Source organism: Oenanthe melanoleuca, chromosome 7 (genome assembly GCF_029582105.1).
Source record: "Oenanthe melanoleuca isolate GR-GAL-2019-014 chromosome 7, OMel1.0, whole genome shotgun sequence".
Lineage (NCBI taxonomy): Eukaryota > Metazoa > Chordata > Aves > Passeriformes > Muscicapidae > Oenanthe > Oenanthe melanoleuca.
The window spans coordinates 2,857,665-3,092,877 of record NC_079341.1 but is presented as its reverse complement, the minus strand read 5'-3'; the positions used below and the strand labels follow the sequence as shown (position 1 = coordinate 3,092,877).

Genomic DNA, 235,213 nt, shown 5'->3' with positions numbered 1-235,213 from the left:
GATTCTAAACACTGTCAGATTTAATGCAATCCTTATCCTCCCCTATCTTTTCTTTCTCTTGATTTTTGAAAGAGATCAAAGGAGTGATTTATTCCTAGTCTTTGTAAGTGAGTGCTAGCAGTTGTGTTCAATGTGCTAATAATGTGCATCAGCAAAGCAGAAATGGAACTATGTGCAAATATTTCCTTTTTCCCCCCCCCCGCATTCTGATTACTCTCTGTGGACATAGCATCCCACTAAATATGTGAAGTTTACATGCAGAGCAACAGGCAGAACAAGTTTCAACAAGAATTCCTTTCTTTCTGGCTGAAGTGTACAAACCCAGCAACTGTGCTCCCGACACAAGCTGCAGTTTACGTGCCTCCTGTGCATGTGTTTGTGTATATGTGGGGCTTTTCAAAACAAACTGGGCTGAATCACTTTGGAAGAGCTTCACAGGCTGTGTCTGTGCCAAGCCTGGAACAGCAGGCTCACACCAAAACCCCTTGCCTGCAGGCAGGTAGGGAGAGCAACTGTTTTCTCACTTGCATGAATCAGAAGGGGGTTTTCCCTTCCCTTTATAGTCCCAGAGGGTGATGCTTCTCCTGCTGGGCATCTTCTCATGCAGCCAGACTGCCTCTAGGGCTGAATCCTCCATCCTCTGACCCACCCAGCCACCTTCCACCAGGAGATCTGCTCACTCCTGCTCCCTTCTCTGCAGCACACTCATCCTGCCCATCACACCATCACATCATTTTGTATCCTGGCTTTTAATCATGGTAGATGGGCCAGGTTTTCTGCAGACCTCTGAGAGACAGAAAAAGTGTGTCTCACTCCTAGAGTCAGCTGAAGGATTTGTGAAAGCTTAAGATGACTGGCAGCATTTTGAGCTGCACTGAGGTGTTGGTGGAGGGATTACAGCATGTAAAACGATGCACAATTCAACACCCAGGGAACTTATTGGATCTAAGCTCATAGAAGATGATTGTCCTCTTCATTTTTGAGGGTTATTTTGACTAAACCATTATGTACTGGCCTAAACCCAATCTCTGGAGGAAAAGATTAGCAGGACTATTATGCCATCTTGCCTAATACCTCTCAAGATTTATTCTCATTGGAAGCCATAAAAAAAAATATTTTGTAATCTCCTCCAGGTTACAGACACATTGGCAGACACACCTCCCTCATATCAGGATCACCATTTCCTTCAGGGCTGATGGATGATACTATAGGAGCAGAGATAAACTTGGCCCTTGGTATATCATGAGTCTGATTTCAAAAGCAGTGGATTTTTGCATCAAGATTAAATGCCTAAGCTTGCAATTTTAGGAGACATTTATTTAGGGAATCCCTGCTCTGGCTGTCCTGAGCACATGAAACCCTCAGGAGAGGCTCCACAGCCAGACTGCTGCTGCCCTGATTAATTCTCTTGTGCATTGGCATTTGCAAGCAATAATTTGACTCTCTCTGTTATATTAAAACACATATTGTAAAGTGCTCAGCTAAGGAGGAAATTAAAATTTCCTTTCACACCCAAGACTTTCCTGGTAATGCAAATACCTTGATGTTACAGCAGCCAGAGTGTTGTGTAGACAAAGCAGGGCAAACCAGTCAGAGGCAGAATCTATGGAGAGAATGACCAAGGGTGTTTGTGGAGGCATGAGCTCCTCCTCTGCTGCAGAGCTGGGGAAAGAGGCAGGAATGAGAATGACCTGGCCACATCTTCAGCTGGAGCAGTTGGGAGTCATTTAATTGATTCCAGAGGAGCCACTCTCCCTGAAACAGAGTGGGTGGAAATCCTCAGAAAGTCTTGCCCCAAAGACCTCACTGTTCATAAGATATCTCTTACAGAGCTTTGTTCTTATGGGCAACTCTGAAAGAGGCTTGAAATGAAGTGGTCAGCAGAGAGGCCAAGGGTGCAGCTATTCCAGCTGTTCCAAACTCAGGATGGGAGAAGTGCTCCACAGCTCCTCCCTGTAAGGTCCTGAAGTGCTGTTATTTATTCATGAGGATGATTATTCACTAGAATAATCACTCTATTCAAGGAAACACTTATTCAAGGGAAATAATCACTCAGGAGAAAGTAGGATCAGGAGGAATGAAGCAGCATATCCATGCAGAGCAGCATTTACAGGAACAAGAGGGGAACAGCAACTTTTTCTGGTTGAAACCACAAGTGAAATTATAAGCAGGCAAAATCCCATTTGAAACCAAGCCAGGGCTGTGGGCTTTCACTCCTACACTTGTGGGAGATGGGATGGGGTTTTTAATGATGAGATAGAGTGATGTAGAGTGATGCCTCCTGGGAGAAGCAAAAAAATCCCCTTAAACTGATTTTTTTCTACTTCCCTAGTGCATTTTATCCCATGCCCTTGTCATTAGGTGACATCAAAAGTGCTGGGAAATGCCCTGTGTGTCTCTTAGGAATCTGTATTATTTCTTTTTTCTTAACTTAATAGCTATTACTTCTAATTCTTTCATGACCCAAGATGTTGAGTGCACTCCTGGATGAGAATCTGTGAGACTCAAATGCCATTATGAAATATTTTGCTGTTGGAAAGTACTATATCCTCAAAGTCAGAACTTTGGAAATGTAAGCAAAATGTCCACAAAGTTTCCAGACAATCAGATCTAGCATTTTGATAGTATCAAATACCCCTAAAAAGGCAGAAAATTTATGCTAATTTAAAAATTTAAAAGAAAATTTTCTTTTAAAACCTAGTATGAAAGTCAGATTGCTTCTGTTTTGATCAGAATCTTGAAAAGAAATATTCCTATTTGCTTTGGAATGAAAATAAGTCCTGAAAATGCAGGGCTTTTGAAATGCCTTGGGTGTGAGTCTGCTCTGATTGGAAAGTCAGATTGCTGGTTTATTACCTCAAACACAGGTCTGTACTGAGCCTCAGTGACAAATAAGAAATTCCAATGAGTTAAGGCTAACTTTCTGCACAGGTATGACCCTGAATCTGTTAAATGCTGCTTCTGTATTACAGTCTCAGGAAGGTCATAAAAAAAAAAAAGCAACTTTCTCTATTTTTTTCAGGATCTTTTCAATGATGGAAATGTGAGATCTCTGGCATTTTTTTGCCCTGCTCTATTAAATAGGATTGTAACATGTAAGGGCCTGCTTCCCTTGAAATCTCATATCTGCATGGGTTTGATCAGCTCCTGATGGATTTCCTGCATGGTTTGACTCCTGTTGGACTTCTTCTGTTGGACTTCTGTCCCACTCATTTGCCACAACCTGTATTCCCTGCTTAGGGAAGCAGCTGGCAGTTCAGCAGTGGGCTGATTTGAAAAATAAGGATGGAATGTGCTCTGAGCTGCGGTGCTGGGAATGGTGGTTTGGATGGAAGGAAAAGCAGCTTTACCTTCTTAATCATCCTATGTTTGCTTAATTATCCCCAAGTATGTTTTCCATTCCCCTGCTCCCTCTGAGGATGTGAGGCAGGCTTGTTGGGAGCATTAGGAAATATGAAAGGTGAATTTCCCCATAATTTCAGCGATTTCCCAGTCGCTCACACTCCCTTCAGAGCACAGCTGCTTTCACTGCTGCTTTTTGTTTGCTTTTCTTTCAGCAGCCTTGCCTTTCTTTGGCCTGTTTTTCCATCTTCTCCTCCTCCTCTTCTGAGTCATATGTTGACACAACTCAGTGTTGGTCCCAGTTGTTAGAGCAGGGCATTGTTGCTGCATATATAGGTACAAAGAGGGGTTATTTTCATGCTTGCCATGTGGATACCAAAATTCCCTTCACTTCTGTCTCTTCAAAGTCATCCATTCAGTGCCAAGGTTCAGCTGGTGCCAGTTCACTTTCAGCTCTGTCCTGGTGGGCACCAGTTGGAATTGATGAAGACCAGAAGGGTTTTTTTCCAAAATGTCCTCTCTCTCTTGTTGCTGCAGGAATGCCAAGTGTTTCCAGGATCATGCTGGTGTGGAATACTCTGTTCTGATGGCTGTTTGTAAATGGTGATGAAAGACAGCTGAGAAGTGTGACTGTGCTGTGGCATGACCAAGGTCATGTCACCGTGACACTGATTCCCATCTCAGGATAGCCCAGCTGGCAATCCAGTCTGTGGACCTACTGGTTTTGGAAAACCCATCTTTCTTGGGCCACTCCTGTGTCCTGGGATAGCCTCTGGTCCATTCCTTCCTGCTGCCTTTCTTATTTTCCTTATTGACACCAAAAGAGACTGGCCTGATGGGTTTACAAAACAGCACTCCAGGCTTTGGATAAAAATAGTTTTAAATTAAAAACACTTCTTAAGTGGCAAAGATCTATTCTTCCTGAAGGAAAATAACAGACTAGGGAGTTGCACTGAACATTTAACTGCTGTCAGGGGAATAAGTGTGCTGTTCCCACTCCCTCTCCTACAACTCTTCAGGGCCTGGATTTTCTTTGCCTCTGCCTCTTGCCTTCTATGCTGAAGCACTAAATACTTCAAGGCAAAGATTGTCTTGCAGTTTGTTTTACAAAACATCACACTTTAGGGTTCTTGATCATCATTTTAGGCCTTGTGGTGCTAGCATAAAATATAAAAAAACATTGCTGTCTCAGATATTATGTTTAATGGAGCTTTTGTCTCCTTTAATGATGTGCTTTGTTTTTAGAAGGATTTCTGGCCTTTCTACTCTACTATTATTCTTTCCTCTGTGCTCTTCCTTCTCTGGGTGATGCCTTATTACTCTTCATTCTGCTCAGAAGTCATTGTAAAACGAGCATGGGTTGTGCTCACCGAAATAAAGATACTTCAATGTGTATTTATTTTTTAAGAGAAACTGGGAGCCATATCTTCAGCTCTGAACAGGCTGATTTTGCTTTAATTGGTTTTGGGACCCCTTTTCTTTGCTTTCTCCAAACATCTGTCCAACCACTTTTATTTACACCAGTTATAAAAACTGGAAAAGAGCATGTCTGAGAAATGGAAAGGAAAAAGCGTGACACCCTCTGAAAGCATTTGCTCAGCTGTTTTGGAAGTTCTTTGTGGGTGTTGGAGTGTTTTAATCATTCAGTAAAAACAATGCCATGTAATTTAGCAGTTCAGAGGCCATTTACACAGCCTACTCAGTATTCTGGGGCTGGAATACATTCAGATGATTTTGACCACCAAAGGTCCACTTAATGCCTCCTGGAGTTTATGAAGCTGGGTGGTTCCATTAACATGATTTTTAAGTGGAGTCCTTGTTGACAAGCAACTTGCCCTCAGAAATAATCATACAACAGTTTTCCCCCTGTGGGTCTTTCTAAGAGCATGTTGTAAAATGCTTTACCTTCAGTTATTACATAGCCTGATTTGAAAAAAAGAATTTGTTTAGAGGAAGTGATTCAGCAACAGGAGGAAGAATCCTGAAGAGATGGACCCACACAAATGAAATAACAGTCCTCCACTGGGGTGAATTAGGCAGAGCAGAATTCCAAGTGAAAGCAATACAGTGCAATATCTGGTGGACCAAGATAACACAAGATCAGAGAGGTAGGATGAGGTGAGTACACTGGAGATCTGAAAACTCCAGGGAGTGACTCTTAATTGGATTAAATTCTGGGTGAATTAATAGAAATATAAAACCAGTCAATATGTGTGAAAACGGGAGAGATTTACCCCATTTCCTGCAGTAAAACTTTGTTCTGTTCGTGGCTTTGGGAACCTTAGAAATTTCTGAGAACAAGGATTTGGGAATTTGCCTTTTAAATGGCAAAAATAATTGCAAAAGGCAGGGTCAAGGTAGGACAAAAACTAAACACTTTCCACAGTGGAAAGGAAAAAACCCAGGCAAAGACATTTTGCTTTCCAACCATAGGACATTAAGCAGAGTGCTTAATTAGGCAGCTAGTGATTAATAGCAGTAGGTGTGTATTAGAAAAAGAGTGAAGCAATCATAGTGAAGACAGGGTTTCTCATTCTTTGTAGAGAAACACCACTCAGACACTCAGGGCAGAATTGGTAGCAAAGAGAAAAAAAAACCAAGAAAGATTTGTAGGAAATTTTGTTCAGACCAATGGGTGGTGAGTCCAACACTGAAGAAAGTCTTGTTCCGTAAGTGACACAGCAGCTAGAATTAGATAGCTGCTTGTGAAACACTGCTTCCTTGGAAACCTCATCACAAATGTCTCTTGAGCAACAGGAAACCAGGATATAAATCTTTGCAATATTTATTTTTTAATTCAATCATACATGGGGTGATCTGCCTTTATAGCATGCCTGTATTTAATATATTAAAGAAGTGATCATGCTCTCAGCAGATGTTTCCCATGCCTCCCACTTCCTAAGATAAAACATTATATTATCTGTCTATGCATCCATACAGTAATGCTAAAACATAACACATTTCCCATTTCAGCCTCCTTGTAATAAATTCTGCTCTCAGCCTCAGCCTTGCTTTGAGTCTTGCTACTTGCAAGCAGTCATTTAGAGAGGGAGTCACATCCCTAGAAAAGATGAGGTTGGTTTACAGACCATGAAACACTTTCTTTCCTTAGGTGATCATCCTCCTCTCCTCTCAACTTCTGAACCCTCTGACTAAAGCCAATTGCACCAGAAGGTCAGAAATGTCAAGGATAATTTTGTCACTGTAAGGGTCAGCAAAAAATTGTTGAGTAGGAGAGAGAGAGAGAGAGATCTTGTGACTGAAAGGAAAGATTGAAGCATGAGCTCAGGTGTGAGTAAGTCTGAATGTGCCCAAGAGAGATGTTATGAAAGCTCCACTAATGGGGAAATGATTGAGAATCCCCATATCCAACGTGGCTCAGTAGCAAACCAGCTTTCACTGCCTGTTGAACCAATAAAATTAATTGGGGGTGCTTTTGACTTGTGGCCTTGGAATCTGTAAGGTTCTCTGTTCTGCTTCCCTTTACAATCTAGCAGGGGTTTTTCACCATGAAAGTCGACATTGTTCCAGTGCTCTGTGTCTTTAGAAACTGAGCTGTTAAGAAAAATGCCAAAAAAATTGAGATTAATGGTAAAATTAAAGGTGTTGACGGCACAGAAGAGGTCTTTGGAGAATCTTGGATTGTAACAGTATGGAGATCCTGAGGTGAGGTGCCACAGGAGCTCCATGAATCCATGAACTCTCAGAAAACAATTTCATGGCCGTTATTCTGAATAGGACTGATAGAAAAAATAATGTTTTTTAGATATGATTCCATCCATTTTCCTGTACCTTCCCATCAACGGACTTACTCTCCTGCCTCCCTGGATTTACTCTGAGGTGTCTCTGTGCTTCCTGCAATAGCTGAAGTGCCTTTAGAGGTGTTAAACCCTGCCTAGAAAAGAACCTGAGCAAAGCTGCTCCCCCTCAGAAGAGGAGGCAGGTTGCACCAGATGACTTCCAGAAATCCCCTCCCAGCCATATCAGCCTGAGCCTGATGCTCCTCTGAGCCTGATGCTCCTACTCTTGGGACATTGCTGGCTCAGAAAATCCTGCTCTTCCTCCCTACTGGGTGTTGTCTTCAAAGATGTTAGATTAGATCCCAGCTTTATTATGTATCTTCAAAAAAGAAACAGGAATTTCCCAGTCTTTTACCATGCTCTGCAGAAGTTGGGGTGTTTAGGAAAATAACCAGATGTTGAAAGAACCAATAAATGGTAACATTTATTGATAGCATTACTGGCAAGGACTGTCTGTGAGAAATGTGACAAATTTGGTTCCAGAGTGTCTCTTTGTCTGATGCAGAGCCTTTGATGTTTTGATTCTAACTGAGAGTAAATGCATATTTCCAAGATAATTTTCAACTCTCCTCCATGGGGTGGTGGGGAGTGTTACTAAAATAATAAACCCACCAACCAATCTGAGGGGGACACACAAGTTCTTGGAGAGGGTGAGGAAAAATGCTATCTGAGAAAACTTGTCTGTGCAACTTCATTAGATACAGAGCATCTGCTTCTGCAAATCAGCAAAATTTCACTGATGCCAAGGGGTGCTGGGTTAGTGGCTGCATCTTCAAGGTCTTTTCCAACATAAATGGTTTATGACTGTGAGGCAGTAATTTTGCCTTGCACCAGATGAGTCAGTGGCCTCAGTCCTCCCTCTGGTGAGGATTTCCTACGTTCTTCTGGAAGCAATCATTCCTGCAGCTCTGCGGATACTCCTCTCAAAGCCCTTTTGTCTGTGCAGCCATGGGTTGGGCCCCTTGTGCAGTTTTCCTTTGGCCCTTCCTACAGCACTTTTTGGTAGAGTGTTGGCACATTAATCAGAAAAATCCTTCTCTACATCTTCCACGATCTGTTGATCCTAGAAAATTTACAGCTATTTATGCTCTACCTGTAAAAATTTCATGATGGAGCTGCTGATGGAGGTGAGGGCTGCCCTTGGAATTCCCAGACTCAGAGGTCTGTCCTGCCTGGGAGCTGCCATCCTCTAAAATGTGCCTGCCACCCCCACATCTGGACACATCTGTGCAGCAGATGATGTGGGATGCTCCTGGACCAGTAACCTGGAAATGTCACTGTGTTCCCTTCCTTAGTGCCACTGAAACAGGGGGAGTTTTGCTGTTCATCCCTCTGAGAGCTGGATATGCTGCTTAAAGGGTGATAGCAGTGTCCAGAAGAACTAATAAACCTCTTTGTTATACATTTTCCTTGCTGGATTTCTCTTTCCCAGCTTTTCTTAGTGGGGGGATGGTGAAAAATCTGGCTGTACAGCTGTTTTCTTTTGAAAATGAGAGTTGTCAGCTCACAAATTGCAATTTAATTTGGCCACGCCCTTTCTGTAAATGAGCGATAATTAAAACCAAAGGGGTTGTAATGTTAATAAGAGGAACACTGATGGTTCTAAAGGGTGTGATTAGAAATAAATGGGTAAATAGGATGGAAAACAAATGGGGAGGAGTGTGATTTGATGGTGTCACTTTTCCCTGCTTTTGTATTGCTGGATCTGACCCCCATGAAGCTTCCTCCAGGCTCAAAAGTGTAAAAACTTCTTATAGTGAGCTTTTTCTTTTTTCTGAAGAGCAACTTGTGTTGCAGAATCTGCTGTGTCTGTGTGTGACAGGGGGTTTTTAGATGCTGACTGCTTTGCTTCGTTCTAATTATGCACTACTCTCCTTAAAAACTCAAAAGTATTGCAGGGAGCTGGGCTGACTTTTTAAATCTCCTTCATGCCCAGGAGGATGTTTTAAACAGGGAATATTCAGTCTCTGGCAGCTTTTAGTGCTGCTTCTGCTGGTGCTAACCAGGGGTGACTGGAATAAACCCTTGGACTCCTTTTTCCCTGCTTGCTTTGAGTAGCTCTGAAGTGTGAGACTGGCTAAAAACCCCTGTGAAGACCAATTATGAAAGTGATTTAAAGGTGATTTTTTGTGTGCTCTCTTTCTGTGCATAAACTTCTATTTGATATCAGCAAGTGCTTGGCTACAGCTCTGACTGAGCAAAGAGAGCAGCCTCCAAATTTTTGGCAGGTACTGCCTTTCATCAAGTTTTGGGTAGTCTTTATGGGATTTTTTTTCAGTGTAGTTCCATGAGTTCTACAGTTAAGATGACTGTTCTTGGTCCTGATGTGCAAAAAAAAGTTGTACAAATGCAGGTTTTCAGAAGCAGCTCTCATCTTTTCATGTGGAGAAGCTGAGACCATTCATGGTACAGAAGCCTGAAGTCCTTGTGTGGGGGAAATGAGCAAGTGAATGGGCAATGATTGACCATGAAGATACTAATTCACCAGAAATATTGCCCATGATGCTCTTGAGAAAGAGCTTTACAAATATTGGGGTTTTTTTTCTTGCTTTTTCCCTAGCCGAGGTAATGGGGTTGTTTCCTCTGCACGTTTCATGCAGTGCTTGAAACCTTCCTATTACTAAACAGAAGAAAAATGAAGTTTATTTCTTTGTCAGTTTGTGGCCTTTACGACAATGAAAGAAGTTTCTTTGAAAAGCAAATGTGGAGTATAAATAGGAGTTTACAATATTTTGTCAATTATCCCAAGTCCAGTGGTTTTTAAAAGAAGTTTAAGCTCACTCCTTTGTTCTTTGTAGGCAAATGGTGAAAGTCTTGTTTTCTTATATGGAGAAGTGTTAATATTGCCACAGAAACCACTGAAAGTGCTTTTGTAAGAAGGTCTAGACTGAGTGATACTTCCCTTTTTGAGGAAAGCACAGAAGTCCAGGCTGAGACAAAGACTGGCTTGTTTATGGAGGGTGGCACAGAGAGCAGCTGGAGCAGTTAAGGGTTAGAGGAATCTTTCTTTTTTTTTTTTTTTTGTCTTCCACTGCCAGACCCACCTATCTTGTATGCTCTTGGTCCCTGGGGAACAGGCAGAGTGGAGTCCCAATGTAAACCACAATTCCTTCTCATTCCTGCTGTTCACTGCCTGTTTGGGGAGCTATATATGGTAAAATTAAATAGATGATGGGCAGTATTTGTAAATAATCCCTTAAAGATGAGCTGGGTAATTCCCATCTGGATTATCTGTGAACAAGGAGCTGTGCTGCAAAGTCTTGCCCAAGTTTCTGACTGTTTGCTGGTGCTGTATTTGCCTGTGGTTGTACAAGCTGGTGGGAAATTTATCCCAGAACTGATAGAATTTGGGCAAGAAATAAACTAAATCACCAATTGTAATACCTCCTGTGTATTGTGAAGTTCTAGGATCCCTCCTGAAGATTTATGGCCTCACCCTGCCTTGCTCCTGGCTTCTGCAGCTCTGGCAAGGCTGGATGTTAAAGGCTCAACAAGAAGTGAAGTGTAAACCATTGCCATGATGAGTTTCACCCATTTAAGCTGAAATGCAACACTGGTACTTTTATTCCAGCCCAGGCAATTCCAAATTCTTGTGCTGCACTCAGCTGCAGCTGCAGTTTCTTTGGGCTTCACCCTGCAGCTCTCCCCTTTGGTGACATGAATCCTCTGACCTGCTGCCAGATGGTGGGAAGGGTTATCAGCTTCCAGCTTTTGAAAGCAGTGCTCAATTCACAGCTGGGGGAGATTACAAGCTTGCTAGAATTAAGTATTATTCCTTTTTTTAACTAGCTGAGAGCCCAGTCTGTTGAGAGTTTGGAGTATTGTGAGTGCAGGCAGTAACTGGCTGGAACACCAGAATTGGAGCTTGTGCTGTTTCTGCAGTGATGGCAAACTAAAATCTCCCTGTCAGGAGATAATTGGGAGATTGGGCCATGGTCATCCACACGTTATCCCTGCTCCCTACAGCTGCCTCAGGCTTTACAGCCAGGCAGAAGATCTCTCATTTTGCAAACTGTGGTTGAAATGCATTGTCCTTCCACCACACCCACAGCAGAGGCAGAAAGGCTGCACTCTGTGGCCCAATATTCCTCATTTTCCTTCCACTATTTGAATCAACCCAATCTTAATACCACTGCTCCTAAAACTGTTTATTTCTTCTTTCTTGGCCATCCCTTTAGTTTTTTACTTTGACTTTTTTTTTCCTGGCTTATTTGCTGGTTCTGCAACTGGAATATCAAACACAAATTCCACTCATTGAAAAGTTATCAGTGCAATTAATTCCTTTGCATATGTCTGAGATCTATCTCATTTAAGCATTTAATGATAAATACAAGAGTAGAAGAGCAGTATCTGCATTCTGTCCCTGCTTTGAACATAAGTATTTTAAGGTTCTAGTCCTAAGTTACAAAAAGGCAACCACTTATTGTTATGTATCCCTCTCAAAAGCCTGGATAGAAATATGATTTATGGATTCATAGATCATTCTCTTTACCTGACTGAAACCTGCAAGGCAGCAAATTGGTGTCTTCAATGGAGATGTTTCCTGGATAATTACCACCCTGAGGCATGGCTAGGAGAAACTGAGATGAGAAGCTTTATAAATTATGTATTTACAGCTTTGAGTTATTTTCTTCTTCTTGGTTTATTGATCAAAAATCACTGAGGTGAGGAAGCCGTGCAAAAAATGGAGCTGAAGTGATAAGAGGGAAGCTGGGGTCAGTGTCAGGAATACAAAGCTTGTGCTGCTGGACAGTTATTGGCACACAAGGGATGGTCTCTCAGCAATGGGGAGGTGCTGATCTCTGGGAGTCCTGGCTCCTCTTCCCAGAGCCCACTGCCCCACAGAGCCTCGTGCTGACAGCTCTGGAGAGCACGTGTGGTAGGAAGCCTTCTGCCAGAAAGCTTCCACACAAAGCACATTGATTTTAGCAAATCCAAAACTTTGATGGTAAAATGCTGGCATCGGTGTAGCTCTGTCATGTAAGCAAACAAAGATGAAGGATTTCTTTTCGCAATAATGCTTTCACTGGGAATATGTTGAGTTACAGTATTATCAAGCTTCAAAACACCATTGTTTGAACAAACCTTCTCAATTTTATTGAAATAGAATGTTTTTTGTTTTTTTACTCCAGCAGACATTCTTCTGAGATGGTAATTTAATTGTTGACACAGAAAACTTCTCTAATTTGGGATGAAAACTAACTTGGTAAAATTGAAATCTCCAGTTGGAAGTTTTGACCCTGCTCAAGATACAGAAGGAAACTTTGAATGGCAGGGTGGGGGAAATGCCAAACCCTGCTTTAAACATCTGCTTCCAAGAATGTGACTTCCAGGAATTAATTCCTGTGACTGATGACTGTGTGCCAATTCCAAGTGTCAGTGCTATGGTCAGGAATCAGCCTTGCAGCTGGGGGTGTGTTTAAGTGCTGGGTGAAGAAAACATCTATAGAAGGAATTAATTGAAGTTGCTGCTCCAATGGGTGGAAGGAGGTCCCAGGGAGGTTTTTTAGCCAAGTCTGCCTGTGTGGGAGCTGTGAGGGAAGCCACAAAGGTGAGCAGGAAGGGAAGGCACTTGGAGAGGAACCTCCAGGCTGAAGAGCTGCTGCTGTCCCTGACTGCTGGGCTCCCTCTCCCCATGTGCCATTTGTGTCCCAGGAGCTGTGCTCCCAAACCTGAGATCTAGCATGAGCTGGCTGTTGCCTCATCCCAGAGCAGCTGACTGTGACTCTGCTCCAGAGCACCGTGAGTGGGGACAGCAAAGAAGAAACATTTCAGCTGTGTTGACTGAAAATCAGCCTGCTGACTCATCAGCAGAGCATGGCAGGAGAGGTGGGAGCCTGGCCTTGCAAACCAGCCTCCTGCTGCCCTTGAAATACTGCAGTCAGCACTGAGGAGAGTTAATGCCTTTACTTAAAATATTCTGTAGTGCATGGCTGTCTCCTTAGCCAGCTGTCTGCTCTGGTCTCTGCTTCTCTTCACTGAATGGCTTCTTCCTCTTTGGACAAGTTGATGTGAGAGCTCTGTGATGCTCAGGGAATGGCACATGCTGAGAGGAGTGGAGTTTATCACTGAAAGCAGAAGATGAGCGTTGCTTTCTTGACAGTGTTGGGCTTTGCAGATATGATGGGGGAGAAATACTGATGCATCTTGCTGATGTTAGTCACAACATGGGAGGAATCCTGTACCTCTGGGTCATATGAGTAAACCATGAGCTGTACCCTTCCTTCCCTGTCCTTGGCTTCTCCAAAGGAGCTTGAAATAGATAAGAAGTCTTCTGAGGCAGAAGGAGCAAAGATCATTTGTCCTAGATCACAAAATAAGTGATGGAGCAGGATCAGACTTGAGAAATCTTGCTTTACAAGCCAGTGGCCATCCAGTCAGCCATAAAACGTTGGGTTTGGGCTGAGAAAATAAGACCTGGGTGCATTCCTAGTGATACTTGCCTAGAAACAGCATTCTCTGCCTCATTTTGCCCTGGCTCTGGGTGCTGTGAGGAGGGTAGAGTAGGTGCTGATGCCAGTCCTGCAATAAAATGTTTCCCCACATCCAGACTAATGGCACTTGGCTGCCTCTGGGTTTTTAGGTTACTCTTGCAAGATTAGAGGTAAATGTCTGAGTGTACTGAATGTCAGTAAATGACAAAGTTTGGTAGTGTTTGGATCAGGCCATAAATGGTCACATCAGTCACAATCCCCTCCATGCCAGGATCTTAAAAAACATGTGAAATCCTTGTCTGCCAGCTCCTGATAAAAGAGCAAAACTGTCCTGCAAATTGCCTGCAAATAAAACTGTGTTTAAGCACTTCCACCCTATAATTTGGTGCCTTTTTTTAAACTGCTCAAAGTTGATGACTTTGTAACAGACAAGTTCAGTAGACAAATATTATTTTTAAGTGGTGTAATGGTGGTTTGTTATGGTAATGTTCAGACAGCTCATACTGGCCCACTGGCTAAACCAGTGGAAAGTCACTTCCTAATTTTTCAGCCTTGGAAGCCTCCAGGGTTGTACTTTCAAGCATGTGTACTGAGAGCATACAATACCTGAAAAACAACTGAACAAACAACAATTGCACTAATTATTGAGGCTGGACCTTCCCAAAAAACTTGGAGTTTGATCTTGCTTTTACCAGAACTAATGCTCATCCAGTTTTTCACAGCCTCTACCAACAATTGCTGTAATGTTCTGGAAGCAAATATTTCATGTGTGAAGGTGCTTTTTGCTCCTATTCTCTCTTGGAAAAGTTTTGAATAGGAACTTTCTCACACTCTGCAAGCCAAAATTAATCTTGCCTATTCCAAATGCACAAATGGAGAAAACATTCCAATCCTGCACTCTTTTGATGTCCAAATGTTTTGGTTCATGTTCTGCTCTGGACATGGCTAATATCTGAGGTGAGGAAGTTATCTGAGAGCTGTTATGGGAGTGTGGCTCCGTGTCCCTGCAGTAATTGTATTGAAGTGTCTTCTCCATATTTTAGGGGAAAAAAAATATCTCTGGCTATTGTATGAGTGGATCCTCCTCTCTCACTTTATAGTTAAGTCTGGGTTTGGATATGCAATGAGCCACAAGACCTGGTGTAAGCCTGGCAGTGGAATTAAGTGGTAGGAACAATCCTAGGCAGAAATGTGCAGGAGGGCTTAAACAGCACTAAGAAATGCTCAGTGGTGTGAAGGCAAAAAGCTTCACTGCCATTCCAGCAGGATCTCAGGGAACAAAAATATGGCACACCATGCATAATTTTTTTTTTATACAAAATAAAGATTAATCCAAAGGGCTAGATGATTCAGTTGCTCTAAAACTGATATATTTTGCACCAGAGTTTAGAAGCAGCTGATCATGTATGGTGTTGGTGAGTTTGTTGTGAGTTTATCACAAACACCCAGAATTAAAATCAGTGGAAGTCTGATGCTGACTTTTAAAGCTTTGTTTTCAGTTTGGAGTTTTTAATGGCTTTTAAGTTGTTGCTTGTAACTAGCTTGAGTCTGAATTTTCCTGTGTACCTTACAGCAAGACATGTCACTCAGGAAATCCAATATAAAGCCAGAGTACTGAATTTATTTTTGTTGTGACGACACTGCTTGGAAAAAGGTTCCTCACTGCATGGTACTGGGGATTTGTTCCAATAGCCATTAGAATGGAACTTCTGAGCTTGGATCTGAAATTCAGGCTTGAAAACACACAGAAATGTCTGATCAGAAGGGGGGGAGAGACTTCCTATTAGGGTGGAGTGTTTACTTTGCTCTGTGATGTGTTTTTACAGTGTTCTTTGTTTCTTCAAAGCTCTCTGTGCAATCATTTAAGAAACTAAAAGTTGTCAGCCTTGTTAAAGGCAAGTCCTGGAAGTGTTTTTTAAACCACCTCTGATTCATCCTGCCAGTTCTCTCTCCAATATCTGCTATACATGTCCACAGTTGATTTTCTGAGTTCCATGTTTCATGCTAAAAACCTGCTCCTGCACGTACTTGGAGCTTATGTAATGAAAAGGTTAATCAGCAGCAGTAGGGCTATATTGGTGCTCTGTCTGTCTGTCCAAACAAAATACTTCCTGCTCAGGACTTTTTTCTTTAACTGCTTTTGACTTTGCTATGTGAGAACCTCAGAGTATAGCTAATTTAAGGATGGATTTAGTTATATTCCCATTGGAAGAGTGGCTGTACAGTCCTGCTGCAGCCAAAGCTTTGAATGATGGAAACCCCAGCACTCATGAAGCAGCTTTGAATCATTTTCCATGGCATCAAGTGATGATGCCTTCGTAGCATCCAGGATTTACACCCCATTCCTTCTATTCTCTAGGTCACAAATTAACCCCAAAGAGATTGTGGCTGAAGCCTACAGACCCTGTCCTCATGCTGTGACCTTTTTTGCCTCTCTTTCTTGAATTCTTCCTTGATGGGGTTGTTTCCAGAATGCATTAGAGGCAATGAGGTAAATGTGGTTTCCAAAAGGACTAAAACCAGCTGCTCTGTGTGTGTACCACAGGCAGCAGGACATCAGCAGGGATCAGGTTGTTGTTTTTATCTAGCCAGCTTGCTGAGCAAAAACCCTCCAGGAAATGTAAACTCAGGCATTCAGGATCAGCTGATCCTGTCTGCTGATGTCCCCTTCATCTTCACAGGTAGCACTGATTGTTTTGGGCTTGCCCAAACACAGTGTGAGGTTCTCTGGGGCTGGTGAGACTGGGATCCAAGGTCCCCTGGATGTGGCAGGATGCAGTGAGCATGGTTGTTTCCCAAACTTGGAGCCACACCAGTCATTCAGAGCCTGCCACTTCCAATAAGCACATACAGCTCAAAGTTTAAATGTAGGCTGGAGACAAACTGAAAATCCAGAATGAAAGCAGCTATTTCCACTCTGAAATTGGATAAGAGACACTGAGTTTGCTAAAAGGAAACACATTTCTAGTGTAATGTATCTCCTCCAAGATTGATGTGTAGCTCAGTGTGCAGAACTGCCTAGACAAAGCTGCCATAGGCTTTGGGAAAGGCATAGGTGGGAGGAAGTTATTGTTCCACAAATCCTACAAAAAAGGTGTTTTGTTGCTGAGATGCTACCCAGGATCAAGGACAGTCCAGGTGCACCTGCAGGTCTCTTCTGGCTGTACAAACAGCTCCTGCAGGTTTGTCCTAAATGCTGAATGTACACAACTTGCTGGCAGCCTTAAGTGTTGCTCAGCCAAGGTTTTTAAGAGTAGCCAAAGTCCTGGGGATGCTGCAAGGTTTCCAGAACTTGATGAAGTTCATACAGCAAAAAGGGATGGACAATCTCATCCCTGCTGTCAGCTAAATCATGACTGGTCCTGCTAAAGCCATACTGACCCTTCCAGCCACTGCAGCAAATCCCACCTGCTTTCCCCATCTTGCTTCAAGATCACAACCTTCTTTGCTTTTTTTGTGCTCCTAACTGCAGAGGGGCTTGGCTCTTACCTGTAGGCAATGTTCAGGCTGAGATTAGCATGGTGATGGAGGAAAGAAAACCTGGGAGAGGCTTAAGCTGTGCCCAGCTCTTTTTCTGGCCCTTGATTTCCCCCACCTGATAAGAGCTTCCTCAGAAAGCTCACAAACAGCAGCTGGTTATACAGTAATGGAGATTAAGAAAAAGGAATTTGCTGGAGATCTCCATGCTCTGGAAAGTCTAGTGTTAAAAGCCTGTTTTGCACTTTGCTATCATGGTTTACTTGAGTTATTCCAGCCCCAAGGAAGGAGAAGGTGTGCTGCCAACTCAGGGGTCATTCATTTCCAAACCATGCTGGAAGGTGCAAAGGTGTGCATGTTTTCCTTGGTGGTTCACTGACAATAAACATTTGTTTGGAATATGTTTGTGAAAAGCAGAGCCCAGAGCTGGCTTGGAGCTTCTCACACCAGTGTGTGGTGAGGTGTTAGGGAGACTTCAAGGCTGTGTGAGACCTGCCTAACAGGCATGGCAGTCATTCCCAGACTGAGATTTACAAGATAACAGCTTCAGAGGGTTATTTTTTTCTGTCAGCTGCATGCTAATACTTTAGTAAAACTTACCTCTTCTAGTCACTCAGAAATTCTGCAGCCTTTGGGCTGGGAAATGTTTGAGCATGTTCCCCTCCAAGCTTGGCTGTGCAATATCTCATCCCTTGCAGGTGATGCTAATAGCACTCAAATCAGTGGCACTCTCCTCTGGGGTTTGCTAAATTAAGATAAACCACCTCTGAGATGTAGAGGCAAAGTTTTGACTTGTGAACATATTGCTGAGTAGATTGTGTTGTGGTTTTTGCCTGGGGAAATGACGTGAAGTTTAGTGTTGGAGAAGTTTTAACTTAGGCTGTTTTATTCTGCCTTCCTTGAACCTGATGGCTTTATTTCTTCTGTGGTATAGAGTTGGTGAAGAACTTTCTCTTGCTGCAGAGATGACTGCATTTCAGTGGGATATAAGAAATCTTTCATGCACACTCACTTCTGCAAATACATAAACTGGTGACTAATTTTAAATAAATGAATAATCTCACTGAGTTGGAAATAGTCTGAATAAAAGTCCTCAGGGTTTTCCTCAGGATTTGAATGGGTTCCACATGTAAAGCTTTTAGGGAAGAATGTCTTTGTGTAAAATAAAATTCTAAATGTTTGTTTGTAGCTACACAAATCTGTGTTCCTTCAAAGTTAGAGGAATATCTTCAATTTGTAGCCTAAACACTGTAAGTGATTTGCTGTAGGTAGTTTCAGATATCCTATTTTCAATGTCAGTTATTATGCTCTTACAGTTACAGCTTCTTATGGTTAAAAGGCTGTTTTCCCTCTTGTTGCTAAGAGAAAAACACACAAACAGAAAAGCAAACTAAATACAATCAGTGTAACTATTCATGAGCAAGCCTTTTATTTGGGCTTGCATTTAATGTCTCTTTCTCTTAATTTTTCCATTTGCAATACACATTTCACAAAGCACTAATAAGATTTTTTCAACAGGAGCATAATTAAGAGCATGCACTCTAAGACAATGACAAATTGGGTTTGTAGAATTTAATGTGTGGCTGTGGAGTTGTGCAGCTTTAAATCAACTCTCTGTGGTTCAAAACCATATCCCAGGTTTTATTATTTGATCTTAGATGCTATTTTACCTATGACAGTGTGGAATTTATACATATCCCCAGTGCTGGTCTGATCAATGTCAGTGAAAATAAACATAAGTAAAAGGGGGTTTTTAATTGTGCATTTTAGACCTAAAATAAGACTTAAAATAAGTCACCCACCCCACTGGCTTTAGTTACTCTGCAAGCTGTGGTTTTTCAGCTAGACAGTGGTAAAGGCTTGGAGGGAGTGCTGTGGTATCCATAGTTTTATCAGGATATTGTGTGATTCAGTGTTAGATCTTGGCAGTCAACAGTGAGGGAAATACCAGCTGCTCTGAAATTCCTATACTTTTAAAAAACAGAAGCCTTGAAAACATGAAACACTGAAAACTTGGTCTGAGAGGACATCTTCAAGAAAATGCTGTAAAATCATTGTAAAAATAGTAAATTTTTCCCCCAAATATGCTGTGATGGACACTATGGATTTATGACAATATGCATTCCAAATCAGGAATTTGGATTCACCTGGATTTTGTTCAGATCAGGTAGGATGAAGTTTTGTAACTAAAATGCAGCATTTGAAGAACTTTTTTTCAGCTTTCCACTTCTGAAAATCATTGATTTCTTGCCAAAAAAGAACAATTTGTAAAAGTAGAAATCAAAACAACTGTCCTGACTTGCTGCACTTTGGCACAGCAACCATAACCATGCAGGTCTCAGCCATTCTTTTCACTTCTGTGTGTGTCAAATATCCTTATTTTTCTACTTTTAACCAATGATTTAAGTAGAAAAAGGGATATCTATTTGTATGATCTAGAAGATAATCTGATTTCTTGGATGAGATGGTTTTGCACAGAATTATTTTCTAGCTCCTGGGTGGTCATCAATGTGGAGACTCTTTTTCTTTTCTGAGGGATAAACTGTATTTTTGGAGCAAAGCCTCCTCAACACAAGACTTCACCACAAACATACATATTTTGATGAGAAGCTTATCCCAATCTGCCTCAGTTAAGGATCTGCTTTAGAAGTTTTTAACAAAATCTGTATCAGAATTGACAATCCTGCAGATGAGCCCAGTGTGTTGGGCACAGCAGAGTAAAGCAGGGATCTGAATAAAGATTTCAAATATCCCTGAATGCCTTATCCACTGAACTAAAGCAAACAAAAATGCTTATTATTGTCTTTTTGGTAAAACATTCCTTCAGTCCTGGCTGCTGCTCTCTGCCAAAACTTCTCATCCGGGTTTAGTCATCACTTATGACTGTAAAACTAACAAACATTTATCTAAACACTTATGTAAAGCCTTGTACTATTGCTTTGGCATGAAGGAAAGTACAGAAATTCTGATTGTCTTTGTTAGAAAAGAGCTAGAGACATTTGAAGTGAAATTTTGGGGTTTTTTCCTATTTTCCTGTGCAGCTGTGAGAAAGTTGCTGATGGAAGGCAAACCCCACCCCACCTGCAGCCTCTCCTAGACCTGCCTCTTCAAAAACAGCTCCTGCCAGCCTGCTGCTTCCAGGGCTGCACCCTGACCTGGGCATCTCTCCTGAGATCTTTCCTTTCAAGCCTTTGAGTGACCTTGTGCTGTTTCTCATCTCTATTTCATAGATCAGGCTGTTCCTTCCATAGCTTCTCATTAAATGTGATTCCAGCTGCTACAGGCTTTTCTCCAGCTCCAAACACTTGCAGGATACTCTGTGTATTCCATAAGAAGTCCAAAGACACAGTGGGTCCTGTCTTCCTACTCTTGTTATGTAAGGAGCAAAATAGAAAAATATCAAGAATGATGATGTCTTGCTTTTTAGACCATGTTCCTGAGGGTTTTGATTTCTATCCAGCTATGGTCAAATAATCCCTTGTTCTTGCAGATGAGCAGTGAATTTCCAGCAGGGATGATCTTAGGAGACTGGTAAATCCACACGTAGTTTCATCTGTTCCACACATTTCTCCTTGCTTTCTGCCAGCCAGTGTTTCTCTTCAGCACTTGGATTTTCTGTAGAAAGCCATCCTTGTCCCATTCCCAACCTTCTTTTTTTCTTCCCCAATCTCCAAATGTTTCTCTTTAGATATTATACACTGTGTCTTTTATCAGGTGCTTAAATCATAAAAGAAAGCTCTGTTCTAAAATTCTTACCAATAATCAAATAGCTGATATCTGATTGCTTTTTAAATGTGAGTTTTGAATATTACTCAACATATGTGGAGCAACTTAGCTGTAAACTGTAACCTCTTGCTCAGAGGATACTTGGGAGTTCCCCTCTAGGGAGAGCTTTTTGTAAATGGTCCAAGCTGAGGAAAAGCTGAAGATCAGATTTATACATTTCCAGGCTAATCAGGCAGGAAGATGCTTCTGTGCACACCTGGGGACAGCTGAAATGTTTCATGCTGGGTGCCCATCTGCCTTTATTATCCTTTGAATGCTCTTAAAAACACTTGGCTTCTCTTAAATATGAAGTTCCATCCTGTGGTCACTGGTATGGGTATGTCCAAAGTAGCATCCACCTAGCTAATAGCTAAATAATCAGACTTCAAGAGGGATGGTTTATGGCTCTACACCCCTGGGGCACCTACTAGGTTATTTCCCTGTGCTCCTGCACTCTCAGCTGAGCTGGCTCTGAGTCTTCTTCTGCATACACTTCTTGTATTAATATTTGTGGTGTTCATATATATTTAACCAGTATATTACAGGCAAGACTCCCTTTTCTGTAGCACTCATGGCAGACAAATTATGCCATATTTGGAGCCTGTAGTCTGTATTTACAGCACTTCTGTACCAATAAATCCCCGTGTGATGCTTAACTCTGAATTAAGGAGGAAATTAGCATTCCTTTCCAGTAGCTGCTGTCAGAGTGGCTGCTGAGCTGCACTTCATGCAGAGCAAGCTGTGGCAGTGGCTGGGTGGGCTGAACAGCTCTGTTCTGCTCTGCTGCCTGGGGCATGGAAAAGGAGCAGTGCTGGCTCCTACCCCTCCCATCCAGCCTGGCACAGGCAGCTTGGAGTTTGACAGCAAATTGAACCAAGTGTTGATAAAACAGGCTGAGGGTGGCAGAGACTTTGCACCAGTCTGGCAGCTCTGCCTTGGGCATCTCTAAATGCATGATTTTCTTTCTTTGGGTTAAGCTGTTCCTGTTGGGTTTGCAGGGATACCATCCAGCTGTTGCCTACCCCCTTGTCTTGCAGAGCAGCATGTCTCTCCTCACAATGTCCTTTTTCAACAGGATATCAACAGGCTGAGTGCAAGAGAAGAGATGTTCCAGATTCCCCCATTTCTGAGAACTGTTGTGATACACACTTGCATAACGTGGGTACATTCAAAGTCTATAGGGTATAGTCTGAATCTGGGAGGGTGAGAGATCACAGGACATAGGATGAGCTCATCTGGCTGTCAGGAACATATTTCTTTCTACCCATCTGCTTGCAAAGCCCTTGGGTTAAGAATTATCAAATAAAAAACAAACCAAAAAGCCCAACTGCAGAGTGCCCAAGAAGTGAACAAGCTTCATATGTGACAAACAAAGCAGTCAACAGGAGAAAATAAATAAAATACTTTAAAGACACAACTAGAGTCTCTGAAACCACATCATTTTTGGGGGAAGAAGTTTCCAGACTGGCATCAGCTCTCAATGCTTCTGATTTCAGATGTGGCTGAGAGGTTGGAGTTCAGCTTGACTGTTCTTAGTAATGTCAAATGTCACAGACTGCAGCACCAGCCTAAAGATGAACTTGGGATTTTAGCTCTCCTTATTTTTCAGTTTTTGAGCTGAATTCCACTTTTTCAGAAAAAGCAGACAAGCAGCTAAAACCTCCAGACTTTGATTCCTAGGGAAGATGGATTTGGAATAAAACTTTACTTGGGAGATCTTGGTGTCTCCAGTTCAAATGTCAGAATAAAGAACTTCAGCAGGGTGAAACATCCTGACACATCCCTCCAGAGTGGGTGTACTCTGTGTAACAACACAACAAACCAAAAAAATTCTGAAAAAGGCACAGTTATCCAAGAGAACAGAAAGAATAAATTTATTTAGTGCTCAGCTTTACCTATATTTTAAATAGAAGGCTGCTTCTCAGAAGTAAAAAATGCTGTAGCAGGTGAAAGTGATTTTCTCATGTGGTAAAGGATGCAGGCAGTATTTTGAATCTGAAAAAAATACATAACTGTGCCATTAGATAGCTTGGCTCTGAATCAAGGAATTTAATCTCACCTTGCTTAGCCTATGTCCAAATATGAATGCTTCCAATTTCAAATGGGAAAGGAAGTTATTGCATTGTATTGGATATACTGTGGAGTGTTGTGGGGTCAGGGACTTCCTTGAGAAATCCAGATGTGGAGCAAAACCAGCTTTGGGGTGTCAGGGCTTAGCTGAATTCATCCACTTCTTTTGGCTTCTATTGCTGGAATTTTACTGCTTGCTAGAAGAGGCAAGTTGTTCTTTTCCACAACTGGGATGAGAACAAACTTACTTAGCAGTAAAAATCTTAACCCCTAATAATATTTGGTTTATTTTAATATCTCTTTTGTCCATTTTAGGTACAAATAAAACTTTTTTTTAATCTCATAATTCCAGCAGAATAGATTGCCCTACTTGTCCTTCCCAAATGGTTCTTGTTGGAAAAATAAGAACTTAAGGATAATTTTCAAGAGAGAGTATGTGAACTGCTCATGTAGCTTGTATTTGACAAATTAATCAAATCTCTAATTCTAATTACCTCCAGGGTTTATAATGAAGCCTCACATAACTCTTGAGAAATGCAGGGACTGACAAGTGGATATTTTTCCATGTCCAGCTGCTTTGCTGCCTCCTAAGAGCTGTTGGATGAAGGGAGGGACAGTGCAAGTGTCTCAGTAGGAGCTGATTGAGCTATCAAAAATGCTCATTAAACCAGAAGGTGGAGAATAATTCACAGTGAATAGCAGGTGGTTGAAACTATTCAAGTTCCATCATCACTTTATATATAAAATTTGATAACCACTGTTAGACTCTGGTGATTAATTTCTATAGCAGCAATTCTGTGCCCAAAAGGGAAGAAAGGGAAATCTGTCCCATCAAATACAGAGGGGGAAGGAAATGCTGCCCTGGTGCTTGTTTGGAACTACAGAAAGGCAAATCCCCCCTGTTGCAGTGCTAAGGTACCACCAGAGCTAATGAAACCTCTATTTTTTATTCTATTTTAGAGGTCAGGGTTTTTTTGAGAACTCAGTGGTATCTTGAAGGGGGATTTTTAGAGTTGTAATACTCTAACTGGAACTGAATTCAGGCACTGAAAAACGAAGTAAAACCAAGACTCAGTCAGTACCAAAAACTGATGTTGAGAAATCTTTGAAAGGCACCAAAGGATTCAGAACTTAGGCTGAAATGAGCTCAAATCTTTTGGCTGGATATTCTCAGCCTACATCTCTTCCCTGTGATGACATTCTGTTTCCAGTTGCATCTGTGTCTGGAGCCCTTTCCTTTGAAAGATATCCCTCATTTGAAGAATGAGGTGTCATAATCCAAGGGTCTTCCAGCAAAACCTTGTGGCTGCAGCCAGAAAACATTGTGCAGCTTGGAATCCAAGATACCTCAGGGCACCTCAAGCCTCAGATACACTCAGATCTGTGAAATGTGTGTGAGACATTTAAATGTGGGTATGATGCTGTTTAAATGAGAGCAATGCACAGGTTGAGCACATCTGGTGGATTGCTCCACAGGAGAGAATATTCTGAATGCTGGTGATACAGCAAACATAAAAATTAACAGCTTCAATATATCTTTTGGCCATTTCCAACCTGCCGAAGCATCCTAATTCTTGTTGCTACTGGCATGCCTTAGCATGTACCAGTGGAAGGGAATTAGCTTCCTTTAATGTGTAAAATGTTGTCAGAGTGCTGGATGTTTTGTTTGGGAGAGACAAGCTCTGTGTGGACAGAGAAGAGAGAGGGTGCTGGAATATGTTCTGCTCTCATCCCTGCATTTTCATGAGGTAAGGGACAGTTTGGTTTCCCCTAGATGCTGTGAGCATTTTCTCCAGTGCACTCAGCAGGTATGTGAATAGTTTACAGGTCTTGGGGAAATTTCACCTGGTTGAATATTATGCGCTTTGTCATTGAGGTGAATTGTGTCTTAATTACAGAAGTGTCAATCAGCCACAAAGTTGTGGTGCCACTCATTTGAGGCGTGAGCCAACTCTTAAAAATGCTCATGGTGGTGCCAGGAATGTCCTGCTTCCCTTCCCATGAATGAAACCACATTCTCTGGAAGGAGGGGAGTTGCTGGGTCAGAGAAAATGAATTGAAGCCCCCCACTTTTTGATGGTATCAGAAAGATTAGCAGGACTGATGTGATCATTTGTTGCCCTTTGACTGAAAGATTGTGGTGTTCTAATTGGCAGCACTAATTTCCAAATGTTTTGTTCCTTGCAGTTATGTCGATTAAGCAATTTCTACTTTCTTTTAATATCCTTTTTTATTGGTCTGGTGTTTGCTAAGTTGAGTGAAACAATGATCAATTTGGTCCCCTGAAAAAAGGAATATTAGCTTTGAGGAAAGCAATTTATTGTTTTCCCCTTAACAGCACCTCCCTTTCATTTGTTTGTTTCTCTTTCCTAGTTCCTCTGAAGTTCAGAGGTTTTGTAATGTCAACTTATGGTCATTTGGGAAACTCTTGATATAGTGAGAGGTAGGAGTTGAATGTTTCTATCTCTGATTAAATAAATTTCTCTAATTTCTTCTTAATGACAATATCTCTTGTTTGTTTCTTTGTTCCCATCTGGGAGAGATTTTTGAGCAGTGATGCTCTAAGAATGTATGGCTGAATTATCTGCTGCTGCTCTGATTTCAGTGGAGAGGGGCCAGCAGAGACTTTGGCCCAGTGTTTGTCTATGTTTCCCAGAAATGCTTTCCTGAGCAGATTTGCATTGCTTCCCAGAGAAACCCTAACCCCATTAATTCAGGGGAGTTTGTAAATGCAACAACCACAAGGCAAAGTGTAACATGGGAGTGAAGGCTTTGTGTTGTATAGTGCATAAAACAGTCAGTAGTAACCTTCTTTCCTCAAAAAATCTGGATATAATCATCTGTTGGTCTTGTTTGCCACCTGAGCATCTCTTTTCCTCCTGCAACTCTTGAGTGCATAACCCACCTTCTTTACCTATCCCAGGACTAAATCAAGTAGTCGGTTTCCCACTTAGATTTAGTTTAGATTTAAACCTGGCTTGTGGGCCAGTGCTCACTGTGCAGTAGCTGACTTCAGCTCAGCTATAAGAGACTTGTACATACATTATAAAGATCCTATCATGGAGTGAGTAGGCTGAAATCTGATGCCCACTGCCTTGTGGGTTTTTTTCTTACTGGTATAAGTGATTTCAGGACACTTTTTTCTTGGAAAATTAATCTATTATGGACAACTGGGAGGGATCTTTGTCCAAATGTGCCTTAAAAGGTCAGCTGGGAGAGGCCTGCATGATTATTTGCTGCTGTTGGACACTTGTGGAGCAAAGGAGTCTGGCCACGCTTTAACTGCCAGTGCTGGGAAATCTGTTGGATATAAACATTTGTTATCCCTCATTGTAAAGTTGTGTAACTCACCATAGCACTCTGTCAAGTGAGATGAGCCAAACTGGGATGCCAGGCCCATGTTACTGCATTTTCCTTGGACCAGTGCTCTTTATTAGTCCCCAGTGGAACTTCTGTGCCTTGATGAAGTGTTAGTCACCGAATGAGGTGACCTGCTTGGGCTGAGTCACACAGAGAGTGCCTCTGTCCCTGGAGTGACAGAGGTTAAACCTCCAAAATGGATGGGTCACAATGGATGGGCAGCATGTTGAGCTCCAGAACATACACATTTCTATAGGTTCTGACTTCCTTGGAGCCCCTGTGTAATGGTTTTGAAAGCAAAACCAGTGAAAGACTACAAGTCAGAAGTACAATTTAATAGGAAAAAAGTGAAAAAAAATAAATGCAATAGTACAAAAGAAAAACCACTTACAGAGTCAGAATACAACCTGACACCCCACTAGTTAGGGTGGTGGTAGCAATCCAGATGAAGTGATCTTCTTGAAGCAGTGATCCTGTAGAAATCCTGGCAATGATCCTGGTAGCTCTTGTCCACTGGAAACCAGTGGGTAAGGGCTGCTTTGGTGTTCCAAATCTCAGTTTTTTTCTGGGTAGGAAAGGCTTGGCTCCTCCCCTGGGTGGAGCATCTCCCAGTGGGATGATGTAATTTTATCAGTCACACAATGGGACTGAACGGCCCATTAACAGGAGATATCTCCTGGAGGAAGGGTGGGTCATGGGAAAGGTAAAGAACACTGCCCCACCTGGTTTTAACAGCTGGCCCATTAACAGAGGATATCTCCCACAGAGATGAGAATCACTGCCCCACCAGGTTTCAGCAGATGGTGATAGAATACATCCCTTTGGGCACATCTTTACATTGTAACCTAGGACACCCTCTTTTATACAGGAGTCTGGTCTCCAATCCTACCTAAAGCACAGCTCAAAACTCAGCTGTTGGGAACAACCAAAAATATGTATGTGGAGGATTGCTTGCATTACTGCAGCTTCCAGACCTAGCTGCAAGTGTCAGGCTGGCTGACTGTGTGCCTTCCTGAGAGCAGAGTGAGTTGCTGGCTGGTTCAAGTGCCCCTTTATGCACAGAGTCTCTGCTTGCTCACTGGACGTGGTGGCATCTCTCCCTGCTTTGAACAGAGGCAAGCACGGCCTTGTATCCCTGTACAAAACCCTGCCTTACTGACTATATGCCATCACATGAATCACTTCAGACTAATACTGTTCCGGGCTGGCTGAGCAATTGTGAGAAAGGTCCTGGTAGGATCAGCTTTCAGAGTGTCAGTCTGACTGGATCCATCCTTTCCTGCTGTTTCCCAGCATCTGATGTTGCAGGCAGACTTAAAGACCCACTGACTGCAGAGCTAGAGGGATATTTCCTAAGTGCTCCTAAAGGAGACACCACCTAAAATTCCTGCCCAAAGATAGGAATAGTAACTAGAGAAGAACTTTCTGCAGATGAAAAAGGAAGGTTATGGCCTACTCCTTAGAACAACTTTCCTCTCCTTTTTCAGAAACTTTTCTGGTTTATATTGTTAAGAGGTCCTTCTGTTGGGGCTTAGAACATGTAAGTGAATACCAGGCACAGATGTGTCTGCAGCTTTTCTTTCAAAAGAGGAGCTGCAGGTTTGTGTGACCCATAAGCTCAGAAGCTCTGGAGGGTGTGAGGGTGAACCCATCACTTCTGATACCTCTTGGGCAGGTTCAGTAAGAGATGGCAAAAAGAGAGTCACAGTGATGGGGACAACGTTGTGCTCTAGAGACTCTGGGCATTAAAGTGCTATTCTCAAGCAGACTGGATGGAAAAATCCCTTCTCCTTCAGCAGGCCCTGGGCAGACAAGGCACAGGCTATTCCCCTGCACCTGTCCCTGTTCAAGGTCAGAGTAAGTCTGCTCTGTTTGTCCCAGAACACCGTAATCATTTACCATAAAACACCAGCCACTGACGCTTCCCTGAAACACACGCTGAATAAATATTTTTTTTCTCCTCCGTCTATTTCTGTAAAAAGGGTCTTTTGATGAAAATACCATTGGTATGTTTGAAAAAACCAACCCCTGAGTAGTTATTTACTGAGTCCTTAAATACACAGGCTCAGTAGTGACTGCTGTGAATGGCTGAAATGCCCCATCTCAGCCTGGAGGCTCCAGACGTTTCCTCCCTGGGCTGCAGTGGTGTGGCTGTGTTTGTGTGGGCCCAAGGGGAGAACCTCTGCCCCCACTCCCTTAGGGCAGAGTCTCAGCCTTGGAAGACAAGGGGCACTGAAACCTGCAGGTTTCAAAGCACCTTGGGATGTTTCAACATGTTATTTTTCTGGTGATGCATAGGGCTGGAGTCTGTCTTGCCTTCAGTATCATCTAACAACGACTTTAATAGACTTGAAGGAGCTTCAGTGTGGGTTTTGTACCTCTCATGTCTCTGCCTGCAAAGTGCCAGAAGTATGGGGCTGCTTCTCCTCCCCCATCCAGCTGAACATTCCAAAATCTCAGGGAGTGAATACAGGGGTCACCATCTACATCAAGCAGCACAGTTGTCCCCTCACTGAGTTCCTGTTCCAAGTGAACAGCAGTGTGGGAACTACAGCTTGGGTGGAAATCTGTGCAATGACTGACTTGGCAGAACTGTCTCAGAATATGCTTCTTCCTAAACACAACCTATTTTGCTGCAAGCCAAATATAAATATATAATATATGTATATAAAAGGTGTGAAGTTGAGAGGCTGATGAAAGGTTACCCTATAAGCTGTTGATAAATCCTTGACTTCTTTCACATCTCATTGAGTTTTTTACAGACTAAGGAGCTGTAAAATGTCTAGGAATCCTGATGACCAGCAACTCAGATGAATAACCAGCTCCTACTGGAGAGTGAAAGGAGCCAGGAATTGGAAAGAGTCTTGGTTTCCTTTTGTTTTTGCAAATATTATTTTCAGTCGTTGTGTGTGTGTGCTATAATATACTAGGAATGCTTTGAGATATGGGTTGTGACCAGGTCTCACTAGCCAAGAAATGCTCTTTTTTTTTTCCTTGTGTTTGTCCTGATTTGGGGAAGGAAGAAACACCACACTTATTCTAAGTACTTCGCTACAACTGTGCCTAATATTCCCTGAAGTTTAAGCTAGCTCAGATGGGGAATCCAAAAATAATCCTGTTTGGAAGAAAAGCGAAAATGAGTGAGCTAAACTAAGTGTCCTGTTCTTTATGCATCTTCAGAGACTAAAATACACTGAAGGTAGTACAAATCACTTAATCCTCCAAGGCTCTGAGATGCTTTAAAAATTTTGACTATACTTTCACTAAGAGTTTAAAAAAGAAAAGTTTTTATTCAGTGTCAGTCTCCATAGTGCAGCTCCTAAGTTGGTTGTGTGCCCAAAAGCCTTTAGGGTGTTTAGGTGTCTGCCATTGACCAAATTCAGTCTAAAAGAAAACGAGATTTTCTAAAAGAAAATCAAACAGTGCTTTCTCATACATAAGCTTTTAGCCAGCTGGTATAAAAAAAATCAGAGTGGTCCAACTGCTGACCTCCAGAAACTTATTCTGTTGGGTCTTTTCTGTCATGGATGATTTATCTAGAACCAGATCCATTTTGTAGTTGATTTGATTGCCTGTCTAATCATTAATTTGTGGTCGCTTTTTCTATTAATCATTAGGATTCTTTTATTATTCAGCAAAACTTGGTATTTTTTAATATAATCTCAGCAAGGAATTTACTGGTGTTTTTTGGCTGCTTTCTCCACTAACCAAGGGGTGCAACACTGCTGCACAAGTCACCAGAACCTATTTAGTAAATCTTGTTCTGCACATGCAAACCCAGTATGGATGAAAATGTTGGCTATGACTGTGCTGTTGGAAAAGTGATGGGAATATTTTATGATCTTTTATTACATCTATGGTGTCTTTTCATGGGGCACTGAAATTCCTGGTAAAAATTTATCAGTGTATTACTGTCATGCACATGTTGAAACCAAGAACTTTGGAAGCTTAATGATGTATGAAATCTTTCTGCATGATTTTGGGGAAGATTTCTGAAAAGATCCCTTTTATGCTGCCAGTGCCATGCAAAGAGCTGGTAAACTAAGCTGGAATTCAGTTTTTCACATTTAAACTTGGGGAGGGGATGTTTGAACCAAACCTCTTTGTATAAATAGTATCTGATTTATATTAATACCTGAAATACAGGCTTCTTCAGCAGCCTCAAAATACACTTAAATATGAATATCAGTCAGAACTGAAAGCCTCCAACTTCCCATGTCCCAAACTCATCTAACTCCAGAGCTGGATTTGTGTGGGTAGGAAATGCCTATTTTAAATACACTTGTGAAAAGTGCTGTTTAAGGGCTGGAAATTTTGCCTCTCTTCTAGGCATCTTTCATTGTCCATAGTTCTCATGCTAGTGTCTAAACAGTATTGATTGTATTTATATGCAGTGTTAAGGGGAGGGTGGCTTTATGTTCTCTCCCTGGCCTGGAGGGACAGCAGAGGCACACAGTGACTTTGCTCTCCAACACTGTGTTTGAACACTTTGGATTTTTTTTAATTTCATGTTCCTCCATGCTGTCATGCAGTCATTCATGTACTTACTCATATGCCTTTCTGTTGCTGTTTCCATGGGAAAATAAGATGCTTGGTGTGTTCAACAGCCTGGAGAGCCCAAAGTGAGCCCTTTAAGCCCTTTTAAATTTGTCTTTTGTGTTAACACAGCTCATGTCCTAAAGAAACAAATGGCAAAGGATCCTTCACATCCAACTTTCTCCTTGCCCTGGCACAGATTCCCAGAGAAGCTGTGGCTGCCCCATCCCTGGAAGTGTCCCAGAGCAGGCTGGATGGGGCTTGGAGCAACCTGGGATAGTGGAAGGTGTCCCTGCCCATGGCAGGGGGTGGGACAAGATGAGTTTTAGGGTTCCTTCCAACCCAAACCATTCTGTGACCCTATGATGAAATTTGGTGTATAAAAGTACATTTTGAGCTGGCATTTCTCACAGGTATTATATTTAAAGCAGAGGTGATAATAATACCACCTGTGGTTACAGGCTTCCCACAGCACAAGGGAAGCATGACAAATCCAAGCCAACTGTTTTTCCAGATTTTGTGCCAGAGTTCAGTTTGCATAGGTGGCAGTATTGGAAACTCTCCAGAGAAAGCTTTTTATCTGGCCAATCATTTCTACCAGCTCTTCTCATCTTAAATCCCACTCAGGCTGGGCCTAAACCTGCCATGGCTGCAGAGGCCAACCACTGTGCTATCCAAAAAACTCACAAGTTTCAAACCTACCACAGCCTGAGACCAGCAAAGCTCAGGTAAAAGCTGAGCTGGGCTTTTCCATTTCCTCTGCTTATCAGAGCCAAAAGCCCTCCTCTAACAGGCTGAACTCATCCAAAGGGACTAAAAGGAGGATATGGATTATTGGCTGCTTGCTTTCTACACAAACATGTAGTTTTCCACCATTGACATGGGCAAATGAAGTGTCATGTGTTGTGCTGAAGCCCACCCACAGGTGGGTTGGCAAATGTGAGTTTGCTTGTGGCTGTTCTTGGTTCTCCTGAGGCAGATTGGAGGTGAGAGGGGAAGGGAAGAGTTCCCTCTGCATCAGGAGTTGTGTCTGTGCCCTGGCTGAGTTACTGACACTTCTGAGTGACAGCACCAAGCACTTAATAATAAACTTTGGGATGAGATCTCAGACAAAGGCCCTGTTGTAGTGAAACTTTGGGAATTTGGGCTGTTGTCCAGTATCTGAAGATCCTGAATACTCATGTTCCACAAATAATAGAAGAAAAATTCTGAAGCACTTCCACAACATAGGTACTCTTCTACAATATGGGAAAAAAAAAATCCCAATGGTCTTTTTGAGCAGTTCTTCCAGCTGGCCACTCACTCCAAGCCAGTGCCCTCATGGGAACCAAACCTCTTGGAAGTTGTCTGGGGAATTCTTCCAGCAGTCTTGGAAACATGACCTCCTCCTTTCAGAGCAATGTGTCTGCATGGGTCTGCAGGGAGCCAACAGGAAAGGCCAAATGGGGTCACCTCCCAAGTTCAGGGTAATAGATGGGTGAATCTATAAGCAGCTGATGACAAACAGGGCCCCAAGGCTTCTTCTGCACTTTGTCTTGAGAGCAGTAGTTAGTCCCAAGCTCTCCTAAAATTCCTAAACTCACCAATTATCTCAAGGCTTGAACAGCCTCTGAGAACCTTTGGCTCTTCTATTGGAAAGCAAATGAAAGATCAAAATCTCATGATTAAACAAACTCAGTATACTCTCATAAGCATTTTAAAGGCTGAGGTTCCCCTTTCCTCCAGAGAATATTAATACTTTCTGCTGAGTTTTGAAAAATGAGGCGACACCAAAAAGAGGAGCAGCTAATGGCACTGGGTGGAGTGGCTGATCCCATGTGAGCAGTTCCTTGTGCAGAATCCCATGGGATTCCCACTGACCAGCCTTTTGACTTGGCTGAGATGACTCCTGTATTAGGTACCTCACCAGATTGGATTTTAGACATATATGAGAAGGTTTTCTCTGTTCTCTAGGCCAGGAGAAACAGGAGGTGCACAAAGCTGGAAGGCAGGGCCAGTTGGAAGTAAAGGGGACACCTCTCATTAGAGACCTCACGAGCCTGGGGTCAGAAAATTAAACTGGAGCACGTTAGGAATATCAGCAGAAGGTGGAACTTGCCAGTGCAAAGTGAAATGCTGACTAAAACAAATATCCTTACAAACCTATGCAGCTGGATTGATTGGCAAGCTTGATTACTCATCTTTTCCTGTCTAGACAGAGCTGGTTTTTAGATTTCATATAAAAAAGTTAATACTTATCATGTTTGATGGCTGTCTTGGTGCTGGCATGAAGCTCCATGAATTACTGTCAGCTTGATTGGAAATGCAGTTTGGGGAGGCATTAGTAAAATGGCCTTGACTTTGGCTGTGTCTTACTGGAAGAAACCTGCTTTTTTCTGTGGGGGTAGAAAAGAGAGAACATTTTCCTGCCTCCTTTTTGGAGTTCAAGTACAGCAAATGCACTTGGCCTATCACAGGCTGCCATATTTGAGAAAATCTTGGTCCATTTGTCTATAGATAAGAAATACTGCACCATGCCAAGTCTTGACATAAACCTGCACCAAAGCAAAGTTGTCAAAGGTCTCAGACAGATGGAGGAGGGAAGCAGATTAATTTGTCCCTGGAAGACTTTTATATCTTGGGTTGTTCAGAGCTGTAAAGGCAGGAGGTGACCTGTGTAAGCTGGGCCCCAGGCTTCACACTGCACACCAATGATGGAGCTCCCAAATACTTGCTGCATGCCCAGGCAAGGCAAATTCCTTCTGCTGCTCTGCTTTGAGAGTGATTTCTCCTTGCTGAGGTGGAAAGGTGGGGATGAGGAACCCCAGAGGTGGCTGTGCTGGGCAGTCTTTAAAGGGAGGAGTTTTTCAGCCCAGCCAGTTGGACATGGAGCATCAGAGCTGATCTGAGCCAGTCCAACATGTTTTGATAGACTCCAATAGGTCTGAGGGAAGCAAACATAGAAATAGCTTTGACCTTGCCAAAAAATTGAGTTTTGTTGGAGAAAGGGGGTTCACTCAAGGCTTCAACAGGTATCTGAGCCATCCTTTCATCTTTTATGAAGTGTGTTACTCTAAGTGCTCTTTGGCTGCTGTTTTGGGAAGCTGGCACAAGCAGTGCTAAGGAGCTCATTTAAATAGAGCTGGCCTCATTAGCATTCCAGATGCTGAAAATGTGCACAGCTGGATCCCTGCCAAAAAGCAGCCCTCTTCACCTGTGGCTTTCAGCTGGCCTAAAAATAAAGTTCAAAGTGACTCTATTAAAAATCTCCCTATATGTGTACCTATACAAACATATGTATTTATACATGCATAAACACACATTATGGCCAGGCTGAGGTTTGCCTGTCACCTGCCTGAAGGATGAAGTCCTGCCCTGTCTTTAGCTGGTGGAGGTGGTGTGGGATTGTAAGAGCTGTGTGCACATCCAGGTGTTGCACAGGTCAGGTTGGGTCCTGAGCTCAGAGAGCTGTCACTTTAGACTGCCAAATCCCCCCAACCACCATGGCTGTGTCCCCTGTGTGACCAACCTGGGATTGCAGCCTCCATGTGCAACTCTAACTCCTAGGGAGTAGGAATGTTTAGAAACCCAGCTTTTTCAGTAAAAGCTGCAGTAGGTGATTGTATGAAAATAGCCACTCAGCTGAGGTAAGAAGCAGATCAAATGATTTTAAGAACTACCAAAACAGAAAACACAATAAACTAAACTTGTGGTAATGCATAGATCCTCAGCACATCATTCCCTTAAGGACTTTGTGTGCTGTTTGATACCCAAAAAGATAATAAAGTATACAGAGAAGGACAAAAATAGATCAAGGGTGCAGAATGGCTTTTGTGCAAGAGGTGACTGAAAGTGTTATTTGTTTTAGCTTGAAGAGAGGAACAAGAGAGAATTCTCTTTATCTGCATGACCTGCAGGGAGGTGATCAGCAGGGCAGGTGTAGTCACTCATGACTTGAAAATCAAAGGCTAAATTTCTACTTAGAATCTTTTCCAAAGAGGAGTCACCTATGTTTAAATAGTGGTGTACACCTATTTCTTTTATGCTCTGTGTTATCAGCAGAAAGGAGTGCCTTTCTCTACTTGGTGAAGGTCTCTCTTCACCACATTCTGACAATTCCTGGGTTTCCAGACATCAGAGTTTCTACCTGGGATCTTAAAAATGTCTCATCCATCTACCTGAGCCAGTCACTCAATGACACAAAGCAAATGAGGGATGGTGAAGGAGAAGCTTCATAAATCACAAATGTGATTGGAATTTTAGGGGAAAGGGAAGAGTGAGAAAAAGCCCAGCAATTTTAATGCAGACCAAGACTGTGGGAGACTTCAGTTTCCTGGAGCAATGCTGCACCATTGCAGGCCTTCCAAGGATGTCTGAGATGGGAAATACCTGTCTGCCATTTGTTTACCTATATGTGGTGGCTCAGTGAGCTGTGTTTGCAAATTATCCCAGTTCCCAAGAAGGTGGTGATGTTGGATGTAACCACTATTTTCCAATCATAGCCTAGTTCAAAGTTGGTCTTGTGGGTTTATGGCTGTCTAGCTCTCTCTCAATGCTGGTACATGGGCTCATTTTTAATTAAAGGAGCTAAAAACAGTCCAAAAACGTTTTGTTGACTGAAGACTGAAAATATGAAATGTTCTTTGGGGGGTTTTGGGTGTGGATTATGAGGCACATTTTAATAATATTTAGTATGTCATCTTCAAGCAATGTTTTTAAACCTCAAAACTCCAGGGAAGTTCTGTAGGCTTTAGTAAACAGATGTTAGCAGTCAGGAAAGAATTATGAATCTTGCCCAAAAATATTCCCTCCTGCCTATCAGGATATCCTGATGTGCAACACTTCTGAGATATGCCTCCTATGGAAGCAGGGATGCAATTATTCTGCAGGTCTGTGAATCTAGGGATGAAAAAGGGGTCTTGAGTGCCTCCTTATCAGTCATCAAGGCAGCAGCTCATTTGGGATATCCTGGTTAGCAGAGGGTGTGTGTACATCAGTGCACACTTTGTGCCCATCTAGTAGCTGCCTAAAGTTATCTGACTCAGCTGCTGCTGTAAGTTATCAGTATTTAACTTCAATAAATGCACAAGGATCCTAAATCCTGAGTTCTGTAATCTAGGGATAAATGGAAATTATGAACTATGAATCCAGACTTCTGTTGTTATGAAAACTGGGGAAGAGTTGGCCCCAGAGATCCTGATGAGGGGAAAAGACAATATCTGGTTTAGCTTTCCCCTCCAAGGATTTACATCCACTTCCTATCACTTCCTGTTTAAAGCTTAATGGTGAAGGTACACAGAGGTTCCCATGGCTCACAGATCCAGAAAGACTGGGATTTTCTGCTGTCTTCCCAACACTATGAAAATGTTTTCATGAACCTGCCAAGCCACATGGGCTGTTCCAACCTTCCCTCTGCATAGCACAGCTTCATTGCCAGGCTTGGTGCCACTCTGTGCTGCATCCTCCCCACAGGAGGACCCTGCAGGACCTCATCCCCTCCCTCCCCAGAGCTTGCAGGCTCTAAGGTTTGATGGAGGCACCTGAAATTGTCCCCTTCCTTTGCAGCCTCCTCAGAGTGGTTAACACAAAACCCTGCAGTCAACCTGCCTGTGAGTGCAGAGGTGGCTTGGCTTGTTCCCTGCAGATGGCTGCCCAGTTTGGCTGTGTTTCCATCTTCTTGTGAGCTGTCAAAAAAGGAGAAGGAGGGGTGAAGTCTCTCTAAAGTTCTTTTGTCAGTGGAAAGCTGAGAATGCTCCTTGGTATCTTCTCTGTTCTTCGCTAAAAATATCAACCTTTTTTTTTTTAAATATTTCTCTGGGAATTCAGTGTCCAGCCATAGGGCTGAACTGATGTGCCATTTTCTTCCACATACAACCAATGGATCAAATTATTTTTCTCCCCTTTTATCCCTCTGCTTGCTAACACTTGCATAATCATTCTTTCAGTGAAGGTGGGAGTCCTGATTTCAGAGTATTTGAAGTACTGATTTCTGATCTTACAGTGGGGTTTATTAATAATTTAAAATTATTTTTTAAAAAATCACTCTATGAAATAGCTTCACTTAATGTAAATACTAAATTTAGGAGCATTTAGGAGCCAATATTCCCTTTGATACTCATGCCTGCTCTTCACATAAAATCTGCCAGGCTTTTATGTGACAGGAAGGTGAAATAGGCTGCCTGTGAAAAGTAAATATATCTGACTAATACACACTCATTTTATCTGTGCAGTATTTATATGATCCCTCCATTCATCTTCAAAAAAATCTTCTTGTGTCTCATTTTACAGATGATTCATCCTTTGTGGTGGTGGAGAAAGGACATAGGGGATTCCCTAGGAAAATGCTGCATTAGCCATAGCTTTAGTTTATTTTTCTCCTGTGGAAATACATAATATTGTGCATGGATCAGATTTTTGGAGACCAGCCCAAACTCATTTGAGCACTTGAATGAAGTTCCCCTTGATTTGGGATGTGTGGTGGGGAACCATTACTTTAAGAGGTGTTAATTAAACTTGAGAGGATTACTGTGTCTCAATTATGTTCATGTAATCACTACCAGTTTGGAAGGAAGCTGTTGGGAAGGCAGTGAAGAGCCTCAGCTGGAGAAGTACAGATGGCTTAGGCCAAGTAACTCTGTGAGTAATGTGAAGGAAAAGACATGATCCAAGAGCAACCTGAATGGTGCTGGTTTTGCCTAAGAGCCCATGAAGAGTTTGGAAAGGCTCCTTTTTGTACTTGATCAGGTTTAGGACATGCTCCCAGGGCTCAAGGAAACTCATGGATGTGATGCTTTGACTGAACACAAACCCAGCCATGCTCTGGTGTTGGCAGGTTTTCTGCTTTAAGCTCAAATCCCAAAATAAAAATCAGAGCTGCAAGCCTCTTGGTTCAGGGAAGTCCAGCTTAATTTTGGTTGTAACCTTCTGCTGTCTGAGCCACTTAGAAATGAATGACATGCTGAAGAAAAGGAGGACTCACAGGTTTATTTATTTATTGCCTTCACTTCTTCAGTGGCTGGATGTAAAGATTGTATGACTGCAAGTCCAAGAAAGGCACTCCCTGGGATGTGTTTGAAAGCTTCCAGAAATAGATCCTGACGAGCTTGGATTGAAAAGTGTAAAATTCCAAGCACAGGAGCTCACAAGTTTTGTTGAAGGCAGAGAAGTCTCATGTTTATAGCTGCTCTAGGGAAAAACCTTTGCTGGAGTTCTTCATCAGCAAAGTTCTCAGCCCTGAGAAAAAAAACAGATTTGTGGAGAAAGCTGTAAATGGGCCACTTGACACCTTTCCCCCGTTTAGCAGAAGGAGCTGCAGACGATTAATCTGCAGCAGTTTTGCTGCTGAAGGCATTTGAAGCCTGAGAAGAAGCAACAGTGCTGGTAATGAGCACTCAGCTGCTGTCACTGCATTTCCAGGATTTTCAGGGAGTAAGCAGTGACTGCTCAAGCGGTGGAGTCGGGAAATAGTGCCTAGTTTGGTTTGTTAGAAAAAGCATCAGGCATCTCTTCTTTTTGAGCAGACAGGGTAAAGTATGACAGCAGCACCACCAGGGCACTGGAGGCAGGCCAGATACACGTATTTGGTTGGGCAAGAAAAACAACCATCTGTCTAGAGAAGGATGTAAACATTAAGTGCTAAATGTCTCTCTCAGCCTCTTCTGTGGCAGAAAGGCAGCCTTGTCTCTTGAGTTATTCTGCTACATGCTACTGTAATGCAGACTGTGTTGAAAAGGAGCAATTTAGGACAGAATTTTTCTTTTACTGTATTTTTCCAAAGGATGGCTTTTTCACATAGGTCCCTTCTGACTCAAGAAGGGAGAATCATTTGGAAGGAAATAAATCTCTGCTGATGGCTACTCAGAAAAGCAGCCAGTGAGCATGGGTGATCTAATATTCATAAATGCCATGGATGATGCACTGAGTAACTTCTCAGTTGTTTTTGTTATGCTATTAAGAAGTTCAAATTTAGGCTTCCAAGAACCACAGACACATTTTTTTGGGGTATGTGCATTGCAGTGAAACTTTGCCTGGAGCATCAGCACAAGGAGTGAAGAAGAGACCGCAGTAGCAAATTGTGATTATGGCACATTCAGTTTGTAAGGTTGGAAACCCTCAGAATGCAAAGAAGAATTGCTGTCAGCAGGGCAGGACTTGGTCTCAGGGGGCTGCTGGCCAGGGTCTGGTGGCTTTGGAAATAAGTCCTTGTCTTGGGTTGCAGTACAGGATGTGGCCAGCAATGTGTGTTCTGTCCCCATCTGCTGCAGCCGGGTGGGGCAGTGACCCTGATCTCCTGGCACATATTATCTGCTCATGGGCCATCTTTAAACCAGCTGGGCAATCATCTTTATCTTTTCCACAGCCCATCCTCCCTCCAGGAGATATCATCTGCTGCTGGCCCATTCAGTCCCACTGTGTGACTGATAAAATTCCATCATCCCACTGGGAGATGCTCCAGCCAGGGGAGCAGCCAAGCCTTTCCTACCCAGATAAAAACTGACATTTTGGACACCAAGGTACCTTCTTTCCACTGGAATCCAGAGGAAAGCCAGACCTTTCCACATCATCCCTGCACCTTCAGAGGAAAACTGCACCTTCTCCAGGAGCACTGCTCCAGCTGAACCACATCTGCCCCTGCAGGAGGATGCAGCCACCATTGAATGGGACTGTGCCAACACCCTGACTGACTGACGGGTGTCAGCTTGGATTCTGACTCTGGCAGTGTTTGGGGATTGTTCTTTGTAATACTGTATTTCTATTTTAATTTTCCTGGTAAAGAACTGTTATTGCTAATTCCCACATCTTTGCCTGAGAGCTCCTTAATTTCAAAATTACAATAATTTGGAGGGAAGGGGTTTACATTCTCCATTTCAAAGAGAAGCTTCTGCCTGTATTGGCAGACACCTGTCCTTCCAACCAAGACAGTCCTGCCCAAGGAAGAACTTGTTTTCTAAAGCTATTTACTGCTGCACAATCATGTCAGACCATGTGCATTAAGTGAGGAGCTGACCCATTCATGCAGGTTGTCTTCATGGTTCTCCATCCTCAGTTCCAGATTGAATCAGGTTGAGTACAAGCAATCTTCCAGCACTCAGGTCCCCTCTCTGCTGTGACTGATCCACCTTGTGTCTTCTCCAATCCAGCACCTTTTTCTCAAGGCCCTTTTCCCACATCTTATTAAAGCTGCTGATTATGAGACCATTTCTGTCCAATCCTCTGCTGCAGCCAGGAGTTGGAAGGCAAATCTGAGCCTTAAATCACAAATTTCCAAACAGTGGTGCCTGAAGATTCTTATTATGGAATCTTATGTTGTCACTCTTTCCTTCTGTTGTATATGCAAGGTAGGTAACCATCAATTCATCATAATTGATGTTCTGTTAGGAATCTGATTTAACAATTAATAGAGGAAGAGTTCTTCTCAATATAATATGGCAGCTTCAATTTAAATGAAAGGCAAATAATTAAACAATCTCATTCTCACTGTGGGACTTGAGTCTGCAGGGTCTGAAGAATACTGGATGGGATTTTGGGATTATTCTGTGCTATGAAACAGAGAATGAACATGGAAAAAACACAGGAGAAGTTTGACTTCTGAGCATCAAACTAAAATCTGAGGAGATGCAGAGGGAGAATTGGAGAAGGTATCCCAGTGCTGGGATGCTTTTAGGGAAATGCATGCTGAGCATACAGACACTCCCAGGTGCAGATCCAAGGCTGCCAGAGCAAGGCACAGGCTCCCCTGACTCCCTGTCTTCACTCTGGACCAGGCTGTTTCCTGGAGTTTGTCCTGGTGAGTCATCCCTGCTCTCGGAATAGGAGCCTAAAGCATCTGGAACAGCGAGAGCCTGGCCCACTGCCTGCTCAGATTTGGTGAAATATTCTTGGCAAGTACCAAGCAGTTTTAAACCAGGCCTTCATTAAATCCATTTTCATGTGCCAAAGTCTGCCAGCTTCATTTTATATGCAAACTACTTGAAGGAGAGCTCAGTGGGGATTTATATTCAGGATAGCAGCAGGAGCTGTGCTGCTACAGCCAGGCTGGGATGGCAATCCCAAGGGATGAGAACTGGCATTTGTGTGTCAGGAAATGTCATTTCTCATCTTCCATCTACCCCACCTACGTAAGCCCAGATCAGGCCACAAAATCTCAGTCATATGGATTGCTGCTGGCTTCTGTGGGGCTCTTCTGGCATAGGGGCTCCTCCAAAAGCAGATCCATGCCCTGAGGCCTCACAGGCTGCTCTGTTCCACGTGTGTCCCAGCTGGTGTCTCACGTGGGGTCACACAGTGATGGTGGCAGTGCTCTTGGTGGCTTCCTCAGCCTTTGGGGAGCAGATTTAGAAAGCTAATTTTAATAAGCCAAAGTCACTTTCCAGATTGTTTGAAGATGGTACTGGCAGGAAAGACATAAATAGCAAATTTTGTTTTCCAAATGTGTGATTGGGATCAGCACTCACCTTGGCATTATACTGTTGGACTTGCTGATGCTGGACTTCTAGCATCTAATATTTTGCTATTTAGCATTTGCATGGCCTTTCCCTTTCCACAAACTTTGGGGACTTGATAGAAATCCCCTTTGCAAGCAAAGGAGAGAAGGAGCCAAATGCAATTATCTCTTTCCTTCTGGAAATGCAATGTTTCATCTGACCCCAGGTGGGGTGCACTCAAAATTTTAAAATCATTTTGGATGGATCTGAAACAGAATAGCCTGTTTTCAAGTGCAGCCAAGGAACCAAAATGTGATTATTTGCACAGCTGTAATCACACTTCAAAAGAGCCATGCCTGTTCCTGGGGTCCATGGAAATGCAGGGCTCACCACTGCTGGTGGCTGCAGCATCCTGACCAATAACTTCTATTTTACAGCAGGAAACTCCAGGTGTGGCTTCACCATTTTGTCAGGAAATGCATCCAGGTGAGGCTGTGTGGAGCTGAAAGCCAAGGGGAGGATGCACTTACCTGCACACACCCCAAAACCTCTGCTTCCAAAATCCTGTATATAAATGGGAGCAGCTTTTCTCCTGTGAGCAGCAGTCCAAAAAATTATGTTAAAATCAATGGGCTTTTTAAAAACAAAATTTTCCACAGAAAGGTACCTCTGTGAAGTATTTTTTTTTTTTTTTTATGACAACTGTTTTTTTTTAGAAGTTATAAAACTTCCAGCAAAATTGTTTTTCAAAACATTTTTCATGTCTGGTAGTCAAAATGTACTCTTGGTATTTGCATTAAAAATTTGAGGAACATCCTTAAAAACCTTGGGAAGGTTGAAAAAACAAGGTTTGCTTTAAGTGCTTTCAGAAAAAAAAAAAAAATCAAATTCTGTTTATTTTTGTACTAAGTTTATATAATCTAACTAGCTTGTCCCTTTGGCTTCCTCATGCCTCCAGTTTGAGCCAGTGTCCCAAGGGATGTGGGCAAGGTAGAAGTTTCTTCTGCTCTGTCTGGACCTGATCAGCTTTATTTAAAACAGGATTCCCAAGGGCAGGCTGTATTTTAATGCTCTTGCTTAGGGATTTGCTTCACATGGGTGCAAAAACAAGCTTTCTTTTTCCAAGCCTTTTTTCTCCTCTGTTCTGTCCCAAGTGCTGGGATGGATGGCACCTGTTTGATTCAGTTTGTGTCTCAGGACTGGGTTGTGTTCCTTGCAGAGCGAAATGAGACTGGAAGGTGCTGGGAAAAAAAATTAGGGAAGGGGACTGAGGGCTAAAGATCCAGATAATTTGTAAAAAGCCATGTGATTTGATATCTCTGGAGAGCTTGGCCTGTGCAGTTTGGGTTTTAGGGGAGATGGGGTGTTGCTGAAAGGATTGCAGAGAGCACAGCACAGCAAGGCAGCTCTGTGTGGCCTGGGAACATGGGAGAGAAAATTTACCAGGAGAAACCCATTCCATTTGCTTTCTGCTTTATTACTGAGTTCTAGATCTGATTTTAATGGGTATTTATTCCCAGCTTGCTTTATAGAGTGGCTATTAAAAAAAACAGCCTCTTAAAAATTATTAAAAATGATGTTTCCATTGGCAGGGAACATTTTCACAAACAGGGTATGTAATTACTTGTTGAACTAGCAAGGGACTTGCCATTTCCTTCAGTCACTGACAGCCTGGCCTCCTTTTAATGACTGGGTGCAGAGATTTTATTGTTAAAGTTATTGGGAGACTCTGGCTTGGAGAGTGACTTCTGGGGCAGTGAATTCTCCAGCAAGGATGTTTGACCAGCTCTGTGGGCTGGGCAGATGTCCAGCTGGATGTATTGATACTCTGCTGGAAGGAAAATTTGGTTGCTAAGTTATATCTTGACTGGTGAATCCTGCTCAGCTGTGGCTTGAAATCTGCCCAGCCTGAGCTTTTGGCATTGATTGGGATCATCTGCCCCACGTAAATCTGGGGCAGGAGGGAAAGGTGCATTGCAGTCCAACTGCTAATTCCACTTTAGTTCCCAAAGAGGTGGATCTCCAACAAAGGGCTGAGGCTCCAGTTTTTGAGAATAGGTATCCCTTCAAGCAAATGAGTTAAAAAGCTGAATTTACCCTCAAATTATTTTCTCTGCTCGAATCCATTTGTCCTGGTGTGCCCGTGGTTATGATGCACTCTTAAACACCAAATCTCACCTGGGCTTGTGACAGGGTGTGGCCTCAAGGACCACACAGGAGGGCATGTGGCAGATAATCCCTGCAAGGGCACCTGGTTAGCCAGATGGAAAGGCAGGGCATGTGCTGTGCTGTGCTGCAGAACAATGGTCACTTCAGCCTCCTGCTGCCACCCCCATTCCCACCCCTGCTCCACCTGCCCTGGTGTGTGCCCTGGATGTCTAGACAGGAATCTGCATCTGCCTGACAGCTCAATCACACTCATTCTTCTGGATTGTCTGGGCACCCTGGAGATGCTTGCTCTGGGACACAAACATTTGTGGCTCACCTGGAGCTGCCTGGTAGCCTTAAACCACAAATAAACACTCTGTGTGCTGGCTCCAGCCTTGCATTGACAAGTGTGGTGGCAAAGCTGGCCTGGAGATTTCCCCCAGACACCCCTGTGCTCCCCAGGCTGCAGGGCTGAGAAACCCCCTTTCCTGGCTGGTCTGCACAGATGGTGTCTCTGCACTGGCAGTTCTCAGCTCTGAGGGATGTTAATTAAATGGAAGGCTCAGTGCCCTCCAGCCCTGGGTTCTGAGACAAGGAGACAACAGCTCTGTGTTTGTGGCCCTTAGCAACATGTGTTATGTTTTGAGCAGCTTATCAACAGCATGATGCTGGCAAATTAGTGGGATTTTAGGGAAAAGAGCATCTAGAAGGCTGACACAGTGGTGTTGTCACAGGGAAGGTTTAAATTTTAATTACCTATAACTTAACTGAGCAACACTGTCTGTCAGTGATTCCTTAGTTCAAAGTGACAAGATTGCCCAGGAAGAGACTGAAGGAAGATCCAGAAAGGATTCCCCCATCCTCAGCAGCTGCTTCCCAATTCCAGGGGCAGACCCGCTGTTCCCTTCCCCACCAGCAACAGCAGCCTAAAGCATCCCCTTGTCCCCTCCCTTCCCCTGCTTGTTGTGACCATGCATTTGGTAAGCCAGCAGGTAAATTGGGTCAGTGAACTGCTCCAGGCTATAAAATAACCCTAGAAGTGAAGTCTAACCTGATCTGTTCTCTAGTGCTGTGTCCTGGCAAGCCCTGGGGTCGAGTGGGCAGTCAGAGCAGAGGGAGGGATTGATGGGAGACAAGGCAAAAGTGGGAGCTTTTTAATCTGAGGCCAACCTCCCAAAATCCTGCATGCCTGTGGTCTGGGCAGCCAGGCATTGCAGCACTGGCTTCATCCTTCACCCATAAATTGGCTCTGGTTTGCCTTAAGCACAAGGTTCAAACTGGGGCACCTTCCCACACCTGGCACAGCACACAGGGCAGCAGTGGCACTGCCTCCACCCAAGAATTTATGGTTCCAGCACACTCAAAGGATGGCCATGCTGGTCAGGTCTTCTCAAGGTGAGTCAAACCCAGTACATCATCCCCATCCATCTCCTGGTGTTTTTGCTTTGTTTTTTTATAAGCTAGTAGCTAAAATCTTGATGGTGGGATGGAGCAGTCCATCTAACTTGGCTGCTTGAACTCTTGGGTGTAAAAGTGCAACTCTGCACTCTGGTTATTACATTCTTAAATACTTGCTATTAATTATAGGAAATACCAGCCTTCAGCTATGCTCAGTGTTGTTGGCCTGGGTGTGATTGATCCTCCTGCTCCAGAAAGGTCTTTTTGACCCTGGAGCATTTTTACATCTTCTTGAAATTTGCTGTTGACAACCACTTTATGAGGATCATGCCTGGCTTGTAGCAAGGAGTGGTGGCCTTGCTTCTTATGGCTTGGGAGGAAAAATGAGAGGGGATTCCAAGGGCTTTGGCATGGAAAGCATAAAAAGGATTCTAATGACTTCATACATCCAGCATCAGTCCTTTGCTCCAGTGGCAAATAGGATGAGCAGGAAGCCTCAAAGCTTCCTTTTACTCACACTGACAAATCTGACCTGTGGTTTTGTTTTAACCAAGATACCTGGCACTGTTATATGCATTGTTCAAAGCACCCAACCTGTCACACCAGTCCTTTTCCACAGGAGTTTTATCTCAGATAAAACATGAAAACACTGGTTTGCTTTGCAGTTTTCTAAACAGGCAAGTGAATTGTATGGAGCAGCTTTGTTTGGGGCTTGTGTGCTCTGAGACTCTTTGAAGATGCTTTAAGTAAACACCACTTGCTGCTAGCTTATTATCTAGTCAAACAAAGAGATTTTGTGGTTTGAGGCTGTAGAAAGGAAAGAATCAGCTGCTGTAAACACCAGTCAATGGATGAAGGAAGGAGCAATGTTCTTTATATTCATGATTGTCAGAAAGCAAAGCTGGGACTTGCAGGGTGTCTGTAAAATCTTCAGCACAAGTATAAGTGCAACCATCACATGGGGCAGTGGGACCTTTACTGAAAAGTCAAATTCTGCTCAAGGGTTTCCCTGAAAAAGAACCAGTAAGAGTTTCTTGATGAATATTTAAAGGAGCATCACTGTCTTAGACCTACTTGTGCATCCAGAATACCTTAAATTGAGAGCTGGGATAAAGCTTAAAGAAATGAAATAAATGGACAAAGAAGCACACAGAGCCAAAATCCTGCTTGGCAAAGTTCCTCCAGCATTAGAGCATTTGGCAGACAATATTTAATAAAGCACTTGTATCCACACTTAAAACTTTACACCATTAATGTTCCCTGCCTCTTTTCCTGTCTATTGTTTTTCTTCAGTTGCTATTGGAGTTACAGAGAGATGAGCATTGTAGCACTCAAGGTACTTCTGTTAGTGAAATGAGGTGTTTGTGTGTTTGTCTGCTCTTGGTTGGGATGGGCTGGTCCTTTGCTGTGAAGAAATAATTCCAAAAGGCAGCAGTGGATGGAGTTAAGGCAGGTAATCTTTTCTCCTTTTCACCCAGGGATTAAAAAAAAAATCAGCACTTGCTTCCTCTTCTTTGCCAGAAACTTGGAGATTATGGCTAAACATAATTTTTTGAGGTAATGTTTTTCACAGGCTAAAATGGGATATTGTTTTCTTTGGAACTCTCTAGTTGCAGAGTGAGATGCTTGGGCTCTGTGGTGCATATAGGAGATAATGTGCATTTATTTTTGCCAGTCTTTTGCAGAATGTAACCCAGGGCTCTTGCCTGTGCTGCTGCATGGCCAGGTGTCCCCAAGGGAACAGCACTGGATACCCTCCTCCTTCAAATTCAGGTTTTGTGGGGAAATCCCTCCAGCTGAGAGCAGAGCACTAATAACTCCACTCTACATGCTGAGACATTTAACTGCTGTCTGTGGAGTGCTTTGGATGCAATGAAATGCTGTTTGCAGCTCTGCTGAGAGCCTGAGCAGCTGGAATGTGGCAGGGAAATAGTTAGCCAGTGTTTGGGAATCCTCACTGGGAATGAGGATCCTCCCCAGCTCCACTCCAGTGATGGCAGCAGGCCACTTACCCTGTCCTCAAAAGTGAAACACTTCACAGATGTCCATGAAGAAAATTGGTCTGGGCTGCTTTATCCCATGGAGCTGAGCAGGGTTGGGAAGCTGTGCTCTCCTATTACAAATTGTTTTGTTAGGGGATAGTTTGTGGTACAATCAGGTTTGAAAAAAAGGCCACAGTGACCATAAAGTACCTGAGGCAGGTATTTTCCCAGAAAAATGCTTTCCAGTTTCATGGGGCTGGAAAACTTGTGTGTTTTTTATTGGTGCATGTTCCTCCCCTCTTGGCTTGTTTTGAGCTCTGCAATATTCAGAGCTATATCCTGATGTAGAGCTGTGCTGTGTCCAGCACACCAGACTCTTGGTAAGGCATTAATCAGAAGAAAAAAATAGGGGTAAGAAAGAGCAAACTAGAGCTCATAAATATTTGGGTTTCAAGCATTATGGCTGCTCAGAGCTGAGATATTTAATTTATCCCATTGAGAGAAATGGATGCTGTACTACTTTTTGAGGTATGAGGTATTTCCAAGTATTTCTCTTCTCCATCCCTCACTGTTATTCATTTGCACTTTATTCCTCTTGTCCCTTCATCTCTGGGTGATAAGGAACCCTTCATTCTTTGTTTTTCAGATGGCATCTTAAGACTTGGACAGGATCAGATCAAGGCCTCTGTCTGAACAACCCTTGGCTGTGTTATTTATCAAAACAGGTCCTGTCCTAGTGCCCATATTCCTCCAAGGAGCTCACCAGGCTGCAGAGCAGGTGTTTGATTTCTTTTGATTCCTTTTCTCTTTAATTGCAAGAGGGGTCTGAGAAGTGCAAGCAGAGGTAGTGACAGGAGTTGTTTTTCTGATTTCTTTTAATAAGAACTAAGAGCAGTTTGAAGAAATTTTGTTTGCATTTCTCCTGAAAGTCTGGAAAGGTAGGACTGGTGGAGATTTTGTCAACAGAGGAACCATGTAGATAAAGCTGATGATTCAAGAGAGAAGTAGGTTTTAACCCAAGCCATTTGTGATATGAATCCCAGCTGGGAGGTCTCCAGCAGCAGGAAAGGGGAATGACCTGGTTACTGGGGCTTCTGCTGGTTTATTATCAGAGTGTCTGGGGGAGAGAGAAGGCACTAGCAGCCACAGATTGACCCTGCTAAGGGCAGGGAGCCCTCACTCAGATGTCCTGTCTCTCTGCAGTCCCTCCAGCACTGCCTGCTGGGACACACTTGGAGAGATGCTATTCCTTGCTGGCACTCAACCTTGCCATGGAGAGGTGTTTTTAGGAGAGGGAAAGCAAAATGCCAGGTTTGCTGGACGAGACAGGAGTAAGAAATCCAACCAGCCAAACCTTTTGCTACCCTGCAGCCCAGAACATCTGTGCCACATCCCATATTTTTCCTTTGAGGGCTGTTCTCATGATGCTTTGCTCATGGGCAGAGCTGGTTGCTGTACCAGCTGCAGGGAACCTCGTTGTTCCTTTCCCCACTGCTCCTTTCTGCCCTTCCCCAGGAGGGGTGAGAAGCACAGGGCATCTGCCTGCCAGGAGTTTTGCTTCACTGACAGAATCCTGCACTTTCTTATTAAAGACAGGAAGTGTTTTCCAGGCTGGAGGTGACTCTAGGTCTGCTTGTCTCAGGCTTTCTAGTGACTCATCTGTCTGCAGCTGATACGAGGCTGTCTGATGGATTTTTTTTTTTTTTTATTTTTTTAAAGCACAGACAGCATTATGTGTTGAGATATTGAGAGGCTGATTTCTGTTTTGACTGTTGTCATGTTGGCTTGCAAAGCCTAAGGTATGTGTCACTTTTAGGGGTAAACCACTCTCATTCAGGGATTTTATTAATAGCTTCTACGCTCATGAATGAAAAAAAAAAAAAAAAAAAAGGCAACTTGTTGAAATTGGAAGGAGTAGGAAGGAACTTCTCATTTTTTCCGGTCTGCTGTGAATTTCAAAGGCTTTCCCCAGAAAGAGAGAGGCAAGGAGGCTGAGTTTCCTTCTTCCTGAATGGAGCCTCTGCTGATCACAGCAGATCTGACTCTGGCTGCGTTATGCTACAGAATATATTGAGCCTTATGAATGAAACCTGTTACACATTAACACACTAAATATACACACACAAGGTCTGGAGCTGTGTGGTAGTGACTTCAAAGCTCAGAATTTAGAACAAAAATAAAAAAGCAGGGCTGTAGATTGTGTTTAAGTTCATAAAAGAGATAAAGGTAAGATGCATATTTAAGCATTTAAAAGAATTGTCTGAGACAATTGGAAAGTATTTCTCTGGCCACTGACTATTAACTCTAACCCCTGAAGTAAATGATAACAAACATGCCATTTCTTTTAGAGGCATCTGTTTCTTTTTGTTTTAACTGTATTTACATGCCCTGACCCTTCTGTGATTATTCTTCATCTTTCTGAATAAATGAAGCAGTTAAGTAATTTGAGTGGCATTTACAAAAAGTCCCCCAGGTCCAGGAGCTGTGCAGCTCCCAGATGAATATTTTATTAAGCCTTTCAAGGGTGGCCACATCTCATGTCCTTCCTTGCTGACTTGGGGCATTTTCCACCAAGCACAGCATCTCTGCAGAGCTTGGAAGGGAGAGGATTTGAGCAGGTCTTTTGTCACCTGAGTAACCTCCAAGTTACAGCTGGAGGGGAAGAGGCTGGGAGGAGGAATAAAGCTTCAGCTCTGCTGCAGCTGGTCCTGATCCAACCCAGGGAGGGATTGCCTCCAATCCAGTGCAAATGACACCTGGAGCCCTTGGTCCCTAAGTGCATGGCCAAGGGATTGATAACTCTGTGTCAGGGGACAGAGGAGGTGAGTTAGCTGGTGCTGTGTTAACAGAGCTGCAGGAACAGGCAGGACTGCCTGAGCCATTCACCTGCCAGCAGATCCTGGAGGGTAAACAAAGCATGGGAAAACAGGGAAACAGCTGAAACCGTGGAGGAACCCCCAGAGAGCCTTTCAGTTTAATTAGAGGGTGTTGCATTCCTCCCTCAAAACAGAAGCCCCTGAGACTGGGGCAACAGGGGAAAGCAGAGTCCTGCTCTGAAACTCTTAGGCAAAGAGGTGGAGGGGCCAGGTTATCCCTCTGGAATTTTTATTGACTCCAGCTGCTTTTCTCCAGGCTGATTCACCTCTGTCTCTAAGGGAACACAGGGAAGAAATGACGTTTCAAGCAATCTGGAGGGACTCACAACGTGCCTTCGGGGCACTGGGTGTATAAACAGAAGAATGTGAGATCAATTACCTGTGCTGTTTAGGTTGGCTGTTCCCTCCCCTTCCTCTGCTGACCTGTGACAGGACTGGTATTGAGGTGATGCATGCCCCCAAACTCTCTTGGTTTCTATGGAATACTTTGCAAACAGCACAGACACATGACATAACCAAATCATGTGTGCCTGCACTGAAATGAGTGGGGCACATGAGGAATATACAGAATAGAAAAGAGATTATTTTTCTGAGGGACTTTTAAAATGCCTTTCACTCAGGTGCTGTGAACAGGCACAATGAAAGCACCTGGTTTCTTCACAAACACAACTGCTAACAGTATCTATTTTAACCACACAAAGACCAGAAATTCTGAAAAGTCAGTGCCATCCTGTTCATTTTGACAGTGGTTTTGGTTTAAACCATCTACAGCCTTAGCTGCATTTTTCTTGACCTAACTAATTGGTCAAAAATCCTCCAGTTTCACCCAACTCTGTTTCCACACTCTCCTCTATGAGTAGATTGTGTGACAGCAGGCTCCAGAAGCCCAAAGCACTTACAAACAACTTCAGGGTTTATTGTTAAAAATCACATCCAAAGTCACATAAAGAAATGATCAGCACCAGAACTCAAGGTCTTGAGCCAACATGTTCACCAGATTTGCTGGTCTCAAGTACATCTTTAGTCCAGACAGCCTCCATTGTCTTTTAGTCAAATACATGTGCTTTTCCAGCTCAGAGGAAAATCTGCTCAGGAATTATGCAAAGTTCTCCTCACAAAAAAAACAGGGATGGGCTTATGGGTTAATTCCTGAACAAGGCTGGACCAGGGCAAGATGAAAGTCAAAGGAAGGATTGTAAAGGAGTCCCCAGGCCCACTCAGGTCTGTAATTACTGTAATTACTGTAATTACTGTCCCTGCTGGGGTCCATCCCTGTGGCACCTGCAGGAGCTGGTGGGAAGAGGAGCTGCTTGTCTCTGCATTCAGCTCCTGTTAATGGTTACCTGAAAACAAACTTACACCTGCTCAGTGGCACATTGTCCTGCAGCCCACCTGGAGTGGAGGGCAGGGACCCTTCATGCCTGGCTGGTGGAGACCCAGAGCTGGGAGATGTCTCAGCTGCTGGACAGAAAAATGCACGTGCAAACCCTTTTAGAAGTTCTCAGCTCCCACTCTGTCAATTGAATCATTGAGGAGACCTGAAAACTAAGGGAATTCCCATTCCATAAAACTGATTTTCCACTCTCATGGAGCATGTGGATGCACTTGCTTTAATTCAAAAGCAATGCCACAGCTCTTTGCACCGTGGAGTTGAGGGTAACTTGCCCTGTGAGCTCTTGCACCATGCTGCTTTTGCATGAATTCTAATTTCTTACATTAGAAAAATTATCAATAAAAACAGAAGAAAAAAAAAAAAAACCCTCCAGCAAATAGTCCCACTTAAGTTAAACAAACATGTAAATTTATGGTAAGCTCTGTGAACTACTGAGAAATGTCTACTAAGGCCCATAAATGTGCTGGCTTTTAGTCTCAGGCTTAATTACCCTGTGCTGCTTTGCTGAGTGCTTCCAATGTGCAAAAAAAAATACATCAGAGCTGGATACAACAGCTGCTCATGCTGCAAAGATTCATCCTTTTGGGAAAGGATATATATTTAATATTTCTGAGCAGTCTGGCCTGTGTTGATAGCTGGCTTTCATTTCTTTGGTAGGATCCTATAATTCCTTCAGATCAAATCTGACACTGAGCAAAGTGTGAGCTCTTCTGAAGATGTGAAATTGTAAACAAAATTGCAGGGCTGCTAATTTTTGATTAAACCCAACTCCTCCTTGAATACTAGCTCTTTACAGCAGAGTAGGAAAGTAAAGCTGGTTCACCATTAATCCCAAAAGAAATCTAAAAACTTAAATTTTTTTTTCTATGAAACTGTGTATTTTAAAGTCTGGTTTAATTTTTTTTATTTTTTTTTTTCCTCTTTAGTTTGTATCTTTGAGAAATACCAACTTTTCTGTTTTTATTGTACTTTCTCACAACTCCCCCTCTGGAGATTTAAGAATCTGAGATATTTATAAGCTCCAATACTCTGATTTTATTGGTCCTCCATGTATGGCTCAATCTTACAGCCTGCTCATGTCCTTCTCTATGGTTTAAACAAGGCTGTTAAAGAAACCAAACCTCTGAGGACAAAATCCCCCAAAAGGTCATTTATCAGACATTTGGCAGACTAAGTAGCAGCTCTGATAATGCTTCTGATGGGCTGAATGAAAGATCTATAATCCTTTCCTGTAGCAAATGCAGGCAGATCTGAGATCTATTCCTCCTAGCAACCAATAATTTGACATAAATTACACAGTAACTGCTCAGCACTGTTGGGAGGGTGGTGGTGGGTTTTTTGTTTTTTTTTTTCTTTGCCCTCGAGATGAACTTCATTTGCAGCAGGGCTGCCAAATCCATTTCATTGTAAAGAAATTTGCTTTCTAAACTAGATACCCCCGGGGATGGAGATTGTGTGGAAGCCAAATCCAATTGCTTGGCTATCTGTGCTGGTTGGATGTAAGTTAGCAAACAGCATCACTCTCTGCATCTCCTGTTTACTGAGCCCTGGCTCCAGGCTGCATTCCTGTTGAGACACGTGGAGCCTCTTGGAGACACCTCAAGGTGTCCTGCTTCCCCTTGGGGGTGGATTTTTGGATGGGAATTCCATCCCCCAGCTCTGGGTGTCACTTGGTGGTCCCAAGGCTTTGCTGGCTGAAGCTGTGACTTGGAGCTGGTTTCACTCTTCTCTGTGTGGCTATCTGATGGAAATCACACTCTCTCCCCAAGGAAACCCCAGAAATCGTGTCAAAGCTGTACTTGCTGGCTGTGGGCTCAACCTTCTTTTTTTTCCAAAAATGCAGGGTGGGAGGATGGGTTTGCTGCTGGCTTTGAACCCATGGGATCCAAATTCCAAGGAGTCTGGGGTGCTACTCTATTATAGATAAACCCTTTGCTCTGTGCTTGTCCCTACTGTCTTTAGCTCGTGGCACCAGGTACAGGATGGTCATTTCTACCTTTGAAAATCCTCCTTTTCCAGTCTCTCCACTATCACTATCAACTTCCAACTTAACCACACTAGAAAGTGCAAGTATAGAGCTCAAAATCCCCAAAAATCACAGCCCAAAAGGGGAAAAATATGTTCTCTCAGCCAATCAAAGTGAGGACTGAAGGATGAGTCATGTCTGATGTATTTAAAAATATATGACCTATTCCTGTAATGTAAAACATGGCCACAGCTTGCTGTTCTAATACAGTGGAAATTCCATATTTATTCTCATGAAGCCTATCTGTTATGTTATCCAATTGAGTTACTTAGAAACAGCAATTGCTGCAGTGTTTTAACAGGGTGCTTGTAACCAAACTTTCCTTTGTGAATTCACTGTAGGCTTGTCTTGACAATCCATGAAGATGATGTAACCAGAAAACAGTCCATTAATCTTATCTGAAGCTTTAAATTCCAAGGTGCAATAAATCAAGTTTAAATGAGTTTCCACTGAACAAAAGTAGAGGGGCTTTATGGAAAACTTTCATTTTAAGTGAGGGTTTATTTTACTGCACATTATTATATAATTCTTCAAACAGCAGCTAGTTATGCTGAAGGGGAAAGGCACTTATTAATTTTTTTACTTCTGCATCCTTATAGGATGCTTTGTTTAAGAGATGCAGAAGGTGCTGAAACACAAAAAGAAAAACAAAACAAAACAAAAAAAACAGGAAGGAGTGAATTTAGCATCATGTTCTTGTGGGAAATACATTTATTCCTTCATGGGCAATGGATAAGGCTGATCTGGTGACTCTGCAGAAGTTTTTGGCAGTGTCTCTGTCTGTGCACAAGTCCATGCTCCCCCAAGCCTCCTCCCTGTTCTCCCAGCTGTCCTGGCATGGATGGCTGTGCACAGACCCTGTCAGCAGAGAGAGCAGGGGGGCTCTGAAAACTGGGGCTCTGCACAAAAGCAGTGCTCTGGCTTTTAGCAAAGTTTCCTTACAGCTTCCCCCTACCTGCCAGCTCCTGCTGCTGTAGGATACAGAGGCTCTAGGATTACTAATGCCTGCACCAGAGCCTCCACTCAAAGTCCCATCAGAACTGCAAAAGAAACAGGAGGCCTTGCAAGGGGAAGCAGAGGAGTGGGGGGAAAGTGCTTTTAATTATTTGAGATTTTTTTTTTTTTTAATGCAAAATCTGTGAGCACAAGCAGTGTGTGTGTGTGGCTGCCTGACCTGGTGCTTCCCAGAGATGCCTGGAGCAGGTCTCTTGGCTCCAGCGTGCCTTTAATTCTTCAGGAGTTTTTAAGAAATCCCCCAAACCATATTCAAAAGCCAGAGCCACATCTTGGTGTTTCAGTTCCTTTTTCTCATGAAGTCCATTTTCAGAATGACCTTGGGCAGGGTGGGGAGGAGAAGAATTCAGTAAAGCCAAGCAGGGTCATTTTGTCTGGAGCTGTTGGGAAATAGCTGTTCTAATGCTGGAGAGCCCTTGGACGGGTGGCAAAGGAGCAGCAGCCTTTTCCCCTGGGTCAGCTGGAGCAGAATGTTCCCAGGAAAGAGGAAGGAAGCTGTCCTGCATAAGTGGCTTGTCTGGGATGTACAAAGCTGCTTGGTGACCTTTTAATGCCTGAATTTTCCTGTGCAAAGTGCAGAGGTGTTTCCTCACCTCACAGGGTTGCAAGGAGAATAAATCAGCACAGACTGGGAGATGCCCAGATGCCATCAGCACCAGGGAAGTGTTTTTGGAAGTGCTGCCAGCCCAGGAGCCCTTTCATGGGATGTGATTCTGCCATGCCTGGCACAGGGAGGCAAGAAGCACACAGGGATTATGTTATTTGGACAAATTTCTCTTGCACTGTGGGTACAGCTGTGACTGTCTGAGGGTTCCTTTTACCTGTGTTACTCATTTCCAGCAGTCATTTTGTGTTTCCATGAGTAACTTTATACCTGCTTGGCTTCTGCACATTTGTGTTTTACACAAGGAATGAAGGGAGGGCTCCTTTGCTATGGAGGCAAATATTCCCAACAGCCACCTATCCCAAATCTCTCCAAGAGGGTTTAGCTCTGGTGGCAGGGCCAGGTGAGCCACAGGAGAATCAGCAGAGCTGCCAAAGCTCCTTCCTCAAGCACAGAGCTCCTCTTCCCATCTCCATGTGGCTGAGCTTGTGTGTGTGCCCACCCCAATGCTCACCAGGAGCATTCCCACTCTCCAGGATTTCTGTGGAGACCTGTGTGGAGCCTGGTGAAACACCAGGAAATGCTTCTGACCATTCTCAAGAGTTTATGAGCAAGGAAAACCAAACAAGTACCTTAGCCTAATAAATGTCTTGGGTCACTTTTCTCTGCATGGAGCAAATAAAGGGCGTTGCTGGAGCAAAAGGAGGGAGGGCATTTTCCTTTCTGTCAGGTGGGTGCTACTGAGCAGGCATGAAGTGTACAGAAGTCTTCTCCTTCACAGAATCCAGGTGAAATCAGCAGAGTTTCTTACCAGTTTAAGCAGGAATCTGTGTCTGAGTGACCTGTGGGTTTTGCAGGGTGACAGCAGGGAAAAGGAATTGTGTTATCACATTCTTCCTGCACTCAGGAGATTAAACACACGTTTGAAGGAGCCATTGTAGTCTCCTTCTTAGGAGATACTCAAAAGCTGCTTGGATACAATCATAAATTACATTCTCTTGAGCAGAGAGTTTGGATTAGATGACCTCCCTTCCAACACTGCCCATTCTGGCAAAATCACAGATCATGTTTTTCCATAAGCTAAAATATTTGTTCCTGAAAATTATGTCCCAGGTCAGCCACAATCTATTGAGCCTGGTGGTGGTGGCTTAGGTAGAAAAGAAAGTTATTTCCCACCCACAAAGAAGTTATAACAGAGGTTCACTGTCTTGGTGGTGGAAGAAGTGAAGACATACAAGCAAATGAGTCCTTTCTGGCCTTAGGAAAATACTTGAATCCACAAATTTCCCCTGGCCTGGACAAAGCTCTTGCTGAACTGAGAAAGAGCTGAGGCACACAAAAGTTGGCTGCAGCACACCTTGCAGTAAGTAGGTTTAGCAAGAACAGCATGAAAGGGAAATGTTTGCTGATGAAATGTGACCTAGGTGTGGAGAGCTCTCCAGCAGGGAAGAGTTCAGCTGCCTCCCTTTCCAGGTGATCCTCTCACTTAAAACCATATCAGTGAGCCTCTGCTCCCTCCCAGAAAGTATTTATGCAAAGGCATGCCTTCCTTTACAAGGTATTTAGTGACAGGATCTACTAAATTCAGCAGAGGAATTCTCTTGGGAAGTCTAGATTTCCACAAGAAATTCTCCTCCTTTTCCTATCCCTAGGACAACTGGTTTTTGTCATTCCTTTGCCTCTGCTGGCACTGTTGCTTTTTTCTTTACTGATACAGTGTTTTTTCCAACAGTAATAACTCAGGATAGACCAACAGATCCAAAATCATTGTGTTTGCTTTTCTTTTGGGTCCTTATCAAGGACCTATCAAGCTGCCTTCATATTTAATTTCCCCTTCCCCCCTTGTAAACACTTCCCTGGTTTATTCCCTTTTGTTCACAAGTGAGAATTCCACACTGCCCATTTCCCACTTGCAGCAAGGAGGGAATCAAGGCACACCTAGATGGTCTTGCAGCATCAGCAAGAGGCTCAGTGAGTCAGCCTTGAGTCATGAGCAGCACCAGGCTGGCTAAGGAAGCTTCACTTATTGACCCCTGAGTGGGAGAGGTTTGCACAGCCTTGAGTAAACATCCAGACACCCAGCAGCCCACCACCTCTGAGCTCAAAACCATGTCCTGGAATAAAGATTGGAGCTGTATTCCAAATGTAAGGGCAAGGGAAGCATCAGTTTCAGGTAAAGAAGATTGATAAAAGAGCTCAGTTTGTTCCTTTGGGCATAATGGTGAAGTTCAGGGCATGTATAGAAAGATGAGTGGGCTTTTTGATTCCAGCTTCATAAAATTCTGCAGGAATTTTATGCCCCCTGAGGACCTTTTCTGAATGCTGTTAGGTTTCTGAGGCCCTTGGGCCATTGCATCCTTGCATTTAATGGAAAAGAACACAGGGAGTGCAATGAATGAATGCAGATTCTCTGACACTGAATTTATAGAATCTTGCACATTTTTTTTCCCATATTGTAAGGACTTCCCCATCTCCCAGGTTCCCTGACAACAACCCACAAAAATCCCACAACCTCAAAAGAGATATCAGCTCTCTTCCCAGGACAGGAAAAGCAGCATTTACCATGTGTGTTCATCTCCAGGATGGAATATTATGGGATGGTCATCAAGTGTCAGTTGATTTTTTCAATGGAGAAGCACAGGGTGGCCACAAGCCCAGAGCAGTGCCTGTCCCCTGTGCTGGGCACTGCTAAGGCACCTCAAACCCTGTGCCCAGTTTGGGGCTTCTCATGACCAGAAAGAGATTTAAGGGCTGGAGCCTGTCCAGGGAAGGGAATGGAAATAGGGAAGGGTCTGGAGTCCCAGGAGGGGCTGAGGGAGCTGGGAAGGGGCTCAGCCTGGAGCAAAGGAGGCTCAGAGGGCCCTTGTGGCTCTGCACAACTCCCTGACAGGAGGGGACAGCTCAGGTGGGTCAGGCTCTGGGCATATCCCAGTCCAGGTGAACTGACTGGGGCACTGTCTTGCTCCAGTGAGAAAAATCCAGGGATGTCTAGCATAGTGGAAAATTACAGAGAGTAAACAAAAATGCCAGGAGGGACAGAAACCTGTTCTTGCTGCAGGGCCAGGAAACCTCAAGGTTTGGAGGGAGCTGTGCTGGTGATTCAGGGGTGGTATTCTTCCCTTTGAGTCAGTGCTGCCTGTGACCACATCTGAAACACAGCTCTGGCAGCACCGTGCCCACCAGCACTGGATTTTTCTTGGAAAACTCCCCTCCAGGAAGAGTTCAGCCTTGACCAAGGTAGCTGATGAAAGCTGGCAGAATCACAGCAGAGGCTTTGTAGCTGTGCTTGAGCAAGCAGAGGAGATCAGACACATTAGATCAGCCCCTCTGTCAGTGAAACTCAGCGTGACTCTGGCTGCATTGCAGCTGCAAACACCCATGGCCCAGCTCTGCCCAGAGAATGGGAGACAGGAGCAGAGCTGGCAATCCCAAGAGCTGCAGGGAAGGCCCCTGGCACTTCTAGAACCAACAAATGAGGGAGATCTTTGGTGCAGTGAGGCTTTCATGCTTCCTCACAGAGGAAGAATCTCTTTAAAAGGCAGCTCATGTGGGAATGTGTGAGATAGAGCCTAAGGAAACACATTTAATAATAACATCCCATCATTCCTTGATACTGGAATGGTAAAATGGCAAACAGCTGAGGAGTTTCTTCCCATAAAAGTGAATGCACCAAAAATATTTGGGCTGGCTCTGCTAATTGATGCTTTATAAAGCAGTGGGTTGATGCAGATGTAGTTTCAATGGGTGTCTGTGGTGTGGAAGATAAATTTTGGTTAAGTGTTTCCCTGGATTAGGTTCAGGTTGTAGAAACCATAAGAAATTCTGGAGCTGTAATAACACTTAAACCTGCCTTATTCCATATTAGCCAGAGCTCCTAAAATAAAGGGACTTATGCACTTGTTGGCTTGCATACTTAAATAAAACCCTTGAACTTGGTAGCATTACCTTTGGGTGCACTTGACTTCAGTCACATCCTCATGTTCCTGTGGATTTGCATAGAAATGAGGGGAAGGAAGGAGAGGGAGGCAGAGGGGGAATTAACACTGCCTTTGGATTACAATTTACTTCCTCCTGCATGACCAGAGCCCCTTGGTGACACCTGGGCATAACCTGCAGTGTTAGTTTGCACTGGGCCACTCTGTAAACACTTCCCAGAGCTGATGATCCCTGGCTGAGGAGCAGGGACCCTTCTGCAGAGTCCCAGTCTGAATTCAGACAGAATACTCTGACACTGAAGTGAAGCAGCTCAGCAGATTCACTGAATTTCCAAAGCCACAGTGACAGATGTGGTGATGGTCAGAGCAGGCTCAGCTATACAAATGTGGGAGCATGCTGAAATGGAGAATAGTTTGCTCTTTCTCTGCTGACAGCTTTTGACAGAAAGCATTTCTCTTTATCCCAGATCCACCCGTGAATGTTATGAGCTCAGAAATGAGGCCTGCAGCCAAACCATTCTTGGTATTGGTTTTGCTAAAGCAAACAAAAAACAAGTGATGAGGTCTGTTCATCTGTTTTAACCCATTTCTAATTATAGCTGTTTTCTCAATCCAATCAATTCCTTCTGTTGCTCTGGTGGGATCCCTTAGGTGGTCAGCAGGAGCCAATGGCTCTGGCGGAGCCCAAATCCAAGGAACTTGTATTCCTCTCTGTGTTGGGAAGCAGTGGTGGCTCCCAGCTGGACAGCAGCAGTGGGATCAGGGGCTCAAACACCTTCCTTGGTCCACATCACTGTGTCAGTACCTTTGCTTAAGCTGCTCAGAATCAGAGAATCACAGAATGGTTTGGGTTGGAAGGGACCTTAAAGCCCATCCAGTGCCACCCCTGCCATGGGCAGGGACACCTTCCACTGTCCCAGGCTGCTCCAAGCCCCAATTTCCAACCTGACCTTGGACACTTCCAGGGATCCAGCTGCTCTGGGCACCCTTTCTTCTCATATCCCACCTAACTGTGCCCTCTGTTAGTCTGAAGCCATTCCTCCTTGTCCTGTGGCCCCAGGCTCTTGCATTTCCATTTTCCCTGTTGGCTCCTTCAGACCCTTTAGGGAAGGGGCAGTAATGCAGAGAGGGGGAAGGAGCCCTGCTGGGGGAGCAGGCAGAGGAATGAGGGAACTCCCAGATCAAGGAGAGCAGCTCACCTTGCAGGCAGAGCACACAGGTGTCATTTTTTGGGATTTTATGGACAGATGGAAAGTATTGTCTGCAAGCTGCTGTCCACAGCTTCCCTGTGAGTCAGTGCAGAGGCGGCCAGATAATCCAAGTATTTTGGGAAGCTGGGCTACTTCTTCTGGTAATACTCAAATTGTAGGAGGGAAAAATTCAGTGGAAGAGAAAGAATAAAAGTTTTAACTTGCTGATGGCGATTTTTGTAATAATTATTTATAATTATGTTATATTTTCTTTAAATCTAGTCAAAAACACCAAAAAGAAGAAAAAAAAATTCAAATATTTGCATGAAGTAAATGAACACTTTTTGGCTAAATGGTTCAGATTTCCTAGCATTGACTGAAAGCAAAACTAGACATGGTCAAGCATTCTTTTGAGTTTCTGAGGATAATATCTGACCAGGTCTATTTTCTTGCTGATGCCCTGTGCAGCAGAGAGCAACTCTTTCTGTTGCTTTCCCTTAAGTTAAAAATTAAGCTTCTGGGCAGGATCCTGCTTTTGTGGACACAGACAACCTGATCCCTGTAACTTTCTTGAGCAGAGCAGCCAATCCCACCCTAAATAATTGGCAGAAATCTGTGCAGTTTGTTTGGGTTCCATGAAGTATTTTTGTGTTTGGGTTGTACTTTTTTTTCTTGAAAACATCCTTTTTTTTTTTTTTTTTTTTTTTTTTTTTTTCCTTCCCTTAGCAATTATGCTATAAGCATTTAACTGGGTAAGCAGTGCCAATGAAAACCCTTCCAAAATATCCATTTCCATGGTCATCCTGCCTGCAGGACTTAAACTTAATGACTCATGTGAATCTGTGTTCCTGTCTCTCAGCGGGAGCTCCATAAATCCTAAAAATCCATAAATCCTAGAGGAGTAGCTGCTGCTGGATGGCTCCAGGGAAAGATGGAGGAAATGAGCTCCCCTGGGACTCCTGGCAGATGGAGGGCACACAAACACAAGGCTGCAGGGAGCTGAGTGCTCCTCCAGCTGTTGGGCACATCTGCAGCTGGAGGCACTGCCACCCTTGAGTGTGCACTGGCAGGAACGAGCTGGAGTCTCTTTGGGAAGGACACACACCAGGATGCCTGAGGTGTCTCACTCCCATCCAGTAACACCCTTTAGTTTGTGAGGGTTTTGGTGTTTCATGGCTGTGGCCAGCGTGGGAAGGACGTGCTGAGGATTTTAGCTGGGCTAACCACCTCTGCTGGGCTTCTCTGGGGTTTGTGGGCAGTGATCTCAGTGCCCCAGCTGCTCTCCAGTCCAGCAGTGATTTACTGAGTGCAGCTTCTCTCAGGAATGATGACATTTACACAAAGCATCAGCGAGGAGCTAAAATGCTGCTGGGGTCCCAGTTTGTGGAGCACAGGAATTCTTCCTGCAAGGCCATGGCTTATGCTGTCAGTGTGTTACAAGGGGCAGCAGATGAAGCCAGCCAGACACAGAAGCCCAACCAAGAGTGGGAGCATGACTAATGTGTCTGCCATCAGCAGGCTGCCATCATTTATTCCTGTCAGAGCTGAGGCAGCTGCACTGCTGGAGGAGGGAGTTGTGTCCTCCTCACATCCTCATCCCGCTGGGGAGATGGGAAGGATGCCCTGGGAGACAAATGTCCAAGTGCTCAGGTCACTCTTAGCTATAAGATGGCCCAAGAAGCTTGTGAAAGTTATTTTAATAAAATATCTTCAGGTCCTGTGATGATCAACCTCATTGTTCATCAGCAGCATGCCATTTATCCACTGTGTGTCAATTCAACTCTCATTTCAAAAAGAAAAAACTCTTCCTCCCTTCCTTCCCCAAATAAAGAGAAGCAGAGTGACTCTCCCTTTAATATGAGACATCTGGTCTCTGGGATCTGCAGCAAAATCAAAGAAAGCATGAAAAAAAAAATGGGGTGGAAAAACATCCCAGCTTTTATTTTCATGTTCCACAGAAATGCCTCCCACAGAGCTGCATGAGAAAAGTGAGACAAGAGCTGATAAAAAGCCCACAGACCAGCAATTCATCCCCTCCATTTCCCTTCTGCCTTGCAACATTCCTTGCACCTCTCCAAACCATCATCTGCTTAGCTGAGGTGGAATATTGGTTTTTATCCCGTGCTAAGGACCCTTCAGTGGTAACTCAGATGACTTTGCACCATGTGCAGAAGTTCTCTGGCCTACCAGCTCTTTGGCCAAAGAATCAGACTTGGGGAAAAAAGTAAATGTTGCTTAAACAAAAGATTATGGACTGTGAAAAAATATCCATGGACAACTTTTACCTTTAAGATGAGCACTGAAGAAATCTAGAAGTGGTTCTGATTTGCAACTCAAACCACTCCAGGTTTTTTATCTGGAAGCAATGCTGTGCTAATTGATGGGAACTCTAACACACTCCCTGGGTGCCTTCCCATCCTGTCTTTCCTTGGGGTAGGATGCAGAGTGTCCCTGAGTGCAGTGATTTCAGCTCTAGCTGAAGTAGCCAAGGTCACAGATTTCTGCCCCAAGGTTTGGATGCTCACTGGGGCTGTTGCTGAAACCACAGGTAAGCAATGAGACACGTCACAGGATGATTTCACTTTCTGCTGCCTTCCTGTGGTATTCACTCCCCAGCTCAGCTCTGCAGCAATGGGCTCATCATTAGAAGAATAATGGAGAGAATGTGACTCTCTGTCATTTTTTTGAATCCCTGCATGGTGAGTTGGCTTGGCATCCATCCCAACTCTTAGCATAAATTACAGTAGCCAGAGGCTTGCTTTAAATTTGTACAAAGATGGTCAGGGCCTGACTCCAGGACTTAAACCAGACTCCTACACTCAAACCAGGTGTGAGGCCACAAGTGTCACAGAAACTTTTCCTATTCTGGCAGAGAAATGTGTCCATCCTGCCTGGGTGAGAATCATTGTTCCTCAAACCAAGCCTGGCCTCAGATGGGTGTCAAAGTTCAGGATGCTGAGTTTGTCTTGGAAAGGTTTAAAGGGGCAGGAATTGGTCCCCTGATCCCACCTGGGAAAGGTGGATAATTGAAAATTCTCATCTGTGTTCCTGCAGGAAACTCAGAAGGTTAAATAAAATGTGAAGTTAAACACAGCAGAATCAGGTCCTGGAACTGAAGGACTTGCCAGCCTGGAGGGAGGTCATGGTCTGTCCTGCATCCAGGAGAGGACAGAGGTAGGCATGGAAGCTTCCAAGGCTATTTTGGCAGGGCTGTTACCAGCTCTAAGCTGGAGCCTTTCTCTGGTGGCTGGTGGATTCCAGCAGGTGGGACTGGGGCTCTCACAGCTCCTGTGCAGGGCAGGCCTGTGGGTAACTTCTTTCTCCTGCTTCAGAATTGAAAAGGGGATGTGATTCACTGGAGCTGGAAGTCCCGAGGGACTTTCCACTGATCTCAGCACCTTGGGCAGGAGGCAGGGCAGAGTCTGCTCTAGGAGGTCTGCAGGGCAGAGACAGGGCAGAGACAGGGCAGTGTGCCCACTCACTTCCTTCCCACCACATTTCACTGCAAGCACCACCTCTGACCCTCCTGGAAACCTCTTGGTTTGTACATGGTGAGAGTTCCTCTCCTGAGAGCTCCTCTCCTGAGTCTCCTGCTCTACCCCCTGATAGCAAAGATTGGGGGAAACAATGGGTGTTTTCCCACATGGTGTTTTTGGGAAGTTTGTGTTATTTCTCCTGCTCTTCCAGCACAGATATGAGTCTGGATCAGAGCCAAACTTCCTCGTCTCACTCTCTTTAACCACCCCCTCCCCATGAGTTGCCATAGTCAGGGACCTCTCAGACATCAGTGACTCATCTCTGGGTCCTACTCTGATTACAAATGTTATTTGCAGTTGCTCCTGGATTGCTGTAATGGAAAGATTTGGACGTGCCCAATGCAGTGCTCTTCATACAACAGCATGTAATATTTCCAAAGAGTAGTTGGTATCTTTCCATTTAAATGGGAAATACAGAAAGAGGGGGGACCAGGGTTGTGGCAACAAGGAGATGCCCAAAGCAAGATGTTTCTGGTAAGTATGACTCACAAGAGGCAAAATACTTCTCCTTAACTGCTGGCCAGCTGAGCAAGGAGAGGGAAAGAAGATAAACAGGACAACACAACAGCATCTCTGCAAAGTTTCCAGTCCTCCTGCCCAGTCTCTGAACACTAGTTTCCAAATATCTTTCCCTCTTTTACAGCTTATTGGCAAGGACAGCAGGTGCTTCAACAGGATCCTTTCATATTATATTTTCCAAGAAGGTATATTTTATTGGATTCTGTGGGATTAAAGCAAAATCCAAATAAAACTGAGAATAGTAACAGCTTAGCTTGACTACAACTCTGGTAATGATATCCTGATTGCCTGTAAGTCTTTAGCAGCATCTGCCCTTCATTTTCTCTCCTGAACTACTCATATATATTCACCTGAAACTTTTAATAATCAGGGGTTGCAAGTCCAGATTAGGCCAACAGTTCCTGGAGCTGGGTTCTTGTTTGCCAGAGTGTGTTGTTGCTCAGGGCATCAGAGAAATGTGCAGAAAGCCCTTTATGAACCAGTTCCCAAGATATTCTGCCTCAGAAAAATATTTCAGCCTGCAGAAGTTAAAGGTCAGCTTCAACCTGAATTATGCATTATAACTTCTCTGAGTGCCTCTGTTTGATTTAGATAACTCTGGATATAGTTGTCATCCATTTCCTTATATCCCTGCTAAGCTGTTCCTTAAGGTGGCAGGGACTGGCTGTGCCCTGCAGGGAAAAATGGGCAGTTTCCCCACAGAAATGGGGATTAACTGCTAGAAATGAGTATCTTTAGTGCTTGAGGGAAGCTGGGAGCAGTTCATTAATCCTGTGGGTGCAGAGATGCCTACAGAGGAAGATGAGGCTCATCCCACCTGTAGCTGTATCAGGATGCTTTGTGGAAAGCTGGGAAGTGCTACAGTGGGAAAAAATACTCTCTCTGCTGCTCCCAACAACAGATAAAAGCATTTTCTCAGAAAAAAAACCCTGCAGCCAAGTGTTTTTCTACCACCAGAAAAAAGAATATTTTCTGCTTGGTCTCCAGTACTGGCAATATCAGAAACACTTTTTCTTTTCTTCTTTTTTCTTTCTTTTTTTTTCCCCCCAGCATGACTGGGATAGCTCATGACATCTCAGAAACGTGGGTGCCAAAAATGTAAAGTTTTCTGAACTGTTCCTTAACACAGGGTGAGTTTCCACTGCACTTTTAGCCTGAGTTTGAACCCTGACTTCAGCCTCCCCACACAGCAAAGCCCTGTGGGGGTGGTTTGAGCCAAAGTGAATTCAGCAAGGGGCATAGATAAGGAAAAGATGTTTCTCTCCTGTTCAAATCACCCACTCACAAGAACTGCTTGTTCTCCACTTCCTCCCCACGTGTGGTTCTCCACAGTTGTGTTACACATTACAGTGTTCACCTATACTCCAGTGCAAATGGGGCAGAAACATTTATTTTGTTTTTATTTCCTTCTCTTGTAGATAACCAAAATGCATGGATATGGGATGTGGGACAGAAAGACTTTTTACTCAAGGTTCAAATCAAATGGCAAATCATACTGATGGATGTCATCATGCTCATGACACTAACTGATGTCTAAAACTCAATATAGAAATTCAAAATAAAACTGGGTAGAAGTTAGAAAACAAATATTATTTTGGTTGTGTTTTACCTTGGTACATGTTTATTAGGAAACTTGGAACGTGGTTTTGAAGAAGAAAGAGTTATCTGTAGGGATCTGCTTAGCAGAGATCAGATTGCCAGTGAATTTGGAAAGTTCATGGTCTAATATTAATTCCTGCATCAGGGCTGCAAGGAAAAACATTTCTGATGGGCCCTACAGACTCATAACCCTAGAGCAGAACTGCAGGCTGGGCTCATTTTAATGGCTCCTCATCCTGTATATAGCACAGGGGCAATTAATTCATTCATTCATTAGCAAAGGCTGGACTTTTCTAAAATCTAAGCTAATGGGGTCAAAGTTCTCCCTAGGAAATATCCATGGTGCTCACCCTGGGCATAAATCAGAGTAAGAATGTGCAAATGTCTGGATCATCATTGGTCAGATTCCTCCATTTCTCTGTGCTTCAGCTCATCATCTAAATCACATTTTGTCCCTTTATTTTATTCTCCTCCAAGCAAAATGGTTTTTTCTCTATATAGTCCCCCCAGCCCATTAACATCAGGTCATGTGGTACTGTGCTAATAAAACTTGTAAATAAACAGAAATTGTTCCTGGAAACGTTTAGAATGCTCAGAACATTCAAGGAATCATGGAGGGATAAATAAAATAAACATTTTCTTTGTATCTAGTGGAACTTTAGGGGAGCTATCACTGTATTAATATTGATATCTCAACCATAATTTCCTTTTAAAGGAATACTTTCAAGCATCCCATGGAGTGCAGTGAGTTTCAAACATTTCAATATCTTTGAGGAACTGCAAAGATTAAAATACACAGTTGTTGCTCTTTGCTTTGTGGTTGTATGTAAGATTTCAAATCTTGCCAAAAGCAAAATATCCTAAATTAATCCTAAACACCACAGCCCTGAAAAATGTTGAAACCACCCTTTGCTGCAGCCTGTAATGCTGTGGTTTGATCCAGCAGAAAGGGCTTGTTTGCAACCTCAGAAATTTATATTTTATATTTCTCTTTCGCAAGAGCAGGACGTTGCCTTCTCTCATTCCTGCCCCTGTTATCTCATTTCTTGCTCTGAACTTGCATTGCTCAAGCTCCAGCCCTATTTGCTTCAGCAACAAAAGCTGCACAGATGAAGCAATACCAGGAACAATGCAACTTAATCCCTAAAAAAAAAGTTTTAAAAATAAGAAAAAAAAAAAAAAAAGGCAAGGTGAGAGGAAAGAGACTTGGGAGAAAATTCAGAGCAACTCTGTGACATTGAAAGTCCAAAAGCAGAAATGACAGCATTCCCCATAGAGACAAGAAAGTTATAAAGAAAATTCTCCCTGCACTTGAAGAAGATTAGAGGAGACTGCAGCAGTGTCTGCAGGAGATAGCTGGTATCACCAGGAGATTTACAGGAATTAATTGCACTGAAGCAAGTTATTGCTGATGGAAGCTACAGGGATCATCAGCTGGTTTTGGGAGACCTTCCCACCATCAGTCCTGTATGTGCTTGGTGTGCATTTCTCTGCTGACAGTTCAGGAACCACTAGGCTGGACCCAGCTTTAAAAGCAAATCTGCTGTAGCTCAGAACGGTGAGCTGATGTCCTGGGACAAAATGGCATTTTCCAAGTGGTTAGAAATAGGAGCAGGCACATTAGAGCCTCCCTGAGGTTTGTTTTCCCCCTTGAGGCTGGAAATTCAGCCTGACTCGTGGTCTTTGAGGTGACATGAATGAAGGCACAGGGAAATGTTGTGATCCACAGTTTGGCTTGGGGAGGAAGATGAAAGCAGCTGGAGCAGTGCTCTGGAAGGTGAGCTCAGTGCAGCTGCCTTTTAGGATGTCTCCAGTGTCCCTGCTGGGCATCAGATGGAAAATCAGAAGGGTCTGTCCCTCCCAGTGCATCAAGCAGCCAAGTTTGTAGGAACACCTGGAATCCAGGCAGAGAAGGCACCAGGAAACACAGGTGCAGATGTAACCCTGACCACAGAATGTGACTGTGCAGACCCACACTGCCCTGCTCCATGTGAGCTGTGACTGTCCAGCTTGGAGACTGGTCACACCAAAACCTTTCCATGTATCTCTGACTCGAAATTAGGATGTGCTAAGTGCTGCTAAAAGATGATAACAAGGCTTGCTTTTAATTTCACCCCACCACATGAGATGGAGCAGGAAGCAGAGCCTGGCTGCCCAGGGGTTACTAAAATCTGGCTCTTCCCAAGCTGCTTCAGTGTCTCTGACATCACTTTTTCCATGCTGAAAAGCCAGCAGTCTTACTCTAAGCAGAGATGCTTTTTCCCTGTTGTGCAGTCTCCTTTGTGATGTAGGAAGGAGTAAGGAGGGCTAGCATCAGGTTTTGTTTCCATGCAGAGCAGAGGGAGCAAAACTGGGATTTGGGGACTCCTTTCCCTTTCAGGGACTGCTTGCTTGGTGGATAGTGCCGTGTGTCTGACAAACATGAAACAGCATGTAGCCCCATCTCTAGCTTTGTCCAGAAAAATAAATAATGCCATGAACTGTGGTGGCCTGACTTCATCCCAGCTCTTGCTGTTGGTACAGAACACGATTTGCTGCCCTGAAAAAAGCCTCTCTTGCAAAAAGGAGACACCGAGTGCTCCAGTTGCATCTGAATGATGAAGTGTTACAACTCTTCCCCAAAGCAAGCCTTCAAAGGCTTTAGCTGATCAGATAAACATTCCACAAACATTTCTGCTGGGGCTGCAAAATCTTTTGTCTCCAGTGTGCCCCAACCCCGGAGAAGAAATAAGGACAGCAGATGATGCTGAGGAGATGTCTGCAGCATTTCCTGATTGTGGAGACAAAAGGCACATCAGGATTCCCCCCTTCCTTCTCTTGGAATTAATGCTGATCTGGCACAGTGCTTTCTCTTTTTTCCCCCCTAATCTGCTATGGCCTCTTGAAATGAAGCTTAAGATCAGACTAGTCCAAGTTCAGACTTACCAAGGGTGCCCTTGATCCCCTTTTCTGGGTTATCAATAAAGGTGTTGAACAGAATACTGAGCTCTGCTGAGCAGTCACCAGCTGGGTGTAACTCTCAGGGCTCTTCATCCAACAGGTTTTAACTCAGAGAACACTGCACCCATCCAAGCCATGAGCTTCCCCAAAGGGAAGGAGCCACTGGAATTATGAGCATTGCTTGTAAATAAGTTGGGTCTCCAGGGTCCTCTCCTGCAAAAGCTGCCTGGGAAACATCAGCAAAGGGTGTGAGCAGCACATCTCCCTGTAAACACACCAAGCCAGCTTTGCAGATCCCAAATTCTGGTTGCTGGCCCAGGAAAAACCTCCTGCAATTCAGGAATCCCTCCAGCTGCCCATTCTCTTGATGGGTTTGTCAGTGCTGCACTCTGGGGCTGGGAAGTGCCTGCTGAAATTCCCTCTCACCTAAAAAGATGAGACTGTGCTGGATATTGTGTTGGTATGTGTGCTGAGCTTTACGCCATCCAGGTCTGCAAATCCAAAGGTGTCATAGCTTGTACTGTTTATAAATAGTAATTATATATCAGAGGTTTGATTCCTATCCCACATTTGGGCAGCAGCAGCTCTTTTGGAAGATCTTGTTCTGCACTCAGGAGCTGAAAGAAAGAACTGGAGAGGGAAGAGCTCTCCTGCAGATTGACACACCATGGAGCTCATGAGCAATCAAGGTATCTGCATTTGGTGCACCAGCAAGGAGAAGGGAATATGCCAAGTGATGAGAAAGGAGCCAGGTAATTCACTTGCTCAAGCAGCAGCAGTATTGTGATGGAGCCTTTCTGTTTTGTTTTCTGTTTTCTCTTACACAGCCAGTCCACACAGGGATGATTTGCAAATCCCCATCCTGCAAAGTGCCAGAATTTTTCAGGTCTGCATGTTTTCAGCTCCCAGCTCTGCTTGCAAAACGTGTCCATCCTACACCAGCCTGTGATTTTAGCTGTGCTGGTAGATACTGATTGCTCTGGCAAGCCAGGCTGCTCACTTGAGTCAGGCTGAGATGTTGCAAGCATCTTGGAACACAGGCCTTTTTCCCTTGGGATTTCAGTAATTCCCCAGGACTGACACTCATAAACAAAATGGTATCTGGGATCAGCTCTGGTCTCTAGATTATGCTCCTGTGTCTGCAAATATTTCCACCAATGTTTATCCCTGAGCACAGGGCTGGGCCCATCAGCCTCAAGCTGTTTAACTTGAGGATGCAGAGGGAGAGGAGTGGTCAAGGGATGCATTTCCCTCAGCCTCTCTGCCCACCAGGAGGCTGAGCTTCCAGCCTGCATCCTACATGTCAGCAGGTGATGGAAAACCTAAATTTGGGCTGGCCAGGCTTTGTCCCAGAGCATCTGAGAGGCCTGAGGAGCTGCATTGCACAGAACCTGTGATGGAGCCTGGAGCCTGGAGCCTTCTAACCACTGATTTCTTTTTGCCAGGGTTTTATTTTTACCCACTGGCCTTGCTTCAGTGAAGTAGTGAAGCCAGCACATAGCCTTACTTGGCCTGCAGCTTCTTCTTCTTCTTCTTCTTCTTCTTCTTCTTCTTCTTCTTCTTCTTCTTCTTCTTCTTCTTCTTATTATTATTATTATTATTATTATTATTATTAATAATAATAATAATAATAATAATAATAATAATAATAATAATAATAATAATATCTTAGTAAGAAACATTTAAATAATTTAAATAATTGTCTTTTCTCCCTGTGTGTCGTTACAATTATTTATTTCTGTTAAATATATCAGATTATCCCAGACACCTTTTTAATTTTAATAGCAGTAAGAGAAAAAGGGGATGGTGCAAACCTCTCCAAATAACAGGAATGGTCTTTCTCCTCTATTTGTCTCTTCTGCATTTTCAGTACAATGCAAAGGAGCTTGATAGGTTCAGGAGCACATATTACTTGTAAATACAACTGCCTGCCTCTGAATCTCAGATGAGGATGCTGTAAATGTGTAATTGCAATTTCTGAAACAGGAAACAGATGCATTCTGTATTGCAGCCCTCTGTGGTTTGGAGTGGGGAGGTGGGAAGGGTGTGGTGACCAAGGCCAGAGATGTGCTGTAAAATGAAGGGTTATTAACTCAGAGATTAATGACACTTGTCACTGCCATGCTTTCCTCTGTGGGCCTCAGTGTGCTTTGCAGGCAGCAGCTGATGGGCCATTGATCCCTCTGCATCCCTTTGGGATAGGGATGTGAAAACTGTGATGTGTAATTCCAGCTCCCAGGTTCCCAGCACTAGATAAAATATGATGGCAGTGTGGTGCAGAACAGTGTGGTCCCGTGTAAAGTCATTTTTCTGTCTCAAAAATGTTCTAGAAATGCAGGTGGGTGAACTCCATGTTGGCAAATGTTATGTTGTGATAGGAGTTGTCTGGGTTCTGACACACATAAAAGCAGGAAGTCAGGCTAAATTCTACCTCACATAATCCAAGTAATTATCACAGAAAAGTGTTTGTGTTAAATCAGCACAAATGCAACAACAAAGATCGGGTTCCAGTTACCATGAAACTGCAGGACTGGAAAACACAGGTGATGATGTGCAGTCCCTGCTTCCTGTGACAGGCTCATGAAAGCAGTTTGCAGCCCCCCAAGGACAGCTGCTGAGCTGCTCTCCCTGCACAGCTGCTCCTGGGTGGCCTTGGGCTCTGTCTGTGTTTTAAGGGTTAGCTGATCTAATTGCGCTGCCTGGCCCTCCTGCTGGGGGCAAAATTTGTGCTGGCAGAGGATGTCCAGCTGGAAAACACACTCAGGTGCACTGAGCACAGTAAACCAACAGGTTAACAGGAACAGGGAGCTGCCTGTGCTTGCTGCCCACCCTGTGCTCCAAGGCTGCCCAAATTCCAAAGTGACACAGGGGACAAAGCCTCCACAGCACCAGGTCCCCCAGCCCCCTCTAAGGACACAGCTTAGCAGGCAATGCAGGAGCTCATCTTTGGGAGAGCTGAGGAGCACCTAAAGCTTTGTGGGAACAGTGGTTCAACTGTGGCAGCAGCAGGCTCAGAGCTCAGGGCAGCTGTGGCCATCCCAGGTCCAGCCCTCTGCTCCTCAGCATGGCCACTATTTGTGCTGGCAGCTCTGAACTCACACAGCCAGGACACACATGGATCTCAACCTTGCTAAATTCCTGAGAGACTGGCTGGCACCTTTCCTCTCCCAGTCCAAGGAACTGGGCTTTGCTCAAATCCCCTGATTTCTTCCTGCTGTTAGGTTCAAACTTTTGGGCCTGCTGTGAAAAGCAAAGCCATGAGTGAGGAGATGGGAAAAGCAAACAGAACCCTGTGGGGAAGAGATTTCAGCTGGGCTGGGAGCACAGGAGCTTGGCCTGCCTTTGGCTGCTCCATGGGGCAGCTCAGACAGCAAAGGGAGGTCAGGCAGAGGTGGGCACAGACTGGGAAATTGGCACAGCCACTGGTTTTCTCCCCTGGTGCCAGGAGGCTGGAAGTGGGCAATGGGCTGTTGCAATGAGGGATGGAGGAAACAGATGTGCTCTGTGGCCTGCCATGGGCAGCCAGGCTGCAGCTGGGAGCTGGGAGATGCCCCAGCAGCAGGGCAGGGCAGCTGAGGTCACCAGGGCTGATTTCAGGGCTGGCTTGTGTTGAAACACGATGTGGTATTGCTGTGAGAATATGAAATACAGCCACACTTGGAGCATTTGTTGGGCTGTTGCTAGGCAAACATTTCAAAAACAATCATATTTTGCAAAATAATTCCTTCTTTTTCCCCTTCTTTCTTTTTTTTTTCCCTGAGGCCCTTAATATATTCTCCATTATTTTTATCATCATATCAATTCTTTACTGTTGCTGTGACTGAGCCCTTATCAATTTCTCAACTTCACAAATCATTCATGAGTTAATTTTCCAAATATTCATCCCATTATTTGATGCACTACAATTCCATACCGATTTCTGAGCCACAGGACTTGTTTTTTCTGCATGAAAACAGGCTCAAGGAAATCACCTTTCACAATTGTACTGCTGGCATGAATTTTGCTCTGTGTGGGGGACTGGAAACCCTTCTTTCTTAGACATTATTAAAGTGCAGTCTGTTCCTCACAGTAAAAGAATAAATAAAACATAAGTGCTGCAAATTAAACACATCAGATCAAAGCTATTTACTTTATAAGACTACTCTAAGTGAATTTGAGCTACTTGTCAAATACCAGGGTTGTGGCCATGGGATGGTAGAAACAAAGCTGGATTCAGCCTTTCCCATGTGTCTCCCTTTGTCCTGTGCCATCCCACTGATTCTGAGTTTGCCAATTTTGTTCCCATGGATGGTCTCCCAGGCAGGAATGTGGGGCCAAGGCAATGAGGGACACCAGCCCTCCCTGCCCAGTTTGTCCATCCCAGGAAAGATCAGAGGCACCTAAGCCTGGTTTCCCAAGAGCTGGAGGTGAGATCACCCCTGGCACAAAGACCAGAGCAGAGATCACAGAATCACAGAACAGTTTGGGGAGGAAGTGACCTTTAAAGGTGGCTCAGATGAGCAGGGATATTCTACACTAGATCAGGCTGCTGAGAGCCCTGTCCAGCCTGGCCTTGGACACTTGCAGGGATGGAGCAGCCACAGCTTCTCTGGGTAACCTGTGCCAGGCCCTCACCACCCTCATTGTTAAAATTTCTTCCTTGTATATAATCTAACCTGACCCAGTTTGGAGCCATCCCCCTTTGTCCTGGAGCACAAGTCCATCTCCATTTCTCTTCCAGGCTCCCTGTAAGAGCTGAAAGGCCACAATGAGATCTCCTTTTTCTTTTCCAGGCTGAATATTTCCAACTCTCTCAGCCTTTCCGCACAGCTCCATCCCTCTGGTCATTTCTGTGACCTCCTGGTGGATGTCCTGCCTTACTCAGACCAGGAGCAAGGAAAAGGATGCCCATCCCTTCCTGGGCTCCCCAAATAACACTGCTCCTCACTGCTGGATGGTTAGCCACAAAAAACAGCAGCCAGCTCCTGGGTGTTGACTCCTGCTGTGGATTTGATGTCATCAGCATCAGCAGAGGATTTCAGCCCAGGTTTGTATCTGTCAATCAGCATTCTCTGTGTCTGGTTTCCCATCTTCTCTCCCACCATCCAGAGATGACAATCAGGTGTACAAATTGCTTTTTGTGTCTTGCTCCCAGTTTTCCCAGAGCACTTTGGGTGCATTTTATCTCCTCAAGGGCCACAGAGAAATCCACAGTCACACACACACACACAAACACACACACACACACAAAGTTAGTCTTGAATGAATTAGTCTTTGTATCTCAGCTGGAAAATTATAATTTGAACCATTCCACTGGAGCAGTGAAATAATATATGCAAAATGCCTGAGAAGAGCCCAGCTTGGAGGCTTCTAGTGGAAAAAGAAAGTTCAGATAGACAAAAAAAAAAACAAAAAAAAAAACCTGGCATGAGGGAGAATGTCATGAGATCAGCCCATAGAATATGCTGAGGAAGACAGAAACTGACTGAACAAATTTGGGTAATTTGGGTAGCAGTTTGCATTTATTAAGTCCTGGCTCATCAGAGGTACCAAATTAGGCAAGTGCACAAGTGCTGTGTTTATCACAGAGGCTCCTAACGAGCATCCTCCACTTGAGGAGCCCCTTTAAACAAGGGGGGTGCTGGGGTGCTAATGAGGTGTGAGAGGAATGTGTGCTGGATCCAGCCCCTCTCTGGCTAACCATCAAGCCATTAGTCCCACAAGACATTCCCCAGCATCCATGGGATGCACTGTGGGAGCCCAGCTCCCACTTCCAGGAGAAATCCAGGATTCCTGGGGGTGCAGGGCTTGCTGGTGATGTAAACCAGTCCTCTCTCTGCATCAGACTTCTGTTCTTCAAGTGCTTTGTCTGCTCTAATCAGGCTGCTGGACATGAGGGGAGAGCTCTGATATTTAGCCTGGAAACCCCAAGTGGCATTTTTATCAATTCCTTCTCACTGCAGCCATGAGCAGCAAACTCATCTGAAATCATCCCAGGAAAGGAAAATATAAACAAGCCAGGAGTAGCTCTCATATGCACAGAGAGGCCATTTCTCCTTAAATTCAGCTTTTCCCCATATTTCCCAAATAGCAAGTTCACAGATGCCCTCTTAAAACCTAGGGGATAAGTAAAAGGCATTTCTCCTGGTGTTTGATACATGGCTTTAGTACCTTCATGAATGTGTCTCTACACTCTTGTTGTTGCCATTTCACAGAAAAATTAGTTGACTTCTCCCACATCTGTGTCTTGTACTAGGTTTATGAAATTCTGAGCTTTTGAACACATTTTTCTGAACAAATGCTCAGTGTCTAGTGAGGGCTTATCAATGTTTTTAAGGTAAAAGGTAATTTTGGCATCTCTGAAGAGTTTTCCAAATTTCTTTCAATGAGCCTTGAAGTTATATGCACACATCCCTTAATCATTCCTGTTATTCTTGTGTGACTTTTCTTCTTCTTTTCCATCAAAGTTTGAATTCATCAGTAATATCCCTGTAATCTCACTAGTGATCCCTTTGCCAGAGATGCTCTTTCTCTGATGCACACAGCAACCACATCCAATTTATTATAGCTGTCTGGCCTTGCTGTTTTATAAATCCATATCTCAGAGGATAACCTTCACCCCAATCCCTGCTCTCAAATTGTATTTCTTCCACTGAATATCTGCAGTTTGGATTACTCTCCCTCCCTGGCATTCCCTATCCTGGACAGAATCTTGTTTCACTGTTTCCTCCTCATATTCCTGAGTGCTCAGTGCAATAGGGATGTGTGTCTCAAAGCCATTTCAGATGTGAATGTACTCACTCCTTTTGATTCTCCAGGAATTAATGATGTTGTTAAATAAAACCAGACACTGACTTTAATCTTTTTACTGCTCCCCTCAGTATCTCTGCTTTTCAATATGGAACAGCCACTATTTCTTCTTGTCCCATGGATCTCCCATCAGCTTGAAGGCTTTCCCATCTTCTCCACTCTAAATATCTCTTGAGACATCATGCTAAAATTTTTATTCCTTTCACTGCAACATCACCCTGCAGTTGTCCAGAACTATTTGTCCATGTCCAGGCCAGGGCTGTGGTTTATTTGGTGTGATTTATTCTCTTCCTGTGTACGTGTGAATATGCAAAGGAGGCTAAAAATGGCTTAGCACTCCTGCTGGTTCTTGTTCCTAGGACTGTTTGTCTCCTGAACTATAACCTGCCCTCAAGGATACAGCTAATGTGGGTTCCTCCTTCCCACAAAATCCCCTCCCTGTTTATGGAGACAGCCAGGGACATGGGCTGCCCTGTTGGGCTGTGTCTCTCATCCAGAGAGCAGGGCAGGTTGATCTTGGCAGGGTTTTGCAGGACTCTGCTCAGACCACCTTGCACTGACTCAGGCTCCAGCTGTTCCCCAGGAGAGCTCATGTCCCACAGGTTCACAGCCTGGCTCCTTCTCTGCTCATTTCACCCCTTTCATCCAGGTGCCACATCCCATTTCCCAACTTTCAACGTGGCTGATGCCTCCAGCACCTCTGGGATGAGCTGTCTGCAGTTACAGGCTTCACAACTCCTCAGAAAATATCTGAATTTAAAACATGCTGTGTACCCATCATCTTCCCTCTGGATGAATGAAAGCAGCTGAGTGCCTGGCACATGGGAGTCATGACCCAGTCTAGGGACTTAAATATGGACTTGGAGCTCTGACCTCTAGTTCTGAACGTTCAGGTTGGGGTGTAGGATTGCAAAAGGATTCACTAAAGGAGCTGTCAGTATGCACACACAGAATCAGAGAATCCCAGCATGGTTTGGGTTGGAAATGACCTTGAAGTTTATCCAGTCTCATGAATGCAGATCTGTCGTGTTTCCTTCTCCTTCTTCATTAGGTTACAGTGATTTTTAATTTTTTTTTTTTTTTTCCCCTGGGAATCAGATTAGTGAAATCTCATCTGACTGAATACCTCTCCAAAGTGCCTCAGTGAGACTGGAACATTTCCTGTGGCTGTTGTAGCCACTTCAATATCCTTCAAAGTGAGTGTCACAGCCCTGAACCATTGAAACAGGCATTTCTTTCACAGCAGCAGAGCAGCAAACCAGCCTGGATAAGATGAGAGGGACACCATAAATATTACATAGAGACTGAGGCATTTGCTGTAAATTCTGCAGGAACTATTCCAGCTTCCCACTGGGAGAGATTTCTTGGGAATAGAAAACTCTCTGGAGTTTGTAATAACTTCTGAAGCGATATTGGGATTTTTAACATTCCATATTACACAACAGGAAGCAGAATCTTAATGGAAACACTACACACAGTTGCCTTTAATAGGAAACAGAGTCTATGCAGTGGTGGAGGAATATGTAAAATAATATTCCCCTTTCTTTTAATTTTCATTGTTTTAATTACCAGCGATTTTAGCTGTTCTTTGATTTACTGCACTCTTTGCACTGCTGGGCTCAAGACAAAGCTGTGCAAGGTGAGGGGTGGCAGTCACAAGGACAACCTGCACTCTGCAGGCTCCCCACTCCAGTTCTCAGCTCAGGAGGACAGGCTGTCACACCAGTGCCATCAGGCTCCAGCTTTGGGGCTGCAGGGGCTGTTTTAGGCAGGGCTTTGAGCTGGCTCTGGATCCAGGTGTTTTCCAAAGCCTGCTGCAGCAGGATCTGAATTCACTGGGTCTGGCTTAGCCTCCTGCTGCTGCAGAGGGGTTGTGTGGCACAAATGTTTATCCTGACTTTCAGCTGAGAGAAATTCCTTCCAACTGATGCTGCCTTTTCATACAAACCACAGGGTACACGGTCTGGAGTCCAACCCATCCCTTTTGCTTCAAGGTGATTTGTGGCTGCTCCTTGGGCCTGAGCAAAGATTTGGGCTCCAGCTTCTCCTTGCCCACAAGCCAGTGGCTGGTGAGTAACTCTTGTGAGTAAGCCTCACCAGATGTCTGTGCAAAGGAGCCTTTCCCCCACCCAGTCTGCAGCATGTTGAGAGAGATCCCAAGCTCCTGTGGAAGCAGGCAGGCAGGAGGGCCCTGAATCCAGACTCCCTGCCTCACCCTTGCTCCGGTTCCAAATTTAAATTTATAGTAAATTGAGGTCACCTCCACGTCTGGGAAGGATTTTTCATCTCTGTGCACTTCTGTGCTTTCAGGAGAGCTGGATTTTAATAGCAAGTCTTTCATGTACAAGGGGTTGGAAAGGGGGAGGGGGTGTTCTAATAAATGAGTAATCAATGGGTAGCACCCAGCAGCCTGCTGCTGCTGGTGTATAATTTTCCTGTCTGTAACGTGCTCAAGGAGCTCCATTGAGCATTTATGAGCTCTGTGCATCACTCAGGAGTCAGGCTGTGCTGTCAAGTGCACTCCACTGCTGCAGACACTGCCAAGGGGCAGAGACAAGAGCCCCTGAATGAAAGGGAATCTCATTCCTGGGAATTGTACCAGCTCCTTCCTGCTTTTGGACCTGTGAGAAAAGGGGTCCTGGGGTGTTTCAGCCTCTTCCAGAAAGGGTGGGACAGACAGAAACTTCATCCTGGAAGTTTGCACAGTTACCACAGTCTGGTACTTTTTGCTTGTGTTTGTAGAAATTTCCAGGCAGAGCTGTTGTGGATAATAACTAAGCTGACACTGAAATCTGCTTGTGAGCTACTGAAGGAAGCTTTTTCCCTCTGTGTGTTGAGTTCAGATACACACAAATCCTTACCAGATCCCTCTTGGAGGGGCAGAGCTGTGGCAGAGGGAAGGCTGTTTGCAGTTAAAAACCTGATTATAAAAATGATGCTACAGTGAGAAGCAGCTCTGGGGGATGGGATGGGCCCATGCAGCTCCCTCTGGGCTGCTTCCCTTCCAAAGTGAAGCTGCTCTCTTGCTGTAGGAATCCTTCATTCACCTGCTCCCCCTTCCCCTGGGCTTTGGAGCAGTGGCCAGCCCAGGGTTGCAGAGCTGAGAGAGGGCAGGGATGAGCCCAGGCAGGGATGGGGAGGGCTGGGAGCTCTGCTGTCACCTCCTGGGCTGTGGGAGGGGGAGCTGATGACAGCTCCTGCTCACCTTCCTTCCTGCAGGCATGTGGAGCCTCAGCTCCTGCCTTGGTGAGCCCTTGGGAGAGGCAGATTTCCTTTGCAGAGCTCTCCTGGCTCTCAGCACGTCAGTAAGTGCTTCCCCAGCTGCCCACCTCTGCTCCCCCACCAGCATCACTCACCCCTCCCCAAGGGATGCTCAGCCTGAGGTCTGCCCACTACCTGGAAAAGAGATCAGAGAAAGGTCCTGCTTACAGAATTAGAGTGGCTTCTGGCCTTTCCCACTTCTGGGACTGCTGTTCACTTCTGTTTGTGATTTCGAGCAAGTCTGGACAGTTTTGGCAGGTTTGGTGTCAGGAGTTTCTAACCTGGAGTTGCCTACAAAAAAAAAAAAAAAAAAAAAAAAAAAGAAGATCTGGATGTATTTTTGCCTTTCTATAAGTCCCAGAAAAGCTTTTCCAGTGTTAAATAGCATTTTGTGGCTTCTATCCTGAGGCATATTTAAAAGGCTTGGTTTTCCTACGGTGGGAAATAAGGTGAAAATTGTCTCTTATTATAATTTCTCAAGTCTAGCTCTCCTCCCAGTTAGCACCAGAATGGTCCCCCCTGTTCCTGAGCATTAAGTTCAACTGCTTAGACTTGTTAAAAACTTCAGGTTCAGCTTCCTGCTTAAACTGTAATTTTAGATCCTCAGTGGGTGTAAATAGACACAAATACACAAAGCAGCTCTGCTGAGTGACATTCCCTGGGAAAAAGGCTCAAACATTTAATTCCTTCTCATCACCTCTGGTGCTTGTTTAGAGTGCACACAGACTGGGACACTGGGAAGGATTTTAGAACTTAAACTCCTGCAAAAACCTCCAGCTTTTCTTCCACTCTGGAAGTTGATCTGTAGGTTTATTGGTTAAATCTAGATATCAAATAAAATTGCCAAAATGGGAACTTGGTGCAGACTTTTAATGTTATTTTATATGACAATTTGCAAGAATACAGAAGTCTACAAATTAATATGGTGACCCACCAGAAATATTGGGAATTTGTCACTACTTCTCCATGAATTTATGTATGCAGTGCTTGGAGGAGGAGGCTTTTGCTCAGTGGATTGGAGTTTTGGTTTGGTTTTGGGATGTTTTTTTAAGAGAAGAATAATTATAACCAGCAAATGCTTTTGGAGTTAAAAGGGAAATCATCATTGATAAGCCTGTCTGGAATGCCTCCAGCTCAGTGCTGGGGATATGTAGTGCAAAGCCATGGATGTAGATGGGGTTTTCAGCCATTTCCCAAGGGATAACTGCTTCCCACATGGTCCTTGCTCACAGCTGACATCCCCAGCCTGGACAAGGGCCATGCCCAGCCCCTGGGGACGAGTGGGAGACACTGGAGCCTGTTCATCCATGTGCACACTCACATGGACACAGCAGATCTGCTTTTCTCACAGGGCAAGGGAAGGGTGTGGGATGTGGGATCAGCCATGGGGGGATCAGCAGGGCTGTTGGATCCATGTTCATGGGGCACTGAGATCTGATTCTCACAGAATCCCAGCCTGGTCTGGGTTGGAAGGGACAGGAAAGCTCCTCTCTGCCATGGGCAGGGACACTTCCACTGTCCCAGGCTGCTCCAAGCCCCAGTGTCCAGCCTGGCCTGGGACACTCCCAGGGATCCAGGGGCAGCCACAGCTGCTCTGGGCACCCTGTGCCAGGGCCTGCCCACCCTCACAGGGAACAATTCCTGCCCAATATCCCACCCATCCCTGCCCTCTGGCAGTGGGAAGCCATTCTGTCACTCTGTCACTTGTAAGTTGTCTCTCTGGAGAGACAGGCACTGGAAGGTTGCAATTAGGTCACCCCATACCCTTCTCTTCTCCAGCTGAACCATCCCAATTCTCCCAGCCTTTCCTCAGAGCAGAGCTGCTCCATCCCTCTGACCATCTTCATGCCCCTTCTCTGGACTCACTCCAGCATGTCCATGTCTCTCCTGTGCTGGGGACCCCAGAGCTTTGCCCCATCCCCCTGCAGCTCTGTCTTTATCAGCCACGTGCAGCCCCCAGTCCCTGCAGCCCATCCATGCACAAAGCAGCTGGGCAGAATGTTTGCTCAAGGCTTTGCTTTTCTCCTCCCCCATGAAAACTGGCTTTCAAACAGACCACTTCCCAGGGAGAAATTTCCTTCTGCATGGACATTCCTGGAGGAGGAGGGGATGCCCAAAAAGCTGAATTGCCTGTGGGGGATACAAGCAGAGGGAAATGACCCCAAACACATCCATTTTCACTGGATTTGAGTGCCTGAGTGTGTTTTCTCACAGCAGCACTGTATGATTAACCTTAAGTGGTTTCCATGACTGACATGTCCTTTCCTAGGGGCTGCTCTGCACTGGCTGCTCAGGGCATGAATTCCCAGTGTTGTCATCCCTACCCCTTCCCAACCCTTAAATCCCTCTTGGAGCAGATTGTCCACATCAGGCTGGGTTTATGGGAGGCAAGCAAGAAAGGAGGGGGGATGTTTTCACATTCCTTTGAAAATTTGGAAAATTTCCCTAGGAAAGAAAAGTGCTTATGCAGCTTTAGTTACTGTACATGTGCTTTGGATTGTGTGAAACCCTATCTGCTTTTCCTCAGCAGAGTCCTGATCCCCACAGGAAAGAGGTACATCCAGCACTGGGGACTTGCTGCAGATCTCCTTCCAGATTCCACAGGCAAGGAATGCCCCCTCCAGCTGGATCTGCCACTGCAGGTGGGTGGGAGGAAGAGGAGGAGATCTTCCTCCTTGGGCTCAAGCCCAAACAACTTCTGAAAGCAAAATACCTGAGATGCAAAGACTTTGCCAGGAAAGATGGATGTGGATTCAAAAGGCCTCAGATATTTTATCAGTGTTCTCCTGCTCCACATCTTGGTGCTGCTTGTGCAGCTGGATAATGAAAACCCCAGGACCAAGCCCCCTAGCAGCTAAACTGGAGGGGAAGAGGACTGAAGAAATGCTCACAGCTTGGTGTGATTAGTCTCAAGTCCTCAGTTCAGATCACACCTCCTGTGCAGAAGTTTCTGGGGCTAAATGCTCAGACAGCTTCCCTTGGCTTTCCTGGAAAGGAGGGGATTCCCTCCTCCTCTGTGCACACTCCAAAGAGTCTGGGGGAAGAAATGACTGTGGGAATGTGTGTGGGAAGCCAGAGTGGAGAAACCAGAGAAAATGACACCTTGTTGTCACTCCTGGCAGGATCCAAGGGTGAAGACAAGAAGCCCTTGCTGCTGTAATGGAAATGTGGTGCTGGAGAGAGCAGGAGGATGCTGACAGTGGCTCCCACTGCTGCTGCCCATGGAAATGTGTGTCCCCACAGGGACTCAGCATGTGTGTGAGGAGGAGGAGGAGGAGACAGCTCCCTGAGAGGGGGAAAGGCAGGGGGAGCACCGGGAATATCACAAAAACAAATCTGTTCATAATTACAGCCAGCAGACACTGCTTTTGGGGCAGGACCCTCACCCTAAACAGACATCTCAGCTCCCCTAGACTCATCTTGGATGAAAATTGGGCAGGGTTGGCTAGAACAGCAACTTGGGGGTAGCTTCCAGTCTCCTGAATCAGCATTTTGAAAGGCAGACATGCTGAGTTACCCCCCTTCCCTCCCCCCAGGCCTGTGTGTGTATAGACAGCCATAAAACACACATATAGCTCTGTGTTAATACACTCTCCTGCCTCTGGGAAATGTCAGCCAAGATATTATTCAAAGATTGCTCAGCCTGCTTCAAATGCTGCTAGGCTTCAGGAATTACACCCCACTCCAGGAATGGGCAAGAGCTGACACAAGGCAGCAACAACCAAAAATTTCCCAGCTGTTGTGTCTGGCCTTTTGAAAACAGGAATTTCTTGGTACAGAGCCTGAAACCTTACTCCTTCCATTCAGCATTGCTGGAGGGGGGGCACAGCACTAAAATGATGTTTGGGAAAGGATTTGTTGTCAGCAAGGTGCTTGTAACAACAACTTTTTTTTTTTTTTTTTTTAAAGACCTGTGTCTTTAGGCATTAGGAGGATGGAAGTAACCCTGGCTTGGTCTGTTTTTTTTTCCCCAGCCTGCACTGATCCACTTGCAAGGAACACATTGTGCTCCAGAGCCCAATGGACCTGCAGCACCAGGGGAGACAGCTCATAGATTGGGGTGGGTTGGTCAGGCTGGCTGCAGAAACACAGTGCAGAGCAGGATGGTCCCAGGAGAGCCCCATGGGATAACAAGGGATGGGATAACAAGCTGTGATGTTCTGCTTGGCCTGGTTCACCTGGGTTTTCTCTGGGGACATCAGTTCTGGAAGGCTGGTGGAGCAAACCCTGCAGAGAAATGCAAGAATAGCCTGTGATTCCCTAGACTGCTGTCAGAATAGGGGTAAATTATTCCCAAAAATTCAGGACTGGAATGGGAAGCAGGCTCATCAAGACCTGGATCTAGAGTGGAAGGTGCTGTGGTTTAAATTCCTAGTGCACAGGGCCTGAGGCAGGTGGCATTCTCATTAAAGCATCCCTGGACAGAAGCTGACCTTTGAGGTCTCTTACAGCACAAACCATCCTCTGATTCTACAGAGGAGCTTCAAAACACTCCACTGAGCCCCAGTCTGCCTTCCACAGGTCTTTGATACATGACTTGATGAAGTGAAGCACTCATAAGCCCAAGATGCTCTTGCAGGGGTTGATTCTGTGATTTATCTCACCTTAAGAAGCCCACAGCTTTGAAACCACCACGTTTCCTCCAGCTTACATCAGCTGTCACAGTCCTTTGGCCTGGAATTTTTCCCTTTGTGGCCTGTGATGTTGTCTCTTGCTCAAAAGGTTGTTGGCTATGTGTCTTCCAGCCTTCCCCCCAGCCATCCCCATCTTCCCTCCATCTGGCAGCACAAACGACTTCAGTGCAGACTTCCATTGTTCTCAGAGTGCTTTGATGGCAGAAACCAAACTTTGTGCTTGCACTGCTGACTGGGTACTCTGCAATTCTGATTTATAGCTCTGTTCTACATTTTATTATCATGCCCCTCCCACCCCCCCCCAAATCAGATCCATTCAGTCAGAACTCCATACGTAAGGCTGGATGTTGAGATCTGGGCATTGTGATGAAATTTGGAATAATCAGAATCTCAAGCATTGCCATTTGTTCTACCAACTGTTACTTTTTAAAGGTTTCTTTCAGTACATAGATGCACAAAGAAAGATCTCAAAAACACTCAGGCCTGGTGAAGTTTCAGTTTAAGTGTAAAAAATGGCCTAGACACAAATTTGGAAAGGACAAGTCATGATGTCTCAGGGCTTTAGCAATGACCAGTTTGATTTTTTAGTAACAAATGCTGCAAACACAATGTCCTGAAAGAGAGAGTTGAGAGGTGCCTGGTGCTTATTTTGGCCCCGAGAAATGTGGGTGTTCTAAGGAGCAGAGCACCTACAGCTCCTGTTGATCCCAGAAGAAGGATGCTGCTTCCAGGATTTGGACCACGTGTGATGGAAACAGTTAAATGCAAACCATTCATCACACAAGTCAGCACCAAGCCAATGATCTCATATTTATTTATGTCCCCAGCCAAATTTGTACTCATTTCCTCTGTGAAAAGCAATAAATTGCCTCAGCATCCAGTTTTAAGCAACATGATAGCCACACTCTCCACAGTGCTGCTCGCAGTCTGCAGAGGTCGTGACTCGTGGCCCCTTTTCAGCTCCACCTTTCCCCAAGGGCCAGGGCAGGCTCAGGACCACCAGCCTCTGCCTCCTCACGTGTCTGTGCCAAGTTTCCCAAGCTGTCAGTCCCTCTGAGTGTCTCCTCCTTCAGCTTTGCTCTTACAGAGGCCCTGGGGTCATCCTTACATCAGTGGAGTTGACCTGCAAGTGAAATGCAAACATCTGATCCATAAATAGCAGTGCACAAATTCAGTCATTTGGCCCAAGCTCTTAGCACATCCTTGGGATTAAGGCAGTGCCTTTAATCAAGGATTACAGTCAGCTCCATGTTACCATGGCTTTGTTTCTGCCCATCATGTGCACAGTGCCCAGTGCTGATTTCTTGTTTAGCCATCCCAGCATTTGTCATGGAGCTGGGAAGGAAGATCCACTGGAATATCCAATTCTAAGAGCAGTTGTTTTGTGTTTTTAAGTTAATCAGTATTTCCTGTAACTGTGTAAGAGGAGACACAGTTGGTAAAATCATAATTATATTTATATTCCATTATGATTTATTTAAATTAACTTCTTTTGCAGTCTAACTAACTTTCCTATGTTCCTTTTCTGATGTAGTCCCATGGTTTCCAAACTGAGGCCCACAAAACCCTGCAGGTTTGTTTTGGTTTTTTTTTCACCTAGAGCTGGTCCATGGGATGCACCAGGCTGCAGATTCAGAGCCCCCCATGAGCTGATAAGTTTTCTGTCCCTCTGCCACAGGGCTTGGCATGGTAATTGTGTACCCCAGCATGTGACTGGCCCTGCTGCTGCTTTATAGCCACACACATACATCAAAATTAAAGCAGATTTGGCAGCAGCTTACCCAGAGCATTCTTGTCCTCAAAGGGAGATGGCTTTGTCAGTGTTTTCCAAAGAATTAACACTGAGGTGTGGCCCTGGAGAAAAGGATTAATTGGTTCAGAAAGAGCTAAAACCTGCTCCCAGAGCAATCAAAGGAGGTTTGGGCATCGTTTTATGAGGCTGGAAGAGACTCAGAGCATCCCATGATGGCTGCTTTGGGTTGTGGAGCTTTGGATTATGGTTTGTCTTGCTGTTCTTGGGCTTGCAGCTTGCTCCAGGTGCATGACATTAAAAATTGTGGTTTTGGTGTGTGAAACAGAGACAGACTGGGGAGATGGATGGGATGGGATGGGATGGGATGGGATGGGATGGGATGGGATGGGATGGGATGGGATGGGATGGGATGGGATGGGATGGGATGGGATGGGGACTCCAGGTGCAGTTCCAGCCCATAAGGTAAAAGGGATGTGTCACACCTCTCATTTCCCTCACTGCAGAGCTAATTTAAAATTCTGAAAAGATTTTCTCTCCATAAAATGACTTGTGCTTTCTACAGAAAGACTTTATGGCGACGTTGGTGCCAACCCAACTGAGAGCCCTGAGATAAACATTCCTCCCTGCAGAGCTGCAGGTGTGACACAAGAGCAGTTCTGTGCTAACAACTCTTGTTTTTTTACAAGGTAGGAGCTGTCAGGATCAGAGCCTGTCAATGTGTACACCCATCTGTACAAATCCCTTTCAGAGATGTGTCCATTCATGTGTTTCACTAGAAATACTCAAGTAATACTTTCCAACACTGTGAGAGTCCAAAGGATGTTGTAATAAACCACCCTGGCTGGAACTGGCTGCTTTGGAAAGCTGGCACTATGAAATTTGTAAGACTATTCCCATTCCCTGTGCAAGTTAGAGCTGTCTGTATACAAAGGGAATATTTATGTGCAACAAAGAGAGATGAAATTTAAGGAGTCCAGGGGAGAATCATTGTTATTAAACAATTCATGAAACAAAGGAGAGCAATTTGCCCATCCCTGGAAGTGTTCAAGGCTAATTTGGAGAGGGTTAGGAGCAACCTGCTCCAGTGGAAAGTGTCCCTGTCCATGGCAAGGCTTGGAATGAGATGAGCTTTAAGGTTCCTTCCTGCACAAAGCACTCTGTGGTTCCATGAGGAATGACAGCCAGGAATTCTCCCCAAGTCAGCAGCTCTATCAAAGCCTGCTTTCCCCTATGGCAGGGGAGAGGTGTGAGCTTCAGGGTGCAAACAGGAGAGGTATCTTATCTCCAGATGTGTGGGGAGCTTGCTGAAAGGACTGAACCTGGGTCTCCCAAGCTGCAGGATCCAGCTCAAATCCCCAGACAGCTCCTGCCCTCTTCCCCTGCTGCTGCTGATCCTGAAAAAGCTGTGCCCATAATCTGGTGCTAAATCCCTTCAGACCAAACAGCTTTGCTCTTGACAAAATAATCCCACAGAATGGCTTGGCTCTCAGCTGAGAGCAAGGGGAAGGTCTGGGCAGTGTGCTCCAGTCAGGGCACAGCACCAGGAAATTCAGCTGTGCTATGTGTGCTCTGGCAGCAGGGCACTCACAGCAGTGATTATGGCACGTGCATCACCATTCCCTCTCTTAGTTCTTATTCCTGTGCCCATCACAGGATGGCTGGGGAGTTTTACTGGGGAGAATGGGGGTCATTTCTTGCTGCTGAACAAAGAAAAAGCTGGCTGTGAAATTCTCCTCCTTTCTGTTTTGAAGCTGCCAGACCAGCTCCCTGCCCTGCCCATCTCCATCCATCTCCAGGGTGAGCATTGCAGGTGGGAGGGGTATCAGGAGCAGGCTCATCACCAAAAGAGCCCCAAGCCCTGCACACTCTTCATCTGCTGCTGGTGATGAGGCAGGACCATCATGAGGCCAGGAGCAGCACTGTGCCTTCCCCTTGGAGCTCAGATGTGTGCACCTCCACTGCTGCCCAGAGCCAGAGAAAGGGACAGCAGAGTCCCTTGCAGACCAGCTGTGTTCCACTTGTTAATAACACCATGGATTACCCATCTGCCTACTAAACACTACATTATTGTATTTTCCCCCCCAGCTTTATGAACCTGGTAATGTCTGAAGCTGTGTCTTCAGTTCTTTTCTAATTTAAAGATTAGATACCAGATGATAAGACAATGGATTTGGTGTCTGGCCTTTAGCTGTACTGTAAATCTTTTTCCATTTCCCCTGGCCAAATCTCAAAAAAAAAAAAAAAAAAAAGAAAAGAGCTGAAGTCATGACCAAAACAAAATCCTTAACTGCTGTCAAGCTGCTGGAATATTTCTATACCTCAGGGAAACTCTGTTATGTTGGTGAGTTCCCAGGTTTTATTTCATGGTATCATAACACTGATAGTCACAGGACCTGTCTCTAAGGATGTGTTCCCCAGAAATATTTGTGATTTTCAGCTGTTAGCAGTAGTGCTTAGGGAACCCCTCAGTTACACTGCATTGGTGTTTGTGAAGTATTTTGCTGATCATGGCCAAAAGAAGATGCAGAAAGGTCAGACTGGTATTTTACAGGTAAAAATTGTTCCTGGGAGGCTTTTCAGGAGAAAATGAGGAGATGCTTTGAATATGTGAAGGTCCCATCTAGAGAGATCCAAATTTCAGACATAGTGCAGGTATCCAACAAAGCAAAATCCACCTCTCCTTAACTCTAGAGCTGCAAATGACACATTTTTAATTGGAGCCCCAGCAACAAGGAGTCTGTGGTTCATTCCCACTCATTTAACACTTCTCAGGCTCTGTGTGAGCATGAACTTGCAGTTCATTCAACATATTAATGCTAAGCTTTGTTGAAGCCACCAGGTTTCACTCCAATGGATTTCCTATCAGAAGTATTTATTTTAAAGGATCTCTGCTCCCAAATGCACAGTTGTTTAAAATTTCCAGGAAAGGTTTGTCTGGGCTTGTTCAGATCTGGACCTTTGCTCACACACAAGGTTCATGAACCTTCCCAACTCTCTGGGTGAACTCTGCCTGACTTTCCCATGTAAAACCAAATCCCAGTCTGGGTCAGTCTCAGTTGGTTTCATGTTTCACTGCAGACATTTTTGTGCAGCTCAAGTTTTAGAGACCCAAGTGTGGGATAGATGCAGAGCTCCCATTAGCACAGGCCACAGCCATGGCTGTAGTTGTGCATCCCATTTGTTGTGCCTGATGTTTTCCTGGAGCAAAATCCTCTGATGTGAGTTAGTAGCAAAGCAGAAAGAGAAGGGAAGTGTTTATTGCTCAGATGTTAACATAATTCCACCAGAGTTTGATTCACTCCAAACCTCTGTTTGGTCTCAGGCAAGTTTGCAGAGGTACCAAAATGTTGAAGGAGGCAGCTCAGCTTGTTCTGAAATGACCACAAAAGGGCAAAGACACTGCCTAGAAATATACACTATAATGCAGAGTGTAGGAAGCCTGCCAAAAAGTCAGAACTAGATAATTCTCTCCTGTTTTTCCATGTCAGAGCCCAAAGGGGCTTCAGGAGCAGGAGCCAGCCTGCAGAGGAGGATGCTGAAATGGCAGACAGAGCAAAGCAGGCTGTGTGCTGCAGGTCCTGTCCCTCGGAGGGACAAGCAGAGGAAGGGAGGACAGATGGGGTGGGTGACAAATGGGGTGGTGGCAGTGACAGTGGAATGTCAGCCTGGCCTCGTGTCACAGCAGGGCTGTGTCAGCACTTCCTTTAGCTTATACTCCAATTTCTCTTCAGCCCTTTGGGCTGAGGCTGATTTTCTAGGAGTTAACCTGGCAGCAGCTCTTTCAGCTTGTGTCTGGTTCAAGAGTTTTTTTAACCTCTCACTCCTGCAGCCTCAGTCCCACCTTATCCTACCAGCACACAACTTTCTCAGGCTGGCTGAGGTTGTAAGTCTGAAATCCAGGCCCTACATTGCAGACAAGGATTTGTGCTCAGCTCCCCCCTGTTTGGAAACACCTGTACCCTCTGCCCATCCTGTCCTTGGGCTGAAAGTTCTCTGGGAGCTGGAGAGATGGAGGTGTTCACCTGGGGACACCTTAGAGCCTTCCCAGCTTATAATTAATGGCTCATTAACCCATGAGGAAGCCAAGACAACCAAGCAATACCTTGCTAAAAGAGCTGCTGCTCTCCCTGAAGCTCTGCTGCTGCTTAAATAGGAAACTACTGCTCCACTTCTGTGGTGTGAAGCCTCCTGCTTAAACCAGTCTCTGTGCTGGAAGTTTGGAGTGTGATAAATATGTCACCAGTTCCTAAAACACCTCCTGGGACCCACAGACCTGGGGTCCTGATTTGTCCAGGATCAGATGTTAGCAACGTTAGAGGTAGTAGGAATTTGGTTGAAGCTGATAGACTGGGGAGGAGCTAGTCTGAAATTTGTAGGGAGAAATCACACTTCACAAATCTATAACAACTATTTGAAGTGTCAAACAACCCTGACAGAATCAGTAGGCTTTTAACAAGCCCCCTCCCCAGGAGAGAAAGATTTTTCATCAATTACAGACTTATAATAATAAGCAAACAAAGGATAAGAGGAAACATATTTCACAGAGAAGTGTTTTCCAAACATTCAGGAGGATTATTTAGAGCTAAAGCTGGCTGCAAAGAGGTGTAGAAGGATGCTTTGGTACTGGGGGGTATTTGGGAAAATGGCAGATGAGACTGGATTTTGTCAAGTGCAAGGCAAAGCACACAGGAGAAAGGGAGCCCAGCTCAAGCACACCCAGTTATCACTGCTGCAGAGCTTGCTGTGGATCAGCCTGAACAAACATCAGCTTAGTGCTCACCAGAGACCAAAAGGCAGGGACTTATCATAGACAAGTAGTGAACAGCACAGAAAACACTGTGTGACTATATAAATCCCTGGGGTGGGGATTCTGTGTGCTGTCCTATTCATCTTCCTCAAGAAGGATACAGAAAGCTGTGGAGGAGGAAAATGAGTAAAGGAATGACTGCCCTGAAGGGATATGAGAGAGGGCTGTTTGTGCACAGCTACAGGATGAAAGAGACTCCCCTGGAGCAGGAATAGAACCTGGACTGGTTTATAAATCAATCCACATCTTGATTGGAATCACCTTTTCTGGTAAATGAGTTTTGGGTTTGTTTAAATCGGTACTTTTGATTCAGAAAACAAAAGCTGGGTGAGGTTATCTACCCTTGTTCTCAGGCCAACAGTTTAAACTCCCATCAGAGATCCTAGTGGGGAGCTCTTCCTGAGAAATCTTAAAATCTGGTGATGGATGAACATATGCCATGAGCTGAGGGTGGTTGTCTGTAGAGCAGTGAGTGAAATGCCTTTTGTGACCAAGTCCAGCAAGGCAAGCAGTAGATCTTGAAAGATCTGACCACATAGAAGAGTATTTGATTATAAGGGAGAAATTTGGGGCTGTAATGGGGTGGGAATTCTAAAGAAACACAATACCAGAGGAGAGAACTGTCTTTCTGCAAGGATCCCAGCTATTTTTGTAGTGTGTCACCCACATCAGCGTTCACAGCAGCTCAGCAGTATCCTTACATAACCTCCAAAATCTGCCACATGGACCCTGTTCTACAGAGATTTTTCTAGAGCAGTTTGCTTTTCCCAAAGAAAAACTCATAACAAAAATTGACCAGGACTATCCAAACCCTGAAATCCAAGGTTAAATGGCCAGGAAACCTCATTCCCAGCGAGCAGGTGCTTCAAGGCAGCAGAGGAAAATTTCCCAAAGGATGAGCTAAGCTGGAGCACTGAGTCTGCACGGAGGAAGGTGTCCAGAGATTGCTGGAGAACAGCTTGTGTTGGTCACTGCCCAGGATGATTGCATGCTGAAGTTATTGCTCTTCCCAGACACGCAGCACGCACGGCGAGCCCGGGGCCAGCAGCAGCGAGGGGTGATCACAGCACAGCACACAGGCACAGCACTGCCAGCCTCCAGAGGGAAACAGAGCTGCTGATCAGCTCCTGGGGGCTTCACCAGGCAGAGCAGAGGGTGAGGAGTTCATGACAGATTCTTTATGCATCAGATTTCCTCCCGTTCCTTCTGTTTGCAAACTGACCCTGACTTTCCCCAGCATTTTCATAACTCACAGCTGATTTTGGTGGCTGATTTTGGTGGCACAACTCATTTAAAAAGGCTCCAGAAGTCTTTCTGAGCTGGTATTTTAATGACTGAACTCCCTCTACCCAAGGATTTAGAAGGGTTCTGACCACGATGGAGATGTTAAAGGAAGCAGAATATGAAATGCAGAATGGTGAAATACAGAGGGACCCAGCAGACAAATGGCAAGAGCAGAATCACTCTACTTCTCCCTTTTAAGCCCAGTGCTTCCACCCCTAAACTGAGCACCCACAGTCCAATAACATCCCCCAAGTGCCTTTCCCATGGAGGGTTTAACAGGGAGAGCAGAGGGTGAGGAGTTCATGACAGATTCTTTATGCATCGCATTTCCTCCTGTTCCCTCTGTTTGCAAACTGACCCTGACTTTCCCCAGCATTTTCATAACTCACAGCTGATTTTGGTGGCTGATTTTGGTGGCACAACTCATTTGAGAAGTCACCATTTCTCAGCTGGTATTTTAATGACTGAACTCCCTCCACCCAAAGGTTTCAAAGGGTCCTGGGCCACGATGGAGATGTTAAAGGAAGCAGAATGGTGAAATGCAGAATGGTGAAAAACAGAAGGACCAAGCAGACAAATGGCAAGAGCAGAACCACTCTACTGCTTCTTTTTAAATCCAGTGCTTTCACCCCTGAACTGGGCACCCACAGCCCAATGACAGCCCCAAAGTGCATTCCCCTGTAGGTTTTGGGTCAAGGCTGGACCTCCCCACTGTGATTCCACAACCTGCTGAAGTCACACATTCAGCCCCCCAGGACTGAAAGCACTGGGGTCAAAACCCATTTCAGCCAGGAGAAACAGAGCAGAAAATTCCTTGGCCTTCCTCAGAGCTGAGGGAGAGGATGATCTGGGCAGGAGCCCACATGTGCTTGCACAGAAAGCTCTGATGTTTCACAGACGTGGGGAGGAATCCTCCAAGATGCAAAGCACAGCCTGGGCTGGGTGAGCTGCTCCAGCTCCTGCTTCAGAATAAAAACTCACCCAAGAAATCCATGTGCTCATGCAGAAGGGACAGGAAAACAAGCCCTTTATCCTAAAGCCTGCCTGGGTTATCACTCATGGTAATGTCACCAAATCCTCTGAAATCAGGATAAATAAAACCTTTTAACACTGACTTTCTGGTGTTAGTGAGTCAGGCATTACTTTATTCCTGGCCAAGGTTTGTGTGTGCAGCCAACAAAATTCTGGCCTCCACACAAACACTGATGCAAAACTTTTCCACTTATTTATACATTTTTGGAAAACAAAGAAATTCATGTTCATTGGTTCAAAATGACATCATTCATTAATTAGTATTCTGTGCTCTAGTGATTATTGATTTTTCACTGTTTGTGCTAATTACTCCATATTTTTAGTATGTTTTTCCTCCAGCAGGGAATTTCCAGCACACATATAGTGAGTCTTTGTTAATATTTTCTTTATCTTCTGGTTTCTGCAAAATGTCCTTTTGGTCCATAATTCTGGATTCCTTGTGCCCAATTTCAACAACACACTTCTCCCAGGCTTTGTTCATTGAATCATATCAGAGACAGATTCTGAATAGACAGATATCTGATAGATACTGAAACTCAAAGTTTCACTAGTTTTCCCCAAGCTCCAAAAGTAGCTTATGACAACTTTGCTAAATGCTGGCTAAGAGTAATTTAAGACTAACACGCTGTTTTTAATTACTATTGACTGATATTATTAATTAAAACAATTAATTTAGAAGTCCATTAAAGCCATTAACTAAAATTATTTAAAAGTTCTGTTGTTTCTAACAGTAACACTCTTTTGGCATCACTGGGACAAAGCAGCTCTTGGCAGGGGTAGAGTGGCAGCTTCTCTTGGTGCTCCAGGGAAATGAGGGACCAGACACAGCCACCTTTGTAGGGTGACACAGTTGGGGTCGTCCTGATGAAAGTCTGGTTGCATCTGAAGAGCTCTAATTATCCCTGTGGTGTGGAGGAGCAGCAGAGTGTCTGCAGCAGAAAACTTGGATTTTTGACCTTTCTGTGCTTTTGGCACTGACCCCCTGGAGAACACTGGTTTTGACTTGGAGAAGGATTCCAAATTTGAGTGATGGAGTTAAAATCACAGGTGTGTAGTTAAATAGAAGTGTGTGATTTCACATGGTGAAGGGTTTTTAATTTGAGGTTTTTATAACATAGTGATAAGTGTGGGATGAGATGGAGGATTTTGGGTGTCTTTCCTCTCCATGGTTTCAGGCAGTAGTTTCTGGTTGGACAGTCAGTGCTGCACTGAGGGTCACAGGAGTTTGGTTTTTGGGTCAAAAGTGTAAATAATATAGGTGTTAATTCTCTATTGGACTGTTTAGAACCAGCTGGGTTCATCTCCATTTTGCTACTTCTAGCTGGTAGCTGGACGTGCTGCTGAACTCTCTGTATTTTAGATAAGATTTAATAAACAACCAAACCAAAACATGAGAAAATTAGTTTCCTTCATGTGTTTTTTAATCCTGGCTCTGAGTGAGGACAGAAGAAACTTCAGACAAACCACTAATTAAGTGGTGCAGTTACCACATTTCCAGGGTTTACTGAGATGTCCAATTCATAGCAGGAATTCATCATTTGACAGGGTTGGTTTTCCTTCTGTTTCCTTCTAAGGGGTCTTGGAGCCCCTGGACCCAGAGGGTTTGAGAGGTGAGGGTGAGGTGTTCCCACCACTTTGGGGCTCTGGATGTGCCTCTTTCAGCCTGCCAGAGAGGCAGAGCTGTGTGTCTGGGGATGGTGATGCTTTCCCAGCCCCTCTGTAGGCATGGAGAGCTGTGTGGGTGCCAAGGAAGAGGAGTAAACACCAGCAGAAGGGGCTGGCTGCTGTGGGAAGTGGGAATGATAGCCAGCCACCAGAAGACAGGAATGTTTTCCAAAAGGGAAAGTTTTCAGCAGGATTTAAGAGCAAATAAAAGGAGCCCTTGAGGACTCACGAATTCTACAGAGCTGGAAGGTCAGGGAGAGAGAAAAGCAAGTTCTTGTATATTGTGGTGACAAATCAGATATAGGGAGGTGGAAGAAGTTGCTCATACTGGCAAGCCCTTCAAGGGCAAAGATTGCCAAAGCTCTCCTTAAAAAATAAGTAAGTTGTGGAGGTTTTTTTGTGGATTTTTTTTTTAAGCATCCCAGCTGTTTTTGCAGGGAGTTCCTCTGTCAGGAAGTAATGAGATCTTGCTGCCTGATTGATAAAACACACATAGTAAAGAGGTTTCATCTGTTGTGGTCTTCAGGGCATCACTGTGCTCTGCAATATATATATTTAAAAAAAAAAGTAAATAAATTACTCTGCTGACTCATGCTCTGCTCTCTGGAAACTGCAGCCCTCTTGGCAATCCTCTTCTTCTCCACCCTCCACCCCTGGCATTATTTCCCTTGACAGCTATTTCCCAGTTCTAATGGGTTTTTTTTACATCCAAAAGAGTATAGCTTGTGGAAGGCAGTGTTTTGTCTCCTCTAATCCCACTGGGAGCATATGAGCACTACAGAAAATCGTGCCTGGAAAAAACCCTCCAATATCTCTGGCTGCCCACGTCCTGTTGTATTGCACACACATCTAACCATGTGCAGGGCAGACCTGAATGTTATTTTCCCTAATTACTCTTATAAAGAGACTTGAAAAGAATTTGGGTGAGAATTGTGAACGTTTCAAAGCTGCTTCTATTTCAAAGCTTTCTGGAAAACAATACAACTTAAAACATTCAATTGCTGTTTTTCCTAAACAATACTGTTTTGGAGAGGGCTTTTCCTATTGAACTGATGTTTTTACTTGGGATTTGTTTGCAAGATGAAGGCTAATCTGTTCTAAGAGTTGCTAAATCAAGGCCTCTGATATTTTTTCCCCTTTGGAAGATTCTTTTTCTCTGTGTTCTCAGTGCAAGCTAATGTGGAAAGTGCTCTGAGCATCTTTGGAACGTGGTTTGCTCAGAGCAGAAAAGACTTTCAGAACCAAGTTGTGCTTCCAGTGTCCTCACATCTATCATCTCTTTTCAGCCTGGTCTTCCACGTCTGTTCTAGTCATTGGCTGCTGTTTCCAAAACAACAAACCCCTTGGTGGTCAGCAATTCCTGGTCTGACTTGGTGGCCCATCTCTGCTGGGAAGAGGAGGGTGGATAAGTGCTGGGAGGGGACAGAGAGCTCCTAATCCCCCCAAACATTAATAATGCTAGAGGGTTGGGGTTTTTTAACATCTAAAAAACATGAGAAAAACCACAATAATACTTATCTTGCCATTTTAAGAAGTGTGGGCAGCAGGATAAGGGAGGATATTCTGCCCCTCTGCCCTGCTCAGGTGAGGGAATGGGTTAGAGGGCAGGGTTAGATGGGGTATTGGATGGAATTCTTCCCTGTAAGGGTGCTGGCACAGGGTGCCCAGAGCAGCTGTGGCTGCTCCTGGATCCCTGGCAGTGTCCAAGGCCAGGCTGGATGGGGCTGGGAGCAGCCTGGGACAGTGGGAGATGTTCCTGCCCAGGGCAGGGGTGGGATGGGATGAGCTTTGGGGTCCCTTCCAACCCAAACCATTCTGTGACTCCATGATTTTACTGCGGTCACTTTGCCCAGTTTGAGATTTTCCTACCACATCACCTAGGGAATTGGAGGAGGGGGATGATATAATCCTGTGTTTTTCCCAGGAGCAGCAGGTCAAATGTGAATCAGTGCTGGCCTCTCTCTGCTGTTACTAAGGTTTTGCTGTCTCTGTTCTGTACCTGGCTGTACTTTCGAGTTTTCTTTTCCTTTTTCCAGCTCAGAGTCATGGAACTACTTGAGATGCTGTGGGGCTTTTCCCTTGCTTTAACAGAAAAGCTCTGTCCTCAGTGATGCAGAGCAAGTCATGAAAAATACAGATGCAAATTAGTCACACTCAGTTGTGTGATAAGGCTGAATAATCAATGCCTTTAAAGAGTGCTGCTGCCAATAAAAATCCCTCATGTGTTTTCTTATAATAATGGCTGGAGATTGTTAATTCTGTTGCTTGCCTGCTTGCCTGTTGTGGGTTTGTTCTCTTAGAATTGTGATGAGTCCATGAATTCAGCTGGAAAGAGGAAAGTGATCCTCTCCACAGCATTTTGGGGGGGTCAAGTGCTAGCTTATCTACTGACACCCCTGTTGCAAGTGTTCACACGTGCTCTTTGGGGCTGTAATTCCATTTCCTGGAATTCTCCCTTAATTAGGACCTGGAAGTCACAGGATATCGAGGTGGGATTGTATTTCTTGTAGGATGCCCAGTACAGACCAATTTGTCTCAGTGCAACTGAAATAATGTGGGTGGGATGAGCTTAGAGGGGTTTGGGGAAGGCTTACCTGGTGATTTTTTTTTTTTTTTTTTTTTTCCTGTGGTAGTTGAGGTTTGTGATGCTATGTAGATCTATTTGGCTGTTGTCCCCATCTGGTTGTGCTTAGCTTGGTGGCAAAATCCACATCCTGAGGATTTGCAACAAGTGATGGAGTGAAGCTGCATCTCCTGCTTCTTGTGAGAAATTGTGAAGAAAAACAAAGTGGGACAGAACTGTGGCTCCTTACAACCATTTCAAGGGAAGGCAGTTTATGGGACACTGAGAGACAGCTGAAACACTTCTAAACCTTTCTTTAGGTCTTTGCTGGAGACAGAAGTGCAACAGGTCTGCAAGACCTTCCTCCATTTCTCCAGAATTCGGGTGCACCAAGCCCATGTGTGGGACTCTGTGATGCCATCACAGCCTCCTGGGAAAGTCACAATTTTTCCATGACCTGGAGCACTTTTCATCTCTCTGCTTGCTGGGCTGTGAGTGTTCTAGGGCAGGCACCATATTGTTTTGTTCTGTTTCTTACAATACTTGGCAAAGAGCAAAGAGAAGGCTGGCTTGGCTCTTTACCAGGTCTCCAAAGTGCTAAAGTATTACTAACCTTGCCATAAATCTCGAATTTTTATTATTGTCCCACACTCCCCAGCTTATTTTGGCTCTGGGAATCCGCAAATTTGGACCAAAAAAATGTAAAAACTTGTCAAAGTGGAGCAAATGAGAGCACCCAGCTTCAGTCTCTTTAGCAAGACACAACTGTGAATCACTGCTCCTTGGGGAGAACACAGGATTTCCTGGAACCAAATTCAGGACTTGACAGAGCTGTTTGATCTTCAACTGATGTTCTGTTTTTGTTTTCTAAGCAGCAATAACATCATTTTAAGCTATAAACAGACCATTTTCCCTTGTCCTTGAAGTGAGTCATTTATTAGTTAATAACATGAATTAATTACTGCCTATGCATAATTAAAGGGGCCATATTTGTTTTATCTATGATGTTCATTCTAGTGGTGCATTTTTATTAACAGTCTCTCAATATCCAGTTTTCCTTGTCCCCCTAAGGATCAAAAATTCTCCTTAAAGTCTGGTGTAACACCTGTGCCTGAGATGTAATGAAATGCAACCCTCCAGCTCACCCAGGATGAGATATGCAAAATAATTACTCTTGGATGACAAAGAGAAGCCCTGAGGGCTGCATTTACAAAAGGATGCCTTGTTCCTCTGGAAGGCTGGATCCCTGCCTGCCCTGCTCACCAGGAGCCTGGGCTGGGAACTGCAGTGCCAAGTGCATGGCCTGAAACTTTTGACAACTGCTTGGTCAGATTTGGTGGCTAAATAAAATGGTTTGTCTAATTAATTACTGGGATCTTGCTGATGGGGCCATGCAGGGTTCGTGGTGAAAAGTTTATGTGCATGTTTCAAACTGCTAAAAGAGGACACTTCAAATGTCCTCAGATAAAAAATAACTTCTTTGATGGAGATCCTCCTGGTAGACAAGCAGGGAAGAAACAAAAGCCAAGCCTGCTGGGAGTGCCTGTCCTCCTTCCTGTCCTCCTCCCTTCAGGAAAGACAATTCAATGCTTAGCTTGGGATGCTTGGCTCTGTCCTCTCTCCATATGGCCCCAATCAGGTGCCATGGTTTGTTCTTGGGATTAAATTTCTGTTACCTGCTGTGCTGGGTTGATGTGTCCAGCAATGTGTGTTCTGTCCCCATCTGTTGCAGCCGGGTGGGGCAGTGACCCTGATCTCCTGGCACATATTATCTGCTAATGGGCCATCTTTAAACCAGCTGGGGCAATCATCTTTATCTTTTCCACAGCCCATCCTCCCTCCAGGAAGATTTCATCTGCTGCTGGCCCATTCAGTCCCACTGTGTGACTGATAAAATTCCATCATCCCACTGGGAGATGCTCCAGCCAGGGGGAGCAGCCAAGCCTTTCCTACCCAGATAAAAACTGAGATTTTGGACACCAAGGTACCTTCTTTCCACTGGATTCCAGAGGAAAGCCAGACCTTTCCACATCATCCCTGCACCTTCAGAGGAAACTGCACCTTCTCCAGGAGCACTGCTCCAGCTGAACCACATCTGCCCCTGCAGGAGGATGCAGCCACCATTGAATGGGACTGTGCCAACACCCTGACTGACTGACGGGTGTCAGCTTGGATTCTGACTGTCAGTGTTTTGGGATTGTTCTTTGTAATGCTGTATTCCTATTTTAATTTTCCTAGTAAAGAACTGTTATTCCTAATTCCCATATCTTTGCCTGAGAGCCCCTTAATTGCAAATTTATAATAATTTGGAGGGAGGGGGTTTACATTCTCCATTTCAAAGAGAAGTTTCTGCCTTTATTGGCAGACACCTGTCCTTCAAACCAGGACACCTGGGAGTAGCAGTGAGCAGGATGTGCTGCACAGACAAGCAAAGTTGCAGGAATAGATCCCTCTGCCAGATCCCTTCACCAAACCTGGGAAGGAGAAGACCAGTGCTGAGTGAAAATAAAAACTTATTTCACATGTCACAGCATCTCTTAGCACCTCCTCATTATTCCTTTATCACAGCACATTAAAAATGTTTTCCCCTACCTGAACTGGATAGAAACGTGACAAATCCAAATTTGAAAATCCATCTGTTGGTGTTCTTTACTGAAGTAAAACTGTCTTGGTGATTCCAGATTGCTCTGGGCACTTTTAGGGACTGATTCTTAGGATTTGTCCTGTGTGCAGTCTGACCAGGTAGCTGGGCAGCCTAGGAAAGTCCAGACATTTATTTTTAAAATTGTGATTATATCAGATTTTCATCAGGTCTTCCACAATGTCCTTGCCCCCTCTGTGTGCTGCTGGGATCTCAGGAGTGCCTGACTGCAGCACAAGGATTTCTGGTGATCAAAGGTGATGTCCTGGGGTTTGTGGTTTGGTTTGTTTCAGCCTTTGTCAATTTGTTCATATAATACAAGGAGAACTATTTACCTTAAGTCCAAAAAATATATATTAAGATTAAAATATATATTAAAAAAAATTAAAATATTTTAAAATTTATAGATACTAAAATTTGTCTTTCATTTCTCTGGATTAACCTCTCCCCTTTCTTTCCCCTGCTGTCTCTGAAGTGGAACTATTTAGAGTCCTTTCCTGGCCTTAGCTTCTATTTTTACAAAATGACAAAATGTTTAGTTTTGTGATGTATGTTTGGGAGGTGTGTTTTATTTTTTTTTCCTTTCTCTGTGACCAAGTGTGATCTGATTGTAATGCTGTGAGTGATGGGCTAAGCCAGAGCTCCCTTCTCCCTTGCTGCCAGCCTCTGAAGGATTTGTTATACCCAAGTGTCAGACAAATCCACCCACTGCAAACAGGAAAAACTCCTTCCTTCCCATTTCTAGTGTGTCTCCCCTGGCCCTTTGCAATCCCAGCTCTTTGGATGTTTTGTTAAATGTAAATGTCAAACACACCCCACCTCAGACAGCAAGACAAACATCTGCACAGAGCTTGCACAGATGTGCACTGGGCCTTTTTTGCTGAAGGATTTTTTTTTTTTTTTTTTTTAGTAGGTTTTTTTTTCATATACACTCTGAGAATTGTCAGAAGGCTGGAAGAAGTGAAACGTGGCTGCCTGTCACCATGTGTGATTTGTGTGGCACTGCAGGGATGGAGGAGTGAGCTCCAGAGTGTGCAGCCTTCCAGAGGGGCTTGGGTGGGACTGGGGAGGGGACAGTGCTGGGAGCACTGAGAGGCTGCTGCAGAGGAAATCTGGGATAGCAAGGAGGCAGGGAAGCAAATCCAAGCAAATTTGAGGCTCTGCCAGCTCCTAGCAATGGAAATGTTGCTGGTAGGTGGCTATCAGCTCATCCTGCCCAGGTCAGCTTCCACAGGAGTGAGTCCTCCTTCCTGCTCCTGCTCCCAGGAGAACTGATTGTGATGCCTGGAGGAGCTGGAACAGAGGCTGGGCAGGGTTAAGAGGAATAAAATGGGATTTATTGAGGCCCTTCAAAGGCCACACCCTGGCAGTGGCAGTGCCACAGTCCCTGCTGGATGGCTCCAAGGTGGAAGCAAAAGAGAGCTTGGTCTCACATTTTTATAGGTTTTAATCCATTTGCATACAGGAGTCACCTGTCCAATTAACAGCCTCAAATCATGAAGTTTCATCCTCCTTGCTTGCTTCCCTCCCTCCTCTTTTCACATTGTTTGTGCTTAGGGCCTGAAGTTTGAAGAGATTGCCCTGAGTCCCCAGCTGGAATAGAACTGTTCTGTCTCCACCACCTGTGAAAAGATCCTGGTAACCCTTCATACAAAACTAAGAGCTGCACACCCAAGCAGAACAGAAAAACTTAAGGCATCAGTTGCAGCTTGGCCCTTGAGGTGAGGAGATTACTCCAGCACCAGCTGGTGTCATGAGCTCATTCACTAATACTTTTCCACAAGCCTGAGATGCATTTAGCAGGTAAGAGAGAGCTGGCCACTGCCATGACTTGCAAAACAAAAAGACTCCTCTGTTCTGTTTAGCTCCCTCCAGGTTATTTGACTTGGAGCTCAAGCCATATCAGCATCTCTTCATTTTTACCCTGGCTTTACACCCAGCCTATGAAATGCTAATGCTGGCTTTGCTGCCTGAGCTTGAGATCAGGGAACCAGAAGGGTCAAGGCAATGGAAAGTGTTCTGGAGAGTTTCCACAGCCCCAGAGCTCCAAAGGGCACTGGCTCAGCTCTGTGATGGGATGGAAGTGTTTGAGGAGCTGTGTGTTTCGGCTGCTTTTGCTGCTGCTGTCTCACTGCTCTCTGGGGAGATGCACTGAGCCACTCAAGCACAGGTTGTGGCCTCTGTCCTCTCTGAGAGATGCCAGTGCTGCCACGAGTCAACATGGGCTTGACCTCTGACTGTGAGCCTTGATTGCACAGGTTCTGGCAGCTTGTCCTGGTTAGGACAGGTGTCTGCCAATAAAGGCAGAAACTTCTCTTTGAAATGGAGAATGTAAAACCCCTCCCTCCAAATTATTATAAATTTGCAATTAAGGGGCTCTGAGGCAAAGATATGGGAATTAGGAATAACAGTTCTTTACTAGGAAAATTAAAATAGAAATACAGCATTACAAAGAACAATCCCAAAACACTGACAGTCAGAATCCAAGCTGACACCCGTCAGTCAGTCAGGGTGTTGGCACAGTCCCATTCAATGGTGGCTGCATCCTCCTGCAGTGGCAGATGTGGTTCAGCTGGAGCAGTGCTCCTGGAGAAGGTGCAGTTTTCCTCTGAAGCTCCAGGGATGATGTGGAAAGGTCTGGCTTTCCTCTGGAATCCAGTGGAAAGAAGGTACCTTGGTGTCCAAAATCTCAGTTTTTATCTGGGTAGGAAAGGCTTGGCTGCTCCCCTGGCTGGAGCATCTCCCAGTGGGATGATGGAATTTTATCAGTCACACAGTGGGACTGAATGGGCCAGCAGCAGATGAAATCTTCCTGGAGGGAGGATGGGCTGTGGAAAAGATAAAGATGATTGCCCAGCTGGTTTAAAGATGGCCCATTAGCAGATAATATGTGCCAGGAGATCAGGGTCACTGCCCCACCCGGCTCAACAGATGGGGACAGAACACACACTGCTGGCCACATCAACCCAACACAGCTGCACAGCAGATACCAATACCTGTTCTCAGCTGCACTTCCTACTCCTCCTCACACCCTCTTTGCTCTGGAGAAACCATCTGAGGCCTTGAGCCAGCTGCAGTATCAGCACCACCAGCCCAGCACAGTTGCACACTGTGGCTGTGTGCTCCCTGCTTTGCCCCAGGCCCTGGTGACAGTGCTTTGGATCAGGGCAAACACTGCTCCCAGCTGGATTTGCTCAGTCTGGTGAGAGCAGATCCTCATCCCCCAACCAGCAGGGTGTGCAAACCACACCTTCCCCATCCCCTCGTGTCTGATGAAATCTCCCCAGTAGCTTGAGGAGTTCCATGGTGATTCCCAGGTGATGCTCAGGGTCTGACACTGCCCCAGTTGTGCTGTGACCCCCTCAAGCTGCCTGTGGGGTGTGGGTGTGCTGGGGGATTGTTCCAGCCTCTGTCTGGGAAGAACCTCTCATGTTTATCTCTGTGGAAAAGATGTGCTTTGCTTCCTGAAAGAAATGTGGTATTTGTGGGCTTTACCCAGGGTTTAGGAGCAGCAGAAACTGAGGATGTTGCCTTTAAGTTTTTCTTCTTTATCACAGATTTTCTGGGTAAACCTGCTCAATTTTGCTTCCCTTCTAAACTATGAGGAAGGATAAATGCTTTCTATTCCTACACCACACCAGTAGATTCTTGTGGCAGTGGGAGCTGTGACAAAGCAGCTTGTCCCACCCTGATAAGGGAGTCACCAAGAGCTTCAGTGTGAATCAATAATCTGTGAGTATCCATCTGATCATGACTTGTTGGGCTTCAGTGGGATTGGACATGAAAATAAAAGTTTCCTGAGAATCACAAGGCCTGAGGCTGAAAGTGCTCTGTCACAGAACAGTGTTTCTATTGTGAGTGCAACCACAAAACAACAAGAAACTCATCTCCTGTTGATGAGCTGTGTGGGTGTTCTTGTTTCTAAACACAGATTTCCATATGCAAGAGATGTGGGCAGCTCCCACTTCATTTATCTTTGATACTGAGCTCATGTGCAAATAACCCAGATTCCAGATATGTTATTTCATGGTAATAACTGAGTGGGATCCCAAAGTACAGACCTCCTTACAGCAGGGTTAAGTGACCCTAAAACTTTGAGGGGCACATTCTGAACTGATGCAAGCTGAAATTAATGGGATTTTTCCTGACTCTGGCTTTATGTTGGTTTAAGCAAGTAACTACAGTCAGAATTTTCAGTGGCCTTTGCAAAACTGAGGGATTTTGTCTCCTTTTCCACCATGCTTTTCAAACAATTGGGTAGGACATCTGAAAAGTGAAGAGTTTTATCATAAACTATTGTTCTTGGCTGATTCTCATGTTCCCCTTCCAGCACGTAGCTCTTGCTTTGTGTTTTCTCCTGTATCTGTGCTATGCAGATGATGTTATTGAGATTAAATGGGAGAATAAAGGGAAAAACTGAGTAGGAGATTTTGTGTCTGCCCCTCAGTGCCAGGCAGGTCAGAGTGAGCTTTTGGATCAAGTTATTCCAAGGCTGGAACTCCAACAATACCCACTCTTGCTGTTATTCCAAGGATGAGTAATCCTTAAGGATGGATGTAGGGAGGAAAAATCTGCTCAGGAACATCTCATGTGTTCACTTTGGGGGTACAGGGCCCATCAGTGTGTCCCAAACACAAAAAGTTGTGCATTCTCTCCCCTGGCAGCTTTCTCTGAAGCAAGAGAATCCTGGGTTAGATCTCTGATTTCAAGGAGCCTTTTCCAAAGCTTTTCCCTGAGGAGTATCCCCATCTGTCAATGAATCTGGAGGCTGCTTCTCTGCCCTCTAACTTCTTCTACCCACCTGATTTTATAATAAACCCTCTGCATGTCCAGCCCTGCCTCTGACAGCTGCCCTGCTTGTGGCACTGCTGGGAAGGGTTAATCCTTATTGCCTTCCCTCTGTTCACAGTGGAAAGGACAGTTCCAAACAGGATAAAAGGAAGAAGAGTTTGTCACAGTTCAGATGTCCAGCTGCCCTCCTAGGCAGTTCAATTGGGGAGTGGAAAGGGTTACAAGGGCAGCAAGGAAACCTGTGGAGGAGTTCCCTGGCACTTCCAAGCCATAACACAGAGCTGAATCCTCAAACCCTTCCAAAGGCTCTCACACCCTTTGGAAGAACAAGACCTGCAGCAGCAGTGGATCAGCTTTCCATGTGCTCAGGTGTCAGCCACAAGTTCATGGGCAGGAGAAATTTTCCTCTTTAAGAAGAACAAAATGCAAGAGTGAGAAACTTAAGGCTTTTGAAACTTCAGGCTTTTCCCATACTTTCAAAACTAACACTAAGCCAAGTGATGCTTTTTTTTCTGCTGTATTTTTTATTGGATCTCTTTCTCATCACTCCATTTCCTGAAGTGATTCCATTTCTCAGGGTCACCCTAAGGCTGCAGATCCTTGTGGTATGGCTTCCCTAGCCCAGTGGGCCTGAAATTTGGGATGGAAGCTAAGAAGCAGTGGTAGCAGCCTTGAAGAGCCAGGGGCTAAATTGGTCTCTCACTGCAGAGAGGGGCTGAATGATTTCTTTGTGCTGGGATGACTGATTAACTCCAAACAATTCTTTTCTTTACTGACCCTCTTCTCCCCATTATTCTCCAAAGGAGTCCAAAACAAAGACTCAAACCAGGAACTGCAGCAGGGGTGAAAGCTGAGAGCCTGGGTCTGGCTGTCATGGAAGAAATCAATTGGCCTTTGTACCCTGGAGATAAATAACACAGTGGGGATAAGGCTTTGTGGCCGAAGATTGTAAGTTCACAAACCTTATCTGCTTTGAGAAAAGCAAATATTTGATCAATCACACGGGATGGAAACTTGGGGGGGTATGTACACAGTCTTGAATTTGTGCTGTCACTGTTAGATGCAGTCAGGGCTGTCCCTGGCCTGAGCCAGCAGGATGTGAGCTCTGATAGAGCAGGGTGAGATATTCAGCATTTACAAGGCCAGCAAGCCCAGAATTCCCCAGAGGAGAAGCTTTCAGCTTCCACTTCCTCAGGCATCTCCTGGAGGTAGATAATCAGTGGGAGGTCTGTCAGGGAGGAAGAAAGGGAAGGTGATGGAGTAAATCCTGCTTGTTCAGCACTTCCATGGGCTGGGAGTGGAAGAAACATTTTGAAAGATGCAAGAATTGCCAAGCAAGAGAATTTTCTGGCAGAAAACAAGACAAGGCAGCTCCTTGCAGTTTATTTCCTAAGGCTACTTCTGTAACAGGAAAATTTAGAGGAAGGGAATAAAAGCTCAGCCCAATCACCATCGATTACCAAATGTAGGGACACCTCTAAGTGGTCCAGAGCAAAGGTTCATTTTGCCCAGCATCCTTCCTCTTCAAGTCCTCTTCTTTCACCCAGTGTTGGGTGCAGGGTGGAAGCTTGACAGCATTTCACATTCCATAAATTCTTCCAATAGCTTCCTTTTATGAGGCTAGATACATAAAGACCTTAATGGCACTGAAATAATTGTCAATGTACTTTCTCCACAAAGCAAGAAATGCCCACTTTTGTTGTTGCAGCAGATCTCAGAGAGCAGATCACTGATGGTCTCAAATCAGGGTGTTTCCATTCAGAGTGAGCTGCTCCTTGCTTTTGTCAGCAAACCAGCTGAGAATTGGCTCGTGCACCAAACCAACAAACCCACACGTGTGGGTGTAAACCCAGACAGGGTAAAAATAGCCTTTGGTACCTCTTGGTGTGTGATTTCCCTGCCTTCCTTCAGCCCCTGCTGAGAGCCCAGATTTGACCAAACACACTGTCCCCAGGAGAGCTGGATGTACCAGACAGCTGCCCATGAAGAATGGCAGGCAAGGCTCCCTCTCCACTTGCAGGAAATCTGATTTCAAAGGTGTTTTCCTGCCAAGTGAGAGCTCTGCCCTGCTGAAAAGCGGTGCCAGATCAAACCCCTCCAGTGTGAGGTCTAAGCCAAAAAAAAAGGCTTTTTTTCCTTTAGCTCACTCATTAAAATGATGTCTAATATTCCATAGTGCCTGCTGCAGGACACCAAAGAGTTAAGCTGTTGATAAAACCTATCCAGGAAAAATGCAATAAATTCCCTCTTTACCACTGAAATTGGGGATTTACCACCAAGATTGTCACTTGAGGTACTGGTTCATTTGTTTCCATCCTCCCTCCAAAATCTTGTGGTGGTGAATAAAAGATGGAGGGACCCAGACCTGCCCTGGAACCAGGAGAGGCTTGAGTTTATTATTGTGAGGGTGGGGAGGCTCAGAGTGCCCAGAGAAGTTGTGGCTGCCCCTGGATCCCTGGAAATGTCCAAGGGATGGGGCTTGGAGCAACCTGGGATAATGGAAGGTGTCCTGTCTATTGTAGGGGGTGGAATAGGATGGCTTTAAGGTCCTTCCAACCCCATCCCACCTGTGATTCTGTGATCCAGGCAAGCAGTGCCACCATCCATGTGGATGAGGACTGGGGCTGCTGCTTGGCTTTGGTTTTTATTTTTGTTTTGGTTGGTTCTTTGTTTTGGGATTTTTTTTTGTTTGTTTTGTTTTGTTGTTTTTTTTTAAATTCAAATAAAGGTCATAATCCTGTTCTGTGGACAGTTGAAGGACATGGGAGCCTCTTTTTCCCAGACACTTTTTCTGGGAATCTGTGCTCCCTCCCCAGAGCGCAGGATAAACAAACTAGAAATTTTGGGTTCTCAAATCAAGATAAATAACTATTGTTCTGCCCTCCCCACTGCCTCCTTCCCTTCCCAGCCTCTCCCCAGCTGCCTTCCCTCCATGAGAGCATCCCTTGGGAACTCCTGTGTCCCAGATGAGGACAGAGACTCCTCTGTCCCTGTGCAGTGCTCAGAGAGCACATCTCCTGCTGGGAGCAGCACTCTTTGTGTCTTTCCCTCTGTGTCCACAGCTCCAGAGACCAGCCCCAAAGCAGAAAAATGTTGGTTTGTGGCTTCCAGGGCCTCTGCAGCCTGTGAGTAACCAATGTCTGAGGTGGGCTGCAGGCTGGGTTAGATGTGGGGAACAAAGGATGAACTCCTCTGTTTTATTCTTAAATAGGACCCCATGAGCTTGCCCTGCAGAAGCTTTGTCTTTTCAGGGCTTCCCATCAGGAGCTGATTTTAGATAGTCTCTGCTATAACAGATCTCTTCCCAGGCCTCAGAGCTTGGACAGAATTTGTGTCCATCAGCTGTTGTGACCTGTGGTTAAAACAGGAGGAGCAGGAAATGAGGCTGTCTGGTGTGGCAAGGGGTGGAAATCTCTTTGCCAAAAGAAAAAAATACCCCAGACCACTGGACCTTGCCTACTAGGAGAGAAAGAAGAGGTGGCAGGGTGCTCAGAGTCCTAGGAAATGCTAGTATGGGGTATTGGGGTGGTCACCAGACAAAAAAAATCCAGTAGGGCCCTTGGCTGACTGTAATCACTGATCCCCTTTCCACATGGGGACTCTTCCCATGACAAGAGCCAGGCTGAGACTTGGGCACTACCAGGTGGAAATCAACCAATAAATGAATCTCATTCTTAAGAATCCAGGGAGGAAGAGTCCACAGGTAAGTCTGGAGAGCAAGCTTAGGAAGGCATGAAATTATTGCTTAATGTATGACCAAAGTCCTCCTTGATGCAGCTTAAGCCTCTCTCTTAGTGCTTCTGCTATCCACCACCACCTCTGGGAAAGGATGAATCCATCCCTCTGTCCTGAGTGAATCTGAAGGTCATGATCATCCACCTTCTAGACTAAACAATCCTCATTCTTTCACTCTTTGCACATAAATCATGTCCTCTTACTCTCCTCACTGATCCCTGTTGGAGTGTCTCCAGCTCGTTCCCACCCTGGTTCCTGGGAGCACTCACCACGTTCCCAGTTTCCCCTCTGATGTGGAAGGACAGCCTGTGGTGTGGAGCTGCAGGGTGAGAGTCCAGGGCTACTGGGGAGGGTGGGATGGAAATCTGCCCCTTGGGAAATGCAAATATCAGACAGGACTCACCAGCTGCTCCCACATCACTCCTGCACTGACCAGGCTGGGGGTGCTGCTGGCTGATTTGGGGAGCAGAGTTCCCAGGAGGGAGGGGATGCCTGAGTGCCAGCCCAGGAGAAGCTGTCCCACAGCAAAACTGACTGATCAGATCCTGTGTGTGCTCTGACCAACAACACCCCATTTCTGCTTCCCAGCATGTGGATTCTTTTGAGATCAGAGCTGCTTTACTGCTGGACCCTGAGGACATGACCAATAAAATCCTTTTTTCCCCAGCTCCTAGTCCTTAAGGCAAGTTCCCTCTTCCTCCCTCCTCATCTTTATCATTTTATCATTCATTTTTATCCATGAGATGTGTTAAAGAGAGACTGGTTTGATGTTTCACTGTGAGGTTCATGGTTCTGGGTCCTGGATCACACAGACATCTCTGTGGGTATCCCTACCTGGCTGCTGTGCAAAGCCCCCAGGAGCAAACAGAGGAGAAATGGGCTGTGTTTGGGACTGCTGGAATAAAATCAGGATGGCCAAATGTGTGAGGAGCCAAATGCTTTGCATAGTTGTGCTGTCAGCAAACACAGGCAGCCAGAGCAGGGAAGCAGGCACTGGCACAGCTGCTTTCTTAGCTCCTGTTTGCCTTTGCATTTGTTATCTTGGACATCAAGAGCTCTGCAAGCCAGGGATTTGGGCAGTTAACCTCAAATAAACCCCAAAAGACCTACTTCAGTGAAGTGTAGCAGAGTGTGTTGGACCTAATGGAGCTGGGCTTGCTCTCACCCAGGGTGATTTGGACTCTCAGGGTTTGCTCTTTCCTGGAAGTTAATGGCATTTAGAGCTTTTTTTTTTTTTTTTTTTTTTGCTTTGTGTGCAACTTTGATTGCTGCTTTTTCACCTTGGCTTTGTGTCTGGCTCCTCTGCACAAATGAGTGTGTGCACACACGTGGGAGGAGGAAAAGGCAGCAGTCAAAGGATGCACCACTGCAAAACCAGAAATAGCCTTTCTACTCAGACAGACTGCAAATATTTGACACTGAGCAAGAAAATCAGGTGTGCTGTTTCACAGAGTGGGTCCCTGCAAAATGAGATTTGACTCCCCAGCAGATTATTTGATGGCTTCACCCAGCCCCTGCTTAAAAACACTGTTTAGGATCAAAGTAGCCTGCAGGCAGCTGGTTTTGCTTCTTTAAACAAAACCCAGCCATGCTTTATAAGGTCATGAAGCTCCCAGAGAGTGGCTTGGGGAATACAGCTGCAGATGGATGGTGATGGGATGAGATGGAAATGGGATGAAATGGAAGTTTTTGGAGAGACAGAAGCAGCTGCCACCCTTCACAGGTGGAGCTGGTGCAGGAGCTCTGCTTCCACTCCTAGAGAGGGTGATTCACTGGTGGGGAAAGGGAGCTCACAGCAATTAGAAGTGCTGGTCTCCTCTCCTGGCAGGCACCTTTTTTTGGATCTTTTCCAGCTCTAAGGTTGATTTCTTGAGGAATTTTGGGTGTTCAGGTGCTGGCTGGAGAATAAGCTTTATCATAGACTGTTGGAAAGGGGGACAGGAATTGAGGTTAAATATAAGCTTTGACCAAGCAGGAATGATCCAAATGGGTCTGTTCTGCTGCTCTATATAATCACCAGCAATTGAGAGATCATTGAAATAAAATACAGATCCAGCCCTTTGGAGGCTCTGGAAGATAAAAGCCTGGCTGCATCTGCTGCATCTCCTAAAAGCATCAAGCTGTTCAATGCAGCTTCCAGGACTTTGTGATGTGACCTGAGAGCAGCAAACCAGAAAGTGGCTTCTGGAAAAAGACTGGTCCCATCTCCTGCTGGAAAAGCATGGCCAGAGGCAGGCATGGCCAGAGAGAATCAAGCCCTTTCTGAAAACCCTCTTCTTTAATAGGATCAGGTGCAAGCCACAGTTTGGAAATTCAGGAGGCTAAATCCCCTTCTCTCATTGTCCCAGTTGTCAAGCAGGATTTCTTACTCTTTAATTCCTTTATAAAGATGAAGCTGCACTGTGTGTTTACAGCTCTCCTGGTGACTTCAGTAAGCCTGACTGACATCTCTGTAGGAACACAGTGGAACCTGTTCCAGTCTCAGGCCTGCACTCTTCAAACACACACAGTCTACCCTGAGCCCCTGCTGGCTTTCTGCAGCCCCTGGTTTGTGATTGTGCACAGAGAAGGGAGGGCTGCTGATGGCTGGGGAAGTCTGAGAGCTCTGATTTAACCCAGAGTGGTTTCTCCTCCCCTCCCTGCTGAGGAGAGGGCAGGATGTTTATGTGCTGCTCAGCCAAAGGTATCCAAATCCTGAAAATCTTACTCAGTTTTGCCTGGTACTTGGAATTTCTCGTTGGCACGTCCGGTATCAGCGGATCCAACCGAGACCTGAGGTCCCTAAACAAATCCTGCCTTCAAAGCCCGGCTTGCAACATCCTCCCCGAGGTTTCTGGCTTGGCATCACCCCGCTCAGAGTTTCTTTGAAACACTCCCTTGTTCTCCCAGGAACAGGATGCAGCGCTCGGATGGTGTTCACACCCCTGGAGCCGCCCAGGGGCCGGGCAGCAGCGGGATTTATGAGACGTGGAGGAAAATCTTGGGAAACCAGAGAAGTGGTTCCGAGGCTGTTTATCTCCCCGGGGCAGGCAGCTGTACCGCGGCACCGCCGGCACACAAATCCCTGCCCAGCCCCGTTCCCCCAATCCCGCATTTCGCCTGTTTGTGCCGGGAGCCCTGCCCGGGTCAGGCTGGGACTCGGCGCAGGGGGCTGGCTTATCGGAGAGGCTGTTGGAGCACACAGAGCTCCTTCATGAATCCCTGTGTCCCTCCATCCCTCCGTCCATCCCTGCATCCCTCCATCCCTGCATCCCTGCATCCCTGAATGCATCCTGCATCCCTGCCTCCATCCCTCCATCCCCCCATCCCTGTGACCATCCCTGTGTCCCTGCATCCATCCCTGCATCCATCCCTGCGTCCATCCCTTCATCCATCCATCCATCCATCCATCCATCCATCCCTCCATCCCTCCATCCCTCCATCCCTCCCTGCATCCCTCCATCCCTCCATCTCTGTATCCCTGTGTCCCTGCATCCATCCCTGCATCCATCCCTTCATCCATCCATCCATCCATCCATCCATCCCTCCATCCCTGCATCCATCCCTGCATCCCTGTGTCCCTGCATCCATCCCTGCATCCATCCATCCCTGCATCCATCCATCCCTCCATCCCTCCCTGCATCCATCCCTCCATCCCTGCATCCCTGCATCCCTCCATCCCTCGCTCCCTCCCTGCATCCCTCCCTCCATCCCTCGCTCCCTCCCTGCATCCATCCATCCCTCCCTCCCTGCATCCCTGCCCGGGCTGGGACCCGGTTGTGCGGGGTTCAGCAGCAGCAAGCACCGGTGGCAGGACAGAAACCCCCTGTGCCCTTCTGGAGGAAGGAAGGAAGGAAGGAAGGAAGGAAGGAAGGAAGGAAGGAAGGAAGGAAGGAAGGAAGGAAGGAAGGAAGGAAGGAAGGAAGGAAGGAAGGAAGGAAGGAAGGAAGGAAGGAAGGAAGGAAGGAAGGAAGGAAGGAAGGAAGGAAGGAAGGAAGGAAGGAGGGGATGGTGGTGGGAGGTTCCTGCCCCCATCAGCCCTGAGCAGGCTGAGGGTTGGATTTCAGACCTGCTCTCTGCAGCCATCCCCCAGGCCCCCGGGGCTGCTCCTGCCCCGGGTCAGAGCCCCAGGCCGTGTAAATCGGGTGGTGGGTGCTCAGTTCTGATGGATTGAGTCACCACCTGCCCACTGTGTTACCTGGATTAGCCATTTACAGCCAGTTGCTCTTTTATGGATTCAGTGTCTGGTTTTCTGACATAATTCTTCCTCTCCCTGTCTCAGACTGTTGAGTCTGGCCCCTCGCTCTCTGTAATTGAAATATAAGCACTGCTGTGCCTCAGACAGACCTGGGATTTCTGTGTTTCCTCCTTTTTTTTTTTTTTCTTTTTTCCTAATTCCTTTCATGGTGGCCCATGGGATTATGGCTGTAACTTTAAATACTTTCCACCACCAGCAGCTGAAATGAGGTTGGGGAACAGGGAGAATTAAAATATGCTTCAAAGGACTACACAGGAGGAATACAAATAGAATGAGATAGCTTATAAAAGATTAAATTCAAGCTATTTCATAGAGAATAAAATCATCTCAGAAGGGGTGAGTGCCTCTGGAGAGGGTAGAAGGAGACAGCTGCCTGCTACCCCTTCCTCTTCCCAGACTCCTTTAAGGAGAGGTTTCTGTGCTCCACAGAGGGCAAATGCAGGGTCACACCCTTTTTTCAGCTCTCCCATCAAACTGTGTTGCCTAAATGCCCACCTCTGCCTGGCAAGGCATCCTTCATTCCTCTCAGTGCAGGCCTGTGGTCCTAATGAAGACTAAAACTAAATAAAATCCTCAGCTGGAGTGGTTCTTCTGGTTTTACCTACTGGTGGTCTCCAGCTAAGCGAGGTGCTGACCTGCACAGGGCAAAACAAGCAAAAAGCACTTGCAGCCCCTGAAAACATCCCATCTGCCTCTTCCTGGGGTGGAAAATCTTCCCCAAACAAGGCTGTAACAAGTGCTGGAAATTCAAACTGAAAAGTTAATAGCAGGCTGAAACAGCAAAATGTGTGTTTGCCTCCACCCCTTGTTTACTGAAGACACATGAGAGTCAGAGTGGATGCCCTTGGCTGTTTGCTGTCATTTATCACTTACCAACCCCAGGAACAGGCTGGGCTCAGGATGGAGTCACTTCTGCATCTTCCAAAGGCACAAATCATTCCAAGACAGCCAGAACAGGCCCCAGGACACCTGGGCTGGGCAGAGCTGTGGTGATTTATGTGAGGAGCTCTGGGGCACGGACCCTCTGCTCGTGCATCAGTGGCAGAGTTGATGTCATCAGGAGAGCTTCCCCAAGCCACTGAGAGCTGTGTCCTGAGCAACTGCTGGATCCCAGAAACCTGGGATTTTTGAGCTTTCTGTGCTTTCTGGCTCTGACCCCCTGGAGAACACTGCTTTTGACCTGAGGCCTTGGAGAAGGTTTCCAAATTTGAGTGATGGAGTTAAAATCACAGGTGTGTAGTTAAATAAAGTGTGTGATTTCACACACATGGTGAAGGGTTTTTAATTTGAGGATTTTATAATACAGTGATAGGTGCAGGACAAGATGGAGGATTTTGGGTGTTGTTTCCTTTCTGTGTTGTTCTTCCTTCCTCTCCATGGTTTCAGGCAGTAGTTTCTGGTTGGACAGTCAGTGCTGCACTGAGGGTCACAGGAGTTTGGTTATTGGGTCAAAAGTGAAAACAATACAGGTGTTAATTCTCTATTGGACTGTTTAGCTTAAAGAGACCTTATAACTAGCTGGGTTCATCTCCATTTTTCTCACTTCTAGCTCGTGGCTAGAAATGTTGCTGAACTCTCTGTACTCTAGATAAGATTTAATAAACAACCAAACCCCAACACAAAAAAATCCATTTCCTTCGTGTGTTTTTTAACCCTGGCTCTGAGTAAAGACAGAAGAAACTTCAGACAAACCACTAGTTAAGTGTGTTACAAGCAGTACCCATCCTCCCTGCAGCACAGGAAGGAGCTGCATGGGATGGCACATGGAGCTTTGGGAATCCTTACCCCAGAAACGTCCCAAGGCTGCATTGCCACGAGTGATGGTGCTCTGCTGGCCTGGGGCATGTGGGCTCACATCCTGCTGAACCAGGAAGGTGTTGGACAAAGGAATCCAAGTGAGAAATGGGGTTTGGTGCACTTAAAGCAAGAAAAACTGCCTCAGTTGGGTGTGTTTACAGCTTAGTCCCATCATCCACACTGACCTCTTCCTTACCCACAATTATCCTCCCTGCAGGTAAAACCCCTTTTGTGCAAGGCTGTAACATTAAACTGGTTAATTGTGGGCTTTTTGTGTGTTTGAAGGGATTACCCTGCAGTGCTGGTTTTCCAAGTTTTAGCTTAGCAAGGGAAAACCCAGTGTCAAAATGCTCAGGGCTTCAGGATCATGGTCATCCCTCTCCTTGTTCCTCTTCATTTCCCCCCCACCTTTTTATCCAATGCTAGCACACCAAGTTCAACTGGTCCCTTACCTAAAAGAAATGGAAAATAATGAGAATAGCATCTCCTAAAGGAGCTGCAAACACAGGAATGAAAAGCTGGGTGGAGTGGGCCACTCACCTCTTCTGGATGAAACTTCTTCAGCGCTGAGAAATGTGTTTATTTTTATCCAGGAACTGCACAGTGACTACCAATCCCCCCAGATGCAAGCCCTGAGCTCCCTCCCCTGAAGTCAGTGGCTGCATTTGCATGAATCATTAAAGAAGGGAAGAGTTTTGCTGTCTCCAGCAAGTTCTCCTGTGCAGGGAGGTGGGTGGGAGACAGTCACAGGCTGGTCATTATGTCTGTGCCACATATTTCACAGCAGAGCTGTAGGTTTGCTGTCTGTCACCTCACATAGTTCCATGGTTACATCTTTTCCTAAATATAGGAAAAGCCTGGAGGTTCTGCTCCCACTCAGCCCCTACCACCATCATCAGCAGATTTACAGTATTGCAACCTAGGAAATGGGGAGGTGGGGTAAAAAACGGGTAAAGACAAACATAACATGAAAAGAATAGTAAGAATAATTATAAAGAATAATAATCAATAAGAATGTTTATTAAGAGTAATAAAGGTAAGGAGAAAATCTGAAAAAATATAAGGAATAACAATTAATAAGAATAATTATTCAGAGTAGTAAAGGTAAGGACAGAATCTGAAAAAAGGTGGTGCAAAGCAGAATTGGAGCCTGAGCCACTTTGTCCATCCTGTAATTCCCTTCTTGAGCCACAGACTGGGGAGAAGAGACATAAACTGCAAACTGCCAGATTACCCAAACTTGGGTGACTCCTGCATCTTGTCCAAGGAGGTAGGAAGAAGAACTGAAAATATTTGTGCAGTTGGGCAAGCTGGAGGCAAACAGCACTGCAAGAATGTGTGTGATCAGATCAGGACCAGTTGCTGTGTGTGAGCTCTCTCCCTGTTAGCACATCTGCCAGTTCATAAATGTCCATGGAAGCAAGAGGCTGCATCTGCCTTTAATTGGGACAGAGAAACTGCAGGCAAGCCAAATTCCTAGGCATGCCTGCACATGTCTATGCAGAGCTATAGTCTCTCTTGGTGATCTCATTTAAACATAGTCAAAATGATTAAAAGATGCCCTTCCCTTTTGTTTTGAAATGTAATTTTCCCTCGAAAAATAATTGGGATGTTCCTGACAGCTGTGCAGCACACTGTGTTAGTGCATCCCCAAGCAGAACACAAAAAGAATTAATTACTGGGCAGGGTTAGGACTTAAAACTAAACTAACTGGTATTCTGTCTGGAAATTATGATTTATTAGAGTTGAAACTATTTGGGGGAATAGGTATTCCCCTGAATTTAGAAATAATCTAACAGGTTCAGCACTGCTGTGATCTAAATTTGAAACTTTATTTTCTGGATAGAAACAATGCTTGATTTGGCATATATTAAAAAGCTGGAGAGCATTATTAAAAAAAAAAAAAAAAAAAAAAAAAAAAAGTCGAAATTGAAATAAAACATCTTGAAAGTATTATAGCAGAGTCTTTTGGATAATAGCATTGTGAACATTTTAGGGATACAAAGCTTTACTTGAAGACAGATGCAGAAATATCAAGACCTTGCATTTTGCCACCATCTCTAGGAGGCACAGCCTCCCCATGCTGATTTGGTGACCTGAGGGGCAGAAGCACATGGGGCATGTCTGGGAATGGCAGCTGAGTTTCCAAATCCCAGGCCAGCTCCCAGTCACTGGGATAACACCTCTGGCCATGCCCCAGGCTGGCTGAATTGCCCTGGGTGGCTCCAGGCTCCCATCACTGCTCCCTGCAGCTCCCTCACCTAAGGAGCAATGGGAAAATGCACATTTAAAGCAGCCCATGGTCATTTAGTTACAGGTAGCAAAGCAGTGTTTCACAGGGAGGGATTAATCCATTCCAAACCTGCCCTCCAGATGGGTTTCACAGATCTTCCATTTCTCTTAATTCAAACAAAAACGGGATTTATTCTCTTTGTACCAACCAGCACTACTTTGGAGGGATGAAACACTGTGTATGCCAACCATGTTCTCCACACAAGCTGCTCATGCTGTTTTCAAAAGGGGAGAGAGGATGATTGCAAGCAAGGCTGAGAGAACCTCCTGAGGTCTTCTCCAACCTGAACTTTCCTTGTGATCCCTTGGCTGTGAGAAATGGTTTGGGCTTTATTTTCATTCTTTAGGGAAGTACAGGTAGATCCTCTCATCACTTGTAAAAAGCCTTCTCAGGAACCATATCTGTTATTTTTGTGACTTTGATGCAGAAGAAGGGTAGATGGGCAGCTGGCAGGAGGTTTGTTTATGACTCCAGTGGTGTCTGGGCTTGCTCTGGTGTTTGTGTCTCCAAAGTCTGACTCAAGCCCAGCTCAAGCCAGTGGAAAGAATCCCAGCAGTTTAACAGATATAAAGCTGCCACTCTGGGCAGGATAAACTTTTGGTAACACATCCTTTCATAAATCTCTCTTCTTTCTGACGTGCTGCTGACTCTCCTCGGGCAGGGGTTTTGCTGGTGGTTCTTGGGGCATGCACAAGCACATTTCATCCTGCAGCTGCTGCTGCCCAGATGATGCTGCACAGATTCTGGCACCAGTGCTGCACCCTCTGCACACAGCAAACAAATGCTCTGCCCTCCCCCTGGGCACTGCCTGGGCCTCTGGGCCTCCACTTGCTGCCCTCTTGCCTTTGCTTTGGCATCACAGGATGCTTCGGGTTGGAAGGAGCCTCTCTGAGTGAGCCCACCTCATTCCATGGGCAGGGACATCTCCTGCTAGCCCAGGTTGCTCCAAGCCCCACCCAGCCACGTGGCTCTGTATATCTATATCTATATCTATATCTATATCTATATCTATATCTATATCTATATCTATATCTATATCTATATCTATATCTATATCTATATATCTATATATCTATATATTTATATATCTATATCTGTATCATCTATATCTACATTTACATCTATATATCTATATATCTATATATATATCTTCTCTATATCTATATATTTATATCAACATCTGTATTTATATTTTTATCTGTATCTGTATTATCTATATCTATGTCTATATCCATATCCATATCTATATAATCTATATCTACATTTACATCTATATATCTACATATATCTTATCCATATCTATGTATCTATATCTACATCTCTGTATCTGTATCTATATCTATCTATACCTAATCTATGTATTTACATCTATATCTATCTGTATCTTTTTCTGTATCTGTATCTCTATCTCTTTCCCTATTCTATATATCCATATCTATATCTATATCTATATCTATATCTATATCTATATCTATATCTATATCTATATCTAATCTATATCTACAACTCTGTATCTATATCTATCTATACCTAATCTATGTATTTATATCTATATCTATATCTATATCTATATCTATATCTATATCTATATCTAATCTATATCTACAACTCTGTATCTATATCTATCTATACCTAATCTATGTATTTATATCTATATCTATATCTATATCTATATCTATATCTATATCTAATCTATATCTATATCTTTGGCTGCCTAAATCTCTTTATTCCAATGCTGCTGAAATCCTATGAAGGGCACCCACAGCCTCCATGGTGCCTCCCTTTCCTAATCCAAGCCCAACAAAATGTTCACTTAAATTTATTATCACGCTGAAAAAAACGCTATTCTCCCTAAAAGGACAAGGTTTACAGAGAGAGGGGCACATTTCATCAGACCAAACAAGACAGGCAAAACAGCCAAGCTTTTGCTCTGCCAGTCTTTCCTTATTATTTTCCCTTTATTAAGAGATTTCTCCCCTGTGCAAGGACAGCTCCCCCATGGATGTGTCCCCAAGATCTGTGATATGTAAGGCAAAAAAAAAATGGTTTTGATAGTCCATAACTCACTTAACAAGAACTCCCCACACAAAAATGGTTGCTTGTGTTCAAAGGAATGCTTCTGGAGAACTACTTTGTGGCCAGTCACTCCACATTTCTGATCCTCATTAGACCAGAAAAGTACATGCTTTCCCTCCAGGAAGAGTGTGTAAGTGTTGGAATTTCTAACGTTACAAATGATTGAAACTGAGAGGTTTGAAATGGAAATTTTTCCTACAGCTGAAATTTAAAAGATGGCAGTTTTCTTTCCCGTGTCCATTCTCATTATTTATCAGAACCTAGGCTGTGATTTACATCCCTAACAAGTAAAATGGATAAGCCAGACTCCTTCCAGGCCACTGCATCCCATCTCCTCTGCCTGCTGCTGCTCCAGCCTTTCCCAAACACCTGCACTGCCACCTTCTGCCTGTCTTACATCTCACAGCTGAATTCTCACCAGTTTTGGGGGGTTTTTTTGCTCATCCTGCTGAATTCAGGATGTATCCTGCAGTCCCAGGAAAACTTGGAATATAAAGAAGAAACCACATGGTCTGTGAATTGATTTTTTTTTTAAGCTGGTCTCTATTAATTGCACTATTCTTATTTTGTAGCTTTATTTTGGAGGAAGGGAATTCTCCAGTGCTGCTCCCCATGACTCAAAAATATTAAAATATTTTGCCCAGAGAAGCTGCAAGGCCAGGTTGGACAGGGCTTGGAACAACCTGGGATAGTGGAAGGTGTCCCTGCCCATGGCAGGGGGTGGAACATCTTCAAGGTCTCTCCTAAATTAAACCATCCTGTGGTTCTAGGAAAAGAAACCCAAGTGAAGCATAACCATGGTTTATAAATGGTTACAAGTCCTTTCTTTCTATCTATCTTTTCTGATGAAATATTACCTAAATGCAATGTCAAGTTGAAGGGGGGAATAATATCTGTAAGCCAAGTGAAGCCAGATGTACTTTAAACCCTCTCACATCACTCCTTTTAAAGAATTCTTGGTATTTTTTCCTTTCCTGGTTGAAGGAAGGGATACCAAAATCACAGGAGCAGAGGTCCTGGCCCCAGCCCTGGAAGAGAGATGGGCTGGGCCTGTCTCCAGAATCATTATGGAATGTCTAAACCCCAGCCTTTAACAGAAAGCCAGCTCCTGCAGGCTCGGGAGGCTCCGTGCATGCAGGAAAAGGTTGGGAATGTTTCCCCTGCATTGTAAACAGGATTTTTCCCCATGCTGAGGGAACAGTGGCACCTGGTGTTGGCTGGGCTGTGCTACAGCCACCGCTTCCCAGGGGCTGCTGGAACATTCCTGGACATGGGCAGGGGGCACAGAACCACAGAATCACCAGGTTGGAAGGTCATCCAAGACCACTGAGTCCAACCCATGCCCTAACACCTCAATTAAACCATGGCACTGAGTGCCACATCCAGTGCTTCTTTAAACACACCCAGGGATGCTGACTCCACCACCTCCCAGGCAAAGCACTTCAAAATTTTATTATTCTTTCTGTGAAAAACTTCTTCCTAATATCCAACCTATATTTCCCTTGGTGCAGATTAAGATTGTGTCCTCTGGTTCTGTCAGTGCTGCCTGGAGAAGAGCTTGACCCCACCTGAGCACAGGCACCTTTCAGGGAGTTGTAGAGTGATAAGGTCACTCCTGAGTCTCCTTTTCTCCAGGCTGAACACCCCCAGCTCCCTCAGCCCTTCCTCACAGGGTTTCTGTTCCAAGCCCCTCACCAGCCCTGTTCCTCCTCTGGATGTGCTCCAGCCCCTCCATGTCCTCCCCAAACTGAGGGGACAGAACTGGGCACAGCACTGCAGGTGTGGCCTCACCTGTGCCAGGTACAGCAGAACCATCACCTGGGGTTTGGCTCCCCAGTGGCACCTGGGACATGCAGGATGCCCCAGTTGTGTCCCCAAATATCAGGGGAAGGTTCAAGCCCATCTGAATGGCAGCTGGAGGCTTGGGTGGTGCAGCAAATCCCAAATTCCTTCTAGTGAAGAAGGGAATCGCTCTGTCAGGGCAGGAATTCCAGGAGTTGTGCATCTCCCTGGCATCTTCCAAGGAATTTAGAAAAGGCAAATTACTCTCTGCATGTTGCTAATTGAAGTACAGTTTATTGGTCTCCTATCCTGAGTGCATGAAAGGACATTTCCTATAGAGCTGAGCAGTGACCAACTTGAGCTTGGATCTATATGGAAACAATTTCTAGCATTTCTCAAGTTGCAGATTTTCCAAAGCTCTGCATCTTTCCACTTCACCCAAAACTGTTCTGCAATATTTTCAAGATACCCCAGGACTAGTTTTTTACCAGTGCTGGGACTCACAGGCTTTTCTCTTGCATAAACACAAATTCTGAGCCCGGTGACTCCTCCCTGAGTGTGGGAAGGAGCTCTGAACCAACTCTCCTGCAAATTCCTGCTCCTCCTTGTGGCTGCACTCAGAATCTCAGCACTTTGGCCTCACAGGGCTTTACTTCAGCAGCTAAACTCACTGGGAGATACTGATTATTGATCTTTTGGGCAGTCTGCCCTATTATTACACCAAAATGTGTTGTGGTGACACCAGAACCAGTTTGACAGCTGGGACAGGGAGGGCTCTGCAAAGGCACTGCTGAAGGCTGACCTCTAAAAAAAGCAGCACAGCTCAAAGGATTTATCCTCTTGCCTCTGAGGTTTCCAAACTCATCAGGTGATTTTAAATAACAGGTAGCACTGTAAGGGACAGTGGGCAGAGTTTTGGGTGGTGTCAGGCACTCCTCAGAACATGCATCTCTCTGTTCTGCAACAATTTGTTCAATCACACCCTGGATTTGTCATGCAGCAAAGTTCATTTTCTGTAAAAACACAAAGGGCAGCTGAACTCCTGCTGGAAAAAAATAAATCAGTAAGAAATGGGTACCTAATGCCAAATCCCACTGAAATTAAATTTGATCCCCACCATGTCCTACAAAGACTTGGGTCTTAGGCTGACAAATGTAACTCCCATAAGTCAACAGGAAATTTAAAGTGTGTGGAGAACGAGGTGCAGAGGTTCTACAAATATCCCAACCCTTTTGCTATCAGCAGTCAACACAAACATTGTTACCTGAATAGGTTCACAGGGAGAATAAGAAAGGCTGGTTTTGTAATGTTTTCTTTATTAAACTCAGCTTTCACTGCTGTTCTGAGTTGACAAAAACGTTTCCCAGGAAGACTGACAAACAGCAACAGCTCATAAATATATTTATTTTCAAATGCTGTAGGTAAAAACAAATAAAAGCTCTGGTTTGCTACTTTGGGAGGCCCTGTGTAACCAGCATTTTCAACTGGCCAATTAGCAGCATGTGTGTTTATCAGTGAAGAACTTCCACTTGTTTTTAAATTATCAAATCCAGTGTTTTCAAAATTATTGCTCATTATCAGTCAAAACCCCAGGATAAAAAGGATGTTCATTATACCATCCCTGCTGGTAATGAGGATTTTTATATTGCCAGTACGTGCAGCTTTGTGCTGGAGATTTTTTTAGGCAATTAAGACCAAAACTTTCCAAAATAGAACGAGATGCTGGGCAACTGATGTTCCAGGAGCCAAATTCTCAGCAGCTCTGAACTTGGCACCTTCCTGAACTCCACCTTCTTGTGAGATGTCAAGCTGAGCACCCCTGACACAAACATCCCTCAGCCACTAATGGCTGGGGATGGAGCACCCAACTGTGACGCTGCTGAATTAAATCCTGTCCTGGCACAGCTCCTGCCTCTTTCCCAGATTCCCTGGGAGCTGCCTGGAGGTGAGGAAGAGGAGCAGTCACAGAGCTGTAGATGATGCAGGTGTTTTTCTTCCAGGCTCGCAGGCTCAGGGGAGGGGACTCAAAGGAAGGTGGAAAGCTGGATTTCCTGGCTTTCCTTGGAACCTTTGCAGCTCCTGGCAGCAACGCCTTGCATGGCAGCTCCTCCCAATGCCTTCAACACACACTGCTGGCCCACCAGGGCTGTTCCAGGGCAGCTCTCACTGCCCATGCCTGGGAGCACCTCGGGGCCAGCGCTCTCCTTTCCAGCTGGGCACAGCTCGCTCCTCCACAGGGAAACAGGGAGGGCACTCCTGACCCCTGCCTGCAGAGCCTCACTGTGCTGCACAGGCACTTCCACTGCTCAGGGCACTGCAGCCAGCACACTCTGCAGGGGCCTGGGGCCCTCATCTGCCCTGTCCCGCTTGGGATACACCGCGCTGGCCATCCGGAAAAACTCGTCCGCAGCGTCCAGGGCGATCAGCCGGTCCTGAAAATGGGATTGTCTGTGGTCACTGGGGGCTGGGGGAGTCAGGGCATTCTCTGAATCCCTCAAGCAGGAATCAAGGTGCAGAGACTGAGTTAAAGCCTTATATAAAGTATATTAAGCCACTCACACACGAAGAAGAAGTAAGTCAGTAAATTTTAGCAGGAGCTGCAATGTTTTTAGTAAGTAAAAGGTCTCAAATGCCACAGTAGCAGTGAGTGTTCTACTGAAGGTTGAAACATACTGGTATGTTCAGTAGAGGCTCCAGGCCCACAGCTGTAGACAGGACTTAGACATAATAGAGCTATAGTAAGAATACTGCTTACATTTTTTAGATAGAACAAGATAGGTTGTATGTGTAGTTTATACATTACCTGGTGTGCTAAGAAATTAGGATTCTAATAGGTTAAGGAGCAGTGGTCCGAGCTTGCACCTTAGCTTGTTGGAAAAACCCTATATAAGAGTTAGTATTGGGCAGAGTTGGTGCTTTTGCCTTTCTTGCCCCCTGCTTTGCTGCCATTGCTTTTCCAGCCATCAACACCCAAGAAGAAGGCAGGAGCTGCTGCACCAACATCAGCCCCACCGGGACCTTCGGGAACAGCCTCTGCTCTAACTTGGGACTCTAAACTAAACTCAGCAAGGACTTTGATGTCTGTGACAGTGCCTTGGAGACTGAGTGCTTCTGCAATAAATAACCTTTTTAGTCACTATTAGCTGCTTGCTTTTTTAGAAGATTACCTGATGAAGTTGGTGCCTAGAGCACCAGAGGTAATAACCTCACAGGGGGTGTTCCAGGCCCTGCCCAGGGCCCTCTCTCATGAGATTTGCTCTCATCTCAAGAGCATCCAGAACAGAGGGGTGTGGAATTTGTGGTGCTGCAGCACCAGCATTTCCCAGGAAGCCGAATAGCCAAGCCCCAAGTGCAACATCTGAGGGACCACCCCAGGTGCACCCTCTGGCTGCCCTGCTCTGTCCCCCTGCTGTGAGCTCCAGCTGTGCTCCCAGGTGTGCTGAGTACTCACCACCACGAAGAGGTAGCGCTCAGAGAGCTCCCAGCTGGTCGGGAAGATGTTGGTCTCCTCCGAGAGCTTTAACAAGATGTCCCGGGCTTTGCTCATGTTCTGAGAGTCACTGATGATGCTGAGCTTGGTCACTGACAAGAGGGAATCTGCTTCCTTCTGGAAACCTGGGAAAGAGATGTTACAGGAACAAACTTTGTAAACTTCAGGTTTTTAAATGTGAGAATCAGTAGTGTTGCAGAATTTTTTGTTGGATGGTAGCTTAAGAAAAAGCAGGGTCATCTCTGAGCCCTTCAGGCTCTTGCAAGGTTTCTTATTCCCCCTCCACCCTGGGAAGCTGCATCCCCACTTCCTAAAACAAACCAGCACTCCCTCAGGCAGGCTGTGGGACAGGTATAAACTTGCTGGTGGGGAAATAAATCACCAAAGTAGTCACAGCGAGTTCGTTGCTGGTTTTGCTGAGAAAAGGTGTGTGAACATGCACAGCCAGGGTGCTGATTCAGCTCTTCCACATTCCTACCAGAGCTTTCAGGGCTGTGGGGCTCCCTAAATCAGGGAACAGGGATAAAGCTGTGGCAGTGATGAACACCTGTTTCATTGTTCCAGTAGCAGCCAGCATTGATTACAGGAAGGGAATTCAGGGAAGGAAAGGTAGAGGAGAGTGAATGCAGGGGTCTTTAAATGCAATGGCTACCATCAACTCTTGGTGGTGATGCACCTCACATGAAAACAGTTTTGGGGTGAGAGTGGTGGGCTTATGATTAAAGCAGAGGCCTAGGTAACAGAAGATAGCAGGTTTCACATCTGGTTGCTCATTTAGCTTTATTATGGCTTCAAATGATCCTCGGCTTTGAGCTTCCCCAGCCTTTGCACAGCCACTGTGGATGTGAGAGGGATGTGGGAGAGGCTTTATCAGCCTGCAGTGGGAGGTGGGAGGATGCCAAGGGATCCCTCCCAAGCCTGGCCTGCACAGGCTGGGTGAGCACCTGGGTGGAGAGCAGGGCTGACACCTGGTTATGGATTTATGATGTTCCTCCCACCCAAATGCCAGAATAGCAGGTAGGGCAGGAGTGGCTGAGATACCCATCTCTGGCTCCCATTGAGGGTATCCCAGAATAGATTCACCCATCCTCCTCTCATCAGCCACCAACCACCTCCAGAGCACGATGGAAGTCACCCAGCTGACGTGCTGGCACATCCCCAGTGTCACATGCTGGGTGCCAGGCAGTTGGGAAAACCCTGTCACACCCACCCCCACCTCTTGGAAACAGCAGTAGGAGGAGTTCTGGGGAGCAATTCAGTATTTGAAATCCACTTGGGAGCAAACAAGGTGAGTGGCTTAGCTCTGATCAGCTGCCATTGGCGAAGAAAACGAAATAGATGTATCTGTGCTTCCATCTGAAAGGAATATTCATTCCTTCCTGCTTATCTTGCTCAGAAAAACCCAGAGTGAACTCCCACTGCAAGGAAGCTTGAAATGGATGACTGTGCTTGTTATTATGGGCTGGGACATGGCTCAGAATGTTCTGACGTGCCTGCAGACACGGTGTGCCTGTCCCCTGGGGAGCCCCAGGCACCACATGGGACACCTGAGGGCATGGCTCAGCATCCTCCTTTCACCTCCCTCCTCCCCAGCTGGATTTGGTGGAGCTGTTCCCACCCTCAGCACCACTGGAATCACATCCCAGCTTACCTAAATCCTCCAAAATGTGTTTCCACCTGCTCCTCACTTCCTTCCGGGTCTGCCGTAAGGTGTAAATGTCATAGTTGAGCTTCTGCCACTCCTGCAAAGCAAAGGCAGGGGACACACTCAGCCACTGGAATCTGCTGCTTCCCAAGGAACTTCAGCTCTGAGGAAGGGAGCCAGAGGTGCAGAGCTGCTGCAGCACTGAGCTATGAGGTGTGTGAAGGTGATGAGCAGGCTGCTTGGCCCTTGTTAGAAACTACACTGACCAACACAGAATATTTAGCTTCACACTTGGCTCAGCATTTCTGTGTCTTCTCTGTCCAAAACACCTTCCAGTTTCCCTGAAATTACAGAATTTAGCTCAGGTGCTGCTGACAACTGCTCCTCAGTCAGACATGGAGCTCTGTTTGGCATGAACTGGAGCAGACAGGTGTTCAAAAGCACTAGGAAACAAAAAAAAACCAGACTTTTTTCAAAGATCAGGGCACCCTCTTTTAAAAGAGGTGCACATGGATGGATGAGGGCTGAACTGCAGCTGTCTGAAATCCTTGCACTGTACTTCCAGCTCTAGAGCTGGATAATGGGACACTGGGCAAGAGGGAAAGGATTTGGGGTTATTTATTAAAGTCACACCAGCACATTTAAACACAACCACACAAGCTTTATGGTGGGCTTGGCACTGCTGTGTTAATGGCCTGACTCAATATTAGATGACTTTTCCAACCTAAATGATTCCATGATTCCATAAACATGCATCCCTGTGGAAATCATGTGTCCTGCAAGAAAACCAGGAGCACTTTTCCCAGCTCTTCCCTGAGTTTAATCAATGCACACACTGCAAAGATGCATTTTTAGCAGCCCAACAGCAGGGTCACAACATCACCTGATAACTTCCTTCCAGTAACAACCTTAATTAATCTCATTTCTCAGCAAGGGATTACCTAGATGGGCTCCTGAAGAATAAACAGGTGTTAACCTGTGCTGTCACCCTGAGCTCTTCCCAAAGGCCATGCTGGGTTCAGAGCAGAAAAACAACCAAAGAGGTCAGCTGTGTGTTAGAAACCCCACTGCTTTCTGTACTTGGTCAAAGAGCTGACTTGATTCCATAAAGATTTGATAATTCCTGAGTGGTTTTTTCCCTGAATGTGGCTGAGGTTTAAAGCCAAGCCTGTTTCCCTGCTGATCAGCACGAGCTGCAGGAAGCCCTGGGAGATTACACTTTGGGAAAAGCAGCCAGCAGGGTTAAGTCAGTGGTGACTTCAGGTCAGGAGAGCAGGGGAACCAGCTCTGCCACAGCCACTCACTCCCACAGAACAAAATCCCCTTCCAGAGGCACATTTCCCTCTCTCCTGAAGTGGCACTTGAGAACAGCTTTGCTGTTTGCACAGCACAAGACTCTCCTCTGCCATGACACCAGCTCAGAGCTGGGAACTGAGCTCCTCTGGGTGGAAAAGAGAAGAGGAGGATTATTGTGTTAAAGCTTTGTGGGCAGTTTATTGAAAACCTGAGAGGCTGAAAAACTGCAGGATGGCAGGGGCTCCTTGGCACAGGCAGAAAGGAGAGGGAGCCAGCCTGGTGGGGAATAGCTGCACTGTGGGGAACCCCTGCCCTCCCACAGGGACAAACAAGGCTTTCAGTGCACACAATCCACCCAGACCGGGATCCCAGGAGTGCTTCATGCCATCAATTAGGGAGCTAAGATGGGAAAGATGCTCCTCCCCACAAAATGTGCACCCAGCAGCAGCTCTGGGGGGATTTAGCCTGTGCTGGGAGCCAGGCTCCTCACTAAGAACAGTGAGCAGTGCTTAGCATGCAGGGAAGCTGCTCCTGATTTTCTCTGGATTAACAGCAGCGTGTTTTCCCCTGTCTATTTTTGTTTTAAGGGAATCTAGGTTATGGCTTTCTTGTACATCACAGTGTCTGAGCTGTGTTATGGAGGTGAATATTCAGTCCCAGGGGAGCTCTGACAGTGTCCTGTCAATGGAGAATCTGGGGAGTGTGCAAAGGAATGATTTTGGTAACACCTCTTGTCCGGTGGAATTTTTTTTTTTTTTTGCCTGAGCATGGAGCTGAATGTGTTTACATTTCTGTAGAAAGCTGGGAGGAGGATGCTCCCAGCCACTGAAAAGGAACTAGGGAAGCAGGGATTATCAGGATGACATGAGCTGAACTCTCAAAGGGACTCATGCCCTGCCCTCCATCAGTCTCAGAAACCACTGGATTTTCCCAGGCAGTTCCTTGCAGCAGAGACATCTGACTTGCCACAGTGCCTTTAACGAGGGAATAAACCCAAGAGCATCTTTCCACACCCAAAATTATTCTAAAAAGCATCTCCCATAGCAGAGGAAGGGCAAAGCTTGCTCTGCCCCTGCACAGGCAAGGGCAACATCAGAAGCTTTGGGGAGGGAGTTCCCATTGCACATCCCATGAGTCACCAAACCCTGTCCCTCCCCACCAAACCCTGTCCCTCCCCACCAAACCCTGTCCCTCAGCCTCCTTGGGAAGTCAGATGGAATTCCTGGGGCAGGGAGGAGGCTTCTGGCACACAGGGCTGGGAGACTGAGACACCAAACGTGTTTTGTCTCTGGGACAACCCAGCCATGCATCAGAAGCAATCCTGTAAGAAATAAACTCTTTTTGCCAAAATCTCAGTTAACCACAGGAAACCAAATCAGGCTGCAGTTCCCAGCACTGTTTTTTGCAGCCAGTTTTGCCCTTTAAACCTACAGAGCAGGGCACAGTGGGGGCCTGAGAAAACCCTGAGGGTGAGAGTCAAGAATCTCCCAGGAGCAGCAGGGAAACCCCACTGCCTCCCTTCTCTACAGGCTCAGCCCTTCAAATATTTACCTGGAAAACCTCCCCAGACTCTCTAGTGTGAAACACTAAACCTGCAAATGCCAAATGACGTGGAACAAGCCAGGCTGGTACATAACTCAGAGCTCTGGGAAAAAATGTGCCAAGAGAACAGGCAACACTGTCCAGCTCCTCATCCCTGATCATATGAACATTTCCTAATTACTAGGGAGCTTTCTTCATGTTGCCAGAACAATCCTCTACCAAACCCACTGCCTTTATTCTCTTAAAAGCAATTGAGGTCACTGTTCTGTTCAAGAGTAATTTTAGAAATGAGGTCAAAACAGAGTTATCAGGGAAAGACTGCAAAATATCAGCCCAGGCAGGTACCAGGGATGCTCCTGCTCTGGCTCCACTGGAAGCAGCTGAACAAATATAAACTACAGAGCAACATCTCAGAATAAGTAAATTGGATTCAGTTTAAGAGAGGCATGCAGACATTAAGAGGGTCAGGTCTGGATAAATCCCATCCACCTCTCTATGCCCCAGTAACAGCTGGTCACAATTCTGACCTTCTCTGTAACCTTTTTAGAAAAAATAATCCTGTAGGAGAGCAGGAGGAGAAAGAAAAACAGGCCTTGCCAGCTCATGAATGGGCTTTTCAGGGGGGATCATGTGTGGATCTGCTAGCCAGGACCCTGGCAGGGATGCAGGCTGAGGAATTGCCTTTGCTATGGGGTTTATGATCCCACCTTTCCCTAAGGAATAAGCCAAGAGGAGAGAGGAACACTGCATTTACAGCAAGCCATGAGAACAGGGATTTTCCATGAAAATGCCACTTTAGTTTCTGTTCCCAGAGCTGTGGCACAGCTGCCTTAGCCCTGGCTCCTTCTCTGGAAGGAGCTTCCTGCCCAGAGCTGGGTAATTCCACACACCCCAGCAGAGAAACCAGAGAAACTCTGTGCCCAGCAACAGCCCCAGAGCAGCCCTTGCTGCTCATTTCACTACCAGATCTCAGGTTTATTTTACCCTACAGCAGCTCAGTGATGCTGCAGAGCCAGAGTAGGAAAGAAACTTCCCATTTTCCCATATTTGAAACATGATCCCAACCTTCAAAAGGTGTGAGGACAGCTCTGATCTTCAAAGGCTGCATCTGCTTGAGCAGCCCCTCAGAAATGGCTTTTCTGCTTTTCTCTGTGCAAGCTAAGGACACACTGAGCTTGGGCTGGAGCTGCCAAATTTCCCAGAGCAGAGCTGCCAGCAGGGACAGGAGGAAGTCACAGCTCCACATGGATCAGGTGTGGGTCCTGCCCCATGGTGGGGGCAAAGAACTGACCCCAGGGGAGGGCACCAGCACTGCCAAGATGGTGCCAAAGAGATAAAGAACACAGGATGGAGAGCAAGCTGCTCTTTGGGATCCCTGTGCTGGGAAATCCTTGAGATACAGCTGGGGAAGGGCAAAGCACACAGTGAGTGCACTGCACAGCAGAATTTCTGTGTTAAATGAAGGAGCAGAAATGCAGGAAGTTCCCTTTTTCAGCATGTTTTAACCACAGGAAGAAAAGAACCAATGGTTTTGTAACAATTGTGCACCACACCACAAAACTTTTCCTCCATCCTCTGTCCTGCAGTATCCAGAGGCTCACCCTGGGGATTTTGGGAGCAGAGCAGCCCCCAAAGCAGATGGTGGCTTTACAGCCCAGTGTTGTTCTGCAATTAGACTTTTTTTTCTCCCTCTCTGAGCTGAAGTCTCATTAGGAGGGAAGGGCACTGCAATCTGGCCTAGTTTTAGAATGCTTGCTGGAGTAAGGAGAGATTTTGGCACCAGGGGCCAAGCTCAGGAATGCTGGCTCTGCTGTCCAAGCCCCTCTCTGTCCTGCCACCCAGCAGAGCTGCACTGGGAACTGCAGCAGCCCTGGGGTGCCTCAGTTTCCCAGCTGTGAGAGGGGACAGCAGAGCCCCTGCCAACCCCAGGCCACACCCAAAGCAAGACACAGTGCCTGGGCTTTCCTCAAAACTTTCCTCACTGCTGCCCTGATGCTGTGCTCCTCAGGCTTTTTACTGATTGCACTGCATGGAAAAGCAGAGGATGTGATGCTGCCTTTGTGCTGAGAGGAAGCCCTGTGAGTTTTGAGGTTTGCTTTTCCACTGGCAGGCACAGGGACTGCTCAGACCCTTTAAAAACCCCACAGGTACCCTGAAGGCAGGAGAAAGGGCAGGATTTAGGACAGGCACACTGGGTTTAGGACATGCAGGAGCATTTTCCTGCTCAGCCATAACTGATGCTCTTCCCTGCCCCTGAAGAAGGGTGGCACACAACACTCCTGTGAGCCCCCTAAATGGAGCTGTCCTTGATTCTTTCAGCCACTTTGGGCTGGATGGAGCTCCCTGGCTTCTCTCAGAGTCTGCAGCAGTGGGGAGGGAAGAGATCTCCAGTTTGAGCTGTAAAAGTCACATGCCACCAGGAAAATGTTGTTACAAAACCATCCATTGTAAACACCATGATTAAATCAAACCCACCAAAACACAGCCCCACCAAATGGGGATTCTGGCCAACTGCATACAAGGATTCCATGACCTCTTTGAGCTAATTACAATTTGTAATTTTGATTCATCTGTAGTTTAAGACTCCTTGCAAAGCTGAGCTGGCTTTTGGTTTACAGAGACTATCACAGGCCAAACAGTTACTGCTCCTGCAGACTCTTGGATGGAGTAGGATCACATTGAAGTTAAACATGAGGCCTCCAGGCTTTCCTGCAAAGGTTCTGGAGTCATGAAAGCAATCAGAGAAGGGAAAAATGTGTCACTGTTTGCTACAGCCTGCTCCTAATCAGGCCACTGCAATCTCCTTTGCACTGAAGTGCCTTAGCAAAGGAAATCAGGGCTGCAAAACAGCCTTTATGTAACAGCCATGGTTTTCCCCTTCCCACTAAGAGCTGTGCCAGCTCCCTGCTTCCCAATAATTGCCCTGCATCCCACTGGAGAAGGATTTAACTTGACATGTCCCTGGAGTGGCAGCAGAGCTCTGGGCACTGCCAGGGCTGTGCAAAGGTCAGCCTGGCCATGGAAAGGGCAAACAGGGGAAATATGGAACTAAACCAGCAGCCTGGGAAGGCAGGACATGGGGCTGAGCACACATCTGGGGGTTGTGGTGCTTGCAGGGCACCATTCCCAGGTGTGTTCCAGCTGCCATGAAAGCCTGGGAAACCTCCCTGCTCCCTGATTTGTGACAAACAAATGCTTCCTATCCACACCTTCCTCATGCTCTCCCCACTCTCTACCTCTTTCTTTTCCTTTCTCTATCCCTTTTATTTCTCCTCTCAGTTTCCTTCCCTGAGAAGTCCCTGGTCTCCAACCCAAGCCTACCTTGTGTCTTTTCCCACATCCCTGTGTGTAGGCAGCCCATCACTGACCTCCTTGCTTTACAAGTGTCAGCTGCTGAGGAGAGGAAGAGGAGAGAACTCCAGGGTGACCTAATTGCAGCCTTCCAGTATCTGAAGGGAATCCTATAGGAAAGATGGGGCAAAACAATTTACAAGAGCCTGGAGTGACAGGGCAAGGTGGAATGGCTTCAAACTGACAGAGAGTAGGTTTAGATTGGATATTAGGAAAAACATCCTCCCTGAGAAGGTGGTGAGGCCCTAGCACAGGGTGCCCAGAGAAGCTGGGATGGATGCCCCATCCCTGGAAGTGTCCAAGGCCAGGCTGGATGGGGCTTGGAGGAACCTGGGATAGTGGGAGGTGCCCCTGCCCACGGCAGAGCTTTAAGATCCTTCCAACCCAAACCATTCTGTGATTCTGTGATGAACCACCCACTGCCAAACCCTGTGGGGTGCTGAACACCCCAAACCCCAGCCCGTGGTGGGGCCAAGGGCTGGCTCTGCCTCACCTCTGAGTCTTTGTCCAGCTGGTTCCTGACCACAATCATGTTGTAGAGCACACGGTCATCATCAGCCTCGGTGTGGGTCACATCGTGGGGGGTGCTCCACAGGTTCTGCTCCTCATCCCGGGCCAGGGTGGCTCCAAAGGACGTGTAGGGGTTGTTGTTACTGCAGAGAGAGAGGGGCAGGCAGTGTCAGCACCTTCCCACAGGGCAGGGAGGGGAGCAAGGGGTGTTAGAGATGAGGGCTGTGATGCTTGGCTCTCCCAATTAAAGGATAAATACTGGGTGTTAAATTTGGTAGATATATATGCTATTGTAATATATTGTGATATATCCTCCCCTAGTGTGCTCCCAGCACTGCTCTTTCTCCTTTAAATCTTTGAAATTCTAAAAGTGAGCATTGTTTCTTACAAGAGAGACAGAGGATTTTCCCCTTAGCAAACATCCTGCCCAGGCAAAGCCATGGTTCAAACCAAACCATGTAATGCCCACATGTGCTGAGCTGTGCAACAACACACAAGGCATGGAAAGGATATTCAGCCCCATCTTATTCTGGCAATGGAAATGTCCCCAGCCTTCTAATGAACTCCAGGCTTTATTTGCTCAGCAAAGCTGAGCATCAATCTTCTAGGAAGGCTGTCCCCACAGAGGTGGGGAGATTTTCACTGCACTGGGGCAGTTCTCTGTTTTGTGGCTTTATGTAGCCATTGGGATGTGCAATTCTTTAAAGGAACACTTCTGCCAAGAGGACTTTTAGCAGGGGATTCCCATGAAGTGTCTCATCAAGATGTCCAGCCACTTGAGCAGAACAATACAAGTGGAGAACTATTTTTAGCTTTACCACCCTCTGGCAATATCTGCTCACCTCTTGTCAGAGCCACCCACTGTTTATTTTGTTTGCTACCCAAACTCCATTCCTTTCCCAAGGAACCCATCCAGAGAAACTTCAGGGTTTCTCTGTGGGTGCCATGGCATCAAGCCATAAAAAGATACTAAAAGGAACTCCAATACATAGATGAAACAGAGAAAAACTAATTTCCATCAGCATTCCAGCAGGAAGGTTAATTAGACTTTCAACAAACCAAAAACCTGAGCAACAGGTAATAAGGGGAAAGATAATCTCTTATAATCCCTCATTAAAGACAAGCAAATAAAGGTAACTTGAAGGGTGTGGAGGGGCACAACCCCACATTTTTCAATCTTGGAGCAGACTGGGAGAGAGCACTCAGGAGCCAGCTGTGCCATCAGCAAGAGTTCACTCCCACCCTGCCTTCCACAGCTTCTTCCCACCATAAGCTGAACATTTGAATTACTTAAAACACCGGTATTTAGCAACAACACTGCCACACCTGAGCTCTTCTGAGCCACTCCCTCCCTCCCAGCTCGAAGGACATTTCCCAGCACATTCCCATTTCCAAATCACGGTATGGAGCATCCTGTAAGGCATGTGGCAGTGCCCAGGAGCCAGCAAACCCACAGCAGCACCGAGATCTCTTCCAAGCACTGAGAAGGAAGAAATGGGAGGGGGGAAAAGAACAGCAGTGGCTTTGCAGGTTAAGGAATCTCACCAGGACCAGAAGGGACAGGGAGCATTTCACACTGTGGATTTTATCCAGAAAATGATGAACACCAATGCTTCATCAACAGATTTCTGCCCCAGGGGGCTTTCAGTTCACATTAAATTTTGGCACTTGGAGCCCAAATATTTTGTTTATTTTCATCCTGAGTGCACCACCCGATCCAGACCCCACCTTCACAAACCAAGAGGCAACCAAGCAGCCTGGGTGCTTTGCAACACCCAAACCTAAAACTCACCTAAAAGAGCTGAAATCTCAATTCATTCACTTTAAACAGCACTGAGGTAAAAACGAAAAAGAAAAAAAAAAATACAGCCAGCAAGCTATTGCACTATGATAGTTGCAGCCTCTCGAGAAGTGGCAATTATTAGGCTGGTAGGGACAGCAATTAGGCTGTTAATTAATAAGAGCAGGTGCCTCTCCAATTCCCCGAATTTACAGAGGCTTTCCTCCTTAGGGCCAGCATTAATGGGATGGAGGTGCCAGGTGAGGGCCAGGGGGCAGCAGGAAGGAGCCTCTCCGCACGTGTGCCCGGCTCCAGGGAGGTTAATGCCAATTTCCTGGCCTGGAGGCCCCATGCTTGGGATTAGCCGCTTATTATTTAGGTAACTGCTTTAACAGGACGTTCCAAGCCCTGTGTCCCCAGCTGTGCCGACACCTGGCAGGGATGCAGGACGCGCCGGGAGCATCCCAGGGCACGGTCCTGCTCCGTCCCGGGGCTGTGACACCCCCGGCAAACCACGGGTGTTTTGCCACATGCAAACCCTCCTTACGTGCTTGAACAGCTGTTCACGAGTCAGGGAGGATCTGTTCGTACAACATTCCTCGATCTCACGCTCTGCGCACAAAGCGGGAGAGCAGCATCTGCTCACAGCCCCGGCTGTGCCTCGCCATCCCTGAATGGAGCCGGGCTGGAGAGTGCGGCTGTTCTCATGGAAAAGGGAAGGCTCCAGTGACACCTCAGAGCCCCTTCCTAAAGGGGAGAATGACTTTTACTGATTGGACAGTATTAAAACTAATCGAGGAGAGATTTAGATCAGATGTCAGGAAGAAATTCTTGCCTGTGAGGGTGCTGAAGCCCTGGCACAGGGTGCCCAGAGAAGCTGGGGTGGATGCCCCTGGATCCCTGGCAGTGTTCCTGGCCAGGTTGGATGGGGCTTGAAGCAATCTGGCAGAGTGGAAAGTGTCCCTGCCCATGGTGGGTGAGCTTTAATTCCCCTTCTATCCCAGTCCATTCTGGGGCTCTGCAACCCCAGCCTGCGAACGGAGCTCTGCACACCCCAGAGCCGGCAGCGGGACTGGCCGCCTGGTTAGGAATGCAGGGCTCCCCTTTTGTTCAGCGCCTCAGCTGCCCTACTGAAATCCCAGCGCGCAAAGACAAGGGCTGCCTCATCCCTACGGAGGGGAAACACCGAGGGGATGCGGCGGACAGAGGGAAGGCAGCGGACAGAGAGCGGGGAGCGGCTCCAACAGATCAGGCAGGGGATGGATGCCCGGGGACGGAGATGAAGGGTCCGTGGCCGGCTGGGTCTCACCTGAGCAGGGGCTCCTTCTCGGGCGCCGCCGCCTCCCCGCCGCAGCAGCCGCAGCAGCCGAGCGATCGCAGCCAGGCCCGCAGCCCCATCGGCGCCGCCGGAGAGCCGGGCAGGGCAGGGCGGGCCGGCCCGGCCCCACCGCCGTCCCCTGCCCCCGCCCCACGGGGCCGGCCCGGGCTCCGCTCCGCCCCGCTGCCCTGCCCCGCCACGCCCGGCACGGCCCCGCCGTCCTTCTGCATCCTCCTCCTCGCATCTTCCTCCTGCACCGTCCTGCGTCCTCCTCCTGCGCTCTCCTGGATCCCTGAGCGCCCTTCTGCATCCTCCTCCCTGCATCTTCCTCCTGCACCGTCCTGCATCCTCCTCCTGCGCTCTCCTGGATCCCTGAGCGCCCTTCTGCATCCTCCTCCCTGCATCTTCCTCCTGCACCGTCCTGCATCCTCCTCCTGCGCTCTGCTGGATCTCTGAGCGCCCTTCTGCATCCTCCTCCTCGCATCTTCCTCCTGCACCGTCCTGCATCCTCCTCCTGCGCTCTCCTGGATCCCTGAGCGCCCTTCTGCATCCTCCTTCCCGCATCTTCCTCCTGCACCGTCCTGCATCCTCCTCCTGCGCTCTCCTGGATCCCTGAGCGCCCTTCTGCATCCTCCTTCCCGCATCTTCCTCCTGCACCGTCCTGCATCCTCCTCCTGCGCTCTCCTGGATCCCTGAGCGCCCTTCTGCATCCTCCTCCTCGCATCCTCCTCCTGCACTCCTCTGCAAGCCCCCGCGCTCTCCTGGATCCCTGCGCGCCCTTCTGCATCCTTCCAATCCCTCCTGTACCCTCTTGCCCCCTGCAGCATCTTTCCCTGCCCTTCTGCATCCTCGCTCGCCCTCCTCCATCCCTCTGCATCCTCACACTCCCTTCCACACCCTGCTCTGCCCTCCTGCCCCCTCCTCAGTGCCACACTGCATTTGCAGCCTCCAGACCATCACTGGCCATCACAGTACGGCCAGAACCCAAAAATCCCCCTTTTACCAGCCCTCTGCACCACTACACTTCCAGGCCTGTTCCCACTTGGCTTTTGGGACACAGGGCTGTGATCCTGGGAAACAAGCAGGGAGGTTGGGCTTGGCTGTCTCCTGGTGCAAGAGCTTTTGAGGAAGAAGAGAAGACCCCAAAATATTGCTGCCTTCTCCTTTTTTTTTTTTTTTTTTTCCCTGTTTTCAGGAAAATTAATCCACAAACATCAGAGAGAAAAACGAGACAGAGGAGTCCTGTAACATTATTTGAATAAAGGGACACTGCATGGGACATTTTCCCGGGGTCTCTCAAATTTTGGGGGGGACGCAGCCTCCTTTTTATCCTAATTTCCTGGCTGCAATTCTCCCTCTCTTTCCCCATTGAGGTACTTGAAAGGCACAGACTCCCCAAAAAGCCTAATAACTAAGACCCCTTCTAATGCATACTACCCCCCCCAATATCTTTCTTTTTCTTTGTGTCTCTGTTCTTTTTCTCTAAATGCAGAGATTCAGCACAGTCTTGAGTGAGTAACAGTCTGTGTCAATTGGTGGAATTCCTATGGAATTGGTGGTTGCTCCCATTGCTTTTCATCTCTCTATATCCGGCCTTTTCTACCATCAGGCTCACAATTTGTTTGTAAAGACAAATTCATTCCTTTCACTGTCTTACATTCCTATGACGTGCCTGGCTGGGACCCCAAGAAGGAAAAGCTTAAACTCTGAATTAAGATGGTCCTGGATCTTGTTTAATCACCACAAATTTGTTTGCATTTCAGAACAGCCCATCAGGCATCAGCCAGACCCAGAACAATTGCTCTGAGCCTGGTTTGGCTACGCACATCCCCAAGAGTTATTTAATTTTAGCACAGCAGCTTCCTGACGCCACTGGACTTCTTGCTTATGCCAGCAGATATAATAATATCAGCTACTACACCCTTGTGCCCAGTGTGTGCATGCAAGGAAAGGTGAAATAAGATATTTTGAGCTCACATTTCTCTCCCTCTTTTTATTCCAGAATTGTTAATTCATCAGCAGCAGATCCGGCCCCTGCGTGGGGAATGGGAGATCTCAGGTTGCTCGGCCACAGATTCTGAATTTCATTTAATTCACTGGCTCCACAGCCAGATTTCCCATCTTCCCCAATTAAAAGGTGAAATGCTGGGAGAAGGACTTGCTGTTATTGTTTCTGGGAGCCCCCAGTGCTGGGCTTTGGTCCCAGCTCCCCCTTGCTGCTCATCAGTCATTCCAAGGAAGGATTTATGGCCGGATGAGCTGAGGGGAGAGGCAGGATTGCAGAGCCAAGGGTGCTCTCCTCTGCAGGCTTCCTCCCCTGCCCTTGAGCGTGTCCCTGCCTGCCTTTATTTCCCCTCCAGCCTTTTGTGTGCTGGAGCACGACAATCACCGGCCACTGCCGCTGCGAGTGCAAGGATCCAGGAATTGCACTTCCCAAAATAGTCACTGCTGCGGGAATTCCCTTCTGCCTCCCCTCTCTGCTTGATCACCTAGGTCTCTTGTTCATCTGGGCTTTCTGTGGACACAAACACTGGTTTTTCCTGGGAGCAGGCAGGAATAGCCTTGATGCCAGCTGAGATCTTGAGATGCAGCTCTAACACATCAACAGAGACATCCCTGATTTGTGGATAACTCCCTTCCCTACAAGGAACTTTATCCAAACCCTACTGCTTTTAAGACAAGAGAATTATGTTCTTCATTAATTTAAAGTCTGAGCCCTATAGGTTTAGAAAGATCACTGAAGAAATACCAACTATTTTCCAATCCCTTTGTTCCTCCTTGTGATAATAAATCTTGTTGCTTTTCCATCAGAGAACAAATAAACAGGGGAGTTTCCCAAGAGCTGAAGCCTTACTGGGATCTTAAAACCAAATCAAGTTTTCCACAAGGTAGGAGAAATATCACCAACTTCTCCAGGGAATCCTGGGGATGGGGAGGTGGACCCCAGCCTTGTGGGTGTCCTCCCTCTTATGTGGTCCAGCAAAAAGCTTCCGAGTGAATTAAAGCTGTAAATTTGTAAATTGAATCCAGCAGGGTAATGGTGCCTTTTGCCTCCTCCTCCTTTAGCTCCAAGCAATCCATCCACAGGTAAAGCTGTTGATAAAAAATACCAATGGACACAGGAGGACTGATAGGAGTGTCCTTTGGCCTTTTTGTCTGCTAAAATAGATTTTTTTCAGTTTTAATAAATTTCGGAGTGAGATGTATTCCCAGTCAATCTAGGACTCTGCTATAATAATTAAAATCCTCAGGGTCTGAAGGTTTGGGGAACAAGTTGGGAAGACCCCAGGGCACTTTGGCATTCCTTAGGATTTAATAAGTGGGCAGGCTGGGATGATGGACAGTGTCTGATTCTCTGTGCCTGGTGTTTGAACCCACATTTGTCCTAAGACTCAGCAACCCAAATCTTGGGGAGAGCAATTTCTGCATGGTGCAGGGCCATTGGAGAGTAGCTGTCCCTTGGGGAGCAAAATAGAGATGGAGGGGGGAGCAGAGTCCTGCCAAAGGTTGGGGGGGTTAGGAAAGTCTGGTGCCATTCACAGCCTGTGCCTGGCTGGTGTTTTGTTTTCCTGTTTGTGTTTGGTGTCAGCTGTAGCCCAGCTGAACATCACCTGTGCACTGCCCAGGGACTGCAGAGTTCTGAACAGGGCAGGTGACTCAGGCCGGTATTGGATCCCAGAAACCTGGGATTTCTGAGCTTTCTGTGCTTTCTGGCTCCAACCCCCTGGAGAACACTGCTTTTGACCTGAGGCTTTGGAGAAGGCTTCCAAATTTGAGTGATGGAGTTAAAATCACAGGTGTGTAGTTAAATAGAAGTGTGTGATTTCACATGGTGAAGGGTTTGGAATTTGAGGATTTTATAATACAGTGATAGGTGCAGGACAAGATGGAGGATTTTAGGTGGTGTCTCCTTCCTGTGTTGTTCTTCCTTCTTCTCCATGGTTTCAGGCAGTAGTTTCTGGTTGGACAGTCAGTGCTGCACTGAGGGTCACAGGAGTTTGGTTACTGGGTCAAAAGTGTAAATAATATAGGTGTTAATCTATTGGACTGTTTAGCTTTCAGAGACCTTGTAACTAGCTAGATTTGTTTCCATTTTACTGGCTTTTAGCTGGTAGCTGGAAGTGTTGCTGAACTCTCTGTATTTTAGATAAGATTTAATAAACAACCAAACCAGAACATGAGAAAATCCGTTTTCTTCGTGTGTTTTTTAACCCTGGCTCTGAGTGAGGACCGAAGAAACTTCAGACAAACCACTAATTAAGTGGTGCAGTTACCACATTTACAGCCTGGGACATCATCCCTTCCTGTCTGCAGAGTGGTCCCAGCAAAATACAGGCAAAATGGGGGCTTGCAAACCCCAAAGAGCCAGGTTATGAAAACACAGGGGCCTTTGGTGATTTGTGGCATTTTCTCTTGGTGCAGGTACCACCCCTGCACAATTAAGCAGCAGGTGGCCCAAATAAAATATTCGGGGACACAAGCCCAGGAACTCCAACCCATGCTTTGATCTAGCAAACTGCTTTAAACCGGCCTTTCTCTTCAGTCCTTGAGTGAGTTCACTTTCTCTTAAAATTAGGTGTGGCTTAAAGGCTGTGCTAATCAGCACGGACCCATGGCTGCTGTACAAAGTACAGACTGAAGGGACTGTGCTTCCACCAAACTCCGTTTGGCCTCAGCTGCAGGGAATTAAGATTATTCTCCTGAAGAAGAGGTAAAATCCTGCCCTGAATCAGGGCAAACTGCCTAGTCCTGAAATTCCAACATTCTAAGCTGTTAAAATGCTGCTGCTGAGGGCTCTTGCTGCATTTTCCCTTTCTGCTGGACATCAGAAAGGGACTTCAGTACAGACAGAGCTCTGTATGTACGGCTTTGGCTGCCTGCATTTGAATCCTGTTCTGCCATTTTGGAGCATCCCCTGGGTTCTGCATCTGCTTGCTGAGATGTGGAGGCTGCTTGATGATTCCCAGGATCCGTGGGCACTTTGAAAGCTGTAACTATGAAATGAATGAAAGCAGAGCAGTGGAAAGGCTAAGGCTCGGCTCTCCCCCTCCGGATCTCGGTGGGATCGAGCCTCTAGAAGCTGCCTGCAGGATTTTTCCCCCCCGATACCAGCCGGGCTGGGCGGTCCCGGGGGCGGTGCCGGCCATCCCTCGCCTTCCCCTGGGTCTGGGCGGTGCTGGGAGCTGCTGGTGCGGAGCTGCTGGCGGTAAGGAGCGGGGGTGGCTGCAGGGAGAAGGCTCCTCCGAGGGAAAGAAAGCAACACGGGGGTCCCTCTAGAAAGCAGCGCTGCTGTTCGCTCCGGCCTTGAGCTGGTTGAGCATCTCTTCCTGCATGGAGGCAGAATAACCCTTGCTCTCCCGGTGTTTGTGTACTGGGTGCGGGCACAGCAGCGGGTGTTTATCCCCGGGAAAGGGGCACGGAGCCCTCCTGGCAGTGCCTGCGCCGGGTGCCGAGCGCCGGGCGCTGCCGCGGCCTCGCACAGCGCCTGCTCGGGCACTCGCACCAACAGGATGGGGCCGGGAGCCTTCCGGGGCGGCGCGATGGGCCCGGGGCTGCGGGGATGGAGCGGGGAGCGGTTCTCAGCTGAGCTGGCTCCCGAGGCCGTGGCTTCCAAGGTGGAGTTGTGACTGAAAAAAAAAAAAAAAAAAGCAGAAAAATACAATCAACCACCTCTGCCCCGCGTTTTACTGGTAGTTTTTCTGCTTCGCTGCTCGGTGAATTATTTGAGAAAATAGCCGGGTGGGTGGGGGAAGCACAGGAGTTAAACAGGAGTGTGTAAAAACCTGGAAAGCTTTTCCTGTCGGACGCCGCTGGTTTGCTGCTGTGATTAGCTCAGGGCTGTGGGAGGGATTCCTGGAGAGCAGGAATTGCCGCTCCCTTGCTGGAGCCTCACGGGCAAAGTCCTCTCGGTGGCCCCGCAGGGAGCTGAAGGTGCAGTGCCCGCGGTCCCTGTGTCATCCCCGGCTCGCTGCTTCCTCCCAGGGTGCCCGCTCATCCAATAATGGCCACTCAGATGTTCGAGGGCAAAGGGCATGCGGCCGTCTACCAGAAATACAGGTTTGCACCGGGAAAAGAGCTCAAGCAGACCATCCTCTCCTACCTGCGGGAAAAGGTAAGCGGGGTATGGCCGGGTTGGAGGAAAAATCCAAGGAGCATTTAATTGTGGGTGGGGAAAAATCCAAGGAGAATTTAATTGTGGGTGGCAGTGTTTACCTTGCTGGGAGTGTCCCCTTGGTTGGTGCCTCAGGGAAAGATAGAGCAGCAGGCCTCAAGGCCAGCTGGGGGCACAGAAGAGGCTTTCTCCAGGTTCTGCCATGCCAGGGCTGTTCTGAGTGGGTGCTGGGGGAAGGGATGGGGTAAAAGCCCAGGAATTGGGTGGCTGCCCACTGACACACATCCACTTCTTCCTGCAGAAGGCAATCCCTGCGGAGCTGGCGGTGGATGTGGGCTGTGGGTCTGGACAAGGCACCGAGTTCCTTGGGGAGCACTTCAAGAAGGTGGTGGGCACGGACATCAGCGAAGCGCAGATCCAGGAGGCCAATGAGAACCCCGGCATGCCCAACATCTCCTACCTGTGAGTGTCAGGACAGCAGGCTCAGCCAAAGGCACAGTTCAGGTCCTCACGTGGAGGTGGTGGTTTGTATGAGTGCTGTGAGAGCCGGCTGGCACCAAAGATGGCATTGGATGGAATTGCTGGTGTGAACAAGCATTACCCTAGATTGCAGAAGCTGCGGTCCTGCTCTGTAATTGCCATGATGTGACCCATGGCTTTGTCCCTTGGCCCTCGCAGCGCGTGCCCCGCGGAGGAGCTGCCGTTCCAGGACGGCTCCGTGGATGTGCTGACGTCGTTCACGGCCGCGCACTGGTTCGACATCGAGAAGTTCATGAAGGAGGCCGAGCGCGTGCTGAAGCCGGGCGGCTGCGTGGCCATCAGCACCTACACCTTGGACATGAGCGTGCGCTACGGAGACTGCTCCGAAAAAGTCACCAAAGTCTTCAGGGAGGTGAGCTGGCAGAACCTCGGCCTGGGGGGAAACGTGTGGCACTTGGAAGGAATGGGGTTGAGGGGTAAGAGGAATCCTCGTGCAGAACAAGGCAAAGGGATGGGTAAATGCAGGGATAAGCTGAGGCAGGATTTAGAGACTTCCACACAAGGCTGGAATCGTGAGGGATGTGAGGACTGATAAGGCAGGCTGGTAGGGGTGAGAAGGGTGCCAGGGCAGATCTGGGAGCTGGTATTGTCCAGAAGACTTTTCCTGTTGCCCTGCTCACAGTGAAAAGAATGGGAAGAAGAAACTGTTGGGAATAAGTCCTTTTTTGAGAAATATTACTGGACAAAGGATGTTTTAACATCCTTTAACATTGGATAAAAGGAGACTTTCCACTATGATTAAGAATTGTGTAGGGAGGACAGGAGCCTTATTTCTATAATAGGATCCTTGAATTCTTGACATTAAGCAAGATTTGGGGGTGTATTTTAATGCAACAAGTCTTTAGGAAAAAAAGGATATATGAATGTATCAGATATAGGCCCAAACCTGAGTTAAGTGGCATCTGAGAACTTCAGGTGGTTTTGTGTTTGTTTTTAATACACTGTCTTTACAGGGCTGGGACCAGCTTTTAAAATACTCACATGGTAAAGTAAAATATGTCTTGGACGACTACAAAACTATCTTTGAGGCCTTGCCATTCCCAGACAAGAAGAGGTGAGCAGAACCACCTTTGATGGTGTCAGATATTTTATCCACCACCATGTCAGCCTGTTATCTGTGTTCCCCTGCCTTTGAGATTTAACTTGACAATGCTCCTTTCTTGCTCATGCCTCTTGCAGAGTCACTGATATCTACGACCCAATTCCCATGACTGTTGAGGGTGTGGTTGGTTACATGGAGTCTACCTCTTCATATCAAACCTTTAAGAGGAGTGACCCTAAAACTGCAACATCCCTTCTCCAAGAGACTGAAAAGAGGTGAGAACACTGCAGGATGTGGAGGACCTGTCCTATACAGTGCATGCAGAGGGAGGTTGTGCAGACCCCTTCAAACTGCAAGTGCAGGGATGTGCTCCCTCCTTTCCCCCAGGGGTGGGCACCTGTCAGGGATTAAACAGCAGATCCTTACATTTTAAGCCTGTGTGGCAGTAGGATGTGCTTGCACCGATGTATCCATGAAACCTCTGACATGAGACTATCCTGAGTTTCTTTACCTTGCTTTTACCTGGCAAAGGGCATGAATGAAAAATATTGGTGGCTGCATCTTCACCCATCTGTTTCAGCCCCAGCAAGGGCCTGCTGATTCATTCACTGACCAGAACAGCCCTTGTGCAGCAGCTGGAAGCATTTGCCATCCCACCTCTGTGCTGTGGGTGGAAGAGATCTGTCTCTGGTTCTGGGCAGGGTGAGACCCTTCTTCTGCTTGTCCTTTCAGGATGCTGGAGACAATGGGAGTTTCCTCTCGTGAGACCCCAGTGGAGTTCTTGGTGAGGCACGTCTGCGTGCTGGGCTGCAAGGGTCGCTGAGAGAGCAAACCCTTCTCCTGACCTGGTGCTACAAGGGAAGGAGAAGGTGGATTGTCTGCTAAAAGCCTGCTTGTAACTGCTCTTACTCCTTGGGAACACTGGTGCTGATTTTGCTGATTGAAATTTTGGTCTCCTGTGGAAAGCTCTCCTGAGGGTTTTATGCCCCTCAGGTTCCTGTCCACCTTGGTCCTGGAGGCTGCCTGGTGCTGCTCCCTCGGCACTGGAAGTGTCTCGTTGTGGACACTGCTGGTTTAATAACATGGGGAAGAGAATCACGGAACAGCTGAGAAGCTCACTGCATTTCTAACACAATTAATAATAATTAAAAAGCAAGCTGAGAAAACGTTGCCTGTGCTTCCTGTTTTACAAAGAGGCTGTGGAGCACCCACTGGCTTGGGAATAACTGTGCTACATTGACACTGAGTGTCCTGATGCCCTCAGTGCCCCTCTGCTCTGTGGGGAATGTGGGTTTTGGGTAGGAAGGGCCACTGTCCCCTTTCACTGCCCTGGCTAAGCAAGGAGCTGTGCACTGCCTTTGCAGGGTGCCCTGGAAAGGGGCTGTTCTCACCCACAGTGTGCCCCCATCCCTTGCCTTGCTGGCTGGTGCAGGTATCAGCAGTGCATTGGCCCTAGTGAGGCCTCTCAGAACAGCTCAGGAGCCCTTATGGGATCACTGCTGAAGGAGAGCAGGGTTGTGCCCCTATCACCCAGCCACGCTGCAAAGGGAAGATTAAGGCATTTTTTGGGAGGGGCAAGGGGAGACATGAAGGCTCAAAGCTGGGCAGACCCTGGCACAGGTCACCTCCTGTTTGCCTTCTGGATATTTCAAGTCCAGACTCACCCTGTGCAGGGATCTTTCCCTTTCCTGTAATTCCTGTCCTTGGCAAGAAAGCTTCCCTGACACCATGGGAAGGGCCATGCCCGCTCTCTGTTCTACGTCAGTGCATTATTAAAAAAGGTGGAGTGCCACCTCTGCTCCCAGCCCCAGAGAGTGCACCTGGAGGGGCTGAGGGGAGCTGGAGGCACCTCTGCTGAGGTCCTGGGCTCTCAGGGTGCTAACTGAGCTCCCCTTTAGCTTGCCCAGGGTGGGGAGCCAAGGCTTTGCCCCCACTTATCCCCCAGGAGGGTGGTGGAGGACAGCTATGGTGTGGGAAGCCCATCATGGATGGGAGGCTGGTTTCTGTGTCCACGGCCAGGTGCTGGAGCAGCAGGATCAGGTCCTGCTGTCACTGGCTGCAGGTTGGGTTTGGGCCAGCAGCAGCTCTCTTGCTGGGTGAGCACAAGGGGTCTCTCCTGCCCAGGATGGTACTGGGTGCTGCCCATGGCCTCTGGCTGCCTGGGCTGGGGAAGCCCCAGCTCTGCTGGTAGGGCTTGTCCCTGTGAGGTGCATCCCTGTGGACAGTCCAGGGCAGGGAGTGGTCTCCCAGGAGGCAACATACCATGTCCCTACAGTACTGGCAAAAAGTGTTTGGGGTTTCTGCTCACTAATTACATCTGTAATTTAATTTAAGATCCCTTCCCTGCCTGCACCATACAGCCATGACTGAACAGCAGGGATTGGACTGATTGCATCACCAGTGTGCAGGGTGGTGCAGCAGAGCAGCACCAGCCATTGCGTGGCTGCTGCAGCTCACACGAGCTGGGAGGTGCTGAAGGGCTCTGGGGATGGAGTGGGGCTGGGGGCACTTTGGTGGCACCAACACCCTGGGCTGGCAGGGACAGGTCTGGTGATGGCTGATGAGCAGAGCCCACCTGCTGCCCTCTGTCCTGGCACCATGGGGCCATGGCAGGGCTCCCACACGTCACCCAGGGGTTTATTTCAAAGCTGCCTCTTTTGGGGCACGCTTTCTGTTCTTGCTGTCTTCTCTACCCAGACTAGTCAGGTTAGCAGGAGTCACTTCCTCCCAGACTAGCCCACTGACGGGTCAGGAGCCATCTGGGCTCATCCTGACCCACTGCAGTGCCATGGCTTGTGGCAAACAGCTTTCCCACACTTGTGCCATGCAGGAGCCCATGAGTCAGCACAGAGTGATTGCCTCACCCAGTGCTGACGCCAGCCCTGTCCACAGTCAGGTTTCACTTTTGTTCTCGCACCTGGAAATCCCACACACCTGGAATTTCTTGCTCCAAGCAAGCCTGAGTGGCTCCAGCCTCCAGGCTGGGTGAACTCAAGGAAGGGGTTCCATCATCACTATCCATGCTGCTCTCCTGGCACAGCACCATCGGCAGCTGGGACTGGAATGATGATTGTTCTGGGTCCCTGATGTCCCCAGCCCATGCTGGCTTTGGGGAACTCTCCACTGCCAGGGACAGCTGGCACTGGCATGGTTTGGAGGAGCTGTGGCAAATGCAGCCATGCTTTGCTGGCTGGGCTATGATGGAATGCGACATTGCTGGGCACGACACACACCAAAGCCCAGGATGGCAACACCCCATCCATTAAGAAAAAGCCCTGACTGCTGCTCAGCCAGGCCCCTGCGGGCTGGGGGTGCACAAATATCTGAGCAAGGTGCCCAGGGAAGATCCTCATCCCTCCATCCCAGCTACCATGAGTGCTGGGGGCTGCTCTCATGGCCCAGCTTCACCCCACAGCTTTGGCTTTTCTTAATTTCCTTTTCATGTGTGAAGAGGTGAGGTTTCACTTTACTTCTCCAAACAGAAATGACAGCTGGGAGAGAAAAGCCACAGTGATGGGAAACAGGAGCCCAAGCTGTCCCACGAGGATGTGATGCTGCTCTGTGACCCGACGGGTGACACGAAAGTGTCTCAGCAGGGATTGGAGCTGTGGGACCGTGGTTGGTGGTGGATCACCCCTCTCTCACTGGGGGCCACATTTATTGTACATCTGGTGAGATTTTCTGCTAAGGTGCCCTTTATTCCAGCTGAGCTGTGCCTGTTTGGATGACAGAAATGGACTTACTGATGCTGGTTTGGACTTGTATTTCAGAGCTGTATTGATGATGAACTTCATTGTGTTGAATAAAAATTAATCTCTTGTGGGTTTCTTTAATGGGAGAGAAAGGAAAGACAGAGTCATTGTCCTGTTCACCAAAAGGGCAAACAAGGGACCCCAGCCCACACCAGGCCTTAAATGACTGACCTTCCCTAACCTGCTGCTGTGAGGGAGGCTGGTGCTGGAGCCTGGGAGGCAGCCTGGCCCAGTGGCCACATCCATGACTGGAATACTTGAGCCCTCCACGCTCTGGGGCTTTAGCACCACATTTTGCTGTCCTGGCTCTCCTCCAAGCTGTGTCTGCATCCAGTTTGGACAAAGTGGAATGAGCCACTGTCCAGTCCATACTGCCCCTTCCCATTCTTCATCTCCGCCGTGGTTTTCCAGGAAAGATCTGAGCCCTCTGGGATGCAGTTGGAGCAGGGCAAGGGCTCAGGAAGGGCTGGATGGACCCTGTGAGTCAACAGCTGCTCCTGCTCAACCTCTTCATTAATGATCTGGATGATGAGGCCCAGGGGACCCTCGATCTACCAAGGTCAGTGGTGACACCAAACTGGGAGAAGGGGATGACCCAGCAGGGGATTGTCCCACTGTCCTCAGGGACAGTAGACCTCAACAAGCTGGAGAAATGGGCTGATGAAACCTCTGGAGCTCAAGTGTTTCCAGAAGGCCAAGAAAGGTGATTCCTTCCCTCTTCTCAGCGCTGCTGAGGTCACCCCTAAAGTGCTGGGTCCAGTTTTGGGCTCCTCAGTGGGAGACAGACATGGCAGGGACTGGAGGGAGTCCAATCCAGGCCATCGAGATGATGGACAGGAACATATCTCCCACGAGGAAAGGCTGAGAGAGGAGGCTCAAGGGGTCATGGTGGTGTGACAGCACAGGCTGAACCAGGGAAAGCCCATCTGAACACAAGAAAAACAGACAGGCTATGAAGTGTACAGTCCATCCTTGGAGATGCTCAAAACTGGTCACTGCCCTGGGCAGCCCATGCCAGCTGATCCTGCCAGAGCAAGGGCTGGACTGGATGATGTGGAGATGTCCCAGCTCACCTGCACGACCATATCCATGGCACTCTGCTCACCCACACATGTACCTTTACACATGCTTCCACAAGAACTTTTCTCCTTTTCTTGGACTCTTTGAAATCAGCACTTCAGTTACAAATACGAACATTAAAAATTGGCTCCTCCTGGAGTGCTCTGCGGCCACTGTGCAAGGCCCTGCATTTATGACTTTTACTTTCTAACTGTCTTTGCTTCTTGGGTCCAGGTATTGCCCGAATTTTTTTATATATATATATATATATATATATATATATATATTCAGCAGAGGGATGTCAATATGCCCTATTTGTGTCTCCAGGCTGAACTGGGGCTGGACACTGAAACCCCAGACAGTTTCAGTGGCTTTTAGGGTAGCAGCCCTGCTCATCTTCATCTCCCTCCACAACTCTGTCCCACCTGGAAAACTTCACGTGGAAGTGCTTCTGTTCTCACCTTTTTCCCTGCTTTGGTGGTGAGCCTGGTCCCTTGGGATAACACAGCCATAAAAACTCATGCCTGCAGCCTGGACTGTGCAGTGCCCACACCTGGCTGCTGCTTATGCCCCCTCCCTGCCATTCCTAGGGGCCTTTTCCATGGGAATTCCTGCTGCCACTCAGGAGGCAGAACCCTCCTGTCTGCTGTGAACTTGTCCCAAGGTGTGTCCGGCAGCTCTCAGCACGGGGTGGGGCTGGGCCATGCTGGTGCTCCCCCATTGCCAGCCACAGCCTGGCAGCAGCGTCCCCCCAGCCCCAGCATCCCTCAGCATCCCGGGCTGAGGCAGAGCAGGCAGCAGGGCTGGAGGCGGCAGGGCTGGAGGCGGCAGGGCAGGTAACCAATGGGAGATTCCCTGCACCACTTTCATTTTCTTGTTTCCAGCTGTACCAGCCCTGGGCTTTCCTATGAACATGAAAGCACCAGGCAGGGATAAAAAGCTGGAGATGGAGCAGCAAGGCAGGTCCCTTGATCAGCTCAGAAGCTCCACGTCTGAACAAGCTATCTGTGGCTCCTGTCGGGCACCTCTGCATCTGAAATTTAGCGAATCCTGCACGGAGTCCTGCTGTTCATCCTCCTCACCCCGTCGTTATCCATCGCTGACTGTCAAGCCTTCATTGCCAAAATGTCGTGCCTGAGCCTCACCCCACTGCTGGTGCTGGTGCTGGTGCTGGGGGTCAGCCTGGGGGCTGCCTTTCCCCATGACACCCTGAGGCAGGGATGCAGGCTCTCCAAGTACCAGAACATTGCACACGAGGAGCAGAAGGCTGCGGACAAGATGAGACAGTTTGTGAGTACTGCTGGCAACAGGGGGCTGTGGGCTGGCGGGGGGCGAGGCAGAGGGGATGCTGAATTCAAGACCTGAGTGACAAGGTGCATGTTTTCTGCAGCCCTTTGGGGATCAGGAAGATGTTTTCCAAGGGTATATGGGGACGTGAAGGATGCTGAGCCAAATTTCATCCTGGTTTCAGACCCCTCAAGGCTGGCTGGGGCGGGGTTGTACAATATTGCCAGAAGTCAGGATGAGAGTTTTTCAGTCTCTCTCGGTTTATGCCTGCAGGTGAACAACCACAGATGCAACACCAGGCTCTTCCAACGGAAATGGAATTTAGTGGACCTGCCGGTAAGAGTGAGGTGATGCTGTAAAAACGGAGCGGGACACCTCTCCTGTCAGCTGGCTCCACCTCCACCCGCACCCCGGGGCGGGTCTTCGAGACCCCCACCCTCCAGCCCCGGCGCTTCGGGTCCCTAACCAGAACTCTGCCACCCACAGATGTCCGACCGAGTGCTGCTGGTGGCCGCCGAGCTGAACCTCACCACGGCCATGCTGGAGCTTCCCGCTGCCCCCAGCTTTGCCGAGGTGCGCCGGCGGCCCCTGGAGTTCTTCGCCCAGGCCCGGGAGGACGTGCGGGGCTGTGTGAGTGCCGCCCCCAGCCCCTGGGGGCTCCCCTGGGAGCTCCGCGGCCGCGCTGGGGGCTGCTCCTTACCCCGCTTCTCTCCCTGCAGGTGGATCCTGCTCACCAGCCCTCGGGCAGGCTGCGGCACTGGCTGCACAAGCTGCAGGCGGCCATGCGAACCGTAAGTAAAACCGGCGGGGTGACGGCTTTTGGGGCAGCAGCTCCCACCTCACTGCTGACCCGTTCCATCTGTGTCCCCGCCGCAGGAGAGCCCCGAGAGCACGGCGTGCCTGAGAGACACCACCATCCTGTACGTCATGCAGGTGCTGAACAACCTGCGCTGCGCCGCCCTGCAAGACAAGTGCTGAAGCGCCGCCCCGAGAACCGGGAAAAAACCTCCGCGCCGCGATGTTACTGCCCATTTCACCTATTTAACCCTTCTCCTCACTTAGGCGAGCTCAGGACACAGTATTTTTATTTTCTTCCCCTCCCCGCCCCTTTAAATTATTGTAATGCCCTTCCTGAAAGAACGTGAACATGCGTGCCTTTATTTTTCTACTTCTCGAAATGTTTTTAAGGAAATCTATTTTTTTACCTGCTATTTATTAAAGACTATATTCTGCATACTTGCCCGCGTAAATTATTTCCTTATGTGCTATTTAATGTGAAAACTAAAGTAGTTAACTGAACTACCATAAGCAGATAAGCTGCCATCGCGTGTTTTTACTTTGCTTTTCTGTGCAACACCACAGCACAGGTATCGCCTGCACCTCCTTGCAAGGACATTGTCCAAAAGGAACAATGGGGAGAGGGAGAGGGGAAAAAAGCCTGCATGATGGGTTTTTTGGAGAGTTTTGATAGATTCTATCAAACCTCTCGGGTACAACCTATGTACGGCTACGTCAGGAGCAGCACCCGAGGCAATGAAAATCCAGAGGGAAACGCCCTCGGGCCAACACCTCCCAAAGGCGGGGAAAGCCCCGAAGGCGTGTCTGGAATTCCCTATGGAATGCGGGGTACGGCCACAGCGCTGCACAGCCATTCTCCCAATAATCCTTTGCTGTGTGACCTCGGGCTCGCAGGAGGCAGATGCCATCAACAGCTCCTCACCCCCTGGCCCTGCTCCCCATTTCACCCCTCGCTTTCTGCAGAAATCCCTCCGTGGGACGAGGATGTTTTTAGGACATTTCTGTGCAAAGCTGCCGGGCTGCGTTATCCAAACAATAAATGGATCTGGAGAGAAAAGCCTAAGAAGGGAAAAAGGGCTCTAAGCAGCAGTTCTGTGCTGGTTTAACTAGATTCCAGTAAGCTCAGTTCCAGTTTCTTTTTGGGGAAGTATCATTGGTATCATTGCAGTGAATGTTTAGGATGCAGTGAGTATTTCAGTAGCTGTATGCCAAATTTCCCTTGTGGCAGGTCTCCAGCTTTGCCTTACCAAACCTTTTAACCTGATGCTGCTTTATTGGCTTAAGTTTTGGTTTCCTTATTTAGTGGAAGCTACCAAATGGAAGAACTTAAGTTTATGCACCTGTTTTACAGATAGGAGGGCTGATTTAACAGAACTGTGAAAATTTCTTGGGCAGTCTAGTTACGATACCCAAGTATTCACTCTCCATTATAAAATGCATTACATCATTTTTTTGCATAGATTCTATCTGATGGACTTGTGCTTCTATATGATCGAAATTTCATTTGATTGACTATTGCATATTGATATTATTGGCATATTGACTGACTATTCCATCTGCTTCACTAGTCTTCCACTCATCAGGTGCTGCAATGTACAAGTTGATTAATTTAAGCAGGAGCCAAGGCAAATGTTGCAGCCTGGTTATAAGCTCTGCTCCGGAAATCACCCTGAAAATTGCTGGTTTTTCTCCCTCCTGGGTGTATTGCTATTGCTATTTTTCCATAGACTCAGCGTAATTTATATTGCAGCTGAATCACCTCCAGTAAAAAACAGAATTTATTGGAAATGGCTCGCCAGGAAGGTGGTGGGCTTACCATCCCTGAAGGTGTTTAAGGAACGACTGGACGCGGCACGGTGAAGATCCGTCAAAGGTTATGGCTCGGTGATCTCAGAAGTCTTTCCTAACTTTAATGATTCAAAGGTGAAAGAAAGGTGAGAAAATTCGGCCTGGGGACAGATAACTCCAACGATATCAAATCCCCCGCTGGCGCTGCGGGAGCGCCGCAATATGGCGGCGGTGCCTGAGGGCGGCCCCTCAGCGAAGCCCCAACATGGCGCCGCCCTCCCGGCGGGAAACGGCCTCCCCGCCAAACTCTCGCGAGATCCCGGCGGGGGCACTTCCCGGCCCCACCTGTGCTCTCGCGAGATCTCCGCTGAGGGACCGGGAGGAGGAGGAGGAAGAGGAGGAAGGGGAAGGAAGGAGGAGCCGCCACCGCCGCTCCCCCGGGCCGGCGCCGGGGATGGTGTTGGCCGCGGCAGCCGGGCCCTGACGCCGCCATCAGGTACGTGCGGGCTGCCCCCCTTCCCTCAGCCCCCGGCTCGGGCCTGGCCGCTCCGGCTGTCCCCTCATCTGCCGGCCCGCCAGGCCTCGGCTCCCGCTGGGTTCCCCGGGCCCGCTCCCCCACAGCCCCGCTCCCCGTGCCTTGCAGAGCGGCTGCGGCTTCCCGGGGCAGCTGGAGAATTCCCCGCACTCCTCCTCCCTTTCTTACAAATAAGCACGGCACTTCTGCCTTCCTCTTCTGTCTCCTCGGTAAAGCTTTACCTGCGATCTGTGAGTGCTTTCTTGCCATGCATCAGCCGGATGGAATAATTTCTTTTCCAGACCGGTCACGCTCCTCTTGGTTGTCTAGGACAAGTTGTAAAGGTATTTAGGCATTTAATGCCCATCGAGGCTGAAGTTATTTGGAATCGGAGCCTAAAAGATGGGGGTATTTTTGGTCTACAGTTTACACGGTTTTTTAATTTTTTTTTTCCTCTTCTGTTTTTAATTCATGCCCACATTCATTACTTTTCAGACCCCCTACTCCTCCCGTCCTTTTTTTTTTTTTTTTTTTTTTTTTTTTTTTTTTTAAACAGCTGTTGTTTTTTTCCTTCTCCAGGGAAAAATGGACTGTTTTGTTTCGCTTGTTCTTTCTTTCTCCGGGGTAAAACCTACAGCTTGTTTCAGTTGAGCCAGCTGGGTTTTCCTTTTACCCTGAAGTGTACTTTTGTTTTTAAACATACAACTTGAAGCTGACACGCACATTACTTGTCAGCGTCAGGGAGCTTGACCTTCGTGTAGCTCTCACCAGAGTTTCCCACTGTTAGGGACTGTTGTGAAATATATTATTTCCTTTTTTTTTTTTTTTAAGCTTTGTTTCTCGCTTTTTGGTTATGCTCTTTTCAACCTCCAAGTAAAGATTATACCCTGGCTTTTTGCATTTTTACCGCCTTTATTTGGTTGAATTAATTCATATGAGTTAAAGAATGAGCAGTTCTCATACCATTTTAGCTGTTGGGTGGCGTGAAGGGTTTGGGTTTTATCAGCATTGTGTTGGTTTTAGCCAAAATGTTAAAGAAGGAGGAGTTGCCTCCAGCTCGGAGTAGCATCAAAACATATCAAGCCATGACAGATTGGATGTTTTGGCTTCATGACTTTGGCATTCTGACCACCTTTAACTGCAGTTAATTTATTAGTGCAGTTATTTTCTAGAGTGGATGGCTGGCACAGCCAAAGCACCTCTTAATTCCAGTTACTTGGTGTGTGTGTGTGTGTCAGGTTTATGCCTTGTGAGGAGTTAGTGCTGTGCAGCTGTGTAGATAATTGCAGCCTCAACCCTTTTCCTGTGCTGTGGGAGCTGTCTCAAAGCTCACTTCCTAGTTAGAGAGCTGTTCCAGGAATCCCACCTCTTTCTCCTTTTTATTTTTTTGTTTCTTTCCAAGAGGCAGCTGTGACTGTCCTGTGAGGTGTGGAGGAGAGCAGGGATTTTCACAGCCGAGGAGCAGTGTCAGGCAGTGAAATCGGGTTGTAAACACTGATGTAAGCCTGACCTCTCTGCAGAAAACTGAATTTCCTCTTGGCCTCTTGCACCTCCCTCAGTATTCCCAGCCCAAGCAAGCTCATTCCTGGGGTGCCGAGGGCCATCGCCACCTTTAATCGCTGTTACACGGTCGTTCGCTCCTCATTCACCGAGCCCGAGCTGTCCCCTCCTGCCGCTGGTTTTTGGTGACTGTCGCTGCCCTCCCGCTGTGTTCCAGGTGGGAAGCAGCAGTAATGCTAACGCTGGCAAGCAAGTTGAAGCGGGATGATGGTGTCAGAGGCCCCCGTGCGTCCACCCCAGCGTCTGACTCCACTCGCAGGGTGTCTGTCCGGGACAAATTACTCGTTAAAGGTGAAAAAAAATATATTGGAATATGTTGGGATTTGCTGGTTTTGGGTGTGTTGCCAGTAAACAGCGCTAAATTGTGTGTAAATTCCCACAGGTATTCTTTGAATGTCTTACAGGACACTTGTTTTGATTTTCAATATTCAGTAAAAATAAGTGTCGTCCTTACTCTGTTGCAAATTAGTCCATCATCAATTAAAACTTAATAAAAAATTGCCACATAAGTGTCACTGAACGTTTAGGAGGAGAATGTGAACAGAAGTATTTTGCCTTGGTAGGAAGGTGGTTTTTGAGCAAAGCCATAACTGGTTATCACAGGAAAAAACATCATGAAAGTAACAGCAATGCTTTGGTGGTTTTAATGGCACAGGTCAGAGGCAGCACACTTTAAAAAGATGAAAAAAGCAGTGCAGAGAGAGGTTTTTGTAGGCCTGGAGTCACTAAAAGTTGAGTATGAAGTTGTGAATAATTGTACTGCAGTGTATTGTCTTTTAGGAAGGCTGCTGTAGGTTTTTACCAGCTGGTGGAAAACAAGCCCCAAACCTACTGCTTGGCAGTTGTGGGTGAATGGGGTCATCAATGAGACAATAATTAAACTATTTTATAGATAAATCAGGGGCAGCTCTTTCCTGCACTTCAATTTTTTTTTTTTTTTTTTTTTTTTTTTTGTGGCATAGATAATACTGTATTTAAAAATCCATAGATACTGACAGCTTGCAGTTATTATGGATTTAAGCTCAGGTTCACTCTCTCTGGTAATAGTTGAGTGTCAGTGGCAAAGGGATGTGTTGTTTGGGTTGTTGTTTCTGCTGAAAATGATCAGCAGCAGATACACTGCTGTGTGTGAGCTGCCACTATTGGGATTCACACCAGTCAGAGGAAATCCACATTTCCTGGTCTTGTTTCAGAATGATGTGAAACCAACACAGCTGTAATTGCCTGACTGATACTACCTAACTAGCACTCACTGTTTTTTTCCAAATTAGGGTAAATTCTGTCAGATATCTGGAGCAAGGTGTCACTGCTGCCTCAGTGCACTGGGAAGTGCCTCAGCTAGACTGTAGGAATGTTAAATCCACAATTTTCTCTCTGTCATCATCATTTTAAGGACAGGGAATTTTTACATGCTTTAAATCATGATTGTGATCATTCTTACTCTTCCAGTTTGGAAATCCACATTTAACTTCAGTTCTGAGGGGGAACAATTCAGGCAGGAGAAATAAGCTCTTTAACCAGGCTAAGCTACAAAGCCAAATTAGTAAATATATATAATCTGAGATTTCCCCTAACCTGCAGGTATAGATTTGAGGGGAAGATAGCAATGTGAAATAAATACTCTTCATGTGAGGTGCCAAAGAAATTTTACTCTACCCTTGGAGCAGTCATGTTTTTCAAAAACCCAAGTCTGCAGGGTGGGAAAAGAATGTGATCTGTAGAAAATTAGTATTGACATTGTGATTGTAATTGCTGTGGCTGTGATGGCAAACCAGCTATCTAAGTAAAACTAAGTATTTAAAAAACTAAATAAAACTAAGTATTTAAACTAAGTTCTAACTGAGTATCTAAAAATGAAGAATTTTAAAAAAACTAAGTAAAACTAAGTATTTAAACTAACCAAGTTCAAATGAAATATTGAGCAAGTCCCAGACTGACAAATGTTAAAAGCAGGTCAGTGCTCACATGGCTCTGACAAGCATTGAGTGCTGGATCCTGATCTGATTGTGCATGGGAGTTGCATCCCTGCTGTGAAATGAGTGGTGTAGGTCACTTAAAAGAGTCACCTTCAAAGGCATTGGTGAAAATGTGCCTTAATATAAATTTGCAAAAGTACAAGGGTTGTTGGCAGAATTTACGCTACTGCTTACTGCATGGATAATACATGCAAAGGAAAATCAAATTAGAATCAATTTAGAGTGATACATGCAGAGGCTGGAAGGAGAAGAGGAAAGGGAAAAAGGTAAAGCAAACTCTTGGTTGTGTCAGGAGGTTCAGAGTGAAATCCTTTCCTTTCTGAACTCTTCAAGGAGGAGTCTCTGCAGCTGGACCCAGTTTCAGCTTTGGACTCAACAGTTATGTCTAAAAGATTTAGCAGAACTTAATCATAAAAACATTTAGGTGTTATATTATTAATCAGCTATAAACATAATATAGATTCAAGATAATGAGAGCTATACTATTTTATAGTGTGTTCAAGTCAATGCACCTACACAAAGACACACATAAGTTTGTAGATACAAATGTGCAAAGGTGACACACACATGTATGTATACATGGGAATACATATTAAAAATTCCCCCCCACAATCAATGAAATAGTCCTGTTATTCCTTTTTTGAGGGTTACTGGAATTTGCTGAAATTCAAGTGAGAATGGTGCCATTTCACTCAGGCTATAATTCAGCTAAGGAATGTTCCACAGCCATCAGCTGATTATTCCTACTGCCATCTCCCACCTTGTCCAGGCAGCAGGAGTCCCTGGTGCAGTTCAGGAATACTTCAGCACTGAGCTCTTGTGCAAAGGCCAGAGCCTGGCAGGAGTTGCTGGAATTGCAGAGCAGGCCAGAGGTGGGAGAGAGGATGCACCCCCACAATCATGATGTTCTCCCAAAAGAGCTGTAGGAGCAGCTGCCAGTCTGCTGAGGATGGTTTCTGGGTGAAGTGGGAGCTGGCAGGAGAAGATCATTGCAGTGTGGCTGCTCACAGTGAGAGGGAAATGCAGTGGGAAAGACTTGCTGGGGATGTTCTAAGCTGCTCAAGCTAAATGTAGACCATTTGTTTACAGAAGTTTCTAGGTTTTGCTTCAGCACTTTAAGATGGATCATCTGCAGCAGCATCTATAATGTTGTGAGACTGAGTGGAGGTGAACTTCTGATGTTGAGGGTGTTTCTAGGTCGCTTAAAAATTGCAGGAACGAGTTTGACCAGGAGTTCAGAGCTAAAGGTGTGCACACAGCAGGGATGCTGCTGCAGCTGGACCAGCACCAGGGTGTAGAACTGTAACAGCTGAGCTTAGGCTGCTGTGCTGGATCCCAAAGTTAGTAACAGCCTAGAAGAATAGTTGTAAGGAGAAGTTGTTCCTGGTGTGTAGTTTTGGCTGGAGTTACAGATAACAGTGGCAGAAAGGGGGAAAAGTTCCATCAGATCAGTGTCCTGGCAACAAATTATAAAATAATCTCTCCTGCATTAAAGAAGGGAAATCCTGGCCACCAGCAGGGAGGAGGGGATCAGAAAAGGCCCAGAGTGTTCTGCCAGTGGTGAAACACCACTGTGCTCTTCCTGCTCCACAGTGAGTTTGGGATAGTTAATAAATCCTGCAGACAGATGTGTGCCAGCTTTGCTAAGGGTATTATCCAGACACAGACAGTGTCTGGTTTCTTTCTGGAGGTAAATTGCAGACAGCTTGTTTGTGTTGATAGAGAGTCCAGTCCAGGATCTCTGAGGGATGTATTGTCACACTGATTGCCCTGAAGCCCTGAGTTGTATTGTGTCCTCTGCCTGGTCAATAGATCAATGCTGTTTTGATTGAGGTGATGACCATGACCCCAGCCACTGACAAATGTAGGTGATGCTTAGAAAATTGCAAAGACTTGGTGTAGACATGCATGCTGCCTGAAGATGGGAAATATAAGGGCTAATTTAGGTATGATAGCTATTTGCACTATGAGTGTGAAGAAACATCTGAGTTGGTGTTTGAAATAGTGGTGTCAAACACTGACCTTGGCTTTATTGGTGGGTGCATGTTAAACAGGCTTTGTTCCACTTTTGGGGAAAAGCTGCTCTTAAAATACAGGTGCCCTTTGTTAGTTTTTCCCTAAGTTGTTCCTTTGACTGCTTATATCCAGCACTGTTGCAGATTCAGGTGCCAGTCGTGTCTCAGGACAATTGGGTTATTTTATGGACATATGATGAATGGAAATCTCTCTATCACTAAAGTTTTACACATAGAGAAGTAATTCTGAGTCATTTGGATATTCTCCTCCAGCTGTAGAGAGGGTCTAGTAAAGCACAGCTTTGTTTAAAACTGTGACTCATCTGTACATCTGTTTCCCCTGCATTTCCATCTAGGCTCAGTTGGAGAGTAAGGCCCCAATTCTGTAGGCCTAGTACCCAAATTAAACTAGAGCAAGCAGTACAATTGCTTCAGCAGCTTTCATTTTGTTCTGTGCTGCAGAGGCAATTTTTAATATTCTGTTCATCTCTGCAGGGAACTTCATTAAGCTGGGAGCAGGGGCCACATGACTGCTCCTCCAGGATGGCAAGCGTGCAGTGCTGAGCTTGAAAGGCAGATCCTTTGTGAAATTTAAAAAGGGCTGAGGACAAACCAAAGTGGTGTTTAAGATGAATATTGTATAATGAAGGTTTCTGCTAAATTGAATTGAAGATAATGAGCATGCCAGGATGGCAGTAGCAGCTCATGGATCACAAAGCTTCATTTTCAGTAGTGCACAGAAACTTCATCATTCAGTTCCACATTACTACTACTGCTTAGTTTGGTTGTGGCAACTGGAAATAACTTAATATATGTGAAAATGAGTTAACAAGGTATTCCTTGGTTGTCTTCAATATCTGTGGCTTTTACAGCCATGTTTATGTAACCAGAAAATATTTTATTGTAAGCCTGAGAGAGTGGAAGTGGGAAGCTGATGATGAGAGTGAGGTGTATATCCATTGTAACTGGAAATGAGGGAAGCCATTTATTTGCTTTCTTCAAGCTTTCAAAAACAGTAATATCCCTCCTCATAAAAACAGGTGAGGAAAGTTGAGAGGGGAGAAAAGACTTATTTTCTTATACTGGTCTGTACAGTTCAGAGACCTAAGTAGGGAATGCTATAAAGATAGATGAATAAGAATTAGAAGGCAAACAGCATTTCTAAAATTAATAGAATATTTGAATTAGTACTTAGAAAATGGAATTTTTATTAGTGTAAAGGTGTTTAATCTTCATCTCTAGAAGTCTTATAGAAGTAAATTAAAGAGAGACCTAAACAGGAGAGGAGGCTTTTTGAACAAAACCAGAGAGAGGTGCTGTGGATGAGAATATTCACTTGAAGAAATAATGCTTTTATTTGGTGTACCTGAAAGAAAACTCCAGTAGGAAGCTTAGAGCCTGATTTTTTTGGAAGATTTAGTAAACAAAGAACTGGTAAATCCTGATTTGGGGAGGTGAGGGAGCAGAGCAGTGGGGTTGTGGTGTGTACATTGAGCATTCATAAACCTTGTACATACAGCAGGAGTGTTCCTATTTCTGTCTCGAGAACTGTCATGGGGAGAGAGTTATTGTTTGTGAAATCATTTATAAATAACTCTGCTTGCTTGTGTTAGGCTTAGAGGGAGCTCAGGAACTGTACAGAAGAGGGAAAAGCTGAGACATAATCCATTTGCATTCAGCTCTTCCAGTGTTGGTGTTTGGTTTAAGTTTAAGCCTTGCCTTTTTTCTGGCTTAAAATAGCATTTGGAAGTGTTCAGGCAAGTGCACACTGGGTCAAGAGCAGGACTCTGCAAGTACACCTCTTCTTGGGGTGCTCCTTCACCACATCACACAGGGTTTGGGAGCACCAGATGGAATGTTTGGAGTTTCCTGAGACATGGATTTTCTGGTTGTCTCATCACCTTAGCATGTGAATTGAGACACAGATGCAAATTCTCCACAAAATGACCGTGAAAAGCAGTTAAACTGAATTTTCTTCACTGTTTAGCTGTGACAGTCATTCCTTGAAAGAGCAGCTCAGAAAAACTTTAGGTATGTTCTTTAATTTAGTGAAGCTTTTGGAGCTCTTGGAAGTTCAGTGCATTGGAGCTCTGTGACTTCCATGCTTTGCTTGCTTACAAATCTCTGTTAAATAAGCTGGCAGCCTGCACAAGAGGTGTTTTCTTACAGAGAATGCTCAATGCCAGAGGTATTGCTTTGTGCAGAAAATGTGTAGGTTAAAACATCAGAATCTTGATGGAGCTTGAATGTTTGCTTTCTGAGCAGCAACATACAAAAATGCTTCTAATGGCAATGTTGTCATTACCAAAGATACACAGATTACCAAAGATACAAAGAATTTGGAAAACTCTCAAACACTGAGCTTTGGCCTGTTAAATGTGCTTGTTAATTGGTGAATCACCAATGTTTGTTCATATGGCACAGTTAATACTAACATCTGTGGCCTTACTTGATGCTGTTTTAAACCTTTAGATTGAAGCAGATCTTTATTGGCTTTGCCTTCATGAAGTTCTTTCATTCTTAGTTTCAGTGGTTTGTTGCAGAGTTCATTAGAAACCTCAATTTTGGACCATTTGCCTTTGTTTCCAAAACTTTTGTGTGGATTTATTAGCACAGCGTGCACACCTTCAGAGGAGGAGCACAGTGCTCCCTTCTCCTGGGTGTGAGCATTTTGTTTTCATGTTTTCACAAGTAAAACCACTCATTTCTGTGCCAAGATGGAGAGAAACACAGAAATGTGAACACATTACAGGGAATTTTCACAGTTAAAGGAACTCCAGTGATTGTAAACTCTGTACTGAACCTTGCAGGAGGCAGAAGTGAGGCCCTGGCCCTTGCTGGGACTGAACATGCTCTGCCCTTAAATGTCTCCCTTTTTTGGGATCATGGAAAGGGCAGGCAGGATTCATTTAGCTGAACATCACAAAAGCACAGAAAGCAATAAAGAAAAGCAGTCCACACCATAAAAATAATTGAACCAGGTCCTAAACTTTGCACTCTAGTGAAGATTGATGTGCCTCCCTCTATGAAAGGCTGGTGGATTCAAAGAGAGGAGTGAGGGAATAATCTTACAAAAAGTTTTCATAGCTGCATCCTTCAGGGGTTGGTTGTCATGGCTTTTTTTTTATGAGCCAGAAAGGGAAAATTGAAATAAAGTCCTTGATTACAGCTGAAATTACTTTTTCTGTGTGTGTTATATAAAGACAGTGCTTTAGCAGAAGTATGGTTCCAGTGTTGTCTTTCAGTGCATGGTTTTAGTTAAATCAGCTCTGGCTGCAGGTGTGGGATTTTAGAATTGAAGTTGTGAATTTTATAGGTAAGTGTGAAGCAGGATGCTTCTGTTCTGATGTTTTTTCTCTTGGGGTAGTAGGCTGCATATGCAGGGTGTTCCAAGCATAAGGGAGATGGGAGTCAAATAAGCATCATTGCCACTGCAGAGAAATGCCAGGTTTGGTAAGCATGGATGGCAGAAATTTTGGAGAGTTAGTGGGAGTTGTGATGAGATCAGTTTGGATTCAGTGCCAAGTATTCTGCATGACAGTTTTTTCAGATGTGTGTTTTGAGAGTTTGCATTGGAATATCTTGCATTTTGTCAGCCCAAATAAGTGGGCTGTGTCTGTGGAGGCCTGAAAGCAAAGTTAGAAGTGGAAAATAAGACCACAGGAAAAGCAAAAAATATATTAAATTTGTTTTCCTAGGAGTTTAGAAGTAAAAGGGGGAGATAACTTGATGCATCTCACTCATATGTAGTTGAAAGTAAGATTTCAGTAAAATACACAAGAGCAGGGGTTCTTCCAGGGAAGGTGACTTGACAGGCTTAGGAGTACACTTCATTTCCTAGGGGAACAGAATCAGGGTACTTCCTTTCTTTTATGAATTTTAAGCTCAGGAAATAAATACAAGGAGAATTTAATTGAGTAAGAGTGCATATCAGTAACAAAAATAGTGCTTTGGAGATTTGTGTGGTTGCAGCCCTGGTGCTTCAGTCTTGGCATAGCTGAACTCCCCATCAAAGGAGGATACATTTGCCATGTCTGTAGGGAGATGAGCATTTTTAGTAATGAATTGAGTGGCTTAAAGAGAAATTTCAAGGTAAACTTCCACTACAGCTTAATTGTATTTTAAAGTAAAAGTGTATTTATGGGGTGGTTTAAATTAGATCTCTCAGTTTGGACTTGAAGAAGAGCTTTATGCTTGCATAAATAATGGTTTTGTTGTTTTTTTCTCTTTCAACAGAGGTTGCAGACCTTGAAGCTAATTTACCTTGTGAGTATAACATTTAATAGTATGCATTTTAGGGGGGAAAGGACCATTAGAATGAACATTTTGACTGAAGTATGGATGCTAATGGTATTTATTAATTCAAGGAAAGCTATGCACAGCTCCACCACTCTGGCTTGAACAGATTTTCTGTGTTGCTCCCTCTTATAGGGCTATGGAGAACTGGCCCCTCATTAGTGTCCTTTGGAAGGAGTATTGATAATTTGCCTCCAGCTTTTAATTGCTGGGGAGAGGCAGCAACACTTGCATAAAGCACTCAAAAGGTCCTTGGGACTCAAGGGTGCAATTAGTGCCTCACTCCTGTTTTTCCTTTATTCTCTCATTTTCAGAACAGGAGGTTCTGATTTAGGGGCAGAGCAAATGGCTCAGCTCTTAGGGAACATGAAGTCAATCTGCAGTTTTTCACTTCAAGATGTTTTTCATGTCCTTGTTAATAGTGAAAATATTCATGAAAACTAATTCTTTAGGAGTGATCCATATTCCCTTAAAAAAAGGCAAGATAGTATGGTTTTAGACCTGAATCTTACTTGAGATACAAGCCTTCCTTAAAGGCAGTTAAAGAGAATTTACACAGAGTAAATTTTTGAACTTTTTTCAATGTAAATTCTGTTATAGGATAACAAATACCTGAGGAATATGTGGTTTCAGTTACTACAATGTGAGTGCATCACTAGGGTTTGTGTACAGTTCTAGGTAGGATTTTTCAGGCAAATAGGATTTATTGCTATGATGCTATTTAGCTCCTGGGCTACTGAAAAGGAACAGCCAGTTTGATGGGTTAAGAAGCTAAAGACTGCATAATATGGGTGATAAAATATCCATGATAGAAGTGTCTCCTCATGCCAGCCAACAGTGTAGAACTTATTGTCTGATGTAAAATATTCTTTTGCTTCACAGGTACATGTAAAGTGAATTTTCCTGACCCAAACAAGCTCCATTACTTTCAGCTAACTGTAACCCCAGGTAATTTTTTTTCAGCATATTACTTTTGTTTCTGTGTGTGTGTTGGTGTTTAGGAAATGTAATTCTAAAAGGAATTCCAATAAAGCCTCGAGTCAAAGTCTGGCTGTAATAGTGATTATTTTATTAATGGGATGGAGAAGCTGGGCTGAATTTTGACAACCAGTTTCCAGTAAAAAGGCCTTTAAAAATGCATAGGGTTAGGAGATACTCAGATCTTGTTTGCTTATTTCGAGTGAGAACTTTTTTCCCCCTCAGCCAGTTTCAAACCACCTTGATTTATTTTTGCATTTGCAGCCCTGTTGGGTTGTGTGTTCCCTTGCACTGATTGCTTGGCTCTGCAGAGGTGTAGAGAGAGGTTAGCAGTGTAGCACTGCTGGAAAACTTCAAACCTAGGCATGCCTGAAGATGCTTAACAAGGAGGAGTCTCTGAGTCTTTGATTGTTCAAATATGTGAAATCAGATTTTTTATTGTTAACACAACTTGAGTATCCTGTGAAGCTCTTGCTGGTCAGTAAAAGTATTTTCATAAAGTATCATTTCCAAGGTTTTTTTTAATAGCCACCTGAAATTAGTGTTTTCTCTGCATTTTAGAATGGAAGGTTGTGTTTTATGGATGAATTGGTATGGAAGTTTATTTAAACTTCACATGCACTTGTTTGACACTGTGCAGGTGATTAAATGAGAGCATAGCTATGTGCAGTGCACTGAATGGTGTGAGTTAGATGTGCTGGGATCTGTGTCCCCCTGCCAGCTCATTCTTGCAGTTTTTCTGTAGGTGCTTTCTGACAGCAGAATTTGGGAGAGGTGTGTCAATCTCTGGTGTATTACCTGGAGGAACAGTGCTGTGCACTTCATGGAGTGCCTAGAATGTTTCTGTAATCCAGTACTTGGAAGCCAGAGCAGCACTAGGTGTCACTGTTGCTGTTTATTTGCCCAAACCAGCTGGCCCTTCCTCCAGCAGAAATTTTGGGTGGTCTCTATTAACATGTCCATTCATGTGACTCCCTTTTGTGATGGAAAAATGAGTGAGGCTGCCCTTGTCAGTGTAATTAAAAATAAATTCAAGAGCTAATCTAGAACCTTGGCCCTGTCATTCTGTGTAGGAGTTGTGCTCATGTTTACTTGGTGGGTGTTAATTTTGCTTGCACCAAATGCCCTTCACTTTACATGATGCTGCTTTATTGTATTTTGAGAAGGAGTTGACTTTACAAGAGCAATCACTGTGCAAATGAGTGATTTATGAAAAAGCTGTCCTAACTCCAAGGAGTCTGAATCCTAGGAATTGTTTTGTCTGTTCACTGCAGGATGCTGCAGGCAGAAACCAGCTGTTGAATGCAGAGCATGGGTTTTGTGCCAGCTTCCTTGCTGAAATGATCTTGCCAATGAGATGATCTTAATTAACATTTTGTTACTCTAAATATAGCTGCACAGCTGAAGTCTCTGCTGTTGCAGCCTGACCCAAGTAAACATCTATTTTCAGCTGTGCATAATTCAGGTGTAGAATCTTGTGATCAGCTGTAGCTTAGCACTCTAAAGGCAGAACACAACACAGACCAAGAAAATCTTTATTGTTTTCTGCCTCTCTTCAATATTGAAGTTTTCTCTATTGTATGCTAAATCTTAGTTTTTCTTGAGGCAGCAGAGTTGTCACTGAAGATTTATGGCTCTTGTTGGCTCAAGCATGGCCAACTCTTTTTATGTTGTCTGAACAGTACTGCATGAATCTTGACTTTGTTCTGTGCAGTCATTTTGAATGTGACTGGTTTGAAAGGACAGTAAAAGAAGCTTCCTTAGGTTTTTGCAAAAAAATAAATTTGAATAAGAAGATAAACTTGACCACCAAGCAGAAATCCTTTCAGGTCCCTTGCTCAGCACCTCTCACCAAAACCTTTCTCAGATGGTATTTAATGTCACAAAATTATCCCAGTGACAGGAAGTTTTTAATTTAAAATGATTTTGTAGGAAGTTTTGATGAGGGTGGCTGCTCTTTTACATAATTGAAGAAATTCCAATCCCTGCAGTTTTCTGCAGTGCACCATCAGTGGATATTTAGCAGCACATGCTAGAAAATGGCTAAGACTTGGATTTTTCTGCTGCAGAGAACAAAACTCTGTGTTCCCAAGGCAGACACTGCTGGTTTTCTCTGCTGGCTGAAGTTTCTCTTCCCTTTTGTCATCTGAAACAGTTGTTCTGCCTTTGAAAAATACCCTTGTGCCACCACTTGCCTCTGTTCTTATTTTTTGCACCAGCATCATATTAGATTAAAATCTAGGGAAAATAAGGAGATAGATGTTTAGAGTCCAGGCTTGCTGCACTAATATTTGGAGCACAAAATTGGAAGCTGAAGACTAAAACATGGTAATGACCTGGAAAAAAATAAAGGTGGTGACTTTGGGTAGCTTATATGTGAAGAAACCCCAGAAGAGTAAGTGCAGTAAATGCAATTTCCCTGCAGTTCCCTGGCTGGGGTTGGTGTGGATATTTGAGTGTCACTCCAGAGGGATTAATAAAGACCCTGTTTTCTGGTGAAATGCTCACAAATATTGGTGAGCATGGCTGATTCAGGGAGCTACTATCCCAAGTGCATCCTCTGTGGCCTGCCCTAATTATCTTGCATTTTCTTCCAAAGTGAGGAAATAATTTGTGTAAGTGTTTTCCAGAGCACTTTCAGGCATTAAAACACCCTACAAACGCAAGCTAAGATTAGTCAGATTGTTGGTAATGAAACTTGAGACTGAAGTGGGAGGGATGCTTGCTCTGCTAATACAGCTTGAAGACATAAATTTAAGCAGTAGGAGGAAAACTGTGCCTCAGATATACTCCCTTTTTAGCAAAAGTCTCTGTGGCCAGCTTCCTAAGTTATATGTTAAAGCTCTTTCATTTGATAGCTTTATTTATAGCTCTTTCCTCACTGCTAACTCTGCCAGAACCTTTTTCCCACCACTTTACCATGTCTAAAAATTGAGGATTTCTTTCCCAGTCTGAGAACCTATTTACTTGTAATGCTGGAAGATGACTTCATTGTGAGGGGTTATCTTGTTAATGCAGTGCAAGATTCCTGGCTGGGTACTGAGGCTCCCCAGAATTTTTAATATATGTTTGAGTGATTGGTAATGAACAGCTTAATTGTTGCTTTACAAACACAAGGAGGGAGAATTGTGTAAATATATCCTTGCTTATTTGATAGCAGAGCCAGTAGCTTACCCAGTGTGGTTTTTGATTAGTGATTAGGTATCAAGGTAAACCAAAATATAAAGTGAGCTGTAATGTGAGGTAGTGATGAATATTGAATTGTCTTGGAGGAAGACTTGATCTGAAAGTTCTTGAGTGTTTCTGCTGGACAGCCATTGCAGTGGGTTCATTAATTCTGAGGAAATCAGCAGGCATTTATTTCATTTTAGCAGGGGTGGGATGTGAAGAGCTGCTGCATGCTTTGCTCCAAGTCCAGCAAATCAAGGAACTAGTGAAATTAAATCAAGGAAAATAACTTCTGTGCTTGGAAATGTGATAATTCCTGACACTTGTTTAAAATGTATTGCTAGATGGTGGATAAAGTCAAGTCAGCTGTGTTCTCTTGGATAAATGTGGTGTTAGAGCTCCTGGGGGATACTGGACCATTTTCCCAATGATTCCTGTCTGGAACAGTGTCTCATTCTGAGTGTGTTGCACATTTGTCAGGGAACAGTTTGACCAAAGGGTATCAGTGTAACTCACCTCTTACTACTTCTTCTTCAGTAATGACTTATTTTTTTCTCCATATATTTAAAAACAAAAGATAAATGCTTTGTATCTTGCTTTTTTGCAATAAAAATCAGTGCATATCCCTTTACTTTCTGGTAAAGCATAGCATGCCTAAAATTGCTTAATAAATCCAGCACAGCTCAGAGTTGAGTTGAGTGGGAATGGAGAACAGGTTTGAAAAGCAGATCAGGAGCCAGCAACCTGAAGGAGGATTTTAATGACCTACAATAGACAAGCTAGGTTTTCTTTGTGGTTTGGAACAAACTAGGTAATTACAAAATTCTTCTTAGTCTTTCTGTAGACTGTGGATTGTTTCACAGAGCATTTCTTTGCAGTGTTGGTTTAAGCAGTATAAAAAAATCAGCATCATATAATGCTAACCAGCCCTCCTGGCCTTCACTGGGGTTGGAGTGCTCAAAGTGGTTTGAGCCAGAGCATCCCTCAGATGTCTCAAACCCCCAGTGTGGGCTGGGGACCTGTTTTCCTTTTTTAATAAAAACCCCTCAGTTTTGGCAATGCCAGACACATTTCAGATCTCTTGCAAGCATCTCAGCTTCCATGGACAGCTATTTCAAGAGTTGCAGGCTGACTGTCATGCCATTGTATTAGCCCTGGTTAAATGGAAGTAGATATGTTAATATGTCATATTTGAAAATTTAGCCATTTTAATAATTCAGGACTGAGGTTGGCAAAGAGGCAGACATGTTTTCCTAGCAGACACATCACAGTAAGATAATTACAATGAAAGAGCCTGTTTGCTCTCACTGCAGTACACTCTGAAACTTGCTCTTGCACACATCATTCATACCACTCACCACGACTGCCAGCACGAGTCTGGGAGGCTGTGCTCAGTCCTGGAGCAGCATTTAGCAATACATTAGCAAGTGCAGGATTTCTCCAGCTCATTCCAAGGGGCACTGGTGTGGTACTGCCTGCCACGTGTCAGGATTTTCTCCCTACAGTGAGAAGTTCAGTCCAAGGCTCCTCTAGCTGGGTATCCCTGTTCCTGTGATCAGGGTGGTGGATTTTTCTGGGATTGTTGGCTCCCCTGACTTCAAATTTCTCCTGTAAAAATGTTGGGAATGCAGGAAGACACAATGCTCACACACTTCTTGGATTAAGTGGCTGCAGGTGGTGCAACCAGCTTAAGTATTTGATGCTAACCCTGTGCTGTTGTTTTAATCTTGGCGTTTTTCTCTTATTTAACTATTTTCCTTGTTTTCCCTTTTCTAGATGAGGGCTATTACCAAGGGGGGAAGTTTCAGTTTGAAACTGAAGTTCCTGATGCCTACAATATGGTGGTGAGTATTTGTCATTAGTCTCATAGTTGTCATTTTAGATTTTCTTTGCAGGTAACAGAACTTCAGGGGGAATCTGGCATTGAGGCTGAGAAAGGATCTTCTGTCTCTTAATAAAATAAATCTCTGCAACTGTCTAGCAGAAGTTTTTAGAAGTGCAGATGAGGCTGACCTGAGTGTCCTCCCTTCTGGCTGAGGTTCTCCTCTCTCCTGTTAATTATTCATGAGATATGCATTTAATTTCTCATTAAAAAGTTAAATATATAAGAATAAAATAAGTGAACTGAAGGGAGAAGGTTGACAGTTCTGTAATTTCCCCCCCATTCTTGTGCTTTCTTGTCTTATTTTTGGTGTTGGTAGTTCAGAGTCTTTCCAAAAAGGCTGAAAAATGTATAGGGGAGGATTCTGGAGAAGAGTTTCAGGGAAGATCTTTGGTTCCTGTTCAGCTGTGCTGAGCCTAAATTCAGCATTATCTGTGTGTGGTAGTTGCAGTGACAGCTAGGTAGTGTTTGCAGGTGTTTGGGTTTGGTTGTGGGATGTTTTAACTTCCCCTTAACTTTACCAAAGAATTTCATACTATGACAGAGGTCACCCTTACTAACTTTTGTGTACTCACTTTATTTCCTTTGATTTTTGTATTCCAGTTGTTCACCTAAACAGCACTGCTGCTGGAAGGTGTTTGTGTACTCACTTTATTTCCTTTGATTTTTGTATTCCAGTTGTTCACCTGAACAGCACTGCTGCAGGAAGGTGTTTGCTGTGTTAACAGGAGAGCTGGAATTCAGTTCTGATCTGAGATTTTGATTCTCAGTTCCCATGATAAAAAAGCCTCTGTTTAGTTATGGTTCCCTGCTCAGCACTGGCAGGAAAAAACGTTAATGAAATATTTTAAAATTTGAGCACCTATCATCCAATACAAAATTTAAAAATTTTGGAAAAATGCAGGAGGTTGAATATTGGATTGGGGTCAGGCTGGGGTATCTCACCTCTGCACTGGCAGAAGGAGTGTATATGTGAAATTGTGATGTAGTGAGGAGCATAAAATAAATAAAGAGGAAAAACTTGGAAGATTTTGTGTTGTGGCCAGCAGCCAAACCACTCAGTGCTTTGCTCTGTGTAGTGTTCAGCTTCAGCCAGTCTTGAGAAGTTCTTCAGAAAGTGGCAAAAAACATCTCAGGGCTGGAGTGTAGTTCACCCCCAGGAACTTGTATCCCCATTAGGGCTCCAGGGGGGGATTGTGTTTTTTACAAACTGTGGGGTTGTTTAGCAGAATGCTTGGGACTAGCTGCTGTCTAGAGAAAACCTGATTTCTCTTAGGAACCACATTCCTTCTCTAGGTGAACTTTTTCACTAGTGAGGTTAGAGCTGCAGGATACTGATCAAATTAAAGATACAAATAATACTTTTTTTTTTTTTAAATTTACAAGGTCTGTTGGTACACCTATCCTTTTAGAGTGCTGATTTATCAAGAACTGAAACTGCTAATTTTAAATGAGGGATCCCAGAGCAGAAGTGGCTGCTTAGAAATGGAGAAGGAAGTGAAAGTGGTCACTGCTGTGGCAGCAGCTGAGGCTGGATCTACCTGTGCAGCTGGGGGTGTCTGAGGGACAGGAGCTTGAGCAAGGAAGGAAATGGATTTTGGGAGCTTTGTTGTGCAGAGTGTCACAGGTGTTCAAGTGAAAAATCATCCTGAGGAGATCTCTGGATTTGTTCTTCTGGGGGAGCATTCAAAAATGACTTGGAACAAGTTGCAAGGAGAAGTTTTGTCTGAAGATAAATTTTATGGTAGTGCTGCAGTTGTTCTGTCTAAAAGGGAAAAATGAGACAGAGAAAAACCTTTGTCTTACTGTCAGGAGTAGGTTTTTCTAACTTTTAGCAATGAAAATCACTTTGAAAGGATAAAGGAATTCTTTTGTTTCCACAGTACAAAAAAATGAGACACCAGTTAATTCACTGTGAGGATTCGGGATTTTTTTAAAAAAGAATTTCTATTAAGCTTTTCTTTGACTCATCAATACATTTCTAGTTTGAAGGTGCATATGGTAGAAATTTATTTTTTTATCTTGATCTAATGGCATGGAATAAATTCTGCTGCTTTCCCTTGCTTGAGAACTAGACATCATCTTTCAAAACAATGTGAAAGTGTAGTTAATGAAAAGCTTGTGCTGTTAGAAAACTTCTAAGGTGTTTTGGAAGTCAAAAAGTTTGGGAGTGTTTTCTTTGAGCTACTTAATTTTCAATAATGCCATCACTGATGTCCCTTGAGTTATTGCACAGAAATAGAGGAAAGGCAAAATCTGTGTTATCAGTCCCAGATTTGCTGTGGTGATCAGTGTTCTTTCTTATAAACCAGCTCTTTTATGTATGTTCTTGGCATTTTAGTGTCATGCATATTTTCTTACCTTTTCCAAGAAGCCTTAAATAAAAAAAATTCTTGAAAAGATAATTGGGAAGTTAGGAAAAAAATGAGACAAAACAAGTGATGCTGCCAAGCTCTTTGAGCTGTTTTGCCTCTTGATTGAAAACATCATTGGAAAAAGTGGAGGGAGATGGCTCCACATTTATAATCTGTGATTTAATTGAAGTTCTGCAAGGTGCTGGTGTGTGCTGATGGATTCCAGGACACTTCCCATCAGAAATAATCTGCCTGATTGAAAGCTGCAAGTCCTAATGGGGAGAGCACAGGGATGGTACAACGTGCTGTTGCTAAGCTACTGAAATTTTTATGTCCCACTCTTTATTTACTTCACAAAATTAGAGCAAAGGAGACTGTACTTTAAAAATCTGTATGAAATTCAGAAATTTGGTGATCTTACCTGTGGCTTTTCATTTTAGTGTCTCAAATTCAGCTCTGATGCTGTTCAGTTGGGAACAGAAGGGTCTGTATTCAAAAGAAATTATTTATTGTATTTAAAAGAAGTTATCTTGCATCCTCTGCTGTTTTCCAGCAAATCCCTGATTTGGACAAGCCTTGATGAAGTTTTTTGGTTTAAATTATTGTTTTAGTAGGTTAAGTATGAAGAAGCTGAATGACTTGGAGTGCTTTCTTTTCCCTGAAGGAGTAAATAATCTTGGCTTTCTTAAAAGTTTTTTTTTCCTAAGGAAAAGCCTAATACCAGCCTGGTTTTTATGAATAGTTGAGAAAAGTTAAAAGGGCAGAGAAGTCTGGTTTGACTCTTGTAGATTATCAGTCATTCCCTAAACATACAGACCCAGGCTGTGGATATCAATTGTATTTGCCTTTTTCTGTTGTATGAGTTATAACAGGGTTTTGTCTTAAAGGATAACACAGTAATTTGATTTTTCTCCTGGCAGCCTCCAAAGGTAAAATGTTTGACAAGAATCTGGCACCCAAACATTACAGAGACAGGAGAAATCTGCCTAAGGTAGGAACAGCATTCTGTTGGAGATTTTTTGATAAAATATTGGATGTGACTGTGGTTGACAGTATTTTTTCCTGCTGATTCTGCATATAACTTTTAGGAACATAAAAATCTACTGGAAGTCTCAATTTTTGCTGTTCTGTAAGGACCAAGTAGAGCTTGACTGTTGAGGTCAGACTTAGTGTTTTGTTCTACTTGGGTTAAAAATGTAAACTCCAGCCTAAACAAACTGTGATTGGGTTTTTACTTCCCTCCTTCATAACTGAATTGTCCTGAGACTTTGAGGCTTTACCATTTAGTGCCCAAGTCTGTTAAGAGCTTGAAAATCCTTTATAATTTCAAAAAGGAGGGGAAAAGTGTTCCTTGAACTTTGACAGTAATTATTCTTTGTTTGCCATTTGTTAATTAAAATATTTAATATCCCTTGATAAGACACGTGTACCAGTTATAACAAAGCAGGGTTGGGGTCAAGAAAAGTCAGGATATAAAACCTGAAAGCTTTTCTTTGCCAGAGTGAGAGGCTTCTGTTGCTGGATGGTTTTCCTTGATAGTAAATGTTTCCTCTTGTAAATGAATCTGTGAAACTTCACAATTTCATCCTCTGTACCTGATGGTGAAATTGGCCAGAAACCAAACAGAAACTGAAGTGGGAAGCCTGCCTGTCATTTTTCGAGCTAATGGCACACACAAGAAAAAGCAGATGAAGCAGAAGCAAAGCCTGTAAATGAGATTGAAAGCTGTTCTGAAAATCCAGCATGGTTGTCACCATGTGTATAGCAAGTCAGTGCTTAAAGAGAAGCTGAATTTTTCCTCTAGATGGAAAAATAATTTCTGTGCTGTGTTGAAGGTCCTGGTAAAAATGAAATTTTTTATTGCCCTTCCTAGGCTGGTCAAGCTCATCAGCCCTAAGAAACTTAGATGTTCTGAGTGTAAGTGAAGGAATGAATAAGTGAGGTGTTTGAGCCAGGGAACAACAAACCCCAGACACCTAACCAATGCTGAAGCTCCAGCTGTAGCCCAGCATCTTCTGAGCTTCAATAAAGCCTCACAGTCCTAAAATCCCAGAGTGGTTGGGCTTGGAAGGGACCTTAGAGCTCGAGCTCATCCCATTCCACCCCCTGCCTTGGGCAAGGACACTTTCCACTATCCCAGGTTGCTCCAAGACCCATTCAGCCTGGCCTGGAGCACTTCCAGGGATGGGGCAGCCACAACTTTCCCATCTCTTGAAATGGTTTTAATTATAAGAGATAAATGTGGTGTTTGGAGCATCAGAATTCTAGTGAAGTGAAGGCATTTGTTCAGGGATCCACTTGGAAATGTCTGGCATTAGATGGAAAAACTAAAATAACTTAATTGCTTTATGCCTGTTAGAAAATGCATCCTACATATAGTATCTGCAATCAACTTACACGAGAGTCTTTGCATTAAAATAGCTTCAGTTATTTTTAAAAGCAGAAAAAACATCTTCATCAGTGCTTTTCCCCCACATACCTCATTCTGTTTGACAATCATTCCTGAATTAAACCATTCTAAGTGGTTAAACTTGTGATCAAGTGTAACAGTTCTAGGTAGAAGTGGTGTTTTTCTGTGCTTTCTGGACTGCAGTTACCCTGGACTATATTATTAATGATGGATATTAATTAGGTCTGGCCCATACTGGGTATCACCTCCACTGCACATGTGGGTAGAAAACATGGAGGTTTCTCCAGGACTGAGCTTCCCTTGCAGTATATTGTAGTCACTTAAGCTGCAGATTGGGTCAGTTGGAATTTCAGAAGGTTTTACACTTACTGGAATCCTGCAGTTCCCACTTCAGTAGGTGTTTTTTGAAAGATCTCTTTAGAATTGTGTGTATTTAAACAGAAGAAATTCCTCACAGCTTTCTTCCATGCAGGAAGTACTCCCAGAATGAGAAGATACTTGTTGAAATAAAAGCTGGGCAGCTGATTGCTCACATCAGTGGCTGTTTTGGTTACTAAAAGTTCCAAAGCAGTGATTTTGTAGTTTGCCCATAGGAACCCAGATACAAGGATTTGTAATCATAGGCTGGGAGGTCTCCTTAGATATGGGAAAAGATTCTATTTAGAGGCTTAATGATCATTCCCAATCTGTAGAAGAAAGAGGGTGCTGCTCTAGAAACAAATCCTGTCAGCAAATGAGGAGTATTGAGCTGAAGGGGCACTTCTGTGTCTTCACTGCTTTCCAGAGTGCTCTGAGAGGTACAAGTGTCTCCTCAATCCTGGCTGTGGTGTGCCCAGCTTGGAGGTGTGCCAGGAGAGCTCTGGGGCCTTGGGGAACTTAGCTCATGCTCAGGTGCTCTGTCACTGAATATTTTTTTGATTTTATTTTGTGTGTTGACTTCCTCCTCACTTGGAATTCCACAATGAGGTGCATGGAGAGGCAAAAGGAAGTACTGCCACACAATTTAATAAGGAACTGACCAAAAGCAAGCTGCTTTTGCTTTTGTCACATGGACACAAACTGCAGCCACAAGATGTTGCACAAGTGGTAATTGCAGATTTTAAAGGCACAGAAATGAGATGAGCAGCACAGTTAAGGTGGAATGGGCTTGTCCAGGTTTATCATCCTATTCCTGGGATCTCTTCACTGAACAAGGATTGAATTTCCTTGACTATAAACTTGCCATGTTCATTAAATAACTGCATAACCTGTATGGTCTAATCATCCTTTGTAATTTAAAAATTACTTCATATGTATCAGCCTGGAAATTGCTAAAACCTAATAATTTAAGACTATTTCACTTTAACCCTGTCATTTCAATTGTAGAAGCTGCTGCTGGTGGTGAATTTTTGTGCTTTGCTGTGTGAGCTGTGAGTTTTAGATTACTCCTTACAGGGGAAGGTGTGATTGTGAAATAATGCTTCAAGGAGTTTTTGAGATTTTTTTTTCATTCAGATTATTACTTTTCTGAGCAAGACTTCAGCTTATTTATCAATTGTGCTCTGATCCCCAATGTGTCTCCTCATAACTGCTGAGGTTTGGATCTGAAAGGTCCAGAAATGCTTGAACACCTCAATGGTTTCTACTTGCAAGTAGGTCAGCAGCTTCACTGGGCTTAATATGTAACACAATATGGTGGTGACACAGAATTTCTATACTGCATATAGGAAATTCTGTATTTTACATGTTAATATTCATATTAGAATTAAGTTATATTTTAAAATAAAGTTTTTCCTCTGGGGCAGACAGACTAAAACACTTTCACTTTCTTACCTTCACCTGTAGGAATCTGAAGTCCTTTCACAGAACAGAGGATGATGATTCTCTTTTTGCTAATTAGATACCCCTCCCCAAAACACTATTTTTGGATTGGTTTGTGCCAGTTTTGGTGAGAGATGGGTCATCCTGCAAGGCTGTCTCTTCACCAGAGATTAACATGTTCTAAAATGCATCAGGGAATAAAAGGAGGGTTCAATGTTGAGACTGTCACAAGAGTTTCTGTCACACTTGTGCTGCTGGAGGAGAGTAATTCAGGTGTTTTGACAGAGGTTGATCTCAGATGGGGAGTTCTGTAATGACACTGTGTAGAAGGTAATTTTAGGCAGACATCCAGCTCCTGGGGTTTAAAATTCCATTACCTGAATATAAATAGTGCAAGAATTAGATCTTAGCTTGCAATTACTTCCTTATGTTTTCTGAGAAGGTTTCTGACAAAGACAGTTTAAGCAGAAATGGCTCTGTATAATATGTGTGTCTTTTCTTTTCCAGTTTATTGAGGGAACACTCAATTGATGGCACTGGCTGGGCCCCAACCAGAACCTTAAAGGTACTGTTTCCTTTTGGATGTGTCCATCAAACTAAATACATCTTTAAAAATCCTTTCCTGGCCTTGGAAAGAAACAGCTCATGTGGTTTGCTCAATAAGAGGTTTTTGAGGTGAGGGTTTTGTCTTTCAGCAAGGTTGGTGGCAGCAGTGGAACAGGTACAGTGCTGGTTGCAGAAATGTTGGTAGTTTTGGTGTGGCTTCTGATGAAAGGTTTTGGAGGTGACTCTGAGAAGCCACACTCTGTAAGGTAGCAAACACAAGAACATCCTGTGAACAGCAATCCATAACCCTGGTAATTCCCATGGGATTGATACTCCTGACAAAATCAGTGCAGAACACTGAGCAGGAATTTATCTTCCTGTTGCTGTTCCCAGGAATGCTGCCAGAATTGTTTCTTCCACAGCTTTAACAACATTAGGTGGATAAAGGGTGTGCATCAGGTGTTTGTCTCTTTCAAAATCTAAATTGAAAGTGACCTTTATCTGATACTTGGTTTGCTTTTTGGCACTATGAATGAGATCTGTGACTTTCTCCATCAGTAAAATCTCTTCTGAGGTGAGCATGTGACTTTCTGGAAGTAAAATGAGTGTGTTGTTTTGTGGATTTTCTTAAAGCAGTCTTTCCCTATTATTTTTTCATCAGTTGGTGTGATTTTTTTTTCCCCTTTGTTTTCTGTTTTCATCTCAGGTTAAATCAAGTCACTGAGTAATTTAACTAGTTCTGTTCCTGTCCCTGTATTTTTATGCAGGGAAGGTTTTTAGACTACAAATTTCAAGCTTCAGCCATTAAAAAATCAGTACAAGTGGACAAGAAACCCAAAAGACAGGAACAATTTTTCTCTGATTGTTGGAATGAAAGATTCAACAAGTGAAAAGGAAGTAACAGCTTAATTTCAAAAAGAAAAAAAAAAATCGAATCAGATGCCCTCCTTGGATTTTTAAATTTTTTAACATTGAAATATCACAGTTGTGAGCTCACTTTTTACAGCTTTTGATCACCACGAGGGGAGCAATGAGAATTTGCACAGAAACACTGTGGACAGTCTTGGCCTATTATGAACTTTAAAGTCAGTATTTCATTCATCAATAATGTGAAGTCAGCCTGGTTTTCTGGAGGAATAGCACCCAGATCTGCCCAATAAAGCACTCTGAACTACTCCTAAAGAATTAAACTGAGAGTGGGCATGTCCTTCTGCCACAAAAACTCTTCCCAGGGCGTTAGAAAAGCCATTAAGAGAGAATACACAGGAGCAGCCCCATGCACAGAGCATGCTGACTGCAGCTTATGTGCTTAACCCTTTAGAATGTCAGGTTTTTGATTGTGTCTCATTTTTGAATCCTTGTGGTGGCAGCAGAGCTCTTAGGTGAAAAATCCTTCAAAATAAACTGCTGGGACCTTTTTAATATTTTTTTTTAGTATCAAATGGGTAGAAACATGAATAAACTTTCTGAAATAAAAATGAAAATCTGCTAAATTGTCTGTAAAACTTGATAAAATGTATTTTGAACAGTGTGGAGGATTCTTAAGGGAGGAAGACCTAAGTTTTGTTTTGTTTCCCAGCATTTTTTCACTCTTGGTGTTAGCTCATCCATGATTGAATTCTCCTCAGGTTACCAAGTGTTGAGCTTTATCTTTTCCCCCTTCTTTGTGCTTGGAAACACGTTTCCATGGACTGCTGTGAAGAGCAGCCTGTGTGTGAGTGAAGGCACTAAAGAATGTGCTATTTCTGAATTCCTGCATTAAATGCTTTTTTAAAATCAGGTTTTGAGCAGAGTGGGGCTCTTACCCTGAAACAGGTTTAAAACATTCACCTGCCAACCTGTCTATATATATACTTTTTAAATCACTTTTTTTTATTTATAGAAACAGTCCAGAAGCCCAGACCATTAGATAATTTCTGGTAGTGGTTGGTCTCCACTAAATTGTGGATTTAGTTCCTTTGTAGTTAAAAATGAGTTACAACAGGAGCTTATTTACCTTTCAGTCTCCATTCTGTCATGTTCTGCATCATTTTATTGCCTACTTTCCTCTCTCAAACAGCTTGTTCCCAAAGCTGGAAAGTGCTGCAGTTACTTTGGGCCCTGCTCAGAGTGTCTGAACTTGCTTTTCTCCTGTTTTTAGGTGTGCTGGTCAAAATGAAAGTTTCCCAGGCAGAAAGCAAATAGATGGCTTTTATTCCATTCTGTTCTCAGTTTTTTACATCACTGGAAATATCAGTTTTTAAATACCTCATATGACTTCACACTGTTGCTGTTGCTCTGCTTTGTACCCTTCAGTAATTTCAATTTCAGACTCCAAAGTGCTTTAGCAGCTCCTGTTAGTCCCCAACATGTCCCTTATTTGCCATGGTTATCACCTGCCTAGCTGAGCTAGTTCTCGTTAATGATCCTCAGCTTTGTCCTAAATGCTTGTTTTCATTTTGCAATAAAAACATCTCAGGTGATTGATTTTAAGAACTGAATAAGTGGATCTGGATTTTAAATGCCTGATTGGTTCTAAGAGTCAGGCTCCTTCTGCAGTTACCTTTAACTGCAACTGAAAGTTGGTTCATAAATCAGTGGCTGATTGATGGACCTTAAAAATGATCAAAACACTTGAGCAGCTCTGTGGAGGGCATATGATCATTAAAACCAGTGTTTAAACATGTGTGGTGGATGTTCACAGGGAGTGTTTGTCCTTTTTCTTTCTGTAGCTGTGTTGTGATAGAGATCTAGCTGGGCTCTTCTCTGGAGGGTTTCCATGTTTGTTAGGTGTGTCTCCATTTCAGGTTTTCACTGAGATAGTTCAGAGTGCTAGGTTTTGTCACTTTTGTGATTTGCTGTCAGGAGAGACAGGAGCAGGGCTGGGAAACATCCAAGTAGTCTTAAACTACAGACCTGCTAACAGCTTTTCATGCCCACCTACAGGAAACCAGTGTTTTTTTCAGAAATTTCTCTCCCATAACTCCAGATCCTAGGTTAATAAATACCTGTCTGTGCTATTAGATTACCTGATCTAAAAAGAATTAAGACTCATTTCCAGTAAGCTATTGCTATTTGAAGTTGATCCTTGAGAGCTTTGCTTATTTAATTAGTGTTTTAATACTAAATGGCAATTTTTCCTCTGTGGTTCACTGGTTCTGCCCTTGTCTTCAGGCAGTGGAATGACTTCATTTGGAATCATCCAAATGTCAAACTCATCTCTTGGAGAAATCAATCAGAGGATCGTGACTTAATTTTTCCAGTTTACCTCAATGTTTAAGCATCAACCTGAGGAGTTTTGAAAGTACAAAACCTTCACCCATCATCTTAAGGAAAAGAGATGGTCTGCTGTCAAATCAGCTGTAATTAGTGTAGAGGAGTGTTTTAAACAGACAGTAAAATAACTGTCACTGTCTTGAGGATGAAGGGAAAGAAGAAACTTTTATCTGTGTGCTTTTTCTTACATTAATTCTTGTTGCTCAGGCTGTTTTTCTCAGCCTTATGATAACATTGTGCAGCTATTGATGTATTCAAATCCTGTTTTGGAGCTGGTCTTTTTGTGTGTCTTCTTCACTTCTAAAAATTGAATAAGCCCCAGACAAAAACTTCAGACCCAGTATTTGGAAAAAGAAGCTATAAACCACTGAAGAAAATCTTTTGTGTGGATCTGACATTCGGTTTTTTCTTATAATAAACGTCAGGAAATATTTTTCCAGGAATATATTGTGTTTTATTTTGATTTTATTGTAAATTGGCTTTATCAGTTTTATAAGAAGTGATTTATTTCTTTCACCTCCATACATGCCCAGGCTGGTGAAAATATACAACTCAGTGTCTTCTAATAGCTTTTGCTATAGGGAAGATTGGCACAATTTTAATTTTCTCTCTTTAATGTCCCCTGGCAGAGCCAAATCTTTGGTTTAGGTGCAGTAGCTGTTGTTATGAGCATGTGAGTCAGGAGAGCTGAGATACCTCAGTAAGTGTAATTATAAACCATGCTTGTTCTCCTCAAATTGTTGATTTCTGAATATTCAGTTTGTGTCAGCTTTAATGCACTGAGAAGACTGGTCTCCAGAGGGTGATGGCTTTACTGTTGTAATCACTGTGGTGTAGTTCATTAAGAAGCTATCAGAGAATTCCCCAGGGGACAACTTGCCCAGCATTATGCTCTTGCCCTGCAGTAACCACAGGGAGGAATGTCAGGGAGTCAGTGACAAAGTGAGGGATTTGAGAGCAGTGCTCCTGCATACTTGGCACTTCACAGCTGGCTTGATCTGCCAGAGGAACAGGCTGGAATTGTTCCCGTTTTCTTTCCCCTCCTATATTTAAGTACAAAAGAAATGGTTTTCCAGCCTTCCTCCTTGTTTTGTGTTTGCTAACTGGAGCAGTTTATGCCTTTTAAGTTCCCCAAAGCCCAGTAGGGAGCTGCTGTTGTGTTTGGGTGGGAAGCAGGGGCAGGGTGGCAGGCACATGACAACTGAGGTGGCTTTTGTTGGTGGTTAAAAAAGGTGGCATTCACTTTTGTCACCTTATTCTAGGTGGAAACAATGTTTTTCAACTTTTGCAAGATTAGAGAGAAAATATAAAAGGAGATTTTATTTGGGAGAAGACAGTTGAGGAGGGAAGAAGTTTTTTCATAAGCTGAAAAGTGCCTGTGTCTTCTGAATGAGAACGTCTTTTTTTTGATCCCCAGGACCAGTGATAAAGTTGACGGGGTGGGATGAGGTGTGCTTGTTTTTTAAGACTGCAGTGAGGAGAGGAGGAAGCTGGGCTTGTTTTTAAGACCTGGTGGAAGGGAAAAGGAAAAACACCTTGAGATGGTGTATGGGCAGACAAAAGAGCAGAGAGCTGCCCCAGGACTTGGTCATGCATGGCCTGGACTAGAACAAGCTGAGCTTTGGAGTGGCATTTCCAGTCCTTTTTAAAATAAACCAAAAAAATTTGCTTGCCTATTTAAATGTCTGCTGCTCCTTTTGTTCATCTGACTGGGTTAAACAGTTTGTTTTATAAAAACTTATTTAGCAGCGAGCTTTGATTTGGTCAGTGTGTTAGATCAGAAATGCTGCTTGGATCTCTTAAGGGAATTTTTGATTGGAAGTTTGTTAGGTGCTTTTGTCTGGCTTGCTCTCTTCTTAAATTAGAGTGTTAAATATACTTTGCCTGTAAAAGGAAAATCTTAATTTGCAATTTCCATGTTTGCTCACTCTCCAGAAGTGCCTGTGGTTGTGTTTCTTGCTGTGGCATGCATTGCTTTTGTGAAGTGGTTCTGAGAACTGTCACTTGGCAAGATCAGTGACTGAGTTAGGACCTCCTCGAAATTCAAAGCTTTGAGACTTCCTGGCCTCAGGAGAGGCTGTTTCAAAAGCTGCATTGAGGATTTTGAGTCACTGCTCTTGAGCTTCAGACACTGCTGCAATACCAGGTTTTTTTCTCCTCATTTGGCATGCCATAAATAAATCTGTGGGCAGGGATTTAGTGTAACTTTTCACTCAGATGCAGCACAAATGAAAAGGGACAGTTATAAAGGGGTGTTTACAACAGTCTGTTGATCTTCTGACTTGCTGTGTTGACTTCCCTGTGCTCCAGCCCAGAGTGGTGGCAGTGCCATGGAGCAGAGTTTGCTTCCCTGGTTCTTGGTTTCAAATACCATCATTGCCTCTTCTGAACTGGTGAATTAAACCCAAGACCTGAATTATACCCAAGACCTGCCTTGGACTCCCAAAGGCATCTGACCCACAGGTGACATCTCAGCTGATGGGAAACCTCTGGGATACTCAGGTATCAGCCTGGTAACAGCTGGAGCAGGAGCCAGATGAAGCAGCTCAAGGAATTTGGCAGCTCTGGCTGCAGGTACAAAAAGCAGTTTAGGTACAAAAAGCAGCTTTGGTACAAAAGCAGAGGCTTCAGCTTTGCTCTGTGGCTGCCCCTCAGCAGTGGTGCCCTTGTCCTCTGTAAAAACCCTGTTTGATGTTATACACAGAGAAGAAATTGGATGAAAAGCTGCTTTGTAAAGGAAACAGCTTTGTCAGGTGTAGATGTCTGATCTTGCACAAGTGGGGTCTCACTGAAGTGCAGCACTGTCAAGGTGGGCACTATTTCCAGTTGCTACCTGCCCTGCTCCTCCCTGTGAAGATAACCTTTAAAAATTCCTGCACCTAGGCTTAACTTTGTTTTCAGACTATTTAAGCCACTAGTTCAGTAAATATTTGAAGTCAAGCTTGATGCTTTATTACAATGAAGGAGAAGGTTTTGAGCTGTTAAATCTCACAAGATCTGCAGTGGCATGCACATCCTTTTAGTTCCTCAGGAAAACCCAAAGCAAACATCCAGACCAGTGCTTATCTGCATGCAGCCAGCAGCTCTGCTGCAGTCAGTAATGCAGTGATTATTTCTGCAATGCAACAGTGTTAAGTTTTTCAAATTGCTTCACTTTTACTCATCTGTTCCATCCCACTTCCCTTTCTCAATATCCTAGATTTAAATCCAGGCTAGCCTCAAACTCATTACAAAAAGTAATTGCCCTCTAGTAGTAATTTAGCATTATTTTTTATGGAGCGGTGCAAGAGTATAAAATGAATCCAGCAAGTCATAAAACTTGAATAGATGGAAACATCAAAAATGGTATTAAGGCTTTCTCAGGTAAATTATTCAGTAATAATAATAATCCTGTTATGCTTTTTGGTGTCTAGAATGACAGTGGAGATGGTACAGCATTCTGACTTGTGCCTGTACAAAGGTTTTTGTTGTTTGTTTGGTGTCTCCTTTTTTTGTTTTTCAGTAGAACTCTATAAATGAAAAAAAAAAAAAAAAACAACTCTGAATGAGTCAAGCACCAAAGCATTTAATGCACCAAAGCATTAAAACCAGGGTTCAGCACATAAGAATTTGGGAGCAATTGATTATATATGGGAAAATATGACATCACATCTCCTTTTTGAGCTGCAGCATTTACTTGTGTGAGGTATTGGACAAGAAGGAGTTTTGCCTGGAGAGAGCTCTGCTGGTGTCTGGGGAGCTTCTGGCAAACCAGGGGGTTCAGCCCTGCTCAGTGTAAGGAGAGGATGAGCTCTTGAGAATTTTACAAGGCACTGACTTTGTTCTCTTTTAGCCATACTGGTGCTTGAACAGCTGTGGGCAGTTTGTAACCCTGGGAATGCAGGTTTGACATTCAGAATTTGGAAATGGCCAGACCCCAGAGTACTCACATGACCTTGCACCTTTTTAGGATGGTTTTAATGCTCAGTGTTCTGATTCTGCATCACATTCTGCAAATGCAGCCTGCTGTCTCATGCTGTAGGTAGAAAGCAGCTTCTAAAAATGTTATTTTTTTGCTGCAACTCTGCTTCCCTGGAGGATAAGAAAGCCTTGGAGGGCAGCAGTGAAATGGGCTCCTGACCTTTGGGAACAGAGCATCTGCTGGGGCAGAGGGCTTGCCCAGAGCCGCTGATGCCTGGATGTGGGAGAATCAAGTGGAAACTGAGACCTTCCTGCCTTTTGCTGCTCTGCAGGCTCTCCATGCCAATAAATCTTCCTTTAATCTGTGACTTTGGCACATCACTGCATTGTACTGATAATTTATCCCTAGGGTTAATACAGGTTTCCTTAATACCATGCTCTGCTGACCTCTGCTGTGCCTGCTTTCTGTGCCAGCCATTGAACAAGCACAGAAGCTTAAATAAACTGTAAAACAATGATTTCCATCTGTTATATGAAATAGTTTATTTTTCTCCTGCTTGCCAGGGAACTGGCAGAGTTGTTGTTTGGGATGACTGCTCAGCACTAGAGTCTTAAAATTCACAGATAACTGTAATTAAATGTCTGGGTCACCCCTTTTGTGCAGTTTATGTGTCTGAGGGTGATGAGCACGTTTGAAAGTTGCTGTCTTTGCCACACTTGAGGAGGTGCTGAGGCTGGAAAGGCTGACAGTGGCAGCCCTGCTGGGCAGATGGATGTTTTAAAAGCAGATAAACTGAGTGAGTTGTTTGTGCAAGATCAAAGGGAAATTGGATGGTGAGAGGCTGTTGGCTGCGTAATGCTGACATCGTGCCTTGTTCATTAGGGCATAATTGGACAGTGTCCTTAAGGGATATGGATTTCTATGGGCCACACTCTCAGCACAGGGCCCAGAACAGGAAATGAGCTTAGATATATTTATTTACTGAAGTTCTTTGCTGTGCATAGGAAGTTTTTTACTCTGAGGCTTTGTCTTTATTGTAAATGGTGTGTTTTAGCTGTGGAATGACTTGAGACATAAGCTTCTGTAAGAAGAGTATTTCTCTGTACTCCTACTACACTTCACCCTCTTTTCTCTGATAATTTGACAGTTTCAAGTATTTGTTTGCCCCCTTTTTAATTTTAAGAATAATTGCTGAATTAACTTTCATTACCCACCTTTTAAACTAAGCAGTGCAGTTTTCAGTTGGTGGCATATCCTAAAGTTTCACTCCTCTCCTTGAATGGAGGAGCAGCAGGAATACACACAGAGAGAGCTGACCTTCTATTTGAATATACAGTATTTGGTTTTTGCTGACTTCTAAATATCAGATTTCCATGAAATGGGAAAGCTTTTTCAACATTTTGATTTAAATTAGTAAACCGTTACTCGTAATCTAGATTTTTTTTTCCAGTTATTTCATGGATTAATATAAAAAAAAAAGTTTGTGAAAAGTCCTTAAATTATTGTCTAACTCTGTTTTTTCTTTGCAGGATATTGTCTGGGGGTTAAACTCTTTATTTACTGTAAGTAAAGGAATATTTGATAACAGATTATTTGCGATCTTCCACATAGTATGAAACTTCTTCTGTTGATTTTAAGAAATAGAAATTCATATTGCTCTGAGAAGGATTTGTGTTTGTGTTAGTCTTTAAAAAAAATCTTATTTAGGAATTAATGACTGCCCTGCAGTCTCGTTTCTTTTTTGAACACTTAACATTCCTATTCAGGGGCCTTGGTATCCACCCACAGAGTTTGCATAAAATCTGATTTGTCACAGAATTTATGTGACTTTAATCAGGGATTCCCTTTCCTCCCCCTTTTTTTAAAAGATTGATGGGAGCAAGGAATCTGTAATTGCAGGGGCACTTTTAAAATAGAGGAGAGGGGTTACCATTTTTAGGGACTCCTTTCCTCAGCCATTGCTGCTAGGTGGGAAGATCAGGAGAGAGCAAAGAGCAGCACTAATTTGGTGGCCACATTTGATATCTCCTCTGGAGGGACCACCCCAACCACTCCAGGGTGTAGAAGGAAACTTGGATTTCCTGGCATCCACAGTCTTGGTTGGTTTTTTCAACATCTTCTTTGGTAAATGGATGTAAAAGTTTAGAGAGCATGTGCCCTTCCAGCAAAAGTGAATTGCATTTTACAGTCAGTCTCCCTTCTCCCTGGGCATGCCAAGTGGAAGGAAGCAAAATCCTCAGGGGCAGAGCTGCACATAAAAGTATTGGGCAAAGAGCTGCAGAGAGAGGTGATCATGGCTAGGAGATTGTGGGGGTTTGTCATGGCTGGTAAGAGCTGTGCTTCTCTCCTGGATTTCCCTCACAACCAGCTTCTTGTAAATAGTTGGGCTTTGAAAAGCTAGCACTGGAATCACACTGATCTGGTAGATTCATAGGGAGTTTTGTTGAAAAAAGAGTGGGGATGAGGTGGGGTGGTGTCCTGATTTGAGTGAAATGTGGGGTTTGTGGCTTGAAGATGAGTTAGGGGCTGCCAGGAGCCTTTCACATTGTGGAGCAGTGGTATTTCACTTTAACACAGGCTGACCTTGGACTGGGGAAAGATCTGGGCTGCAGATCAGGGGCCTTGTGATTCAGTGTTATTTTTAATGATGATTCCTCTCCTCCATTGTTTTTAACCCCAGACCCTTTCTCCGTCCAAAGTTAATGTCTGAGATTAAACTGAGAGGTCTGAGGTTTGTTGTGACTATTTCTGCTCCCTGACCCCACATGTCCTCAGTTCTCAGAATGTTTTCACTCCTTTTCCTCTAGGCCCTGTTTGTCCCAGAGCACTAAAACTTCCCTGTCAGGCTCCAGGTTACATAGCTTCTTCACAGAGAGAGTTAAATTGCTTTTTTATGGAGGTGGAAATAGGGAAACTCCTACTTTATCTGCACACTGTTTGCAGAAGGTTTTTTGAAGGTTTACTTTGCTCTCTAACAAAAATCAATAGGAATTGTGCCTCCTGAAAGGTTGACTGTTCCTGCAAAATTTAGTTTTCCAATAGAGATGCATTCACTTCCAGGGAGAAGTGTCATGGGGCTGTGTGTGGCCCATAGCAGAAGGGTTTAAATGATGCTGTTGCCATTTCATTGTCCTGTGATTTGGTTTCCAATTACCAAACTCATTTGCATTTCCCTTTGGCAGGGACACCACCAAGGCAGTGATTAAATGGCACTGCCCTCTTTGCTTTGCTCCATTACCTTGTTCTTGGGGGCTTTGGGCTCCTTTTGATGCAGTGAGTGGGAGCCCCTCAGTGTTCTCTCTGTTTCTTTTCCAGGATCTTTTGAATTTTGACGATCCTTTGAATATTGAGGCTGCAGAGCATCATTTGCGTGACAAGGTGAGTCAGTGGTTTATTTAAGGCAGGTTGTTCCTAAACAAACACACATTCTGTACTCAGCAATTCCCAGCCAGTTCCTTTTAGAGTGGTGGAGCTGCTGCTTGAGGTAGTCGAGTGAGTCATTGTATCAGCAACCAGTTATTCAAACAAGAAGTGCTTTCTCTGGGAAAGCAAACCCCACACAGCTGTGTTAGTCACCGTGTGCTGGGATTGTGGGCCACAGTGTAGTCACAGCCCCAAAATAGATGATCTTTTCCTTCTTGTGTCTTAGATTTCCCTTGAAGTTGTGCATGTTCTGTGCAGCAAGCTGATGGTGAGTTGGTTTGGCATGGTGACATGAGTGACCTTTGCCTTAGAAGACCTGTGCAAAGAGCTCCTCTGTCTCTTTCCAAAGGCAGCTCTTTTATTCAGAGCTCTTCCATGTTGCATGTATTTATAAAGCCAGGAGAAATCTGGAGTGGAAGCCTAGTGGAAACCTTTCTTTTTACTGATCCTAATTTTCATGTGTGTATTATGGACTGGGCAAGGCAGAACACGGCCTGGTGAACATGAGATGTACTGCTCACCTCTGAGCAAAAGTGCCAATTCCTCCTTTGCATCCACCTCCAAAATCCCATCATGTTACACTACATAGATGTATTTCTCAAGCACATGGAACTCACACTTAGTGTGTTCAAGACCTCTTGTTCTAATTAAACTCTCCCAGCACTTTTGTTGAAGTTAACCTTTAAGATTGAAGAAAGTTTCCAGGTAAGTGAGTGTTGATTGGAAGAGTTCATTGAAAATACAGTCAGGCACTGCACCTAATTTATCTCATTTTTTCAAGAGGAAATACCAGGATTGCAAGTTCATCTTTCCAGCTGTTTTTTGATTAATGAGATCTTGCAGCTATTCTGATATTCATCCATGTTTGCAGGGCTGAGATGAGAACATAAAGCAAAGCTGGAAAAAATTGTCTACAAACCTCCTCTGAAAGAGAGAAATTTTGTTTTGTCATGAAATCACAGAATGGTTTGGGTTGGAAGGAACCTTAAAGCCTATCCCATTCCACCCCCTGGCTCTGGGGTGGTAAAAATTGCTACCCAGCACCTCTCAGCCTCATTGAGAGATTGAAAATCTTGGGAATCCACAGAAAGGAAAGTACTGCCTGATTTAAAAGACACCTCCCTCCAAACTAGAGATGAGCCCTCAAAAATAGGTACTGCTACACTAATTGCATGGAAGTAGTTTGAAGAAGTAAAAAGGAAATTGAGCATTTTTTCTAAATCACATTTTTTTGAGAAAAATATTTTTTATTGATTAAACTCCTAGCAGTCTCATAACCATCTGTAAAATTCATATTATGCCATTTTAATTTTTGTTTTTTGAGCTTATCTGAATTTAATGGAGGTGTTTCATTGATAGTGACAGCACCAGGTAGGGCTGGATTTTCTGTTGTGTGTTCTGTGGTGACATCAAAAAAACACAGTGATGTCTTTGTGGAGGCAATAAATAATGCAAGGGGGAGAAAAAGCTTCAGTTGCAGCTTGAGTTGTTCTTTTTGCTTCCCCCTGGCAGAGATGTCATATTTTACATAAACATTTTGTTGTGGAGTCAGACTGCTGTGGTCTCATCCTGGCTCTTAAATACTTGCAATGCCCAATAGGATTAATATGGGAATGCTAATTAGTTTTCTTTCCTCTGAGATTTGTTTACATGTGTAATACAATTATACAAGTAGTGTCTGTGTAATAAATGCTTGCATGTACAGTATCTATATGAACAGATGTGCAAATCCATCTGTGCACAAACATCTGTGTGCAGCAGATCCTGCAGGGAAATCCTGGGATTCCCAGGTCTGTGGTGTGGAACAGCCAAACCACTGCACCTCAGGCTGTCTCCTGTGGTTCTCCCAGGGGACATGACTCAGAATTGCACTGCTGTCCCTTCAGATTGAAATGCTGGCATTCCTCTGCTGACATTCCAGGCTGAGCCTGGCTGCCTGAGAGGGTAACAGCTAATCCCAGGCCTTGTCTGTGGTTATTGAGAGCTGAGCCTGGGGTTTGGTCTGCTCCAGGTCATCACAGATGACTCCTGCCTTGCAGATGCTGGAAGAATTCACATCAAAGATAGCAAATCCTTACTGCTGATTGTATGCTGGAATGTTTGTGTTAGATCAGGCTGGGAGGGGCAGTTATGATCCCTTCCTCTGTAGGGCACCTCTCCATTTTTGCATTAAATCTTTGGTGTATAACTGAGCATGTAGTTGTAGCTTTTGGTAAAGCAGCCTTGTGCTAGGATGGAAAATGATACAAAATCCAGAGCTCAAGTTCTAGAAATTGATTGCTTTATTAAGCTGTCTTACCTGATAGGTGTGTGTTAGTGCAGCTTCAGCTTCCAGCCCTCCAGGACTTCCTTTAGCTCCAGGAAGGGGCTGTCAGTTACTGAACTTGTTCCTTTGCAGCTTCCTTCAGCCAGTGAGCATCAAGTCACTTCTGCAAATCATTTTAAAAAATAAATGCATTCGTTTGTGCAGCTTTACTCATTCTACAGTTCTCACACACATACCTTGCTAGGTGCCAGTAATTTTTTGGCAGGCTGTACAACAAATTTGGGCAGAGTGATCAACATCTATTTTCCCAAGTGCTGGAGACATCCCTGGTCCTCACATTGCTCTGCAGTTGGGTCACAGTCACTGGAAAATAAGCAGGCATCCTCTCTTGGTGTAGAGCCAAATAAATCAGAATAAAAAGATGATTGATGCCTCATGTAAACTAAGCAAGGAGTTGCCCAGCATTGTCTTCTCACACTGATGCAATCTCAGCAATTTGGTGATCTGAATTTTCTTTCTGAATTTAAAGAAGCTCTTAGTAATTAATGAGCTTGGAGCACTCTGCATTTAGCACAGAAGTCAGTCTGCCAGTAGTTATGGATAGCCAGAGCCATTAATTGTCAATAACTCAATTCCATGGATTCTAAAGTGATGAGCAAGTGTTTAAGTTTTAATGACTACTCACTTAAAAGTGATGTGAGCTAAAAATGGTAGGATTTGCTGGTTTTTATACAGCAACCACATAGAGCTCTCCTGATTGCTCTGTGGCAGCCAGGTAGGCTGAATACTGAAACAACAGAGCTTGGCAGTGGAAAGCCAAGTGAGCTTAGTGCTTCAGGACCTGTGTGTTCCTCATGCAGAGGTGCTGTGGCTGTGACCTGTTAGCTGAAATCCAGGAAATGCTTTCAGTATGTCCATCTGCCATGGCTGGTTTGGGAACTGCCTCAGGGCATTACCTTTATATTTCCTAGTGTATTTGCTTCTGCCAAAAAACATTTCAAAGCCAATTGTACAGCACACAACAGAAGATTCATTGCACACATCGTGTGGCTTAAAGTAGAAATGTTTTTCCAGGTATTGCTTGGATTTCTTTCTCACCCTGGCCTGCTGTGTCAAGAACCCTAATGCTGTGTCTTGTTTGGATTATATTTGCCTTGTATTTGGTGCAATCCAAGCAAACTTTTGTCATCCTACAGATAAGCAAACACTCATTTACTTCATCTGTGTGATCTGGAGTTGTTTCAGTAGTAGGAGAAGCTGAGTTATATCTCCCTATGTTGTTGTTTCCCTGCATAGTCTTTCCATCTTAGTGAAACCCATCTGTCAGCACTCAGAGTTTTGTGCTGTGTCCTTGTGAAAGACTAAGGCAGATTGCACTTGCCAGGGAATTCTTCCTACTTGTGAAAATTCAGCCTATCATATTTATTTGCAGCTCTGAAGTGGCAGAGCTGAGAAATCTAATGGGAATAGGTGTGTGTTTGCCAAGGATCCACTTCAAACATGTTTTTTACTTAATTCAGTGAGCGCTGATTTTATTTGCATCCTCTTTGGAAAGCAGCATTTAATTCTCAAATAATTTTGCATAGGTTTGTGTGGAGGAGTTTGGCTCTGGATTGACTTCTGCAGTTCTTTTTTTAATTTTTAAATTTTAATAAAAGGTTTCTCTGGGTGATAAAAGAAAATAAGGTTTTTATTTCAGGATTGTTTCTGTGGAGGTGGATTTATGAATTTCAGAATTCAAAGCTGCCTCCTAAGATTTCCTCTTAGGATTGTAATTGCCCTACACAATCCCAGTTCTTTAGGAAACTTGGCTTTAAAAGCCCAGTCCCTCCTCTGTGCTGCTTGTGTCTTTAAAGGTTGTTCTAATGAGTCCTGATGAATGTTTTCCTAAAGTTACTTGAGGACTGTCACCTTGTCTTGACTAGTGAGAGCACCAATCTAATTCCATTAGTAATTAGGAACACTTGCTGAGTACAGATTTCACTGAAGAGTTTTTATGACCTTTCATAATTGTAGGCATTTTTTTAGAGTCCTTAAACAGCAAAGAGTTCAGAATTTTTATAGAAGAATTTTAATTCCTCAAGCATTGCCTAGATCAGCTGTTGCTGCCCCATCCCTGGAAGTGTCCAAGGCCAGGTTGGATGTGGCTTGGAGCAGCCTGGGACAGTGGAAGGTGTCCCTGCCCATGGCAGGGGTTGGGATGGGATAAGCTTCCAACCCAAACCAGTGTGGAATCTCTGTGAATTCTGTGAAATCCTTGGGCAATTCAGCAAGAACCAGCAGCGCCTGACAAAGTGTCAGGGCCTGGCCAGATACCTCCAGAGTGCAGGTGAGCCATGGAAGGAGAAGGTTGTCAGCAAGTAACTAATAGTAAGAAACAAATACAGATTTTCTGTAGAGGAACTTGAGGCATCCCTTTATAAACACACTGAGTTGAATTCCCCCCAGATTTTCCATTTGCATCAAAAACTGTCATTGCCCAGCACAGCCTCCTCAGTTCTGGAGCCACCAGAAACCAGCAACAGGCTGGGATTGTAAAACTTGTTTCACCAAGAGTGATTTCCTCCTTGTTGGTTTGTTTGGGTTTTTTATCACACACTTAGGTCTGGCCTGGGAAGCCCATCTTAAATTGGAAAGGGATTCCTGTGCTCTTGTCTCACCTCAGGTTTTATCAAACACTAGTCTGAGAGCCTGGTGCTTTCTTATCTGAATTATTCCCCAGGGTGTTAAGTACAGGAGCTGGCAGATCTGGGACCTTTTATCTCTGCTGAAGTTTGGAGTAATTTTGTTCTTGCACTGATGGTGCCTTTAGCCAGCTAAAGTGTCCCACAGCTCACTGCCTCTTGTCATTTCAGATCTGATCTTTTTAAAAACTTTTTGAAAATAATGTCATGGCCAGCTGGACTTTTATCCCCCTGGATTTTTTTTTCTATGCTTATACGTAATAAGGGCATAATTACATTTAGATTTAAGCCTTCCTTCAAATTCCAGATTTCTGGATAGCGGAAGAAAATCATCTAAATAATGCTTTCAAATTTTGATTCTGCTTTATCTCATCATTGATCATGTTGGAATAAGTTTTCTTCTGTTGATGTAATGTCCAGTCTCAGAAGATCAGTCTGTTTGAAATGCTCTTTGATAAATCTGAATGAAAAGCATGCTGTAAATACCCGTGTGCCACAGGTGTGTTGGATCCTCTGCAGGCAAACTAACACAAAAAGAAATTCAGCTTGGAAATTTAGAGAAAAAAATATTCATTATCTGTATTTCTTCCTCAGATCTTCTGGTTTAAAGTAATTCATTTAAATGATCTTACACTAGCTTCTTTGTTTCTCTATTGTACCTGCTCTGTCTTTATCATTTTTATGTCAAAGGCATTATTGGAATATTCAGCTCCTGCAGGGATTCTTCCTGCTCAGAAGACATCAGGTCTTTTCCTTGCCACTTCCTTACCTCCAAACTGGTTTTTTTTCAGTTTATTTTTGGTTTAAATCTGTCTGGGAATTAGAAATATTATCCACTGGTCTGTAGTGATTGTTGGCCAGTTTGGGTGCAAAACAGCTTGTTTGGATAGCAGTCACCAAAATTGTCCAGATTCTCTGAAAGACATTTTTATATAAAATAGAGAATATAAAGTATAATAAATAAAATGTCATGGTCTGTGGGTGCTACATCCTGTTACTGTGCACCTCAGAGGAGATGTTATTTGTGGTAAAAAGCATTAGAAATAACTCTAAACAAGCATTTTATTTTCCAGATAATTGTGGATAATCTGTGTTCTGTGATGAGTGATGGTCCTTAAAGAAACAGAACAGTTGAAATGCTTTTCTTTTGCAGAATATTCCAGAGAGCATGGTTCCAGAGAACATGGGTGGGTCAAAAGTCAAATAGCAGCTCTCTATGTCCCAAGTTTATATCATGTTTCTATCTGAATGTTTCTTTATTGGATTAGGGCCAGGGAATGCACTCCAAAGGTTTTAAACTACATTCTCTAATGCCTTCCCGAAGGAATTTTTAATTCATTCACGCATTATTTTTAGCCTGGTTCTCTTTGTCAGGCTTTTCACCCTTGCAAATGGTTCCCCATCACAGCCAGCTGGAATTTTTTCCAAACATATCCTTAATAAAGTTCTGTATTCAAACAGTGACAGTGATATATGAGGAGTTCTGATAATTACTATTATCATTTTTTAAGCTCAAATGTCAAAAGTTTAGTGATGACTCAAGGCAGCTGGAAAATCTGCTTTAGAACAGAGAAAATACTTCAAAAACATTTACTTGAATTTAATTTCATGTAGCCTTTAAAAGTATTTTTTTATTATTATTATTGTGTTTGAGCTGGTGCTGGAGGAGCTAGGGTTGGATGTGCAAGGTGCTCATAAGGCAGGAACAGTTTGAGCTGAATTCTTTTTAAGGGATTAAAACCCCAAAGTGTTAAAGTTTGACCTCCTGAACACAGCATAAAGGAGTGGGAAATCAGCAGTGAACATAATTTTCTGGAATTTTTTTTCTGGCCCCATGCTGGTGGTTGACTCCAAGTATTGCCTGGGTTAGGGCTGCATTCATTTTTGACAAAGTGACTGGAGAAAAGGGGATTGGTTACAGCTGCCAAGTGAGGTGTTGTCAGGGATTGGGGCTTTTCCATGGACTCCAGCCCTCTGTTGGCAGACTTGAAAGGAACCTATCTGCAAACTTCAGCTTGTCATCATGTCCTGCCTGCCTTGTCAGGAGTGAGAATAATTCAGTAACAAAAGCTACTGTGCCAGAATATATTTTTTTCCTGCTGTCTTGAAAGATATTTGTTTCAGGAGTAAAACATTTACCATGTAACCTCCAAATTACTTTCCATGGGAATCACAAAGTGGTGTGGTTTGGAAGGAGCCTTGAGACCATCCAGTCCCACCCCCTGCCATGGGAAGGGACACCTTCCTTTATCCCAGGTTGCTCCAAGCCCTGTCCAGCTTGACCTTGGAGACTTCCAGGGATGGGGCAGCCACATTAGTTCTGGCAGATTTTATACTGTGGTTTAGCACTGGGAAGAAAAAAAAAACAAAAGTCAGACTTTTTGCAAGTTCTGCAGGAACAACTTAACAGCCCTGTCTATGCAGAGCCCTTTAATCAGGCATCTCCCTGGGTTTCCTCATCTGGGATATCACAAGGTGGTTATCATGACTCCTCCTGATTAGGGTAGGGCTCTCCACCCTGTCAGCTCATGGTCAGTGTGCTTGAATTACAGAGATTTTTATCCTGGAGGACTGGGCCATTGCTTTCACTGTGTTTTATTTGGCTGCATCCACAGAATCAAGTTTTAATGGTGCTGTTGGGGTGGGTGCTCCCCAGCAGTGAAATGTGAGCTCAGGGAGCTGGGTTTCTTGCATTCCTGCTCCATCTAACCCTGCTGGGGTATTAACATATCCCTCAACTCAAACCTACCCTTTTAACTTCCCAGCCCTTCAGTGCTTGTGCAGAAAACAACAGCTGCTTTGGATTCTTCAGCAGCATTGAGCATGTGAACCCCTGGGCTGAAATCCCTCTGAAAAAAAGAAATGGGGATTTCATTTAATAGGGGAGAGAGTAAATCAGGTCTGGGCAAATTTGGAATTTTCTGGTTTTCATATTCTCTGAAAATACAGAGAATGAATTGAAAATTTTGAAACTAAATAGGTAGATAACAGTGAAAGGTTTAACAGGTGGCATAAAAGATGTCCCTTTGATTTAAGATTCTGACTTACTTCATCAGGAATGAAAATTGATGTTTTACCACTGCAGACTTGGGGGTTTATCTTCATTGGCTACAGGCAAGCTGAGCTTTTCACCTTGTCTTGATTTTGTTATAGTGTTTAGTAATAGCTGTAAGTGATTTCATTTTGGTATCTTTTTATATAAACTGAAAAACAGGTTTAAACAAAAACAGGTGGCTGTTTTATTTTCAGTATCATGAAGTGGTTAATGTTGGTTTACTTTAGAATTTGACACTTATTTTTGTGTGAACACAATAGGATCTCATGTCCACAGATTGCACTGCTGGCCAACCAAACTAAGGAGAGCTGTTGTGGTGCTTGATTCTTTGCTGATGAGAATTGGAGTGCTGTGGAGAGGGGAATGATTCACCCCGGGTAGGACAATGGACCAGTGGGAGGCATTCATTTGGATCATCTTAGTCCTGGATTAACAAGCTGACATTTAAATTGCATTCTGTTCCTTGTCCTTTCCTTGCATGTCTCAGTCTTGCTGTAATGCTCCTACACAGACAGCCTCTCTCACCTGTTTTATCTCTGCTCTGACAGGATCACTTCTGAAGGAGTAAGTGCAGACCACTTTTCTCTGCTGTGCTGCCCTTTGTACTTGCAGGTGCCAAAGGTTCCAATTCCCTAGATAAGCTAAAATGCATAAGGGAAGAAGCAACCAGTTTTTTAATCTTGACATTCTGCTTTTTATTTTTTTAATCTGCCTGCAAAAGAAACCCTTTTTCTGGTTGTCAGAACTGAGGTTGGCCTGTGGCTTAAATCAGAGCTGAGCTGCACAGTCACAGCTGAGACTGTCATCCCAGGGCTTTTCTCTGTTACATCTTGGGAACTTCAACCCTCCAGGCTTATGATAAAGAGAATAAAGAGTGCTGGGCAAGGAGCTCAGAGCAAAACCAAGGTCTGAGTCGCTGACAGAGTCAGAATTGGGTGGATAAGCCACCCTCCCCTGGGAAGCCTCTGGCACTGCCTGACCCTGACAAAGAGAGGCTCCACCAGGGTTTTGTAACCATTCTCCTTGTGCTGCTCAGGGGAGAGTTGCTCTTCATGGTTGGCAGTGGCTTGGGATGAGTGGCCACTCATCCTTGTGAGTGAATATTGCCATATTCTACTGGCAATCCCAGCTGTAATTCCTGGGCTGAAAGGAAATTTTCTCTAATTGTGTGATTAAAAGTCTGTGGCCATCTTTTGAAAAACAGAAGCAAAGGCTGTCATCAGGAGGGTGATATCCTGAACAAGGTATTGTAGTACAGATAGCTGCTAAAATAGGTGAAAAGGAGAAGAAAGTTTTTGCCTTATCTTTAGAAGCTATCAATTTAATGTGATTAATGTCAATTATTGTGAGTGGGGAAATACTCAGAACTGCAGGGCACTTCAGGTTTCAAGTAAATTTTTTATTAAAGTTTCTTAGACTGTAGAAATGTATTTGGATAGGGGAAAGAGGGGAATCCCTCCATATATTATAAACTAAACAATCTGCCCTTGAACATACTGAAATACAAGATTATAGCAACTGGATGTAGAGCAGAAGAACTTCTGTGGAGCTGAGGGTGAAGGAGATACTGAGTTGACAAGCCTGATGTTTTCCTCCTCCATAGCCCAAGACCAGAAACTGCTCTTTTAACAAAATGTTCTTGTGTTTGTTGCGTCACTGTGGTGTGGAGAGATGTGTCAACCCAGTGCCACTGTTGCTTGTAAAGCATTTCTGTTTTCTGTCCTTTCAGTTCTCTGATGAAAGTTGGAGTCTGTCAGTCTGATAGTCTTGTAACAGCAGCAGAATAATTTGGAGAAATAGAAAATTATGGATAATGATGAAAGTGAGGAGCCTCTGGAAAACTTGGCAAAGCTGCTGTCAGGGTGCATGAAAATAATCTTGTTTTTTAATGTAAGGTAATGCAAGTTAAAGGACATGATAGAAACATTTCTTTGTTCTCTCTTGCTCATGGCCAGCGTAACCAAGTGAAATAATTCTGAATCACATGAGAGGGGGTGTTTGCTCTGTAGCTGTAGGTTTTCCAATACTTCATCCTTGAGACATTTCCAGGAGGGATCTTACAGTCCCTGAGGTTAGCAGGGACCTCTGGGGATGGTGGTGGCTGTCTGCCCCCTGAGCTCAGCCTTTCAGGGGTTCATTCCCCCCACTGCCCCCTCACCTGGTCTGTCCTGAATCAGTTTATCCTGGAGCTTCATGGAGTGAACCTTTGGCAGTTACTTTGCTTTTTAGTGTTTGTTTTTGGCAGAGGAATAAGGCTTATGCAGTGATGCCATCCATCCATGTGTCTGTGCCCTCATCCCAGCCTCCCCCTCAATCCCTAAAGCTTTTAAACACATGCATGGATTTCCATCAGATGTGACAGGGCAGCACAGTCTTTACATCCAGTTGCTGTAGCTGTCACCAGAACTGGCAGCAGCAGAGGGAGGCTGGGTGGGAGGGAGCCTCCAGGAGAGCTCCAGGTGGGCTCTGTGGGCACATCCAGCTGGGAGCAGACCCCAGGCTTTGTCCTGCCCTTGGGGGTGAGAAGTACCAAGGAAACGTGTGGGGAGTAGTGATGAGAGTCTGCAGATCTGTGAGCAGTCAGATTTTGCTGTCTCTGCTTGTTAAATGTGTTTTGTAAAACCCTTTCTTGCCTGTGCTAGACATTCCCTGGCTGTAGGTGCTCCAGACTCTTGCACTCTAAGCGAGGCTTTATTTTGGTAAAGAGAACACCCCACAAGCTATTCAAACACCACCAATCCTTCCTCCTGATCACAAGATCTGCATATTTTTACTGGCAGTTGTCTTTTTCCTCTTCCCTATTTAGCCACATTTGAAGTAATTAGTGGGCACACTGCTGCATATATGAATTTTTAGGGAATTCTGTGCCACTCCGATTTTTTATTTTTTTTTCATTTTCAGTGCTGCTGGCTCTTAGTCCCAACATTGGAGCAATATATGCTGTTAAAATTGCTGAAGAAGTAATTGAGGTCAAGGCTTTGAAGCTCCTGCTTCTTCCTTGTGAATTATTAATTCTCAAGGCACACAGAAAAAGTGACATTGTAAAATTCATTATAAAATTGTGTACTTTGTCACACTAGCTGTTCTGCTTGCATGCATTCTGCTCTGCTTTTCATAACATCTTCTTGGATTACCTATTACCTATTATTTTTAGTTGTTTTCAGTTCATCTGCAAACTGGATTTCTCATTTTCATCTCTTCCACATGATGTTGGAATTACTCTGATGTGAAGTTTGTGAGGTCACAGTCTTTCATAGTGAGAAATTACAGGGAAAAAAGGGAAGTTCCTAAGAGTTTATAATGAGATCCAAGGCCGTGTTAAACAGTTTGAGGTGATACAACTGCTTCTATACCCACAAAAACAGTAAAAAAAAGATTACTGTTTTAAAACCAGGAACTTCTCAGGCTTTTAATTTCTGGTCTGGGTCCAAGAATGTGGGGTGCACATTAATATGTTTTCATTTTCATCCCCTTGGGTGACGGACTTTGTCAAAAACTCTGTTGATGGCTCTTAGCTTAGAGATGGGTAGAGAGTAGAAGGGCTACTCAGTACTGGTCAAGACAGGGACATAACAGAGCTGGCTCTCACTATGTTTACTCCAGGCTGTCTTTGTCAAGACCTCATTTTTTATGTTGTTTGCATTGTAGAATATTTGAGTCAGTGTTGGTGCTTAAATTAGTGTGGTCTCATCCTTGCTGTGCTTGTCGAGTTTCCTCCAGGCTGGGATCTCTCTCTGTCCTTGGTCTAGTATGAAGTTTTCCACTTAACCCCATCCCCTGGTTTAAATTGATAGCCCTGCACCAGACCTTGACATCCTGAAATCTCTCTTCCTGAAGGAAAGTAGCTATTTCCAAACATTGGTGAGAACACTGCTTTTTGTTTATAACAGTACAAAACTGCAGTGATGAAAGTATGATGGTGGTTTTAATCTTCTTCAGGTGAAATAAGAAAATCACATTTATTCCTGGCTGCTGAATCAAGTATCTCTTCCTGATTTCTTCTAGAGGGGTTACAAAACACTGAAGAATTGTTTTAATTAAATGCACCCACAAGGTGTATCTGAAAAACTGAAGCAGACCTTCACCTTTGGCTAACCTCAGCTTTCCAAGCTTTTACCACACTGGAAAGGAATGTAGCCCCAAAAGGCTTTCAAGCTTGATGTGGTTTTTTGGAAGCTATTTAATTTTTGTTGTGGGGTTTTTATTACTCTCTGATTACAGCTTAATGGCTTATTAAGAACAACAGTTCCATCCCAGTCCAAAAACATCTTTTCATAACCATTCTCCTTGTGAGTCATTGCATTTATTTATCTCCATATTTATTGCAGTAAATCCTTCACTTCCTCTGCTCCCCCAGCCACCCTGTTTGGTGTTTGTTGTTCTCACTGAAACCGTGGCAGCCATGGTAGAATACATCTTTGTTTCTCTGCAGCATGTCTGCATTTACTGAGCTGCACTGGGGTTTTTCTTGGATTGCCTCCCCATTTTATGTTCTATGTCTTTGTTACAGCCTTTGAAAGCTTTTCCCAGCAAGCACAAAGTGCATTAAATGGCATGTGCAAATGAGCAACAGCACAGCTGCTAATTGAGCTAACAGATGTAAATAGGAAAAACATTACTTTTCTAATGCTGCAAGTATTTATAGAAACCATTATCCATCTTCCATAACACTTTGATTATGGATGGAGCCTCTCTCAGGTTCAGCAAAGCTGATTAAGCTTTTGCAGATGGTTTGATTTGCTGAGGTAATGTGGAAGAAATGCAGATGTTTTAAAGCTTGTGTTTTAGATGCTTTAGGCAGCTAAGTGGCTTTAAAGGAAAGCTTTTGCTTTGCATCCTTTAGAAACATCCATGGGAACACGTGGCAGGGTTGTTCAGTGCCAGCAGGGAGTCTGAGCTCTGGATCTGCATTCCCACATGCCTCACCTGCCTGGTCAGGTTAGTTTGAACATCATTTGCCTTGAGTAGAGCATGACTTGCAAAATCCTCTGGCCAGACCCAGGCAGCTCCCATTTCCTCTGTGCCTGTGATTCATCCGTCAAGATCCCAGATCCCAAGGACACAACCTCTCTTGGGAATGAGTGGCATTCTCATGGTGGAAGCATGTTTCCAGCTCACAGAAGGTCAGCCTCAGAGTAATTGGGATAATTCATTTATTTTCTTGAAGGGCTTTTGTGTAACCCTTTCTCACAGTTGGCAAGGTGATTCCTGCCTTGGGAGCTTTGGAGGAGGAGCAGAGGAGACTCCTGGCCTGGGGCACTGGGGGACCCAGCAGTCTCTGCTCCCTGGGTTAACTCCCAGGGAGGTTTTCTGTGTTTTCAGCAGCCCAGGTGAAATCCTAAATGACAGTAGGAGATTTGAGGCAATCTGGAGAAATCCCAAGTTTTTGCGCCAGAGGACTCTCTAAGCCTCCATCTCCATCCAGCCCCATGGGGAATTTGGACATCATTTGAGCCAGGGCACAATTTTCTTCATCTGGCTCAATTCTCTTGCCCTTGCACAAACAGGATTTAGGTGTATTTATCTAATTCCTCTTCTAGGAACTTCAGAGAGTCTTTCTCTCCCTTTGTCTTTCTCCAGTGGCAGACAGCCAGAAAATTTGTGGAAGTGTGAGGGAAATGGTTCCTGCTTAAGATGTGAAACCCCAAACAAATGTGCAAATGTGTTCAGTGTGTTAATGAATTGCTGTGTCTCTGCAAGGTATCTTCAGCTTCTCTCTGTCCTGGCAGGCAGGTCAGTGCTTCCCACAGCAATTCTGTAACCTACCTCTATGTGAAGATACTAAATAAAAAAAAAAAAAAGTACAAACCTTAGTGTTTCTCTTCTTCCTCACAATGCTGCTCTTTTCCAGTTAGCTGCAGTGGTGTATTCTGGCTTTGGTAATTTTCTTTTCCCTGCAGTAAAAATTTCTCATTTTTTGTAGGACTTGGTTACTAAGAAATCTGCTAAAGCATTTCCTCATCATTTTGCAAAATCACAATTGCTTGGTGTCTAGGAGAATTTTAAAATCTGAAGTGTGGATCACAGGCTATGGAAATTGATGTGGCTTTGACTGCACCTGCTAAGCAGAGAGCTCATGGGAGATACCTTTGTATAGGTTTTTCACCCCCCACTCTTCTATTTCTTCAGAGAACTAAAATTTAATTACAGAGCTTGGAAAACCCTTCACATCATGTAGAGACTGAGCTAAATAAAACAATGAGAGGGAAATGAGAGCAAGGCAGGAACAAGAATTGTAAAGAACCACCTCATATTTGAGATTTCTATACTACTCAAAGGTTTCATTCAGCTGCTTTTTAAATGGGAGGGGATGTGTGGGGGTTGGTGGGAGTGAATACTTACTATTTTCTGCAAGGGGAAAAGAAAGAAAAGGTGACTTTCAATATAATTCATGGGTCTAATGGGTAGATCTGCCTGGTTATTATATTCTAAAGCCTTGGCTGAGCTGAATAATGAATGCCATTTTCCTGGTGCTCACAGGTTCCCTTTCCTAATGACTTTAGAACCACAAATCAGGTCCTAGCAGAAGTTGTTTGGAATTTAACCTTGGTAGTAAATGTTGGGTTCAGATAGTGTTGTTAAAATAGAGCTGCTTTAAAAAAATATTTACTGCTATTATGATTACTGGCACAGAAGAGGGAAGGGCAGGAGCAATTATCTGTGATCTCTTTCTGTCTCCATTTGAATTTTATACGATTGTGGATCTAAAGGATGTGAAGATGGATCAGAAAGTTTGTCACAGTATCTGGGTGGTTGTAGTCCCAGTGAAAGGACATATGTGTCAAACTGCACATTTTCATTCAGGGACTTGCCAAATAGTGCAGAGTGTGAAGCACCAGTAGTGAGTGTGGATAATAAACTTAAGGATAATAAATGAGCTAAATCTGCTTTGGGGTTTTTTTAATACGTTTTTTTTTTTTTTTAATTTTATTTTTGGGAAATCCTAATACATAATTTGTTTTAAATGAATAAAAAAGATTCCTGAGGGAAAGTTTATATCAGAACTTTTCCAGACTTCTCTGGTAGCTGTCACTAAAGTACAGTGTTTGCTTTGGATAACTGAGCAGATCTTTGGGTTATAAATTAAAAGCTTAATAAAAGACAAGCAGTTAATAAGCATAGCTTGGTGCAGTATAAACAGTTGAAAAAATAAAGTCTTTTCTCCAAGAGCTGCCAAATCAAGTCAAACATAAGTTTTTGAAACAGTGCCTAGTTCTTAAGTGTTTCTGCATGCTTTCAGAAAGGGTAGAGTGGAATTCTCTTCTGGGGTTGAGGCTCTCTAGATCCTCTCCCAAATGTTGTTAAATACAATCACAGGGCTCCAGAATGGTTTGGGTTGGAAGGGACGCCAAAGCTCATGCAATCCCACCCTTTGCCATGGCAGGGGCACCTTCCACTGTTCCAGTTGTTCTGAGCCCCATCCAGCCTGGCCTGGGACACTCCCAGGGATCCAGGGGCAGCCACAGCTTCTCTGGGCACCCTCACAGGGAACAATTCCTTCCCAATACCTCATCTAAACCTCCTCTCTATCCATTTAAAATCATTGCCCCGTCCTGTTTATTTTATATATGTTTATTCATGTAGAAGTTATTTATTAAACCTTGTACAAACAAAACATCTTTGTTTAAATACAGAGGATGCTTTCTGAGGGATATGTTATGTCCTTGGAGGGATGTCATGAATCCTTCTTTCCCTTCTCATTTCTAGCAGGATTTTGCCTGTGCCTCTTTATAATGCAGGGTACATCCTGCTCTGCTGAGTTTTTTTGCTTCTGATTATTCAGTGTCGCACACAAGCAGCTGTGCCCAGAGAGAAGTGCCCCCTGTTAGCCAGGAAGTGCTGAGCCATATGGCAGGTGAGGATGGAATATTGCAGCTCTGGGCTGAGCCCCTCCTGTTCACAGGCAGCTTCACACCCTGGGAATGCATCCCTGCCAGCACCACCAGGCCCTGAGTGACAGCCTGGCTTTCTGGAGCCGCCTTCTTCCTTGCTGAGGTCTTGCTTCTCTTCACTCACTGCTGAGAGCCCATTTTATTCATAAATAGCACCTAAAGGGACAGAGGGAAATGCCAGGGGTGCTCTGAGCTGTCTGCACTGCCCTGCTCTTGGATGTTGTACACATAGGGAAGGTCCAGAGGTGCTTCTCAGCCTTGGGCTCAGCTCCATCCTTTGGGGAAACACAGGAGTGGGAAACAATGTGCAAGAAACCCTCAGTGAATTCAGTTTCCACCACAGCTCTCATAACCTGCACCAATGGATTGAGATTGCCTGGGTTTGGAAATTTTATTTCAGCTGAAGGTGGCTTTAGCTTTACTGTGTTATTTTTTAACACAGTGTACAGTTAGATGAGTGTGGAAATAGGTGTGCTTGCAGCAGAGTGAGAAAGCCACTAAACACACTATTTCCTTTAGTAGGTGCCATATTGGACAAAACAGCTGCTCTTTCACCCCAGAAAGAGCACCCTAAGGAGGAGTGGGATTTCTGCAGCCATATTTGTAATAGGGTATTTCTGGCCTTAAACTGTTTTAAACTTGGTTGAGATTCCGAGCACTTTGCACATCGTTATGGACATCTGTGATGCCTTGATCAGCTGAAAAGTGAAATCAGAGTTTCTGATGGATCATAGGTTTTCTTTGATCCTTTTGCATTTTATCCTTTCACTGGTAGAAGAACTTAGCAGCAGAAAACCAAACCATCACAAGGGGAGCTGATCTTAAGTGTTTTAAGGGAGGTGGTGGAGCCAGAGAAATGGTCATATTAGTGCTCCTTCCTGGTGTCCAGCTCTGGGTGGCCTGTGCCAAAACACTTGGGGTGTGTTTGATAGGCATCATTTTATGTATTGGCAAAGCTGGAGCTGACCAGTGACATTGTTGGAAGCAGGACCTTGTGATCCCACAGGTTATGGCAGTGGGATTTTGTGCTCTTCCTTGAGCCTTGGCAGAGGATTTCAGTGCTTCCATGGCCTCTGCTCTCCAGGCAGCTCCAGGGTTTACCAGGACAGTGTTCAAAAACCTTCTCATCTACTGCATGCAATGTTTTTTCAGTTGTTTTCTTTTTTAACAGATGTGAGTACATATATTTCCCAGGTTTTCCTGCTGTATATTCCAGCAGCACACAAAACTGGAGCTGGAAATCCAGGCCCCTCGCTGTGTTTGGGTGGAACATGTTTAATACCAAGCTGTAAGGTTCAGGCTTGGAATAACATGCCAGGAATGTGGTGTGTGCCTGGCATCCCAGCTGGCACAGGAATCCCACCATGGCAGAATTTATCTTGCTCAGCATCTCTGTGCTTTATAAGTGTCTGGTTTGAAGGGCAGGTGTCTGCCAATAAAGGCAGGAGCTTCTCTTTGAAATGGAGAATGTAAAACCCCTCCCTCCAAATTATTGTAATTTTGAAATTAAGGGGCTCTCAGGCAAAGATATGGGAATTAGGAATAACAATTCTTTACTAGGAAAATTAAAATAGAAATGCAGTATTACAAAGAACAATCCCAAAACCCTGCCAGAGTCAGAATCCAAGCTGACACCTGTCAGTCAGTCAGGGTGTTGGCACAGTCCCATTCAATGGTGGCTGCATCCTCCTGCAGGGGCAGATGTGGTTCAGCTGGAGCAGTGCTCCTGGAGAAGGTGCAGTTTCCTCTGAAGGTGCAGGGATGATGTGGAAAGGTCTGGCTTTCCTCTGGAATCCAGTGGAAAGAAGGTGCCTTGGTGTCCAAAATCTCAGTTTTTATCTGGGTAGGAAAGGCTTGGCTGCTCCCCTGGCTGGAGCATCTCCCAGTGGGATGATGGAATTTTATCAGTCACACAGTGGGACTGAATGGGCCAGCAGCAGATGAAATCTTCCTGGAGGGAGGATGGGCTGTGGAGAAGATAAAGATGATTGCCCCAGCTGGTTTAAAGATGGCCCATTAGCAGATAATATGTGCCAGGAGATCAGGGTCACTGCCCCACCCGGCTCAACAGATGGGGACAGAACACACATTGCTGGCCACATCAACCCAGCACAGCAGTGGCAGCGTGGGGCTCCAGCAGCACAGTGCCATGGGTTGCAGCACACTCCCTCCCTGCTGTGCCAGGTAACTGTGCCTGTGCTTCCCTGCAGGAGGACTTCCGCAGTAAAGTTGAAGATTACATTAAGCGCTACGCCAGATGATGAAGGGGGACGGATGGATGGCAGGACCATGGCTCCACTCAAGAGCTGTCCTGAACTGCAGCAGCAGCCAAACCAGCCCGGGATGTACCAGCCCTGTGTCCATGTTGTACTGAAGAAGAAAACTAACTTCATAACCTGTTCATATTCAAAGGAGAGTTCAGCATAAATACAGCAAGAAATTGTGTCTGTTGGTTGAAAAAGTTGTCTGCTTCCTTTTACAAATGTTTACTCTTCTGAACTGTACTGTATATCCTGTTGATGAGATATGCTTGAGAAGTTAAAAGAAATCACTATTGGAATTGTAATTACACTTTTTTTTTAAACTCTTGCCTAATCTGGAGGGGGGGGGAAGGAAAAAAAAAACCAACCCAAACAACCCAAGCAGAAAAGGTGGCGTGTTTTTGGAACGCTTTGAGTTGGCAATAAATGGTCTCCTGTGAACCAAATCACAAAACTGTTGCTTTTGATGAGCAGAAACAGTATGAGCTTTTTCTAAGAGTCACTTAGCTGAGGCTTAGAGCTTGCCAGAGTAGAAGTGCAGAATGAGATTCTACTTCTGGTATTGAAATTCTCAGTGCTATTTAATGTAAGTATGTTTTTGTCACAGTTTGGATTTTTTACATTGTTAATTTCAGGCCCTCTTTGGGGCTATTTTTTTTGTTGTTTCTACTCATTGTGTGAAGTAGTTAAAAGAAATACAGGCTAATACATAACTTAAGTACATGTTTAGTATTAGTAAAATTATATATATATCTATATATATAAAATATATATTTCTGTGAAAAAATTAATGAAAGGGAGATTTTTTTTTTTAAAGAAATCTGCCTTTGGCTTTCCAATCTGGATGTGGTGAGAGAGCATCAGATGCTGTTTGATCTGATGAAGGTAAATGTGGGCACGTGGAGAGCACCTAATTGTGTTCTCCAGACTCCTGCACTGAAAGGGAATGATGCAGCTGGAACCACAACACATTTCCCCCCACTTGTGCACACTTGGCTTTGTTGATTGGAAGGGTGTGATGCTGCAGTTGCCTTTTCTGTAAGGAGCAGGATGGTGCCATCCTGCAGAGAGCAGCTTCAGTCTGTGTGCCAGAGCTCCCTGGGCATCCTTCAGCATTGGGATCACACACAGGAGCTGGTGGAGCCAGGCTTTTCTAAAGCAGAGAAATAAATGTTTGTGTGCTTTCATACAGAGAAATGTGTGTGTGACACCTGGGCATTGACTGTTGGGGTTTTATCCCCCCCCATTCTTTCCTGCTGGAGGAAATGCAAACAATCTCCATCATGAGCACAGCAGAGCTGGGGTGCAAACTGTAAGCATGAAACTTGTGTGTTGAGTTTTCCCTGTGCCTTTTCCTTTACAGCTTCACAAGATCCTGCAGCTGTTGCTGGAGGCCTGGGAAACAGGGAGGTGAAATGCAGGGATTGGCATGCAGGAAGAGAGCTTCACCTGCAGATAATACTCACAAGGAAACAGATCAGCCCAGTATTTTAAGCAGGCAACTGCAGTGAGAGATCTTTGCTGTCAGAACAGATATGTCAGCAAAGGTAAGGAGTGAAACACAGAAATACAGCAATGTGGGAAATACATCCAGATTTTGCTTATGGCATTAGAATGATTCTGTTACTCTGGAGTGGAAAACTCAACCAGGCTGTAACGAGGTAGTTCTTGCTGTAGAGGCACCTGGGGCTGTCACCATGGCTGGCTCCCCTCTCATGCCATAAACTGCTGCTGCTGGTGCCCAGGGCAGAGCACAGCCAGGGAGAGCTGTGTCTGGTACCAGCAGCCGTCAGAGCCATCCCTGCCTCCCAGAACAATCCTGTCCAACCCCTGTCCTGTATTGTTGCTTGCCTGGAGGAGATGAGCAGAAAAATAAAGTTTGGATACTGTTAAATACTGTACAAGAGGGTCTGAGCAGTGGTTTGTCCTCATCCAGGACAGGGGGAGGGGGCAGATCCTAGATCTCATCACCTCACAGTCCAGGAAAATAAAGTGAGTTTTTCCTGAATGCGAGGAGATGGAGAAGGATGAACGTATTTACATAAATATGTATTTGTTTATATGCATTTTTATGTGTATTTGTACAGATGGAACTTACCTGTGCTTCTGCCAGAATCACAGTTGTTTGGGTTAGAGGGGGTTTGGCGTGGGTGGGCCAGGCAGAGAGAGAGCTGGGTGTCCCTCTAAATTTTGGGGTTTTTTGGGAAATGTGAGTGAAGAGCAGCTGGATGTCCACAGGGAACCCCTTCCTGAGGCAGCAGGGCACCGAAGGGGACCAGATCCGTCAGGGTGGGGTGGGGAGCCCCCATCCCATCCCAGGTGCTGCCCAGTGTCCCTGCACTGGCGCTGACCCCACCCCTGGAGCCCCGAGCTGCCCAGGGACCCCGCTGCCCCACCCAGGGCTCTGCTGGGTCTCTGGCATCACAGAACGAGGACACTGAGGGGGAAGGCTTGACTCAGCCTTCAGAGACAGGCACCTGGTTTATTCAGTATTTCTTTATTCAGGTAGGAAAAGCACCTTATTCCCGTTCCTTGGTAAGCCCACCCGCTGTTCCCCCCTCCCAGGCACAACCCAGCCCGTGCAAGCCCCGTCCTTGTGCTGGGGGCTGGGGCAGCAGATGCCTTTCCAAAAAATGACCGAGAGAGGAAGCCGAGGATGTTCCAGACCCGCTGGTCTCACGTGCGCTGATGCAGGATTTCAACTCCCCACACCCTCCCGGGGTTTATTTTCCTTTCGGTGCTCCCGCTCGGCACTCTTAGCCGGGGGGAGGGCTGGGGGAGGCGCGGGCAGCCCGTCCTGCCCTGCAGCCTCACTGGTTCACTGGGACCCCAGCGATGCTGTCCCTGCCCCCGGGGCTCCGTCCCTACACGATGCCCTCGCTGCGTTTGCTCCTCCACACCACGAGCGCTGTCATCAGCAGGGTGACCAGCACGGGCAGCACGATGAAGGGACACAGCACGCCGTTCGGGGGGTCGTGCAGAGCCCGGCCCGACGGGGAGCAGTTCCTGAAGTATTGCCTGTGCACGGCCACGAAGAACTCGTCCACCAGCCGGTTGGGCCAGTAGCAGTCGAGCCTCTCGGCGATCAGCGCCGTGCAGTTCGTCAGCTCCCCGTAGGTACTGCAAAAAAACCGCAGGGACACCGGGTGGCACCGCGGTGACATCGCCACCATCACCCGGACACGCCCACACCACCTTCCCCCCTTGCAGCATAAACTGCTCTATATATACTGTATACAAAGTATGCACTACATCATTTATAATATATATTCATGAAGGCAATATAATACATCCCTCCTCATACAACACATTATAGTCTACTACAGAGGTGTGTACTTGAGATTGCTGCTATTTCAGCTATTACAATTTTCAGCCACTTTCTGAGTTTACAGCTAGTTATACCTGGCCCTATAAAAATATTTTTGAAAATTTACGTGACTTGTAAAAATATATGGGGTTTTGAGTTCATAGCTAGAGAGGTAAAAAGATAACAGGGTGTTTTAAATTCTTGCCAGGTTCTGCAACTTTTAAGTGCTCACCCACAGCCAAAGGAAGTTTTCATTTATGGAATGATGTGGTGGTGGTAGGTTTAATTTACAGAAGGAAAGGCAAACAGAAATAGTATTTATGGGAATAAGAAGAAGCAAGTTTGGAGGGTTTTTGTTTGGTTTGTGTTCATTTTTTGCAGTTCCTGGCCAGACCTTCAGGAAATCCATCCCAACCTCTGGAGCACCATCCTCCAGCTTGTGTGAGTTCAGTCCAAAGGGGGACAGAAATAAGTACATTGCACCTACTTAAAAATCTCCTTTAATTTGCCTAAAACTGAGGAGGTTGCATAGAAACCAGCTGGGCAGCCCATCCCACTATGACTAGCAAGTCCATTTTTCCATTGTTTAAAAAAATACCTGGAAAACCAGGAGCAGCCCTGAGCCCTGTGTCATGCTCTGGAATGACAGGAAAACCTTCCCTGCATAGAACTGACTATGCAGAAAAACACAGATACAATTTTTCTCCCCCATCCCAATTAGTCACGTCTAATCCTAGAGAAGCAAAGCAAAGCAAACCCCAGCTCTCCAATTAAAAACTTGCCTGGGGGAAGAAATATTTTAGAAGCAGCTTCCCAGCCACTGTGCACAGCCCCTGTGCAGCTCCTCAGCTGGGCTTTGGGGTTTTGGAGCAGGCTGTGCCCACACAGCCAGAGATTTAATTAATGGGGCCTGCAGCTGCTAAAAGCAGCTTCTGCTCAGCATCCCAGTGTGCAAATTACCATTTCCCATTCATCAGCATCCTTAAGAGATCTCGGGAGCTGCAGCAGCATCTTCAGGAATCAAAGTGTTAACAGGCGAATAAAAGATATTTTTAAAGCTGAAGGGCCATGGAGCAGCTGGCTTAGCCCTTCCCTGGCTCCAACTGTGCTTCCATGGGGATAAATCACTGCTCCCATCACTGTGTGTGAAGACATGCAAGGAACCAAAGCCCAGCAGTGTCAGCAAAAGAAAGGCAAATTAACTGTCACTGGCCTTTCCAGAGGCAGCAGCCCTATCCCAGCACTCAGTGTCCCAGCACTCAGCCACCTCCAGTCATAAGGATGGAGCAAGGAGAGGAGCTGGGCAGCCATGAGCAGAGTGTGGGGACAAGGAGGTGCCCGTGGGGCCATCACTGGAGTGCTGGGGTGGCTCAGCACACCCTAAGTCTCTTGTCCCTTTTATTTCTGCTGCTTTCATTACAGCCCCCCTGCTCCAGATGGCATCCTCAGCAGCAGCAGGGTGGCAGCAGGGGCACTCCACCCTCCGGCCCCACACCCCAGAGGGAAAAGAAACTTCCCAGGAACAGCGCAAGTGCAGAAGTGACACCCAGGGCTGCTGAGCTCTTGGCCAAGGGGGAGCAAGGCTGGGTGCTCTTCAAGAGCCAATTTCTGCCCTTTCCTCAGAGCACACTTGACCAGCACTTCTATCAGCAGCCAGCTAAAAGCAAAGCTGAGCACTCTCAGCTATGGCCAAGTGCTCTCATTTCTTCCACTTCACCTCACAGAGCCCCAAACAGCCCTGCCAGACTCCATCCTCTCCTGTCCATCCCAAATGACCTTCCCTGACACGATCCACTGGCTGGGAAGGGACGACAAGGGTTAACCCTGGATCCAGGCTGCTCACTGCTGCCCTGTCAGAAGGGATCAGGAGCCCTTGGAGAGCAGAGGTGTTGATGCCTGGGCCTGACTGTGCTTTTCTTCACTACAACCATAGTGAACATTCATCCCACTGCATTCCCAAAACTGGCTTCTCTGTTTTCACAAGCAGGGCTGTTGGAACCCTGGAAACAGGGAATTCTGAACTTTCTGTGCCTGTGTGTCAGGCACTGACCCAAAAAGAAGCCTTGGAGAAGGCTTCCAAAATTGAATGACACAACTAGAATCAGTGGTGTGTAATTTGAATAGAAGTGTGTAATATCACATAGTGAAAGATCTGGAATTTGGGGTTTTAGAATATAGCAATATGTATGGGACAAAGATGGAGGTTTTAGGATAGAGGTTTCTTTCTTTCTTCTTGTCCCTCTTCTTCTTGGCTATAAGTAGTACTTGTTAATTAGATAGAAAATGCTGCACTGCAGGTCACAAGTGTTGGTCATTGGGTCAAAAGCAAAAATAATGTAAATGTTAGTTTTAATTGGACAATTTGGCCTTGAAAGACCTTGCTATGAGCAAAATACATCACCATTTCTTCATTTTTAGCTTGTTAGCTAGAAATGCTGTAGCACTCACTGTAACATAAATGAGAATTAATAAACAACTAAATCTGAACATGATGTTCCATCTCTCACACTTTTAATCCCAACTCTGACTGAAAAAAAACAAAATAAATAGAAAGTAATATAGTGGTGCCTAGTGTGAGGATCAAACTTAGATTATGAGATCAAATTTTAAATTATGGTCCCACTGGGAATTCAGCTTGGGCTGGAGGTGAAATACCTCAGGGAAGGGGAGGTTCTTTTCCTGCTCAGCTCTGCCCTGGTCTTGCCACCCCACAGCCCAGCCCCAGAAAGGGATGTTACCCGCACTCACCCCACCATGCTCAGCAGGGCAAAGCTGAGCTAAGCCCCAGAGGATGCAAGGATGATCCTCAGTCACAGAGTTAAACTCTCTAGAGAGAGGGCTGGAGCAGGATGCTCTGCCTGAGTGATGGCAAACCAGCTTGTGAAAGTGAAAAGGATGTGAAACTGAGCACTTTGTGAAAGTTCTCAGGGATGGATGGAAAAAAGGGGGTCACGATTTGCCCATGTGGGGATTAACATCAATCTCTGCTCAGTAATTATTTTGCTCATTTTAACAGCTTTGCTTTAATATTATTTCAATAAATAGGGTAATATTATATATATATATGTGTGTGTGTGTTATCTAGTAAATAATTGGATCCATCCACACCCAGACCCCATTCCAGGAAATTGAGGAAGCCTGGGGATCCTTTCTGCATCTCCTGCCACAGCAGGAGGGCCTCCCATGATAAACTTTGTTCCACACTTCCATTCTGCCTGTAGCAAAGGTGGAGTCAAGCTTTTGGCTTTCAGACAAGCCCACAGCTCATCTGCAAATCTCCATCTCCCAGACATCACCTCCTCCCCAAAAATATTAACAGCTGCTCTAGGCCAGAAGTGGGAAGAGGGCAGATTTTCCCAAACAATCCCACCACTGCCAGGAGACTCACACCTGGCCCTGAAAGGCTCAGCTGTGCTGTGGGATATTTTTTCTCTACCCGATGTGAACTGCAGTTAGAACTGTTTTCCCTGTCACCATGGAAATGGTTTGGGTTGAAAGGATGCTGTGGATGGAGTGCGTGGGGACGAAGGGCTGCAGGCAGGATGGGGATGGGGCTGGGCCACTGGTGGGAAGCAGTCAAAGAATGATTTAGGGTTTGATGGCATCTGAATGTTATACTGCTATAAATCCTAACAAATTCCTCTGGGTTTGTTTTACCACTGCAGCCAAGACTGGAACTGGCCCTGGCATTTATTCCTTGACAGCACTTGGATGTGCATGGTGCTGCACTAGGACTGCTGGGGTTCACTGGACTGACAGCACTTCCTACCCTCCCCAAATTCCTCACTTCAGAAGGGAAAAAAGAAAACAGCACAAGGATTCACTTTTGCTTTGCAAATTAAAAGAAAACATTGATTTCCTCCTCTGCAAAAGTGCAGGGTGAGCCTGAAGCCAGGCTAAAGGGGTATCCAGAAGGGACCTGGCAAGCTGAAGATAGGTAAGTATATAATGAGGTAATAAGAGAATGGATCAATCTGTTTTCTGTAAATAATGGATAAATAACCTGAAGACAGAGTGTGAGTGTGCTGAGAGCTGGGAGAGCAGCTCCATCCCTGGCTGCAGCTGTCAGAGCCGCACGATGCCCCTGGTGAGCTCCTTCCTGTAGGATGGCCGGGAGAAAAGCATTCCATGGAGATTTTCAGGAATGCCACAGGGTGGATATATTTGGGATGAGATGCCTGGCTGGGCTGGAGTGACACCCACAGCTGTGGCAGCATCTCCCTGTGCACAAACCCTCCTGCAAATCCATTCCCTGGCCACAGCCCTCGGGCCAAAACTGAGCAGAAAAAATATTCCCTAGTCATCAGCCCCTGCTGACGCATTCGAGGGTGGGCAGTGCAGCCTGAGCCCTCACATCCCTCCCTGAAATAGCTGCCCTGAGGGAGACCACAGCTAATCCCCCTGTCAGCCACCACGCCAGTGAAATGGAGCTGGAAATAGCCAAGCTGAGCTTTGGGATAATTCATCGGGCACAGCTGAGCTCCTGGCCACCACCACGGAGTGGAGGAGCCCTCCACACCACAGATCCCAAAATGCAGCTCCAGCCTGGCTTCTGGGCAGACAAAGTGTGCAACAGCTCAAACAAGTTCCCTCAGTCCATGAGGAAAACCTGTGTATCAAAATCCCCCCGTTTTCCCTGAGTAAGCAAGGCTAAGAAAGCCAGCAGAGCTCAAGGGGGTTGGACAAACCTTCCCAGAGAGCTGGTGCTTGTGCACATGGCCCAGCCCACCCTGACCCAACACTCCTGCTGCAGACACCCCCTGGTTACATCACACACAGCAGGAGCAGCGAGCAAGAGCTCAGCTGATGCCTCTGAGAGTGAGATGGGAGCAGCATCTGCTGCCTATAAATAGGAGCAGTGAGCCACGACACAGACTCTGCTGAGACAATTCATTTATCCAGATGTTCCCATCGTGCCACCCTCAATTAAGCAGGAAATGATGGAGCTTAGGGGCATTTCCCTGCTAAATGCTGCATCCAGGAAATCAGGGCTCCAAACACCATGCTGCTGGTGGTACAGAGGCAAAACCTCCCAACATTTCTGTTTCAGACAGGTTTCAAGCATCTAAATGCCTTGGTTTGGGGGAAGATCTGGAGAGAACAGGCTCCAGGCAGGTGCTTTATTTCCATTTTTGGGTCTTAGACCAGGTGGAAGACAAAATCCTTCCCCTAGAGCAGAGGGGTGAGCAGCCACCCCTTGCCCACTCCTGCTGGGACATCTTCCCTTTCCTCAAAAAGGGGCTGGTGATTCCCACACACATCCAGGGAGCAAGGTGTTGGGCTCACCCAAACCCCATATCCCTGCAGCTGATTTACTGCAGTAACTGAACTACTTCTACCCAATTTTTCCAGTGTCCTGAGGGCACAGGAGGATCAGAGGAATGTCATCTCTCAAATAACCCTGAGCCATGTGTTTGCACGGAGCAAATGGACTCAAGCAATCAAATTAAACCCTGCAAGCTTATCAACATTTCCTCCAAGTGCCTCAAGGGTAATGAGTTCAGCTGAAGCTGTTTAGGAGACAAAAGGGACAATGTGAGATAAAGAACAAGATGGTGAGGGCTGGAACAACATCAGCAGCCCTGGGCATCTCTGAGCTTCTTAAAACCAGGATCCTCCCACAGTCTTTCAGCTCTCTTTTCTTCCCCTCCATTCTGCAACAGATCAAGGGGACAGAAAACCCAAGAGTATGTTTAGAATCACAGAACAGAATCATCAAATCATTAAGGCTGGAAAAGACCTCCAAGATCTTGGAGTCCAACCTTTGACCAAAAGATGGATACACATATGTGTGTAGGTTTTAATTTCACACAGAAGCAGGAAATCACAAAAATCTCACAAAACCTCTTCATTTTTGTGCAAAACACTCAGGGCACACAGCATCATCTGCTCCCTGTTTCCAGCTGACCCCCATCCACTCTGGTGTCACATGAGCTCATTTTTATTCTGCTGCTTCATTTTCCCAGGGAAAGGCATAACATGGAAAGTCAGCTGAAGGGGGGAAGAGGGGGGTTATTCTCTCAAGCCCTCACACCACCACACAGCCAGCCCTGACCAATCTTTCAACTTCCATCAAAACCATCTCAGCAGATTTACACCACGGTGGTACCAAAAGATTCAGCTCTGCTGATTAAAAATAGGAAAGAGCTAATCCAAATAAAGCACTGTTTGCAAATAAAAATAAAACTAACCCCAAAGGAAATTCCCAAAAAAATCCAACAACCCCCACAGAGCAGCACACTGCCCACATGTGACACCAGGGTTCCCTCTGCACCCTGCTCATCCCACAGAGATGCTCCCAAGCATTCCAGCAGGGCAGCAAGGCTGCATCTCTGCTGCTCCCAAGTCATAAATCAGGGCTGACTCCCTGACACTGATTACAAACAGCAGGCTTAGCAGGCAGCTGCCACTGCCATACCATTCCAGCCTCTCCCTCTAGTTGCTTGGAAAAATCAACACACAACTTCTGGAAGCAGGGCTTGAGCCAACACTCCAGAGGGACAGTCTGGGATTTTCTCACAGCAAGGGTTTGAGGTGGGTTACGGGCTTTTCACACTGAATTTGGGTGTTTTGAACTGTCTGGAGAACCAGAGTGCTGAGGAAAAAATGAAAAGTCTCATGGAAAATATATCCAGCAAGCTGGGGTACCAGAAGCACCTGTGATGGGGATCCCAACCCATCATTAACCTATCCATTTCCAGCACACAGTAGAGCCAGGTCTTCTCCTGCTGGAGCTCCACTGCTGTGGGTACAGCATGACCACTACCCTGACTTCAAAACCCTGCTCAGGCTCCTTGAAAAGCCCTTTAATCCCACAATGGCTGAGGCTGGAGATGACCTCTGGAGATCCTCTTCACCTTGTCCAAACACCCCTGCTCAGATGGTTGCTCATGACCATGTCCAGCTTTTTTTAGGTTTTTTCAGTATCTCCAATAGATTCCACATTCTCCCTGGGAGAGCTGTGCCAGTGTTTGGACACCAGGAAATGTGTCACTGTGAGGGTGTTCAGAGGGGACATCCCCTGCCTGTTTCTGCCCATGCTTTCCCACCAGGACACTTTCCTGGCTCATGTTCATCCTGGTGCCCACCAGAACCCCCAGGACACTTTCTGGTTTCTCCCTGAGCAGCCCCAGCACATCCTGGTGCCGGGGCTGTTCCTCCTCAGGTGCAGGACTTTGCTCTTCCCCCTGCTGAACTTTGGGAGGTTCCCAGCTTGCTGGGAGGTCCCTGTGGACAGCAGCACATCCCTCTGGTGTGTCACCCACCCATCCAGGTTTGGTGTTGGGCTTACACTCAGTCCCATCACCCACATGACTAATGAGGAGACATGACACCCACATGACTAATGAGGAGACATGACACCCACATGACTGATGAAGCAGGACAGTGCTGGCCCCTGTGACACACCCCTAGGTGCTGCAAGCAGAGTTTGGCCAATGATCAGCACCCCCCAGGCCTGGCTGTTCTGGCAGTTCCCAACCCACCTCATCCAGCACACACAGGAGACAGTGCAAAAAACCTGCCCAAAGTCTGGGCAGACAACATCCACTGCTCTCCCCTCCAAGCCCTCCCCAGGCTGGAGAAAGCCCCTAGGGACCCAGCAAGACAGAGCCAAGCAGAGTGAGAGCAGGGTGCTCCCCCCATGGAACGAACCCCAGCGCTGACAGCCTGGCTGCCCCACATCCCAGCTGGGAGCAGGAAGGAGGGAGCAGGGGCAGGGGGAGCTCACTTACCCCACAGTCTCGTCCCAGTCACACCAGAGGCGCTGGCCAATGCCCTCCATGCTGAGCTGGAACTGCTTGAGGCAGTAGTGGCGGATCATCCAGCCGTAGTCGGCCTCCTGGCACGCCGTGGCTGCGATGAAGTGCTGGGCTGCAACACAGGCACTGCTGGGGGGTCACTGCACCCCACAGCCCCCACAGCTCACCCCTCAGCAACCCCAGCTCTCCACAACCTCCTTCTCTCAGGTTTATTCCCCTCCTGGCACCCCCCGAGCGCTCAGCGCTGATAAATCAGTTATCCAGGATGTGCTGGGTAACTCATCAATTAGTAATGATGTGGATTTATCCTCTGCTGATGGCCCAAAGTGCCTTTGGACTTAAAAATGTTCAGGTTTTGGGCTTTAAAAACAAGTAAAGTTGTGCAGGAAGCTGGGGGAGGGGAGAGGAGAGGAGAGGAGAGGAGAGGAGAGGAGAGGAGAGGAGAGGAGAGGAGAGGAGAGGAGAGGAGAGGAGAGGAGAGGAGAGGAGAGGAGAGGAGAGGAGAGGAGAGGAGAGGAGAGGAGAGGAGAGGAGAGGAGAGGAGAGGAGAGGAGAGGAGAGGAGAGGAGAGGAGAGGAGAGGAGAGGAGAGGAGAGGAGAGGAGAGGAGAGGAGAGGAGAGGAGAGGAGAGGAGAGGAGGAGATCCTGCTGCTGACCCCTGAAAAATGACCTGCACATGCCACACCTGGGAACAAATATCCACCTGTGATGGAGCACAGAGAAATCCATCACATCCATCCCTGGCTGCACAGTGCTGATTGAATTCCCTCCTGGGAACGTGTCCCTGCAATGCTTTAGAAACAGGGACCAATAAAGTGCTGCTTGCAGCCTCATGCACAATCAGTGCAACGTTGCTGGTGAGGGGAAAGGGAAAGGACAGTGATGCTACAAAGGGAAGGGGAAAAAAATCCTTTGGGGAGTGATTTAGTGAGCCTGGCTATAAATAATAGCTTTCCCCAAAGTGCCAGCTAGTGCCTTTGCAGCTCCTGGAGTGCATTGCAGGCAGGCACCACATACCAGATCTATTTTTTGCTACGTGTGAATAACTCTCTGCTTTATTTTTATCTGATTTTTTTAACACAACAGAATTGAGCTGTTTATTTAGTGGCCTAGGGAGATCACCATGGGACACCATCCCTCTGCAGCCTCCAAAATGCTCAGAGCACTTAGGTACCAGAATCCTATGGCAATGGGTGGGAAGTCAGGACCTGGTGGGAATTTGGGTGGGAAAGGCCCCCAGATGTTGGCTGATGTTCCTGGATGGGTGCAGGGCTCCCATGCTGCCTCTGACAGCAGCAGGCACTTTGGCCTGACTTGAGATAAAACCATGGGAGTTACTGAGCCAAGAGAAGTTAAAGAGCATTAAACCCTCACTGTTGCAATAATAAAATTGAGTTTATCAAAATCTCACGCTCTGCCTAGCTGATACCAGCCACGGGCACAACCTCAGCCAGGGATAAGGGACCTGCTCCCAGATGGGGAGAGTTTGACAGGAAGCAAAGCACCAAGAGGAGGAGGAAGAGGAAGGAGAAGGAGGAAAAAAAAGAAAAAGAAAAGGAAAAAAAAGAAGAAAACTAAGAAAAGAAGAAAACTAAGAAAAGAAGAAAAAGAATAAAAGAAAAAGAAGAAGAAAGAAGACAAATGAAAGGTGTGATAATTTTAACATGAGGCAAATGTAAATGATTTAGAGACTGCAAATCTCAGTCCAGGCAGGCTCAAGGATGATTGATGGCCTGAAGGCTTTTCTCCCCTTCCCATCCCTTCCAATGTGGATGAGTCAAGTGAAGGAGTGACACGGCTGAGCGAGCTGCAGCATCCCAGGGAGGCTCAGGAGCCACCCAGGGGTCACTGTCCATGCACTGAGCTGTGAAGGACAAATGCCCTGTAAATATCACAACCATCACTTGTCTGGACAGGCAGCTTGCAGAGAAAATGCTGCTGGGGAATGTGTCAGGTGCAGAGCAGGAGAGCATAGCAAAAGGACATGGCAGAGCAGGGGAGGAGAAGGGATTAAAAAGCAGATAGATGTGCAGCCAAGGGGATTGAGGAGCACAGAGGAAACAGAGACAGGAAGAAATGAGTGAGATATGCAAAGCACAGAGAGAAACTGAGGAAGGCAAAGCCACTTGAGGAAGCTGAGCAGTGCAGAAGCACAAGGAGAGAGAAGCAACAGGCTGCATTTTCCCTGGCTTTGCTCCTCCCCACTCTCATTTGGGATGAGCCCAGACAAGCTGTACCACAACCATCCTTAAGGATGCCCAAATGCTTCCTGATGGCCACATAGCTGCTTATGCAGATTGAAGCTGGAGGAAAACACCTTAACCTTGAGTAGAGGGAGCAGAAACACTGAATAAATGATGGGGAGGAAGCAGCCACAACCTGGCTGCAAGCCAGAGATAGCTGGTAAGCCAGCATGAAAACCAGCCCTACTATTAAAAGAAAAAACCAACCCAAACCAAGGGAAAACCAAACCCTGGGGAGCTTTAAGCACCTGCCAGTCACCTTCAGAGGCAGGTGAGCACCTTGCTGTCCCCCCTGGCAGCTCCTCAGTGCTCCCAGGACCTGCTCCCCTGCATCTCCCACACCTCCACATGGGCTGTGCAAATCCCCTTGCCCCAGGGACTGGGGAAAGCAGAGCCAGGAGTGACCTTTGCCAAGGACACTTGATTTTGGACATGGTGAAGGGCTCTTTTGTTTCAGCCCCGAGAGGAGCGAGGCCCAGCAGGGTCAGTGTCAGGTCTGCGAGGATGGAGCTGGGCACAGCCAGGCAAAAAAAGCTCTTTTGTTTCCAGCTGACCCAGAGAAATGACTTCAGCTGTAACTGCACAATTTCAGGTCGAAGTGAGAAGCTCCTGGTCCCCACCTCACCCCACAGAGCCCTGCTGCTTCACAGATTTTCTCCCAACTCCACTTCAGACTGGGACAGCTCAGGGTTTGTAACAAAAGCAGGGAGGGATTTTTGTATCTCCTAGCTCTCATTCCAGAAGGTTTTTCTTCTCCCTTAGCCCTGCTGATGGAGATGGTGTAAGTCAGCTGCAGTGAGCTGTAAATAACTGAGCTCCAGAGCAGTCACGGCTCTGTACTCAGCAGCATCCATCTGTGAAGGCTGCAAGGAGCTGCTGAATAACTGAGCTCCAAAACTCAACTGTACCAAGGCTGAGCTGCCTCCAAAGAGCTCCCCTCTCATGGGCCCCTGCTGCTGCCATTCCCTCAGGAAAAATGGCACTGAGCTGCAGGAATGCAGTGCTCCTCTGGGAGCACCCACTGGAGCCACACAGTGCCTCCAAAGCCCTGCTTGGCCTTTAGATGCCACATGGACATGGGGAATCACAGAATCCTGGAATGGTTTGGGTTGGAAAGGACCATCAAGTTTATTCAATTTCACCTCTTGTCATGGGCAGGGACACCTTCCACTAGCCCAGGTTCCTCCAGCTCCATCAATCTGGCTTTGGACACTTCCAGGGATCCAGGAGCTTCTCTGGGCACCCTGTGCCAGCACCTCTCCTTCCCAATATCCCATCCATCCTACCCTCTGGCACTGGGGAGCCATTCCCACTTCTCCTATCACAAGAATTGTTGATGAACAACCTTCCCTGCTGAGAGAATCCCTGATTGCCTGTTACAAGATGCAATATGAAGGACCCTTGGTTTGCCTCCTCCCAGGAAACACCTGGAGAGCAGTGGTGGGGAGGTGATGGAGGGGATGGCTTTTGCAGGCAATCCCAGGTCCTCGTGATTGCCCTGGGATTGATGTCCTGGAGAGTCCCAGCAAGCATCCACCAGGACTCAGCTTACTGAGGGTTAGTAAAAAACCTGTCACACGTTTATTTCAGCAGAAAAACAGTGCTGGTCCTGGATTGTTACAAACATTTCAGGAAGAGGGAAGACAACTGGACTTTCCTACACTGCACTTCTCAGAACTGGAGCCTGGAAACAGCTCTGGGGACAGAAAGAGCTTTGGGGACACCACCCCTCTGTGAGCCCACACATCTGTCACAGTGATGGTTCACCAGTAAAAATCCCTGAGCTTTCTCTGAAAGAAACACCTTGCACTTCACATCAGGATCCCTCTGCACAATTCCTTGGTCTCTGGCCTTTTTCTCCTCAGTGTTCCCAGAATTCTGGGAATTATTGGGCTTGTCTTGCTGGGACATGCAACCAATTCCAGAGGAAGCAGAGGCAGGGAGGACTGGGAGCCTGAGAACAGATTTGGGAATTTCAGAATGGCACAGCATGGCATGTTCCCATTTCCCAGGCATTTCTGCAAGTACCCCTGATGGTGCTGAGGGAATGATGAAGCTATTTGATGACACATGCAGAGAATTCACCAAACCATCTGGATGGACTGTCAGGATTTTTGAGGGGAAACTGCTCAGGACTTCCTAGCAAAGAGTAGGAAACAGGCAGATATTCATCCAAAAGCTGAACCCCAAAGATGGCAGATAATTGCCAGATGATACAGAAGAACTGGCACTGGCACATGTGGCAAAGCTCTGGGCTGTGAGAACAAACACCCCAGTATCCTCCCCTGGGCTTCTCCCAAATTCTCAACCTCCCCTGTGAAATGCTTAGTGCTCTCAACAAGCCCCAGATGGAAACAGGCTGTTCTCCTCTCCTCTTGAAGGTGGTGGTTTTGCTGTTTTATTAAGAACAAGACTCGAGGTCTGGACTTGGCTGTAGAATAAAACACTCACAGGAGGGCAGGGAGAGGACACGGGGCAGGAGGCAGAAGATGAGTGTGAAAAACATCCCAGTTTGCAGGCACAAAAATGGGAAAATTGTCCCTTCCAGCATCAGCAGAAGCCTGGCAAGGGTCTGGTACCCTCTGTTTAGAAACACCTTCCACTGGGGCTGCTTCTGGCAGAGGCTTCAGAGCTTGCAAATAGCCCTTGGTCCAGCAGGAAAAACCGAAGCTGCTGTTTAGCTGGAACACTTTTTCTGGACAGAAAACTGCAGGTGCTGGGGTTGGGGACAGCAGGGTGGCTGGGCCAGCACTGTGCCTTCCTCAGGAGCCATCTGTGCCAGCTGCCCTTTCTGCCAGCCTGGGCTGTGCCCCCGCAGGCAGCTGAAAGCCCTGAGCCCCGGCAGGGCTGTTTCCGCCCGGGATTTGCACAGGAAATGGGTTTTCCAAGGCTCCCCTCCCTGCCTGGCTGGCTCAGGATGGGGCTGGGATCCAGCAGCAGCTCGGGAATGGGGATGGATGAGAGGGTCTGAGCCCTGCAGGTGATCAGGGGGATCATCCCATTCCCAGTCTGCTCATGGACGCTTCAGGAGCATCCCAAAGTCCCCAAAGCAGGCAGCTGCTGCCTCCCCAGCCACTCTTGTGGCACTGTCCCTTCATCTGCAGGACTCTCTCTCCCAACACAGCCACTCAGCATGGAAATTAGAAGGGAATTCGTGGGATTTGGGGGCTTTTCTGTGCTGAAAGGGAGTGGGGATTTTCCACCACAGCAGAGAAGTGTGGCACAGTGAGGATTTTGGAGGCAGAGCAGATGCTGGGAGCTGGGGGGAGAGCTGCCCATCTCCAAGCACTGGGAAGGCTGATCCAAGGATGTCTTGGACAGGCTGCCAGTGCTCCCTTGGGAGAAGAGAAGGAGGATCCCCCCTCCCTGCCTGCCCTCTGCTCCAGGGGCTGCAGATGGAGCAGCAGAAGGAAAGCACACGGCCACTGCTTGAACCGAGCATGGACAGAGGGAGGGAGCTCTGCAGAGAGACAGCTCATCCCAAATTCTGCCTCAAAAGGACTTGAGGGAACTGGGATGGGGGAAAAGTCACTCAAGCTGAGAGGGGGAAAAAAGTCTCACAGCAGGGGAAAAATCTGAAATGAGAAGAGGCAGGGCTAGGATCAGCGATGGCACAGCCCACCATGGCTGGCCTGGGAGACATGGACACTGATCCACAGCTGGGGACAGGCCCCTGTTAGGGACCTGGCTGTGTGGAAAGCTTCCCAGGGGGCCAAAGGCTTCCCCCTCTCAGGGAATGCAGCACAGTGTGCTGGGCCTGAAGAGCCCTCTGGGGCCCATCCCACAAACCACCTGCTCACATTAAGGGAAGTGCACCCACAACCTAAAGGCCTTTAATCTGATTTACTAACCCAGGGACTTCATCCCTGCTCCTGGAATGGTGATTCCTTTCATTCTATAACACTAAGCAAAATAAAGAGAAAGCTGCCTTTCTTTTTTTTCCCCAGCCAACATTAATGAGGGAGGTATTTTGTATACAGCCAAACATCATAGTAAAACCCAAAAGGATCTCCCAGGTTTTAAATCCTGTTGTGCCTGCAAAGGAAGGAAGTGATTTATCCCTCAAGCTGGTACTTGGATGATTTGTAGGCATTTACTTTTTGCTGGCTTGGGGATACTTGAGTTTTTGTTGCCATTCTATAGCCACTCCAAGCAGTATAAGACAGCACAAAATAAACTGCCTAAAAATAACTGCCAGGGAAATATTAGTTGGAAGTTGAAGTAGGAGCCAGCTGCCTGAAAGCAAAGCCTGTCTGGGGGCTTTTGGGGGCTCAGAGGCACCACTGCACTGTGAAATTCCTCTTTCAAGTCCAGTATTTCATGAAGCACCTACAACAGCCAATCCATCCCCAAAGGAAAGATGATTTAACACCATTCCAATCCATACAAAATCACATGTAATACCTCCTGTAAGATGCAGAATGTGGGATTAAAACAAAAATCTAAAATAAAGGTTTGTACTGTGCAGCCCAGTGCAGGGCAGCCCTGCTCAGCTGGGTCACAAGGGGTTTTCTTTTTGCCACAAAAATAATATTAACTACTAAACACACTGAAATAGGCTGCTCCAAGGAATTGGATGAGAGTCTCTCTCCTTGCCTCAGTTTCCCACCTGTCTTAGCACAAGTTATGGTATGGCCTTGCTATCCATCAGAGGCTGCCAAGCACATTTCCAGGACTTCTCTTACCTGTCCCTAGACTTGATTCTGCAGAGGACAGAATGACAAATACTTTTATTTACCCATCAAAATTCACTCACTAGGTAACATAAAATCAAAAGCAGCCAAGAAGGGAGGAAGGAGAAAGGAAATCAAAAGCCAGGCATGCTGAAATCCAACTGCTGGCTGACTGCACATCAGGGGAGGGAAAAATCTGCCACGAGCTGTTAGTTATAAAGATAATTATATTCTTGATTAATAGCAGGGTCTTTTGGAAAATAGTTCTTCTTGATTTAAATAATGAAGGAAAACCACAGGCTTTAGATAGACACTGGCAATGTCTGTACAGCCCTGACTTCCCCCATCCTGAGTTCAAACCACCTCTGGCCATGGCCACCATTGAATCCCTGCTCACAAGAGCAGGGTGGAAGGAAGGAGGGATCCCCACTGGATTCAGTGCACCCCAAATGCAGGGGGTGAAGGGAACCAGCCACATCCCTCCTGCCTTCCAGGGAGGACTGTGGTGTCCAACACTGCCATCCCAACACCTTAATCCAACCTCAGAGCCTGGTTTAGAGTTATTTTTAAAACATCAACAAAGCACAGGACGCCACAGATGTCGGTTCAGTCTCAAAGCCAGACTGGTCCTGTTGTACACAGCCAGGGAGAAACGAGCAGCCACCACACTCCAGATCTCAGGAATGTGCCAAAGGCAAATGTACTCTCCTTCCACCCCCGGGATTATTTTTTCCTTTGGCTATTTCAGTTGATTGAGGCTAAAATAAGACCAGGGAAAAGCAACACCAAGGTTAAAAGTGCCTGGCATTGGTTTGGAGACAACACACTGTGATCCTGATGGTTCAGGTTTCAACGTGTGTTAAACAGATTTTCTGCTACATGGGACTAGCAAACATTTTACTGAAATCCCTTCAAGATAAAAAAAATCACTGCCTGGGCAATATAACAGGTTTCCCACGAAGAAGCACATAATGAGTAAATATAAACATTTCTTAATGAAAAAAAAAAACCAAAATAACCTCAGTGTCATATTGGTGCACCCATCACAGGCTGCAGACAACAGCAGCTTCACTAAATATTTTGAACACAGAGTTTCCAGACTAAAATCTGCTGCTGAGCCACGTGAGCAATCTGGGAATCACCAGAATAATTTCTTTTCCTTTTCAACAGAGACTTCTCAACGTGGTTTTCCTCCCCTCCATCTGAAGAGCACACAGAGATTTTGCACCTCCCTGCAACTCACCCACACAGCACTGCTGCTTTCCCAGCAAACCTTACCTAAAGGATAAAGGGAAGCCCAGGGGGATCACCCTTGGCTGAAATCAGGAGGTTTTCACCAGCCTGCTGCCTGCCTCCCCCCTGGGCTGCTGCTCTGAGGGGGCAAGATGTGTTTTCAGATCCCCAAAACCTCACGTTGTAGAAGCACAGAGGCAAGGAACTGAAACCACAGAGCAGCTTCATTAGTGGATTTGATTATTAAAAGCAGCCAGCTCTGCAGGCAGCGTAACAGCAGAGACCAAGATTCCTTGGTAATCACCCACCCACAGCAGGAACTGACCTGACAAACCCCAGCCAAGCTACAGTTTAGAGGAGAAAAAGGCATTTAGCTGTCTGAGTGAGCTGAAACGCTGCACTTCCCCCTCTAATGGGCTTTTAATGCTCCTCGTGCTCCAGCCCGGTGATGTTTTCAGTCCTTGCTTGAAGCAGGGTCTGGGCTGGGAAGGGCTCTGATCACAACCACGGTTTTGGGGCCCAAACCTCCCCCAAAAATGACAGAGCCAGTCTTTGCACCCAGTCAGAGAGGCAGAACAAACTTGCCAGAGCAGAGCAGTGACTCCAGATCCCCACCCACGGCTTTCCAGGACCCCTCAACTCTGCCATAACCCCAACGTTAATGTCCAGCCCTGGGGAAATGTGGAAGATGCCAACCCCATCTTCAGCCATTATGAGGGCTCTCATTTCATTCCATCCAGGTCATGGCATTTACATTTTCATCACTCCCAGCCTCCTGGGCCAGCACAAGCTTACAGCACTGGGACTTCACAGCTCCTAAATTCAGCATCATTTCAGTTAATAAATGCAACCCCATTTCTCAAAGCCAAGAGGCTTCCTGACCACATCCCACAGCCTTCAGCCAGCCCACCAAATCCATGTGCCACCGGTTTCTGTAGGAAAGCAACTAGCATGTATGGGAGCAGTACAAGGCAATTTTGTTGTCCCTATCCACACACTTTTCTTGTGATGCATAGGAAGTTTGGAGTTCTCTCCATGCCAGAGATGCTATGAAAGGTAAGAGGAATGTTTTACTTTGTTATCAGGGATTTCCAACAGGACATTCTCTAAATATTGAGGAGGATTTTCTCAGAGAGGCAGCAGCCTTAAATTCAACTTTAAAGGGAGCTTTAGATTTTTATAAAGAAGGCACTCAAGCTGAAATCAGTGGAAGGCATTACCGAGTGTGCTTTGGGCTGAGAGAAGATACAAAAGACTTTAATTCCTGAGCTCCAGGAGAGGTCATAAACAGTGCCCAGACATTTTGTTTTTAAGAAAACATCATTTTCTGTGGACTGTACAAACACAGTGCTGCGCAGCACAGACAGAAGGTGCAGGGAATCAAGAAGATATTAATGTTTTACTGACCTTATTTGCAATTACCTCTTACCTCTCACAGTAATATTAATCTACACCCAGAAGATATCCAAGCAGCCCAGCACTGCCCTTAAACACCAAAACACAGTAGAGAGCTGCATGTGGTGCCAATCATCACTGCCCCAGTAACAGCCAGGCTCATCCCTCCTCCCCGAGCAGCCTCTGCAGGAAGCTGCAGCCAAAACCCAAAAAAAGCCTCATTTTACCTTAATGGAAGTGGGTACCTTGGGGTACAGCAGGACCCCTGACCTGCTGAATGAGACTGGGGTTTTTAGGATGGCTGATTCCCTAACTGCCCGTGCTTTTTAAAGACTGCAGCCAGCAGTGAAGTTCCTTAAAGCTTGAGCTTTAAGAGAAACGTTTTTCTTTCAGACCCTTCCCCTTGTTTAAAAAAATTCTCACTTTAAAACACCCACATCGGTGGGCATCATGGTGATTTCTGGGCACCCATTTGACATTTGCAAGGTGTAAAAATGTTCGATCTTTTCGTTAAATGTGCTCAAAGTAAAAAATCCCAGGAGAATGTAGTGAAAAAATACATCCACAGCACCGAGATTAGCTGCCACTGGGCACCTGGCTCACACAAGAGACAGCATCCTGCTGCTTCTGAGCCCACTGGGGATGGAAAGGAGCAGCCTGGAGCACTTTTAAAAGTTACAGCTCCCCACGCAAGAGAAGGGAGAGCCAGGAAAAGGAGCCAGGGGCTGGGAAAGCGGAGCAGAGAGCAATCCTAGCTCGGAGTTAGTGCTCCCTGCACAGGGTTCTGCAGCAGGAACGTGCAGCCTTTCCCTGCAGCGCAGCAGGGGGAATGTGCCTCGTCCAAGGGCACAGGCTGCTCCTGCCCCTGCACAGCTGAGGAGCAGTAAATAGTTAATTACGTGGTGCTGATAAGCACATTATGTGCAGCACGGCTCAATGCATTATTCACCAGGGCTTGGGGGATAAAACCAGCACAGGGGAAGGAAGAGAAAGGAGAAACCTGTGATTTTGTGGAAGATAAGCGTTAGGATGAGGGTGTGCGGTTTCCCTTTGGAGTACCCTAAATAAACGCGCTTTTACACAGCACGAACGTCCCGCAGAGCTTTTGCCGTGGGCACACAGGTGACAAGCACGGCACAAATCTCTACCTGTTGCATTGAAATGCCAGCTGCAGCAAAGAAACCGAGGCAAGCTGCATCCCAAGAAAACAATCACACGATGCAAGCATTTCCAACCCCACCACCGGTAAACCCCAGAACATCCAACCTCAGCTCTTTGAAGGGGCGCTTCGGGCTGCCTGCTCTTCCCTGCGGCTCAGGAATGGGAAGAGAGACTCCAAAGGCAGTAATTAAACAAAAGGCACGGAGAGGAGGCAGAACGCGCCTCGGTCCTAGCGAGCAGGGAATCCCCCACACAGCAGGCTGTGTCCCACAGCATCAGCACCCCACAATAATCTCTCCTTTTGGCTCCCTACTGCTGTGTCGCCAGCGACACCAGGCTGGCGCCTGGCCGGGCTTCAGGAGAGCGGTGGGAGCGCGGAGGAGGCGGCCGGGGCTGCGCGCCCGAGCGGAGCGGAGCCCCGGGGAGGCTCGGGGAAGTTGTGGCGCGGCGGCCGCACTTACCCAGGACGAAGCAGAGGAAGCGCCGCGGCAGCAGGGCCATGGCCCCGCGGCAGGAGCGGCTCCGCTCCGGTGCCGGGCGGGCTCCGCGCCCGCGGCGCTGCCGGAGGGGCGGGCCCGGGGCGGCCACGGCCCCGCCCGGCTCCTGCCGGAGCGCAGGGGGAAGCGGGATGGAGCGCAGCGTCTCCTTATCGCTTATCGGGAGCGAACAGTGCCGAAGGAAAGCACGGAGCAGTCCTGCGTCTCCCTAGCTAAAAAATCCTGCCTGCTCCCGTTCTAGTGTTGGAACGCGATTTAAGGAGAAATGTTTCGTGGTTTGTTTTTTATTCGTTGCCGAGCTCCTACAGCTCCACCTGCAGCTCGTTCCCGAGCTGTGCCTGAGCAGCAGAGCCTGCCGGGGCTCCTCAGGTGGTCCGGATGGGATACGCCCCTGGGAGCCGGGCAGCTTCTCTCACGCTTCAAGTCAGCTCTCCCCTTCAAGGGGAGAATATCAATTAAAAAGGGAATGTGAAGGAACACCAGAGTGTGCTAACTCGAGTCTTTCAGGTCGTGCACACGTCTGCTTTCCCAAGAGGAACAGAACAGCTCCCAGGCCAGAGAACCAGTTCTTCCCCAACTATTATCACCTGCCTGATGGCAGGGCCAAGGCCGGGGAACAGAAACAGCAACAGCTGCTGGGAATGACGTGGAACAGCAAAGCCTGGGACTGCTTCCACCCTGACAGAGCAGGAGACACCAAAGCTGGGGCATCACCTGCAGCACCAGGACACCACAGGCACAGCACAAAGCAACAGCTGTGCCACTGAGAGGGAGCAGAAGAGGTCTGGAAACAGCACAGCACTGCCCCAACTTTTTTGAAGAACAAATTTTAACCTTTATTGACAGTGAACAAGGCTGCTCCTTGCAGCAGCAATTGCAGCAGGATCTAGAACAAAGTACAACAAAGACTGAGTGAATATAGGTGTACATGTACCTTATATATATTACATACTTGTCCCTCACTATGGAAAATGGGGATTCTTTTTCTCCCCGTTATTTACTAATGACACAGCCATTTCACACCTCCCTTGTGATGAAAATAAAAATTATTTTAAGTCATCATCTCCCACACAAAACAACAGGACAAAAATACTGTAATAGGAACAATTAGGACTGCAGAGCCCACGCACCACTGGAAAACCAAATAATCACTCCACAAGGAAGGCACAAAGCATTTCGAGGCTGTTATAACCTTACTGACTGAAAATGCTTCCAAGCATAAGATTTTAATTCTTTGGGATGAACTTCTGTCCCTATCCGCAGTCCTGTGAAAGACAGGTGGATATGAAGACTTTTCCTTTTTGCAGAAAACCAGGCAGTGGCACTGCTGGGAGGTACCTGCAGCAAGCAGAGCACCCAGCTGAGAAGGAGACCAAACCAATAATGGATAGACACATCCCTGCAATTCTGGCCTGTGGTTTTAGCACATTCAGCTTGCTGCAGCTTCCTGCACGAGGGATCAGGGTGAGAAAACTACAAACACAATCTGGTTCTGTCAGGTTTCCAGCCCCCAGCCAGAAACCATCAGCTGTGACCCAGAACTGAGCCAGTGCTGGGGTTTCAGTGAGAGGCTGCACAAGCCTGGCCGGTAGGTGTCAGCTCTGCACCAAACACGTGTGACAGCGCCCTCCACAAAGCTCATCAGCCACACAGGGCAGGAATTCACCACCAGCACACCAAGCTTTATACAGTGCCTGTTTACAGCTCCCAGCCCTTAGGAACACTGCTCCAATGGATTCACCGGGGTACCTCCTGCAGGGCTTCAGGCTAAGTTAATCTAGGCTGCAGAGCTGCACAAACTCACGTGGGTTTATTCCCCTCTAGGCTGCAATATTCACCTTTTTCAGTGCTTCTCCTGCTGAGAGCAGCACATCGATCTCCTCAGAATGGCAGAGGTCTTTTCCTCAATAGAGCTGATGGCCAAGCCACTCAGGACACCTTTGTTGATTCTCCTCACCTCCTGCACAGCCTCCACAATTTCATCTCTGTGGGAATTAAAGAAACAACTGTTAACATCACATTTAGTGCCACACATTTAGCAATTTGTCACCATGGATATTGGCTCCATTACAAATCAGGGCCAAAAAGAAACCCAAATATCTCACCTGCTAAACTCTGGATGCCTTTCTTGAAGTCTCTTTACTAACTTGGTAAAGCTGGTCAAGTTCAGTGCATAAGGAGAAACAAAGACACCAGATGGGTTTACAGAGGAACAAGTGGATGTTTTCAGCAGGGAATTTTCCCCAGGATCCTAGAATTGCATCAAAATAAGGAAAAAAAAAATGCATGGGTTAAGCATTGTACAGGTAATACAACAGCTCTTTCCTACAGATAAATATAAAATCCTAAACCCACAGAATTGGTTGGGTTGGAAGGCACCCTAAAGCTCATCTTATTCCTGCTACTTTAAATTAGATCCAATTACCACTTCCCAAAGGACCAGCATGTTTAAAGGAAAATCCCCAAAGACAGCAAATCTGTGTGGTTTATGAGAGCAACTCCAGCAATTACTGATTTGCTCTTTACTCTCAAAGGACCAAGCTGAGCCAATACATAACACTCTGTATATAGAGGTTTCTTAGATTTATGCCAGAAAATCCAAGAGTTTCTCTCCCCAAAAATCTTTTCTGTATAAAACCATATGACATTTGCATTAAAAAAAACATAGGTGTTACAAGACAAAAACCTAGTGCAAATGGGTAAATTCCAAACTGTCCTAGGATTAAGAAAAAACAGCTGGAAATGGTGCTTTCACTCTTCTGCCACATGCCAGAAATTTATTACCAATATGTAACATTTTCCTATCCTAATTTTCTATCTATTAAATGTTATGAGACATGAAGATTTAAGGCTCTTAGTCTGCCACACAAAGGAGTGCTAGTAATAATTATTTACCTTTTGATCATCTCCAAGCAAAGAATGTGCCAACTCTTGGGTAGGTGAATTCAGATAAATGTGGAGTATGAAAGAAACCTTAACGTGGCAAGAAATTCCTTCTACAAATTAAGAACAGACCTACCTCAGGCACTGAGGGTTTTGGGCCACCACCCTGAACAGAAGAATGTTGATTCCCACTCCCCACTATCTTCACTTCTAATAATAAATGTAAGAAAGCAAAGAGTTATTAACTGTTCTTGAGCTGACATCTCTGTATATTTTGGAAAGTCTGGAAAGAAAACCTTAGAAGAAACTAAGGGAAAGAAGAGAATCTTCTAACAGAAAATGAGTGTCCTGAGAAGCACAGCAGTTCAGTTTGTGGAACATCTTCTCCCTGAGTCTTTCCTGAGATTTTAAGAGGCAGAGGAAACACAGCTCTGAAGTAACAGTGCCAGTGCTGCAGGCTGGTGCAGAGAACCCCCAAGCTCTCTGCCTTCAGCACCCTGGGACTTCTCAGCACACCCATCTCTGACTCCATCCTCCAAACACAAACCATTTGCACCTCACTCTCAAGAGTCTAGCTTGAGAAGGAAGCACAAAAAGGAGGAAGAAGAAAAAAAATAAAATGAAGTATTTCCATCTCTGTGATTGGGCATTTACTAATTTGAGGTCAAGCACTGTAGGTGAAGCTTTCAAGGAGAAACAGGGATGGATGAAAACAGCTGAGTACAAGGATCCACTGCTAATGAATGAGAAAGATCAATCTGAAAACCCAGCTGGCATTTTTTCCAAGTCTACTTCTGCTTGGAGAAGGAACAGAGCACTCCAATAATAAACACCATTGTTTGGTTTATCAGCTTAAAGCACATGACTTTACCTCTTGAGTCAGCTGGGTCTTGTTTTCCTTGTTGCTTTTTCGTTGCTCTGCACATTACTGAAATATCTGCCACTGACAAGTCTTCCTTAGCATCAAACCAATACTCACTCCCTTCCTCATTTTTTACACAGCCTTGGCAGTTGGGATAAAATTCAAGTGTTAAAATTCAAACCATAGTATGCTACATAAATGAGTATCAAACTTCTGTGCTGAAGAGAATTTCAGCTACTTGCATCCCTTGGAATCCTAATTTAAGTAGAATTTTTTTCCAAGATGTAAGTAGTAATATAGAGCCATTATAATTTATCAATACATTTTGATAGCTGATATATAAATATTCCACCCCAGAAAGGGCAGCTGTGTTACCCTATGTATGTTTTACACAGGGTTTCTTTCCTCCCCTGAAAACTTAGCACAAATAAAGGATTATTTTTACTAGGAGCAGATCACTTACCACGTTCCAGAGCCTGATCTTTAGGTGGTTCTTCCCATGTCCCAGGGGAAGCAGAGTCACCTGGATGACCACCATCAGCCTGTGACTTCTCCTACAAACACATTTCAGTTGTATAATCAGGTGGGAGTGCTGTGATAAGTTATTTTTCAGAAAATCAGCCCATGAAGCAGGTGAACTTAAAGAAGTTAATCTGCTGATCATCCTCAAGGAACCCCAAGTTATTTTATTTTGAAAGGACAATTAAAACTCTGAACATATGAGCTGCATTTGCAATTTGTGGCAGGGGATCCCAGGCTGAGACCCCTGAAGAGTCTGATCACATTTTCAGATACCTAAAAAGAGAAAATACCTCTCAACATTACCATCTCCAAAACCCAGGAGTGAAGAATTCCCTACCATAGTGGCAGAAATCCCCTTTTCTTGCTGTTTTGGTTCTTCCAAGTCAGCCTTCCCTTCACCTGAAAGATCACTAAAACACATCCAAGGATTGTACATAAAATATGGGAAAACAATGTTAAGTTCTACAGTAATTTAAATATTTCCAGAAGCTCACAGTAAAATAAACATACTTAATAAATCTTGGTTTTTCTCATTATATCTTAACAGCTTTCTGTGTGATGTTCAGATGTATTCCTCAAAATTTGAAACATCTGTGCAACTTTTACTAATTACTTACAAAACAAAATAATTGCCTTTACTTTTTCTTGATTAACTTTAACAGGAAATTTCAGTCTCTAGCAGTTTATCCAATTCAATGAAAACTTACTGCCAAATTTGTTTTCATCTCCACTTACAGAAAGTCACTGGATATGGTTCCTGAACATGTTCTATCATGTACCTGCCTGAAATATTAAGTTATTTTTCTATCATTCTTCATATCTGAATGATAATCTTAGCAAAATAGCTTCATATTATCTCTTAATATTATCTATATGCTTAATATTATCTCTGCCAGCAGCGAAGTCTTTCTGGGTTTTTGTGGTGCGGGATTTTTTGAGTTTTTTTGTTGTTGTTGGATTTTTTTTTGTTTGGTGGTTTTTTTTGCTTGTTTTTTTAAGACAGATGCCATTTAACTGGAGACAAAGATTTTTAGTAGTGGAAGCAGGGAACCAGGAAAATTACCTGTAAATTGAAAACTTTTATTATAAAGATAGTAAAGACATTCCCTGGTTTGCATACTAGAACACTGCAGAAGAAAAATGCCTTTAAAATAAAATCATTGTACCCACAGGGCAATGCTGATCTTGCAACTAAACAGCCAGAAACAACAAGATGCATCCTGAAATAAAGAAACTATAAGTTTAACATCTTCTAAACTCATTCCTCATTTAACTTAGTAAGTACAACAACAAATGAAAACTACTTACTCAGAGAAAAGACTCTTTCCGAAAAACTGTCAAAAAAAGAGAAAGATTTATCTATAATTATCTTAATTATAAAACAATTTGTATTAAAAACATAAAGCAGTTAAGCATTTACCTTGGATGGCATGTAAAAGGAAGAGATTGGGGAAAACTTCAGCTCAACTGACAGTGGTGGAAGCTCATTTAAAGGTATGCCCATCTTTATTTCTGTTCTCATACTGCTGTAGTTATTGTCCAGCTCATCCAAAACCAACAACAGAGATGAATATAACTCATTCTTCTCCTCACATCTATTAAAATATGGGTAAGAAAGCAACATCAACTTAGACATTTCATTGATTTTACAGCTTCTGGAGATGCCCAAAGATTTTACAGGGTTTAAAGATTCCTCTACATTATACCAGAACACAAATTAACAACTGTATTGCGCATCACTTGGGTTTTATTCCTGGGAAAAAATTTAAAAAAAGCAGAATTTTGGGACTGTGAATGCTACAAAAAATATTAAGGCTGGAAATAAGACTTGGTAGTCCTCTGGACAACACCACTAATTACAAACACTCCTAAAAGCTATGGGATAAAATCTAGCAGTACCATTTAGGAAGTTTTGCTAATAACCAGTTACCCATTTGATTTTAAAGGACATTAAAGCACGTGCCTCCCAAAATAGGTGTTTTCCTCCAAAGCCAGCTCATAAACCTTCAAGCAGTGCTGGTAGCACATCTCATAATGGATGGCCAGGAGCTGCAGCTCAGCTTCAGCTGCTCTCTGCAGGATGTTCTGACAGCAACTTGATGCAGAATTCTTCCCAGTTTGCTTGCTGGGATGTTCTGGCCTTTAAAATAATAGTAACAACAAAATGTTTATTCCAGGGCTTCAAGATTTTGTTTACATTTACGGTGTTTTATTTTGAACCTTGCCAGAAGCATTTCTGATATGATTTAAGGAAAATCCTATTTAGCCCACAAGAATGACTGCAGCACTACAGTCAGTTTTGTCAGAGAGGTGGGAACTGCACAAGCACCATCGTCACTTCTATCCAAAAAGTGAAGTCTTAAGAACAAAAAAACTTAGCAACGTTGTGGATCTGCAAATACACTTATTTTGTTTCCATAGCCATGAAATAATTTAGGTTGGAAAGGATCTCTGCAAGTCTGCAACTGCAGAACAAGGCTGCTTTGGTCTTTGTTAAACTTCAGGAGGTCTTCAGCTCACTCCTCTCACCTGGTCCCTGCAGCAAAAACTGCTGCTCAGCAAGCTTTTAATACCATCAGTTTTGTCAAGCCACAGACAACCTTTCTTTCATGAAAAAACCCCTTATCCAGAATCTCAAATTCCAAACCAAGAACAACCCTGGACCCACCTGTGGGTGTCTGTCTTCCAGTCACAGATACACAGATGACCATTTGATTCCTGCTTTTCAAATTAAAAAAAAAAAAAAAAAAAAAAAAAAAAAAAAAAAAAAGTAAAAAATTACAGATTAACATCCATGCAGACAAGTTAAAATTGTAAAAAGTTTTATCAATCAGATTGGTTTGGTGGCCCTTATTGTTTAAGTGTCAATTACCTGCACGTGTGAGCTCTGAGTTCTGAAGGACCATTCTGTGTTGGAAGCAGCATCCACGGAGGTTTGAGCCAGCCACCCCACGGGTCGAGCTTTGTTCATCATGGTTACCTCTGTGTTCACTGCCCTGGAGCTCCTGCTCGTTGGGAAGCCAGCTCTGGAATCATCCACAGCCTGCACAGCCACAGAGACACTGGGAATGCTCCTCGGGGCTTCACCACGCTCCCAATTCCCAGTACTGGGACTCCCACTAGAGGATTTCTCTGCAGCTTCCATGCCGGCAGCAGGGCTCCTGCTAGGGAGGATTTCACGGGCCGGGAACGGGGTTTCAGCACCCCCTGCAGTGCTGTCAGCACCGCTGCCACCGCGTGTGCGCACCGCAGGTTTCTCACAGCTGCTGAAATAGGAGGGCTCTGCGCGTCTGCAGAGCTGCGCGTTCTCACTGGGCGGCAGGAAAGGGATGTCTGGCTCCACTGCCACGCTCTGGGTGCGTCTTTTGCTCTTCCCAGGCTCTTCTTCCCCTGCTGTGATCGGGGGTGGCACCTTGTCACCAGCCAGCGGCACGTCCTCCGCCTCTGCAACCTCCCCCTGCTCAGAGAACTCACTGGAGTTGTTCTTATCCTCCTCATACTCCTCGTGAGCACTGAGATACTCCAGCTGCGAGTCTTCACCTAAATCTTCACCCAAACAGGAGGTCTGGGTGAAGCAGCTCCTTCTGCTCTTCTCCACTTCCATGGTGCTAACACCCTCTCCTCCCTCAGGAATCCACACAACTCACTGCCACTGCAACCTCTCCAAGTCACAGCTTCGCTCTTCCTGCCTCAATAAAAATTAAGAGAAGTTCAAGATGCTTCATGGTACCCCAAAGGACAAAAAAAAAAAAAAAAATACAGTAAATTAACCATCCTATTTTCACCTGCTGTGTGCTACTAGAGCAGGTAGGAATTCTACAGCACATTCCTAAAGAATCCCAAGAGCTCATTTCTGAATTGGTGGAATCCCTGATGATAGGCAGGTACACAAAGTGTTCAAACAAAGGTTACTTTTGGCAAGGAAAAGGTGAACTTTGAGCTCAGTGCCTCCCCAAAAGTAAAAACCCCTTAGGTGTTGGACAAGGGGAAATTAAAGCACATTCCTCTTAATTCTGGGGAAGCATAAAGAAACTATTACCAGGGACAAAACCCTAAGAAAACTTTACAACCACAAAGCTGTAAAGGGACACAGGAAGGTCATTTAGCAACAGAAGGAAGCTGGGCAATTCAGACTAACGCAATACACCTGCTCTGAACTTGCAGCAAACCCAGTTTCATAACAAGCACCAACAAAAAGCTGAGAGAAAGGGTGTAGGGATGGAAGATGCTCTTTGTGAAGCTTATTTCTTAGGAACATTGTCAATTCTTCTCTGCTTTCCCTCAGAAGCTTCTAACAAAGACAGGAATACATAGAAACATTAGCCATATTTCTCACTGTCTGCTTTCCAAACTACTTAAGGGACACATCACAATCTCAGTCACAGTATCTGACAGGGGGTGGAGGACTAAGGATTAATATTCAAATGTTCAAATATTCAAGCCTTCCACTATCCCAGGCTGCTCCAAGCCCCATCCAACCTGGTCTTGAACACTTCCATGGTTTAATTATAAACTTCTACACTTCATTTGGCCTCAAAACCGTTGTCCTTTTTTACTACATTACCCTTACCTTCACCCCTTAATTGCCGCTTTGAGCAACTCCACGGAATTAAAAAGCTGAAAGCTGCCAAAGCACATCCCAGATGCCTGCACAGAAATCACATTATTACCACAGAGAAGTGACTTTCCCCTTGAGAATACGAACCGATACACCTCCACGCCCCAAGTAAGGGACAATAACCCTCTCGTCGCGCCGAGCCACAGCCGAGCACGTCCCCGCTGAGGGCGGGGGAGGCCCGCGGGCAGCGCGGCGCTCCCGCTCGCCCAGGGAGCGAGCTGGCCGAGGGCGGGGGAGCCCTGAGGGCACACCCGGTGCTCCCGCTCGCCCAGGGGAGCTTCCCGCGGGGGAACGGGCTCTCACCGCAGCTCCAGGCCAGGCTGAGGAGCGGCCACAGCCCCGCTCCCGTCACCGCCGGCCCGCGCCTCACGGCTCCGCCACGCACGCGCCCAACGCCCGCCGCCGCGCCCCGCGCTCATTGGCTGCGGCGCGCTGCGCTCCGACGCCTGATTGGCCGGCGCGGAGCCCGCTCTGGCCGCGTGCACCTCCTCCCGCCCTTCCCTCAGGGACGGAGCCGCCATATCCCCCAAATCGGTACTGCTGTGTCTCTTTAAAGGTGGTACCTCCATAGCCTCTCAGAATCGATAGAGCTATATCCCTTTAAAAGGCGGTACCACCTTCTTCCCCTAGAATTGGTACTGCTGTATCCCCTTAAAGGCGGTACCGCCTTCTTCCCCTAGAATTGGTACTGCTGTATCCCTTTAAAGGCGGTACCTCCATATCCCCTCAGAATCCGTACTACTATATCCCCTCAAAGGCGGTGCCCTCAGAGCCGGTACCGCCATATTCCCTCAGGAGCCGTACCGCTTTGTCCCTTCACGGCTCTCCCCTCACGGTCTCTCCCCTCACGGTCCCTTGTCTGCCTTCACAGTCCCTTCTTTCCCCTGTGATAACTGATAAAAGATTCGTGTTAATCACAAAAGTTTTGTATAAACCAGAATACTTAGGTCTGAAATGAAGCATGACACTAAAGAAAGGAAAATATATGATTAAATTATTTTGTTTAAATCCTCTTGTTATGAATAT

At 45.4% G+C, this 235,213-nt stretch overlaps 5 protein-coding genes and 1 long non-coding RNA gene across 10 annotated transcripts; 3 read left to right on the top strand and 3 right to left on the bottom strand.

Moving 5' to 3' along the window:
* Positions 1–120,790: 120,790 nt before the first annotated feature.
* MREG (melanoregulin) lies at positions 120,791–134,544 on the bottom strand. The gene is made up of 5 exons (XM_056496398.1): positions 134,411–134,544; positions 131,305–131,464; positions 124,629–124,719; positions 122,939–123,102; positions 120,791–121,919 (listed from the first exon to the last, which is right to left on the bottom strand). Exons 1-5 carry the CDS (start codon positions 134,497–134,499, stop codon positions 121,794–121,796), a joined length of 630 nt encoding a protein of 209 aa, XP_056352373.1. The 5' UTR covers positions 134,500–134,544; the 3' UTR covers positions 120,791–121,793.
* A 4,473-nt stretch (positions 134,545–139,017) lies between these two features.
* LOC130255288 (putative methyltransferase DDB_G0268948) lies at positions 139,018–143,283 on the top strand. Of its 3 annotated transcripts, none has more exons than XM_056495768.1 (7): positions 139,018–139,130; positions 140,402–140,531; positions 140,833–140,993; positions 141,210–141,423; positions 142,025–142,125; positions 142,251–142,388; positions 142,846–143,283. In XM_056495768.1, the coding sequence occupies exons 2-7, from the start codon at positions 140,421–140,423 to the stop codon at positions 142,934–142,936; spliced, it is 816 nt and encodes a 271-aa protein (XP_056351743.1). In that variant the 5' UTR covers positions 139,018–139,130; positions 140,402–140,420; the 3' UTR covers positions 142,937–143,283. The 3 variants fall into 3 exon arrangements, with proteins under 3 accessions (XP_056351743.1, XP_056351742.1, XP_056351741.1); XM_056495767.1 differs by having other exon boundaries at positions 139,047–139,130; positions 140,341–140,531; XM_056495766.1 differs by lacking the exon at positions 139,018–139,130 and adding an exon at positions 139,540–139,625.
* Positions 143,284–144,414: 1,131 nt separating this feature from the next.
* On the bottom strand, positions 144,415–150,913 carry LOC130255290 (uncharacterized). The gene is made up of 4 exons (XR_008840892.1): positions 150,826–150,913; positions 148,912–149,171; positions 148,007–148,541; positions 144,415–146,791 (listed from the first exon to the last, which is right to left on the bottom strand). It is a non-coding gene; the product is annotated as an uncharacterized LOC130255290 (long non-coding RNA).
* On the top strand, positions 148,535–150,831 carry LOC130255289 (interferon lambda-3-like). The gene is made up of 3 exons (XM_056495769.1): positions 148,535–148,841; positions 148,931–149,002; positions 149,088–150,831. Exons 1-3 carry the CDS (start codon positions 148,698–148,700, stop codon positions 149,187–149,189), a joined length of 318 nt encoding a protein of 105 aa, XP_056351744.1. The 5' UTR covers positions 148,535–148,697; the 3' UTR covers positions 149,190–150,831.
* A 227-nt stretch (positions 150,914–151,140) lies between the features above and the next one.
* On the top strand, positions 151,141–204,950 carry UBE2F (ubiquitin conjugating enzyme E2 F (putative)). Of its 3 annotated transcripts, none has more exons than XM_056495987.1 (10): positions 151,141–151,293; positions 153,029–153,162; positions 161,099–161,128; positions 162,041–162,106; positions 167,081–167,148; positions 170,461–170,531; positions 174,258–174,315; positions 182,982–183,014; positions 184,768–184,830; positions 202,983–203,379. In XM_056495987.1, exons 2-10 carry the CDS (start codon positions 153,045–153,047, stop codon positions 203,031–203,033), a joined length of 558 nt encoding a protein of 185 aa, XP_056351962.1. In that variant the 5' UTR covers positions 151,141–151,293; positions 153,029–153,044; the 3' UTR covers positions 203,034–203,379. The 3 variants fall into 3 exon arrangements, with proteins under 3 accessions (XP_056351962.1, XP_056351960.1, XP_056351961.1); XM_056495985.1 differs by lacking the exon at positions 202,983–203,379 and adding an exon at positions 185,102–185,185 and having other exon boundaries at positions 151,166–151,293; XM_056495986.1 differs by lacking the exon at positions 202,983–203,379 and adding an exon at positions 204,397–204,950 and having other exon boundaries at positions 151,172–151,293.
* Positions 204,951–205,509: 559 nt separating this feature from the next.
* LOC130255608 (RNA-binding protein 44-like) lies at positions 205,510–234,566 on the bottom strand. Its single transcript, XM_056496506.1, has 16 exons — positions 234,491–234,566; positions 234,140–234,216; positions 232,442–233,254; positions 232,238–232,290; positions 231,533–231,709; positions 230,990–231,164; positions 230,878–230,903; positions 229,907–229,979; positions 229,511–229,601; positions 229,057–229,188; positions 228,322–228,395; positions 227,408–227,553; positions 227,149–227,287; positions 225,267–225,510; positions 214,074–214,212; positions 205,510–206,153 (listed from the first exon to the last, which is right to left on the bottom strand). Exons 3-16 carry the CDS (start codon positions 233,171–233,173, stop codon positions 205,898–205,900), a joined length of 2,457 nt encoding a protein of 818 aa, XP_056352481.1. The 5' UTR covers positions 233,174–233,254; positions 234,140–234,216; positions 234,491–234,566; the 3' UTR covers positions 205,510–205,897.
* Between the last annotated feature and the right edge of the window lie 647 nt (positions 234,567–235,213).

Excerpts from the sequence above, each read along its gene's own strand:
- MREG (XM_056496398.1), bottom strand. The coding sequence starts at position 134,499 with ATGGGGCTGCGGGCCTGGCTGCGATCGCTCGGCTGCTGCGGCTGCTGC. Across the intron at positions 124,720-131,304 it reads AGCTGGACAAAGACTCAGAG|GAGTGGCAGAAGCTCAACTA; the intron begins GTGAGGCAGAGC and ends TTTGCTTTGCAG. Across the intron at positions 121,920-122,938 it reads AGCGCTACCTCTTCGTGGTG|GACCGGCTGATCGCCCTGGA; the intron begins GTGAGTACTCAG and ends TCCCATTTTCAG.
- LOC130255288 (XM_056495768.1), top strand. The coding sequence starts at position 140,421 with ATGGCCACTCAGATGTTCGAGGGCAAAGGGCATGCGGCCGTCTACCAG. Across the intron at positions 140,994-141,209 it reads ATGCCCAACATCTCCTACCT|CGCGTGCCCCGCGGAGGAGC; the intron begins GTGAGTGTCAGG and ends TGGCCCTCGCAG. Across the intron at positions 142,389-142,845 it reads CTCCAAGAGACTGAAAAGAG|GATGCTGGAGACAATGGGAG; the intron begins GTGAGAACACTG and ends TTGTCCTTTCAG.
- LOC130255289 (XM_056495769.1), top strand. The coding sequence starts at position 148,698 with ATGTCCGACCGAGTGCTGCTGGTGGCCGCCGAGCTGAACCTCACCACG. Across the intron at positions 148,842-148,930 it reads GGGAGGACGTGCGGGGCTGT|GTGGATCCTGCTCACCAGCC; the intron begins GTGAGTGCCGCC and ends CTCTCCCTGCAG. Across the intron at positions 149,003-149,087 it reads TGCAGGCGGCCATGCGAACC|GAGAGCCCCGAGAGCACGGC; the intron begins GTAAGTAAAACC and ends TCCCCGCCGCAG.
- UBE2F (XM_056495985.1), top strand. The coding sequence starts at position 153,045 with ATGCTAACGCTGGCAAGCAAGTTGAAGCGGGATGATGGTGTCAGAGGC. Across the intron at positions 167,149-170,460 it reads CTGATGCCTACAATATGGTG|CCTCCAAAGGTAAAATGTTT; the intron begins GTGAGTATTTGT and ends TTCTCCTGGCAG. Across the intron at positions 183,015-184,767 it reads GGTTAAACTCTTTATTTACT|GATCTTTTGAATTTTGACGA; the intron begins GTAAGTAAAGGA and ends TTTCTTTTCCAG.
- LOC130255608 (XM_056496506.1), bottom strand. The coding sequence starts at position 233,173 with ATGGAAGTGGAGAAGAGCAGAAGGAGCTGCTTCACCCAGACCTCCTGT. Across the intron at positions 229,602-229,906 it reads AGGGGATTTCTGCCACTATG|GAGAAGTCACAGGCTGATGG; the intron begins GTAGGGAATTCT and ends ATGTGTTTGTAG. Across the intron at positions 227,554-228,321 it reads CAAAACCCTCAGTGCCTGAG|GATCCTGGGGAAAATTCCCT; the intron begins GTAGGTCTGTTC and ends ATGCAATTCTAG.